We start from the raw sequence: 288,358 nt of genomic DNA, 5'->3' as shown, positions 1-288,358 counted from the left end.
GTTGAAAAACAAATTATATGGGATGGTGTATTGCTGCAGAATTCTGGGGTAGACATGCTGGTGTGTGACATCGACAGTGTCACCAGCAAAGCACCCCTACACCATCACACCTCCTCTTCCATGCTTCACGGTGAGAACCACACATGTGGAGATCATCCGTTCACATACTCTGCGTCTCACAAAGACATGGCGGTTGGAACCAAAAATGTCAAATTTGGACTCATCAGACCAAAGGGCAGATTTCCACCGGTCTAATGTCGATTGCTCATGTTTCTTGGCCCAAGCCAGCCTCTTCTGGTACTATAGATATATATACACACACACACACACACACACACACACACACACACACACACACACACACACACACACACACAGTACCAGTTTTTCTTTATTTTTAGTAAACATACATATATGATAGGATGTGTAGACATTATGGACAATATGTGGATAGAATATTTAGTATATCTGTAGAATACGTAGGACAGAAAATTATATATATATACAGAAATAATTGAATAGGATGGCCTTGACCAGAATAAAGTATATAGATATGAAATGAGTAAAACAGTATGAAAACATTATTAAACTAAAGTGACCATGTCTATGTACATAAGGCAGCAGTCATGTGCATTCTAGAGTAACCGGGTGGTAGTCAATTAGTCACAGTGATACACCTGTACTGACCTCGCCTTCAGGTTGATAGCGGGGTGAACAGGCAGTGGAACGGGTGGTTGTTGTCCTTGATTATATTTTTGGCCTTCCTGTGACCTTTCTGTGACACAGGGTCCTGTAGATGTCCTGGAGGGCAGACAGTGTGCCCCTGTGATGCAATGGGCAGACCACACAACCCTCTGTGAAGTATAGGTGTTGTTTCCTACCTTCAGGACCTGGGGGCACCCCGCCAGGAAGTCCAGGACCTAGTTGACCAGGGCGAGGTTCAGACCCTGGGCCCCTAAGTTTAATGATGAGCTTGGAGGGGACTATGGTTTTGAAGGCTGAGATGTAGTCAATGAACATCATACTTACTTGTCCAGATGGGATAGGTGTGATGGCGAGGATAGTGCAGTGCGATGGCGATTGCATCGTCCATGGATCTATTGGGGTGGTATGCAAATTGCAGTGGGTCTAGGGTGTCAGGTATTTGGCAAATCTGACCATAATTCTATCCTCCTGATTCCTGCTTACAAGCAAAAACTAAAGCACTGGAAGTGCCAGTGACTCGCTCAATACGGAAGTAGTCAGATGACACAGATGCTACACTACAGGACTGTTTTGCTAGCACAGACTGGAAAATGTTCCGGGATTCATCCAATGGCATTGAGGAGTACAGCACCTCAGTCATGGCTTCATCAATAAGTGCATCGATGACGTCGTCCCCACAGTGACCGTACGTACATATCCCGACCAGAAGCCATGGATTACAGGCAACAACCGCATCGAGCTAAAGGCTAGAGCTGCCGCTTTCAAGGAGCGGGAGACTAATCCGGACGCTTATAAGAGATCTCGCTATGCCCTCAGATGAACCATCAAACAAGCAAAGCATCAATACAGGACTAAGATTGAATCCTACTACACCGGCTCTGACGCTCGTCAGATGTGGCAGGGCTTGAAAACTATTACGGATTACGAAGGGAAACCCAGACGCGAGCTGCCCAGTAACGTGAGCCTACCAGACGAGCTAAATGCCTTTTATGCTCGCTTCGAGACAAGCAACACTGAAGCATGCACGAGAGCACCAGCTGTTCTGGATGACTGCGTTATCACACTCTCAGTAACCGATGTGAACAAAACTTTTAAACAGGTCATCATTCACAAGGCCGCTGGGCCAGATGAATTACCATGACATATACTCTAAGCATCCGCGGACCAACTGTCAAGTGTCTTCACTGACATTGTCAACCTCTCCCTGACCGAGTCTGTAACACCTTCATGTTTCAAGCAGACCACCATAGTCCCTGTGCCCAAGGAAAAGAAGGTAACCTGCCTAAATGATTACTGCCCCGTGGCACTCACGTTGGTAGCCATGAAGTGCTTTGAAAGGCTGGTCATGGGTCACATCAACAGCATCCTCCCGTACACCCTAGTCCCACTCCAATTCGCATACCGCCCCAACAGATCCACAAAAGACACAATCTCAATCGCACTCCACACTGCCTTTTCCCACCTGGACAAAAGGAACACCTATGTGAGAATGCTGTTTGTTGACTACAGCTCAGCGTTCAACACCATAGTGCCCAGGAAGCTCATCACTAAGCTAAGGACTCTGGAACTAAACACCTCCCTCTGCAACTGGATCCTAGACTTTCTGAAGGGCCGCCCCCAGGTGGTAAGAGTAGGCAACTACATGTCTACCATGCTGATCCTTAACACTTGGGCCCCTCAAGGGTGTGTACTTAGTCCCTGTAATCTGGTCATCTCTGTATACCTGTCACAAGACCACCTGGTTGATGCTTATTTATAAAACCCTATTAGGCTTCACTCCCCCCTATCTGAGATATCTACTGCAGCCCTCATCCTCCATATACAACACTCGTTTTGCAAGTCACATTCTGAAAGCAAAGCACACACATCCCTGGGTCGCTTGTCTTTTCAGTTCGCTGCAGCGATCTACTGGAATGAACTGAAGCAAGCACACAAACTGGACAGTTTTATCTCAATCTCTTCATTCAAAGACTCAATCACGGACACTCCTCCTGACAGTTGTGGCTGCTTTGCGTGATGCATTGTTGTCTCTACCTTCTTGCCCTTTGTGCTGTTGTCTGTGACCAATAATGTTTGTACAATGTTTTGTGCTGCTACCATGTTGCTACCATGCTGTGTTTTCATGTGTTGCCCTGCTATGTTGTTGTCTTAGGTCTCTCTCTCTCTCTCTCTCTCTCTCTCTCTCTCTCTCTCTCTCTCTATATATATATATATATATATATATATATATATATATATATATATATATATATATATATATATAATATAAAATATATATTTATATTATATATATATATATAAAAATATATATTTATATTATATATGTAATATATATATATACATACATACAGTATATTAACATACATACAGTATATTGTTTATATATATATATATGTATAAATATATGTATATATATATATATATATATATATATATATATATACATACATACATACATACATACATACATACATACATACATACATACATACATACATACATACATACATACATACATACAGTATATATATAGTATATATATATATATATATGCCTTTTTGTTGGCCATCATTGTAAATAAGAATTTGTTCTAGGTTGGGTGGGTAATCATAAAACATGCACCGCCACCTTTTTTAATCCCGGAGAGTTCTTTATTCCCAGCTAGCTGTATGGACGGGGGCAGAATATCCGGAGAGAGCCATGATTCCATGGAACAGAGTATGTTACAGTCCCTGATGTCTCTCTGGAAGGAGATCCTCGCCCTGAGCTTGTCTACTTTTTTGTCCAGAGACTGAACATTAGCGAGTAATATACTCAGAAGCTGGTGTGCGCGCCTCCCGATTCGGACTAGAAGTCCATCCGAATATATCTCTTCTCCGCCGGCGACGTCTTGGAGCAGCCTCAGGTATAAGATCAATTTCCTTTGGGGGGTACAAACAAAGGATCCAATTCGGGAAAGTCATATTTGGAATTCTGGGGAGTCACTGCCGCTCTGATATCCTAAAGTTATTTCCGATTGTTTGTAATAGCGAAGATAAACATTCTGGGCTAATAATGTAAGAAATAACACACACACTAAAAAATACTGCAAAGTGTCTTAGGAGCTAGAAGCAGAGCTGCCATGTCTATCAGCGCCTTCTTGTGTGTGTGTGTGTGTGTGTGTGTGTGTGTGTGTGTGTGTGTGTGTGTGTGTGTGTGTGTGTGTGTGTGTGTGTGTGTGTGTGTGTTTTGTGTGCATGTGGTTTGGTTTGGTTTTACTATCCTTGTGGGTACCAGAAGTCCTCACAAGGATAGGAAAATTAGGAAATGGATAATGGAAAACGCTATTTTAGGCCTAGGGGTTAGGTTAAGGATTAGGAGTTAGGTTTCGTTTTAGGGTTAGTTTAAGATTAAGGTTAGGTTAGGGTTTAGGTGTTAGGGAAAATACATTTTGAATGGGAATACATTTCTTGGTCCCCACAAGGATATTAAAACAAATGTGTGTGTGTGTGCCCGTGTATGCATGTGCGTTAGGGTTCCTCCAACACAGTACAATCTATAACAACTGGATCCTCTGCCTTTTAATAATTAAATTGTCTCTTTTCCCTCTCTGAGTAACATTTGCAGTGGGTTAACGGTTATACAACTCGTTATTATTAAAGAGCATCCACTGAAGAGCCCTATAGAAGTTGTTTATGATGCAAATGTAATTGCTTCTCTAAAAGCATACTTTTCAGTTGTAACATAGTTGACTATAGAGGGGCTGAGTTGTCTGTCCAATCACTTTTTCTCTCTCTCTTTCTCTTGAATAATGACGATAATGACAATCCTTTACTCCACTCATTAATGTCTCAATAATTGCATTTTTTAAGATTTAAGAGAGAGAGAGAGAGATGGGTCCCTTCTTCAGAGTCAGGGAGCAGGAATACTCAGCAAGTAGAAGGCAGAATAAGGACGTTGAGAAAAAGACTGGACTGTAACCCAAAGGATCTTTACTGGCCTTTGTTCTCCAACTCCGGCCTTCCAGGAAATTGAATTTGTGCGACACACAGCGACGGTGTATGTGTGTGTGTGTGTGTGTCTTTTTCGATGAATATTCACTATATTCCTCCCATTTGAGTATTTTTACAACAGGTACCCTACATTCTGAGCACGAAATTCTCCTCACTGTATTCACCCACCTCTGTTGTTGCTGTTCTATACACAGTCACCAGGTGGTGCATTTGAGGCACATTGGAATATATCTCTATCCATTGTTGAGGATGATCCAGTGTTTGAACGGGAACACAATGAAGGGAGCATCTGATAAAAACTCTGATTGTAACCCGATATTTTACAGTAACATTAGGCGGTCGTATGCTCATGACAAGTATTATAACTGCATCATGGTCCCTCCGCACCGACACTGTGGTGAAAAAGGTGCAACAACAGCGCCTCTTCAACCTGACGACGCTGAAGAAATTTGGCTTGGCCCCTAAAACCCTCACGAATTTCTACTGATGCATCATCGAGAGCATTCTGTCAGGCTATATCACCGCCTGGTATGGCATCTATATCTACAACCCCTGGGCTCTCCAGAGGGTGGTGCGGTCAGGCCAACGCATCATCGGTGGCACACTGCCCACCCTCCAGGACATCTGCAGCACCGGGTGACAAAGGAAGGCCAAGAAGATCATCAAGAACCATGGTCTGTTCACCCTGCTACCATCTAGCAGGCGGAGACAGCACAGGTGCATCAAAGCCAGGACGGATAGACTGAAAAACTTATCCAGGCCATCAGAATTTTAAACAGTAATCGCTAGCCGGCCAGCGCCCGGTACCCAGACTGCTGCCTTATGTTTTCTAAGTTGTTGTTTTTTATTTAACAGTCTCCTTTACAAATGCGCCCTGTATTTACAACATAAATATACACATTATGCCCCAGATACATACACTGAGTGTAGAAAACCTTAAGGATACCTTCCTAATATTGAGTTGCAACCCCCCATTTTTAACCGATTGATCAATAGTGTTTAAATAAATAGTGAAGAAAACAGGTCCCAAAATCGACCCCTGTGGTACATCTCAAGAAATTCAGACTTAACCCCATCAATGACGATGGCCTGAGTTCTGTCACTAAAATAATCCTAAAACCATTATCAGGCGACAGAGCTCAGGCTTATCGAGGACAATTTGTCCAATAAAATAGCATGATCAACATTAGAAAAAGCTTCCAGGTCCACAAACTAAGCAGCACATCTAATTCTAGTGGTCTAAACCCTAAACCTTGATTGAGTTACATTTAAAATACATTTCTCTGGTAAAAAAAAAAAACTAAGTTATACATTTAACAGGGATTCAAGGAAACCTTGGAATGGACTGATAATTATTAAGATCACTACTATTATTAAGATCACTATTATCGGCTCTTGGCAGCACAAGAGCTGATTTCCATACTTTTGGTATATTTCCTGATAACAACGATAAATAAAAAATGTGGTTTATTGAGCCAACAATGATGGGTGCTGCACACTTAAGCAGACCAGGACTCAATTGGTCGGCCCCTGTGGATTTCTTATTGTTTGTTCCTAGCAAAGCATCCAGGACTTCATTTTCTGTAAATAGCCTAAAAGAAAAGCTTTGACTATCATTTCTCTGATCATTCAGCAAGTTTCCCCTGTCAGCATCCAGCCCAATATCATTGTGAATAGGCTTATTAAAAGTTATTTCAAAGTGATAGCCCTCTGAAATAAAATGGTGATTAAATGCATCAATTATGGATTTTTTTTTTACATAATGAGGCCAGTGTCTGAATTAATTTGTTGTGGCAGAGAGGAGGAAGTAGAACCCTTCAAGGATTTGACAGTTTTCCAGAATTTAGCCGGGTTCTCGCTACAATCCGAAAGTGGTTATATAATCATCAAAATCAGCCTTTCTGATTTGTCTTACACAATGATTCCTCAGTTGCTTAAAAGCTTGCCAGTCTGGGCCTAAGCCTGTGTTCCTGGCCTTGACACAAGCATCATCTCTTTTATGAATGACTTCTGATCCTTCCGGAGTGTACCAGGCATTCGATCTACCTTTAACCATTCCTTTTGAAGGGAGCATTATTATTCACAATCGTATTGAAGACATCTGCAAAAAAAAAGTCTCAAAGCTAAATCATGTTCAGGGACAGCTGAAATATAATCAAGATCACTAAAATAAAGATCATGTAAAAAAAAAAAGAAGCCTGTTCATTGAAGTTTTTCAAAGTTCCTCTTTGTGATGACACAAATCTTTGATTTTTGTATTCTCACATCTCTAATGGTCACTAATGTCTTGGACGAAGACACCAGTGGAAACATATTTCTCCGGTGTAGTCCCTAAAATAAGATAAATCAGAGATTACTTTGTAGGCCGTCTTTGTAAATAGGAATAGGTTCTTAACTGACTTGCCTAGTTAAATAAAGGTTAAAAAAATGTATATAACAATAATCCATTTTAAGCCCTGTAGGCTTAGTCACAAGCTGGGCTAAGTTTAGATCATTATACATGTATTTTCACTTTTAATTAACTAAGCAAGTCAGTTACAAACAATTTCTTATTTTCAAAGACAGCCTAGAAACAATGGGTTTAACTGCCTTGTTCAGGGGCAGGACAACAGATTTTTACCTCATCAGCTCAGGGACTTGATCTTGCAACCTTTTGGTTACTAGTCCAACACTCTAACCACTAGGCCACCTGCCACCCCTGAAACCTACATTTCCCAATCATAATTTAGGTCAACCGGGATAATAACTTCTGAAAGAAAAAAGAAGACAAAAAGCTAGTTATATATACATAACGACTTAAAGATAGGAGCTAAAAGGGAAATGGATTTCAGTAAAGACACAGAGAAACGATTTTTAATAAGAATGGCCACTCCACCACCTCGATCCTGTCTGTCAGCTCTGAACACATTTACAACCCTCAATATTAATATCAGAGTCCAGAATGTCCCCAGAGATCCAGAATGTCCGGATTCGTCTGCATTGCCCAGGTCTTGATGTAATCCGGGTTTAGGAAGTAAGCTCCTAACGTTCAGATGCATCAACCCAAGTCCTTTACGATTTTTAAAGTCACATGGAGTCTCCAACTCAAACTCATGTTCAATAGGCGGTTAGCTGCAGGACCTGTCTGGTGGTTGATATTGATAGAGTTGGTATGGCTATACGATTGCATAGAACTTCCCCATTTGGTCTACCCCTATTAGTAATAGAGGAAGGAGTAGAAATGTGAATTACTTTTCCAAGGTAAGCACCATAGGGCCTGAAGCTGCAATCAATGTCAATATGGGGAACTCTCAGAGAAACCAATAATAGAATGTTATAAATGGACTTACATGGGCTTCTACGTGATTTGAAAACCGAGGGTGTATTGAAGTTTATGGAATTCACATGTAAACTAAAAGCACTGGGTGAGCAGCCCACAGTGGGCTTCTCTATTGACCTAACGATATCAGATCTAAGAGTGGAGCTGATTTCCTTATATGAACTGTAACTCAGTAAAATCTTTGAAATTGTTGCATGTTGCATTTATACTTTGGTTCGGTGTAGCTTGGCGAGGAATCAGCTAAAAGTCAATAAATCCACAGAGTATGATATTTAGTTAGATTGAATTGCACAGTTGGTAGGATCACCACAGTTATACAGTTGGCAGCAAGCCAGAACCCAACCACAGACTAGAAACCAGCCAGCACTAGGACCCATAATAAACAACACCAAGGAACAAAACTCACCAGCATAACAACAGCAAGGAGAGAGCTGTGAGCTGTGACGTCAAAACAGCAATGCAACGGAGGCCGTGTTACCGGTATGATAGCCAGGAGAGTAGCATCTTGGAGGGGATGTAGTTTCTAGTACAGACTGGTGGAAGCCGGGAGGGAGGCAAGCACTACACCGGGCTGCGGGAGAGTCAAAAAGAGTCCATCCAAGTAGACTAAACCAAGTGGAGTTTAAGTTCGGCAGTAGCTCAAAAACATCCAAAACACAATCTCAAGTGGAATGATGAAAGCAGCAGTAGGCCGGTGTCTGCTCAGAAAATGCCCCAGTGCAGAGTAGGGTGCCCAGGTATATCCAAGTAGGCCTAAAAGGTTTCAAGTAGACCTGTTTTATACAGTATATCTCCTTGAAAACTCTGTAGACAATATTGCACTATTGTCCAATGTGTTCACTATTGTCCAATGTGTTCACTATTGTCCAATGTGTTCACTATTGTCCAATGAAACAAAGTTAAATGGAGACAGAAATCCAGTAAAAGCTTTTCAGTTACAAACAGTGATCAGAAAAAAAAGACCTGGTTGCCGGCATCTTGAAAAGCGGGTGTGACTTTAACAGCAACTGCTGCCCCCACGAGTGCAGTGTCCTTGCGGCATGTAGACTACATAGTAATTTAACACTGGTCACTTTAATTATGTTTACAACGATCTTCGTTGTTCGTAAATCGTTTCTGTCGTTAGGAACATTATAAGATTAGCATTCCTGCAACGTTATTCTGTTGAAATATAGTTTGATCTCTGAAAAATTGAGCTAATTGATTACTCACTTTATATGTACATACTTTTATTATAGTTTATTAGTCCACGCAAGATGGAGTTGTGTGTTCTGCTTTTTATCCCCCCCACCCCCAATATACACACACTGATACTGTATTCTCGACATAGCTCATCCTACATAACTACCGCTGTACATACAGTATTCTCCACATAGCTCATCCTACATAACTACCGCTGTACATACAGTATTCTTCACATAGCTCATCCTACATAATTACCGCTGTACATACAGTATTCTCCACATAGCTCATCCTACATAACTACCGCTGTACATACAGTCATCCTCATAACTACCGCTGTACATAGCTCATCCTACCGCTGTACACATAGCTCATCCTACATAACTACCGCTGTACATACAGTATTCTCCACATAGCTCATCCTACATAACTACCGCTGTACATACAGTATTCTTCACATAGCTCATCCTATATAACTACCGCTGTACATACAGTATTCTCCACATAGCTCATCCTACATAACTACCACTGTACATACAGTATTCTTCACATAGCTCATCCTATATAACTACCGCTGTACTCATCCTCATCCTATAACTACCTGTACTGTTCTCCACATAGCAGTATAACTCTGTACATACAGTATTCTTCACATAGCTCATCCTACATAACTACCACTGTACATACAGTATTATTCACATAGCTCATCCTACATAACTACCGCTGTACATACAGTATTCTCCACATAGCTCATCCTATATAACTACTGCTGTACATACCTTTTTCCTACTTATTCTGTATATTGTCCATACTGTCAACACAGCATATATTTATATTCAGGACTCTGACATTGCTCATTCTGATATTGTTTGTTCTGACATTTCTTAATCTCTTGTTTCTTCATCTTTAAAAAAAAATGTTCTTCTTGAGATTGTGTGTGTATTAGGATTGTACTACTAGGGCCAGATTCAATCAGATCCGCTTTAGCCGATATCCGCATTTCTGATGCATTATACCTAAAGCGGACATTGCCAATGACGGCACAGAAAGCCAATGTTTACAAGTTCGAACACTGGAATGTGAGATGTAATCTACACCTCCATTAGGCTGATAGAAATCTTAATTGTTTTGTTTAATGATTTTCAATTTGAGAGTCATTATTTCTATATACAGTGAATTTGGAAAGAGTTCAGACCCATTGACATTTTCCACACTTTGTTATATTACAGCCTTATCCTAAAGCGTATTACATTATATTTTGTTCATTAATCTACACTCAATACCCCATAATGACAAAGCAAAACAGGGTTGTAGAAATGTTTGCAAAAAAAATTGTCAAAAGCTGAAATATCATATTCAAATAAGTATTCAGATCCTTTACTCAGTACTTTGTTGAAGCATCTTTGGCAGCGATTACAGTCTAAAGTCTTCTTGGGTATGACGCTACAAGCTTAGCACACCTGTATTTGGGGAGTTTCTCTCATTCTTTGCAGATCCTCTCAAGCTCTGTCAGGTTGTATGGGGAGCATACAACAGCTATTTTCAGGTCTCTCCAGAGATGTTAGATTTGGTTCAAGTCCAGACTCTGGCTGGGCCACTCAAGTACATTCAGAAACTTGTCCCGAAGCCACTCCTGTGTTGTCTTGGCTCTGTCATTGTCCTGTTAGAAGGTGAACCCTCACCCCAGCCTAAGGTCCTGAGCGCTCTGGAGCAGGTTTTCATCAAGGATCTCTCTGCACTTTGCTCTGTTCATCTTTTCATCAATCCTGACTAATCTCCATGTCCCTGCCGCTGAAAAACATCCCCACAGCATGATGCTGCCACCACCATGCTTCACCGTAGGGATGGTGCCAAAGAGTTCAATATTGGTTTCATCAGACCATGAGAAACAAGATTCTCTGGTCTGATGAAACCAATAATCAATGGAAACAGGATGCACCTGAGCTCAATTTCGAAGTCTCATAGCAAAGGGTCTGAATACTTATGTAAATTAAGGGATTTCTGTTTCAAATTTCTAAAAACCTGTTTTCACTTTGTCATCATGGGGCATTGTGTGTAGATTGATGAGGGAAAAAAATATTGAATAGATTTTAGAATAAGGCTGTAACGTCACAAAATGTGAAAAAAGGAAGGGGTCTGAATACTTTCCGAATGAACTGTAGCCTACCCTTTCTCGTTCTGAACTTCTAAGGCGAGTGGCAACGATCACAAGAGCAAGCTGCTCACCGATTTTGAGAGCTCCAGCACAGTATCACCTCCCGCCAAAACATCAGCTATGTGGGTGTTGGCTATCACTAGTTAACGCTTGGTCTGATTGAATTTAGGCCTTACACATTTACTACACTGCTGGAGCTAAAAACACAAGCATTTTGCTGCACCTGCTTTAACATTGGCTAATCTGTGTTCGCAACAAATAAACATTGATTTGGTTTCATAATGCATTGTACCTGTCAGCATTAAGTAAAGTGTTACTGTACCTTTATTTTTAATACAAGGCATTGCATTGAAACATACGAACTCCATCCCCTGAATTTATATATATATATTTAAAAATGGATAAATACTGCAGCAGGACCATGCATGGGTAAATAATGAAGACTATAGTAAAAGTGTAAAGAGCTGCGCGCCTCTGGAGGCTGAGACCAATCAAGTCTGATGGATCTATAATTAATTGGTACACGGTGAAAACACAGGCACATGAAATCTTCATGGACATTCTATGTTCTTCCCCTCTCTCTCTCTCTCTCTCTCTCTCTCTCTCTCGCGCGCGTGTGCTTTCTCTCCCTCTCTTGCTCTATCTATCTATCTATCTATCTATCTATCTATCTATCTATCTATCTATCTATCTATCTATCTCTCTCTCTCTCTCTCTCTCTCTCGCGCTTTCTCTCTCTCTCTCTCTCTCTCGCGCGCTTTCTCTCCCTCTCTCGATCTATCTATCTTTCTCTCTCTTTCTCTCTCTCACGCTCCAATAACCTCATCATTAAGTTGTAGTTACAGTGTGTGTGTGTGTGTGTGTGTGTGTGTGTGTGTGTGTGTGTGTGTGTGTGTGTGTGTGTGTGTGTGTGTGTGTGTGTGTGTGTGTGTGTGTGTGTGTTTGTGTGTGTATTACTCCATGCATGCAAGCAGTAGTGTGTATGTCTCCTGCCACACATTATCTCTCCTACCACACACACTAATGCCAAGGTTACTGGGAGAGAGACTCTCCAAAGAGTTTACATATGATAGTCATGTTAATTGGATTTAAACCTGGCAGCTTCACTACCTGCATAGTACAGTATAATTTCTCAAGGTCAGTTGGAAGATGGAAAGTCTTGGAGTCATCTGTCTCTCTCTCTCTCCTCTCTCCGGCTCTCTCAATGGCTCTGACTCGCTCCGTCTCTACCTCCCTCTTCTCCTTCCAACCCCACTTCTCTCTCTCCTTCCAACCTACTGCCCCTCTCTTTCCCTCCCTTCATCCGTCCTGCCTGTCTCCTCCTCCATCCAGCCTCCCCAGGTGGCTACAGTATGACTTGGCTCCAGTGCTCCAGCCTTGATCGTGAAGGTCAAAGATACAGTATGCTGCTACTTCCCCTGCCAGCTCCCACAGTGATGCCTCAGCTCTTGCATATGGTTCCTGTCACACACGCACACATTCACACAGACACACGCTCACTCACACACACACACACACACACACACACACACACACACACACACACACACACACACACGTATTGCCAAGTCAACAGCAGTAAGTCTCCCTGGTTGTGATTTACGTCTTTATCGAGCTACAGTAAGAGGGCCATCAAGTGTATGGTCTATAAACACAGTACTTAACACTAATGCGATCAGATGCAGTAACTGCCTAACTAATGGGATCATTTAATTATCAGGGAGCGAGCCTCTTGAGTCATTGATCTGCTGGCCAATGACCATGCAGAAATGTTGAAGGTCAATATGGTAAAATATAATCTAACCTTGAGTATTACAAAACATGACACAGTAGCTACCAAGCTAGACCATAGCCTCCTTAGAACCATATGTTTCTTAGAGCTTGGTGAGAGTTTGGTTGCCCTATGGTCATTTTGCATACAATCTTCCCACAAAGTTCTGGCAATGGTGCAGGATACCCAGATAGCACATAACGTTCTGAGAACCGTATGTTTCTTAAGGTAGGAATTTCAGTACTTCAGGATAACGTTTTCTATGGGTTTTCTCACGGTTCTTTTTAAAGTAGTGTTCTGAAATTGATACGAGAGCGTTAAGAAACAATGTTCTTCTATGGGGATTTCAGTACTTCAGCATAACGTTTTCTGCAGGTTTCCTCGTGGTTCTTTTTAAAGTAGTGTTCTGAAATTGATACGAGAGCGTTAAGAAACAATGTTCTTCTATGGGGATTTCAGTACTTCAGCATAACGTTTTCTGCAGGTTTCCTCGTGGTTCTTTTTAAAGTAGTGTTCTGAAATTGATACGAGAGCGTTAAGAAACAATGTTCTTCTATGGGGATTTCAGTACTTCAGCATAACGTTTTCTGCAGGTTTCCTCGTGGTTCTTTTTAAAGTACTGTTCTGAAATTGATACGAGAACGTTAAGAAACAATGTTCTTCTATGGGGATTTCATGACTTCAGCATAACGTTTTCTGCAGGTTTCCTCGCGGTTCTTTTTAAAGTCCCATTCCCGGAACATTAATAAGACTACCCACAAAAACCACAAGAAAACATTAGTAACGTTCAAAGAATGTTATTCAGATGCATTCCCTTCTCAGTGTCGACAAAACTCTCTCTATCCTCTATCTTCGTTAAGAGTGTTCAGGTGTATTCCAAGATGACGTAGCAGTGGGATGTCTGTTTTGACAGTCTTGTCCCGTCCCTTGCGTATAACGTTTATTTCTTCTTCATATACACAGTTGAAGTCGGAAGGTCACATACACCTTAGCCAAATACGTTTATCACCATTTCTGACATTTAATCCTAGTAAAGAAGACCCTATCTTAGGTCAGTTAGGATCACCCCTTTATTTTAAGAATGTGAAATGTCAGAATAATAGTAGAGAGAAGGATTTATTTCAGCTTTTATTTATTTCATCACATTCCCAGTGGGTCAGAAGTTCACCTACACTCAATAAGTATTTGGTAGCATTGCCTTTAAATTGTTTAACTTGGGTGAAACATTTCAGGTAGCCTTCCACAAGTTTCTCACAATAAGTTGGGTGGATTTTGGCCCATTCGACCAAGCTTTAACTTCCTGACTGATGTCTTGAGATGTTGCTTCAATATATCCACATAATTTTCTTTCCTCATGATGCCATCTATTTCGTGAAGTGCACCAGACCCTCCTGTTGCAAAGCACCCCCACAACATGATGCTGCCATCCCCGTGCTTCACGGTTGGGATGGTGTTCTTCGGCTTGGAAGCCTCCCACTTTTTCCTTCAAACATAACGATGGTGATTATGGCCAAACAGTATTATTTTTGTTTTATCAGACCAGAGGACATTTCTGCAAAAAGTACGATCTTTCTCCCAATGTGCAGTTGCAAACAGTAGTCTGGCTTTTTTATGGAGGTTTTGGAGCAGTGGCTTCTTCCTTGCTGAGCGGCCTTTGAGGTTATGTCGATTATAGGACTCGTTTAACTGGGATATAGATTATTTTGTACCTGTTTCCTCCAGCATCTTCACAAGGTCCTTTGCTGTTGTTCTGGGATTGATTTGCACTTTTCGCACAAAAGTACTTTCATCTCCAAACAGAACACGTCTCCTTCCTGAGCGGTATGATGGCTGCGTGGTCCATGGTATTTATACTTGTGTACTATTGTTTGTACAGATGAATGTGGTACCTTCAGGCGTTTGGAAATTGCTCCCAAGGATGAACCAGACTTGTGGGGGTCTACAATTTTTTTTGATGTCTTGATGTCTTGATTTCTTTTGATTTTCCCATGATGTCAAGCAAAGAGGCGCTGAGTTTGAAGGTAGGCCTTGAAATACATCCACAGATACACCTCCAATTGACTCAAATTATGTTAATTAGCCTATCAGAAGCTTCTAAAGCCATCACATCATTTTCTGCAATTTTCCAAGCTGTTTAAAGGCACAGTCAACTTAGTGTATGTAAACGTCTGACCCACTGGAATTGTGATACAGTGAATTATAAGTGAAATAATCTGTCTGTAAACAATTGTTGGAAAAATGACTTGTCTCATGCACAAAGTAGATGTCCTAACCGACTTGCCAAAACTATAGTTTCTTAACAAGAAATTTGTGGATTGGTTGAAAAACGAGCTTTAATGACTCATACAATGTGATTTTCTGGATTTTTGTTTTAGATTCCGTCTCTCACAGTTGAAGTGTACCTATGATAACAATTACAGACCTCTACATGCTTTGTAAGTAGGAAAATCTGCAAAATCGGCAGTGTATCAAATACTTGTTCTCCCCACTGTATCAATGATGTCGCTCTAGTTCCTGGTGATTCTCTGATCCACCTCTATGCAGACGACACCATTCTGTATACATCTGGCCCTTCTTTGGACGTTGTGCTAACAAATCTCCAAACGAGCTTCAACGCCATACAACACTCCTTCCGTGGCCTCCAACTGCTTTTAAATGCTAGTAAAACTAAGTGCATGCTCTTTAACCGATTGCTGCCCGCACCTGCGTCATCTATACTTCTTTGCGAGGTAAAGCCCCGCCTTATCTCAGCTCACTGGTCACCACAGCAACTCCCACCTGTAGCACGCACTCCAGCAGGTATATTGCACTGGTCATCCCCAAAGCCAACACTTCCTTTGGCCGCCTTTCCTTCCAGTTCTCTGCTGCCAATGACTGGAACTAATTGCAAAAATCTCTGAAGCTGGAGTCTTATATCCCCCTCTCTAACTTCAAGCATCAGCTGTCAGAGCAGCTTACCGATCACTGTAACTGTACACAGCCAATCTGTAAATAGCACACCCGACTACCTCATCCCCATATTATTACTTAACCTCTTGCTCTTTTCCACCCCAGTATCTCTACTTGCACATTCATCATCTGTACATCTTTCACTCCAGTATTAATGCTAAATTGTAATTATGTTCACCTCTAGGGCCTATTTATTGCCTACCTCCCTACTCTTCTACATTTGCACACACTGTACATCATTTTTCTATGTTTCCTTTCTTTTGTGTTATTGACTGTATGTCTACCTGGTTAAATAAAGGTGAAAAAAATATATATATATATATATAAAATTGTCCGTGCCGACTAATTGGCCACACCTGATATTAATGATTACTTGTTTCATTTGAAATGGGGTCTGTTTGAATAGAATAAAATTAACAGCTTTGTATGAGTTGGCATGTTAGCTCCATCCTGGTGGTGCAGGTGCAGTGGACAAATTCCATGGATAGAGAACAGAAGGTCATTGGTTTGAATCTCACAGACACCATGCCACAATACAAATGTGTTTGCATGATTCATTTTCATGTTTCCTGTCTGTGGTTGGAGTTCAGAACAGTAAACTTAAGCTAGCAGTGTTATTCAATTCTTATTGAAACATGTTCTCAGAATGTTATTTAATAACCTATAATTTACCTTCTCAGAACATGAATAAAACCTCCCAGGAAAACTTTAAAGGAACCATAGTAAAATGTTCTCAGAACCTCCTTGCAACCTAAAATGTAGTTCCCAGAACAGGCAAAATTAAAAAAAAAAACATTCAGTTTTACCAATCAGCACATTTTTGGCTTCGTTTCCAGAACCAATGGGAAACCCAAAACGTACATTCCCACGATTTCCAAGGAACCAAATGTGCTAGCTGGGTACTGTGTGGTCCGTTTTGACTGTTACTAGACGGTTTTTTCTTCCTCCAGTTGGTCTTCAATGTGGTCTTAATGTCCTCAAACCTTGAATAGTCTATTAGTTCATTACATTATGATACAGTATCTAGCCTACTGTGTGTGGCCAGTTTGAACAGTTACAACATTCCCCTCTTCCCTCCTACTGCAGGAAATGTTTCTGCAAGGCTCAACAGGCTCCATCTTGTCCATATAATCAAAACAATTTGTTTCCATTTAATGTGTCAGCCCAGAGTCAGAGCTCTTGTCAGCCCAGAGTCAGAGCTCTTGTCAAACAAGTCTGTTCTCTAACTATAAACACTCTGAGAACAGAAATGATGGGTTATTTTGAGTATTTTTTTTATAACTTTCACTGAACTCCAAGCACAAATAAGACAGATGGACATTCATATCCTTATGCATTAATCATGCAAACACATTTTTTATTTATTTTTGTGACACAGCATCTGTGAGATTTGTGCGAACCTATAAACTGCTGTTGTCTATTCATGGAATGAATCCACTGCGCCACCAGAATGGAGTTAGCATGCCATGTGTTTTTTACGCATACAAAGCTGTTCGTTTTAGTCTATTCAAACAGACCCCATTTCAAAGGAAACACTACGATCACTAACATTAAGATCAGGCGTGGCCAATTAGAGGGCTCGGCCACAACACTTGAATACACTTAACAAAGATAGTTAGTTTTGTTGATCCTGAGAACAGAATGTATATATTTTTAAATAACATTCTTAGAACGTTCTCTGAATATGACTAAAGTATTCTTGTGTTTTTTTATGTAACGTTTTCTTAGCATTTGAGAACAGAATGTATGCGTTTCAATAAAATGTTGGAACGTGAGAAAGTCACTAAAGTTGTCTTGTGTTTTTTTATGGAACATTTTCTTAAAGATCTCGGGAAGAATTTGAGAACATGAATTTAAATAGAACCATTACAAAACCTGAATGAAATGTTATGCTGAAGTGCTGAAATGTCCACAGAAGAACGTTGTTTCTTCAGGTTCTTGGAACAATTGGAGAACATTCCCAATGTCAAACCAGTTGGAGAACGTTCCTAGAACATTACCAGAATTGAAATGAAATGTAACCATGTTTGAACTTTTAGGAAACATTCTGTTAACGTAATGAAATACCAAGAAAATTACGTTTTTTTTGTTTGTTGTCAAGTTCCTTAAATGTTCTGAGAATGTTCCAAAGACAAGCAACTATCCTGCACCATTCCCAAAAAGGTTGTTTGCAAAATAACCATTGGACCCCCATGCTTTCACCAAGATCTAAGAAACATATGATTGTCGAACTGTATGTGCTAGCTGATATGTGTATACATAGCCTGTAGGCTACTAGGCTACTGCAGATGTTTTGCACAATAACTAATATCGAGCAAATAGACATCAGAATAGTTTAAACGCCAAATATTATATTACACCATGGAGAAAGTGATCAGTATACGGCGATAAAGCCATGTGTAATATGATGATAATATATTTATCGCGTGCGCGTCATCGGGCGTGGTTGGCTACCAGCGGCGGTAGTCTGGAGGCAGGATCTGATGGATGCAGAGTGACAGATCAGGGTTAGCCGCCAGGGGATTCCATTTTCTTCCACATTCCTTCCCGAGACACCCAGCTCACCTCGGTGCTCCACGGAGCGGACAGGGAGAGCCAGCCAGAGCCGCGCCTCTCTTCTCTCTCAGCTCGCAGCTGTGTAACAAACACACAGCAGGACACAGCAGCAGCGCCTCACAGCCTGTGAGTCTCAGCCAGACCCAACCACAGCCAGTGCAGCCTATTCCGCTCAAAAAGGAAAGTCCGGTGATCTGCTGTTTATGGAGATGAGATGCATGTGACCATGTTGTCGCTGTAAAATGAGTTTGCTAGCGGCATGTGGTTCCATGGGGACCTTGCAGGGATATCTCGTTCGGTAAGGCATGGCACTTTCTACTTGACAAAAATACATCTCACAGGAGGAGGTGGCGGCAGACTTGCACAGAACAACAGCACGGCGGAGACCAAACACAGTGCGCTGAATTTGGATATGAGCTAAAAGTTTGCAAACCCTATAAGATGTTTGGGATCTACATTGAGGGTTTAAGTTTAGTGTAATTTTTTTTGTTATTATGGGTGTAGACTGAATGGGAGTTTATTCTCTGCACTGAGATAAGGATGGCTTTCTGAGGAAGATATATCTGTCTGCGCTATGATCTGGACCATGCGGACTCTGATGCTGAGGACGCTGTGTGTGTTGTTGGGGAATGCACATGTCTTATCGCTCAGAAATAATGGAAACATACGGACTAGAGAAATAGCAGGGGGTTATTATGGGCTTAACGCTACAACAACCCACAGGACCGCTCACACAGCCATCAGAGAGGGTCCCCAAAACACAGCCTATGACAGCACTCGCTCCGGGGGACACGCTACAGGTACGTCCTACTCCAAACAGACTCTTCAAACGTGGATGGAACGTTTTCATTCTACTTCTGTGAGAAGGATGCGCGTAATTCAGGATGAAACAAAGCATAGACATGTGGGATTAAAACGACAGCACTCCAACAGAACACTGACACGGGGGGATTACTCCGTCACCCCGCACAGGGACCTGGTGCGCCGCCACAAGAGGAGAAAGTTGAATAGTGAGATTGGCGCGGCCGCTGCCATGGGGACGGCAGGTGGATACAATACCACTAAGCCCCCAGCAATGGGCCAGCAACGCGGGGGACAACTGGACAGCGACAGACGCAAGAGAGGCACAAAAGACGAGCAGAAGAAGGCGTTTAAGAGGGAGAGGAGGAGAAAAGTGTTGAACAAAAGCTCAATGGCTTTATCTCAGGCGCAGAGCGCAGTGAACGGGCTGGGCCCCCCTCTCTCTCCATGGGAGCCAATACCCAAGCCCCTAGCTCTCACCTCTACCGACCTACCCCTCGACCTCTTCACCAGGAGAAGCGAGATGTTTACTTACCGCGAGGAAAACCCGTGGGATGCCACTCCAATGACCCCTCCCAACACAGCAGATTTTGGACGCGAAATCAAAAACCCATTTTACCCTGTGACAAGTGAAACCTTTGGCGCTTATGCTATCACGGGCGTTTCTGCTATCATTTTCCTCGCTGGGATAGCAGGGAACATAGCCATACTGTGCATCGTGTGTCAGAACTACTATATGAAGAGCATCTCCAACTCTCTCATAGCTAACCTGGCCATCTGGGATTTTGTGGTCGTCTTCTTTTGTCTGCCCCTCGTCATTTTCCATGAATTGACTAAGTCCTGGCTACTGGGAGAATTCACCTGTAAAATCGTGCCATATCTGGAGGTATTCTATTATGTTCTATACTATTAGATTCTATTCTCCTACAGATGTTCACCTTATATTGGTGGAAGATGTGTCTTGGGGCATCTGAACACTTCTCTTGGCATAGGCACAATTTCAAAAAGTATTGCATTGTGTATTACATATTTATAATGCGCTATTGTCATATTCAGAACAACTTGTGATAGAAAAGCCTATCACAGTGAACATGACACTAATCCATTTCACCCTAACACGGGATTAGCCTCCAACGGCACAATAATAAACAAGATGAGTTCCCACCAAGATCAGATGTCACCTCATCTCATTGTGACACCCAGTGTGACACTGCTACGCACACCTGCTGGCTGCTGAAGAGAAGTGGCCTCCCTCCACCCACACACTTAATCCTTCCCTCTATCTCTCCCTTTTTTTTGTCCCACTACTGTGTCTCTCCTATTCTCTATCTCTCTCGCTCTATCACACTCACACAACTCTGTGCCTATCTACTACAGTATGATATCTCTGTCTTTCTCACCTACACATACAAGGGGCCTAAGTAAATCACAAAACACCACACCCAGTTTATAGCCATCTCACTTTACCCTGGGTGGATATCAGTGTGATGCAATGTTCAACCTGTGTGTGTGTGTGTGCAGTCATGCCTTTCCTTCCTAAGGCCGTTGGGTTAAAACCAGTTTCGTATTCCCACAACTCTAGTATCTCATTGTACAGTGTAGCAGTGAAACTGACGGAGGATTTTGGGTTGCTGCTGCAGAGCAACATGAGTTCGAAGTAGAGCACTAGGTGTAGGGTGAGGAGCGCTTGAAGAAGGTGTCAGTAGACTGTCTGGCTTGTGTGTGTGTGTGTGTGTGTGTGTGTGTGTGTGTGTGTGTGTGTGTGTGTGTGTGTGTGTGTGTGGAGGTTGGGGTCCATGCGTATGGGTGAGTACCTGCAGGCACGTTTGTGAATTTTAGGCATGCATGCCCATGAGTCCCTGCATGCATCAGTGCATGCATGTGTGTGTCGCCCGGCCATGCGTGTGTATGTGTGTGTCCTCAGCCCTGTGTGTCCTCAGCCCTGTGCCATGCTGAGCTGATCCACTGTGACTGTATGTGGGTTAAGTGGGGAGTAATGTCGCTCCGCAGGCAGGATGTGGGAGAGAACACTCCACTGGGAGGAGAGGAAGCCTCAGGCTGCGTTGCCCACTGGCTCATGACCCACACGCACACACCCACACGCGGATGTGTGTGCAGACGCAATCAGACAGACTCACAGACGAAGACACATGCACATACATGACCACACAGACACGGACTCATACACGTCCATAAACCCATATTCCAATCCCCAGAGCCCAGACGGTAGATATGAGCCCAGCTGACATGGTGATGATAATGCATTAGATACAGACAGCTAGGAGAGGAGGAGAGCTGCTACAGTATTCCACTGAGACATGGACAGTCCCTCTGACACTGATGGGAGGATCTCTCTGTGGTGTGCACAGCTTATGTGGCCTGGTCACGTGGTGTGTGTGAGTAAGTGTATGTGGTCAAGTCTCCAGTGATGTGCAGAGCTTCGAAGGAGGGAAGCCAAGTGGAAGAGGCCCTTGTGCGTCACGAGTGGTGTTATGTGAATCACGTCCCTGGCTAACATCTGCAGCGTAGGCTATATCAACAGCCACAGCCAGTAGTGAGTAGTGAAGATATTGCTTCTATAAGTTCAGAGGGAACAGTGAGGCTCAGATAGGCATAGATGGGTTCTCGCCAGCAGCTTTGTCCGTTCTCAGACAGAGAGAGACTGGGAGGCTGAGGTGCTGCTGTCTGCGGGGAGATAAACTCATCCCAGTCTGCTGCAGGGAATAGACGTTCTACTGGGAGCCATTGAGGTTGGAGGTGGAGGACTGTATTGTGCTGGGATTGGTGTTAATAGCTAGACATTCATCACCCTGACACCCATGTACGTGGGCGCGCACATGCACAGACTCAATCACACACGCATACACAAGCTTAATCTCTCTCACTTATGGACACACATGCACAGAATCTCAAACACACACTAAATCTCACACACACCTAGACTCTCTCTCTCTCTCTCTCTCTCTCTCTCTCTCTCCCCCCCCCTCTCTCTCTCGATCTCTCTCTCTCACACACACACACACACAAATGCACACTCACCTACACACGCAGAAACTCATACACACACACACAGGGCGTGCTGAGATTCCAGATGGGTGGGATGGCCTGCCCTCCACTGATCGTTACCCACGGCGATCCTCTCTTTGCACGTGCTCACTGTGATTAGGGGAAGGACTCTCACACACACATACACACACACACTCCCACATACACACCACACACTCCCACATACACGTATACACTTCTTCCAACACACATATACACACACACACACACCACTCCGCCCAACAGCACATTGTCTGCCCCTCTATTACTCATTATGCGGTCTGACCGGCTATGTTAATGATTCAGTGTATATAATTAGTATTTGTAAATAATGGATGATGGGTGATAATTATCCCATTCGAGCTATTTGTAGCTACAGGATGAGTAGATGCTTACTTTGCTGAGAGATAGACCACATAGATACATAACAACATCACAGCCCAAAGAGAATCTAACAAAAATTAACTAAATGATTATAGAAGCAGAAATGAAATATTGACTAATTTATAACTGTGTGAACCATGTGTATGCACAGCCAGTGTAGAATAGAATAGAACTGTAATGTCCACTTGTAAATAGACATTTACCATGAGCTTCATCTCAACAGTAACCCAGGGTAACCGTATCACACACAGAGCTAAAACAGTGAACATTGAATCAGTGTTACAGTTCAGAGGCTACGTCATGGAGTCCCAAAGAGTAGTGACTTCATGACGCTCAGGTCCAGATCTAGCCCTGTCTGCCAGCCTGTCTCTGTGATGATCCATTACTTGACTGTACAGAGGAGACTGATGATCCCCGTGGCAGAGTGGCAGCCGGGGGACTAGGCTTCTCCTGTTGGAGTTATGGTCTGGGGAAGGAGCAAGAGAGGGAGGGAGGGAGGGAGGGAGGGAGGGAGGGACAGACGCAGTCAGCCTGTAACAGACCTGAACTGTAATAGCCTTTGTCTTCAGCTTATTCATGTGCTCAGTGTGTGTGTTTCTGTGTCTGCATGTGTATGTGTGCATTCGTGTGTGCATTCGTGAGCATTGCGCCATTTATCAATAGATAAGAGTCATTACTACGACAGCCGCTCATGATCCAACATGGCCGCCCGCCGCGGGTCATCAAGTCACTCAGTTGCCATTGAACTCCAATTAATAACATGGGTTTTGAAGGCAACTGTTCAGAGGAGCTTAATCAGGGAATTTGTGGGCCATTATTAAACCAGCAACAGGGGAAATATCTCTATTACCTGCCGCACAATACAAGTAACTAAGACACAATGGTGCTGTAGAGACTGTCAGCATGACCACAGACAAGGCAGACGTGACAGGGGTCATTTACACAGAGAGGGTATTTGCCAAATTGGCCTGTTAATCATTATGAAGATGTCAGGCCGTTGTATGAATAATTAGGCTAGCGAAAGGAATAATCACGCATACACACACTCACACAAACACACACAGCTTTCAGTTAAGCAACGTTAGCTCCACACTAGCTCCAGCACCATGGCCATTGGCTCATATCTTTGATCTACATATCGGTACAAAGCTGGGCTTGTCTTATTCTGCCCCCCCCGCCCTCTCTCTCCTGCTGTGAGATCTGATCAAAGAAATCACCCCTGTCTATGTGAGAGTGTTTAGTTTGACTTGTCTCCAGCCTAGTGTTCAGGCTCTATTCACCATGTTGGCACCTGTGTGAGTCTACAAAGCAGAGTAGGGCTCGAAGGCAGATACCTGGCACACAGATGCGAAGGTGCACAGTTGGCCAGGATGCAGGAAGCCCTCTAGGTGTAATTAAAGCAACCAATCACACTGTACGACCTGCACAGGCTGAAGGTCACCAGTAGTCACCATGGAAGTGGGATCTTGTTTACAAGGTATACACGTTTTTGGTTAAATCAATGTTTCACCAACTTAACGGGGGGGAATCATGTTATGCTCCTTTGAAGTGTACAGGAGTATGTACCAGGTGCAAGGTATCAAAATGTCTCATAAAAGGATTAGGAATACCCTACACACTATCACACCTCTTTGAAGTCTACCGGAGAATGCTGTACAATAGGATGCAGGTATTTACTTTCCTTTCTCTCTAATGGCTGACCCAGTGTTGTTCTCTTTTGGCTCTACAGCCTCTCTTCATCAGAACAGTAGCAGCTTTGGCGGAGATCCATAGTTCATGTGTGGCTCTCCTCTCTATCTCGATCTCTGCAGGATGTTACTGTTTAGAAGGCTGTGGCCTCTGTGGCCTCCCAGGGACGTCTGGGAAACACTAGTCTAATTAACAGATAGAGAGAAGGAGAGGGGAAGGGAGGGGGGAAGGAGAGAGGACAGAGAGCAAGAGAGAGAGGACAGAGAGAAAGAGAGAGAGTGCATGAGAGAGAGATGAGAGAAGGAGAGTGAGGTAACGAGAAGAGGGAGTGGTTGAGAGAGAGAAACCTCCACAGCTTTACTGTTTATGTAGTAAACTGCAGCAGCAGTAATCACAGGGCAGGACCGTACAGACTACAGCAGCTGGGTCTGGGTCTGGCTACAGTTAGTTTTCCCTGTAGTAACTGCAGTCAAAGTGATTCCAGCTGGAGAGGAACATGTTCTCGGTTCCTTGCTGTGCCTCAGTCTTTCAGACTCAAACCGAAGCAGAACAGAGACTTGATTCTGAATGATGTGTTTTCTAAGCTTTGAGAGGCTTAGAATTTGGCACCTTTTTTCAGTTTGATGCATTCTTTCAATTCAAGGAAAGACCCCTCTGTCAGATTTCTAAGAGGGGTGTTGTCGTCTTTGTGAAAGTAAAATTTAAAAAGGTCTATTTGGTGTATACTGTCAGATGATTCAACATTCTGATAAACCATTTGTCTTTGTGATAAACCATTAACCATTTCTCCCTGTATTTGTCCCCAGGTGGCATCTCTAGGTGTGACCACGTTCACCCTGTGCGCTCTGTGCATTGACCGGTTCCGCGCAGCCACAAATGTCCAGATGTATTACGAGATGATCGAGAACTGCACCTCCACTACAGCCAAGCTCGCCGTCATCTGGATTGGAGCTCTCCTATTGGCTCTCCCAGAGCTCCTGATCCGCCAGCTGGTCACAGAGGACCCCGCTCTCCCAGATGACCCCCCTACGGAGCGCTGCGTGGTGCGCATCTCGACATCGCTCCCAGATACGCTCTACGTCCTGGGCCTAACCTACGAGGGCGCGCGGCTCTGGTGGTGCTTCGGCTGTTACTTCTGCCTCCCTACGCTCTTCACCATCGGCTGTTCCCTCGTCACCGCCCGCAAGATCCGCCGCGCCGAGCAGGCCTCCGTCCGCGGCAACAAGAAGCAGATACGCCTAGAAAGCCAGATGAACTGCACCGTCGTGGCGCTTGCCATCGTCTATGGCGCCTGCGTGGTCCCGGAGAACATCTGTAACATCGTGTCGGCATACATGGCAGCGGGCGTGCCGGAGCGGACCATGGCGGTCTTACACCTCCTGTCACAGCTGTTGTTGTTCTGCCGGGCGGCGGTGACGCCTGTGTTGCTCCTGTTATTATGTCGTCCGCTAGGCAGAGCCTTCCTGGACTGTTGTTGTTGCTGCTGCTGTAACCATGCCCACTCCTCAGGCACGGCTAGTGATGATAATGAGCATGAGTGTACCACAGAGCTGGAGCTGTCGCCCTTCAGCACCATACGCAGAGAGCTCAGCAACTACACTCCCGCAGGGTCCAACTGTTAAAACCACTGTTGACTACTGTTAAAGGTCCAGTGCAGTCAAAAACATGATTTTCCTATGTTTTATATTCAGTGTATATTTCCACACTATGAGGTTGGTATAATACTGTGAATGATGATTAATGCCCCTTTAGTATCAGAGCCTTTTGAAAAGACTGCCTGAAATTCAGCCAGTTTTGGTGGGAAGGAGTTTTTGGCCTGCCTGGTGACATCACCGGGCAATAAATGAGTTAAACCAATAAGAAAGATAGTTACAAACGTCTCTGCCAAAAACAGCTATTTTTCCGTTTTCCCCTCCCCACTCAGACCATTCCCAGACAATTTTGGCAAAATTCTTGCTTAAGACATTGTTATTTGCGAAGAGGCTGTTTTTGTTTCTTTTCTGACCATTTTAATTGAAAACAATCACAGTAAGTTACTTACTTGTTACCCAGAAATGATTTGATATTGAGATAAAAACAGCTGCATTGGAACTTTAATGACGACACAGCTACACAGCTGCAGGACAATACAAACATACCAGCACACAGAACTGTGCAACTTCACACCTGCAGAGTCAAACTGCTAAGGCTGCAAACCTCAACAACTATAGTACTATACAACATTTCACAAGCAGGATCCAACTGCTTAGATTACATACCTGTCACTTAGATTACATACCTGTACAAAACTACAGTAGGCTACTACACAATTAGCTACACAACTGACAAACTGGGTGCTACACAACTATTGTACAGTATACTATTACACAACTACTGTATATAACTACACACTAGCAGGGAAAAAGTGTCAGGACTACACACTATACATCCGCAGGGAGCAAGTAACATCTGAACAGCCATACTGCCGAGACAACTGCACAACAACCCAACTGCACTACAACTCCCAGTACACATACTGTGCTCCAACCCAGTACACAAACCCATTGGTCTGAGCTGGGACCAGACATGAACGGACAAAGCCAGAAACTCGACACCAGACTATACTGGACTGTGTTGAGCTGAAAGGGACTCGGTGGAGTGGACTAGGGGTTGGCTGGGCTGGAGTGGAGTGGACTCTGAATACTTGACTGGAGTGGACTGGGCTGGACCGGACATACTCACGTCACCCCTCACTCAAACACTGCACTCGCGATTCAGTTCACACACACGCCTTACTCGCACACTGGACTGTACATACTGTATACTACACACTCTATCACTCTAGTGAAGGAAAGATATATAGAGAAGGAAAGAAGGAAGGATATGGAGGAGGAATATGAGGATATTACGAGCATATTGTGATTGTTATTCTTTTAATGCACATTAATATTACTGTAATTGTCGTGGTTGATTTCTGCATACAACTCTGCACTGCCAAACACCTTTCCTTGCTTTCATACTCTGTCGTTCCCTCCTGTTAGTGTCAGAGTCAGGGCCCCTCTGTCTCTGTGTCTTTTCTGACAGTAACTTGTCGTAAATGGCCAATTGTACAGTGTTGTGATTCAAACTCTTGATGAAGTCAGTGATTCTTGTAAACCGTTTTATTGAACTTTGTGAGTATCTTGTTCACTCTGTCTGTATTTGATACTAGACGATGTAAGCGCACACGGTCATCAGTCTAGTTTCTGGTTTCTAAAATAGCTTTTCTATAGCCAACAAAAACGGTCCCTTTGATTAAAAAAAAATAACTTGATCTTGACTGTAGAACTGCAGCTCTGTGTAGACATTTGTTGAGTGGTGTATTACTTTCTTTGTGTTCCTGACTTGAAAATATCATTCTTGATTAGAATTCGAATTCACAATGTTTTCCCCATGCACAAGGGTACAAACGCACCGTGGCTACGCGACACCACAGATGCTTCCATATACATCAGCTATAGATTACACAGACAGAGCAGAGCATATACATCAGCTATAGATTACACAGACAGAGCAGAGCATATACATCAGCTATAGATTACACAGACAGAGCAGAGCATATACATCAGCTATAGATTACACAGACAGAGCAGAGCATATACATCAGCTATAGATTACACAGACAGAGCAGAGCATATACATCAGCTATAGATTACACAGACAGAGCAGAGCATATACATCAGCTATAGATTACACAGACAGAGCAGAGCATATACATCAGCTATAGATTACACAGACAGAGCAGAGCATATACATCAGCTATAGATTACACAGACAGAGCAGAGCATATACATCAACAGCATGTATCACCGCATATGATTCCCTTTATAACCGTCTTTACAGTGTTATACAACGGTGACGATAGCAAAGAAGCGTCTGGCGTGTACGCGAGTCTGTGTTAGCGGCGATAAGGGAGATGAATGTTGTGGTTATTATCCCCATAACAGAATTATCTGTCATAAGAAGACTAAGCAGAGCCGGCTCTGTTTCCGCACCTGTGTGACTCTGCTGTGCATACTGCTGCACTCCCACTGCTCTGAGGAGGTGGTATTTTCTTTCTCACACCACCGCACATCCGCTCCTCTATTTGATGTGTCGCAGTGAGAGAGAGAGAGAGAGAGAGAGAGAGAGAGAGAGAGAGAGAGAGAGAGAGAGAGAGAGAGAGAGAGAGAGAGAGAGAGATAGATCAGCTATTTCTGTCTGTGTAAGGGAACAGCTCAGAAAGACAGGCAGGAACGGACCATACTAACATTCTACTGACAAGACACACGTATTCTAATTACTACTGACAATCAATGTCTTCTGACGTTCTATCAAGACATGGTCATTAGGGGTGACATTTGACTCATTTCCAACAGACAGTCAACAGGATTCGTGTCATTTTATGCAGGACTGCGACATCTATGTCATTCACCTCTCAGATTCTGAATCAAAAAGCACAATTTACATCCTGATTAAAATTGCAGATCTGTGCACAATTTTTATTTATCCGTTATTTTACCAGGTAAGTTGACTGAGAACACATTCTCATTTGCAGCAACGACCTGGGGAATAGTTACAGGGGAGAGGAGGGGGATGAATGAGCCAATTGTAAACTGGGGATAATGAGGTGACCGTGATGGTTTGATGGCCAGATTGGGAATTTAGCCTGGACACCAGGGTTAACACCCCTACAATAAGTGCCATGGGATCTTTAATGACCGCAGAGAGTCAGGACACCCGTTTAACATCCCATCCAAAAGACAGCACCCCTACAAGGGCAGTGTCCCCAATCACTGGCCTTGGGATATTTTTTTAGACCAGAAGAAAGAGTGCCTCCTACTGGCCCTCCAACACCACTTCCAGCAGCATCTGGTCTCCCATCCAGGGACTGACCAGGACCAACACTGCTTAGCTTCAGAAGCAAGCCAGCAGTGGTATGCAGGGTGGTAATGCTGCTGGCTAAATTGGGGCTATCGTCTAAATCTTTTCCTTCTCTTCCCATCTGAGATCAAACTGCATCGTGGGCTGCTGTCGCCGTCGCGTCCCAGATAGGATGACAGGCATCTGTGCCATTCATGCTGGTAATTTTCCTAAAAACAATAGGACTCTAGACATCACAGTGGCTCAATCACACTCAATCAGAGCCTCAGTGGCTACAGCCCTGTGTACAGCTCCATCTGCACCTCTGTCTGTCTGTCTGTCTGTCTGTCTGTCTGTCTGTCTGTCTGTCTGTCTGTCTGTCTGTCTGTCTGTCTGTCTGTCTGTCTGTCTGTCTGTCTGTCTGTCTGTCTGTCTGTCTGAGCCTTTGTCTGTCTGTCTCTGATGGAGCAGGATGAAGAATACTCCTTATTCAATTCGCTGTTGTCATTATCATTCAATCTCAGGACCAGTTTCCCACACTCAGATTAAGCCTGAAATTAAATTTAAGATTTCCATTGAGTTTCATGCTTTTCAGGCCAGGAATAGGCTTAATCGGAGTCCGGGAAACTGGTAGGCTACATCTATTGAGCTACCTGGCTGTATTAAATTATCAGCAGCCATGCTTATAAAACAATAATAATTCTAATGAGTATATTTTGGGCTGGGTGACATCATAACAGTTACCCGTTAGCCCTGACACGATTTCACGCCAAATCAGCGTTAGCCATGGCCAGTGCTATGCTAACGCTAGCCCCTCTCTCTTCAAATCTCTGCAGCCCAGTGCTTACAAGACCCTTTCTCGTCACATCACTGCGGCAAAGAGCTAACGCTAACTAGCCCCTTCTCACATCACTGCAGCCCAGCGCTAATGCTACGCTAAAGCTATTCACTAAGCCCCTTTCTCCTCATATCACTGTAGCCCAGCGCTAACGCTAGCTTGCCCTTTCTACTTACATCAGTGCAGCCCAGTACTAACGCTAGCTAGCCCTTGCTCCTTAAATGTATTTTTGCAAACTAAAGCTAGTCACTTGCCCCTTTCTCTTCACATCACTGTCAACCCACTCTCCACTGACTCACTGTGTTTCCTGCTGCTAATCTCACTTTATTCTGCCCGCTGTCAACAGTCATTACTGTCTTCCATGAGTTCTCTGGATGCAGATATATTGGACAAAATCAGAGTTGTACTTGGAGGAGCCTGATTTTCCTTTTGATGGCCGTGTTTCTCACACTTGCAAGGAAATGTATATATTTCTTGAGGCGTAGAGGAATATTCTGTATTTCTGTGTGTATTCGCTCTCCCTCTAACCTCCATCTCTCTCTCCCTCTCTAACCCTCTCTCTCTCTCTCTCTCTCTCTCTCTCTCTCTCTCTCTGTCTCTCTCTCTCTCTCTCTCTCTCTCTCTGCAGCATGCTAACCTCAGGCATTTTAATGGGTGAGTTTTGATCTGTCCAGTCAAACACATTCAAATGTGTCCAGCCAGTAGCACAGTGGGAACGGTGCCTAATTCAACCCCGGCAAATGAACCAGCAGTTAATTGTACAGAACAGCATACACATGCACTAGAGAAGAGATGGAAAAGTGGTAAACAAGTTGAGTTTTTAGACAAGAGTGCTAGGTTAATAACTGGGAACCAAGAGAGAGAGAGAGAGAGAGAGAGAGAGAGAGATATGCTACGGCATGCTGCTCTGTGCATACTCTATTGATCCACAATTGGGGTTTTTCTAACCCTGTATGTATACAATCAATCTGAAATACGTATCATGGGCTATGTAGACAGGAACCTGAACCGTACAGTCGTATGTGTGCATTTAGGTGGAAGAGATGAGGGTGCTACCACACTAGAGATCAGAGATAGAGAAAAGGAAAATGAGGCCTAGATTCAATCAGATCAAGCGTTTAACAACACCCACTTAGCTGATGTTTTGGTGTTGGAGGCGTAACTGCGTTGGAGCTGTCACATCGGTGAGCAGCTGCTCTTGGTCATTGTCATGAAGCTACATCCATCCTACTCGCCTTAGAAGTTCAAAACAAGAAATCGAGGGCTATTATAGACACTCAAATTGAAAATCATTCAACTAAATCATGAGGATTTCTATCAGCCTAATCATGGTCTAGAATTCATTTCACATTCCAGTGTTGGAACTTGTAAACAAGGCTGTATGGGATGTTCCCTAATGCGACTCTATGCAGCCATTGGCAATGTCTACTTCAGGTATAGCCCATTAGGCTAGTGGCCAATGCTCGAAAAGGTCTTTAGTTTTTGAGATAGCCCTACCAGAGGTAGAACAAAATACAACCATGTTTTCACATCTCTTATGTCTCCCATCTATGAAATGGATGGTTGTGTAAATATTTTACTGCAAAAGTGGTTAAATTGAAAGATATTGTGACAGACCCCCTAAACTCAAAAAATGCAGAATAATGCATGGCTGAAGGGGGGTGGGGCACATAAGCTCATGTAACCCAATATTGCAAGCTCTGATAATGCAGAAAATTGGAATACAAGTAGTCAGTTGTCTGCATCTTGGAAATATAGACCTGTAATCACAGAGATACAATAGGAGGGAATGTGAACTATGAATATTTATGATGAATGTAAGCGTTACTTTTTGGTAACTGATTAATACACAAGTCAAATTTGCTCCTATTCAGTGGTGTATCATCCTGCCTGACAAAAATTCATACAGTTATATATGTTTTTTGATGTTGTGGCTACTGTAATATAATCGGCTCTAATTAAAACAAGTGGGCTCAGACACTGAAAATTGAAAAATAGTTTCCTTTGTGGATTTTATTTGTTCAGCCCCTACTCTTGCAATTACATAAGCCCCCCCACCTCTTCCAAATCCAATATGGCTTCAAAATACAATTTGGCTGCCACAATACCATAGGTTTTCCAATGGTGGTTTAATCACCAATGGTGGTTTAATCATCTGTATGTATATTGGATAAATTGGTCCCTTCATACAAACAGCGTGTTGAAGAAGGAGGCTGAAGAAAGACCCTCACAAACTTCTACAGATACACCATTGAGAGGATCCTGTCAGGCTGTATCACCGCCTGGTACGGTAATTGCATCATCCACAACCGCAGGGCTCTCCAGGGGGTGGTGCGGTCAACCCAACACATCACTGGGGGCACACTGCCTGCCCTCCGAGACATCTACAGCACCCGGTGTCACAGGAAGGCCAAGAAGATCATCAAGGACCTCAGTCATCCGAGCCACAGGATGTTCACCCCGCTACCATCTAGAAGGCAGAGGCAGTAAAGGTGCATCAAAGCTGGGACAGAGAGACTGAGAAACAAATCAAATCAAAGTTATTTGTCACATGCGCCGAATACAAAAGGTGTAGGCCTTAACGTCAATTGCTTACTTACAAGCCCATAACCAACAATGCAGCTCATGAAATCGAGTAAAAAAGAAACTAGAGTAAAAAATGAAATCTAAAGTAACACAATAAAATAACAATAATGGGGCTACATACAGGTAGCCGGTACTGAGTCATTGTGTGGGGGTACAGGTTAGTCAAGGTCATTTGTAAATGTAGGTAGGGGTAAAGTGACTATGCATAGATACATGTACATAAACAGCGAGTAGCAGCAGTGTAAAAACAAGTCAATGTAAATAGTCCGGTTTAGCCATTTGATTCATTATTCAGCAGTCCTAAAGCTTGGGGGTAGAAGCTGTTAAGGAGCGTTTTGGACCTAGACTTGGTGCTCTGGTACCGCTTGCCGTGCGGTAGCAGAGAGAACAGTCTATGACTTGGGTGACTGGAGTCTTTGACAATTGTTTGGGCTTTCCTCTGACACCGCCTAGTATATAGGTCCTGAATGGCTGGAAGCTTGGCCCCAGTGATGTGCTGGGCTGTACGCAATACCATCTGTAGCTCCATACGGTCGGATGCCAAGCAGTTGCCATACCAGGCGGTGATACAACCGGTCAGGATGCTCTCGATGGTGCAGCTGTTGAACTTTTTGAGGACGTGGGACCCATACAAATCTTTTCAGTCTCCTGAGGGGGAAAAGGTGTAGTCGTGCCCTCACCACAACTTTCTTGGTGTGTTTGGACCACGATAGTTTGTTGGTTATGTGGACACCAAGGAACTTGAAACTCTCAACCCGCTCCACTACAGCCCCATCGATGTGAATGGGGGCGTGTTTGGGCCTCCTTTTCCTATAGTCCACGATCATCTCCTTTGTCTTGCTCACATTGAGGGAGAGGTTGTTGTCCTGGCACCACACTGCCAGGTCTCTGACCTCCTCCCTATAGGCTGTTTCATCGTTGTCGACCACTGTTGTGTCGTCGGCAAACTTAATGATGGTGTTGGAGTTGTGCTTGGCCACGCAGGTGAACAGGGAGTATAGGAGGGGACTAAGCACGCACCCCTGAGGGGCCCCTGTGTTGAGGATCAGATTGGCAGATGTGTTGTTGCTTACCCTTAGGAAGTCCAGGATCCGGTTGCAGAGGGAGGGGTTTAGTCCCAGGGTCCTTAGCTTCGTGATGAGCTTTGTGGGCACTATGGTGTTGAACATTTAGCTGTAGTCAATGAACAGCATTCTCACAGAGTTGTTGCTTTTGTCCAGGTGGGAAAGGGCAGTGTGGAGTGCGATTGAAATGGCATCATCTGTGGATCTGTTGGAGCGGTATGCGAATTGGAATGGGTCTATGGTTTCCGAGATGATGGTGTTGATGTGACCCATGACCAGCCTTTCAAAGCACTTCATAGCTACCGACGTGAGTGCCACGTGAGTGTCATTTAGGCAGGGAACAGGGACAATGGTGGTCTGCTTGAAACATGTAGGTATTACAGACTTGGTCAGGGAGATGTTGAAAATGTCAGTGAAGACACATGCCAGTTGGCCCACACATGCTCTGAGTACACGTCCTGGTAATCCATCTGGCCCAGCGGCCTTGTGAATGTTGACCTGTTTAAAGGTCTTACTCACATCGGCTACGGAGAGCGTGATCATACAGTCGTCCAGAACAGCAGGTGCTCTCATGCATGCTTCAGTGTTGCTTGCTTCGAAGAAAGTATAAAAGGCATTTAGCCCATTTGGTAGGCTTGTGTCACTGAGCAGCTCGCGGCTGGGTTTCCCTTCGTAATCTGTAATAATTTGCAAGCCCTGCCACATTCGACGAGCGTCACTGGAACGTCAGTGTAGGATTCAATCTTAGACCTGTATTGATGCTTTACCTGTTTGATGGTTCGTCTGAGGGCATACCGGTATATTATTTCTTATAAGTGTCCGGATTAGTGCCCCGCTCCTTGAAACCTGCAACTCTAGCCTTTCGCTCGGTGCTGATGTTGCCAGTAATCCATGGCTTCTTGTTGGGATATGTACTCACGGTCACTGTGGGGACGACGTCGTCGATGCACTTATTGATGAAGGCAGTGACTGAGGTGGTATACTTCTCAATGCCATTGGATGAAACACACCCTGCTCTGGAGCAGGTTTTCATCAAGGATCTCTCTGTACTTTGCTCCGTTCATCTTTCCCTCGATCCTGACTAGTCTCCCAGTCCCTGCCGCTGAAAAACATCCCCACAGAATGAGGGATGGGCCAGGTTTCCTCCAGACCGGACACTTGGCATTCAGGCCAAAAAGTTCAATCTTGGTTTCATCAGACCAGAGAATCTTGTTTCTCATGGTCTGAGAGTCTTTATGTGCCTTTTGTCAATCTCCAAGCTGGCTGGCATTTGCCTCTTACTGAGGAATGGCTTCGACACGCCACTCTACCATAAAGGCCTGATTGGTGGAGTGCTGCAGAGATGGTTGTCCTTCTAGAAGGTTTTCCCATCTCCACAGAGGAACTCTGGAGCTTTCTCAGAATGACCATTGGGTTCTTGGTCACCTCCCTGTCCAAGGCCCTTCTCCCCCGGGCGGCCAGCTCTTGGTGGTTCCAAACTTCTTCCATTTAAGAATGACGGAGGCCACTGTGTTCTTGGGGACCTTCAATGCTGCAGACATTCTTGGGAACCCTTCCCCCGATCTGTGCCTCAATACAATCCTTTCTCAACTCTCTACGGACAATTCCTTCTTCTTCATGGCTTGTTTTTTGCGCTGACGTGCACTGTCAACTGTGGGACCTTATATAGGCAGGTGTGTGACTTTCCAAATCATGTCGAATTAATTGAATTTACCACAGGTGGACTCCCATCAAGTTGTAGAAACATCTCAAGGATGATCAATGGAAACAGGATGCACCTGAACTCAATTTTGAGTCTGATAGAAAAGGGTCTGAATACTTATGTAAACTAGGTATTTCTGTTTTTTTATTTTCAGTAAATGTGCAAACATTTAAAAATATATATGTTCACTATGTCATTATGGGTTATTGTGTGTAGATTGTTAAGGTTTTATTTTTATTAAATTCATTTTAGAAGAAGGTTCTAAAGTAACATAATGTGGAAAAAGTCAAGGGGTCTGAATACTTTCCGAAAGGCACTGTATACAGTATATATTTAATACATTGTATGTCTATATATTTATGTTCCGGTCTCTGGCATTGCTCGTTCTGATTATTTCTTCATTAATTTCTTATCTGGATTATGTTCTTGTCTTTTCTGCACTATTGGAGCTAGAAACACAGGCATTTCGTTGCACCGGGCGACCAATAAAATGTGATTTTTTTTCAAATTTTATTTGATTTATATGCATGCTTTAAATGAGAGACATCTTTTAGATTTGTGTACTGTTCTTATGATCTGTACTCAAGACTATTTTTGTGCAATTGAACTATATTGGGAATACAATATGCCTGTTCGTAATTACACTCAAACACCTTTTGGTGGATATAGAAACAGCAACCAGACTGCTTGTCATGGCAACACATAGTGTTCCAAGTCACAAGCCTCTTTGAGGATCAATGAGGCAACTGGGAGGCTCCAACGAAAGGAAAGAGTATCCAACCGTGACACCCTCTCCCTAGCTCTATAACTTGCCCCCACTGTGGTATAACTTGTACCTCCAGAATTAGGCTCTTAAGTCACCTCCTTATCATTAAGAAGTGAGCTTTGAGTCATAGCTAGTCCCAATATGGCTGCCTGGATCCAACATGACCTTCCGCTGGCTCACTGCATTCGTGATGCGGTGCACTCTTCGGCTGTTCAGGTTGAGCTGGCACATTGCTTTTTACAGAAAATCAAGTGCACCGTCATGGTTGTCTGCCCTGGAGTTGCTGTATCTGTTGACTTGGTGACATTATGGTGTATGGGGAGAATGCAACCACGCATGACGACAAGAATATAAGGCTGGTGTTCACTACAATGAACCAACACAACCTGACACCCATTGACAAGAAATGCCATCAACTTAGTGGGCCTTCACATGTCAGAGGAATTGCAGCTCTCCAATATCAATGCCATCCTGAATCTCCCAGAATGGTCCTTGATAGCCCCCCTCCACCTTCAGTCCACCCCTCTGGCAGTAACTACAGACAGACACCAAGGAACTGGAATACAGACTGTCAGTAGGCCATTCAACAGCCAAAATACCACGTGGAAAGTGCTGGCGTGCATTTCCATCATATGTACCTATTTTGCTACCAACCATTTCTGGGAAGCCCATGTGATACCTGAATTGGACTCGCATGTAAAGAATGAGCTCTCATGTTGGGGTGACTCATACATTGGTCTGGGAAACTGTACAGTAATCCCAATATCCTTTTAAAGGACATATGCCATCCATGGCGTACCAGAGGCCCCTTAGGATGGTCAAACTTAAACAAAGATGCATGTCATTATGTGTGTTGGCTGGGGATTGACTGTGAGATAATGGCCTTTGTGCACCATGCATGACTAGCCTCCAACTCCTCTGCAACCCTTTTACTGTCCTAGGTCATAGTCGATGAGATATACTTTAAGTAACCTCTTGTTGACCTGAGGTCACCCTCACCGGTTCTGTCACTCTCCTCACCTCCTCATCTCCTGCTGGGCCTGCCCCAGACCGTAATCACAGCCAACCACCCACAGTTAATATCACCTTTAAATGATCATTCTACCCAACTATCAAAAGGAATATGAAGGACTTGACCTACAGGATTTGTTCCACATTCAACATTTTTTTTAAATCCTCCCGCGGTTCAATTAGGCGTTGGAAAGATCTAAGGGCAGATCTGTTTGTGACAGCCCTTTCACAGACTCTCTTTCACAACCAGACAACTAACCATTCCACTGCTGAAGTATCCCCAGCATCGTTCAGGCTGAGATTAGTCAATGGGTCTAGTTGGCATGCAAAGCAGCATCTCCTGAGTGTCTGCACCCAACTGTTGTAGAATTGGATCCTGCTCACCACACAGCCCCAATACCCCACCAGTCACACTAGAAAGATAGCACCCTTGTCACTGTCTCTTGCCCAGAATGACCAGTTAGCTGTGCGAGCTGGTCAGGCACCAGAACTACAACCACCACTGGCTACATTGTCTCCTCACCCTTTTAGGACACACTTATTTCCTGCCATCTCAAAGGCGTTGAATCAGCCTTGCACTTGGGGAAAAGAGGGGAAAGGTCAGAGCTGTGCATATAGGCTACTGGAGTAGCTGACCGTTGCATACCATGTTTCTTTCCTGTAACCTGGTTACGCTACTATGTGCTTGTGTTGTGAAAGGCTTGTTATTATATTATTTCTTTGTGGAATTGTGTCACGGGATTCTTCCGTCGAAGGAGAGGCGGACCAATACGCAGCGTGGTTGAAGTTCATGGTTTTTAAATAAGAAAAACTATACATGAACAAACTACAAAACAAAAAATGTGAATAATCCATATTGGATTTTGGACACCATATTGGATTTGAGGCTATATCCATGGTGGCCCCAAAGATAATATGTGATGGCCCCTGACGTAATTACAAGAGTAGGTAGGGGCTAAATATACAACATCTTTTAAGGAACCCTGGACCCAAATAAATCTAATTCCAATGTCTGTGCCGACTTGATTTCCTTAGAGCATATTCCACTAACCACAATATAAAATAACATGTGTAACTGAATGTATTTTAGTCAAGCAGGACCATACAGCACTGAATGTGAGCAAATTTGACTTGCAAAGTTGTCTATAAATCAGCTACCAAAAAGTAAAGCTTACATTCATCATAAATATTCATTGTTGACATTTCCGCCTATTGAGTCTCTGTGTTTACAGTTATATATTTAGAATATTCATTAAGATATCTTAATGCTGTTAGTTGGTGTATGTAGGGCAAACAACTGACAACTTGTATTCTAAATTCTAGCAATATCAGAGCTTGCAATATTGGGTTACATGAGCTTATGTGCCCCATGCCCCCCTCCAACGAGGCATTATTCTGCACTTTGAGTTTAGAGGTTGTGTCACGATATCTATAAATTGAACAACTTTTGCAGTACAAGATTTTTACACAACCATCCATTTTATATATAGGAGACAGTAGGAATGTGAAAAAAACATGGTCGTGTTTTGTTCTACCTCGGGTAGGGAGGGGTATCTAAAAAAATATGGGCCTTCTCACAAGCCTATATTGCCAGGAGCCGCTTGTGAATTGTACCGATCTAATGCAGTTCCACCGACCAAAACAAACGCTGGGCGGATGTCGGCTAAAGCAGATCTGATCGAATAGAGCCCTAAATCTGTGAGAGCTTTTCTATAAGCGTAGATATGAGCATCCCAGATATCTGATACTGCCGACTGACCAAACAATCGGCTGCCTTGGGGAAGAAATACAGCACCTGATGTCACTTTAAGGCCAAAAAGATCATCAAGGACATCAACCACCCGAGCCACGGCCTGTTCACCCCGTTATCATCCAGAAGGCGAGGTCAGTACAGGTGCATCAAAGCTGTGACCGAGAGACTGATAAACAGCTTCTATCTGAAGGCCATCAGACTGTTAAATAGCCATCACTAGCCGGCTTCCACCCGGTTTTGTAATCCTGCACCAGAGGCTGCTGCCCTATTTACATATCCTTGGAATCATTGGCCACTTTAATAATGGAACACTAGTCACTTTAATAATGTTTAAATAATGTTTACATACTGCTTTACTCATCTCATGTATATACTGTATTCTATTCTACTGTATTTTAGTCAAAACCACTCCGACATTGCTCAATCTAATATTTATATATTTCTTAATTCCATTCTTTTACTTTTAGATTAGTGTGTATTGTTGTGAACTGCAAGACACTACTGCACTTTTGGAGCTAGGAACACAAGCATTTTGCTACACCCGCAATAACATCTGCTAAATATTTGATTTGATTTGATTTGATTTGGTAAGTGTTTTTTCTTTCTTTTTGTGATCGTCTCTCCGGCTTTTGGTGGCCAGCCATTCATTTCCAGGTCAGTGCCAGCGCTGAATGGTTGGGTGCATTTAAGATGTGCTCACTGAAGAATCTCTTTCTGTGTCTCTGAGAGGTGAAGAGGCTGCAGTAGACCTTGTAAGAGCCTTCACTTCACTGTCCTGAAAGGGTGCCATGCTTCAGCTGCTATTCTCTCTCTCTCTCTCTCTCTCTCTCTCTCTATATATATATATATATATATATACATTTCTCTCTCTCCATATCTCTCTTTCTATCTCCCATGACCCTTTGCAGTTTTGTTAATGCACTGCTGATGTTGGATGAATTCTCTTCAAAGATCCGTTATATTATTCAGGGCTGAAACTTGGGTCATGGGCATCTGCAGATCACTGTCTTATTGTTTGGCTTGGCTAGCGTTGTTAGCATCGCTCCCATTGACCTTTGCTAGCATTCTGGCTGGCATCAGCACATTGTAGCGCTAGCATCGCTAACACTTTTTTCTCTCATTGCTAGGCAGATATATTAAAGACTGTTTAGAGAACAAATCCCAATAAATACTGATGGGTGAGTGTAAGGGAATGAAGACACACACACACGCACACGCACACACACACACACACACACACACACACACACACACACACACACACACACACACACACACACACACAAGCACACACAAACAAACACACACCACCAGGCCTCTCTCTCTCAAGCTATTATTTCCCAAGCATAAAGTGCATTATGAATGTATGTATTCAAATGGTTTACCTCATTTGGGGGGGAAGAGAAGCTGGTTTGGGCAGGTTTGAGTCTTCAGCTAGAGCTGTAAAAGCAGTCCTGGCTTGTCGCAATGTTTCCCAACAGTTACAATTACAGTCATTTCCAAACTGTGTAGCATTACTCACGTTCTGTCTCTAACATGTTTTCCATTGCCCAACTCTCTAAGTAAGAACCAGAGACATCATGCTGCCAGAAAGTATGTCAACCCAATTGTATTAACACTTAAAGTATTTTCCTCATGATTGCATTGTGAACAGCACAATATGTATTTGTCATACGTCTTACAATACAGCATGTGTCCTTCAAGTGATTCTCTTCTTCTACCCACAGTGTTTCTACTCATTGACTAATTGAGGCTCCCACTGATTGTCAGATGTGTTGAAGAGAGCAGCCCAGCTCTGCTCCTCCCTACGCTGCCTGGCAGTCCAACTCCTGCAGTGGCAGAGGGGGATTAGGTGTGTGATGTCGTTTCGGTGGGACACACACATTGGCACGCACGCATGCACGCACACACACACACACACACACACACACGCACACACACACAGAGACACACACACACACACTCACACACACACACACAGAAACACACACACACTCACACATACACACACAGAGACACACACACACACACTCTACTCTCACACACACACACACACACACACACACACACACACACACACACACACACACACACACACACACACACACACACACACACACACACAGACACACACACACACTCACACACACACACAGAGAGACACACACACACACACACACACACACACACACACACACACACACACACACAGAGACACACACCCACCCACTGAGCTGCCCCTCCTCGTCTCTCAACTCAGAAGAGGGTTCTGAGAGCTAAGGTGACTTGTAGGGGAGGAGTGTGTGCGTGTGTGTGTGTGTGTGTGTGATTAAAAGGGGAAAAGACACCTGCTGCTGCCTCTTTAAGGGGGGTGGGGGTGGAGTTGAGAGGGAGCAAGGAGAGATGATTGGTGGCTCAACTCAAGGGTTGCCAGATTGGTGGTCAGTTGGACCATAACAGTTGCCAGGATTCTGTATACTCTCTCAACCCAGTGGTATTCAATCCACTGAGAATGTAATCTGTAATCTGGGCCTTTTCCTCAAATCCTACTTTTAATTACTTTAATTCAGATTTTTTATTAATTGATTAGTCTGGCACTGACCTGGTTGAGACATCTGGTGACTCTAAGAGTTTAATTGAAACCAGAGTTTGTTAGTATGCAGGAGTCGTACTGCAGCAAACATGATTTCATCAAGAGGTGACAATTTCCTATTTCAAGTGATTTTTTTCTACCTCTTAATCAAAACAAAAAAAACATGACCTCTGCCTTCTGCCCAATTGCCTATAATTTCATCAAACAATCTGCTGAAATCTTTCATGACAATTAAGCACTGGTGACTGTGGAAAAATGGAGCACTGTCACCAAAGCAACTCGACTCAACACTGTTGCCTTGGTGATTTCCATGGTGATTGCTGAAGTCACAAAGCCTGCATTTGGAGGAGGCAGTTAGGATCCCCGGTCCCCTTTCTCTGTGGGCTGAGGTGTATTATTAGCTGCCTGGCACACTGCCTGTCCTTCTTCCTCCTGTTGTGTCCAACCCAGCCACATAACACACTGTATCTACCGGAGAGGATTTTAGCTTTACAGAGCTGTAACTGAGGATCACTGGCTGATAAGGTAACATTGATTTGATTTCACACGGGCTGGATGACAGAATGCATTGTCCTGTGTGTGTGTGTGTGTGTGTGTGTGTGTGTGTGTGTGTGTGTGTGTGTGTGTGTGTGTGTGTGTGTGTGTGTGTGTGCGTGTGTGCGTGTGTGCATGTGTGCGTGGGTGTGTGGGTGCGTGCGTGCATGGGTGCGTGCGTGCTTGGGTGCGTGGGTGCGTGGGTGCGTGCGTGCATGGGTGCGTGCGTGGGTGCGTGCATGGGTGCGTGCGTGGGTGCGTGCGTGGGTGGGTGCGTGCGTGGGTGCGTGAGTGGGTGCGTGCGTGGGTGCGTGCGTGCGTTCGTGCGTGGGTGCGTGCGTGGGTGTGTGAGTGGGTGCGTGCGTGCGTGGGTGCGTGTGTGCGTTCGTGCGTGGGTGGGTGCGTGTGTGGTGCGTGCGTGGGTGCGTGCGTGGGAGGGTGGTGCGTGCGTGCGTGCGTGGGTGCGTGCGTGCGTGGGTGCGTGCGTGCGTGGGTGCGTGCGTGCGTGGGTGCGTGAGTGGGTGCGTGCGTGGGTGCGTGCGTGCGTGCGTGCGTGGGTGCGTGCGTGCGGTGCGTGCGTGGGTGCGTGTGAGTGCGCGCGTGCGTGGGTGCGTGCGTGCGTGCGTGCGTGCGTCGTGCGTGCGTGCGTGGTGTGGGTGAGTGGGTGCGTGCGTGCGTGCGTGGTGCGTGCGTGCGTTCGTGCGTGGGTGGGTGCGTGTGCGTGCGTGTGTGGTGCGTGCGTGCGTGCGTGCGTGCGTGGGTGCGTGCGTTCGTGCGTGGGTGGGTGCGTGTGTGGTGCGTGGGTGCGTGGTGCGTGGGTGCGTGCGTGGGTGCGTGCGTGGGAGGGTGGTGCGCGCGTGCGTGGGTGCGAGCGTGCGTGGGTGCGTGCGTGCGTGGGTGCGTGAGTGGGTGCGTGCGTGGGTGCGTGCGTTCGTTCGTGGGTGCGTGCGTCGTGTGTGGTGCGTGCGTGCGTGGGTGCGTGCGTGGGTGCGTGCGTGAGTGCGTGCGTGCGTGGGTGCGTGCGTGGGTGCGTGAGTGGGTGCGTGCGTGCGTGGGTGCGTGCGTGCGTGCGTGCGTTCGTGCGTGGGTGGGTGCGTGAGTGGGTGCGTGCGTGGGTGGGTGCGTATTCCTCTCTTCCAGTGGTTGTTTTATGATTGTTCCGCTCCACTTCGACAGGGACCTCCTCTGGAGCTGAATGCGGATGGCATGGAGCTCTGCTCTAACAGAACACAAGTGTCACGCTGCTGTAGAGATCAAAAGAGCTGGGAGCTTGGACTGTCACCTGCCATTCATTTCCCCTGGGCAGTAAGGCTGGGTGGATGGATGACTCAGAGCCAGCAGGGATGGTATCAGTAGCATTGACAGAAAAGACCCTGACACTACAGGATGGGATATTCTAGTCACTGCTGTCTGTTTGTGTAGACAGCTCTCAAATGGCACTTTTGTATTCCTTATACAGTGCATTACTTTGGATCAGACCAGTGTAATAACATAATCAAATAGAACAAAGTTAATTATAGGATCTCTGTAGGTACAACCAAGTAGTGCGCTAGTGAATAAGGTATCAGCAGCCTCTGTGTTGCACTTGCAGTGATGCAGAGTGAATAGGTTGTGGGGATGCATCAGACTAACAGTAAGGAGACCTTGGCAGCACATCATTTCACTTCGTCACCAATGTGCCACTGGCTCTTGTCTGTTCAGACCTCTCTCTCATTCCCTCCATCTCAATCCCTCTCTCCTTTCTTATTTCTCTCTCTCCCGTTATCCCTCTGCTCTTCCTCTTACCCCTCTCTCTCTGTCTTTCCCAGAGTGACCTGGCACAAGACATGCATTCTGGAGTGCTGTCAGGTGTAAAGACAATTGGCTCCCAGCCCAGATGCAGTACAAACAACAAAGAAACAAACAAAAACCTCACCCAGCCACAGAAAATACATTATGTACTCTACTATATGCCAAGTCATGTGTCATATACATTGCCTTTTTACACGTTGTTACGTTACAGCCCTATTCTAAAATGTGTTACATTGTTTTTCGCCATCATCAATCTACACACAATACCCCATAATAACAAAGCAAAAACAGTTTTTTAGAAATGTTTGCTAATTTATAAGAAATAAAAAACTGAAATATCACATTTACATAAGTATTCAGACCATTTATTAAGTACTTTGTTGAAGCACCATTGGTAGCAGTTACAGCCTCGAGTCTTCATGGGTATGATGCTACAACCTCGGCACAACTGTATTTGGGGAGTTTCTCCCATTCTTCTCTGCAGATCCTCTCAAGCTCTATCAGGTTGGATGGGGAATGTTGCTGCACAGCTATTTTCAGGTCTCTCCAGAGATGTTCGATCGGGTTCAAGTGCGTGCTCTGGCTGGGCCACTCAAGGACATTCAGACACTTGTGCCGAAGCCACTCTTGCATTGTCTTGGCTGTGTGCTTAGGGTCGTTGTTCTGTTGGAAGGTGAACCTTCACCAAAGACTGAGGTCCTGAGCGGTCTGGAGCAAGTTTTCATCAAGGATCTCTCTGTACTTTGCTCTGTTCATCTTTGCCTCGATCCTGGCTAGTCTCCCAGTCCCTGCCGCTGAAAAACATCCCCACAGCATGATGTTGCCACCACCATGCTTCATCGTAGGGACGGTGCCAGGTTTCCTCCAAACGTGACACTTGGCATTCAGGCAAAAGAGTTCAATCTTGGATACATCATCACCAGAGAATCTTGTTTTTCATGGTCTGAGAGTCTTTTGGTGCCTTTTGGCAAACTCCAAGTGGGCTGGCATGTGCCTCTTACTGAGGAGTGGCTTCCGTCACGCCACTCTTCCATATAGGCCTGATTGATGGAGTGCTGCAGAGATGGTTGTCCTTGTGGAAGGATCTCCCATCTCCACAGAGGAACTCTAGAGCTCTGTCAGAGTGACCATCGGGTTCTGGGTCACCCCCCTGACCAAGGCCCTTCTCCCCCAGTTGCTCAGTTTGGCTTGGTGGCCAGCTCTAGGAAGAGTCTTGGTAGTTCCAAACTTCTCCCATTTAATGATGGTGACCAATGTGTTCTTGGGGACCTTCAATGCTGCAGAAATGCGCCTTGACACAATCCTGTCTCAGAGCTCTATGGACTATTCCTTTGACCTCATGGCTTGGTTTTTGCTCTGATATGCACTGTCAACTGTGGGACCTTATATAGACAGGTGTGTGACTTTCCAAATCATGTCCAATCAATTGAATTTACCACAGATGGACTCCAATAAAGTTGTAGAAATGTCTTGGGGATGATCAATGGAAACAGAATGACCCTGAGCTTAATTTCGAGTCTCACAGCAAAGGATCTGAACATTTATGAAAATAAGGTATTTCTGTTTTAGTTTTTTATACACTTGCAAAAAAAATTACATCTGCTTTTGCTTTGTCATTATTGGGTATTGTGTGTAGATTGGTGTTGATTATTCTTTATTTAATCCAATTCAGAATAAGGCTGTAATGTAACAAAATGTGGAAAAAGTCAAGGGGTCTGAATACTTTCTGAAGGCACCGTACACCACAATACTGCTAATATTCCACTTTAATTTGGATGAGTGATCTTTAATCAACTAAAACCCTTTTAGTAGCCTTTTTCGGGGTCATTCCCCTGTACCTGGGCCAACCCTTTAAAGTGTCTCTTAATATCAGTAGTGCATTTTGTAAATGGGGGATGTTGACCTTGTCGCCCTGGTAAAAGTAGCTGATGAAAGCTCCATCTCTCCTCCACCTCTCCTCTGGCCTCTGTCGCATTCTGTCTATCCTCACTCGGCTCCTCCACTGACAGTGTGTGTTTCTGAGTCAGACAGCAACGACTGCGGCTCTTGGAGCTATCTCACCCAATGGAAATGTCAGCGAATGTCTCAGATTCTCATCCCAAAATGTCAGCACCTTGGACCAAGCAGATGGCCTGCAGAGCTGAGAAGCTGTAGCTGTCTGACATTTCACAGGCCAGGGTGGTGCTCCTGGTAGTGCCTCACAGACTGAAACTGTGAAGCACTACCAGAAATTGTCCAATAAGAAATGCTTGTATTTGATATGTTTGCTATGTGTGCCTTAATGAATACAGCAGGCAATAATAACACATTAACAACACGAGTAATAGAGTAGCCCGCCATTAGAGGCTGAGGTTTTCCTCATCTGATATTGAAGGTCGTAGTGTGCCAGCCTGCTACTGGGCGAAGTAGGTAGAGCTGCAGAGAGTTGCAGCCTCTGTGTGTAACCATCTATTCTATAAACCCCCACTTGTCTATTTATGAAAACTGAACTCTCGCTTCTGAAGGCTTTCTCCTTGAGACCCCGCATCACACACACAAACACATGGACGCATCACACACACACACACACACACACACAGAGAGAGACAGAGAGAGAGAGAGAGAGAGAGAGAGAGAGAGAATGCATGAAGCTGGATCTTCAAAAGGTGTCTGAGGATGTGTCCAAATGACACCATATTCTTTTTATAGTGCACTACTTTTTGGCCAGGGTTCATAGGGCTCTAGTCAAATGTTGTGCACTATATAGGGAATATGGTGCCATTTGGGAAGCACACTGAGAGTCTCCTGGCACAAATGCTTTAACTACTCCACTGCCATCTCTTTAGTGAGCTTTGAGATGAATACATCTCTTCCGATTCTGACAGCAGCTTCGTTCCACTTAAATAACTTGGGTTGGTTTTATTTTTAGCAATACTGCAGACTAAGGTAACCAGGGCTGGAAGGGGAGCTAGCCGGTCGTCCGTTCTATCACCTGTGTAAATCTCATGCTTCATGAACTAATGTCTGTCTCTGTTCACTGCTTAGGTGAAAGCTCATCTGGGTGTCTCGGGTGGATTCTGCTGTAGCACTAAACAAGACCACCTTCTCCTCTCTCCCTCCACTTTTAATTATCTGCCTCCCTAAGCTCTCTCTCACACACAGAAACACACACACAGGTACACACACACACACTCTCTCTCTCTCTCTCTCTCCCTCTCTTTATAGGGATTATTCTAATATTTCACTGGCTATGTGTTGCATCAGCAGGAATTACATTTTGGGGCTGTGTGACATGTTTCCTCCTTGACAAGCTGTTAGGCGGAAAGCCTCCCTCTGAGTCTAGCTGCTAGTAGAACAGACACACAGACACACACCAGCTAATGAAATGCTGCTTATCCATATTTAATGAGGATTTATCACAGACCGTTTGACCTAGTATTGCTGTAGAGGAGTTGTGAGGAACCAGGCTATTCAGAATGGATCATGGTCTCAAAACACCCATTTAAGTTGAGTCCTTCATGGATCATTCATGCACGGGAGCGTGCACGGACGCACGGACGCACGCAGACACAAACTCCCACACCCTCACACACCTGCTTTCCTACAAACCTGCACACTCAAATACGGTCTCTCCCACACTCTTTCTTTCTCTCTCTCTCTCTCCATCTCTCTCTCTCTCTCTCTCTCTCTCTCTCTCTCTCTCTCTCTCTCACTGTGCCACACACCCCTACACACAATGTCTCGATCTACCCTTTCTATTACCCTTTCCATGAGGCATCATCATCACCATAGAAACTCCTCTGTGGCGTTACTGGCGAGCCTCTATCTCTCAGGTGTAGGGCAGATACCCATGGCAGATACCCATGGGGTTGGAGTTCTGTATCCCATTTTCACTTCTGAATTATCATCTCACACAGATAGACACACAGACAGTCAGGCAGGCACACAGACAGGCATACACACTCACGACTCCCCCTACCCCGCCCTGATGCACACACACACATAAATCCCCCAGGATATTCTGTAGATGGTCGGTAGATTAGAACTACCTGCGTGCAGAGTGCAAGGTCAGCTGTGTTAATTCTGCCTCATGAGCAAAAAACAACATGTTTATTTGCCCAGCCTTCTGGGCTAGCGAGCCTGACTGGGCTCAGTCCCACCCTATAGGCAGTAGGGAGATGTGAGTCACTGTTGTCAGGTAAGAAATGGAGGGATGGGAGATGAAGAGGAAGGAAAGGGGGAAGAGAAAGTGTAGTGAACCACGAGATGAGTTCATCAGAACAGCTAATATGGCATATAGTCTAATACTGTAGCCTACTATATTTAGAGCATCAGAGCAGACAGTGCCATAGACACTGCATGGTTCCCAATGACATGACGTGGGGATGAGAAACAGACCATACAGTATGTGACACTGGGATCAGCTGTACTCCTTAGCACATTGGCACAACCCCCCCTTGGGTTGTGCCGTGGCGGAGATCTTTGTGGGCTATACTCGGCCTTGTCTCAGGATGGTAAGTTGGTGGTTGAAGATATCCCTCTAGTGGTGTGGGGGCTGTGCTTTGGCAAAGTGGGTGGGGTTATATCCTGCTTGTTCGGCCCTGTCCGGGGGATATCGTTGTACGGGGCCACAGTGTCTCCTGAACCCTCCTGTCTCAGCCTCCAGTATTTATGCTGCAGTAGTTTATGTGTTGGGGGACTGGAGTCAGTCTGTTATATCTGGAGTATTTATCCTGTCTTATCCGGTGTCCTGTCTGAATTTAAGTATGCTCTTTCTAATTCTTTCTCTCTTTTTCTCTCTTTCTCTTTCTTTCTCTCTTTCTTTCTTTGTCTCTCTCGGAGGACCTGAGCCCTAGGATCATGCCTCAGGACTACCTGGCCTGACGACTCCTTGCTGTCCCCAGTCCACCTGGCCGTGCTGCTGCTCCAGTTTCAATTGTTCTGCCTGCGGCTATGGAACCCTGTCCTGTTCACCGGACGTGTTACCTGTCCCAGACCTGCTGCAACTCTCTAGAGACAGCAGGAGCGGTAGAGATATTCTGAATGATCGGCTATGAAAAGCCAACTGACATTTACTCAAGAGCTGCTGACCTGTTGCACCCTCGACAACCACTGTGATTATTATTATTTGACCCTGCTGGTCATCTATGAACATTTTAACATCTTGGCCATGTTCTGTTATAATCTCCACCCGGCACAGCCAGAAGAGGACTGGCCACCCCTCATAGCCTGGTTCCTCTCTATGTTTCTTCATAGGTTCTGGCCTTTCTAGGGAGTTTTTCCTAGCCGCCGTGCTTCTACACCTACATTGCTTGCTGTTTAGGGTTTTAGGCTGGGTTTCTGTACAGCACTTTGTGACATTAGCTGGTGTAAGAAGGGCTTTATAAATAAATACATTTGATTGATTGTCCCTCCATGTCTAAGAACCACAGATGTATGAATAAATAAAAAAATCTAGTGGCCCTTGACGTACGTGGTTCTTATGAGAGGAGTGCACTGTATCAGAATCACATGATGTGTTGTTGGTCAGGAGATTGATGTGGCCATAGATAACAGCTGAGAGCAGAGCAGACAAACCCACTCCAACCCAGTGAATAGCAGGGGAAATAGTTCCCTATGGATGACGGAGACAGCACTGGAGCACAATGCGAACCGTATAGGACCTCACACAGACTGCATTGTGTATGTGGAAGAATTTGTACTGAAGGAACAAACTAAGAACTGGGGGAGTGCTTACAGTGGCTTGCGAAAGTATTCACCCCCCTTGCCATTTTTTCTATTTTGCTGTCTTACAACCTGGAATTAAAATTTTGAAGATTCAAAATATTTTTTATTGTGAAACAGACATGAAATAAGACATAACAACTGAAAACTTGAGAGTGCATAACTATTCACCCCCCAAAATCAATACTTTGCAGAGGCACCTTTTGCAGCAATTACAACTGCAAGACTCATGGGGTATGTCTCTATAAGCTTGGCACATCTGGGATTTTTGCCCATTCTTTAAAGCAAACCTGCTCCAGCTAATTCAAGTTGGATGGGTTCCGCTGGTGTACAGCAATTTTTAAGTCATACTACAGATTCTCAATTGGATTGAGGTCTGGACTTTGACTAGGCCATTCCAATAAATTGAAGTGTTTCCCCTTAAACAACTCGAGTGTTGCTTTAGCAGTATGCTTAGGGTCATTGTCCTGCTGGAAGGTGAACCTCTCAAATCTCTGGAAGACTGAAACAGGTTTCCCTTAAGAATTTCCCTGTATTTAGTGCCATCCTTCAACTCTGACCAGTTTCCCAGTCCCTGCCGATGAAAAACACCCCCACAGCATGATGCTGCCATGCTTCACTGTGGGGATAGTGTTCTCGGGGTGATGAGAGGTGTTGGGTTTGCGCCAGACATAGCATTTTCCTTGATGGCCAAAAAGCTCAATTTTAGTGTTATCTGACCAGAGTACCTTCTTCCATATGTTTGGGGAGTCTCCCACCGGCCTTTTGGTGAATGCTTATTTTATTCTTAAAGCAATGGCTTTTTTCTGGCCACTCTTCCGTAAAGCCCCGCTCTGTGGAGTGTACGGCTTAAAGTGGTCCTATGGACAGATACTCCAATCTCCGCTGTGGAGCTTTGCAGCTACTTCAGGGTTATCTTTGGTCTCTTCGTTGCCTCTCTGATTAATGCCCTCCTTGTCTGGTCTGTGAGTTTTGGTGGACGGCCCTCTCTTGGCAGGTTTGTTGTGGTGCCATATTCTTTCCATTTTTTCAATAATGGATTTAATGGTGCTCCGTGGGATGTTCAAAGTTTCAGATATTTATTTAAAAGCCAACCCTGATCTGTACTTCTCCACAACTTTGTCACTGACCTGTTTGGAGAGCTCCTTGGTCTTCATGGTGCTTGGTGGTGCCCCTTGCTTAGTGGTGTTGCAGACTCTGGGGCCTTTCAGAACAGGTGTATACAGTGGGGAGAACAAGTATTTGATACACTTCCGATTTTGCAGGTTTTCCCAGTTACAAAGCATGTCGAGGTCTGTCATTTTTATCATAGGTAAAAATCCAGAAAATCACATTGTATGATCTTTAAGTAATGAATATGCATTTTATTGCATGACGTAAGTATTTGATCACCTACCAACCAGTAAGAATTCCGGCTCTCACATACCTGTTAGTTTTTCTTTAAGAAGCCCTCCTGATCTCCACTCATTACCTGTATTAACTGCACCTGTTTGAACTCGTTACCTGTATAAAAGACACCTGTCCACACACTCAATCAAACAGACTCCAACCTCTCCACAATGGCCAAGACCAGAGAGCTGTGGAAGGACATCAGGGATAAAATTATAGACCTGCACAAGGCTGGGATGGGCTACAGGACAATAGGCAAGCAGCTTGGTGAGAAGGCAACAACTGTTGGCGCAATTATTAGAAAATGGAAGAAGTTCAAGATGACGGTCAATCACCCTCGGTCTGGGGCTCCATGCAAGATCTCACCTCGTGGGGCGTCAATGATCATGAGGACGGTGAGGGATCAGCCCAGAACGACACTGCAGGACCTGGTCAATGACCTGAAGAGAGCTGGGTCCACAGTCTCAAAGAAAACCATTAGTAACACACTACGCCGTCATGGATTAAAATACTGCAGCGCACGCAAGGTCCCCCTGCTCAAGCCAGCGCATGTCCAGGCCCGTCTGAAGTTTGCCAGTGACCATCTGGATGATCCAGAGGAGGAATGGGAGACGGTCATGTGGTCGGATGAGACAAAAATAGAGCTTTTTGGTCTAAACTCCACTCGCCGTGTTTGGAGGAAGAAGAAGGACGAGTACAACCCCAAGAACACCATCCCAACCGTGAAGCATGGAGGTGGAAACATCATTCTTCGAGGATGCTTTTCTGCAAAGGGGACAGGACGACTGCACCGTATTGAGGGGAGGTTGGATGGGGCCATGTATCGCGAGAACTTGACCAACAACCTCCTTGCCTCAGTAAGAGCATTGAAGATGGGTCGTGGTTGGGTCTTCCAGCACGACAATGACCTGAAACATACAGCTAGGGCAACTAAGGAGTGGCTCCGTAAGAAGCATCTCAAGGTCCCGGAGTGGCCTAGCCAGTCTCCAGACCTGAACCCAATAGAAAATCTTTGGAGGGAGCTGAAAGTCCGTATTGCCCAGCGACAGCCCCGAATCCTGAAGGATCTGGAGAAGGTCTGTATGGAGGAGTGGGCCGAAATCCCTGCTGCAGTGTGTGCAAACCTGGTCAAGAACTACAGGAAACGTATGATCTCTGTAATTGCAAACAAAGTTTTTTTTACCAAATATTAAGTTCTTCTTTTCTGATGTATCAAATACTTATGTCATGCAATAAAATGCAAATTAATTACTTAAAAATCATACAATGTGATTTTCTGGATTTTTGTTTTAGATTCCTGTCTCTCACAGTTGAAGTGTACCTATGATATAAATTACAGAATTCTACATGCTTTGTAAGTAGGAAAACCTGCAAAATCGGCAGTGTATCAAATACTTGTTCTCCCACCTGTATATACTGAGCTCATGTGACAGATCATGTGACACTTAGATTGCACACAGTTGGACTTTATTTAACTAATTATGTGACTTCTGAAGGTAATTGGTTGCACCAGATCTTATTTAGGGGCTTCATAGCAAAGTGGGTGAATACATATCCATGAACCACTTTTCCATTTTAAATTTTTTTGAATTTTTTGAAACACTTCAAAATTCACTTCAGCAATTTGGACTATTTTTTTATGTCCATTACATGAAATCCAAATAAAAATGAATTTAAATTACAGGTTGTAATGCAACAAAATAGGAAAAACGCCAAGTGGGGTGAATACGTTTGCAAGGCGCTGTATGTCACAGACAGAGCCCCGAGTGGCAAGAGAGAAAGCTGAAGGGACAGCTTTAGATCGTACTCTCAGACATCTCAGACCATAATACGATAATATCTGATTCACATGTGGATCATAGGCACAACTGATCCGCTTCGTATGATTCTGATACTGTCATAACCATCCAATTTAGTGACAGGTCAAGCATTTTCAAGCCGTACATACTGTATGCTTTTAGTAGCAAATTAGCAGCGTTTTCAAGCAGTGTTTAAAAGACAACATAGTGCTCTCTGCAGTAGTCACAGTTTGTCCCCCTACACTACAATACAGTATCTAACCTTGGATGATCTGAAAGACAAGGGCGGTGACATGCGTCATTCTGAGTCACATGCCCTGAAGGAACAATGGCTTCTGTGTGACAGTGTGGCTGCAGTGTGTTTCCTGAGTGGGGCGACAAGAGTGGGAGACAGAGGTCCAAATGAACCAGCCGGCCGAACCTGTATCCTAGCAAGCAAATACACAGAGGCGGGCATAGTGACACACACACATACAGTGACGGGCACACACACACGTTGAAATACACACACCTACACAAATACACACACATACACACAAAAAGGAAGGAAGTTGGTACTACTGGCACAAGCTTTCTCAGTCACTGCAGACCGGACGTTCTCTTAAAACCCTTTCAGCTCTCTCTCTCTCCATTCAACCCACACACCCTGACAGGCATTGTCTACTTGACATGGTAATGAATGAAGGGTCGACCAGGGGTTAAATCAGGAAGGAACGGAGAGGGTAGCTGGGAAGGGAAACTGATTTCACCCACCTGAAGACGGGAGGCAGCACACTCTAGTCTACAGTAGGAATTTGTGATCTTTTAAAGACACAACTTAATTGAGAGGACTCATTAGGTCATTAAAACAATTCCAATTGAACCCCTGGAAAACAGAAATGACTACTACATATTCTCATTTACAGTACATAATAATGAGAGTACTGTGGGGATCTCGAGAGGCCAGAGCTATGTTCAGTTGATCTGACATGAGCAAGGCTATATATTTTCTAATAGACCACAGAAGTGCCTCCCTCCTTTCTCCATCCTTTAACAGTGATTACCGCTAGCTCACTGATGATGCTCATTTAGTTGCATTATGCTCAATGGAATCATGCAACTCTGCTGACATACAGTATGTTCCCCAATATGTTCCCTCTCACTGCTGAAGGTTATAGATGTGATGCAGCATTGTACAGTAGTTACAGATGTTGGCTCTTAATTTGACCAGTATTGTCCCAGAAAAAATAATCCTACAGGATTGTAATGTTTATGTTGCTTCATCGGGGGTTAGGCTAGTATCTGGCAAAAAGTAGGCTACATGAAAAGTACAATACTGTTAATATAACCGTGTGCTGGCTTGGGTTTTCAGTGTTATGTAAATTTATGTAAATCATGAAGCTCATCTGCATTTTCTGTGGTGCAGGAAAATTCTCAGCAACAAAAAGAGTGATCAAATTACGATCCTGTATCTGTATCAGGACAGATTCTACACAGTCATTATGAACCTCATAACTCAGTGGTTTTTGACCTGAGGCCTATCAACAAGGGCACTTGGAGGGATTCATAAGAACATATAGGCCTAATGATCAGTTACACATGTTTTTAAACATGGTTTGGCTAAAGATAATGAATGGATATTTGGTGGCATTTACTATCCATTGGTTTATTCTGTTTGGAATATTTTAAATATGCACATCTGCTACAGTCAGTGACGGTAGTTATCCATGTTGATGCGTAAATGTTTGTTGACAGTATTAAGGTTAGGGGTAAGTTAAGACATTAACTCCTAAATCTTACGGTTAGGCATAAACTCCGAATGGTTAAGGTTTGGGATAAGCTGGGATAGGCTTAAAACGCTGGATATCGAACATGCAACCAGAGGCAGATGCTTACGCCCATCCACCATCCCCGTCCACAACGCATAGCAAAACCTATTTGAAGGAAACAGCGCTCACTGGCCAGTTTCTACTTCATCTCCCGAACTTCTCAGATATGGATGGATGTTGAATACTGACTTGTATTAAGGGTGACGACAGTGTTTAAACACGTGTTTATTAATGATTCTGGGAGTGTCAGGTTTAAGTATGTATGCCTCCTAATCATTGTTCAGGCAAGATACTTGTGAAACAGCATGTGTCAGAGACTATAGCTATGCTCAGCTGAGTGAGTGCCAGGCCTGTTTTAGGCTATCCTAGGTGAAAGAGGGAATGACGGCCATTAGCTCTTCTATTTACCTTTATTTATTTAACTAGGCAAGTCAGTTAAGAACAAATTCTTATTTTCAATGACGGCCTAGGAACAGTGGGTTAACTGCCTGTTCAGGGGCAGAATGACAGATTTGTACCTTGTCAGCACAGGGATTTGAACTTGCAACCTTTCGCTTACTAGTCCAACACTAGGCTACCCTGCCGCCCCAAAGGCTATTTATTACAGATGACTATCTGATTATTATACCTTAGTTTAGAGGATGATTCGTCTGATTGTTCCAGTGAAGTTCGAGTTGGAATATTCTGGCATGGCATTTTACAGCTGAGTGATCAGGGATGTTCGAAAAAGGTCAGATCCCTGTGGGGCAGTCCTGTGTGTCTGTCTCCCTAGGACTGAGTGGGATGAAGCTGCTCCTAGATGTAGATCTCAGGTCAGTTCTGTCTTTTATTTATTTTGGTTGATGTTGGTGGTGAGGAAGGCTATGCTGATCCTAGATCTGTGTTTACAAGATGCTCGGAGAGAGGAGGAGCTTGCAGACCAAGAACATTGACCTCACAAGCAAGAACACTGCAAAATCATGTAATTACTTTCATGGAGTAACATATCCTTCATTGTGTTGTTGTTTCTATGAAATTAGTTGTTGCTAAAATACATGTTGCTGATAACATGCACGTCTACATTGATGGTTTGCTGCTTCCTTGAAATCTGTTGAGGTTAGGGATGTTAACCGCGTGCAACGGGTGGTCGTTTCGGAATGATCTCCACCTCGGTAATTACATGGTAATGTCTTCAATCTCGCTGCACTTATGGAGAGCTGCTACATTCATATTTCTGTCATCGCCATAGTAACCGAAAGGTCTTTGCTGAGTATCTTTCAGAACAAAATGGGAAAAGTCTTATCTTCCGTCATCAGATATGCTTAAAGAGCACTAACTGAGGGATGGTGTGTGTGTGTGTGTGTGTGTGTGTGTGTGTGTGTGTGTGTGTGTGTGTGTGTGTGTGTGTGTGTGTGTGTGTGTGTGTGTGTGTGTGTGTGTGTGTGTGTGTGTGTGTGTCGGTGTGTGTGGGCTGATGTGCTGGTAGGTAGGAGACAAAGAATCCTCGCCTGGGGAGTTGGCTGTTGCTAGGTGGAGGCTGAAGCAGTACAGAGAGATACGGTGTCTCTTATAACATTGTATAACACTGTAGCTTGCCAACGCCCACTCAGACACCCCCAGTCAGTCTGGAGAAGTAAACCAACCCACACAGACTGGAGAAACCCACATAGACTGGAGAGATAATGATGAGAAATAAAGAGCATCTGGACAACAAAGGGCCAGCTAAAGGAGGCCAATGCCCTGAGCCTCCTACTGTGTGAGTCATCAGAGCCCTGCTCTCTCTGTTCCTGGGGGGGCTACACACTCACTCACACACACAGAGGGAGTTCACCATGGCAACAGGGCGATCAGGGCAGCGGGAAGTCGTCTCAGTCTGACACAGGTGTGAGAACAGATAACGTACACTTGACCAGATATTTAGAAGAGATGGTTACTGGGGTGTTTTCCTCTCCGACTCTTGTACTGTAAATTGCATCCACCTAAAGATGTAATGATAGCCTAAACCCCTGAATAAGTGTGTGCACAGTATGTGTTAGTTTGAATACATACACAAACGAAGTACACACACACACACTGTCACGTTCTGACCTTAGTTCCTTTTTATGTCTTTGTGTTAGGTTGGTCAGGGCGTGAGTTGGGGTGGGTAATCTGTCTTTTTTTCTATGTTATATTTCTGTGTTTGGCCTAGTATGGTTCTCAATCAGAGGCAGGTGTCGTTCGTTGTCTCTGATTGAGAATCATACTTAGGTAGCCTGTTTTCCCCATTTTTGGTTGTGGGTGTTTCATTTCTGTTTAGTGTCTGTTCACCTGGCAGAACTGTTTAGTTTTCTCTTCTTTATTATTTTGTGTAGTGTTCAGTTTGTTCAATTAAAACATGACGAACGCTTACCACGCTGCATCTTGGTCCTCACCTTCTTCCACCAACAGCTGTTACACACACAGTACAAGACCGTCAACATATTTGCATTTCTCGTTCCAAAAACGACTCAATGTCCTGATTGCACAGCCTCAGTCACCCCAGCCGAGGCAGACTAGCTTGTTTCCTGACAGAGAAATAATGATAGAATGCAGCTATTACTATAACAGAATGAGTCTGAGAGAGAGGGAGGGAGAGAGAGAGATGGATATGTACAGTTGAAGTCAGAAGTTCACATACAATTAGGTTAGGGTCATTAAAACTTGTTTTTCAACTTCACCACAACTTTCTGCAAAAAGTATGATCTTTGTCCCCATGTGCAGTTGCAAACCTTTTATGGAGGTTTTGGAGCAGTGGCTTCTTATTGCTGAGCTTCCTTTCAGGGTATGTCGATGTAGGACTCGTTTTACTGTGGATATAGATACTTTTGTACCTGTTTCCTCCAGCATCTTTACAGGCTCCTCTGCTGTTTTTCTGGGATTGATTTGCAAGTACGTTCATCTCTAGGAGACAGAACGCGTCTCCTTCCTGAGCAATACGACGGCTGTGTGGTCCCATGGTGTTTATACTTACGTACTATTTTGTGTACAGATGAACGTGGTACCTTCAGGCATTTGGAAATTGCTCCCAATGATGAACCAGACCTGTGGAGGTCTACAATTTATTTTCTGAGGTCTTGGCTGATTTATTTTGATTTTCCCATGATGTCAAGCAAAGAGGCACTGAGTTTGAAGGTAGGCCTTGAAACAAATCCACAGGTACACCTCCAATTGACTCAAATGATGTCAATTAGCCTATCAGAAGCTTCTAAAGCCATGACATAATTTTCTGGAATTTTCCAAGTTGTTTAAAGGCACAGTCAACTTAGTGTATGTAAACTTCTGACCCACTGGAATTGTGATACAGTGAAGTATAAGTGAAATATGTCTGTAAACAATTGTTGGAAAAATTACTTGTGTCATGGGCAAAGTAGATGTCCTAACCGAATTGCCAAAACTGTAGTTTGTTAACAAGAAATGTGTGGAGTGGTTGTAAAACGAGTTTTAATGACTCTAACCTAAGTGTATGTAAACTTCCGACTTCAACTGTATATATATATATATATATATATATAGAGAGAGAAATATTATATTATATTATTTTGTGTATTATCTACTTCACTTGCTGTGGCAATGTTAACATAGGTTTCCCATGCCAATAAAGCCCCTTGAATTTAATTTGAATTGAGAGACAGACAGACAGACAGACAGACAGACAGACAGACAGACAGACAGACAGACAGACAGACAGACAGACAGACAGACAGACAGACAGACAGACAGACAGACAGACAGACAGACAGACAGACAGACAGACAGACAGACAGACAGAGACAGACAGACAGAGGAAGAGAGAGAGATGGGGAGACTGAGAGATAAAGATGTGGGTCAGTGTCTAATAGGCCAGAAACACATTGAGTCCAGGCCAGTCAATAACTACATTCCTCTGGCCAAAGCCCACTGAACGTTATCGCGTTGCACCTGATCTGTCACGAAATCTGCCGAAGTCGATGCCTCTCCTTGTTCGGGTGGTGCTCGGTGGTCGACGTCACCGGTCTTCTAGCCATCATTGATCCATTTTTCATTTTCCATTGGTTTTGTCTTGTCTCCCTACACACCTGGCTCCAATCCCATTCATTACCTGTTGTGTATTTAACCCTCTGTTTCCCCTCATGTCCTTGTCAGAGATTGTTTGTTTTTCATGTTCGTGAATGTTGTAATGGTGTGCGACGGGTCCTTGTACCCACTTTGCTTTTATTATGTACTATGGTTCTGGAGCTGTGTTTTAAGTTATTAAACTACTCCATTGATACCAAGTATCGATTATCCTGCGCCTGACTTCCCTGCCACCTATACACATGACGTGACATGATCTGCATAGCTGATTAATCAATTACTATTACAGTCCATTGCGGTACTGTGTGTCTTTGTGATATGCCAGGGGATTACATGTTTGTTTTGATTCATCATGTTGTGTGTAATGTGTTGATGCTGTTGTTTTGCTTCATTTTGTTTTGAATTGTGTGTTCACGTTCACAGTGCTCCCTTGAGAAGGAGACCCTGGTCTCAATGGTGACCCCCTGTCTAAATAAAAGTATTTAACTATATTATACACGTGAGTAAATCTGGATTCAGGGTGCAGCATCAGTACAAACGATCGTGGATAAGAAAAAGGCAGTGACAACTCTGAAGTGGAGAAATTGTGTTCTGTCGGAAGGCAGGAGAGGAGATGAGGGAGGGAGGAGTATAGTGTTGAACTATAATAACCAATGTGACACTGTGCCCTATGGATATTGGATGATAGGAGGATTTGAAGATGTCACTGGGCTTGGTTTGATGACATGGTATAGTAGAGGTTAGAGATACTGTAGTGTGATGGGGGGGGGGGTGACTGTCACTAAGCTCTGACAGAATAAATGTCCACTGGCGGCTGCTCCTCAAGGTCACCGCACATCAGTGTCCTTCCATCCTTCCTGCCTTCCATCCTTTCTTCCCTGCTTTCTTGCTTCCTTCCTTCCCTCCTTCATCCTTCCCTTCCTTGCAGTACTCAACTCTACAATGTGCAGTAGGCTCCAATTGACCTGCCTCTAGCAGGCATCCTGTTCCAAAATACTTGCGGGTGTTGGTACTGTAGATTCAACTTTAGAATTTAATTTCTCACTTCTGGGGCTGCTCAATAATGTATCGTTATTGCAGTGGCAGAACACGAGGTCTGGTGAGATGATTTCTACCTTCTTATTTACTAATATATGAGAGAGAGAGGGAGAGAGAAAGGAGAGGATGTTATCATGGTTAAAGATGGATGGAGACGAAGGTGGGTACACTTGCCTACTGCAGTCCCTACGGAGGAGGAAGCTGCCAACAGCTCTGTTGAGGTCAGGCTCATAGCAAATTAGGATGTTGAGGAAGAGGACCATGAAGGCATTATTATTATGTACTATTATGCCTATATATATCAGGTCTATGTTTTTTAAATACTATCGCTCTCCCTCTTTCTCTCTTAATGTAGGACAGTGTGGTGGACTGTCGGCTCTCAGACCTTCGTGAGGAGGACACTGTAAAAGGACAAGCAGGGACAGGAGAGACTGAAGGACGTGCTGAGGAACAATCACACCGTCAGAGGACACAATTTCACATCCCAGGTGAGCAGAATACGATACACCCGGGTTACAGGACACACACTAACACACACACACAAGACATTGACTGGCAGAGAATCAACATTTGGCTAGCCTGGTACCAGATCTGTTCATCCTATTGTATGATTGAAGTGCTTTGAGAGACTAGTCAAGGACCATGTCACCTCCACCCTAACTGACACCCTAGACCCACTCCAATTTGCTTACCGCCACAATAGGTCCACAGACGACGCAATCGCAATCACACTGCACACTGCCCTAACCCATCTGGACAAGAGGAATACCTATGTTCATCAACTACAGCTCAGCATTTAACACCATAGTAACCTCCAAACTCGTCATTAAGCTCGAGACCCTGGGTCTCGACCCCGCCCTGTGCAACCGGGTCCTAGACTTCCTGACGGGCCACCCCCAGGTGGTGAGGGTAGGAAACAACATCTCCACCCCACTGATCCTCAACACTGGGGCAGCCCTCTCCTGTACTCCCTGTTCACCCATGACTGCGTGGCCATGCACGCCTCCAACTCAATCATCAAGGTTTCAGACGACACTACAGTGGTAGGCTTGATTACCAACAATGACGAGACGACTTACAGGGAGGAGGTGAGGGCCCTCAGAGTGTGGTGTCAGGAAAATAACCTCACACTCAATGTCAACAAAACAAAGGAGATGATAGTGGACTTCAGGAAACAGAAGAGGGAGCAGCCCCTATCCACATCGATGGGACAGTAGTGGAGAAGGTGGAAAGTTTTAAGTTCCTCGGCGTACACATCACGGACAAACTGTAATGGTCCACCCACACAGACAGCATGGTGAAGAAGGTGCAGCAGCGCCTCTACAACCTCAGGAGGATGAAGAAATTTGGCTTGTCACCAAAAGCACTCACAAACTTTTACAGATGCACAATCGAGAGCATCCTGTCGGGCTGTATCACCGCCTGGTGCGGCAACTGCTCCGCCTACAACCATATGGATCTCCAGAGGGTAGTGAGGCCTGCACAACGCATCACCGGCGGCGAACTACCTGCCCTCCAGGACACCTACACCCCCCGATGTCACAGGAAGGCCAAAAAGATTATCAAGGACATCAACCACCAGAGCCACTGCCTGTTCACCCCGCTATCATTCAGAAGGCGAGGTCAGTACAGGTGCATCAAAGCTTGGACTGAGAGACTGCTAAACAGCCATCACTAACATTGAGTGGCTGCTGCCAACATACTGACTCAAATCTCTAGCCACTTTAATAATGAAAAATTGGATGTAATAAATGTATCACGAGCCACTTTATTAAACAATGCCACTTTATATAATATTTACATAACCTACATTACTCATCTCATATGTATATACACTGTACTCTATACCATCTACTGCATCTTGCCTATGCCGTTCGGCCATCGCTCATCCATATATTTTTATGTGCATATTCTTATTCATTCATTTTCATTTGTGTGTATAAGGTATTTGTTGTGAAATTGTTAGATTACTTGTTAGATATTACTGCATGGTCGGAACTAGAAGCACAAGCATTTCGCTACACTCGCATTAACATCTGTTAAACCTTGTGTATGTGACAAATACAATTTGATTTGATTTGCGGGTAAGCGGTTATGCATCGTAGGGGGTCGAAATTGTTTTAGGTTGAGGCACTCCAGGTAGTGTGAATCATTACGCACATAGGGACCAGTAAAGGTAGGTATCAAACATGTCTACACTGACACCCTGTCTAGGGAATAGGGTACCAATAGGGTACCATTTGGAATGCAGCCCTATTATTGAAAGAAGATAAACTATTGTTCCTCCTGTGCAGGGTGTTGGCCTACACTGAGAAGACAGGTGAGGAGAAGGGTCGTGTGAGAGGTCTGGTTGTCAAACAGACTAAGATCCTGGGGAAGGCATCCTACAAGCAGATGGGTCAGTATGTCCAAACACAATATTAAAAGTATACTCCATATGGATGTTGAATAGAATACCCTTATGAAACCAGATTGACCACTGTGCTAACACTGGTTCCACTTCACTTCACCGTAAACGGGTCAGAGTCAGGCAGGTACAGAACGGCAGGCAGGCTCAGGTTCAGGGCAGGCAAAATGGTCAGAATCGGGGAAACTAGGAAACAATTCTTGAGCAAGCAGGGAGATGGGAAAACACGCTGGTAAGACCTGACAAGACAAGAACTGGCAACAGACAAACAGAGAACACAGGTATAAATACACTGGGGATAATGAGTAAGATCGGCGACACCTGGAGGGGGGTTGAGACAAGCACAAAGGGTGTGACTCAGCCTACCAACACCTGACCCAAACCGCCTCCACACTCGTCTTCTTTCTCCCATCTTCACCTCCTTCTGGTCCCCCAGCTTACTCCCCCACCACTGGCCCTGCCTCCTACTCCTCTCGGCCAATCAGCCACCGGCTGCACACCCACATCCAGGTCCACCGCAGCTACTCCGAGTTAGCCGACTCTGCCCACCAGAGGCTCCCACCTCAGGTCCTCCAGGACCCTATCCTGCATGTTCCTCACCCTTGTATGTTTTCATTTCCTTTTACCATACATTCAGCATGCCAGCCTGCCTGCATTTTTGATTGATGACTCCCATGTCCTTGGAGATGTAACGAACTTGTAAAGACTGTAAAATAATGATGGGCTTTGAAAATTGTTCCTGTTATGACTCTGCACGTGATAAGCTATAGACCTAGTGTAATTGATGTACAGATACAATTTGAGTTATAAAAGCCAATTATTGTTATTATATGCCTTATTCTTATCATGTTATGTAATTCCGGATACATTTTGATGACATTATCCCTCAGATTAATATTGTATATAATGTTATGGCTCTACGATGGTGATAACTTGCACTTTTTTACAGGTTTGAATGACACAATGTATTCCACTAACCTCATTCTTTCAATAAAGTTATTGTTTTATTAATATTATATTATTTGTTTTTCACAAAAATGCTGGTTTAAAACCATCCTAATTTGGGCAAATATTGGATAGAACACACGTTGGGTTATTTTTACTCAGCCAGTTGGGTCCCAAACAACCCATTGTTTCCTTTAAGGTGGGTTGTTGATGCTGGATTTTAAACCTGTTTCAAATAGCTGAAAATACAATATTTTGGGTTATGGAAAACATATTCCACATTGGTTTAGATGCTACAATGATTCTCTACACCATACATTGCTTTTTGTGTCACATAAAGTGAAATCAGGTGAACTATTACAATTTTAGCAACCAGGAAATGGTGGAGCTATTTCTGCAAATTGTATATTGCACCGTAGTGGACAGAACACGTTTGTTTATTTTTACCCAGCCAGTTGAGTTGCGTGATTACCCATCAGTTTGGATATTTCTTACTCTGATGCTGGGTTGAGCTAGCATCTGGGTCTTTTTTAAAGTAATTCTTAGGTTACACTCAGGAGGCGTGGCTTATTACAGGCGTGGCTTTTTGCTAAATGTTATTGGCCATCCGTAAGAGTAAATGTCATTCCTGTATATCATTTTAAGTTTACATACTGATAATTCAAATTTCAATAATAATTGCTTTACCACATTCTTTGATAGTAAGATGATTTATGACTTAATATACCACCTTACTGTATCTAAACAATGGGATTTACATAGGCATTCAGGAAACTCAGACACTTCTGTAAGCGTCATTGAAGCTAAACATTTTGTTCATGTTCCAGCTTAATTTGCAATAACTATGCAAAAGAACAGATGACCAAGAATGACATTTACTCTCATGGGTGGCTAAAAATAATTATCTCAAAGCCACGCCCCTACTAAACTACGCCTCCAGTCTTCTGATCTGATCCATTGCGTCATAGCTCAATAACAAAGCATCAATAACCCAGCACCTAGCATCAATAACACAGCAGTTTTTAAAGAAAACAACCCAACTAAGTGACCCAACGCCAGCAACCCAGCAGTGGGGTCAACCAAACAACCCAGCAGTGGGGTCAACCAAACAACCCAGCATTTTTCAGAGAGTGTGTGTACTAAGACTGAATTGTTCACAAATTAGCTCTGGCAGAGTGGGTAAACATTAAACCGGCTGAGAGATATCCTCACACACACACACACACACAGTCACACATACACACACGGTTATGTATGATTCCCTGTTTGTAGTGTGTTTGGGGTGACTGCAGCTCTGGTTTAGTCCTCCTCTGGGTCTCAGAGACAGATGGAGGGAGAAGTGTGTCACTGGGTCAAACCTCGGCAGCCATTTTAGAGAGACACCACTGTCACCTTCTCTAACCCAGACTGCACAGGGAAATGGATGACTTGGATGACTTAATTTATTCAGATGTGTTTGTGTTCCTTCCCAAAGTGCTGCTACTCGGGAGGTTTTAGCCATAAAATATGAATATTGTTTCTTCTTTTCGGCCTGTTTCTGTCATGGTGGCTATGTTTTGTTAGTTCTGCTCTGTTTAATTTCGTTGTAGTGTAGATGTACTGTCTTTAACATGGAGGAATATTCTCCAAACTCTATTCACCTGTGGAGACCAAGCACCCTGTGGAAATCAAAGCCGGGATTATGCAAATCAAAATAGAACCCTGTGTGGACGCCTCGACCCAGTGACCCCATCACACACCCACACATGCATACACACAATCCAGTACACGCACCCATGCACACACATATTCACAAACACCCACCCACACACACACAAACACACAGGGTGAAATTAACCAGCACCCCCTGCTCACTATATCGACCTCAATGCTGTCATGGTATCCCGTGCCTGCTCTGTGGGCGTGTGTGTGTGTTGCATATCTGTGTGTCCCTCCCAGTCTGCTCTGTGTGCTCGGGTGTGAGCTGCATGGCAATCCAGTCATTAGAACGGCACCGCTGATTATCATAGACACACACACACACACTCCCAGACAGACTGCAGGCTGGGACTGGGGCTGCAGGGCTGGGGCAAGGTCAGTAGATTCCACAGCTGTGCTAAAAAATACATTTTACTCTCTTTGTTAGAATCATTCTGAATAATTGAGTGGTTGTGGTTGAAAAAGGGGTGTGAGGGTTTTGTGTCTTTGTGTCTTAAAGGCTGGGGCTGTGTTTGAACCAGGCCTGATCGATGGTTATAGATGAGACAGAGGAGGAAGAGTAGTCCAGAGGCTGCAGCGCCGGATTACAGAAACATCTCTCACACTCTCTCCTCAGAACACTGAACACTGCAGACTCACAGTGCTGCTGACACACACACACACACACACACACACACACACACACACACACACACACACACACACACACACACACACACACACACACACACACACGAATGAATGAATGAAGGCACACACACAACACATGCATGCCTGCATGCTCACACATGTGCTGACACACATCCATCTCATTTATTGTTTATTAATTGATTTCATCCAATTTTGATTGCTTTTATGTTGATCATTGTTGTGGTCATTTACTGCATTCAGAGAGAGGAGAGCAAGCAGGGCAGTGTCAGAGGAGAGACATCCTGTTTTATCTTCTGTTTTGTCATATCATCCCTGTATACCAGCTGATGTCCTTCACTTTTCTACTCTTTGACAGACAGACATCTGATGCTTGTCTGATGTTGGATGGGATCTAAGTGTGTGTGTGTGTGTGTGTGTGTGTGTGTGTGTGTGTGTGTGTGTGTGTGTGTGTGTGTGTGTGTGTGTGTGTGTGTGTGTGTGTGTGTGTGTGTGTGTGTGTGTGTGTGTGTGTGTGTGCATGTGCGCGTGTGTGTGTGCATTCGTGCGGGCGTGATGCGTCCATGTGTTTGTGTGTGTGATGCGGGGTCTCAAGGAGAAAGCCTTCAGAAGCGAGAGTTCAGTTTTTATAAACAGACAAGTGGGGGTTTATAGAATAGATGGTTACACACAGAGGCTGCAACTCTCTGCAGCTCTACCTACTTCACCCAGTAGCAGGCTGGCACACTACGACCTTCAATATCAGATGAGGAAAACCTCAGCCTCTAATGGCGGGCTACTCTATTACTCGTGTTGTTAATGTGTTATTATTGCCTGCTGTATTCATTAAGGCAAACATGTCAAATACAAGCATTTCTTATTGGACAATTTCTGGTAGTGCCTCACAGTTTCAGTCTGTTTGACGCCTAATGAATACAACCCCGGTTACTGTATCATCTCTTCCACCTGACCGGGGAACAGTGACGTGAAGGAGCACCACTGGGCTATCAGCCCCACTGTTGCATATTCACAGATGTAATGAAACTCTCCCTGCTCTTCTCTCTCTCTCTCTCTCTCTCTCTCTCTCTCTCTCTCTCTCTCTCTCTCTCTCTGCTCCAGTCTCTAGTGTCTCTAGTGTGCTGAGATGTCAATATTATGATGTGTTCTCCATAGTAATGAGCTCCATCCAACTACTCCTGTGTGCTTGAGAGCTCTTGATGCAATCCCACAGTATATTCATTCAATAACATACCCCTTGGTCCTATATTTTCAGACAGTAAGCTGTGATTCAAAGTGGACCGTATGTAGTTCACTTTCAAAGGTGCAATTAATGAACCCTTGATGCCATATAATCGTATCATTACTCAAAGTAAATAACATGTTGACTGAATATGGAAATTGGCTGTAGCTCCATCTGGTGAAGTATGAGTTCTACATACTGCCTGGCAAATAAACGAATAATCTCGCCAGCTGCTCAGCTTGTCTGTCTTTCCTTTACTCTCTCTAAGTGTATGTACAGCCGATGGATCGTTCGATGACTAATGGGGGGATCACATCCCAGTCCCAGTGGGGGTGTGACTCAATACCAGTCACTAATAGTCCTCCTACCCACCCACAAACGTCAGTTAGCCTGTTAGTCAACCCCAAAAATTGTATTTTGTTATTCATTTCATTAGTCCATAGTTCACATAGTCCCAAAATGTTTTGCTTGTCGGCAATCAAGTTTTCAAGGTATACAACTCCACCACGAGATGCATGTTGCATCATATGATGCTAAATGCATCGTACGGGGATGATTTCTGTATTTTGAAAGTTACATATGTTGATGACTTGATTGCTGACAAGCAAAACACTTTGGGGCTATGTGAACGATGGACTAATAAAACAAATACCAAAATAGTGGGTGGAGTTATCCTTTAACACAGTGACTGACCTCCCTGTTATCCTCTATAGCTTCTGACAGGAAGACTATACCTGATGATAGAGAATAATAGAGATATCCTCTGGCTTGGTGAGGGCTGGTTGGAATGCAAAGGCAATACATATGAAATATACACTGATTAAACAAAACATTAGGAACACCTTCCTAATATTGAGTTGCACCCCCTTTTGCCTTCTGAACAGCCTCAGTTCGTAGGGACATGGGACATGGATTCTATAAGAAAAGCATTCCACAGGGATGCTGGCCCATGTTGACTCCAATGCCTCCTACAGTTGTGTCAAGTCAGCTGGATGGTGGACAATTATTGATACACACGGGAAACTGTTGAGCGTGAAAAACCCAGCAGCGTTCCAGTTCTTGACACACTCAAACCAGTGTGCCTGGCACCTACTGTCATACCCTGTTCAAGGGCACTTAAATCCTGTCTTGCCCATTCACCCTCTGAATGGCACACATATACAATCCATGTCTCAATTGTCTCAAGGATTAAAAATCATTCTTTAACCCGTCTCCTCCCCTCCATCTAAACTGACTGAAGTGGATTTAACAAGTGACGCCAATAAGGGATCATAGCTTTCACCTGGTCAATCTATGTAATGGAAAGAGCCAGTGCTCCTAATGTTTTGTACACTCAGTGTACTGTACATGCTTTCAACATGAACAGAGACATGTAAACATGAACAGAGACATTTAAACATGAACAGAGACATTTAAACATGAACAGAGACATTTAAACATGAACAGAGACATGTAAACATGAACAGAGACATGTAAACATGAACAGAGACATTTAAACATGAACAGAGACATTTAAACATGAACAGAGACATGTAAACATGAACAGAGACATTTAAACATGAACAGAGACATTTAAACATGAACAGAGACATTTAAACATGAACAGAGACATTTAAACATGAACAGAGACATTTAAACATGAACAGAGACATTTAAACATGAACAGAGACATTTAAACATGAACAGAGACATTTAAACATGAACAGAGACATTTAAACATGAACAGAGACATTTAAACATGAAACATTTAAACATGAACAGAGACATTTAAACATGAACAGAGACATTTAAACATGAACAGAGACATTTAAACATGAACAGAGACATTTAAACATGAACAGAGACATTTAAACATGAACAGAGACATTTAAACATGAACAGAGACATTTAAACATGACATTTAAACATGAACAGAGACATTTAAACATGAACAGAGACATGTAAACATGAACAGAGACATTTAAACATGAACAGAGACATTTAAACATGAACAGAGACATTTAAACATGAACAGAGACATGTAAACATGAACAGAGACATGTAAACATGAACAGAGACATGTAAACATGAACAGAGACATTTAAACATGAACAGAGACATTTAAACATGAACAGAGACATGTAAACATGAACAGAGACATGTAAACATGAACAGAGACATTTAAACATGAACAGAGACATGTAAACATGAACAGAGACATTTAAACATGAACAGAGACATTTAAACATGAACAGAGACATTTAAACATGAACAGAGACATGTAAACATGAACAGAGACATTTAAACATGAACAGAGACATTTAAACATGAACAGAGACATTTAAACATGAACAGAGACATTTAAACATGAACAGAGACATTTAAACATGAACAGAGACATGTAAACATGAACAGAGACATTTAAACATGAACAGAGACATTTGAACAGAGACATTTAAACATGAACAGAGACATTTAAACATGAACAGAGACATTAAACATGAACAGAGACATTTAAACATGAACAGAGACATTTAAACATGAACAGAGACATTTAAACATGAACAGAGACATGTAAACATGAACAGAGACATTTAAACATGAACAGAGACATTTAAACATGAACAGAGACATTTAAACATGAACAGAGACATGTAAACATGAACAGAGACATGTAAACATGAACAGAGACATTTAAACATGAACAGAGACATTTAAACATGAACAGAGACATGTAAACATGAACAGAGACATTTAAACATGAACAGAGACATTTAAACATGAACAGAGACATTTAAACATGAACAGAGACATGTAAACATGAACAGAGACATTTAAACATGAACAGAGACATTTAAACATGAACAGAGACATTTAAACATGAACAGAGACATTTAAACATGAACAGAGACATGTAAACATGAACAGAGACATTTAAACATGAACAGAGACATGTAAACATGAACAGAGACATTTAAACATGAACAGAGACATTTAAACATGAACAGAGACATTTAAACATGAACAGAGACATGTAAACATGAACAGAGACATGTAAACATGAACAGAGACATTTAAACATGAACAGAGACATTTAAACATGAACAGAGACATGCACAGTGGCCCTGCTAGGGAAATGTATTGTAGCTCCACTAACAACATATACTGTACCGTAGCTCCATAAGAGCGTTGTATACATTAGCTAGTGTATTCTACTTTTCACAGAGTGGAAGTTCATCTTCAGATTGGAAACTAACAACCGGCTGAATTTGAGTGTAGCCTTTCCGGAACCTCTTAGCTACACACGCCACACAGAAGATGAAATACACACACACACGCACGCATACACACACTCACACGAGCAGTCACTCTGCTTTTGTAGTCTGAACACCCAGGGAGCTCATTAGAAGGAGTGTGTATTCTCTTTTCTTATCTGTTGACAGCAGAGACACATCTCTATCTACATCTCTATTATAAGAAAGAGCATCTTCGCTAGACATCTCTATTCTCTATCGTCAGACCGCTGCATCTCTACACTGACTGAATACTGGGTGGTCGTTTGTTTCACATCACAGTAACTCAACACAAAGACAATAAGTAAAGCAACAGCAAAGTAGCACAAGTGTTAGTTTGCTAGCAGCCAGAGAGTGAGCCGTAAAGCCTCAGCGCCAAGAGGAGAGCAGCGCTCACTAATAAGGGTTAAAGATTAAAGGTCATTTTGAGGGTAAACATCACCACCAGCATCATCTGCTCTCCCTGTTCCTAGCGTCACACATATTAGCATGGAGCCACTTCCTTCACTACAACCCCCATCAGCTGCCAGAGAGGACATGATCTCCTTTGTGGTGTGTGTGTGTGTGTGTGTGTGTGTGTGTGTGTGTGTGTGTGTGTGTGTGTGTGTGTGTGTGTGTGTGTGTGTGTGTGTGTGTGTGTGTGTGTGTGTGTGTGTGTGTGTGTGTGAGTGTGTGTGCATGCGTGCGTGCGTACATGCGTGCTAGTGCTTGGTTGATGATCCAGAACCATATCACTACAGGACTAATAGTACGCCCCTGCCCACAGCCAGAGCCAATCAGAGGATGACACACACTCGTAAAGAAACTGTATCCCATAGCAACGCATCTGACCCGCATCACCTGTCAATGATGCCCAGAATGCACTATGAATAAACAAAAATAGAGGATGTTCCATTAATCTACCTCGCTTCGCTTTCTTCCTTACTGACACGCCTTCAACGATCTGAGAAGACTGGATAAGTGTCAACAAGATGGTGGAGACACCCTCTGACCTATCAAGAGGCTAGGCTAGTAGCATACCTCCTACTCTTCAGGGGGAGTGACACAGTGCAGTGCACAGGAATAGAGGGGATGTTAGGGTGGTAGGGAATCAGAATGCAGAGACAGACTCAGCCCACAATAAGTCTGTCTCAGTGTCTTTGACCTCTGGGGTGACCTCTGGGGTAAGCATCTAACAGTCCTGTCCTCCAGTCATGCTCTGCCTGACTAGACAAAGGGAAAAAGCGAGAGACTGCGGACAGAGAAATGAGAGAGGGCAGAGGGCTAGCTAACTGGAGGGAGATAGGGGGAGATGGAGAGGGCACAAGGCTAATTAGTGGTAGACAGATAGAGAGCAGAGGCATAGTGCTAATTGCCTGACAAGGACCATTTTGGCATGATCAAGTATTCAGTGGGAAAGAGAGAGGGTGAGGAGGGGGAAGGAGGAGAAGGGAGGAAGGTAAAGTGAGAAGGGGGTGAAGCAGTGTGTTGTTTTTCTGAGAGGAGGGGGAGGATGGAGAAGTTGAAGGATGAGGCAGTGTAAGAGTTGTGTTTCAGTGAGGAGGGGGTAAAGTGAGGAGTGGGTGAAGAGGGGTGAGGCAGTGTAAGAGTTGTGTTTCAGTTAGGAGGGGGTGAGGTGAGGAGGGGTGAGGCAGTGTAAGAGTTGTGTTTCAGTGAGGAGGGGGTGAAGAGGGGTGAGGCAGTGTAAGAGTTGTGTTTCAGTGAGGAGGGGTTAAAGTGAGGAGTGGGTGAGGAAGGGTGAGGCAGTGTAAGAGATGTGTTTCAGTTAGGAGGGGGTAAAGTGAGGAGTGGGTGAAGAGGGGTGAGGCAGTGTAAGAGTTGTGTAATAATTTAGAATTCCTTATATTAAGCAAACCAGATAGCACCATTTTATTTTTTTTTTTTTAAATCTACAGTATGGGTTAGCCAGGGGCACACTCCAACATTCAGACATGATTTACAAACGAAGCATGTGTGTTTAGTGAGTCCGCCAGATCAGAGGCAGTAGGGATGACCAGGGATGTTCTGTTGATAAGTGCGTAGATTGGACCCTTTTCCTGTCCTGCTCGGCATTCAAAATGTAACTAGTACTTTCATGTGTCAATATAAATGTAAAAAGTACTATATTTTCTTAAAGAAGTTATTGAAGCAAAAGTAAAAGTAGTCAAAAAATATAAATAGTAAAGTATGGATACCCCCAAATATTACTTAAGTAGTACGTTAAAGTATTTTCACTGGTTAGGAGGGGTGAGGCAGGGTTACTGCAGAGTGTTGTGTTACTGTGACCTGGCCCTCTAAGCCCCCAGAAGGTGAGCAGAATTCCTAACGAGGGCCTTATTGGTGGTGCAGTGTTCTAAGGCACTGCATCGCAGTGCTAGCTGTGCCACCAGAGACTCTGGGTTCGAGCCCAGGCGCTGTTGCAGCCGGCCGCAACCGGGAGGTCCATGGGGCGACGCACAATTGGCCTAGCGTCGTCCGGGTTAGGGAGGGTTTGGCCGGTAGGGATATCCTTGTCTCATCGTGCACTAGCGACTCCTGTGGTGGGCCGGGCGCAGTGCATGCTGACCAGGTCGCTAGGTGCACGGTGTTTCCTCAGACACATTGGTGCGACTGGATTCCGGGTTGGATGCACGCTGTGTTAAGAAGCAGTGAGGCTTGGTTGGGTTGTGTTTCGGAGGACGCATGGCTCTCGACCTTCGTCTCTCCCGAGCCCGTACGGGAGTTGTAGCAATGAGACGAGACAGTAACTACTAACAATTGGATACCACGAAATTGGGGAGGAAAACGGGGTAAATAAATAAAGCTCTGAACTGTTAACAAGACTTGAGATCCACACCCTGGGATTCTGTTGCTTCCTATCAGGAGTTATATTCTCTAATAGGAAGCGCCCACCCCCCTTGCTCTCACTACACATACACACACCTCCCTCAACCTTTCCCCTCTGTGCCTGAGGGACAAATCTAGGGCGCTCGGCTAGACCAACGAATAACAGCTCAAATTGGAGGAAATGGGATCTAAAATTACATTTCAGAGAGTCTCATTGACAGTGCATGCCTGAGACCTGATTAGATTCATATTAAGACTCAATAGCCCGTAGGGACATCAGAAATATTAGTCAAGCATCAAGTAGCAATATTACATCTGCCCTTTTATCAGGTTATAGAGACAGAGAGGCTGAGAAAATGTAATGGTAATGTGGTTACAATATTGAGCACCTAATATATATATATACATCCTAATATATCTGCAGTCAAAAATATTCACTGTCATGAAAAAATGGAAGAAGGCAGGTGGAATTTGCCTTTTTTCCCCAGCACACATTGACTCATTTTTTATGACAGAGCTGTAGAGAAGACAGGGCCCTGCCCAGGCCACAATATGTTACACTGATGCCACCTACTGGTCACAGTAGATAAGGCAGATTCCCCATTGATACAATGATAGTGTGTGTATGTGTATGTGTGTGTGTGTGTGTGTGTGTGTGTGTGTGTGTGTGTGTGTGTGTGTGTGTGTGTGTGTGTGTGTGTGTGTGTGTGTGTGTGTGTGTGTGTGTGTGTGTGTGTGTGTGTGTGTGTGTGTGTGTAATCTCTGTAGCCCACAGTATCACATATACCAATTTGTTTCCTCTGAGTGTCCACACTGTTTAATCCCAGCTACCTCTTTCATAAACCAACCATCTTGTGTCTGTCTGTTTCCTATCAGACAGTGCCAACTAAACCCACAGGGGTCAACTAGCCCCCTCGTCTACACTCCAGCCACTGAACCACTCACTCTCAACTACATGATGACACTCCAGCAAGTCAACCCAACCAGAACATCCTCACCTTATTAGGGGGCAGAAGGTATTCAACACTAACTCATCAGCACCATAGGGTGGTCAAACAGACACATTGCAGTTAACTGGACTTATTTGCCCACTTTCGACAAGCCAGACTTCAGCCCGATTCCGATTCCAGCCCCTTCTCCCTGAAGTGTGCACTCATTCACCCCAGTGATGGGCAGTACTTTTGTTACGCGTATTTGAAATATGCATTTTAATTACTTCTGAGTATTTAGTCATTTGTATTACACTGGGCTGAACTACACTCCAATGTATTTTGTAACAAGACATCTTCCAGAGCTGTAATTTCTATTTTCAAACTACAAAATACTTTTCGATACCATTTTATAATTGTGGTTCACATTTTGTGCCCCCCTTTCACCCTGCATTGGTATCAGAAGTCTGATGGCACTATGGTGGGATAAGAGTGTCTGCTAAATGAACTAAATATATACTGAACATAAATATATATTACTGAGTTACAGTTCATAATAAGGAAATCTGTCACTTGAAATACATTTATTAGGCCCTAATTTATGGATTTCACATGACTGGGAATACAGATATGCATCTGTTGGTCACAGATACATTTTTTTTTAAAGGCAGAGGCGAGGGTCAGAAAACCAGTCAGTATCTGGTGTGACCACCATTTGCCTCATGCAGTGCGACACATCTCTTTCGCATAGAGTTGATCAGGCTGTTGATTGTGGCCTGTGGAATGTTGTCCCACTCCTCTTCAATGGCTGTGTGAAGTTTCTGGATATTGGCGGGAACTGGAACATGCTGTCATTCAAGTCGATCAAGAGCATCCCAAACATGCTCAATGGGTGACATGTCTGGTGAGTATGCAGGCCATGGAAGAACTGAGGCCTTTTCAACTTCCAGGAATTGTGTACAGATCCTTGCGATGTGGGGCTGTGTATTATCATGCTGAAACATGAGGTGATGGCGGGGGATGAATGGCACGACAATGGGCCTCAGGATCTCATCACCGTATCTCTGTACATTCAAATTACCATCGGTAAATGCAATTGTGTTCATTGTCCGTAGCTTATGCCTGCCCATACTATAACCCCAACGCCATCATGGGGCACTCTGTTCACAACGTTGACATCAGCAAACCGCTCGCGCACACGACACCATACACATGGCCTGCGGTTGCCAGGCCATTAGGACGTAAAGCCAAATTCTATAGAACGACGTTTGAGGTGGCTTATGGGAAATTAATATGAATTACACTCTCCTTCAAAACTTGAGACATCTGTAGCATTATGTTGTGTGACAAAACTGCACATTTTAGAGTGGCCTTTTATTTTCCCCAGCACGAAGTGCAACTGTGTATCGATCATGCCGTTTAATCAGCTTCTCAATATGCCACACTTGTCAGGTGGATGGATTATCTTGGCAAAGGAGAAATGCAAAAAGAGGGATGTAAACAATTGAGTGCACAAAATTTGAGAGAAATAAGCTTTTTGTGCGTATGGAACATTTCTGGGATCTTTTTTTGGGGGAGGGATTTTCGCATTTATATTTTTGTTCAGTGTAAATGTATTGTATATGTAAAACTTTACATTTGCAAAGCATTTGGAGTATTATTCTAATGAGTTCCGGGCCAAAACAAGGCCAATAATAATACACAGTGTGCTTTGCAGGTCATTTTAGTTCATTTTCACATATACATTTTGGCAATTTAGCAGACGCTCTTATACAGAGTGACTTACAGTCAGTGCATTCAACTAAGGGAAATAAACAAGTCATAGCATGTAAAACATTTCTGTAGTCATTACTGAGAAGGTTGTTGCTGTTTCAGACCGGCTACTTACAAATATATTTCTGTATTTTAAAATACAAAATACATGTATATAACTAAATACATTTAAAAATACAAGTATTTTGTGGTTCCATTTGATACGTTGATCTTTATGGTATTTTGTCATTGTATTTTGACATTTTTGCCCATTTCCGATTCACCCCAGGCATAAGCCTAAATACCCAATTGCTCTCCCGGAGGAGGGTTGGCCAATGTGCAGTCGCAAAGTCTGCCATATGTCTTACAACAATCTGATACTTTTAAATCCCTGTGGGGGAGTGAGTGAGTACAGGTTTCCGGGCGAAAGGGGAGAATGTGAATTGGGCTACAAGTCTGGACTGTTGAGATGTAAACTAGGTAGACAGACTGTGCAGTTGAAGGACATGTTTGTCAGCCTAATCTATACAAAAGGATACGTTTGACAAATAACATTGCAGCTGCAGATGAGAGTCTGCATTTTATACTGTCAAAGCATCCTTAACATCTGATCCAAGACACCTGTGTGTCCTTTGTGCCAGTGGGTGTTTATATCACAGTAATATCACATTATAAGCAGTACCCAGTATGCTCTCCCAGAGAGAGACATTGGAACACACTGAGTGAGTTAACATAACTCATGGAGCAGAGGATTGTGGGAAACATAGTTACCTAGGAAACTGAGAGATCCTACACATGCCACTGTCCCAAAATACTGTCTGGGACCAAACTGCAGTAGCCTAGGTTATTCTATCTTCCTAGGTCAGGAATTGTATAGTGGTACATTAGGCTACAGACAAATTTACAGTAGGGTATATTAATTAGGGCATTATGCAGGGCCTACAGACATACAGGCCTAGGGCTTGACCACATTGCTCAATTATGTTTATCAAAAGTATTCAAATGATCAATTCATAATAAGGCCTATGGGCTAGCAGGTCATTATAAATCGATGACAGATGTTTGTTCGACATTTCAGGTGGCCACATGACCGTTAAACCAGTGGGATGTTACGTCACTACTCACTACTGTATAGTTTAGTAGCGTCATATGTGGACCTTACGTTTTTCTGTGCTATCACGCCCCCTCCGACGCGCTCAATTATTCTCTTCTGGCTGGCCACAGAGAGGAAGAGGCGTAGCGAGAGTGTTTACTCCGCCCAAAATCAGTCCATGAAAGTAAGTGAGAAATGTTTGTATGGCTGTCAATGAGTGTGAAATTTGGTCAACAGAAAATTGAATTGGTAATTTGCTACATGAGGCTTATTTGGTCTAATATACGTTTTTGTAATGGTTAGGTTGTTGTTACAAATGCATTGATATAAGTGGACACACGTGGCATTTCGGCAACTTTGAAAATAAAAAACACTTTATCACAGAGTTTCAAAACCCAGAAGCGGAATGCATGCGAAACAGATCAAGAAGACCAGGCTGGGGTTTGAGAAGTCAATGACAGAAGTGAAAATGTTTCTTTAGTTGTTCATTTTCTAAAGAAATCTAAAGGCGCAACCTAGAATCAAGCCAATGTCTTAAGTAACTGAACATGTTATTACTCCAACCTTGTGAAAGTGGCAAACTGAAACATTTTAATTTTCATCAAAAACTCTATATCGAAGTAGTGCCTTTGATTTGCACATGTCCAGTTCAGCGCGAAACGATCAATTGACCAGATGACATATTTCTGAGTTTAGCTAGCCAAACGTCACCACGACATTACCTGCAAGCATGATCTGACATTTCTATTGGAGAAGCAGTTTCTTCCGATCTTCATACTTGCAGGCGTACTGTCTTTGACTTTTGTCTAAACCCCCTCTCGTTGGCTAGAATGGTCCCACCTGATCTTGCCTCCTCCCACCTGCCTTCCATCTTTGAGGACATGTATTTCCATTGTTAAAGCGGTCACTCGACTATCTTATCAATATAATAGAACATCTTTGCTGTGGATCAGGCGCTGTCAGGTGCAAAGCTGCTAATGACACTGCCGCAGCTCCGTTAAAAGTACAGAATGTGCCACGAACGAAGAACAAGAGCTGCTTTCTGATTCTCTCCGAGGAGAGAGAGATCAACCATGGCCAGCTGGCGGAGAGAGAGCCCGCGGATCCGGGTAGGACAGGGAGGTAGCAGCCTGAGAGCAGCGAGGAAGCCCCGGCAGAAAGATCCATCCAGCGAGGTAGGGGACGTGGGCGAATCAATGACAGAGCTGCCACAATTGTTACGGCTTTATTTCTATGGAATGCACGGTGTCACTTTGGATATTCTCCTGTCGTCCGCACAGGGGCTTTTGGCTGACAGCGACCCCAAACTGTTCGGCTTTTCCTCCCCGTACCTCTGCATCATGCACTCGCTGACCCATTTCTTGCTGGAAAAAATATATTCGCAAAAGAAGTGCTTTCAAGGACGCCCAGTAGTTTTTCACCTTGTTTTCTATCCCTCTGTGTACATCGGGTTGCAGATCCTGATTGGGAATATTAACACGCTGACCGAGCACGTTAGAATAGTCTCTGCCACTCATCTCGTAGTTCACTACCTACTGGCCCTGTACTTCACCCAAGTTTTCCACAAGGGGCTTGCGCGGCTGCGCTACCATTGCCCCGGGAAACGGACCATGTCTACCCCGGCAGAGCGCACCCTGGAGTCGCTGCCTAATAACGGTCTGCCCGATGTTGTACGATTCCTCTTCTTTGGAATGCACGGCTTTCTGGACGAGATCATTTTTACCTCGATATTCAACCTTGTGGAGAATTTGGACCGGACCATGAGCGGCCACACGTCCCTGTGGTCCTTCCTGATGTACGGGAGCTGCAGCTTCGTGGTAGAGAAACTCTACCTTCATTTACGCTTCAGACGAGGTTGGAGCACCTGGAGGCGGCTCCCCATCTATATCTGCTTCATCTACACCTGGGAGTTCTGTTGGGGGCTGGCGCTGCGGCAGTACGGCGCATGCTCATGGGATTATTCCCACTATCCATTCAACTTCATGGGCCTGATCACGCTCCTCTACCTGCCCGGATGGGTCTGCATCAGTCTCTACCAGGATATTCTGTCCAACGTTCTGCTGCGCGTGGTGGTGTGTGCCAAAGACGAGGAGTGAGGGCACTCAGGGCAGGGCGCTGACATCAACGTATGTCCTGTGTCCAGGAAAGACAAGTGTATTATAGGCCTAGGCCACAATTGATTTAGGGACTATTGATACTAATACAAATAAAGAAGATGACATTTAAGATGATCAATTGTGTACCCGCACTTTGTAAAAAAATCATGTGTATTTCCCCAGTGGAAATGTGGTATTGATGTAGCTGTTTAGACAGCCTCTTTTTATCAGTGATTCTAACGAATAGCCTATCAATTTGTTACAGGTAGCCTAAACACACAGGCATGCCTTGCCTGGCATGTGACGACACATGGACATGCCTTCTGCTGTGATGACAACTGCTATTTCTTACTTTGATGCAGATGAAACAATAATATTTTACATTTTACACTTCATTTGCTTGTTCATGATTTTAGAGCTGTGAATTATTGAAACTATATTGACAAAGTCAGCCATATTGCATGGCAGGCACCATTTGACTTGTTTGGTCTCTTCAATCCCAGAGCATGCTTTGAGCTCATTTCTGCATGGCTGCATATGCACATTCATGATCACTTAATTGCTTAAATCTTATTTTCTTCCAAAAATGCATGACATTTGGAAATAAAATGTGTTCTAAAAAAGTTCAAAATGTATGTAGCAGGAGATAGAACGAACGGGTCGTGGACCGAATTAATTTCACTGTGAATAGTTTTCTGAACCAAACCTTAACCTTACTGTGTTGGAGTGCCTTTCTGAGCAAACCTACAGACAGCTGGACTAAAGACAAACTGAACTACACTGTGGGCCAGTTTCCCCCTAGTCATGGCTGACCTAAAAAAGGAAGCTCAATGGGGAATTGAAAGTGCTTTTTAGTCTACCACTATAGGCTTAATCTGGGTCATGTAAACAGACAATGTGTGCCAGTCAGACAGACCCTGAAGATCAGATTTAACCTTCTCCCTTCTTTACATAGGGACATCTCCCAAACTGAACTACACTGTGGGCCAAGGTTCCCCCTAATCCTGGCTGAACTAAAAAAAACAAAGCTCAATGGGGAATCTCCAGACCCAGGCTTGTTTACCTCACGTTTATAAAGCAGCGGCGCACGCGTCAGCGTTTTATGGTTTACACTCGACAGGTTGATCTGGAGTGGGCAATATCAGGAGTCAGCAGACCTGGGTTCAAATACTACTTGAAATCTTTCAAGCACTTTCACTGTTTGTTTTCACCTGCCTGGAGTGCCAGATGGATGGGTTTTGGGGTTTGAATGTTTGTGACTATTGAATTGGTTCCACACCAGGAAAGCTCAAGCAAGCCTAGCAAAAGTATTTGAAATTATTTCAAAATAGTATTTGAATCCAGGTCTGGGAGTCAGGTGTGGAGCATGTATAGTATAATTACTTGGGATCAACCTCCATGTGTTCTTTGGCATTGATCTTTCTGCCTGTTTTATTTCCTTGTTTGCACTTGTACCACACGGTAAAGTCTCCATGTTCTCTCTGAGGGACCAAACACATACAGTATGTGTGAATACCTGGCATTGTGACTTCACTAGCAACCTGTTCCAACATTATACTCTTTCCGTTTTATACTCTCTCCGTTTGGAAACGTATAGTTTTAGCTCTACTGATTTGATGATTCTCTAGCATGTTTTTAATGCATTTTACTGCCTGCTGTCGTCAGTCCTGGGGATCCCGTGAAACTAAGGTTGGAGGTAACTGAAAGCTGGTACTGATGAGTAATACTAGTGCAGGGAAAAATATCTTATAACATGATGTTATTGAAATATTTCAACTTTTACACATGTTGATTTTTGTCAGATGATTATGAATATGTCATGCCGTGAGAGTTTCCCTTGCCTCCGCAAACAAACAATTACCTTCCACTCTTCTGGAGACTGACACTGGACTGATTGAAATAACAAGATTATTTTCCTTGTGGTTTGTCATTTCAAAATGGTGGGCTTTTGTTGTGGACGATGCAAAAGAAGGATACACATGGGCCAACAGTTACTGCCTCAGTGATGATGAATTGGACCAGAAGTTTCTTTCCTGGTTACAGTGCCTTGCAAAAGTATTCACCCCCCTTGGCATTTTTCCTATTTTGTTGCATTACAACCTGTTATTTAAATTAATTTTTATTTGGATTTCATGTAATGGACATACACAAAATAGTCAAAATTGGTGAAGTGAAATGAAAAAAATTACTTGTTAAAAAAACAAAGGTGGTGTGTGCATATGTATTCACCCCCTTCGCTATGAAGCCCCTAAATAAGATCTGGTGCAACCAATTACCTTCAGAAGTCACATAATTAGTTAAATAAAGTCCACCTGTGTGCAATCTGTCACATGATCTGTTACATCATCTCAGTATATATACACCTGTTCTGAAAGGCCCCAGAGTCTGCAACACCACCAAGCAAGCGGCACCATGAAGACCAAGGAGCTGTCCAAACAGGTCAGGGAAAAAGTTTTGGATAATTACAGATCAGTGTTGGGTTTTAAATAAATATCTGAAACTTTGAACATCCCAGGGAGCACTATTAAATATATTATTAATCAAATGGAAAGAATATGGCACCACAACAAACCTGCCAAGAGACTGCTGCCCACCAAAGCTCACAGATCAGACAAGAAGGGCATTAGTCAGAGAGGCAACAAAGAGATCAAAGAGAACCCTGAAGGAGCAGCAAAGCTCCACAGTGGAGATTGAAGTATCTGTCCATCGGATCACTTTAAGCCGTACATTTCACAGAGCTGGGCTTTACGGAAGAGTGGCCAGAAAAAAAGCCATTGCTTGAAGAAAAAAATAAGCAAACACGTTTGGTGTTTGCCAAAAGGCATGTGGGAGACTCCCCAAACATATGGAAGAAGGTACTCTTGTCAGATAAGACTAAAATTGAGCTTTTTGGCCATCAAGGAAAACGCTATGTCTGGTGCAAGCCCAACACCTCTCATCACCCAGAGAACACTATCCCCACAGTGAAGCATGATGGTGGCAGCATTATGCTGTGGGGGTGTTTTTCATCGGCAGGGACTGGGAAACTGGTCAGAATTGAAGGAATGATGGATGGCGCTAAATACAGGGAAATTCTTGAGGGGAACCTGTTTCAGTCTTCCAGAGATTTGAGACTGGGACAGAGGTTCACCTTCCAGCAGGACAATGACCCTAAGCATAATGCTAAAGCAATACTCAAGTGGTTTAAGGGGAAACGACCCTAAGCATAACGCTAAAGCAACACTCAAGTTGTTTAAGGGGAAACATTTAAATGTATTGGAATGGCCTAGTCAAAGCCCAGACCTCAATCCAATTGAGAAATTTGTGGTATGACTTAAAGATTGCTGTACACCAGCGGAACCCATCCAACTTGAAGGAGCTGGAGCAGTTTTGCCTTGAAGAATGGGCAAAAATCCCAGTGGCTATATGTGCCAAGCTTATAGAGACATACCCCAAGAGACTTGAAGCTGTAATTGCTGCAAATGGTGCCTCTACCAAATATTGACTCTGGGGGGGGTGAATAGTTATGCACGCTCAAGTTTTCAGTTTTTTTGTCTTATTTCTTGTCTGTTTCACAATAAAAAAATATTTTGCATCTTCAAAGTAGTAGGCATGTTGTATAAATCAAATGATTTTACAACCCCTCCAAAAATCGATTCCAGGTTGTAAGGCAACAGAAAAGGAAAAATGCCTAGGGGGTGAATACTTTCACAAGCCACTGTATGTGGTTGGGGAGAACCTTCTGTCCCTGGTAAAGTTGTGATCTTAATCATAATTTTTCTTTTAAAAATTGATGTTTGGAAATCATTGACCAACTGTATTTAATAATACAGAACAATCATGTACTATATAGCTCACAATGAGTAAGTAAAATCATGTTTATTTTAGGTTATAAATGAGGAAAGACGCAAATATTCTTGCTACAGTATGTCCATGGTGGAATTGAATCAATCACTGTATGGATATAGTGTAGCCTGCATACTGTACATTACTTAGAACTACATTAAATCTCCATGTTGAACCACTAAGGTTGTCCCATGTTGTCTTGATTGACATTGTGCTCTCACTAAATTGCTTGTATTTACAGGTTGTCTGTGCTTCTCTCAGATCAGCTTCCTAGGAAAGTTGAACAATGTCGTAAACCAACTGAAAATGTTTGACCTTTTACAGGAAACCGCACCTCAAATATATAGTCAACACTGCTCTGCGACTGGATCAAGAGATACTAAATGACTCATATCTGTGCCTGGTGTCAGATTGATTTGGCATGAGAGGCAGAGATGATGAGTCTGGTTTTTCCACCTCTGCACTATTTGTTTGTGTGTGTGTGTGTGTGTGTGGTTAGGCTAGGTTACCCGTGGAAAGTTGTCAAGGAGACCATTCAGCGAGGTTGGAGGGGGTTAGAGGGGTAAGAAGAGCTGGATTGTTACTGTAGGGACCTGTTATTTATGTTCCCATATATCTGATACCCAGGGACACAGCACCACCAGCCAATCTGATTGGCCATAAACATCTAGGGACAACAATGGCTTATCTAATTGGCCAGATGACTCCCATCATTCACTTCTCCTTCTGGACTCATTATCTCCCCACTGACTTCCTCTATTTGTTACAACAATAGAACACTGATACTAACACAGGATTTAGTGTTGATGTTAACTGCTTCACTCCTGGCTCTCTGAGGTATCACTTCTCTATTTCCAGTTATAACACCTGCACATGCTCAAACTCTTAATAGGGTTGTGGGCCTAACTTCAGAAGTCTGGCTAAAATTCAAGTTAATTCTCTACAGAGTAAAGCAGGCTAACGCTTAAATGCCAAATGTCTACAGTAATCTACTTGAATGCTTAATAAGGCTTTGGGCTCTACGGAGAATAAACTATTAGCACCTCTGGTCAATGTCCATTAATAAAATATTTATAATAACAGGTCTAATAGGTGCCTGTCTTCACAACATCAACACTGTGGGGATCAGTAGTGCAATAGACAACCATATACACTCCAATGATATACAAATAACTACAGGAAAACTGTTGTCACAGGTAAACCATCTCTACTTGCAATCAACTCTTCTTTGTTCCTGTCACAGCATGTCAATGTCTTTAGGCTATTTCCTGCTGAATGGAATCAGTAGACGTATGGAGCTTCATCATTACTGCAGTGTGAACCTTATTAAGGCACAGAGAAAACAGTGACCTGAAACATCCAGGCTGTACAGTACTGCATGGCATACACTGTAGTTTGTCCTTATGTGCCATCAACATATCACCCGAAACCATCATCTGCATGAGCCGTTCAAGTACTTACCTCTGATTATTATGACAGTATTATTATGAAGGTCAAACCAGAGACTTGTGCCACCTTGTGTATGTCACACAGGACAGTCCAGTTGATCCATCCATCAGTGTTTGTGGGGTTTTCTTTCAAGTTCTCTTTTAATGGTCGATTGTTCCATATCAGCGATCACTTTATTCAGTGTCTTAGTTTTGTCAGACAGACCCTGATGCTTCAGTCTAAACGCCAGTGCTTTAGACAGGTGTATGGGCAGCTTGGGGGAACATGTCCATCCTGCATAGCATTGACAGGTGAACCTCCTGGAGAAGAGAGTCAGGTCAGCCAGACTGGGAGTCCCAGGGACCATGTATGTGCCCCTGGCCCGCAGGATACGGAAGTTCCCTGAGGACAGGTGGAGGTAGTGGTCCGACTCGTAGTGCTTCCGGACGCAGCGCCCGTTCCCCTGGCACAGGAAGTTGCCGGGCGGCGGCCATCTCGTTGTTGACGTAGGGGTTGAGCGTGGTGGTGAGGTACAAGGAAAGAGCTTCACAAGACGCCCATGGAGAGGGAGAGAGAGAGAGAGAGAGAAAGTAGGAGGAAATGATAACACATCATGTTTATGTGTAGGGCTGAGATACGCCTGGTGAGCCTCACAGGATGCCTGTGGGAAGGGAGGGTGGAGGGAGGGAACAATACATCAAAGAAAGTTTGAGTGGATTCATATGTGCTGGAGTAGTATTCTATTTATGGTAATATTCTATTTATGGTAATATTCTATTCATGGTGAGAATAGTTTTTTTTCTGCTTTTGAATAGTTTTGTTTCTTAAAACAATATTATGTGTCTCAAATGGCACCCTAAAAATGTCAGTGGTATTTTGCGTTCAGTGTGATTGGGGAGTATCATCTTGAGTGTGTATGTGTGTCAGAAGCCTTGTTTATACCTGGCTCTAGCATGCGGCCTTTGTTCTGATCTTATCTACATTCTGATTTTGCCCACATTTTCAGAACTATGTGAGGCTTTGGTATTAACATGTATTAACATGTGACTCATATCCGTCCATTGTGTCCGCACTTGTGAACAGATTTCCTGGTCCCTCCTGGTTTCCTGGTCCCTCCCTGTATGCATATTTATTTATTTTATTTTATTGATGCCATAAGTTAATGGTGCCACCTGTCAATGATTTTAGAAGGCAGGGTAAGGATGATTTAAACAGCTTCACTGTCAAGATCCATGTGCACTTGTAAGGAGGAGGTGAGGGCATTCGGAGTGTGGTGTCAGGAAAACAACCTCTCACACAACGTCAACAAAACACAGGAGATGATTGTGGACTTCAGGAAACAGCAGAGGGAGCACCCCCATATCTACATCGAAGGGACAGCAGTGGAGAAGCTGGACAGTTTTGAGTTCCTCGGCATACACATCACAGACAAACTGAAATGGTCCACCCACACAGACAGTGTGGTAAAGAAGGTGCAACAGCGCCTCTTCAACCTCAGGAGGCTGAAGAAATTTGGCTTGTCACCTAAAACCCTCACAAACCTTTAGAGATGCACAATTGAGAGCATCTTGTCAGGCTGTATCACTGCCTGGTACGGCAACTGACCCGCCCACAACCGCAAGGCTCTCCAGAGGGTGGTGCGGTCTGCACAACGCATCACTGGGGGCAAACTACCTGCCCTCCAGGACACATACAGCACCCGATGTCACTGGAAGGCCAATAAGACCATCAAGGACAACAACCACACGAGCCACTGCGTGTTCACCCCGCTACAATCAAGAAGGCGAGGTCAGTACAGGTGCATCAAAGCTGGGATCGAGAGACTGAAAAACAGCTTCTATCGCAAGGCCATCAGACTGTTAAACAGCCATCACTAACACAGAGGCTGCTGCCTACATACAGACTCAAAATCATTGGCCACTTTAATAAATGGATCACTATTCACATTAATAATGCCACTTTAAAATGTTTTACATATCTTGCATTACTCCTCATATGTATATACTGTAGTCTATACCATCTATTGCATTTTGTCTATGCCGCTCGGTCATCGCTCATCCATATATTTATATGTACATATTCTTATTCCATCCCTTTACTTAGATTTGCGTGTATTAGGTAGTTGTTGTGGAATTGTTAGATATTACTGCACTGTTGGAACTAGAAACCCAAGCATTTTGCTACACTCGCATTAACATCTGCTAACCATGTGTATGTGACCAATACAATTTCATTTGATTTGATGTGGTGAGGAAGATCTGATCACAATGCATCTTTTGATTGTCTACATATAGTACACCTGTCTGAAAATGTGGGCACCATCAGGATGTGGACAAGATCAGGACAAAGGATCCATGTTAGAACCAGGTATAAACAGGGCTAGAGTATCACCTAACCTTGTCATCGTAGTTGGCACTGGCCCCCCACAGAATGGCTCCTGAGGCCTCCACAGCAGCACTCTCCCCGATGGTCCCAGATCGCCCTGGAGACCATCACACAGTTAACGCAGAGAAGGGTTATTATTATAGTGGTAGGGAGTGTGACAAAGGTAACTGCACCTCAAGACAACATTTCTCTAATCTCGGATCCCCACCATCACCCTGCTTCGTGTGTCTAGCGGGTAGGGGCTAGCTAGAGACTCATTTAGGATTGGTCAAAGGCCTTTGTAAGAAGCATATTTCTCACCTGGCTGAGGAAGCGTCTGTTCTGGTCGATGAAGACAGGTCGTGTTTCCACGTAGACAGACGGGTGCGGTGAGGGGCTTGGCGGGCAGGGCAGACACCCTCAGCGCCTCCTGGACTCAGTTCCTTACCATCAGGGTTGTGCTATGCCTGTCCCCTAGAGACGCCTAAAAGAAGCACAACAACCCCATGGGAGTTAGTCTCTCTCACCTTACCTACAAACTAGGAAGCACTAGACTTTTAGTATAGCCTGCCAGGCTACACAGGAGATGGCAAAACCAAAACACATCTGGCTACCAGACTAGGGGTAGATGTTAGATTATGAATTAGTCATATCCTGCCCCACCCCACCCCCCCAAAAAAACATCCTTTACCTGCAGGTATATAGATGGGTATAGTGCAGAACTAGCCTCCCACAGCCAGAGCAGCTCATCGTTCTGCCCCATCACCTCCTTGGTACATCTCCCTGTGTATCCTGGCTCCATCCATCCATGGTTATAACAGTTGGGGAACAGGTAGAATCCCCACTGGTAGTTGGGCCTGAGCCGACTACCCAAGGACAGAGTCTCTGCCATGTAGCTGCGGGTTTCTGCCTGGAACTGCTTCTTGGCTGTAGCCGTGGCCCGCCATGCTGTGAGGGAGCGGTCCCTCTGGCGGGCATGGGTCACTGAAAGGGTTCTGTAGATCCACTTGGAGCCCCAGTTCCTGGCCCACAGGTGGCGCCAGTCCTCCCAGTCGATCACAGCCAGGACACCGGCTGTCATGGAGGGAGGTGGAGCAGTAAAGTTGTCCCCAAGTCTCCCTTAATGGTTAAGGTTAATGTTTGAACATGGTGGACTAAACATTGATCTGCAGTAGAGTAGCAGTTGTAGTTGCCCCATAGTGTTGACCTGATGGTTAATCATTAAGGTTAGGATTTTGGTGCTGATTTTAGATCAGTACTTGGAGGGGATGTAGTAGTCAATGTCAGCGTGGGCTTTGGCCAAGCTGGCCCCAAGGTTTCCTCTCTGGGGGATGCCTCCGTAGAACTGCTGCCTGGATAGCGGGTTCACTTGGGGGTAGAGGCCCAGTCGGTCAGTATAGAACAGAGACAGGAACTGACCTGGCACTTAAAAGCAGGGAGGAAGGAAACACAGTAACGTTCTCGCAATAAATCCCTGTTAGAACATTGAAGTATATGATTGTTTTAGGGTCATTCATTTTCTAACTTTTTACTATTTATCCAAGAGGAATATATGTATTGTTTCTAACCTTGGCAGGTGTGGCCACACCTCTGTAGGGGGATGTGTACCGGGAGATATTGTACCTGTTACACACTAGGTCTGGGATGTTCTGGGTCACTATGAAGGGCTCACAGTCAAACAGAGGGGGAGCAGTGTGGTGGAGAGGATGGGGAGAGGTTTGTAGTGGACGAGGAGTGGAGGTTTTGGGTAAGGGACGCGTGGTAGAGGGAAGAGGAGCGATTGTTGTTTTGGGAAGATAAGGGACAGTAGTTCTGGAGAGAGGAGGGGTGGAGAACTGAGAGAAAGGAGGGGTGGTCATTTTGGGACGTGGATGGGAAGTTTTGGGGAAGGGACTGGTGGAATGGGGAGAGGAGAAGGAAGAGAAGATGAGGTTTTGGGTAAGGGAGGGTTGGTAGTTTTGGGGAGATAAGGGAGGGAGGTTTTGGGGAGTCGAGGGTTGGAGTGTTTTGGAAGGGGACTGGTTGTGTCGTGGAGAAGGGAAGGGGATGTTTTGGGGAGACGAGCACGGTAGGTTTTGGGTAGGGGAGGCGAGGTATTGGGGACAGGAGGAGGGAAGGTTTTGGGGAATGGAGGGGCAGTTGTGGAGAGGGGAAGGGTGGAGGTGATGTAAGAGAGAGGAGCAGGTGAGGAATGAGAGACAGGAGGGACAATGGTTTTGGGGAGACGCTGACGGGATATTTGGGTGAAGGGACTGGTCATATAGAGGAGGAGGAAGGGAAGTTTTGGGGAGATGAGGGCGGGAGGGGTTTTGTGGGAGGCGTATGGGCATGGGGAAGTTGAAGGCGCAAAGTTTTGTATAAGGTACAGTAGCATGGGAGGTTTTGGGAAGAGGAGGAACAGTGGTTTTGGAGAGGAGTGGGATGTTGATGTAGGGGAGAGGAGTGGAGAGGACTGAGAGAGAGGAAGGGTTAAGGTGGTAAAGGAAATTTGATTTTGGGGCTGGGAGAATGTGGATGTTTTGGGGAAGAGGGTGGGAGAGGAATTGTGGGTGAGAGGAGAGGTATTGATAAGTGTAAGAGAAGGGCTAGAGGTTGTTGGAGGTAGGAGTGTAGTGGAGCTGATGACACCCAGGAGAGAGAGGGTGAGGGCGGACAGCAGCAGTACAATGCCCCTGCTCTTCTGGATGTACCAACCCATCCTTTCTCCTGGGGAGGAAAAACATTCAGCAAAGAGACAGACAACAAACTGTCAGTATGAAGTGTACTGCATATAGAACATACAGTTGAAGTCGGAAGTTTACATACAACTTAGCCAAAAACATTGACACTCAGTTTTTCACAATTCCTGACATTCAATCCTAGTAAAAATTCCCCGTCTTAGGTCAGTTAGGATCACCACTTTATTTTAAGAATGTGAAATGTCAGAATAATAGTAGAGAGAATGATTTTATTTCAGCTTTTATTTATTTCATCACATTTCCAGTGGGTCAGAAGTTTACATACACTCAATAGGTATTTGGTAGCATTGCCTTTAAATTGTTTAACTTGGGTCAAACATTTGAGGTAGCCTTCCACAAGTTTCCCACAATAAGTTGGGTGAATTTTGGCACATTCCTCCTGACAGAGCTGGTGTAACTGAGACAGGTTTGTAGGCCTCCTTGCTCACACACGCCTTTTCAGGTCAGACCACAAATTTTCTATAGGATTCAGGTCAGGGCTTTGTGATGGCCACTCCAATACCTTGACTTTGTTGTCCTTAAGCCATTTTGCCACAACTTTGGAAGTATTCTTGGGGTCATTGTCCATTTGGAAGACCCATTTGCGACCAAGCTTTAACTTCCTGACTGATGTCTTGAGATCTTGCTTCAATATATCCACGTAATACTCTTTCCTCATGATGCCATCTATTTTGTGAAGTGCACCAGTCCCTCCTGCAGCAAAACACCCCCACAGCATGATGCTGCCACCCCCGTGCTTCATGGTTGGGATGGTGTTCTGTAGCTTGCAATCCTCCCCCTTTTTCCTCCAAACATAACGATGGTCATTATGGCCAAACAGTTCTATTTTTGTTTCATCAGACCAGAGGACATTTCTCCAGAAAGTACGATCTTTGTCCCCATGTGCAGTTACAAACCGTAGTCTGGCGGTTTTGGAGTGGTGGCTTCTTCCTTGCTGAGCAGCCTTTCAGGTTATGTTGATATAGGTGTCACACCCTGACCATAGTTTGCTTTGTATGGTTCTATGTTTTGTTTGGTCAGGGTGTGATCTGAGTGGGCATTCTATGTTGTGCGTCTAGTTTGTCTGTTTCTGTGTTTGGCCTGATATGGTTCTCAATCAGAGGCAGGTGTTAGTCATTGTCTCTGATTGGGAACCATATTTAGGTAGCCTGTTTGGTGTTGGGGTTTGTGGGTGATTGTTCCTGTCTCAGTGTTTGTTTGCACCAGATAAGGCTGTTTAGGTTTTCACGTTACGTTTATTGTTTTGTATTGTTCGTGTTTATCTTTTATTAAACATGAATCGAAATAACCACGCTGCATTTTGGTCCGCCTCTCCTTTGACACAAGAAAACCTTTACAATAGGTCTCGTTTTACTGTGGATATAAATATTTTTGCACCCGTTTCCTCCAGCATCTTCACAAGGTCCTTTGCTGTTGTTCTGGGATTTATTTGCACTTTTCGCACCAAAGTACTTTCATCTCTAGGAGACAGAATGCGTCTCCTTCCTGAGCGGTATGACGGCTGCGTGGTCCCATGATGTCAAGCAAAGAGGCACTGAGTTAGAGGCACTGAGGTAGGCCTTGAAATACATCCACAGGTATACCTCCAATTGACTCAAATTGTCAATTAGCCTATCAGAAGCTTCTAAAGCCATGACATAATTTCTGGAATTTTTCAAGCTATTTAAAGGCACAGTCAATTTAGTGTATGTAAACGTTTGACCCCCTTGAATTGTGATACAGTGAATTATAAGTTAAATAATCTGTCTGTTACCAATTTTTGGAAAAATGACTTGTGTCATGCACAAAGTAGATGTCCGAACCGACTTGCCAAAACTATAGTTTCTTAACAAGACATTTGTGATGTGGTTGAAAAAATGGAGTTTTCATGACTCCAACGTAAGTGTATGTAAACTTCTGACTTCAACTGTATATACTGTACAGATTTACAGATGGCTGTTTGTCTTAGTCATTTAGAATTTACAGTCATTTAGAACTTGTAGTCATTTAGAATTTACAGTCATTTAGAACTTGTAGTCATTTAGAATTTACAGTCATTTAGAACTTGTAGCCATTTAGAACTTGTAGCCATTTAGAACTTGTAGCCATTTAGAACTTGTCATTTAGAACTTGTAGTCATTTAAAACTTGTAGCCATTTAAAACTTGTAGCCATTTAAAACTTGTAGCCATTTAAAACTTGTAGCCATTTAGAACTTGTAGCCATTTAGAACTTGTAGCCATTTAGAACTTGTAGCCATTTAGAACTTGTAGCCATTTAGAACTTGTAGCCATTTAGAACTTGTAGCCATTTAGAACTTGTAGCCATTTAGAACTTGTAGCCATTTAAAACTTGTAGCCATTTAAAACTTGTAGCCATTTAGAACTTGTAGCCATTTAGAACTTGTAGCCATTCAAAACTTTCATCCTACAGACATTAATTTGTTTCACGGACAGATTTGTATCATCTCAACAATCTTCTCAATCCCTTTCCCCATGTGCTTAAATGAACCTCCTTATCTAAAGGGGAAGTGAGGGGGGGAGAGAGAGCCTTGTCAGAATGCTAGATATAGCCACTGAGTGCCAGCCTCAAAGATGGCCAGAAAGATGGCTGGCGCTGTATTGAAGAACTGCCATGGAACTACCATTTGGATAATCACTATCCCCTATCCCTAGCCAGCCAAGAATAACCCACAGATAGACATAACGACAAGGTAAAAGACAAACGACACGGTACCTGGACATCCCTTCACATCAGGTGTTCACCACAGCTCCTTGATCTGACGACACTCTGGATCCAACAAAAACACGTTTGATTTTGGAGAAATGGCTTTTGCACTTAATCGGACCAGACAAAGAAGGTACTGTGAAAACAACCTTCTGTTCTCCTAAACAGAGGAGACTAGACCTATTTCCTACACAGACCAACCGGAGAGAGGAGAAAGCTGGGCCGAGCTGTGCAAAAGGATGCACCCACCACTGCATGTTTGTCTATCGAGAATAACTTGTTATGGTCTGCACCAGCCAAGTTGGTCTTGGAGCAAGAGAGGATGAGACACCTGGGTGTGAGGTTGTGGAGTGGGTACTGTTTTAACCTCTGTAATGTAGCAAGCAGACTGGGACCGGGGGCAGGCTCTTGGCCCGGAGTAAGTACGGATCAGTGAAAGGATGGGCTGGGGCAGCATATGGGGCTAGGTTAGGCTGGGGTATGGGGGTTCGGCAGGGGATGGGGATTGTGATCGATGAAGAGATTGGTAAGGGGATTCTGATTTGATTGCCTTTACACTGCGCTGAATCAAAGCCACCGTAACATGGAGGTGTCATATGTCACAGTCAACCGCACAGGGGTTCCGGTTATGAAACCGGGCTGGTTATCCAAGCAGTGTAGCTGTGTAGGACTCTAAATCAATGAGACTTCCTGAACCTGACAGTCTGAGGAAGAGCTTATAACAATTGTAATATTCTATTATCTGGTTCAGAGCACATTGTTTTGGTCATCTCCAGTATGCAGCTCGATGGGAACATTGGTTGTCTGTGCAGCGCTCCGCTCTGGCTAGACTAGTTGTCTATGCGGACCATCTCTCACCTCCGTGACAGGAGAGAGGACTATTACGTAATAGATCCTACACTGAATGTTGCTTAGATACTCACTAGCAGCAACACTACTGTAGTCCGGGGTGTCAAACGTGTTTGTGGGAACAGACATGTTTTTCCTCCTAGGCCTCCAACACAACAATGGGATTCAGACACTGATGAATGCATACTTCTTTCAGACATGGAAAGGGCAAGCTGGGAGAGGGTGGGAGGTATTGTAAGGTGTCTCTGCAGTTTACGGTACATTATTGTGAGGTTAAATATAAGGCAGACATACAGGCTGGAGAGTTCACATAGAGCTGAGAAACCATAATAAACCATAAATCATCAGACAAAATAGCCAGGGCTTGAATGCAGAGTCTTAAATGTAGTGTAAGTATTTAATTTAGTTAGTACAATATGAAATTATAGTAAAACAACAACACACTCATTTTGAAATGAAGAAGGGCTGTATTTTATGAATCGTGATATACTAAATTCCTATGAATCCATTGAGGACATAGCACTGGCAGCACACCTCATGTTCTCTCTTTTCACAAGATGAACTCTGTGACGTGACCTCTGACCTGGTAATACTGTCTTAATATGGGATTACAGTCATGGTGCTGGGGTGTGGACGGTGGTGATGGTAATGGGGGAGGACACAGGCCAGGGCCACAGGCACAGGGTGTTGATGGGGGAGGGGAGGTGGCGGTGGGGAGGTCAGAAATACAATTACATTGTATGATGTTAAAGAGCACATGTGCCAAACCCATTCCACGGAGGGCCGAGTGTCTGCGGGTTTTCACTCCTCCCTTGTGCTTGATTGATGAATTAAGGTCAGTAATTAGTAAAGAACTCCCCTCACCTGGTTGTCTGGGTCTTAATTGACAGGAAAAATCAAAAACCCACAGACACTAGGACTTCCATGGAATGATTGTTACACATGTAATATATTGTTGACATTGTCTTTTGAGAAGACAGTCTGAGAGAATTTGCACAAGTGACATTCCAGTACATGTTCAAATCCAACCACAAGATGGTGCTCCTGATATTACATATAAATAGTTTTTTTTTAACCTTTATTTAACTAGGCAAGTCAGTTAAGAACAAATTCTTATTTACAATGACAGCATAGAAACAGTGGGTTAACTGCCTTGCTCAGGGGCAGAACAACAGATTTTTGCCTTGTTAGTTAATTAAGGGATTCGATCTAGCAACCTTTCGGTTACTGGCCCAACGCTCTAACCACTAGGCTACCTGCCGCCTAGTGGCTAAATTGTCCAATATCTTTGTCCCAATACAATTTTCATCCTAATCTTTCCGCCGTAATGGAGACAGGTGAAATGTTTAGTCTTGATTCAAACAAATCCAAAGTCCAGAGTTTTGATTCAAGTTGAAAAATAAGAACACACACTTGAAGATTAGTGGCAATCACACATAAAAATATACAATATAAACCAAGGATGAGAACCTGTCAGCTCACCCCTTTGGTAGGCCCTCAGATCCATTTCCAAAACGTACTGTTTGGAGTTAGAATAGTAGAATACACAAGGTGCCATTTTGAAATGTGTTTGTGCATCAGCAGTTTTTCTCTTGTTATGTCAGTTACTGACAGTAACTCAATTAGTCCATGTCAGCTAACATTTTATAGATTGGTAGTCTAGCCAGCTATATAAACTTGTAGTAATCATGGTCTAATTAAAGACTGGGGGACTCCATTGATTTTGTTAGTCACTCTCACTCAGATATCATATTAAAAACGGCAAACATTTCTCTCCACCCAATGGCAGAATGTGTAGAATTGCAGGAAAATTGATATAAAATTGTCAAATGGAACCAAATCATTCTTATGCCCCCAATAATGCTTGTGCTGGCTCTGACTGCATGTAGAACCGTGAGCCACTGCAGCCCCTCAGGGTGAGTTCAGATTTTTTTTTTTGTGGACCCCACCTCCATCAGAGTTGCCCAAGCTCTGACAAGCTCTGACAAGGGTGGAATCTTTTTCTTATTTTATTCTTTCCAGTGCAATGATATTTTCACAGGTTAATATTTCAGCCTTCTCCTGTAGATGTCCCTTTTATACCTATTAGTACTACTTTTTGGGGGGGGAGTTTTATGACCCCTTTTTTCCAATTGGTAGTTAGCCTTCTCCTATCGCTGCAACTCCCGTACGGACTCAGGAGGGGCAAAGCCGCACCAATGTATCCGGAGGAAAAAAACATACAACTGGCAAGCGTGTCAGCGTGCGTGTGCCCGGCCCGCCACAGGAGTCGCTAGAGAGAGATGGGACAAGGACATCCCGGGCCTGCCAAACCCTCCCTTAACCCAGACGACGCTGGGCCAATTGTGCGTCGCCTCATGGAATCGAACCCGGATCTGTAGTGACGCCTCAAGCTCTGCAGTGTCTTAGACCACTATGCCACTCTTGAGTCCTTTTAGTGTTACCTTGTGCTGTTGAATGAGTGAATGAGTGGAAAAGGGAAAAAATAAGAGATATATTGCATGATCTTTACTTCTGTCTAGTATATACTGCCCTCTTGTGGTACAGTTATATTTCCTATCTCTGATCGCTCTATCTCCCCCTCCCTCTGATTTCCCCCCCCTCCCCGCCTCTTTATTCATTAAGTTACATAATCTATTATTTATGTTCTGTGGGCATTTGAGGAACTGACCGGGTTACTGCATTTACTTCCCCCTCACTTCCCATCTCTCCTTTTGTAAGGAGAGCACCGGTACGGCAAGGGGAGTGTGTTGTTCAAGTTTTTTCAATAGTCCTTATATATGGGATACACATGGTATACACCGCCCAACAAAATGCTTACTTGCAGGTTCCTTATCGACAATGCAACGACAATAACAAATAATAAAAGAAAGGAATACGAACTAAGTAAATGATGCCGTAGAATATAATAAACATTTTATCATACATTTAATACAGGAAGGCACAATTTATAGTCCAATATGCGTTTTGGGGATGAGGACATTGGGGGGCAAGTGTTTAAATTATACAGTATTTAGCAATAATAATAAAAGAGTCCCCCTGGACTGTAATAGCTTGCTGGACATTTTTCTTTAGCATTTCTTGTACTAATAGACTATTTATAGAGGGATGCAAGCTCTTGTTTGCTGAATGTTAAATACAGCAGCTAACAATAGAACTCACAGGGAGTTTAAAAGAAGAGCGAATGCAGGATGGTGGTAGGTTATAACAGTTATTTACTCAGACCCATAACCATTCAATCGTCGTGAAGAGAAGTGAAGGTCTTCTGCATCTTTTCTAGTCCTATATTATTCAGACATGTCATTACAATGATGATGATTAGGACAAAACGTATTTCATTTCACTGTTGGAAGAGATGAAGCAACAATTGAGAGAGAGAAAGGGGAACATTAGGGTAAATATTCTGAAAGTGTGCCAGCCTACTAATTATAAAAATGTAAAATAGGCCCTATTGTATTTCAAAATTAAATTCCTAGCCAATAATGTTTTATTTGTAGGCAGCATGTCCTGCACCAGCAACACATGTTCTCCCTCAGCTTCATGGTTTGAACGAGGTGCGTAATTCCAGTCCATATAATACAATATAGTAGAGTAATACAGTCCACAAAATGTGCCTATTTTTGTTTCCTTTCTTTACCAGAGAGGATCGCTACATCCATGGGCTTCTTTGTTTGTCTGTCGTAGGGATCATAAAATGTCTCATGTCTAATTATGAATTAATTATGAAAAAACAAGCTTTCTTTACTGCTAATAAAGATGTTCCTTAATGTAGGGATCATAAAATGTCTCATGTCTAATTATGAATTAATTATGAATAAACAAGCTTTCTTTACTGCTAATAAAGATGTTCCTTAATGTAGGGATCATAAAATGTCTCATGTCTAATTATGAATTAATTATGAAAAAACAAGCTTTCTTTACTGCTAATAAAGATGTTCCTTAATGTAGGGATCATAAAATGTCTTTAATGTAAGGATCATAAAATGTCTTTAATGTAGGGATCATAAAATGTCTTTAATGTAAGGATCATAAAATGTCTTTAATGTAGGGATCATAAAATGTCTTTAATGTAGGGATCATAAAATGTCTTTAGGGATCATCAGGCTCAGGTAGCATCAGGCTTGAATCTTCATGCCGATCAAAGCTCTAATAAAATTCAAACATATTTATATGCTTTAGAATGACACCTTAGATTTTGGCGGGAAACACCAGGTTACCTGGGGAAAAAAAAAAAAATCTCAGAATGGAACATTTATAAAATACCGGGAAAATATTCAACCCTAATGTGTGTGTGTGTGTGTCTGTGTGTGTGTTTGTGTGTGTATGAGTGAATGCATGTGTGGGGTCCATGATGATGCGGTGGGCCTTCCTCAGGCACTGTTTCGAGTAGATGTCCTGGATGGGTGGGAGCACGGTCCCAGTGATGTGCTGGGCCATCTTCACCACACGCTGGAGGGTCTTGCGGTCATTGATGGATTAATTCCCATAACTGGCTGTGATGCAACCGGTCAGGACCCTCTCGATGGTGCAGTGGTAGTATTTGGAGAGGACCAGGGGTGGGATGCCGAATTTCGTCAGCCACCTTGGGAAGTAGAGACACTGTTGCACCGTCTTGACAAGAGTGGTGGTGTTGCCGATTCATGTCAAGTCCTTGGTGGTGTGGACGGCAAGGAACATAAAGCTGCTGACTCTTTCTCCTGCAGTCCCGTTGATGTGGATCAGGGCATGTTCCCTCTGCTTCCTGAAGTCTACAATTAACTCCTTTGTTTTGCTGATGTTGAGGGAGAGGTTCTTATCCTGGAACCACAATGCCAGTTCACTTACCTCCTGCTTATAGGCTAGCTCATCATTGTTGGTTATCAGACCTACAACCGTGGTGTCGTCAGCAAACTTGATGATGGAGTTGGTGACGTGCAAAGCCACGCAGTCGTGGTCAAACAGGGAGTACAGCAGAGGGTTGAGGACACACCCCGGTTATCCGGGGGGCTCTGAGGTACCTGAGCGTATGAGAAAAAAGTAACAAACCCAGCATAGCAGCGCAGCAGACAGCGTAAACAGCCACGTAGCCTGCTATCTATGGTGGTGAAATGGACAGCACTCTCCAAGGTGCTGATTAATTCAAAGCATTTTAGACGTCACCGCAGAACATGTAGTATTCCCACACACTCAAACAATTTCTTATAGCCTAAATTTCAAGCCATCAATGTACAGCAACCTTTTTAGATTGCACTGCAGAACACCCACCATATAGATATGCACACATACAATTCATATCATTCTCAAGACATCAATGTAGCAGTTGAACAAATATCACAATATCAGAACATAACTTCAAATACAATAAATCAATGTTAGCTACAGCAGAACACACATGAGATTATATAGGCATCCTGCCTATGTGATAATATGAAGCGCATATTCAGATTAACTTCACAGAACAAATTTGTAAAGGAAAAAGATGTCCCTACCTTCATTTTCAAAAACTCCCACAATGACTCACTTCATGTGAAGTCCATTTAACTCCTGAGAGTCAATTTCTTGCTCAAAGTCTTGAGCGGGCCTGTGGCTGTGACGTTTAGCCTCCTTGTGTAAGCAGTAGCGGTGAGTGGGTAAAATCACTGGGGAAGCTAAAATGCTTGCTCGCTAGCCTAACTTCTAGCTAGTTAATATTAGCCTTCTACATCTAGCTACATGTTGAACTTAAATCCTTTCAGACCAGGGGCACAACAATGTATGAATTAATGGTTGGATCAGAATCGCCATTGTTATCATTGGTCAGTAAGGAGTATTAAGTCAAAATGCAAGTCTAAATCCCTAACTCCATCCATGGCTAATTTAGGAAAGGGTCAATTTTAACAACTGGCTAGCCTGCCACCGGAGGACAACAACACAACGAGTTGTAACAATTCAAGTTTTTGGTGTCAATGAGGTATGCTCTCAATGGGATTTGATAGGAGTGACACCAAATCCAAGCTGGCTTCCCTTGAAACATTTTTTGAGATTCCCACTGGATCATTCACAGTTGAGCTCGCTCAGTTTAGCTCAACGCTAATTGGCACATTTTTTATTTATTTATTTTTGTCAAGGGAGGCCAAATGCTCGCTGGCTTCCCTTGCATTCAATGCTACGGGTGGCAACATTGTCATACTCCTTTTGGACCAGACAGCATCAGATAGATGGCCTACACATAGAGAGACTGAGGGGCGCTGTTTCGCTTGCTTGGATGCTTTCTCCTGTGAGATATATTCAGCCTCTTGCGAATTGAAGGAAAATCATGATAATAATATTTTATTGGTATATATTTTTGGGAAGCCTGGCTTCCCTTGGCATCCATGAATACGCACAACTGCTTGTAAGGATGTTCGGAACAAGGGCTGTAGTGAGTGTTAACTATGACCTTGGTGTCCTTTAGCCTTGTCTACAATGCTTTCTGACACTAAATATGCCTTGGTTCGGGCATGCTCTCTTTGGGGTTTTTTTTACGTTGGAGGCAGAGGACATTACTCTTTTGCTAGTTTAATCCCTCCAGTCTAGAGCAAAGCTCCCCACCTTTTTGCATGTTGCACAGCCCAGCTTTAAATTTTGCATGACAAACCAGGTGTTATATGTTTTCCTGTTCTTAAACTGAGTCTCCATCCAAATTGCACCTGCTTCGAGCACTTCGTCGTGGATGCACTGCCCCCGTCCCCGTCCCCCCGTCCCCCGGCTCCCCGTCCCCCTCTCACGCCGAGTCTGACTCGCTAGTAGGCCTACTAGCTAGTGGAGGTGCCAATGAACTGGCGATATTAGCATTACTGCTAGCTAAGGCATCACCATCAGGAGCAATTTGCCCCTCACTCCTCTCCTCCGGCACTGTCTGTCCTTTGGATCTTTTTGGGTTCGATTCACCATCTTTCTCTGAATTTTTGGAAAAAAACTCATCAACCTTTATTGCTTTTTCTGACATACTGAACAAAAATATAGAGGTAAAATACAACAATTTCAAAGATTTTACTGAGTTACTGTTTATATAAGGAAATCAGTCAATTGAAATGAATTCATTAGGCCCTAATCTATGGATTTCACACATGCATCTGTTAGTCACAGATACCTTAAAATAAAAGGTAGGAGCGTGGATGAGAAAACCAGTCAGTATCTGGTGTGACCACCATTTGCCTCATGCAGCGAGACACATCTCATTCGCATAGAGTTGATCAGGCTGTTGATTGTGGCCTGTGGAATGTTGTCCCACTCCTTTTCAATGGCTGTGCGAAGCCCACAGGACGCTATACATGCTGTAAATTGTCAATTGTAAAGTATTTTGTCTGTAATGTATTTTTCGTTACGTGTCGGACCCCAGTAAGACTAGCTGTTGCCATTGGCGTCGGCTAATGGGGATCCTAATTAATGAAATCAAAAATCTGCCTAGTACTTTTGAAACCGGTATTCACCCATGAAGAGCACACTTCTCCAGCGTGCCAGTGGCAATTGAAGGTGAGTATTTTCCCACTGAGTTGCAACACCGAACTACATACAGTCAGGGCTTAGACCCTGGTGAGGACGACGAGCACGCAGATGAGCTTCCCTGAGACGGTTTCTGACAGTTTGTGCCAACATTCTTTGGTTGTACAAAACCACGGCTTCATCAGCTGTCCGGGTCGCTGGTCTCAGACCATCCCGCAGGTGAAGAAGTTGGATGTGGAGGACCTGGGCTGGCCGTGGTTACACGTGGTCTGCGGTTGTGAGGCAGGTTGGATGTACTGCCAAATTCTCGAAGCCAACGTTGGAGGCGGTTTATGGTAGAGAAATAGCATTCTCTGGCACAAGCTCCGGTGGACATTCCTGCAGTCAGCATGCCAATTGCACGCTCCCTCAAAATTTGAGACATCTGTGGCATTGTGTTGTATGACAACAATGCACATTTTAGAGTGGCCTTTTAGTGTCCCTGGCACAAGGTGCACCTGTGTAATGATCATGCGGTTTAATCAGCTTCTTGAAATGCCACACCTGTCAGGTGGATGGATTATCTTGGCAAAGGAGAAATGCTAACTAAAAGGGATGTAAACTCATTTGTGCACAATTTGTGAGGGAAATAAGCTTTTTTGTGCATATGGAGCATTTTTTGGATCTTTTATTTCAGCTCATGAAACATGGGACCAACCCTTTACATGTTGCATTTATATTTTTGTTCAGGATACATTTTTTATTTGGCTGTCCCTGGTTTCAAATTCAGTTGTGAGCTTGGTGTCACGCTTGGAGGGAACAATAGTGTTGAATGTTGAACTGTAGTCAATGAATAGCATTCTCACATACAGCGGGGAGAACTATTTGATACACTGCCGATTTTGCAGGTTTTCCTACTTACAAAGCTTGTAGAGGTCTGTAATTTTTATCACAGGTATTTTAAAGTAATTAATTAGCATTTTATTGCATGACTTAAGTATTTGATCACCTACCAACCAGTAAGAATTCCGGCTCTCACAGACCTGTTAGTTTTTCTTTAAGAAGCCCTCCTGTTCTCCACTCATTACCTGTATTAACTGCACCTGTTTGAACTCGTTACCTGTATAAAAGACACCTGTCCACACACTCAATCAAACAGACTCCAACCTCTCCACAATGGCCAAGACCAGAGAGCTGTGGAAGGACATCAGGGATAAAATTGTAGACCTGCACAAGGCTGGGATGGGCTACAGGACAATAGGCAAGCAGCTTGGTGAGAAGGCAACAACTGTTGGGGCAATTATTGGAAAATGGACGAAGTTCAAGATGACGGTGAATCACCCTCGGTCTGGGGCTCCATGCAAGATCTCACCTCGTGGGGCATCAATGATCACGAGGAAGGTGAGGGATTAGCCCAGAACTACACGGCAGGACCTGGTCAATGACCTGAAGAGAGCGGGGACCACAGTCTCAAAGAAAACCATTAGTAACACACTACGCCATCATGGATTAAAATCCTGCAGCGCGCACAAGGTCCCCCTGCTCAAGCCAGCGCATGTCCAGGCCCGTCTGAAGTTTGCCAATGACCATCTGGATGATCCAGAGGAGGAATGGGAGAAGGTCATGTGGTCTGATGAGACAAAAAATAGAGCTTTTTGGTCTAAACTCCACTCGCCGTGTTTGGAGGAAAAAGAAGGATGAGTACAACCCCAAGAACACCCTCCCAACCATGAAGCATGGAGGTGGAAACATCATTCTTTGGGGATGCTTTTCTGCAAAGGGGACAGGACGACTGCACCGTATTGAGGGGAGGATGGATGGCGCCATGTATCGCGAGATCTTGGCCAACAACCTCCTCTCAGTAAGAGCATTGAAGATGGGTCGTGGCTGGTTCTTCCAGCATGACAACGACTCAAAACACACAGCCAGGGCAACTAAGGAGTGGCTCCGTAAGAAGCATCTCAAGGTCCTGGAGTGGCATAGCCTGTCTCCAGACCTGAACCCAATAGAAAATCTTTGGAGGGAGCTGAAAGTCCGTATTGCCCAGCAACAGACCCGACACCTGAAGGATCTGAAGAAGGTCTGTATAGAGGAGTGGGCCAAAATCCCTGCTGCAGTGTGTGCAAACCAGGTCAAGAACTACAGGAAACGTATGATCTCTGCAATTGCAAACAAAGGTTTCTGTACCAAATATTAAATTCTGCTTTTCTGATGTATCAAATACTTATGTCATGCAATAAAATGCAAATTAATTACTTAAAAATCATACAATGTGATTTTCTGGATTGTTGTTTTAGATTATGTCTCTCACAGTTGAAGTGTACCTATGATAAAAATTACAGACCTCTACATGCTTTGCATGTGTTTGTCTTGTCCAGATGTGTGAGTGTTGTGTGAATAGCGATGGAAATGCAATTTTCCGTGGATCTGTTGGAGCGGTAGGCAAATTGGAGTGGGTCCAGTGTGCCTGGCATGCTGGCCTTGATGTGGCCCATGACCAGACTCTCGAAGTGCTTCCTGATGACCGACGTCGGAGCAATAGTCATTTGGGCATGTCACCTTGTTTTTCTTCGGCACTGGGACGATGTGTGTGTTTGTGTGTTTGTGTGAAACCAGGGTTTGTATCGTAGCTGGGTCTGCTGGGGCTGCTTTCTCTTTGTGGAAGTTTTCTGTAACTCTTCTTGGGACATTAAGCTGTTACAGAACACTCTGTTAGGAGAACAAGGGGTTGTACTTCAATCAAGTGGAAGGATTGATGAGCTGCCCCAGGTGGAGGGTCAAGTATCATGAACAGGTATGGAGTTTCAGGCATGGATGGGGCTCCATACTGGAAGTTTGAACATTCACATGACTCTGTTACTGGCACAGCCTGATCAGTTGTCGTTATAAATTTCACAAGATGCCTCAAGTTAATCGGGAATGAACCTTGGGAAAAAAATGACAGTACAGGGACAAATTGGAGTCGGAATGAAACGGCTCAGACATGAGACGTATGTGGAAGGGACTCCAGACAATCCCGGATAATAAAGGGAAAGCCAGCTACATTGCGGACACCATTTCCTCGTTCCAGGACAAGCTAAACACCTTCTTCGCCTGCTTCGAGGAAAACAACATCGAGCCACCAACGCGGGCCCCTTCCGCTCACGAGGACTGTGTGCTCTCGTTCTCCGTGTCCGATCTAAGTAAGTCATTGATGCGTGTTAACCCTCACGAGGCTGATGGCCCAGACAGCATCCCAAGCCGCGTCCTCAGAGCATGTGCAAACCAGCTGGCTGGAGTGTTTACGGAAATATTAAATCTGTCAGTCTGTCTCCCAGTCTGTTGTCCCCACTTGCTTCAAGATGTCCACAATTGCTCCAGCACCCAAGAAAGCGAAGGTAACTGAACGAACTAAATCGCCCCATAGCACTCACATATGTCATCAAGAAGTGCTTAGAGAGGGTAGTTAAGGACCACATCACCTCCACCTCACCCGACAACCTGGACCCACTACAATTCGCAGACCACCCCAACAGATCCACAGATAATGCAATCACCATTGAATGCACACTGCCATATCCCACCTGGACAAGAGGAATACCTATGTAAGAATACTGTTCGTCGACTACAGCTCAGCCTTCAACAACATAGTGCCCTCCAAGCTCATCACTAAGCTCAGGGCCCTGGGTCTGAACCCCTCCCTATGCAACGGGGTCCTGGACTTCCTGACAGGCCGACCTCAATTAGTGAAGGTAGGCAACAACACCCCAGCCACGCTGATCAAAACCTCAGCGACACTGATCCCCACAGAAGGGCGTGCTCAGCCCCCTCCTGTATTCCCTGTTCACCCATGACTGCATGGCCAAGCACATCTCCAACTCAATCATCAGGTTTGCTGATGACACAACAGCAGTAAGCCTGATTACCAACAATGACAAGCCCTGGCAGAGTGGTATTAGGAAATGAACCTCTCCTTTAACATCAGCAAAACAATGGAGCTGATCGTGGACTGTAGGAGACAGCAGAGAACACACCCCCAATCCGTATCGATGGAGCTGCAGTGGAGAGGGTCAACGGCTGTTCTCCTGTGATCACATCACTGACAACCTGAAATTGGGGCACACTGCCTGCCCTCCAAGACATCTAACAGCACCTGGTGTCACAGGAAGGCTAAGAATATAATCAAGAACCCCAACCACCCGAGCTACGGCCTGTTCACGCCGCCACCATCGATATAGAACAGAGGTTTCAAAGTCATTCCATGGAGGGCATAGTGTCTGCGGGTTGTTGGTTTTTACTTTCAGTTAAGAACTAGACAACCAGGTGAGGGGAGTTCTTTACTAACTGGTGACCTTAATTCATCAATCAAGTACAAGGGAGGAACGAAAACCCGCAGACACTCGACCATCCATGGAATGAGTTTGACACATACAGTATTATGATCTAGAAGGAGCAGACATTACAGCTGGATCAAAGCTGAGACTGAGAGACTGATAAACAGCTTCTATCTCCAGGCCATCAGACTGTTAAACAGTCACCACTAGCCGGTCTCCACCCGGTACTCTACCTTAAAGCGAGACTGCTTTTCCCTATCTACATAGTCATTGAACACCGGTCACTTTAATAATGTTTACATACCGTTTTACCCATTTTATATGTATATACCTCATTCTAGTCATGGCTCATCCTATATAACTACTGCAGTAAAGAACTTTTCTATTCATATACTGTCTATACTGTCTGTACACACCATTATACAGTGCATTTGGAAAGTATTCAGACCCCTTTACTTTTTCCACATTTTGCTACATTACAGCCTTATTCTAAAATGGATTAAATAAACAATTTTCCTCATCAATCTATACACAACACCCCATAATGACAAAGCGAAAACAGCATTTTAGAAATGTTTGCAAATATATATTAAAAAACGGATACCTCATTTAGATAAGTATTCAGACCCACCATTCAGACCCCATAGTCCACCTATGACTCGAAATTCAGCTCAGGTGCATCCTGTTTCCATTGATCATCTTGAGATGTTTCTACAGCTTGATTGGAGTCCACCTGTGGTAAATTCAATTGATTGGACATGATTTGGAAAGACACACACCTGTCTATATGTAACAGTATAGCTTCCGTCCCTCTCCTCGCCCCTACCTGGGCTCGAACCAGGGACACTCTGCACACATCGACAACAGCTACCATCGAAACATTGTTACCCATCACTCCACAAAAGCCGCGGCCCTTGCAGAGCACACATGACTGCTATGGGAACAACTACTTCAAGGTCTCAGAGCAAGTGACGTCACCGATTGAAACGCTATTAGTGAGCACACCACTAGTTAGCTAGCCATTTCACATCGGTTACATATATTAGGTCCCACAGTTGTCAGAGCGGTCGAAGGAATTGTCCTTAGAGCTTCGGGGCACAGATCTGGGGAAGGGTACCAAAAAATGTCTGCAGCATTGAAGGTCCCCAAGAACACAGTTGCCTCCATCATTCTTAAATGGAAGAAGTTTAGAACCACCAAGATACTTCAAAGTAGCCACCATTTGCCATGATGACAGCTTTGCACTCTCTTGGCATTCTCTCAACCAACTTCTTGAGGTTGTCACCTGGAATGTATTTTAATTAACAGGTGTGCCTTCTTAAAAGTTAATTTATCGAATTGCTGTCCTTCTTAATGCGTTTGAGCCAATCATTAAGCTCTATGATGATACTAGCTTTCATGAGGACCGCCACAGGAAAGTAAGATCCAGAGTTACCTCTGCTGTAGAGGATAAGTTCATTAGCGTTAACTGCACATCAGATTGCAGCCCAAGTAAATGCTTCACAGAGCTCAAGTAACAAACACATCTCAACATCAACTGTTCAAAGGAGACTGCGTGAATCAAGCCTTCATGGTCGAATTGGTGCAAAGAAACCACTACTAAAGGGTACGAATAAGAAGAAGAGACTTGCTTGGCCCAAGAAACACGAGCAATGGACATTAGAATCTGTCCTTTGGTCTGACGAGTTCAAATTTGAGATTTCTGATTCTAACCGCTGTGTTTTTATGAGACGCAGAGTAGGTGAACGGATGATCTCTGCATGTGTGGTTCCCACCATGAAGCATGGAGGAGGAGGTGTGATGTTATGGGGGTGCTTTGCTGGGGAAACTGTCTGTGATTTATTTAGAAGTCAAGGCACACTTAACCAGCATGGCTACCACATTATTCTGCAGTGATACACCATCCCATCTACTTTGAGCTTAGTGGGACTCTCATTTGTTTTTCAATAGGACAATGACCCAACACACGTCCAGGCTGTGTAAGGGCTATTTGAACAAGAAGGAGAGTGATGGTGTGCTTCCTCAGATGATCTGGCCTCCACATTCACCCAACCTCAACCCAATTGAGATGGTTTGGGATGAGTTGGACCGCAGACTGAAGGAAAAGCAGCCAACAAGTTCTCAGCATATGTGGGAACTCTTTCAAGACTGTTTGAAAATCATTCCTCGTGATGCTGGTTGAGAGAATGCCAGGAATGTGCAAAGCTGTCATCTAGGCAAATGGTGGATACTTTGAAGAAAATTGTAACGGTTGTCGTAGGTGGAAGAAGGAGAGGACCAAGGTGTAGCATGGTAAGTGTTCATGTTGTAAATTTAATCAAAACTGAACACTAAACAAAATAACAATGAGGACTAACGAGAACGAAACAGTTCTGTCAGGTGATAAACAGAAAACAACTAACCACAACTCAAGGGCGAAACCAGGCTGCCTAAGTACCAGGCTGCCTAAGTATGAGACAACGATTGACAGCTGTCTCTGATTGGGAACCATACCAAGCCAAACACATAGAAATACAAACATAGAACAAAACATAGAATACCCACCCACATCACACCCTGACCAAACTAAAAATAGAAACATACAAAGCAATCTACGGTCAGGGCGTGACAAAAATATACATTTTGAGTTGTTTAACACTTTTTTGGTTACTACATGATTCCATATGTGTTATGTCATAGTTTTGATGACTTCACTATTATTTTACAATGTAGAAAATAGTCAAAGTAAAGAAAACCCCTTGAATTAGTAGGGGTGTCCAAACTTTTGACTAGTACTGTATGTAAATGTGATATTTCAGTTTGTTTAATACATTAGCAAAATGTTCTAAAAACCTGTTTTTGCTTTGTCATTATGGGATATTGTGTGCAGATTGATGAGGGGAAAAAATGATTCAATCAATTTTAGAATAAGGCTGTAACATCACAAAGTGGAAAATGTCAAGTGGTCTGAATACTTTCCAAATCCACTGTATACTCTGATTATACAAAACATTAATAACACCTGCTCTTTCCTTGACATAGATTGGCCAGGTGAAAGTTATGATCCATTATTGATTTCACTTGTTAAATCCACTTCAGTGTAAATGAAGGGAAGAAGACAGGCTAGAAGGATTTGTAAGCAATCAATTGAGACATTGATTGTGTATGTGTGCCATTCAGAGGGTGAATGGGCAAGCAAAACATGTTAAGTGCCTTTGAACTGGGTATGGTAGTAGGTGCCATGCGCACCGGTTTGTGTCAAGATCTGCAACGCTGCTGGGTTTTTCACACTCAACAGTTTCCCATGTGTATCAAGAATGGTCCACCATCTAAAGGACATGCAGCCAACTTGACTGTAACGGCTCTCGTTGGTAGAAGGAGACCAAGGCGCAGCGTGGTAGGCGTACATCGTATCCTTATTGATGACACCAAACAAAATACACCAGTCAAAAAACGAAAGCGCACAGTTCTGTCAGGCTACAGAAACTCAACAGAAAACAAGATCCCACAACCTAATGGTGGGAAAAAGGGTTGCCTAAGTATGAGCCCCAATCAGAGACAACGATAGACAGTTGCCTCTGATTGGGAACCACCCTCGGCCAAAAACAAAGAAACAGAAAACATAGAATTTTCCACCCGAGTCACACCCTGACCTAACCAAACATAGAGGATAATAAGGATCTCTAAGGTCAAGGCGTGACATTGACAAAACTACGGGAAGCATTGGAGTCAACATTGGCCAGCATCCCTGTGGAATTCTTTCGACACCTTGTGGAGTCCATGCCCCGATGATTGATGCTGTTCTGAGGGCAAAAGGGGTGGGTGCAGCTCAATATTAGAAAGGTGTTCCCCTAATGTTTGGTATAGTCAGTATTCAGACCACTTGACTTTTTCCACATTTTGTTACATTATAACCTTAATTGTAAAGTAGTAGTTTTAGTAGTAGTTTTTTTTCTCGTAATCGATCTAGACACAATACCTCATAATGACAAAGCAAAAACAGGTTTAGATTTAAAAAAAATAATTTACAGAAGTATTCAGACCCTTTACTCAGTACTTTGACACACCTTCGGCAGCGATTACAGCATCAATTATTCTTGGGTATGACGCTACGAGCCTGGCACACCTGTATTTGGGAAGTTTCTCCCATTCTTCTCTGCAGATCCTCTCAATCTCTGTCAGGTTGGATGGGGAGCGTTGCTGCACAGCTATTATCAGGTCTCTCCAGAGATGCTTGATCGTGTTTAAGTCCAGACTCTGACTGGGTCACTCGAGAACATTCAGAGACTTGTACAAAAGCCACCCCTGCATTGCCTTGGCTGTGTGCTTAGGGTCATTGTCCTGTTGGAAGGTGAACCTTCATTCCAGTCTGAGGTCCTGAGTGCTCTGGAGCATGTTTTTCATCAAGGATCTTTCTGTACTTTGCTAAGTTCATCTTTGCCCCGATCCTGACTAGTCTCCCAGTCCCTGCCACTGAAAAGTATTGACACAGCATTATGCTGCCACCACCATGCTTCACCGTAGGGAAGGTGCCAGGTTTCCTCCAGATGTGACGCTTGGCATTCAGGCCAAATAGTTCAATCTTGGTTTCATCAGACCAGAGAATCTTGTTTCTCATGGTCTGAGAGTTATTCAGGTGCCTTTTGGCAAACTCCAAGCGAGCTGTCATGTGCCTTTTACTGAGGAGTGTCTTCCTCTGGCCATTACCATAAAGGCCTGATTGGTGGAGTGCTGCAGAGATGGTTGTCCTTCTGGAAAGTTCTCCCATCTCCACAGAGGAACTTTAGAGCTCTGTCAGAGTGATCATCGGGTTCTTGGTCACCTCCCTGACCAAGGCCCTTCTCCACTGATTGCTCAGTTTTGGTAGGTGGCCAGCTCTAGGAAGATTCTTGGTGGTTCCAAACATCTTCCATTTAATAATGATGGAGGCCACTGTGTTCTTGGGGACCTTCAATGCTGCAGAATGTTTTTGGTACCCTTCCACAGATCTGTGCCTCGACACAGTCCTGTCTCGGAGCTCTACACACAATTCCTTCATCCTCATGGCTTGGTTTTTGCTCTGACATGCACTGTCAACTGTGGGACCTTATATAGAACCGTGTGTGCCTTTCCAAATCATGTCCAATCAATTTAATTTACCAGGTGGACTTGTAGAAACATTTCAAGGATGATCAATGGAAACAGGATGCACCTGAGCTCAATTTCGAGTCTCACCGATAAATCCATGATTATTGAAAACTTCAACAAGCATTTCTCAACGGCTGGCCATGCCTTCCGCCTGGCTACTCCAACCTCGGCCAACAGCTCCGCCCCCTCCGCAGCTACTCGCCCAAGCCTCTCCAGGTTCTCCTTTACCCAAATCCAAATAGCAGATGTTCTGAAAGAGCTGCAAAACCTGGACCCGTACAAATCAGCTGGGCTTGACAATCTGGACCCTCTATTTCTGAAACTATCCGCCGCCATTGTCGCAACCCCTATCACCAGCCTGTTCAACCTCTCTTTCATATCGTCTGAGATCCCCAAGGATTGGAAAGCTGCCGCAGTCATCCCCCTCTTCAAAGGGGGAGACACCCTGGACCCAAACTGTTACAGACCTATATCCATCCTGCCCTGCCTATCTAAGGTCTTCGAAAGCCAAGTCAACAAACAGGTCACTGACCATCTCGAATCCCACCGTACCTTCTCCGCTGTGCAATCTGGTTTCCGAGCCGGTCACGGGTGCACCTCAGCCACGCTCAAGGTACTAAACGATATCATAACCGCCATCGATAAAAGACAGTACTGTGCAGCCGTCTTCATCGACCTTGCCAAGGCTTTCGACTCTGTCAATCACCATATTCTTATCGGCAGACTCAGTAGCCTCGGTTTTTCTGATGACTGCCTTGCCTGGTTCACCAACTACTTTGCAGACAGAGTTCAGTGTGTCAAATCGAGGGCATGCTGTCCGGTCCTCTGGCAGTCTCTATGGGGGTGCCACAGGGTTCAATTCTCGGGCCGACTCTTTTTTCTGTATATATCAATGATGTTGCTCTTGCTGTGGGCGATTCCCTGATCCACCTCTACGTAGACGACACCATTCTGTATACTTCCGGCCCGTCCTTGGACACTGTGCTACCAACTGCTCTTAAACGCTAGTAAAACCAAATGCATGCTTTTCAACCGTTCTGCCTGCACCCGCACGCCCGACCAGCATCACCACCCTGGATGGTTCCGACCTTGAATATGTGGACATCTATAAGTCCCTAGGTGTCTGGCTAGACTGTAAACTCTCCTTCCAGACTCATATCAAACGAGTCGGCTTTCTATTCCGCAACAAAGCCTCGTTCACTCATGCCGCCAAACTTACCCTAGTAAAACGGACTATCCTACCGATCCTCGACTTCGGCGATGTTATCTACAAAATAGCTTCCAACACTCTACTCAGCAAACTGGATGCAGTTTATCACAGTGCCATCCGTTTTGTCACTAAAGCACCTTATACCACCCACCACTGCGACCTGTATGCTCTAGTCGGCTGGCCCTCGCTACATATTCGTCGCCAGACCCACTGGCTCCAGGTCATCTACAAGTCCATGCTAGGTAAAGCTCCGCCTTATCTCAGTTCACTAGTCACGATGGCAACACCCACCCGTAGCACGCGCTCCAGCAGGTGTATCTCACTGATCATCCCTAAAGCCAACACCTCATTTGGTCGCCTTTTGTTCCAGTTCTCTGCTGCCTGTGACTGGAACGAATTGCAAAAATCGCTGAAGTTGGAGACTTTTATCTCCCTCACCAACTTCAAACATCTGCTATCTGAGCAGCTAACCGATCGCTGCAGCTGTACATAGTCTATCGGTTAATAGCCCACCCATTTTTACCTACCTCATCCCCATACTGTTTTTATTTATTTACTTTTCTGCTCTTTTGCACACCTATATCTCTACCTGTCATGACCATCTGATCATTTATCACTCCAGTGTTAATCTGTAAAATTGTAATTATTTGCCTACCTCCTCATGCCTTTTGCACACAATGTATATAGACTTTTTTCCTCCTACTGTGTTATTGACCTGTTAATTGTTTACTCCATGTGTAACTCTGTGTTGTCTGTTCACACTGCTATGCTTTATCTTGGCCAGGTCGCAGTTGCAAATGAGAACTTGTTCTCAACTAGCCTACCTGGTTAAATAAAGGTGAAATAAATGTTAAAAAATAGCAAAGGGTCTGAATACTTATGTAAATTAGTTATTTGTGTTTTGTATTTTTTTAAATAAATTAGCAAAAATGTATTAACACCTGTTTTCGCTTCGGCATTATGGGGTATTGTGTGTAGATTGCTGAGTAAAATTGTTTATTTAATCAATTTTAGAATAAGGTTGTAATGTAATATAACGTGGAGTGAAGAGGTCGGAAAGTGGCATATAGCCTATATATTTATATTCTGGAATCTGACATGGATTATGTGCAAATTGTTGTCTATGTATTACTGCACTGTTAACCTAGAAACACAGGCATTTCACTGTACCTGTGATAACATCATCTGCAAATTTGTGTTAATAAACTTTGATTTGTCCAGTCATATACAGTCATTGGGCCTAGGCCTACTCCACCATAGCCTAATTTCATACTTATCCTCATGGTAATGCTGTGTTCACTTTCTAGTCTGAACTAGGAAACTCTGACATTTCCGACTTAATAACTGGTTGAACGCAGCATGTGTACAACCTGTTAGCAAGTTGGAAATGTCCGGGTTTCCTAGTTCAGACTAGTAGGAGAATGCGGCATAAATACCATAGCATCAATTTGAAAATCCGCGCTTTCTGTCTCTGCTCCGTTTTGCACGTGTCCACTTCGCTGAATTCCAGTAAAGCGAGATAGTATAAACCAGATATTTCACCAGATGTATAAATGTGAAGCCTCTGGTTGGCATTTCCACTCACTACCAAATATGGTGATGAGAGGAAGCCCAGTGACCGGAATTGGGAGAAGGAGTGAGACGAATTTTGGTAAAATTCTGCAAATTTTGTCATCAATTTAACATTTGACCTCCCATACAGTTTTCTGTTTTCAGAACCAGAATCTGTAACAAACAGAGTGGACTGCGTTTTGCAGACCCTTTGCCAAGGTTTTAAAAAATGGTTGTTTCGAAGGAATGCAAGGGTCGAATAGCGTTATTGAACATGCGCACTTCACATAGTAGGCGTTCCCTAAAGGAAATATGTAAATAAATGCTAGAACGCGCCAATAGGATTTCAGTAGTTCGTGCCTGCCTTGCCCCACCTCTTTGCTCGTTTTGGCCAATATGATTATTTTGTTCCCATTTCATACGACAAGCTCTGGTCTAATTTGGGTTAGTTATAAGAATCTTTGGTATAAACATTGGCTGGATTGTACCATTCTCTCAAAAAATATTTTAATTGTGCTTCTTTTGACATATTTTAATGTATTTTAATTTTATTATAAAGATAATACATTTTATGTCATAAATGTTGTGTAACATAACCATTTAATGCTCTCAAAATGATCTAGTCGTGCATTTCAAAAGTGCGCACTCCCCCTGTTACGTTTTTGGTTTATTCCCATTGACTGCCATGTTGGATTGAGTCACAAATCTGCCGCTACTTGCGCTGGAGTTCTGATTAAAGTTTAGTATCTACCATATGCAAGACGTTGCAGGAATGTTCTCATAATTTGGATTGAAGGAGGACCTTACGTTGTTTTTGGGACTAACGAAGATAATATCACACTAAAGCTGTTTCTATCGGGAAGTGAACAAACGTGCATCGATGTGAGGGTCCGGTTGCAGGCCACGGGAGATCAATGACTGTTTGTTTGGGTTTCTTACAACGTCGAATCGGAATCATAACACACCTTTTGGTTGATTGTCAATAATGAGTGGCCATCTGCCGCAACGGCGGCCCGCTAACAGTGCATCCAAACTGCTAACCCCACAAGAGAACGACTGTCTCTTCAATTACCTCGGCAGAAAATGCACCGTAAGTTTATCAGTTGTTATACTTTCTTTACTAATTGCTCGTGAATGATGTTTACCCGTTTCAGGATTAATTGAAGCCTCTGTAATTGATGCCTCAATATGTTTGATATAACAATCGAAGGAAAACAACTCTCGCCACTGGCACTGGCTAGATTGGTGGAACAGGGGTAGGGAAAAATAAGTCTTGATATCCTGGGACATAGTGACATTTGGGCGGTAGAAAGTTTCAGTCAAGCCCCGAGGCCTCGGGTGTTCCCTGACACCTGCATAGCACCCAGAAGAGCCAAACCACTGTTAACAAGAATGTGCTGCTCGGTTTTGTTGGCCCTAGACCTGGGCCAGTGTTAGGATCTGCTAAACTCATCAACCTGACTACCAATATTTTTTCGTACTGAAGTTGCATAATGTCTTGGCTGATTTCGGAAGCAGCCTGTGTGTTCAGAACAGCCTGTGTGTTCTGAACAATCTTTCTGGCATGCATTGTTCTGTTGTCCACACAATACTTTGTCATAGGCAATCACACAATTCAGTTCAGTTGATTGCTCTCCTCGGTTTTTGAGATGCGGCAATCAGTGAAGAATGTGTCCAATGTAGCGTTACAGTGTATCACTGTAGCAAATTAGCTCTGATGGGCAGGGACTCTATTTAATGTGACCGCTTGAGAAATTATATTATATAACGCGTTTTGTTATCATTTGACCCGGCCAGGAAATTATATTTCAATAGAAACAATGTGTCCTCTTGAAACGTGATGTGCATTGATTGCGCCCTTTAACCTCGGGTATTTAAGTTGGTGTAATGTACAATAGCATTGTAAAGGCCTAGACTTATGTCAACAAAATAGGTATACAGTATCTATTTACTGTTTTTACACCCCAGTGTGTCATCTTGATCTACCTTGGATGGTAGGCTAATGTCATCCGATGTCAGTTCAGAGAGAGAATGCACCCCCCCCTTTATTTTACAATACATGCAAGTATGAGCTACCTTTAAACACCAGGTTGGTTGATACAATTGGATGCCATTTAAGGCTGTTCATCAGTTCATCAGGAATGTGGTTTAATCAGATTTCCTCATGGTTATGGGTCAATGCTGTGTTGTGTAATGTTTGAAACTAAGTTGGTAGGTTTCTACCCAGTGTGAAGTCCAATACTGCTCGCACACTTTCCCTACAGTGGTTGAGCCTACAGTTTCTCCAGAGTAGGTGCGTTGATAGTTTTGTCTCGGTAGTAACTTTCCCATGCCACGTTACCACACCCTTTGCTTACTTCCCCATATCATCTGGCTTTGAGTCATGTCACCTTTTGTCATGTTCACAAAGTAGGCTAAGATGGTGTTGAGGAAGTCGTCTTTGCTTGCTTCCTCTTTCTCACGTGGTGGGCCAGAAGAGTCTCGCCTCCTACCTGTCTGTCACAGTCATACCTGTCCCAGGTGTGTCTCTGCACCTGTTGTTCACCTGCATACACAGCCAATGACATCATTCCACAGACATCCAGGCCATGTCACTCACCATGTGAGACAGCCCAGGCAGTTGCGTGAGTGACATTCCTGCCTCGCTCTCCTCATGAAAACGCTCTTGTTAAAATCTGTGAGAAGTGAGCGATTGCTTGTTATGTAATGGTCTCATGTAGCTAGAGAAGGAAAATGTAGGAAGCTGCTGTCTTTTCCTCCACAGAGAACTGAACACTGAACAGCCCCTGCTTCTGTGTTTAACCTTTGGCTTATTCCAGTTATGCTAGCTGAGCCAGAAGCTAATGTCTAATACCTGTTGCCTGTTGAGACATGGATGTTATGTGCTAGTTGGAACCAGAGCTGTGTCAGTGGATTTCAGCTCAGGGCCTCTCTCTGTGTCTCTCAGCTCAGGGCCTCTCTCTGTGTCTCTATCTCGGTCTCTATCACTCTGTCACTCCACTCTCTTTCAGTGATTCATACATACAAACAGTAAGCAGCACACTCTGAAACGCAGGCCCTGCCAGATGATGAATCACATATGTGAGAGGTCCAGCCTGTGTTGATGTGGCTTCACTGACATTCAACTCATTGGTATTCCTACTGCTTCACTTTTTACTATCAGCACCGGGCTAGAGGTGGAAGCTATCCAATTCGCATTCTGTGTGAGTGAGACAGAGACACAGAGACTGCCTGATCAGCAGTCCTCTCCAGCAGGAAGTGCAGTGGTCAACCTCCTTCAGTGTTTTGTGCTGGAGTGGCGAAAATGTGCCTTTTGATCTTTACCTCATACTCTCCTTCCCAACCTCTTCCCTGTTCCCACTTTCCCCACTTCGGCCTCCCCTTACCACCCCTACTCTGGGCCTCTGCCTCCCCTTACCAGCCCTACTCTGGGCCTCTGCCTCCCAACACCAGTCTCTACTCCTTCCCAACTACACTGACTTTCCCCCCTCTCTTTCTGTCCTTCCCAACCCTAGCCATTCCTACCCAATCCCACTTTTTAGGCTCATGGGAAATACTGTCAGGACATGGATGAATGATGCACACTTACCGTACATTCAACATCCTGTTTGTTCGTTTTCCCTGTGAGCCCTCTACAGTCCTACTGGCTGTAGTGTGTAGTAGCACCAGCAGCCTGGTGAGTGGTGCCATGGCGAGCTTTGATGATGTCACTGGGACTGGGTGCTTCCTGTGGCCGGTGGGGCTCGTTGAGGCTGCCACTTGTGATCAGAGCTCGAGAGTCCGATAGATGAAATCACTCAGCTCTCTGTGACCTCACTGTCTTTGTCCCGTTGTGGGCACAGCCAGCTAGATGAGCACGGACATGTATTGCTTTCTTTGAAATGTAGTCTAGGCTAGAAAGCTTCATGTTCCCCAGACACTGCACAGCTCTTACCCATCTGTGTGTAGTTAGCTACTAGGTGTTCTCGTGAACTTGCTTTACCACTTTCTGCTCAGGCCTGCCTTTCATCTGCAGGGTAATTGGCCTGAACCCCTCTGCGAGGAGGCTAGTGAACTTGGGGAAGAACCTGGGTCCCGTTTTCCAATAACATTTTAAGGCTAAGTTCGTCTTTAGAACCTTCATAGGAGCATCGGTAAATCTCTGTGCTGTTTCCCAAAACCGTTGTTACTAAAGTTTCACTTGAAAGCGCTTGTTATTTACCAACTGCCTAAGACTACTTGTAAAAACAGCTAAGTGTTTTGTGAGCTGCTTTTTTTTTTTTTACCCTTCTGCTTCACTTTATTCACCGAAGATCAAGATGTTTCTGTCTGACTGTGATCAACAACTTTCGAACAAAGTTGTCTACACACAGACCGACAAAGTTGCCAAAATATTTGCAATTGTTACAAACAAGTGAAGCGTAAAAAGCTTAAAATGTAACCCGAGATGACTGCAATTAAAATATACTTTTGGTAATGTATGTGGACACTTGCTCATCAAACATCTCATTCCAAAATCATGAGCATTTATATGGTGGTGGTCATCCTGCTCTTTGCTGCTATAACAGCCTCCACTCTTCTAGGAAGGCTTTCCGCTAGATGTTGGAACAGTGCTGCTGGAACTTGCTTCCATTCAGCTACAAGTGCATTAGTGAGGTCGGGCACTGATGTTGGGCGATTTGGGCCTGGCTCGCAGTCTGCATTCTAATTCATCCCAAAGGTGTTCGATGGAGTTGAGGTCAGGGCTCTGTGCAGGCCAGTCAAATTCTTCCACACCAATCTCAACAAACCGTTTTTGTGTGGACCTCACTTTGTGCATGAGGGCATTGTCATCCTGAAACGGTAATGAGCCTTCTCCAAACTGTTGCCACAAAGCACAGAATCATCTGGAATGTAATTCTAGGCCTAGTCCGAACTTTTTTTTATACCTTTATTTAACTAGACAAGTCGGTTAAGAACAAATTCTTATTTTCAATGACAGCCTAGGAACAGGGGCAGAACGACAGATTTGTACCTTGTCAGCTGGGGGATTTGAACTTGCAACTTTTTGGTTACTAGGCCAACGCTCTAACCACTAGGCTACCCTGCAGCCCCAGACCATTATTCCTACTCCACTTAACTTTACAGTTGGCATTGGGCAGGTAGTGTTCTCCTGGCATCCACCAAACCCAGATTAGTTTCCACTGCTCCAGAATCCAATGGCGGCGAGCTTTCCATCACTCCAGCCAACGCTTGACATTGCGCATGGTGATCTTAAGCTTTTGTTCGGCTGCTCGGCCATGGAAACCCATTTCAACTCCAGACGAAAAGTTAAAGTTGCTTCCAGAGGTAGTTTGGATCTCTGTAGTGAGTGTTGCAACCAATGACAGCCGATTTTTGCGTGCTTTATCACTCGATGGTCCCGTTCTATAAACTTGTGTGGCCTACCACTTTGCCGTTGTTGCTCCGAAACGTTTCCACTTCACAATTACAGCATGTACAGTTGACTGGCGTAGCTCTAGCAGGGCAGAAATTTGATCAACTGACTTGTAGGAAAGGTGGTATCCTATGATGGTGCCACGTTGAATGTCACTGAGTTCTTCAGTAAGGCCATTCTACTGCCATTGTTTGTCTATGGAGATTGCATGACTGTGTGCTTGATTTTTATACACCTATCAGCAATTGGTGTGCCTAAAATTGCCAAATCCACTAATTTGAAGGGATGTCCACATACTCTGGATATATAGTGTAAATAGGCAATGTGTACATATATATTTGCAGTCAAATTGTATTTGTCAATGCTTTGTAAACAACAGGTGTAAACTAATAGTGAAATGCTTATTTACGGGTCCTTTTCCAACAATGCAGAGTTAAAGATCAAATAAAAATGGTGACATGAGGAATAAATACACAGTGAGTAAAAATAACATGGCAATGAGACAGGGACTACCAGTACCGAGTTGAATTCAGGGGTACGAGGTAACTGAGGTTGCCATGTACATTCTGTGCCTTCAGAAAGTATTCCCACCCTTTGACTTTTTCCACATTTTGTTACAGCCTGAATTTAAAATGGATTAAATCTATTTGTTGTTGTTTTTTTACACTGGCCTACACACAATACCCCATATTGTCAAAGTGGAATTATGTTTTAAAATGTCAGTAAGTATTCAACCCCTTTGTTATGGCAAGCCAAAATAAGTACAGGAGTAAACATTTGCCTAACAAGTGTCGTAATAAGTTGAATGGACTCACTCTGTGTGAAGTAAGTGTTTAACGTGCTTTTTGAATGACTACCTCATCTCTATACCCCAAACATACACTTCTCTGTAAGGTCCCTTAGTCAAGCAGGGAATTGCATACACAGATTTAACCACAGAGACTAGGGAGGATTTCCAGTGCCTTGCAAAGAAGGTAGATAGATAAAAAGCAGACCTTGAATATCCCCTCGAGCATGGTGAAGTTATTAATTACACTGTGGATGGTGTATCAATACAACCAGTCACTACAAAGATACCGGCGTCCTTCCTAACTCAGTTGCCTGAGAGGAAAGAAACCGCTCAGGGATTTCACCATGAGGCCAATGGTGACTTTAAAACTGTTAGAGTTTAATGGCTGTGATGGGAGAACTGAGAATGGATGAACAACATTGTAGTTACTCCACAATACCAACCTAATTGACAGAGTGAAAAGAAGGAAGCGTGTACAGAATAAACATTTTCTAAAACATGCGTCCTGTTTGAAACAAGGCACTAAAGTAACACTGCAAAAAATACGGCAAAGCAATTAACTTTGTTCAGAATGCAAAGTGTTATGTTTTGGGCAAATCCAATACATTACTGAGTACCACTTTCAAGCATTGTGATGGCTGCATCATGTTATGGGTATGCTTGTAATCGTTAAGGACTAGGGAGTTTTTTTATGTTCAAAGGAAACTGAATAGAGCTAAGCACAGGTAAAATCCTAGAGGAAAACCTGTTCCAGTCTGCTTTCCACCAGACGCTGGGAGATTAATTCACTTTTCAGCAGAACAATAACTAAAACACAAGGCCAAATCTACACTAGTTGCTTACCAAGAAGACGATGAATGTTCCTGAGGGGCCGAGTTAGTTTATGACTTAAATCTACTTGAAAATCTATGGCAAGACCTGAAAATGGTTGTCTAATTTGACAGAGCTTGAAGAATTAAAAAAATAATAATAATGGGCAAATGGTGCACAATCCAGGTGTGGAAAGCTCTTAGAGACTTACCCAGCGAGACTCACAGCTGTGAACGCTGTCAAAGGGGCTTCTACAAAGTATCCACGCAGGTGTGTGAATACTTGATATTTCTGTATGAAATGTTTAATACATTTGCAAATATGTCCCCCAAAAATTATTCATTTTGTCATTATGGGGTATTGTGTGTAGATGGGTGAGAAAAATAATCTCTTTAGTCATACTTTGAATTCAGTCTGACACACTTGTCGATCTCCAAGGCATTTCTAGTCAATCGCCAAATATTTTTGTGGGGGAAAAAAATAAACCCCTCTGTTCCTTTTTTCAAATGTTTTATTAGTCCCGGGCTGTTGGTGGTAGGTGCAGCCAATTCAGCTGTCCTGCGTGCCAGGTAGGCAAACTGTTGCCATTTCATGTGTCTGAAGGTACAAACTCTGCCTTCCCGGTGGGCCTGGAGAGGAAATCAAGTGCTCTATACCATTGCTGGCCAATCCGATTGCTCAGATGAACGAGTCTGCAGTAATGTAGCAGGCATAATAGAAAGCTACAGCAAAATTGATACTGTGAGATTTCAAAACGTTTAAAACCGTGACTAGAGAGAGACTGTCAACGAATACAGCAAAGAGCTGCTGTTTTTATGAGTGAGTTCATGTTTAAGTTCTTACTCAGAACTGTCAACACTTTGTAGTCAACACTTTTATAACCCACAATGCGCGTTCTTCCTATTTCCACTCAGCGCTACAACAAGCAGTGCAGCAGCAATGAATGAGTAGGAAAGTGTGTATATATAGGCTTGCGTTGTTATTAGCGGCTCGGGTCTTTTTTTAATATCAAGGAATATTTCACTTTTCTCTGTTAAAAGGAGTAACAACATGAGTTTGTGCATGAGGCAGAACTAATGCGGTGCGACTTGAGTTTCGTCATCGGCTGGAAGACGGTGTCCCTTTTTGGTTTGTGTCAGTGGAGGAAAGGGAGAGCGGAGGGATGTTGAGAGACGGACCCTCAGTCTGCTGCTCTCTCTCTCCGATGAGACTGACCACCAGGTGCAGGCACCACCAGCCCAGTAAAGTTTAAAAGCAAATTATTCAAATGTGCCTCACAAGTAATACAACAATGGATCTATTACCAGTGTGATCATATAGCCTACCTCAAATTTTGAAATGTATATATTTTTTAAATGTCCCGAACAACAATGCACTGGCAGGTAAATTCAAGCAAAGCCAATATGCAGTGATAATGTATTGGGCCTATAGCCTACTGCACAAACCTCATTGCTACAGAACTGTTTTTAATTGGTTAATGTTGCATAGGCTTACATTTTTAAGTCATGTTAGTAAAAAAAATCCGAGCGGTAGATCTCGGCATGCATGTTGACTCAAAGTGATCTTGACTCAGAGAAGGTTGGTGACCACTGGGCATTGTAATTTGTCTAACGATGTACTTAGCGAACATTCTTGCCATGTGGTGTTTTTGGCTTTCGGCTGTTGTAGGTTTACGATGCGTCGTTCCATCGGTATCGGGAAACCGGGCCCTGATCTTGAGTCTGTGTAGTGGAGCCTGACATCCAGCCCTGCTGAGTCAGAGGGTTCTGCTGCATGCCTGTCTGACCCAGCAGGATCACACATAATGGGCATGGAAGGAAGGCCTGGCCACATCCGTCTAAGACCATGAGATACTTGGCAATAACTCTCCAGTTAGCTCTGTTTGAGCTGGCCCTTTATCTTTATGACAAGTTATCTTCAAAGAGCTGCGGATATTGTTTGCATTGCTGCAGCAGCTTCACTTGGTAACCACTCTGTTCCCTGAGACGGCCGCCTCCTCCTAGTACAGGGCTGCCCAACCCTCTTCCTGGAGATCTACTGTCCTGTGGGTTTTCAGTCCAACCCTAATTTAACACACCTGATTCTACTCAGATATGCTAAATTAGGGTTGGACAGTAGATCTCTAGGAAGAGGGCTGCCCTGGTCTAGAGCTTCTAGGTCTAGATGCATTACTGACATGTCTGCTGTTGGAGTCAGTCCTATAGAGAAGGGTGTAGAGGCTGTTACGGTGAGACACACCCTGCTGCCAACAATAAAGACACGTTATGACAGGCCATCCTTCCTGACCTCTTCACATTTCTATAAGTAAATGACAAGAGTATATTCACCACTTTTTTGGCAGCCTGACAGGCTACTTTACCGTCCTGCGTGAGGAGACTGCTGAGATGTCAGTAAGCAATACAGAGGACAGTACTGGCACACAAGAGGACAGGGTGACTTTAGTCCTGCTGAGAAATGAACTGCGCTGCGGTAGTCTAAACTCTGCCAGTGCTGTCACACCTCTGTAGTAGTGTTTCTGCGCATACATTATTTTCTAACCTTTTTATTTAAAGTTTGACTTGGCGAGATGAGATTGCCCTGAGCAGATATTGAGATGAGCGCGATGCAAAATGTTGCGTGGTCAGAGTATCTGCGCACGTGCACGGGTGCGCTTCACACTGTTACTGCATGATCTCTACAGGACCAAAACAGCAGAGAAGTTTAGCCTCACACTTCAACCCTCTTAGTTGTTGAGGAAGTTGCCCTGTTATTGTGTATACTTGCATCCTTGAGTCTACCTTTTTAAAGCAGGAAGTTGATTCCATTGAGGTCAAATACATATTTTTAAAGGGAGACCTGGCCAACACTGCTTCACTGTAAAATATAGACTGAGAGTCTGAGTCTCAGTTAAATCCCTATTACATCCATTTGACATTTTAGTCATTTAGGTGACTCTTATCCAGAGCGACTTACTGTTCATGGGGGTTGGGCCAGTAACTGAAAGATTGCTGGATCGATTCCCCGAGCTGACAAGGTAAAAATATGTTCTTCCCCTGAGCAAGGCATTTAACCCACTGTTCCCCGGGCTCCGAAGACGTGGATGTCGATTATGGCAGCCCCCCCCCCCGCACCTCTCTGATTCATAAGGGTTGGGTTAAACCTTCTGAAGACACATTTCAGTTGAATGCATTCGGTTGTATTAACACCTTGTGCCTTTCTCTCCCCTGCAGTCGCTGTGTTCAGCGGTGGTGCAGGTATACTCAGCAGACAGGAACTCAGCCTGGACCAAGAAGTGCTGTGGTGTGGCCTGTCTGGTCAAAGACAACCCAGCACGATCCTACTTTATCAGGGTGTTCGACATGAAGGTGGGTTTAGTTCACACTGTAAAACAACACATTTCACTACACCTATCTGATGTGTGTGACAAAACATAGATTAAAACCAATGTATATAATAATAATTACATCCACACACTCTGTCTCTCTCGCCACAGGAGGGTAGAAGCATGTTAGAGCAGGAGCTCTACAACAACTTCTCGATCACTTTTCCCAAATCTTACTTCTTCACATTCGCAGGAGACGTGAGTTATCCCTTTGTCTATGTACTTGATGTGCTTTGCTCCAGCCAAGTCCTTTCACATGTCATGGTCATTTTTTTTTATGGCAAAAACCTGTGTGTGCTGTCTTTTGAAGCCTGCAGTGTTGTTCGTTCTTATGACATTCCACTTCCTGTGTGTGTGTGTAGTCGTGCCAGATGGGACTGAACTTCGCCAACGAGGAGGAGGCCAAGCTTTTCCGGGGAGCCGTCGAGGACCTGCTTGGGAGACGACAGAGAAAATCTGGTGACTACTACCTACCGATGCCATCTTTGATTCTACTGACCTCGGATCTCTGATATTAAAACCATCTCCTCTCCTCTCTGACCTAAGCTTGGTCTGCTAATGTTTGGACAGATCCTCTCAATTTTGAGATCTGGATCTCTCCTTCTTTCTATGCCATCTCCTTCCTGATTGTTCAATTGGCAGCTCTCGCTCTCTCTGGCCCACAGTTAAGGGCTTTAGCTCCAGTAGAAGGGGAGCAGTTCTAGAATCAGCTTCACCCTCTACTAAATCCTAACATAAACATGTGCCTGATCAGCTAAGATCATTGTCCAGGGGCAACAGTGCTCTTCCGTGCCTCTTTTTGAAGTGCTCATGGAGACCAGCTTGCTATAATGTCAAGTTCAGGACTTGAGTTTGTCCTCTGTCCCAAACCAGCAAGAGTCGATGCAGTTTCTGTATGGATGATCCTCTTTTTAGATGTAAGCTCTGTCTTGTCAGTCAGTCTGTGATCGTTCTGGTAAATCACTAACTCGCACACGTACGCTTGACAATCAATCCCCACACACACACGCACATCCATGCTGCTTATAAACTAACCCCCCACCCCCTGCTTACAGAAGAGTTCCTCTTTGATCCTCTCTACTCACCTGTAACTCCATACCAATCCCTTACCTTTCACTAACACACAGCACTATACAGGAGTTTAATTCTATACATTTTGTTTTACAGAAAAAAAGACGTCAAAATGGTAGGTCAAAATGGTAGGTCAAAATGGTAGGTAGAAATGGTAGGTCCTTCATGAGTCTTTTTTTTGGGGGGAAAATCATTTTGATGTTAACCAGAAATCGACGTAGACACTAAGTTTTTAATCAAATAACCCTGAAATGATTTGACTTAAAATATACATGCACGTAAACAAACACACTCGTCCCCACGTGGCTTTGATTGAATGGTTCCCGTGTAAAGCCATTGGATAATCCACTGAAAGCAGGTTGTCTCAGAGAGAACACCTCTCCCAAGCCCCTAACTAACAGATGACCTACCCTACCCCCCAGTCTTAATCTTAACCATAAGGGGTATGGAAGTACTGTAAATCTGACTGTGGCATCAGTGGTGAGAAGCAATTTCTATGTACATAAAGCCTCTTTCCCGGACATGCTTAGGTATCCTGCATACACACTCCAGAAAGCCAGTTCTACAGGGACGTTGAGCAGATCCCTCCCTCAATCTTAGAATACCATTCCTGTGACACCACTCACACTCCATCACACACTCCAAACCAGGCCATATGAATACTCAGCCAACCTCCACATTCTATAGATAAGAGGCTACAGTTGGAAGTCGGAAGTTTACATACACTTAGGTTGGTCATTAAAACTCGTTTGTCAACCACTCCACAAGTATCTTGTTAACAAACTATAGTTTTGGCATGTCGGTAAGGACATCTACTTTGTGCATGACGTAAGTAATTTTTTTAACAATTGTTTACAGATTATTTCACTTATAATTCACTGTATCACAATTCCAGCGGGTCAGAAGTTTAAATACACTAAGTTGACTGTGCCTTTTAAACAACTTGAAAATTCAAAAAAATGTAATGGCTTTAGAAGCTTCTGATTGGCTAATTGACATCATTTGAGTCAATTGGAGGTGTACCGGTGGATGTGTTTCAAGGCCTACCTTCCAACTCTGTGCCTCTTTGCTTGACATCATGGGAAAATCAAAAGAAATAGACCTCCACAAGTCTGGTTCATCCTTGGGAGCATAACTCCAAATGCCTGAAGGTACCACATTCATCTGTACAAACAATAGTACGCAAGTATAAACACCATGGTACCACGCAGCCATCATATCGCTCAGGAAGGAGACACCTTCTGTCTCCTAGAGATGAACATACTTTTTGTGAAATGTGCAAATCAATCCCAGAACAACAGCGAAGGACCTTGTGAAGATGCTGGAGGAAACCGGTACAAAAGTATTTATATCCACAATAAAACGAGTCCTATATCGACATAACCTGAAAGGCCGCTCAGCAAGGAAGAAGCCACTGTTCCAAAACCGCCATAAACCCAGACTACGGTTTGCAACTGCACATGGGGACAAATATCAGACTTTTTGGAGAAATATCCTCTGGTCTGATGAAATAGAACTGTTTGGCCAAAATGACCATCGTTATGTTTGGAGGAAAACGTGGGAGGCTTGCAAGCCAAAGAACACCATCCCAACCCTGAAGCACGGGGGTGGCAGCATCATGTTGTGGGGGTGCTTTCCTGCAGGAGGGACTGCTGCACTTCACAAAATAGATGGCATCATGAGGAAAGAGAATTACGTGGATATATTGAAGCAAGATCTCAAGACATCAGTCAGGAAGTTAAAGCTTGGTCGCAAATGGGTCTTCCAAATGGATAATGACCCCAAGCATACTTCTAAAGTTGTGGCAAAAAGGCTTAAGGACAACAAAGTCAAGATAGTGGAGTGGCCATCACAAAGCCCTGACCTCAATCCTATAGAAAATTTGTGGGCAGAACTGGAAAAGGCGTGTGCGAACAAGGAGGCCTACAAACCTTACTCAATTACACCAGCTCTGTCTGGAGGAATGGGCCAAAATTCACCCAACTTATTGTGAGAAGCTTGTGGAAGGCTATTCAAAGCATTTGACCCAAGTTAAACAATTTAAAGGCAATGCTACCAAATACTAATCGAGTGTATGTCAACTTCTGACCCACTGGGAATGTGATGAAAGAAATAAAAGCTGAAATAAATCATTCTCTCTTCTATTATTCTGACATTTCACATTCTTAAAATAAAGTGGTGATTCTAACTGACCTAAAACAGGGACTTTTTACTAGGATTAAATGTCAGGAATTGTGAAACTGAGTTTAAATGTATTTGGCTAAGGTGTATGTAAACTTTTGACTTCAACTGTATATATAACCTTGTAGAGTATAACAGGTGCGTCATTCTCCTCATCAGTACCCAGACACGCTGGGGGTGATACAGTTCATTGGCATTTTTCTTGAATTTATGTAATTTAGTACCAGAGCTTTCCTTATTCTACAGATACTATAACAGTCAAAAGCTCTTTCAGAGATGATCTCAGGAACTGGTCATGTTGATTTGCTGTGGTGGGACATTAGTGTGTCACTTTTCATAGCAATCCTTGGAATCGCTTATCAACGGTGCATTCTATTGGACTTCAAAGCTAGTTTGCTCTGTGCCTGGCTCCCCATAGTGTTGTACTGGTCTTACTGGGGGGGCTGACCGTGCCACCCCAATCAACTCCTGGTCTGCTTAATCAGGCTAACAGGATTTAATTCAGCTGCTAATGTTAGTTACTTCACAACTCTCACACTACCCCAGTCCACTCACAGCACTGGCCACGGAACGGAAGGAGTTGTTGTGGGGGGGGGGGGCTGAATTTGTGACATTTTTGCCATTTGTGACCTGTAAACAGATTTCTGAGAGTGATGTTTTTACATGATATGGCCCAGACCTGCCCTATGAAGTTTGATCAGACTGGCATGGCTTGGGCTGTGCCCATACAGACAACATTCTGGCCGAGCAGGCATGGTGTCTTCTGCCTGTGGCCATACAGCGGTTTGTCTGTGGTGTCTCAGTGTCTGCAATAATGACAGGTGAGAATGACCCTGCAGATAGGAATTAACTGCGTTCACCCAGAATGTTAGTTTCTGTTGCCTTATCGCTCTCTTTTTCTCACTATCTCTCCTTCTTTCTCCATACTGTCTCTGAGTGCCGTCTCCCAGCCAGCCCAGCCTCTCTCTCTCTCTCTCTCTCTCTCTCTCTCTCTCTCTCTCTCTGATGTAGATTCATCATGTTTAAGAGAATCTCAGGGATTATGGTGGATTAGCAGTGGGCATTAATGGTTATGTAAAATCCAGCAGCACTGTGATTTGCTGGGATTAGAGGTGGGCTGGAGTTGGGGGTGTGGTTTGGCACGCTGGTGGGGAGGAAGGCAGAAGGGAGGGGATGAGAGAGTATGGGAAAGAGTCTGGCTCGTAGAGCTGGGACCTGGCAGTGCTCCCTGTTGCGAGGGTGTGGAGAGGGCACTCTGTTTGGAGGCGGGGCCAGCTGTGGCATTTGCCCAACTCCTATCCACCTCACTCAGCCGGAGGGTCTTAGTCTGCCTTGGTCTTAGTCTGCCTGGCTCTGCCTGTTCTCTCTGGTTGCTCCTCCACCCGGTTCTCTGGATCGGTTTTTGGAAACGCCTGGAGTTGGTTCTATAGCTCGGGATGTCTCTCTGATTCTGTAGATCTTTGGATCAGTGGCTCTCTGAGCTATAGCCCAGGACTAAGCACCACGTAGTCTTGCCCCCCCCCATGCTTCTGCCATTGCTCTGAGATGATGTTCTGTACCACCTTCTTGTCCTCTCCCTCTGAGGACCTATCTGAGGGTGGAGGAGGAGGGGCGATGCTTCCGGGAGGGTGTCTCTCCACCCTCCACTGCCTGATCCTTCCCCAGGAGGAACTATATGCGCCCCCCTCGGACCTCGCTACCCGCCTCTCGCTACGCCATGGGGACCACGCTTGTGGCGTGGTGGGTAAGATGCTGCTGGATGTCAACATGGCGGCGGCCGGAGATTGTAAGGGGGACAGAGGGTGGAGGAAGGGGGACGGAATTCCCTGTGACTGTAGTCCCTCAGTCTCACCCTCGGTCAGAAAGAGCCCCCATGGGGACTCCAGCCACAGAGGTAGGTGGCTAGGGAGTCAGGACACTCATGTCCATATAATTCAGTTTGGATTGACCACTATGTGGGTGTCACAGGACGTGTGAGCCGCAGGCAGTGGCAAATAGTATTCAGTGTGAGGATTCCACACGAATCTCATCCAGGCAGTGTTGTAGTGATGGCTTTGTTTTTCTTGTTTGCTGTGCTTTGGTCTATCCCTGTGGTCCCACCAGCAGACAGCTCTCTGACTGAGTGCTCTAAGCCTACTGGGAGGCTTTAGAGAGATGGTTTTACACGAGGAGTGCTTACTGAGATTGTAATTTGATCACAGTAGCAGGTAGTGTGTTGTGACGTTGGCTAAACTCTCCAGGTGTATAAAGGCAACCCACTGTCTCACCCTGTGTGCCCTCTCATTCAACTAATCGTTGGAGGACGCGTCAATGATGGAAGTAGGCCTCATTAATGAAATGTACATCAAAAGTATTTTGTAATCGGTATGTTAAACTACCTAGTTCTGACACTCGGGTCTCTTTTCCCCAGACCTAGACTCTCCCGGACTGTAGCATTGTGGGTACTGTAGTTCTGACTCTTCTGTTCCTCCTTAGGCCCTGCCCTGCCCATGGCCACGGTGGACATCAAGAATCCAGAGATCAGCAGTATGCCACGGTTCCACGGCCACAACTCTCAGCTCAACATGGTGAGCAGCAGCGTCAACAACAACAACAAGAAGGAGAAGAAGGTGAAGGGAAAGAAGGGCAAGAAGCTGACCAAGGCAGACATCGGAACGCCCAGCAACTTCCAGTAAGTATTCTTTCCAATTTATTCCTTTTCCGTTCTTCTGTATTCTGTTTAGTTGTGTGTTTTTAATAACGCTCTTATATGTGACATCTGAGAAGTGTCTTTCACAAGCCCTCAGTGTGGGTTGAATCCATCATGAGATTAAATATTTGGCACTTCTAGTTACTCACTGTGATGTCAAGTTAGGATGTGGCCCATTTGGGTCAACTGGGGGGTATTGCACAGCTAATGTATAGAGGAGTACCTCTAGCCATACTGCAATGTGTTAATGTGCAAGCTAAGAGTTGATGGGACTTTTTAATCCTGGACATATTTCTAATCACATGTAATGTGTATCTGGCATGATTGATGGATGTGAGGATAATCTGTCCTGTGTTTTTAGGAATTGGACACTGGTAGTCAATACTATGGTACTGGGTTACTGAAGTAGTGTAAACCAGGGGTATTTAACCAGGGGTCCGCACCCAGGTATGGCAGGGGATCCGCAAAAACAAATGCATTTATACAGTAGCAGTCAAATGTTTGGACACCTACTCATTATAACCTGCCCAGGGACTGCGGTTGAAAATTAGCCGGCTGGCTAAAACCGGCACTTTTAATGAAACGTTGATTAATGTGCACTGTCCTTGTAAAAATAAAATAAATAAACTCATCTCAAGGGTTTTTCTTTTTACTGTTTTCTACATTATAGAATAATAGTGAAGACATCAAAACTATGAAATAACATGCATGGAGTCATCTAGTAACCAAAAAAGTGTTAAACAAATCTAAATATATATGAGATTCTTCAAAGTAGCCACCCTTTCCCTTGATGACAGCTTTGCACACTCTTGGCAATCTCCCAACCAGCTTCATGAGGAATGCTTTTCCAACAGTCTTGAAGGAGTTCCCACATATGCTGAGCACTTGTTGGCTGCTTTTCCTTCTCTCTGTGGTCTAACCCATTACCAAACCATCTCAATTGGGTTGAGTTTGGGTGTCCGTTGCTCGTGTTTCTTGGCCCACGCAAGTCTCTTATTGGTGTCCTTTAGTAGTTGTTTCTTTGCAGCAATTCAACCATGAAGGCCTGATTCGCGCAGTCTCCTCTGAACAGTTGATGTTGAGATGTCCGTTACTTGACCTCTGAAGCATTTATTTGGGCTGCAATCTGAGATCTAATGAACTTATCCTCTGCAGCAGAGGTAACTCTGGGTTGTCCTTTTCTTTGGCGGTCCTCATGAGACAGTTCAGTCATAGTGCCTAATGTTTTTTGTGACTGCACTTGAAGAAACTCTAAGTTCTTGAAATATTCCGTATTGACTGACCTTCATGTCTTCTAGGAATGGACTGTTTCTCTTTGCTTATTTCACCTCTTCTTGCCGTATTATGGACTTAGTCTTTTACCAAATAGGGCCATCTTCTGTATACCACCCCTACCTTGTCACAACACAACTGATTGGCTCAAACACATTAAGAAGGAAAGACATTCCAAAAAGTAACTTTTTTTGAAGGCACACCTGTTAATTGAAATGCATTCCAAGTGATTATCCTTATGAAGCTGGTTGAGAGAATGCCAAGAGTGTGAAAAGTTGTCATCAAGGCAAACTTTGAAGAATCTCAAATATAAAATATTTAGATTTATTTTTTATTTTTTTACACTTGTTTTCTACATGATTCCATATGTTGTTTCATAGTTTTGATGTCTTCACTGTTATTCTACAATGTAGAAAATAGCAAAAATGAAAGAAAAACCCTTGAGCGAGTAGGTTTTTTTTAATGAATATCGCTAGCAACAACAGAATAAACACATTTTGAATTAGAAGTATCTTGTTTCTATTGATGTCTCAACTCCTAATATTGAGTAAATTACACTCTGGTGTATCTGTCATAGGCTTTGAAAAGCACCTGCGAATAGGCTACCAGTGTGGCATGTGCCGTGTCTTGACTTGGACGTACATTTCTGCCAACACATGGCTCACCTTTGTTTAACCAGGTAAACGGCTGCTCTTAGCAAAAGTTTGCTTGGAGTTACCTTTTCTAGTTAGGCGACTTTAGAGTTTACACTTCCTCTGTGTCCTCTCATCCCCTGAGTGTAGGGTTAGGGCTACCTACTATATACTGATTGGATCATTCCCTCAGGCTCTGTACTCTCTCTCTCTCTGATCATGTGTTTCCTTCTAGGCACGTTGGCCATGTCGGCTGGGACCCCAACACAGGCTTCGATGTGAGTATGACTGACTGACTGGGTTCTGACTGAGGAAGAGATATTGTTGTCTATACTGTAGCCTCTGGCTAGTAGACTCATCCCCTACTTCTAATGGTATGGGAAGATCCTATCTGACCTGTGATCTGCCTCTTCTCACGCGGCGGTCTACCTAGCCTCTGTCATATAACGTATGGGATGTTTTAATGTCACATGAACAGTGAAATGCCTTTCTTTCTAACTCAAACCAATTGGCCTGGACAGTGGGTTGGTTTCTCTCCGAGGATGTGTATTACTGGGAGAAAGAGGGGAGGGAAGGAAAGAGAGTGGGGGGGGGGGGTTGTTGCGTTTTCATCCCCCTTACTTGTTTATTTCTGAGGTAGTGTTCGTCAGACATGATTCTCCTCAGAACTAAATATGAAATATTATGACGCATCTCTCATCTCTGCCCACTGCAGAAGTTACTGCCAGCCCAGGGTTACACAAGGAGATTTCACATTATCAACCTGTTTCTGCATAATCCATCCATTCATTTCCAAAAAAAGGATAAGTAATTATTGCGTGGTGTTCTACATGCACATCGAACAGAGCAGACGGGAACCGGAGGATTTGTTGAAATTTCTAAAAATAAGATTTCAATGATTTTGCGTTTCTGAGCTTTAATACTTTCAAGGACTTAAGTGGAGAGCGAGAGATGAGAGAGGATGTTTTAACATGTTTCGACAGAAACAGGAAAGAACCCTGCAAGATTTTATTTATTTACAGCTGTAATTCATTACATAAAGAACACAACCTGAATTACATAGAGGTAAACAAACTAACTAAGCTGTTTGTGTCTCTGCCCAGAGAGCTAGAGTAGTGGTTTAAAGTAGATATGATATAAACCTGTGTAATCTAGTTCTGTGGGAATATAATCTCACAGCCTTCAATCCACTCTACCGGTTGGCCAACAGGCAGTGCCAACCTGGCACAGGTCCCCTCAGCCACCAGGTGGTGATGCAGGGGCTGTTTTACAACAGGGGTGCCAACATCAGAACAGTTTATCTCAACATGAGACCGCCAGCTCTGACATAATGCGGTTCTAACTGAGTGATGTTTTATCCCACTGAGGTTTTACCTAGGGATGCACAGATGCCATTTTTGACCGATATCCAGTACTTCCCTTGCCAAGAAACCCGACCCCGATAACGGATAGTTAAAGTTTTATCATCCTTTTAAGCATTCCAGTACACTTAAATAGTTGAAACGCACAACACTGACCAAAATGTTATTTTGTTGGCATTTACGTATGTTCCCATTACCAGTGAAACATAATCAACACCTATTTCTTTCACTTACTTGCTGTGCTGTTTTGTTGTTCAGTCGTACAATGAAATCCTGGTTGAGAATGAAACATGTCGAGCAGTGAAGTTTCAGCTCTGTCTGTCCTTTCCTCAGTACGAAATCCTCGTCGACCCACTGTGCTGTCAGACTCCACATGCTCATGGGGCTGACGTCGCTGGTCCAAATGTCAGTTGTGAAGTTAATAGCCGTGACGTCCATAGCAAGTAGCTCGTGGATGTGCGTTTTCAACGTTTCTGTGTAACTCCGGTAGGGCTACATCTGAAAAAGAGCGCCTACTTGGTAGTGTGTACCGGGGCTCGAGGTGCTCGACCAGTCGGCGAAAGCCAACATCGTCCACAACAGAGAACGGTTGATTGCCAAGGGCAATGAATTCTATCGTTATTGAATTTCGCCTTTTGCGTCTCTCGCTGAGATTTTCTTGAACTTGTTTAGTTGTGCACTTAGTAGTCACTGAACGTCTGGTGGTGATGGACTTTCAAATGCGTAATTAGGTTTGTGGTATTGAAAGATTTCACTTTTCCCCTCTGGAAATATAATAAATAATAGCAGCACAAATGTTGCGTATGGCCTTTTTGTTATCTTCCTTTGAAACTTAAATAGATCCACACAGCAGACATTGTGGACCAGGTTAGTAATGCTGCGTTGCACGTGTAGCGCTGTATTTTTGGTGTCGTTACGTCATCTACCTACGTTATACAGGTATGCACGTCGGCGTTAAACTATACATCATGCCGATGTTGGCATTTTTAGCGAATATCTGCCAATTCCGATATGCTTAACAATTTTTTTAATTAAATTTTTTTTTAAATTATTGTATTTTTTTTCTGTTTCTCGTGCATCCCTAGTTCTAACTCATTGAGGTTCAAACTGAGTGAAGTTCTAACTGATAGGAGTTCTAACTCGGCATGGCTCTATTTCCTTTAATCCAGTGTTCTCTTCTCTCCTCCAGGTGAACAACCTAGACCCGGAGCTAAAGAACCTGTTTGACATGTGTGGCATCTCTGAGGCCCAGCTGAAGGACAAGGAGACTTCCAAGGTCATCTATGACTTCATCGAGAAGAAGGGAGGAGTGGAGGCAATCAAGATAGAGCTCCGCAGACAAGGTGTGTGTGGGTGGGAACTAAGGGCTTTGGGTTGTTTGTTTGTCAGAAGAGTATTGATAGTAGGTCACGGTGACTTACAAAAACAAGTTATCTTGTAGCCTATGTAGTGTCCATATAGATTGTTTAGTGCTCTAGAGTCTAATGTTCAGTGTGTGTTCCTCAGGTCCTCCACCTCCAAGGTGGTGTGGTAGGTTGGTTTATCTCTGCATGGTGCTGCTGTGGCATTAGTCTGACTGGGAGCTGTCTGATAGACTAACTCTGACCTCTGTAGGACAAAATAGTCTAACACAGAGTTTCCCAAACTCATTCCTTGGTGCACCTATTTTTTTGTTTGTTGCCCTAGCACTACACAGCTGATTCAAATCACCAACTCATCAAGCTGTGTAGTGCTAGGGCAAGAACCGAAAAGGTGCACACAGGGGGGCCCCAGGACCGAGTTTGGGAATCCCTGGTCTATCACAGGGGTGCACAACTCCTCAGGCCCTCGAGTTCCTCAGGACTGAGGCCCTTGAAGACCAGGGTCTGTATCCACGAAGCATCTGAGTGAGAATGCTGATCGAGGCTCTGTTTTGTCTTAAAGATCATAATGAATCAATTATATGGAAACATCCTAGATCAGCACTTTTACTCGCAGATGCTTTATGGATATGAGCCCAGAGCTGTGTGCCCCTGGGCATGATCTAACATGTATGGACCTTGACAGGCCAGACCAGGAGTCCGATTGCAGTGTGCTGAAGAGACGTTTTCCTTTTCTTGACTGTAGAATCACATGTTAGTCAATGCTATACTCTTTTATCCCACCACAAAGCTTTTGTCTGAGTTTCTGGGTTAGTTGAGAAGAATTACTTGAAGCATAGCTGTCCCTAGTGGCTACAGTCATTACTGCATGGTGTCATAGCAGCAATTGAGCTGTATTTATTTGCTGCCTTTCCTCTGAGGTTCTTCTAGAATCTAAAGCATGTTGTGAAGTGTGTACAATAGTAGATGCCATGCTAAAATTATTTCTCTTTCTGGTCCAGCCCCTCCACCCCCTCCTTCCAGAGGCGGACCCCCACCCCCTCCCCCACACCAGACCTCCAGCCCCCCACCCCCGCCCCCACCGGTCAGGGGCAGGGGCGCACCTCCCCTCCACCCCCTCCAGAGCGCCCACCTCAGCACCACCACCTCCTCCCCCTCCAGAACAGGCATGGGAGCTCCTCCCCCACCCCCAACTAGAGGCCTTCTGCCCCCTCCTCCCCTGGCTCCCCATGCCCCACCTCCTCCCCCACCTCCCTCCTTCACCTCAGCAGGTATTGGTTCCGGAGCACCACCTCCTCCTCCCCCGCCGCCTCCCGGCCCTCCTCCCCCACCCATGCTTCCGGAAGCTGATGGAGGGGGTGTAGGTGCTGGTAAGCCCTCAGCCCTGTTGAGCCAGATCAGGGAGGGGGCTCCGCTGAAGAAGGTGGAGCCCGTTTCCACCAGCACCAGCCGAGACGGTCTCCTCGAACAGATACGACAGGGAAAACAGCTAAAGGCTGTGAGTGGACATTATCTCCTTATACATTACTCCCTAACCCATTGTTCCCCAACTGCCGGCCCGCGGGCCAAATCTGTCCCGTCAGCAAAATGATTTGTCACCCCAAAGCCCCCCAATTTAATCAGCAATATTTGTTTCATTTAAAAATAAAAATGTCGGACCCGAGATGCAAAAACTCCCAAATGCAATGTCCCAAGAAGGCAGTTAACTAAATAATGCGAAAGTTACATTTTAACTTCATTCATGGGGAGAGAGAATGCAGGAGACATTCAAATAATAATAAAGCGTGCAGTGGACTATTTTGTGGTGCTGAAATGTTCAACTGCAATCAATAGGAGATGAACAGCGCCTGGTGCTGGAAATATAGCTAACTTGTTATGCAATTGTTGCACAGCAACAGATGGCGAAAAACTACACCAGTCGAGTAATTCATTTCAACAATGATCTTCATTTTAATTTGACTTTACAAACAACAAGTGGGTTTAATTGGAGTCTATTTCTTAAGAGCCGAGGCCTATATAAAATTACTTAATTGTTCCGCATTGACCTGATTGACAACTTCCTTCACAACAGCTCTGCTCCGCGAAGCACAAGCAGTGTGAATGCACTGGCTTCTACAGAGGCCGTATCGCAGTAACTGCTGTACGGCCAATGCAGACGTTGGCTTGACCATGCAGCGCCTCTAGAGATACTAGACGCACAGTCCCCTATACCGGAGAGTGTTCACTGGTGTGTATTCCTGTGTGTGTTCCAGGTGACTGACGAACCAGGGTCAGGAGGACCCGCCACCCCTTCAGCCGGCATCGTAGGCGCTCTGATGGAGGTGATGCAGAAGAGGAGCAAAGCCATCCACTCCTCAGGTACACACACACACACACACACGAGATAAGAGGTTGCTGTTATATTCATACCAATGTGTTTTGTATGTGTTTGTGTCTTTCTCTCCCTAGATGATGATGACGATGATGACGAGGAAGAAGACTTTGAGGATGATGATGAGTGGGATGACTAGTGACCCTCCCACTCACGGATGATTATGACAACACTACATTGTTCCTAAATTGTCTTTCTAAATCTTATTCAAATTATAATGTAAATGTTTTATCAATTTGCTGTATATTTTTGTTGCCTTTTTTTTTTTTGAGATTATTCTGTGCAATACCTCATTTAATCTGTAAAGGTTTGTCATGTTATCTTTCTGTAAAGTTTTCTTCTCTCTCTCTCCTGGATTTAACCTTTTTACGTCAAGTTTCTCTTGATCTAAGTGGTCAGTCAGTGACTGGAGAGAACAAATGAACAAACTGTCAGAGCCCTTAATAATTTAGTTGTTAAAAATCGAGAACACTATTTTCATACCCTTCTCTTACTTTATTTTTACTTATTCAAAAATCCTAGTTTAGCACTCTTATTTTCTTATAAAATCAGCTATGTTGGAATATTTAGCCCCATTTGCTGTCAATTGTAAATCTACTCAGTTTGTATTTTTGCACGAATTGAAAGAGGCTCAGTACGTGAATACAGAGCAGTAATCATGGCTGTATCTGCAACGTTATGCTTGAAAGGCTATCACTTAAATTATCCAACACTGTCAGCCCCTACACTACAGTAGTACACACACACAGCTGTCTTCTCTGTTTTTTGGTTCTTCATCATAGTTACAATACATTATTGATTACAAACGGTTATCACAAACAATGTTTTTTTTGTGTTTTTTTTATAGTAGCAATCAGTCTCCTACAGTTTATTTGTTTGAATCAGGTCAGTGCAGATGCTAAGCTTGAGGATGAATTAGTTTGTCAACGTAATGACATCTGATTTTGCAGCTGAGTGTCCCATGATGATCTGTTTATCTAACAAACTGTCCCTCAGAACCAGTGAACTACACTAACACATCTACTATTGACACTAACTTGACTCTACACAGGGGGATACTGCTTTCTCCTTGGAAGGGAACCAATGCTGTTCTTTACAGTATCGCTCTGTCTGTTTTCACGATGAGTGAAACTGCATTCAGGAACCAAGATATATGGACATCAAACCTTCAGAAATTAGGTTGGAAGAATAATGGACTATTAAATTGTACACTCAAATAAATGTTAATAATTTACAGAGATGCTCTCCTGTTTTCTGTGGGATGGATGTGATTATGTTTAAATATGAACAGACGTTGTACAGTAGGATATGCATCTTTTTACAATAAGTGCTTGTTTGGGCCTAAGGTTGTTTGAGGGAGAGCAACTTCTGAGTGTTTACCTATTTTGATGTGTGAGCATGTTCAAGGCCTGAACATGGACGTGTGTGTGCGTGCGCACTGAGCCCACTGGCATCCCTTCCATCAGTAGTAAGTGATGACCAGAGCTCTCATCACCAGCAGCTTAGTATGACTGATTCGATGAGCTGGCCATCTTCACATGGGGTCTTTGAACAGTACATATCGAGATGAATGAATATGGAAGACCTGAATCTATATGCTACTGATATAGAGTCTGATCTACACTTAATATTTCTGACTGTCCGGTGATGTTCCACGGCATGTCTGAATACCCGAATATCCCCCTGGTATGTCTGCTCACACAGACTGAAATAAGATTGCCTGCGTTAATATTTAGATTTAATTTTAGTTGGTTGTTATTACTACCTGTTCCAGGTGAGTGTAGCTATGCAATCTGTTCCAGTGTAGCTATGCCAAAGATGGAGGGGGTGCAGCAGGGTAGAATATGTTCTGTGTCCACGCTCCTTTGTGCACTTGGTAAGCCTGTCCCCTATGAAGGGTTTACAAAAGTGATTATAGCAGGCATGTCACATTTCCAGCTGGCTCCTCTGTCGCGACGTTACCTGAACGCCCATCTGCTGCCCGCTAATCGTTAGCTGTCTTATCAGCTACTATCTGATTAGATCTATCGGACATTTTCTTTTTTCTTGGGCCTTTATAACTATATATTTTTTTGCGAATTGGATTGATCCCCTCTACCACACGGAACCCCACTAATCCTACTGACGGAAATGCACGAGGTGGCTAAAAACAGACCTCCATCCTATGCTAGCTTGCTACCGATGGCCCGACTAGCTGTCTGAATCGCCGTGACCCCAACCAACCTCACTACTCACTGGACCCTTTTGATCACTCGACTAAGCATGCCTCTCTGTCAATATGCCTTGTCCATTGCTGTTCTGGTTAGTGTTTATTGGCTTATTTCACTGTAGAGCCTCTAGTCTTGCTCACTATACCTTATCCAACCTATTAGTTCCACCACCCACACATGCGATGACATCTCCTGGTTTCAATTATGTTTCTAGAGACTATCTCTCTTTTCATCACTCAATACCTAGGTTTACCTCCACTGTATTCACATCCTACCATACCTTTGTCTGTACATTATACCTTGAAGCTATTTCATCGCCCCAGAAACCTCCTTATACTATCTGTTCCAGACGTTCTAGACGACCAATTCTCATTGCTTTTAGCCGTACCCTTATCCTACTCCTCCTCTTTTCCTCTGGTGATGTAGAGGTGAATCCAGGCCCTGCACTGCCTAGCTCCACTCCTATTCCCCAGGTGCTCTCGATGACTTCTGTAACCGTATTAGCCTTGGTTTCATGCATGTTAACATTAGATGCCTCCTCCCCAAGTTTGTTTTATTCACTGCTTTAGCACACTCTGCCCATCTGGATGTTCTAGCTGTGTCTGAATCCTGGCTTAGGAAGACCAACAAAAATTCTCAAATTTTCATCCCTAACTACAACATTTTCAGACAAGATAGAACTGCCAAAGGGGGCGGTGTTAGCCTGCAGAGTTCTTTCCTACTATGCAGGTATGTACCCAAACAATTTGAACTTCTACTTTTAAAAATCCACCTCTCTAAAAACAAGTCTCTCACCGTTGTCGCCTGCTCTAGACCACCCTCTGCCCCCAGCTGTGCTCTGGACACCATATGTGAACTGATTGCCCCCCATCTATCTTCAGAGCTCGTGCTGCTAGGCGACCTAAACTGGAACATGCTTAACACCCCAGCCATCCTACAATCGAAGCTTGATGCCCTCAATCTCACTCAAATTATCAATGAGCCTACCATGTACCTCCCCAAAGCCATAAACACAGACACCCTCATAGATATCATCCTAACCAACTTGCCCTCTAAATACACCTCTGCTGTCTTCAACCAAGATCACTGCCTCATTGCCTGCATCCGTAATGGGTCAGCGGTCAAACGACCTCCACTCATCACTGTCAAACGCTCCCTGAAACACTTCAGCGAGCAGGCCTTTCTAATCGACCTGGCTGGGGTATCCTGGAAGGATATTGATCTCATCCCATCAGTAGAGGATGCCTGTTTTTTTTTTAAATGCCTTCCTAACCATCTTAAATAAGCATGCCCCATTCAAGAAATTTAGAACCAGGAACAGAACCATAGCCCTTGGTTCTCACCAGACCTGACTTCCCTTAACCAACACAAAGACATCCTATGGCGTTCTGCATTAGCATCGAACAGCCCCAGTGATATGCAGCTTTTCAGGGAAGCTAGAAACCAATATACGCAGGCAGTCAGAAAAGCCAAGGCTAGCTTTTTCAAGCAGAAATTTGCATCCTGCAACAATAACTCAAAGTTATGGGACACTGTAATGTCCATGGAGAATAAGAACACCTACTCCCAGCTGCCCACTGCACTGAGGATAGGAAACACTGTCACCACTGATAAATCCACTATAATTGAGAATTTCAATAAGCATTTTTTACAGCTGGCCATGCTTTCCACCTGGCTACCCCTACCCCGGTCAACAGCACTGCACCCCCCACAGCAACTCGCCCAAGCCTTCCCCATTTCTCCTTCTCCCAAATCCAGTCAGCTGATGTTCTGAAAGAGCTGCAAAATCTGGACCCCTACAAATCAGCCGGGCTAGACAATCTGGACCCTTTCTCCAATTATCTGCCGAAATTGTTGCCACCCCTATTACTAGCCTGTTCAACCTCTATTTGTGTCATCTGAGATTCCCAAAGATTGGAAAGCAGCTGCGGTCATCCCCCTCTTCAAAGGGGGGGACACTCTTGACCCAAACTGCTACAGACCTATATCTATCCTACCCTGCCTTTTAAGGTCTTCGAAAGCCAAGTCAACAAACAGATTACCGACCATTTCGAATCTCACCATACCCTCTCTGCTATGCAATCTGGTTTCAGAACTGGTCATGGGTGCACCTCAGCCACAATCAAGGCCCTAAACGATATCTTAACCGCCATCGATAAGAAAGATTACTGTGCAGCCGTATTAATTGATCTGGCCAAGGCTTTCGACTCTGTCAATCACCACATCCTCATCGGCAGACTTGACAGCCTTGGTTTCTCAAATGATTGCCTCGCCTGGTTCACCAACTACTTCTCTGATATAGTTCAGTGTGTCAAATCGGAGGGTCTGTTGTCCGGACCTCTGGCAGTCTATGGGGGTGCCTCAGGGTTCAATTCTTGGACCGACTCTTCTCTGCATACATCAATGATGTCGCTCTTGCTGCTGGTGAGTCTCTGATCCACCTCTACGCAGACGACACCATTCTGTATACTTCTGGCCCTTCTTTGGATACTGTGTTAACAACCCTCCAGGCAAGCTTCAATGCCATACAACTCTCCTTCCGTGGCCTCCAATTGCTCTTAAATACAAGTCAAACTAAATGCATGCTCTTCAACCGATCGCTGCCTGCACCTGCCCGCCTGTCCAACATCACTACTCTGGACAACTACAAATACCTAGGTGTCTGGTTAGACTGTAAACTCTCCTTCCAGACCCACATCAAACGTCTCCAATCCAAAGTTAAATCTATAATTGGCTTCCTATTTCGCAACAAAGCATCCTTCACTCATGCTGCCAAACATACCCTTGTAAAACTGACCATCCTACCAATCCTCGACTTCGGCGATGTCATTTACAAAATAGCCTCCAATACCCTACTCAACAAATAGGATGCAGCCTTTCACAGTGCCATCCGTTTTGTCACCAAAGCCCCATATACTACACACCATTGCGACCTGTACGCTCTCGTTGGCTGGCCCTCGCTTCATACTCGTCGCCAAACCCACTGGCTCCAGGTCATCTACAAGTCTCTGCTAGTTAAAGTCCCCCCTTATCTCAGCTCGCTGGTCACCATAGCAGCACCCACCTGTAGCACGCGCTCCAGCAGGTATACAGTGGGGCAAAAAAGTATTTAGTCAGCCACCAATTGTGCAAGTTCTCCCACTTAAAAAGATGAGGCCTTGTATTAAAAGTCCTACAATGTGATTTTCTGGATTTTTTTTTTCTCATTTTGTCTGTCATAGTTGAAGTGTACCTATGATGAAAATTACAGGCCTCTCTCATCTTTTTAAGTGGGAGAACTTGCACAATTGGTGGCTGACTAAATACTTTTTTGCCCCACTGTACCTCTTTCCCTACTGTATTTATTTTATTTATTTATTTTGCTCCTTTTGCACCCCATTATTTTTATTTCTACTTTGCACATTCTTCCACTGCAAATCTACCATTCCAGTGTTTTACTTGCTATATTGTATTTACTTTTCCACCATGGACTTTTTTTTGCCTTTACCTCCCTTATCTCACCTCATTTGCTCACATCGTATATAGACTTGTTTCTACTGTATTATTGACTGCATGTTTGTTTTACTCCATGTGTAACTCTGTGTCGTTGTATGTGTCGAACTGCTTTGCTTTATCTTGGCCAGGTCGCAATTGTAAATGAGAACTTGTTCTCAACTTGCCTACCTGGTGAAATAAAATAATAATAATAATACAAATTCCACAGTTCCAGGCCCCCAGCACTGTATGGGAATTACACCTGAGCAGTGAGCTGGGAACCCTTGGTGACAATACACTGGGAACAGAGCATGGACATATAGCAAGAAGGGGATTTACTGTAGCACAGGTGGCATGGGAACAACACGGCTTAATGGGAACATGTGGACATATGCCAAAAGTCCACCACAGCCACTGAGTACATTAATGTTTGCTGGAGGCCTGTAGAAGCGTGATGGGAGGGTTGGACCAAGTAGTGGGAAAAGACAGTATTAACAGCTGTTAACTTGGTTTCAGTGTGGCCTATGGCACCATTTGTCTCTCAGTTCCCAGTACTCATCATGTTGGCTAAACCCACACGTGAAACTGCGAGGTCGGACCGCGTCCACATGACATAACTCATGGATTATTTGTAGTGTGTATGTAGAAGAGATTAAGCTGGAATGATTGGATAGAAGGACGGAAAGATAGTGAATGCTTTTGTTTTAAATTAATGAGAATACAGTTTGCCAGGCAGTGGGATTAGAAAAATAACTCCAATGACCTTTCGGTAGACACTTTATTAAGTTATTTTACACCCTGTCATTGGCTGTGTTTACACAATCTGTACACATCTTTTTTTCTGACTGTCCACACAGTTTTATGTTACCCATGTCAGATTTGCACCTTCACACTGATGTGCAAAGCCTGTGAAGTAGCATACAGATGCAGTGCTCATTTCCTGGCACTAGCTAGGTTTCCGTCCAATTGGCGATAGATTTTCATGCGAATATTCTGAAAAATCCGCGTAAACACAAATTTCGAATTTTCCATCAAATATACTTGTTGTGGATAAAAATCATTGCGTGATGACATTGTGCTCACAAAATGTACTCTAGCCAACAGCTCGCAGATACAGTACGTGTAGACTAGTCTACATTATGGATTATAGGTAAAAACGAGAATATTTGTCAAACGGAAGTCTTTCATAAATCATCATGTCACCAGAATAAGACCCTGGATTTTTATTGGAAAGGAGCATCAAGATCACCGTGTGTGCACTTTCTCCACCCTGTGAATTGTATCATAAATTATTTCATCTGTAGCCTATAACCTGCATGGTTTTGCAAATCGTAGTGGGAGGACCACACACCATATCATCACGTGACTCCAAGTTTCTCAATATATGATGGTTATTATATCACTATTCTTGCGCGTATAGGCTTTTCCACCGCCATTTATTTCACAAATTTTCCCGACACAAATATCTGCATTTTATAAAATTGTACCAAAACGTCACACCTATTGTGATTGTTTTTTTTTATATATGGTATGACTTTACTCTCACAACTGTGGATGGAAACAAGTGTTCCTGGGTAGTTTTGTGGTAACGGCTGGTCGTGTAAAAAACTTCAGAGGCAAAAAAATCTGAGTCCAAACCATTGAGATCCTATTAAATTATTCTAATTCCATGGTCGACTGAGGTCGCATATGGAGCACTACAATTTTATCAGGATTGAGATCCACATATGGATGTGGTCATATCTGAACTCAAAATATCAGATTCCATGTGTTTTTTTTCTTCCAGTTTGCACATTAGGGAAAGATCAGATATACAGTACCTGATGATAATACCTGATAATACCGAAAACCGCCGAAGCTCGTTGGCTAGTGCCAGTGTTGTCTAAGCGGTGAATATTGTTTCAATCCAAGTCAGTTTTTGCGGAGATTGATGTCTTTTCTAATCCCATGTGGGAAGCTAGGATGGTTAGTCAAGGACAGTTGTTGCTGCTGCCAAAATAATTTCAGTCTTGTGTTTGCTTTTAACAGATGTGGGGTGGATTTAGGACCATACCAGAGAACTCTTCCAAGACACACAAATGCACAGGGGAAGTATTAAGTGTTCCTCTGCTACATACACAGAGTATTAAAAAAAACATTAAGAACATCTGCTCTTTCAGTGACATAGACTGACCAGCTGAATCCAGGTGAAAGCTTTGATCCCTTATTGATGTCACCTGTTAAATCCACTTCAGTCAGTGTAGATGAAGGGGAGGAGACAGGATAAAGATTGATTTTTAAGTCTGGAGACAATTGAGATGGGTTGTGTATGGTCTACCACCCAAAGGACATCCAGCCAACTTGACACAACAGTGGGAAGCATTTGGGTCAACAAGGGCCAGCATCCCTGTGGAACGCTTTCAACCTTGTAGAGTCCATCCCAACGAATTGAGGCTGTTCTGAGGGCAAAGGGAGGCCCTCAGAACCTTTTATACAAAAGCCTTAGGACCGTAACTTTTGAACATTACATTTTGAAGATAATACAATACATTTTGGACAGTAACATGGTTTAAGCAGTAATAAAACACCATCAAACTTAATTGTGTTATCGCTTTTATCTTCATGTTTTATTCATACAGTATATTCCTCACACACCAAATACAATATTTACAATTATACAAAGGTTACCTCAGTAAACAATTTAGACAACAATTTTTACATTAATCATCCCAAAAATGTAGACAACCAAATGCCTTTCTGCAAAGCATACACCGTAACTACATTTAAAATAACATGAATTTCAGATTTTTTTTTAACTCCAAAAGTAAAGGTGCTATTACAGGGTTAATTTCCAGTATCCTCTCTGAGGAAATTCCAGTTCAATCTGAATGTATTGTTTATGTGTCCTCAGTAGTCTCAGGGTGTTCCCTGTGTCTTCAGATCAGCTAGTCTCTTCATCGGGGACAAAGACAAACTTCCTCTGTGGAACTTCCACCTGCAATTTAAAAAAAACAACACCGATTTCTGTTAAATAAAACAGGACTTTTCTTATGCTAGGTTCCTCGAAAACAAAAGATTCCATTTTGTGATTCTGCGATTGCCACATTGTTTGGAAAATCAACAATACCCTACATATTATGCAAGGGCTTGCAAATTTGATCAATCACCGCACTATTATCGCATATATCAGTCAAATCACCTAATATTACTGCATGAAACTGTCCGATCACCACACTACAAAAAAAGGTCTCACAAAAAATTCAACCAATCACCACACTTTTACAGCATAAAGTTAAGCCACATGTCAACAAATGTTTTCCCCGTCAGTGCATTTTCGTGATAAATTGGGCAAAACTCATCACAAAATGTCAGAAATGCAGCAGCAGTATCGAACATTTTTGCCCACAAATATCACAAAAATGACTCTGCACTTTCCTTATTTACTCTTTGTTGTCAGAGTTCGTTCTGGCACGGTGAGGCCTCTCCCGTGTCCGTTATCGTAGCAGCCGTCCAACAGTCCTATTTATAACTCTAGTTAAGTGGCAGGCATTCACAGACTCTAGACCCTAGCCTTCTGAGGGCAACCAGGATTTGCCACAGTAACAACATAACAAGCAGCTACCACACATTAATGGGCCCACAGAAACATTAGAGACTAGACTACTCTCCCGCTCCTTTCTCCTTCTTTCTTTATCTCTCTCTCTCTCTCTCTCTCTCTCTCTCTCTCTCTCAGCCTGTGTTAGGGACTTCAACCATGGCTTGTGTTGTGTTTGGCTTTGTTCAGACATAACACAGCGCTTGACGATGGAAAGGTGTCATATGATCAGCGTCCATCGTAAAATAACATGTCAACCACAGGAGATGACTCAGATAGCGATGTTCCTCTCACCTGTCTAAATCAGACTGACCTCGGCGGTATGTGTTCCCTTTGACGGTAAGAACGCACCCCGAGGTTCTCAAAGCACAACCTTTTTTATCTTTGACTGTTTAGACCAGATTCTTTCTCTCAGTCATTTTTTATGAGTTGTCTTTGACTTTTTCCAAGATGACATAGTGTCTCAGTCTGCTGGCTATGTCACAGAAAGGAACACTTTTCCAGATGGATACATGTTAATTAGTTTCCAGAGCTATTAGGCTGGTGGTGAAGAATTGGAGCATACAGTGTTGGTCCAGGAATACCCAGCCCCGGATACGGCTGGAATAGACTCCACGTTGGTAAGGGCCAATTCTTTTTCCTAGCCATGTGACCTGACCAGAAAAGAACTCTGGGCCCAATTGATGATGTATGAGACTATGAACACTCATAGGTGGTGTCTCACCACCTGACCATCTTTAACCCTTAAACTCTTGTTAACTCTCATTGGCTGTGCACGCACATGCACACAATCTCACCTTTCTGAGGGAGCGGACATTAGCGTTGCGGATGGAGTCCATGAGCTGGTCGTGTGAGGAGCGCAGTGGAGTGGGTGGCCTGCTGTGCTCCTGGTCTCTGTTCTCTGCCACTGGCCGCAGAGCGTTCTTCAGCTCCTTCAAGATACTGTTGGTCTCTTTCAGTCCTTTCTTCCCCTTCTTCCCCTTCCCTTTCCCTTGCTTCTTAACGACCTCCTCGTGGAGCCTGATCACCTCCGCTATCTTCCTAGTCGGCTTCTTCTTCTCTGCCGGGGGCTGGCAGGGCAGTGGGGGGGGTGGGGGAGGAGGTGGAGGAGGCGGCGGTGGAGCAGGAGGGGTCTGTTTCTTGGGGAGTTTGGGGGATTGCCAAGGAGACACCCGCGGGGAACCATAGGGCGAAGAACCCGGAGTGGCCTTCAACAGAGCAGTGGTACGGGGGTTAACGGGCCCCTCTGGCCCCACCTGCTGGTTCTGTCTCTGCTCCAGAAGGCGTTTCTGTCTCTGACGGTCCATGTTACGGGTCAGGATGCCTGTCATGCTCATCCGGGGGCCTGGCAGGTGGAACTGGTAACCCAGCTTGATCAGGGTGTGGTTCTCCCTCAGAACCTTCACCATCTCCATCTCCACCTGAGAGACAGACAGACAGACAGACAGAGAGGGGGGGGTTGGGATCGTGAGGTTGTGCTTTTACCATTGCCTGAAAATGTGTGTCGAGCAGCAGCATCAAGACTGAATACCAAGTCCAAACTGACTGACCTGTCCTCCACACATGTGTCTCTGGTTATGGAAGCGTAGCTCAGTCAAGGTGCTATTGCTAGGCAGAGCCTGGACCATGGCCAGAACCCCTTTCCCTGTCACATAGTTGGACTCGATGTTCAGGCTGATGATGGAGGTGTTTTCGCACAGCGTCTTGGCAATGGCCAGCGCCACGGGGTCGTCGGCATGCGTGTTGGCCAGGCTAAAGACACGCACGTGTGTGTTGGAGCGCAGTGCCTCAGCGAACTGTATTAGAGTGTCCTGTGAGATGTCCTCAATGTTGTTGAGGTTGATCTCTTTGAGCTCAGGGTCGTTATTAAGGACTCTTTCCAGGGCCTCATCGACAACTATTGGGTTACCGTCGGCGTTGGGGTCAAGTGGAGGTGGGGGTGAGGTTAGTCTCATAGGCTCCACCCTTGGGGGTCTCAGGAGGCTAGGGGAGGAGATTGCGACTGACAGCGGTGATGGAGGACCAGAATCCTTTGGAGTCGCTGCTTTAGGCCTCTTCTCTTCTGGCTCCTCTTCATCCTCCTCTTCATCCTCCTCATCCTCTGTTTCAGCTTCCTCTTCCTCACTCTCCTCCTCCTCTTCTTCTTCCTCCTCTTCCTCTTCATAATCTTTGTTTTCTTTCTTGTTCTCGTCATCCTTCTCCTCTGCTTCGCTGTTGGTTTCTGTCACGCATTCTTCCTCACTCTTTTCGGCATCATCATCGTCATCCTGTTTAGACATAAGGTGTAAATCTCTCATTAATCTGACTCCGACACCATGGCCATGTTCTCTTTTAACTGTATTATGTCTAAAGTTAGACCTAAACGGGATGTAAGATTTGCATTGTTTTTGTGTGAAGGTCCTAACTGGTTCTCCATTATACCAGAAAGTGATCATTATTGAATAATTAAGCTTCTTAATTGGTCAAACATAATTTAAGGTTATCCATAAAGATCTGAGAGTAGCAAGCTAGCTGAGTTCAGACTCTCTCCTGATCACTGACCTGTTTGGGGCTGCTGACTTCCCCTCTCTCATCCTCCAGTATCCTCTTGGTCTCCTTTTCCCAGTACTTCAACAGAGAGTCTCTACTGAAGGTGCCAGTGGGGGTCTTCTCCGTCTGGTCTCTCTGTCTCAGGCCGATGGGCACGTTGGCATCAGGGTCTATGTCTGCCAGCTCCATCTCCAGCTCTGCTAGCTCCTCTGGGCTGAGAGAAGCCAGTAGTTCATCCTCATCCACATCCTCATACTTACTCAACTCCCGACGGTACCCAAAACTGTTCATTGCTGAAGAGGTTGGCCTCTGGGCTGGGCTCCAGGTAGATGGGGCTATGCGTGCCGTGCGAGTCCGATCAGGGTGGGATCTTTCTGGGATAGGTTTCCGGTCAGAATGGAGTCTTTCTGGAGGTGTGGATCCTGTCAAGTTCAGTCTCGGCCTGATCTGTTTGTCCTCTACTGCTTCAGTGAGAACAGTACCAGTGGTGTGTGCAAGGGGCCAAGCTGGGGTGTCTGTGTCGGTGGTGTGTGTGTTGAGTGTGTGTGTGAGTGTGTGTCCTGTTCTCCTCTCTTCTAATCTCTCCAGCTGCTGCAGAGGCCTTAAGAGGGGGATCAGTGGAGTGCAACAAAGCGTTGGACCATGATGCACAGTCCTTTTTTTGGGAGGCACTGCTCAGAGAGATAGACTAGAGCCACAAAAAGCATGTGAGCTCAGAGAGCAGAGTGGCCCTGGTCAGGCCTGTCAGCGGATCCCAGCAGCGGCCACATTGTTCGTGGCCAAAAAAAAGCCCAACCGGACCCAAGAGAGACAGAGAGCGAGTCATAGAGGAACATAACAAGAAGCAGAAACACAGCGGCCAACATACAGAGACACATAGCAACATTAAACACGTAGTTACACACAGAGGGACATCACATCACACACAGATAAACCCACAGACATAGAAAGACATTCAGACTCAGAGACACACACACCATGACATAAATGTTGTCTCAAATAGTACACTTTTCCCTAGGTGGCTTTGTTCAAATGTGGTGCACTGCATAAGGAATAGGGTGTCATTTCAGATATGCCTCTAGTAAAGACCAGAGTGGTTGTTTATCTGATAGGCGACAGCGTGAAGTAGGCCGTATTGAAATGGTCACTTTTCAAGTGTCTATCACCACTCAACATTGCTGTGTGACACCACTGGCCATCCCGTGGGATGAACTACTAAAGATAACATGGTTTCTATGGTAACATGTTTCTATGCAGCAGACTAATATAGCAATAATGTGGAAGTAGAGCTGTATCTTTTAGTGGGCTTTCATTTAGTACAATGGTTCCTGAAATACTGGGAATAACAATAGACGATTGCGACCGTGGGCTTATTTAAAAGAGGGTTATGTTATCATTTTAGGCTTGTCAGGGTAGAGTGGAGGAGCTTTTCTGAGAGCTGGCAGACTAGGCAGTGGGGATGTTCTCTATCTCTCTCTGCTATACACTGCTGGCTTTGGGCTTTTAATCAAACCTCTTTATACATCACCACTCTGTCTGACTGAATGAAAATTTGTACTTAGTTGGGGAACAAAAATGGTCTGTTTATCTACGGAGCTTTGTAGAAGCTCTTCCGTTCTGTCAGTCTAAATCTTCTAATGAGCCTGAGTGATAACAGTCTGGCTAACACCTAACTCTCAAAGTCCTCCTGACTTCAAAGTCAGGAATGGCTGTTTGAAGTTGTGGGCACAATGCGTCGATAATGAAGGGGGCTGTGCTTTTACTGGTTGGCTCATCTCAGTGTCATTCTCACTCAAACAACCATAGGCACAGCCACACACAGGCCCAGAGCGCCGTCCCCTTCCCATTACAACAGTTGGGTTTTCCAATCCAAACAAAGAGGTCTCAATCCCAGAGGGAAAAAAACAACATTTGAGCGAACCAATCCTTTGCAGACTAGCGTGTCACAGCTCTCCCTGCTCTGGGTCACGTGGGTTGCGTCAGCCAGGCTAGGGTGATAACTCTCTTTGGGTAAAGGGCTTGTTGTTGTAGGTGGCTAATTCCAGATATCCAAAATGGGTTTGACGTGTGTAGATGCATGATGTGTGCATACTGTTTCAGGCAATGGGCAATTATGTGGAGCCTACGATACCTTTCTGTGGATCTATTTCTATGTACAGCAGAATTGTGTGGTCAATGCATTTTTCCCTTGGGATAATAAAGTGTATTGAATTGTGTAATGACACACAGAGAGGGGCTACTGTGAGTGAGGAGGATGGGCTTTTGGTCAAAGTGGTGTCAGGGAAATTCATATTATTCTGTATGTAAATCTGTGACACTGTTTAGTATGATGTATTACGTAACATTAGGTTACAGACCATTATGAATGGAGTAGTGGTCATACAAATCTTACAAATGAGAGGACGTATAGTGTCATCTCACTGGGCACACAATGTCATTTCTGCGTGTACAATTGGGTAATATTTGATTGAGACGTTGATCAATGAGATTACAATTTACATTCGCCCAATCAAAAAGACAGCCAATGTCTCCAGAGTGGTGCAGTGGTCTAAGGCAGTGCTAGCTATGCCACTAGAGATCCTGGTTCGAGTCCAGGCTCTGTCGCAGCCGATCGCGACCTGGAAACTCATTGGGCGACGCACAATTGACCCGTCCGGGTTAGGGGAGGGTTTGGCCAGCAGGGATGTTCATGTCCCATTGCGCTCTAGCGACTCCTGTGGTCAGCCGGGTGCAATGCACGCTTACAAGGTCACCAGGTGTACGGTGTTTCCTCCTGTTTCTTTTGGGGAGGCGGGCAATGTGTCAAGAAGCAGTTATAGCCCCAGACCCATTGATCGCTCTGTTTGGTACAGTTGATGGGAATAACCAGGAGGGGAAGGCTGCCTCTAGTTGTACTCTATTAGCCAAAAGGCTCATGTTGCAATTTTGGAAATTGGAGACTGTACCTACCTTTGAAATGTGGTTACGGGATTTAGGGAATGTAATACATATGGAAAAGGTTCGATACAATACCTCCTATAGAAGTCCAATAGAAATATGGCAGCTGATACTGGATAAATGGTCTAGTCCTGCTGGGTTGATGATCTGCTGCTACTCTGTGCTGTACTCCACTCAATATTTATTTTGGGCTGAACTACACTGCTTGTAATGACTATATGCTGTCTTCTTATACTGTACATGTACCATTTTATTTTGTGTATGTGTGAGTTAAGTTTTGTTTTGTCCTCTAAATTGGCCATCCCATTCAACAGTACAATGGATGTCAATGTTTGTATTGCTGTCTTTTTTTAAATGTATTTTTTATTGGAAAATAATAAACATATTATAAAATACATTTTTTTAAAGAATCAGTGCGGATCGGCTGGGTTGTGTTTCGGAGGACGCACGTCACTCGACCTTAGCCTCTCTTGAGTCCGTACGGGAGTACAACAGCAATGGGACAAGACTGTAACTACCAATTGGATACCACAAAATTGGAGAGACAAAAAAAAAAGACAGCCAAAAGACAGTTTCCAATGTGTTACCACTACGCTCTCAACTGTATAAAAACACAACCAAATTCCAATGGAAAAACAATTACCGACTTTTGGTTTGGTTGTCATCCAAATGTCTATTGCTTTAAACTATTTATAAGAACAGCATAGCTCAAATGGGAATATAATGTCAGATATTTTGTTGATTTATACAACATATTAATGTATTATCACTGTGCAACATCTAATAGCAGAACCAAATGAACTGGATTGCAGTTGAAATTACATTAAAAGTACATGGTGCAACTGATAAATGCCGCTCGAGATTCTGCACCAATTATTACAGCAGTTTTGAAGATCTTCACAGTCCTGCGACAACCTATTCATGCTACTGTATCTTGAACATGCACGCTCTTTATGATTACATAAGCAGACATTTATAGTAACAGTAACCTCAAAATGTGGCCATGGATGTGTTACTCATTTTAAGGTTGAATGTTAGATTAGTTTGTAAGATAGTCTTAACTTTGGCTATTTACTGTATTAAAAGTAATATTGAATTGTTGTTTGGTTGGCAACGCAACCAAATATCAACATTTGAAAGAGATGTTTCTGCTTGGATAGTTCCATCTGTACAACTGAAATACTGTATCAATATGGCGCCGGAGAAGAAGGCAGACGTTTTACGTGCCCCCAACCGATTGTGTTTTTTGTTTGTTTATTTGCATTGTTCGTAACTTATTTTTTTACTTATTTTGTTCAATATGTTGCCGCTACCATCTCTTATGACCGAAAATAACTTCTGGACATCGGGACTGCGATTACTCACCACGGACTGGCAGAATCCTTTTTTTCCTTCAAGGAGTCTAATGAGCCCAACGTGAAGGATATACTGCTTTCATGGGAACAGGCCCAGATCCCCGTGATTTGCATGAAGAGGAAGCAGAGAAAAAGGTGACCGAGGGTGGGCTGCCTTCTGAGAATTCGTAGGCGATTGAATAAACCTCCACTTCCTTCCATTCTGCTAGCAAATGTGCTATCTTTGGAGAATAAAATAGATGACCTACGTGGAAGATTCAACTTCCGATGAGACATTCAAAACTGTTATATCTTGTGCTTCACGGAGTCGTGGCTGAACGACGACACTATCAACGTACAGCTGGCCGGTCATACACTGCACCGCAGGCTAGAACAGCAGCGTTTGGTAAGACAAGGGGCAGCGGACTATCTATTTTTTGTAAATAACAGCTGGTGCACGACATCTAAGGAAGTCTCAAGCTATTTCTCGCCTGAGGTAGAGTATCTCATGATAAACTGCAGACCACACTATCTACCTAGAGAGTGTTAATCTGTATTTTTCATAGCTGTTCACATACCACCACAGTCAGAAGCTGGGACTAAGACAGCATTGAATGAGCTGTCATAAGCAATAAGCAAACAAGAAAACTGTCACCCAGAGGTGACCTTTAAACAGTGCAAAATTCATAAGGCCTCAGTGCCAGACGGATTACCAGGACGTGCACTGTGAGCATGCGCTGACCAACTGGCAAGTGTCTTCACTGACATTTTCAACCTCTCCCTGTCCGAGTGTAATACAAACATGTTTTAAGCAGACCACCATAGTGCCTGTGCCCAAGAACACTAAGGTATCCTGCCTAAATGACTACCGAACCGTAGCACTCACGTCTGTAGCCATGAAGTGCTTTGAAAGGCTGGTCATGGCTCACATCAACACCATTATCCCAGAAATCCTAGACCCACCCCAATTTGCATACCGCCCCAACAGATCCACAGATGATGCAATCTCTATTGCACTATACACTGCCCTTTCCCACCTGGACAAAAGGAACACCTATGTGAGAATGCTATTAATTGACTACAGCTCAGCTTTCAACACCATGGGGCCCTCAAAACTCATCAATAAGCTAAGGACCCTGGGACTAAACACCTCCCTCTGCAACTGGATCCTGGACTTCCTGACAGGCCGCCCCCAGGTGGTAAGGGTAGGTAACCACACATCTGCCATGCTGATCATCATACAAGGTCATTGCACCTGTTGTATTCGGCGCATGTGACTAATAACACCTGATTTGACTCTGGCTTTAATTCCAGTTTGTCTACAAATTAATAAGATACATTTTGGCTTCACGTCTCCATCTCAACCAAAAATCACATTTAAAGAATAGGACTAAATCAAATCATATCATGCTTTAAATGCACTTTAAATATGGATTTAGTGCTCTTGTTTTTACTTAGATTTTTGGTTGAGATGGAGACGTGAGTCCAACATATCAATTATTCATTTGTAGACAAACTGGAATTAAAGCCTGACTAATTTAGTGGCACAGATGAAACTATCCAATCAAAAAATACATCTCCTTCGAATGTTGATATTTGGTTGCGTTGACAACCTAACACAATTCAATATCACTACATTTCAAATCAACCAGAGTTTGAAATGCTAGGCCTATTGAATTGTCTATTTTTTGTTGAAGTCTGGGTTGAATTGAAACAATAGCTGTTGATGACTGCAAATGCTATATAGGCCTAAATAGCTACTAGCTACCGTTTTCTATTAGAATGTTATTTTTAAGTAACACTGCATAATCCATAACCCCTATGAAACATTGACTGACATTGTGACAAAGCTCTTGAAAGAAAAGGAGGGGGAAAAAACAGAATGGACTGTCTAGTTATCCTACTGTTTTGACCGAACAAATGTCAATGAAAAGCATCACTAATGATCTATGAGTGATAAAGTATGGTTACATTTCATTTGCTCTGTTAAACCTACCCTTTGGAATGACTTCGATAGCTGCAGTGAATCTACAGTATTTCGTTTTTATGTGGAGCTCTTTCAACAATCACTCTCACGATAGCGCATTGGTAATAGTCAGTGACAATTAGCTAAGCAGGGATTGGCTTGGTTAAAACCCTGGATGGGAGACCAAAAGGTGGCTGTAGATAGATCAATTCTCCAGTAGGAGGTGCTACCCAGCTTGTTTTTTTTCTTTCTGATAGTGGATATTACATTGAAGATCTGACGTTGTTATAAAGGTACAAATCAAATTCAACATATTTTATAAAAGGCTATGTTGAAATTTGGCTACCATGATGGCATAATCCTGTGGTTGAAATTTCAACTCTCAAAACAACAATTGACGTTGATTACTCTTTTCAAATCCAATGTATTGTCCAAGACATTCCACGTCACAATACGTCTACTATTACATTGAAACAATATTGAGTAAACCAGTTTGGGAAGTGGGATATGTCTTACCCAGTCGTACAATAATATATGAATTGGATGATAATCATTAAAGTATTATACTTCTTTCTCTGAGACCAGGTTGCTTGTTGCATCTTGTCAACAGAGGAGAATTATGGGGAGGATTTAAATTGGTGGTTAAGTGAATTAATGACAAAGGTTAGGCAAATGTAAGTAGAAGGTTAGATGAATTGGGTTAAGTTTAGGATAAGAATTAGCTAAAATCCTACAGTTGTCTCCCCATTAGCTCGAACGCTCAACCTTTGGAATGCTAGATGGTTGCAGATTACTCTCACCCATCCCCCTTGAACAAATTCCCTACTTTTGTTTCTGTCTCAAGTAGCGAGACCCTTAGTAAGTATCATACGTCTTGGAGGTGCTAAAAAATGTGTAAGTATGTTTCATATGGTTCTGAGGCCAGGCTGTTTAGGTAGATGACCAAAGACTTGTAGTACTCATAGTACTCGTAGTATTCTCTTTAGTGTGACCAGAGAGAATGTCTATGGCAGGGTTCTCCAACCCTGTTCCTGTTCACTTCAACCCTAATCTAGATGGCTTATTCATCACAAAACCATTTGATGTTGCCAATTATTTTAATGAGTACTTTATTGGCAAAGTGAGAAAACTTTGGCAGGAAATGCCAACAACGAACAGTGAAACATCATATTCATGCATCAAAAAAACGAAAGAAAATTGTCAATTAGAATTTTGTAAAGTCAGTGTGGGAGAGGTGGAAAATGTTTTGTTTTCGATCAATAATGACAAACCTCCTGGCATTGACAACATAGATGGAAAGCTCCTGAGGATGGTAGCTGACTCTATCGCCACTCCTATCTGTCATATCTTTAATCTGAGTCTAGAGGAAGGTGTTTGTCCTCAGGACTGGAGGGAAGCCAAGTTCATTCTGCTACCCAAGAGTGGTAAAGCAGCCTTTACTGGTTCTAACAGCAGACCTATCAGCTTGATGCCAGCTCTTAGCAAACAGTGTGAAAAAATGGTGTTTGACCAAATACAAGGCTATTTCTTAGTAAACAAATTTGACAACAGACTTTCAGCATATAGAGAAGAGCACTCAACATGTACTGCACTAACACAAATGACTGATGAATGATTGAAAGATATTAAGAAGAAGATTGTGGGAGCTGTTAGATTTCAGTGCAGCCTTTGATATTATTTACCATGAACTGTTGTTGACAAAACTGATGTTTTATGGCTTTTCAACCCCTGACATATGTTTTATTCCGAGCAATCTATCGAATAGAACTCAGAGGGTTTTCTTTAATGGAAATCTCTCTAATGTCAAATATGTAGGGTGTGGTGTACTGCAGGGCAGCTCTTTAGGCCCTCTACTGTTTTCTATTTTTACCCATGACCTGCCACTGACATTAAACAAAGCCTGTGTGTCTATATATGCTGATGATTCAGCCATATACAGTGGGGCAAAAAAGTATTTAGTCAGCCACCAATTGTGCAAGTTCTCCCACTTAAAAAGATGAGAGAGGCCTGTAATTTTAATCAAAAGTACACTTCAACTATGACGGACAAAATTTAGAAAAGAAAATCCAGAAAATCACATTGTAGGATATTTAATGAATTTATTTGCAAATTATGGTGGAAAATAAGTATTTGGTCACCTACAAACAATCAAGATTTCTGTCTCTCACAGACCTGTAACTTCTTCTTTAAGAGGCTCCTCTGTCCTCCACTCGTTACCTGTATTAATGGCACCTGTTTGAACTTGTTATCAGTATAAAAGACACCTGTCCACAACCTCAAACAGTCACACTCCAAACTCCAGTATGGCCAAGACCAAAAAGCTGTCAAAGGACACCAGAAACAAAATTGTAGACCTGCACCATGCTGCGAAGACTGAATCTGCAATAGGTAAGCAGCTTGGTTTGAAGAAATCAACTGTGGGAGCAATTATTAGGAAATGGAAGACATACAAGACCACTGATAATCTCCCTCAATCTGGGGCTCCACGCAAGATCTCACCCCGTGGGGTCGAAATGATCACAAGAACGGTGAGCAAAAATCCCAGAACCACACGGGGGGACCTAGTGAATGACCTGCAGAGAGCTGGGACCAAAGTAACAAAGCCTACCATCAGTAACACACTACGCCTCCAGGGACTCAAATCCTGCAGTGCCAGACGTGTCCCCCTGCTTAAGCCAGTACATGTCCAGGCCCATCTGAAGTTTGCTCGAGAGCATTTGCATTATGCAGAAGAAGATTGGGAGAATGTCATATGTTCAGATGAAACCAAAATATAACTTTTTGGTAAAAACTCAACTCGTCGTGTTTGGAGGACAAAGAATGCTGAGTTGCATCCAAAGAACACCATACCTACTGTGAAGCATGGGGGTGGAAACATCATGCTTTGGGGCTGTTTTTCTGCAAAGGGACAAGGACGACTGATCCGTGTAAAGGAAAGAATGAATGGGGCCATGTATCGTGAGATCTTGAGTGAAAACCTCCTTCCATCAGCAAGGGCATTGCTGATGAAACGTGGCAGGGTCTTTCAGCATGACAATGATCCCAAACATACCGCCCGGGCAACGAAGGAGTGGCTTCGTAAGAAGCATTTCAAGGTCCTGGAGTGGCCTAGCCAGTCTCCAGATCTCAACCCCATAGAAAATCTTTGGAGGGAGTTGAAAGTCTGTGTTGCCCAGCAACAGCCCCAAAACATCACTGCTCTAGAGGAGATCTGCATGGAGGAATGGGCCAAAATACCAGCAACAGTGTGTGAAAACCTTATGAAGACTTACAGAAAACGTTTGACCTCTGTCATTGCCAACAAAGGGTATATAACAAAGTATTGAGACCAAATACTTATTTTCCACCATCATTTGCAAATAAATAAATTAAAAATCCTACAATGTGATTTTCTGGATTTTCTTTTCTCATTTTGTCTGTCATAGTTGAAGTGTACCTATGATGAAAATTACAGGCCTCTCTCATCTTTTTAAGTGGGAGAACTTGCACAATTGGTGGCTGACTAAATACTTTTTTGCCCCACTGTACGTGTCAGCAACCACAGCTAATAAAGTCACTTAAACCCTTAACAAGGAGTTGCAGTCAGTTTTGGAATGGGTGGCCAGTAATAAACTGATCCTGGACATCTTTAAAACTAAGAGCATTGTATTTGGTACAAATCCTTCCCTAAGCTCTAGACCTCAGCTGGATCTGGTAATGAATTCTGTGGCTGTTGAAAAAGTTGAGGAGACTAAATTACTTGGCATTACCTTAGATTGTAAACTGTCATGGTCAAAACATATAGATTCAATGGTTGTAAAGATGGGGAGAGGTCTAGCCGTAATAAAGAGATGCTCTGCATTTTTGACACCACACTCCACAAAGCAAGTCCTGCAGACTCTAGTTTTGTCTTATCTTGATTATTGTCCAGTCATGTGGTCAAATGCTTCAAAAGACCTAATTAAGCTGTAGTTGGCCCAGAACAGAGCGGCACATCTTGCTCTTCATTGTAATCAGAGGGCTAATATAAATAGTATGTATGCCAGTCTCTCTTGGCTAAGAGATGAGGAGAGACTGACTGCATCACTTAATTTTTTATAAGAAACATTACAGTGTTGAAAATTCAAAATTGTTTGTGTAGTCAACTTACACACAGGGGTCTTTTCACAGTCCCCAAATCCATAACAAATTCAAGAAAGCGTACAATATTATATAGAACCGTTATTGCACGGAACTCCTTTCTATCTCATATTGCTCAAATGAACAGCAAACTTAGTTTCAAAAAACAGATAAAGCAACACCTCACGGCACAACGCCTCTCCCTTATTTGACATAGATATTTGTGTGTATGTATTGATGTCTAGGCTTCAGTATGTGTGCCTTTTTTTTAAATGTATGTAGTCCTGTCCTTGAGCTGTTTATTAATGTTCTGTATTATGTCAAGTTTTCATGTTTTGTGTGGACCCCAGGAGGAGTCGCTGCTAATGGGGATCCTAACAAAATACCAAATAACAAATCTAGCTCACATGATTCTAATAATTAGCTGGTTGATAAGCTGAATCAGGTTAGATAAAACTGGGATTAGAGCAAAAGCCTACAAGAGGTCAGCTCTCCAGAAACAGGGTTGGAGATCCCTGGTCTATGGTATGACTAGTGGGTAGGAACACAGTTTCCACTCCACTGTGTCTCTGAGCGGCAGGCTGGTGTTGACAGGGCAGGAATGCTGCTGTTCAGATAACAACAATAGTCTGGCAACGCTAGAACTCTCTCAACGTAATTCTACATTGGACCATGCTACTCTTGTCTACCCTCCGCTAGCTGTGCCTTCACAACAACAGAACCCACGTTTGGTTCAGTGAGTTACCTGGGGTGTTCTTCACTTGAAACATTTCACTGGGGCGACAGATAGCCTAGTGGTTAGAGCGTTGGACTAGTTACCGCAAGGTTGCAAGATCAAATCCCTGAGCTGACAAGGTGAAAAATATGTCAATCTGCACCTGAACAAGGCAGTTTAACCCACTGTTCCTAGGCCATCATTTAAAATAAGATTTTTTTTCTTAACTGACTTGCCTAGTTAAATAAATAAACTATATGATTTCTGAATACAGCAACTGTAAAGGCCTAAGGCTTGGTTGGAGTCGAGGATACCAGGCACTGCATAGGACTATAGTCATGTGTGGATGCTGATTGTAACATTACCACCAAATGGTATTTTAGGGTTACTTGACTTTGCTTTGGGAAAACGGCCAAAATCCTAACATGTATTTGGGGAATGTTACGAGATCTGGCTCATACCCTCTCTGTGTGCCAGGGAGAGTTGAGCTGAGGGTTGCACTACACAGCAGGATAATTGAGTTAGCCAGCTAACTCCTAAATATTCTGAAATAACTTCTTATTTGTTTCAGAAAGATACGCTTGGAATGGTCTAATTGATTCAACTTCCAAAAACACATACAGTATCTAAGTTAAGCTTTCATAATAAACCTGAAAATGTATAGTTATTTCTGGTTGTTTATCAAAGTTAGCTGGCTAACTCATTGATTCTGCTTTGTAGTACACCCAACAGGCCTCCATAGCCTTGTTTATACCTGGTGCAAACATGCATCCTGTCCTGATCTTGTCAATATTCACATTTTCAGACATTCTTTCAAAATAATATGTATTTACTTATTTTAAGACTCATACTGAGTCACTTGTCAAGGATTTTAGAGTGCTGGATAATGATGATTTAAATTGTTTCACTGTCCAGATCTGTCTACACTTGCACGCCTGACTACCTCCGGAGGTTGTCAGGGAAATCTGATCACAATGCATCTTTTAATCGTCTACACAGGTCTAAAAATGTGGGCACAATCAGAATGTGGACAAGATCAGGACAAAGAATCCATGTTAGCACCAGGTATAAACAGGGCTAGTGACAACACAGTCTCAGATCCAGAGCTCCACAACTAACTCCCAGAACCTCGAGGGTATAATATGGATGTCTAGATCTCTCTAGATTTAAGCCCTGGTCTAATGAGTCAGGTAGGTGTCAGGGTCATTGTAAAAGTCAACAGTCCATTGCAGCAGAGTCATTCAGACCAGTGTCCAGTGAGTGTTTAGCTCTATGTATAAACTGAATGAGCTCTGAGAGTTATTTTTAGTCCTGACCTGCTTTTCCCATGGGGAGATCTTGAGGAGTAGATCACACTACATGCACTGTACCATGATGCACAGCTGTGCTGTCTAATGTGTGCAGTCTAGTAGAAGTAGATGTACTATGGTAAGGACTATTCAGACTATTCAGAGAGCATATATCAGTGTGACAATAAATGTAGTTATTACAAACATTACACAATAAGTACACTTGCCATACTTCATATAAGCATAATTATATGAGCTAAAGCATTATGTGATAGATCAGTTATGTACAGAACAGGATATTTTTTTTCTTCTAAATATGTTTTCATTGATATAGTCCTCTTATGAGTGTGTGGCTGCCAACCCACCATACTCGTCGTTCTCCCTGTAGGTGAGGTAGTGTTTGAGTGACGGGGGGAACGGTACGGCAACCATGACCTGAGGGTCATTCAGTCTTCTAGGGGTCATCTGTCTCCTAATGACCAAACGACACTGGTGCTGCAGGGACCGCGGGTTGTCTGGGGATACACACACATGGACGGGTACACACACACACACACACACACACACACACACACACACACACACACACACACACACACACACACACACACACACACACACACACACACACACACACACACACACACACACACACAAAAAAAAAAGTCTTTATTCTGTTCATGATGGCGAGTTGATCTGTAAGATATTTCAGTATTTGCATTCCCACAGTTTTCCCACAGTTTTTTGTCCACAATTATTGTATTTATGACTAAAAGAGGACGTGGATTACGCTTATTAGCAATGATGCTGCCTTACCCAGAATGTCACAGATGTCTGGCCACTCTTTCTGTTTTTCCAGGACCCGTAGGAGGTTGGGGCAGATACGTGGGTGTCTGATGTAGTCCAGAAGCATCCGTACCACACTCCCCGCCAGGTTGACCACCGACGACAGGGAGATGATTTCACAGAACTGGAGCAGAGAGCGAACAGGACAGCGAGACTGACATCAGAAGGACATGCAGTGGAACTGGACTTGCTCTTATATTCTAAGTTAGACCAACACATTCTACATCAGTGGCGGCCAACCCAGGTCATAGAGGACCACATTGTGTGCAGGCTTTTGTTCCAGCCCAGAACAAAAAAACAGAACCTGCCTCTCTCCAGAACCAGGACTTGTCTACTTCCTGTATTCTAAATCAAAGTTTGGGGGTCTACTCCTGTTGTACTGGAATAGACCAGGAATAGACCTACAGGACTTACCGGAGCTCTGCAGTCCTGGTTATAAAATAAAGTTCTTCTATGGTTATTTCGGTAGTCGACCCAGGAGTCGCAGTCCATATCCTGCCCGTTGCCATGGTTACACATGAAGCACTTGTCTACGTCGTAGCCGTTGTTGAGCAGCAGGCGCAGAATCATGTGATCTCTGAGACAGTACTGCAACGCGGTGGGAAACAGTGTGTCACTGATCATTCTGAAGTAGCAGTTGACCTCGGCACCCCTGGACAATAGCAGACGCACCAGCTCATACCTGGGGTCGGATGGGATAGGGTTAGAAAGGTGATGTCATAGAAGATAGACCAGGAAGTAGGCAATACATGGGAGCTAGGTTGAAGATAAAAGGTTAAGACAACATCATAATTACAAGCGGAAGCGGATTTTTTTTCTCTCATGGGACTTAGCATGGGAGCCAACAAACTGTTCCAATAGATAGAAGTTGGTGACGTCATTGCTGTGTTCCATTCAGTTACATTTAAACAGTGCATTCGGAAAGTATTCACACTCCTTGACTTTTCCCACATTTTGTTATGGATTAAAATTGTTTAAAAAAAAAATCCTCATCAATCTACATACAATACCCCATAAAGACAAAGCAAAAACAGATTTTTTAAATGTTTGCAAATTTATATAAAAATCAAAAAACAGAAATACCTTATTTACATAAGTATTCAGACCATTTGCTATGAGTCTCAAAATTGAGCTCAGGTGCATCCTGTTTCCATTGATCATCATCTAGAACTTGATTGTAGTCCACCTGTGGTAAATGCAATTGATTGGACATGATCTGGAAAGGCAAACACCTTTCTATATAAGGTCCCACAGTTGAGTAGGTCAAAAGAATTGTCCTTAGAGTTCCGAGACAGGATTATGTCGACGCACAGGTCCCCAAGAACACAGCGGCCTCCATCATTATTAAATGGAAGAAATTTGGATCCACCAAAAATCTTCCTAGAGCTGGCCACCCACCCAAACTGAGCAATCGGGGGAGAAGGGCTGTGGTCAGGGAGGTGACCATGAACCCAATGGTCACTCTGACGGAGCTCCAGAGTTCCTCTGTGGAGATGGGAGAACCTTCCAGAAAGACAACCATCTCTGCAACACTACACCAATCAGGCCTTTATGGCCAGATAGAAGCCACTCCTTAGTAAAAGTCTCATGCCAGCCTGCTTGGAATTTGCCAAAAGGCACCTAAAGGACTCTCAGACCATGAGAAACAAGATTCTCTGGTCTGATGAATCCAAGATTGAACTCTTTTGCCTGAATGCCAAGCGTCACATCTGGGTGAAATCTGGTACCATCCCTACGGTGAAGCATGGTACTGTTAGCTTCATGCTGTGGGGAGGTTTTTCAGCGGCAGGGACTAGGAGACTGGTCAAGATCGAGGGAAAGATGAACGGAGCAAAGTACAGAGAGATTCTTGATGAAAACCTGCTCCAGAACGCTCAGGACCTCAGACTGTGGAGAAGGTTCGCCTTCCAACAGGACAACGGCCCTAAGCACACAGCCAAGACAATACAGGACTGGCTTAAGGACAAGTCTCTGAATGTCCTTGAGTGGTCCAGCCAGAGCCCGGACTTGAACCCAATCTAACATCTCTGGAGAGACCTGAAAATAGTTGTGCAGCGACGCTCCCCATTCAACCTGACAGAGCTTGAGAGGATCTGCAGAGAAGAATGGGAGAAAATCCCCAAATACAGGTGTGCCAAGTTTGTAGCATCATACCCAAGAAGACCCGAGGCTGTAATTTGCTGCCAAAGGTGCTTCAACAAACTACTGAGTAAAGGGTCTGAATATTTATGTAAATGTCATATTTCAGTTTTTTATTTTTAATACATTTGCAGAAAAAAATCTAAAACCAAGTTTTTTATTTGTCATTATCTGGTATAGTGTGTAGATTGAGGGGGGAAAACAATTTAATCAATTTTAGAATAAGGTTGTAACATACAAAATGTGGAAAAGGTCAAGGGGTCTGAATACTTTTCCTTTCGGAAAAGCTGACCACGACTCCATTTTGTTGATCCCTGCCTACAGACAGAAACTAAAACAAGAAGCTCCCGCGCTGAGGTCTGTTCAACGCTGGTCCGACCAATCTGATTCCACACTCCAAGACTGCTTCCATCACGTGGACTGGGATATGTTTCGTATTGCGTCAGACAACAACATTGACGAATACGTTGATTCGGTGAGCGAGTTCATTAGAACGTGCGTTGAAGATGTCGTTCCCATAGCAACGATTAAAACATTCCCAAACCAGAAACCGTGGATTGATGGCAGCATTCGCTTGAACGAATACAAACAGTGTAACTATTCCCTCCGCAAGGCAATCAAACAAGCTAAGCGTCAGTATAGAGACAAAGTAGAATCTCAATTCAACGGCTCAGACACAAGAGGTATGTGGCAGGGTCTACAGTCAATCACGGATTACAAAAAGAAAACCAGCCCCATCATGGACCAGGATGTCCTGCTCCCAGGCAGACTAAATAACTTTTTTGCCCGCTTTGAGGACAGTGCCACTGACACGGCCCGCAACTAAAACATGCGGACTCTCCTTCACTGCAGCCGACGTGAGGAAAACATTTAAACGTGTTAACCCTCGCAAGGCTGCAGGCCCAGACGGCATCCCCAGCCTCGCCCTCAGAGCATGCGCAGACCAGCTGGCTGGTGTGTTTACGGACATATTCAATCAATCCCTATCCCAGTCTGTTGTTCCCACATGCTTCAAGAGGGCCACCATTGTTCCTGTTCCCAAGAAAGCTAAGGTAACTGAGCTAAATGACTACCGCCCCGTAGCACTCACTTCCGTCATCATGAAGTGCTTTGAGAGACTAGTCAAGGACCATATCACCTCCACCCTACCTGACACACCTAGAACCACTCCAATTTGCTTACCGCCCAAATAGGTCCACAGACGATGCAATCTCAACCACACTGCACACTGCCCTAACCCATCTGGACAAGAGGAATACCTATGTGAGAATGCTGTTCATCGACTACAGCTCGGCATTTAACACCATAGTGCCTTCCAAGCTCATCATCAAGCTCGAGACCCTGGGTCTCGACCCCGCCCTGTGCAACTGGGTACTGGACTTCCTGACGGGCCGCCCCCAGGTGGTGAGGGTAGGCAACAACATTTCCACCCCGCTGATCCTCAACACTGGGGCCCCACAAGGGTGCGTTCTGAGCCCTCTTCTGTACTCGCCTCCAACTCAATCATCAAGTTTGCGGACGACACAACAGTGGTAGGCTTGATTACCAACAACGACGAGACGGCCTACAGGGAGGAGGTGAGGGCCCTCGGAGTGTGGTGTCAGGAAAATAACCTCACACTCAACGTCAACAAAACTAAGGAGATGATTGTGGACTTCAGGAAACAGCAGAGGGAACACCCCCTATCCACATTGATGGAACAGTAGTGGAGAGGGTAGTAAGTTTTAAGTTCCTCGGCGTACACATCACAGACAAATTGAATTGGTCCACCCACACAGACAGCATCGTGAAGAAGGCGCAGCAGCGCCTCTTCAACCTCAGGAGGCTGAAGAAATTTGGCTTGTCACCAAAAGCACTCACAAACTTCTACAGATGCACAATCGAGAGCATCCTGTCGGGCTGTATCACCGCCTGGTACGGCAACTGCTCCGCCCACAACCGTAAGGCTCTCCAGAGGGTAGTGAGGTCTGCACAACGCATCACCGGGGGCAAACTACCTGCCCTCCAGGACACCTACACCACCCGATGTCACAGGAAGGCCATAAAGATCATCAAGGACAACAACCACCCGAGCCACTGCCTGTTCACCCCGCTATCATCCAGAAGGCGAGGTCAGTACAGGTGCATCAAAGCTGGGACCGAGAGACTGAAAAACAGCTTCTATCTCAAGGCCATCAGACTGTTAAACAGCCACCATTAACATTGAGTGGCTGCTGCCAACACACTGACTCAACTCCAGCCACTTTAATAATGGGAATTGATGGGAAATGATTTAAAATATATCACTAGCCACTTTAAACAATGCTACCTAATATAATGTTTACATACCCTACATTATTCATCTCATATGTATATGTATATACTGTACTCTATATCATCTACTGCATCTTTATGTAATACATGTATCACTAGCCACTTTAACTATGCCACTTTGTTTACATACTCATCTCATATGTATATACTGCACTCAATACCATCTACTGTATCTTGCCTATGCTGCTCTGTACCATCACTCATTCATATATCTTTATGTACATATTCTTTATCCCCTTACACTTGTGTCTATAAGGTAGTAGTTTTGGAATTGTTAGCTAGATTACTTGTTGGTTATTACTGCATTGTCGGAACTAGAAGCACAAGCATTTCGCTACACTTGCATTAACATCTGCTAACCATGTGTATGTGATAAATAAAATTGGATTTGATTTGATTTGATACTTTCCAAATATACTGTAGCTGCAGTGCCTTGCAAAAGTATTCATCCCCCTTGGCGTTTTTCCTATTTTGATGCATTACAGACTATAATTTAAATAGATTTTTATTTTGATTTAATGGACATACACAAAATAGTTTAAATTGGTGAAGTGAAATGGGAAAAATAACTTGTTTCAAAAAATTCTGAAAAAATAAAAATGGAAAATTGGTGCATGTATATGTATTCACCCCCTTGGCTATGAAGCTCCTAAACTTTGAACATCCACTATTACATCTATTATAAAAAAATTGAAAGAATACGGCCCCACAACAAACCTGCCAAGAGAGGGCCGCCCAACAAAAATCAAGGACCAGGCAAGGAGGGCATTAATGAGAGAGGCAACAAAGAGACCAAAGATAACCCTAAAGGAGCTGCGAGGCTCCACAGTAGAGATTGGAGTATCTGTCCTTAAGACCATTTTAAGCCGTACACTCCACAGAGCTGGGCTTTACAGTAGAGTGGCCAGAAAAAAAACATTGCATAAAGAAAAAAATAAGCAAACACATTTGGTGTTCGCCAAAAGGCATATGTGGGAGACTACCCAAACATATGGAAGAAGGTACTCTGGACCGATCAGACAAAAATTTTACTTTTTGGCCATCAAGGAAAATACACCTCTCATCTCACCGAGAACACCATCCCCACAGTGAAGCATGGTGGTGGCAGCATCATGCTGTGGGAATGTTTTTCATCGTTCAGAAACTGGTTAGATTTGAAGGAATGATGGATGGCACTAAATACAGGGAAATTCTTGAGGGGAAACCTGTTTCAGTCTTCCAGAGATTTGAGACTGGGACGGAGGTTCACCTTCCAGCAGGACAATGTCCCTAAGCATACTGCTAAAGCAACACTTGAATGGTTTAAGGGGAAAACATTTAAATGTCTTGGAATTGCCTAGTCAAAGCCCAGGCCTCAATCCAATTGAGAATCTGTGGTATGATTGCTGTTCCCCCACAGATCCCATCCAACTCGAAGGAGCTGAAGCAGTTCTGCCTTGAAAAATGGGCAAAGATCCCAGTGGCTAGATGTGCCAAGCTTATAGAGACATACCCCAAGATACTTACAGCTGTAATTGCTGCAACAGGTGGCTCTACAAAGTATTGACTTTGGGGGGGTTGAATAGTTATGCACTCTCAAGATTTCATTTTTTTGTCTTATTTCTTGTTTGTTTAATAATAAAAAATATTTTGCATCTTCAAAGTGGTAGGCATGTTGTGTAAATCAAATGATATGAACCCCCAAAAAATCTATTTTAATTCCAGGTTGTAAGTCAACCTTCACTTGCCAAGGGGAGTGAATACTTCCGCAAGCCACTGTATTGCAGAGGTTGTTTGGTAAACATATTAAGTAAGGAATAACTCTCAAGCAAGGAATAACTTTTCCTAAGGGAGACATAAAGACTTGCGTTATCCCAAAGTTAACAGCTGCTGTAGGCTTAGTTCTAACACAGTCTTGAGGTCTTAACACGGTCTTGAGTTACCCATACAGACACGGTCTCATACCTCCCAGCGCGTACAGCCACCAGGAAGCAGCGTAGCGGGTCCAGGTCAGTTTTGGCGCCGGCAGCCAGCAGCATCTCTGTGCAGGTGAGATCACTGTTGGATACGGCGAAGTACAGCGGACTCCGCCTCATGTCCCCGTAGTTCTCTGGTAACACAGTATTAACAACACGCTCAACTTATCCATTTCATTTCATTCTTATCCACAACATTTTACAGTTAAAACATGTAAAATCAGAAGCCTGTATGCAGGGTTGGCCTCAGGCATAAGCGACATAAGCGGTTTCTTAGGGCCCCCTGCCACTAGGAACTCAGTCGGGGATGAGCATTAGAATAGTAGAATACACAATGTGCCATTTTGAAATGTGTTTGTGCATCGGCAGTTTTTCTCTTGTTATGTCAGTCACTGTCAGTCATTCAATTAGCCCATGTCAGCTAACATGTTTTAGATTGGTAAGTTAGTCTAGACAGCATGAAGGGAACGTGCCCAGGGGCCTTGACCTCCAGGGGGGCCCCCATTGGCCCACACAGGAATCAACCTCACAACTCTGGAGTTACAAGCACCTTCCTCTTGGACAGGTCTCCCTTATAAAAGAGATTGTGTGTCCATGTGTGTGCCCAATTGTACAACCTGGTTTGTGTGTGTCCATGGATTGTACCTGAGATGTGTGTGTCCAGCTGAGCGTTGACATCGAAGCCTTTCTCTATGAGCAGCTCTAGACAGTCAACATGGCCTCCATCTGCTGCCGAGTGGACTGGGCTCTGGCCAGACAGACGGATGGCTCTCTTAGTTGTGATGGGGATGAAGGTCCTCAGAGCACTGGGACAAACCAAAACATCATAGATCAGATTGTTGATTATAACAGCACTGTTGATTATGTTGTTGAAATAAGGTCTGGACTATGAATTGAACAACTGCTTCTAGACCCAGGGATGGACCATTCCTCAGGGACAACGCTTTCTAAGAACTGGATAATCAGATAACTCTCTAGCCAAATACATATCTTGATCAATTGATTTCCACTAAGACCGGCATGCTTTCCAGTAGTTGTTCTCGACATCCTTGTTCTAGACTGTTAGTAATATACGCCATATTAGCAGACACTTTCATACAAAGCAATTTACAGTCGTATGTGAATACATTTACATACGGGATAGTTTACATCCTGGGAATCGAAACCCACATGCTCTACCAGCTGAGCTACAGAGGACCGCGTAGTGAGAGTTGGCCACTCACAGGATGTGTCCCTCATAGGCAGCTCTGTGTATGGGCAGCTGGCAGGCCAGACTGGCTATGTTAGGGTTGGCTCCAGCTTGCAGGAGGAGGTATATGCAGTCCAGGTTCCCTGAGCCGGCTGCATCGTACAGAACACTGTCTCCGTTATACGCCTGGGCGTTCACGTCGCCACCTGGTGGGAAAGGAGGACGATTAACCCTACTCTAGTCCTGTGTAGACTTCTGTTCAAGCTAACCATTTATGAATGGAACGGATATTTACATTCAACTATTTTTCAGTTCCTTGTAATTGTATTTTTGGTTATTCTTCGAGAATGTTAATATGCCTTTCGGTATGACAATGAATGTAAAATATTTACATTATTCATCAAGGAAAATCTAAGGCCTCTGATTGGCTCGTACCGTTCTTTATGAGTATATCCAGGACCTCCACGTGGGCGTACTCTGCTGCGATGCCCAGCGGGGTGACATTGTGCCCATCTACAGCTGTCACCTTGGCCCCATGTCTCAGCAGAAGCACCAGGATGGCACTGCAGCCCACCTGGCAAGATAACCCACACTTTTTAAATATTGTTAATATTGTTTTTTTAATGGCATTCCAGCACCTGGATGATAGGGGAGGTGGCTGAAGAAGAAATATAAACAAGACTACAGGCGTAACTTGATCTCACCTTGGCTGCTTCGTGAATGGCCATCCATTTCTTCAGACACACCTGTTCCACGAAGGCCCCACAAATGATCAGAGTGGACACCATGTCATATGATCCCTCTCTCACCGCTAACACACATCAACACAGGACAACACATAACAAAACAGCACATGCATGCTTGATTGACAACACAGAACAGTGTGTGTGTGTGTGTGTGTGTGTGTGTGTGTGTGTGTGTGTGTGTGTGTGTGTGTGTGTGTGTGTGTGTGTGTGTGTGTGTGTGTGTGTGTGTGTGTGTGTGTGTGTGTGTGTGTGTGTGTGTCAGTTGTGTCTTGGCATCAGTCATACAAAGAATAGTGCCCATGTCAACATGGCCCATGGCAATACATACTATTACATAGATTTTTTTATTTATTCGTTATTTTAGATTAGCCAATATTGATTATTGAAAAAATTCATTTCAGTGTGCCTTTAGTCTATTTTCACACACTCTTTGAATATACACTGAACAACACAGAACAGTGTTTGAATACAGTGTGTGTGTGTGTGTGTGTGTGTGTGTGTGTGTGTGTGTGTGTGTGTGTGTGTGTGTGTGTGTGTGTGTGTGTTTTCCAACATCTAGTGGAATGCCTGTGGAGGCTTTTATAGTAGCAAAGGGGGACCAACTCCATATTAATGCCCATGATTTTTTAATTAGATGTTCGTGTGTCCATAAACCTTTGGTCATGTGTGTATAACAGTGCATTGTTGCTGTTTGGGGTTTTAGGCTGGGTTTCTGTACAGCACTTTGAGATATCAGCTGATGTACGAAGGGCTGGATTTGGACAACTCGATGTTTGAGGCTGTTGGTTTTGTGTGGAGACAAGACAAGGTCCATGCTGCAGGCTGTTGGTTTTGTGTGGAGACGCTCCATGCTGCAGTAGAGTCCTGACGTTCTCCAGCAGACCCTCCTGAGCAGCCAGAATCAACGCTGTGTCACCGTCTGCAGTCACATCATCCACAGTCACATCACAGGAAGCTGCAGGGTCACACACACACAAAAGTAATGGGAATTAAACACATGTCTTAGGTGCTTCATTAGTATATCCCAGTAGCAGAGTGTTATAGAAGCAGTACTGTAAGTGGCTACTGATATTTAAGGTACTAGTTGTGAGGTACTGCTGGTGGTATGTGGTCCTCTCACCCAGCAGGACCTGATCCAAGACCTCTCCCTGGGACTGCACAGCGGCTCTGTGTAGGGGAAGCCACCCTCTGCTGTCCCTCTCTGTGAAAGCCTGCAACCCAGACAGCTCCTGCAGGGTACACACATCACCTAGGGAGAGACACCCCACAGAACCCTACATTAGGGTTATGGCTAGCGTTATGGCTAGGGTTAGGTTTGAACCCTGATGTGGACATAAAGCTAGGGTTAGGGTTAATGGCTTAAGAGCAAGGGTTGGACTAGGGCAGTTTGAAAGGCACGGTCGGTGAGGGGTAGTCCTACCTTGCTCGATGGCAGTCACTATCCTCAGATAGTCACCACTGACTATGCTGTTGAGATATGGGTAAACTAAGTCAGGGAGAGGTGACAAACTTTTTGCGGGATGTGCGAATAATACATTCATGTAAATCCTCTCCATTTTCTGAATACCTGTCTATTGATACATCTCGAATACTCTCTCGAATGGCATACTCAATAAGCTCCTCCTCACATCTATCGACGTCTTCCATTCCTACAGAGAAATAAAATAGAAACACCATGGACCTCAATACTCATGTCACTGCAGTCCGCATAGATCAAAAGACACATTCCTAAACTACAGGCATACAGGAATGACATTGCAATGACAAATTGAGAGGTTTTAAAGGACCTTCGTCACTATCAAATATCCCAATGAATGGGTAACTCCAGTCTTATCTGTAAAATCTTCAGTGAAAGTCCCGGTCTCCGGAGGTTTGTTGGCAGCCAACTAAATTTTACATTGGTGTTTGCAGGAGTAATGGGATATTTTTAGACCTGTTTGTAATATCAGCCCCACACGCTCTGAGAATGCCTGTCACGCTGTCACATGCAGTGCTTCACTATCACACTAAACACAGTTTATCATAATATGATTGAATTTACTATAGGACCCATACAGTATAGACAGGCTGTCTGGCTTAATGCATTATTTTTTGATATTGCTAGTATGTGTAGTGTACCCACTTCACTTGTAATACTTATTTTTCCAATCTAATCATTGAACATGTATTGTAGGAGCCGTTAGTTAATAACATGCATTTAGGCTACTGAATAAGAGGACTCATGTCCACTTACTATCAAACATGTTGAGCTTTTATTTTGAAAAAAAACGAGGACTTGTTGACGTCATTTTTATTCGACAGAAGTGACCCAGAATCCATTGCGCCCAAAATCATGGCTGGTGTTCTGAAAAAGGTACGAGTGGAGGTCATGTTATGATTATGATTTTGTGAAAATGTAATGTGCTTCGGCTAATTCAGTTAGTGCCCTTTCACTTTACAATTGATATGAGCTTTGTCGCTTTCTATTGAAAAGCAACTTACATGGCTGACACGATGCGAACTCAAAGCTACATGGCGATGTATACACACGTTCTGTAATGTTCCGTCTTCCTTCTGAATACCGTATGACTATTTTACTCAGGAGGTTACTAGCTAACTTGCTAGCTCATTGTGTGTAATATTTTCCCCAGACCACAGGCTTGGTGGGACTGGCCGTGTCTCACAACCCTCATGAGGTGAGTCCCCAGTAATGACCATAATATACAGCTTTAGTAGTTGTGTAGCTGCTGTAATGACCATAAACGGCAGTAGTAGACCACAACTACTTTTGTCTTTAAATGTAACGTTTGTTTGTGTGTGTGTGTGTGTGTGTGTGTGTGTGTGTGTGTGTGTGTGTGTGTGTGTGTGTGTGTGTGTGTGTGTGTGTGTGTGTGTGTGTGTGTGTGTGTGTGTGTGTGTGTGTCAGCGCCTGAGGATCCTGTACAGTAAGATCCTGGCGTCTCTCCAGATCATCCCTCAGGACGCAGCCTACAGAAAGTACACAGAACAGCTTGTCCATGACCGCTTTGACCTTATCAAAGCTGTAAGTTACACTCCAACCATGGTCATGTTCACAGCTAGACCAGGGTCAGGTTAAGTTTAACACAGTAGAAAACCCTTCCTACCAGCCCTCATTGCGACTGATTTCATGTATTAGCTTAAACTTGTATGAACCTCTGTGAGGTTATCCCCTTATTGACTTTTATATTTGATATCATGTTACGAGATATTGTTTGGGATGGCATCTGTGTGTTTAAATCCATATAGATCATTTTATTTTCTGTCTTCATTTCAATGGAAAGGAGCCTGATGTGGAGAAACTAGAGAAGAAAATCAACTGTGGTCAGATTGAGGAGGTCATTCACCAGGTACAGAGAGGAGCCTCACACTCTTTTCATTGCTTTGTATCTTCCTCCTAGAGTTGCTTTTTCTAGCCCTGTTTATACCTGGTTTCAACATGCATCCGTTGTCCTGATCGTGTCCAAATTCGGGTTGGGCCCACATTTGTTGACAGGTGTAGACAATCAAAAGACACATTGTGAACTGATTGTGATAATTTCTTACTGACCACCTCTGGAGGTAGTCGATGACGGATATCCTTGAAGTGGATACCTAAAAATGGTCATTAAAGATCGCATGGCACCTACTCGTAAGAGTAGGGGTGTTAACCCCCGGTGTCCTGGCTAAATTCCCAATCTGTCCCTCGGGTACCTAATCATCCCCAGTTTACAATTGTCACATTCATCCCTCCTCCTCTCCCCTGTAACTATTCCCCAGGTCGTTGCTGTAAATGAGAATGTGTTCTCAGTCAACTTACCTGGTAAAATAAAATAAAAAGTGTAAACAAATCCGGACAACGAAAGCGTATAAATTTGGCTAACGGTTGTCCCGGCCTCTCAAAAAAAAAAGCAAACCGACCAGTTGAATTAAGATCATGGTCTTTAGAAACCAAGTGCCAACTGGCACTGTGCGTCCAGCGCTGATTAAAATTGGAATATAGAAAAATATGTTTGACATATTGTCCCGAATGAAAGAAGGGTTCTCCCGTTCTCACATCCAATGCCAGCGCAAAATCAGATGTTTGAAAACATCATAGGCTACAGAAAGGCCAAGGACTGTAATACCAAAATTTAAACAGAAGTAAAAATGTATTGGCAGGGTGGTGAATAGTCTTTCAGTTGCTATAGCAGATATGAAAATAATAGTCATATTATAATGCAATCCTGTTCAGATATCAAAAGTGCAGAAGATGTCCAAACTGATGTGTAAAGGCGCATAGCTTTTTGTAGCCTAAGTATGAGCGAGGCTACTGTCCAATAGGCTAATGTGGGCTTAAATTACGATGGACTCTTCAGGCTACTGTCCAATAGGCTAATGTAGGCTTAAATTACGATGGACTCTTCAGGCTACTGTCCAATAGGCTAATGTAGGCTTAAATCCTGTTCAGATATCAATAAAGTGCAGAAGATGTCCAAACTGATGTGTAAAGGCGCATAGCTTTTTGTAGCCTAAGTATGAGCGAGGCTACTGTCCAATAGGCTAATGTAGGCTTAAATTACAATGGACTCTTCAGGCTACTTTTAGATTGACACTTTGTTACATTATAAAGCCTTTGCTTTACATGCTTGCTCCTTTCACTTTTTATAGATTGCTGCTTTTATCCATGCATTTTCATAATTTGACCACGCGTCTTGCTATCAAATCAATGTTACATGGGCCGAATACAACAATACAACAGAATACAACAATACCTTACAGTTAAATGCTTACTTACAAGCCCCTAACCAACAATGCAGTTAAAAAAAAATATGGATAAGAAATGTGTAAAATAACAATAGCGAGACTATATACAGGGGGTACCGGTTAGTTGAAGTAATATGTACTACTATGTAGGTAGAGTTATTAAAGTGATGATAGTAGATAACATTAGCAGCAGTGTAAAAGGGGGGTACAGGCAATGCAAATAGGAGTCTTATGGCTTGGGGGTAGACGCTGTTTAGAAGCCTCTTAGACCTAGACTTGGCGCTCTGGTACCGCTTGCTGTGCAGTAGCAGAGAGAACAGTCTATGACTAGGGTGGCTGGAGTCTTGGACAATATTTAGGGCCTTCCTCTGACCCCGCCTGGTATAGAGGTCCTGGATGGCAGAGATCTTGGCCCCAGTGACGTAATGGGCTGTTCGCACTACCCTCTGTAGTCCCTTGCGGTCAGGATGCTCTCGATGGTGCAGCTGTAGAAACTTTGAGGATCTGAGGACCCATGCCAAATCTTTTCAGTCTCTGGAGGAGGAATAGGTTTTGTCGTGCCCTCTTCACGACTGTCTTGGTTTGCTTGCACCATGTTAGTTTGTTGGTGATGTGGACACCAAGGAACTTACACCTGCTTCACTGCAGCCCCATCGATGAGAATGGGGGCGTGCTCGGTCCTCTTTTTCATGTAGTCTACAATCATCTCCTTTGTCTTGATCACGTTGAGGGAGCGGTTGTTGTCCTGGCACCACATGGCCAGGTCTCTGACCACCTCCCTATAGGCTGTCTCGTCGTTGTTGGTGATCAGGCCTACCACTGTTGTGTCATCGGCAAACTTAATGATGGTGTTGGGAGTCATGCCTGGCCGTGCAGTCATGAGTGAACAGGGAGTACAGGAGGGGACTGAACATGCACCCGAGGGGCCCATGTTGAGGATTAGTGTGGCGGATGTATTGCTACCTACCCTTACCACCTGGGGCCGGCCCGTCAGGAAGTCCAGGATCCAGTTGCAGAGGGAGGTGTTTAGTCCCAGGGTCCTTAGCTGATTGATGAGTTTTGAGGGCACTATGGTGTTGAACGCTGAGCTGTAGTCAATGAATAGCATTCTCACATAGGTGTTCCTTATGTCCAGGTGGGAAAGGGCAGTGTGGAGTGCAATAGAGATTGCATCATCTGTGGATCTGTTGTTGCGGTATGCAAATTGGAGTGGGTCTAGGATTTCTGGGATAATGGAGTTGATGTGAGCCATGACTAGCCTTTCAAAGCACTTCATGGCTACAGACGTGAGTGCTACGGTTCGGTAGTCATTTAGGCAGGTTACCTTAGTGTTCTTGGGCACAGGCACTATGGTGGTCTGCTTAAAACAAACTCGGACAGGGAGGTTGAAAATGTCGGTGAAGACACTTGCCAGTTGGTCAGCGCATGCTCACAGTACACGTCCTGGTAATCCGTCTGGCCTTGTGAATGTTGACCTGTTTAAAGGTCTTACATCGGCTGCGGAGAGTGTGATCACACATTCTACCCGGAACATGTTGAGGTACCGTTAGTGAATTATCAATGATTGAGGAAACTAAACCATGGTAATTCTCCCAGCATGTCACTTTTTTTGTATTCCTTTGGTACCGTTTAGGCCTATACTAAAGTTGACTTACAATAATGTAAAGATAATGGATGTAAACAATGATGCGTAAAGAACAAACCTATCCAGACCTGTTTGGATAATGCGTTGCGCCATTCAGAGATGGACTTTGTAGCCGACTCTAACTTAACCGGTTTGTTTTTACTGTGTGCATTAGGGCTTAGTCATATTTGTATTTATACTGTGCAATAATTGTATTTTGTATACACATCCAGATTGTTTGTGGTGTGACGTTTTCAGGGATGGGAGAGATTCTCTGAATATTTATTTGTATGGCTGCTGGACAAGTCGAGGTTATCGGCACAATAGTACGTTATGCCCAGTCTTAAATCGTTGGATAACAAAAGTAGGCTCTAATGATGAGTTTAAAACTATTGATTATAAAAGCGTGCTTTTTTTCTGTCTTTTATACAGCTTGTGTCATAACGGTAGGTCGGATTAATATGCATATACAGGGAAGGACCAGGGAATCTGGTCACAATAAGGACAAAGTGGGCAGATAAGAATCACATTTTATTACCGTGTGTAGACGCATGTCGATCTGATCACGACAGCCATGTTAATTCAAGGTGTAACCACGGCTACTGAGACTGTTTTGTTTCTTAAACTATTTTGAAGCATTCAAAAAACCTCCCGCATACTGTATCTCTTCCCCATTTATCCTACATCCCTTGCCTTATCTGACCCACTAGTTTCCTCTTCCCTCCAGGCGGAGTGTGAGTTGGCACTATCCAGGAAGATGGCAGAGTGGAAACCATGGGAACCACTGATTGAAGAGCCTCCTGTCAACCAATGGAAGTGGCCTGTTTAAAGACCACTTCCTGTATTTATCATATGTCTGTTTGTGTCAATGTGTAAGTTCTTCATGCTCCATTCACAATGAAGCATGTACAAATAAAGCAGTGGAAATATTTTCCCTATCCTTGTAAAAACTCATCTTTGACATTTTGCCTTGTGGGTACTATGTGATACATTTAAAAAATGAAAATTCAGACAGTTTACACAACTCAGCCAAACCAAGGAGAATGAATGGAAGTTAAAAATATACTATTTCTTGAAAAACATGCCAATCCAAATTGTGATTGTGCTCACTTGTTGCAAAACGATTAGCTACCCGATAAAACCGCATTTAATATACCTCCTTTGAGAAAGGGTGTCGTTCTATCCTAATGTACCCCACACATTTAAAGCTGTTCAGTCAAAGTTAACTTAGAAATATAATTGGGTAAGATTGGACAACAGAAGTCACAACTGGGATTCAAACTGACAACCATGTGGGTCGCAACCTGCGTGTAATGCCCCTGTGGACAAGATCAGGACACATGCTGCATATTACGAGGTATAAACAGGGCTCAAGATTACAAGCCTTCCCCAGGGAGCCCTCTTATCAGGCACAACAACTTGTTTTACTTCTTGTTTTATTATAACCACAACCATAGAGCTTCAGACCAACAGTACATCATTAAAGACAGAACATATGAACAGTTGTATAGGTCAGACAGGGCTCTAATCAATCCATATCGCTGAAGTGTTATATTTAGCGAGCTATTAATCTAAAGGTAGTTTACGGCAAACCCGGCAGGAACATTGCATTTAAATTACGTGGAATTTCCACCATATAGATTGAAGAGCCCTTAGGTTAACTATTATTAAAGTCCGACCATCAATCATTCCTTATAATGATAATTATTGTTCACAATAAAGCATTTAATAGAACAAAATGTGGTTAACCAGTAAAGCCCCTACCAATAACTAGCAAGCATTTATTTCCCCGTTCAATAGTATGAAGCACAGGTAACTTCCCCCTTGTGCTGCCCTCTGTGGCATAGTTATAGAATTAGCAGAACAGAAATGTGCATACAACATGGTGTGTGGCGTTCCATTCGGAATGTTTGAATGGCTCCTTATCACATCCACAGAAATGGAGCAACCCTTAAGTCATATCAATAATGGAAACTCCTGTAGGGTGGACCATTAAAAAGGCTTAAGGATGTTCATAGCCATGTCTGTTCTACAAATTCTAATTCTATAGCCATAACATTCATAATATCTGGATGTGTTCTCCATGCCCATGTGAAACGCACAGTTGCATCATGGGAGCGGTAGTTCCCTCAGGTCCTGGAGTCCTGGGCTCCGCTGGTGGCCCTCTGCAGCAGCTGAACCATGATGGGGTAGACGGGGGCGAACTCCTTCCCCTGACGAGCCCTCACACTCTGCATGTAGGCTTCCAGAGCACCCCTAGTACACACAGAAGGAGATGGTGTTGCTAAAGACACACTAACCCAATAGAACTGATGGGAATTTCATCACTTTACCACAAGAGGGTGCTCACTCACTCGTCAGTGATACCAAACAACCCACCAGCGGTCTCAAAGGCTGTAAGACTTTTGTCGTTCTCCTGCAGTTACCTAATGAGTGTGAGGCGGTCTCTCTCTGAAGGGTGGTCATCCAGCCACTGGGAGTAGCGAGCGATGGACCACTCTGCTCTCTGGAAGAGGGAGAATTTGTACAAAGTTAAGACAAAGATGACAGTTGGAATCAGTATAGATAAGTGTGTATATAGCAGTTTGTAGGTACACTATAAGACCAAAAATATGTGGACACCTGCCAGTCGAACATCTCATTCCAAAATCATGGGCATTAATATGGAGCTGGTCCCCCCTTTGCTGCTATAACAGCCTCCACTCTTCGGAGAAGGCTTTCCACTAGAGAGTTGGTCCCCCCTTTGCTGCTATAACAGCCTCCACTCTTCTGAGAAGGCTTTCCACTAGATGTTGGGACATTGCTGCGAGGACTTGCTTCCATTCAGCCACAAGAGCATTAGTGAGGTCGAGCCCTGATGTTGGGTGATTAGGCCTGGTTCGTGTTCCAATTCATCCTAAACGTGTTCGATGGGGTTGAGGTCACGGCTCTGTGCAGGCCAGTCAAGTTCTTCCACACCGATCTCGACAAACCATTTCTGTATGGACCTCGCTTTGTGCACGGAAGCATTGTCATGCTGAAACAGAAAATGTCCTTCTCCAAACTGTTGCTACAAAATTGGAAGCAGAATCGTCTAGAATGTCATTGTATGCTGTAGCGTTAATATTTCCCTTCACTGGAACTAAGGGGCCTAGCCCGAACCATGAAAAACAGCCTTGGACCATTATTCCTCCTCCACCAAACTTTCTCCTGGCATTCGCCAAACCCAGATTCGTCCGTCGGACTGCAAGATGGTGAAGAGTGATTCTTAGGCTTGTGTGCGCCTGCTCGGCCATGGAAACCCATTTTATAAAGCTTCCGACGAACAGGTCTTGTGGTCCAGTTCTGTGAGCTTGTGGGGCCTTACCACTTAGCGGCTGAGCCGTTGTTGCTCCTAGACATTTCCACTTCACAATAACAGCACTCACAGTTGACCGGGGACAGCTCTAGCAGGGCAGAAATTTGTATATATGTACCTGGTGAGGTGATTTGAGCTCAGACGGTGCTCTGGTGAACAGGAAGTGTAGCAGGGTGCTGTATGGAATCAGATCCCCCACGGCTGGACTGCTGGCTATCAGCTCACTGTTCTGGAACAGCAGGGGCCTACAAAACACACACACACACACACACACACCTCAGCTACATTGAGGTGTCTAGCCTAAATAACGTGTTCATTGTGTTACACCATTAGCCTTTACCCATCATCTTTAAACCATTACCCTAGCGTCTAAGTAGAGGCAGACGGCAGGGAGACCGAGAGAATTACAGCTCTCTAACCCTCCAATAATGACTAACATCTTCATTAAGAGCCACTCTCACTCTGGAAACTACCGCTGCTATTGAGGCGTTCCCCATCTCATCAAAGGTTTACCAGGAATAGGTTGTGCATAATAACTGATGTAATAACTATGCATAACTAATGCGTCATACATGTGTAACAAGCAGTGATGTAATAACATACCTGAAAGATCTCAGCAGGCGGTAGGGTTTCCCCAGCTCAGACACTCTCCTACAGAGAGGGGCGACGGCCAGCTCCATCTAAAAACACAGAGAAGAAAAAGCAAAGTGAGAACACGAATATAGAGTTACTTGGTGAACTTCAAGATGCACAGAAAAACCCGAGAGACAGACAAACAGCGAAGGAGAGCTGACAGGCAGGTACGGAGAGAGATACCGATCATACCCTCACATACAACCCTCACATACAGCCCTTCTCCTCACCTGAGCGAAGTCAGCCGCCAATCTCATCTTGCCTCCCTCCCCTAGGGGGCGCAGCAGGCTGGCGTGGCGGATGAACAGTGTGATGCAGCGCTGGGCGATGCTCTCTGTGTTGTCGTATATGAAGTCGACACACTGGAAGTGGCGGAAGTAGTCCGCCATCACGCGGCCCACGAAGCCCTGTAGCTCCCGCATGTACAGAGAGCAGGGCACGTCCGGCTTCCCCGGGGTGGACATAGACCTGCACACAGAGACAGAAATATCTGTCTGTGATTGCTTAGATAAGACCGCACCACAACAAACAGGGCAAATCCTTCAACGCTTATGCACACGCACACACACACAGGTTAGTATAGGTCACTGACTAAAGGTCTGACTCATAACCTTGAACCTCAGGCCATTAAGTGACTACGCACTATACCTGTGTGTGTGTGTGTGTGTGTGGGTATGCGTGTGCTGCGAGTCGGCTAAGTCCCAGCAGGGCCTTGTCTGTGTAAGTTCAGAGAGCGGAAAGCAGTCTAGTCTGTATTCAGAGTGCTGAATGTCAATCTGAGCTCTCGGTCTCTGTATGTATGGCCGTGACAGAATAACCAGCGGGTGCCAGGGGCCGATAACATTTAGCCAGCGGCAGGAGGCTATAGTACTGACGCAGGGACCCTTTGTGTGGCTCTGTCTAACGGGACCCTGCTAGCTGTGTGTGTGTGTGTGTGAGTCTGTGTCGTGACTGCAAAGCCCCAAGACTAACTGAGTCTACAGGTCCATTGGGAGCCTCTCAATTGTACAGAGACGAGTCTGGGTAATATGAATGGACCACGGCATGAATGGAGGGAAAATATCTGAATGCAACTGTAGAGGGTCTAGAGACGAAGGGTCCCTAAACTTTTCACTCAGGCCCCCTTCCAGCACTGGGAACCCCCCACGCTGCGCGCACCACAAACTGTTCACATCCCTCTTGTTGGCCAAGAGAACACTTTGCAGGTTTAAAGCTTATTTCCTGCAATTCTACACATTTTGCCGTATCTAATGTGTACTCGTGTGATATTTGAGTGACTCGAACACTACTACAAAATCTATGGGCTAGAAAACCTAGCAAGAAAACGTTAGCTGACATGGGCTAGTTGACCTGTGCACTTCTGACCAAGTTGTAAATCGCTCTCTAAGGTATGACTGACATGACGTATACTGATGATGCACTACCCAATGGAGAAATGTCACCTTGTGCACCTAAGAGGGTGCGCCCCACAGTTTGGGAACCACTGGTCTAGACCATAAAGACCCTGTTAAATGAATTCCTAATTCTATGGTCTAGACTGGTTCTACCTGTGTGTGCACACATTGACAAGTGAGCTGCTGGTCTCACAGCTAGGTTCCACAGGGCATCCATGGATGCTTGCTGATTCAGACTTGACCTTCTTACAAAATGAAACCTCCCAGCCTTTTTTATCACGTCAATATCACCGCTGTGACTCGAATCCTGCAACAGCTACTCTGCCACTGTGTCCCTATGGCTATCTGGGAAACGGTCAGTGGGGTCAATGGCTCAGGGAGACTTGGATGGTAGCGTGACTAAGAGTTCACTCAGAGGACGTGTGAGGAACAGGGTGTGTGTGTTAGAACTAGTTTTACGATGGTCACTGCAAGGAGCTCCCTCTGCACAACACAAGAGCAAGTGTGTGTGTGTGTGTGTGTGTGTGTGCGCAAGTGTATTTGTTGGGGAGAAAGGGGGCAGGGGTGAGTTCAGCCACTTAGCCACATTGTGTTTATCTGACCATGAAAAGGTCATTTGGACAGGGGGCTGAAGAAACAACGCACACACACACAGGATTCTATACAAGAGCAGAGCGGTGTGTGTAGAACAGTAGATAGCCTGAGGATGTGTGTATGAGTGTGTAAATGTCAAGCTCAGGGGAAAGAGAGAAACATTTTGTAAATGTAAATTAGCAACAGATGCTGTTTGGTGCCTGGTGAAACAGAGAGACAATCAGATAATAGTATCACAGACAACGTATTGTCACATATAAAGCTCTGTAGCACTATGTCACCAAGCCCACCTGTAAACATGACCCTTTAAACAACTTAAACTCCAACCGTACTCCTAGAATGTTACAACTAGCTTGAGGAGTGTGGTGTCTTAAAGTGTGTGTGTGTGTGTGTGTGTGTATACTAACCCAGAGAAGTCTTCCTGATGCATAGTGATGATGATGGCTTCTATGGAGTCACTGACCGACAGCAGCAGAGGCTGTACTGCACTGGCCATCAGAGCCTGTACTCCCTACACGCACGCACACGCAAGAGAGTGCATCATTTAACAAGGCATAAGACGGGTTGTGTGTCACAACTCTGAAACAGCTCAGTCAGACAATGACATCTCAAATATCAGTGGACACACAATGATGAACTGAACAAACAGGACCATAACTTCTTGCATCTGCAGGCCAGGTACATAGCTGAAGGGCACAGTGCCCACAGGGACACACCTGATTCACTTAAGTCTGCCATTGCCTAGCAACCCAAACAGACTGGTGGTCTTGGCTGCATGAATGCGATTTGCTGATAAGCGGACGTTTGCAGTGAGCTTTAGGATAGGAGCTCTGTGCACGTGACATGTCAGACGAGAGAGGAAGAGCGTGGGTGTATGTGTGTGTGTGATGTTCGTATTTGTGTGTGTGTGTGTGTGTGTGAGACTGTGTGTGTGTTTGGGCATGTGTGTGTGTGTGTGTGTCGGTCGCGGGGTTCGGAGTGGGGCCGCCAGTTTATCGTTCGCTCCATCTTTAGATCAATCTAAACTCAATAGACCTGACCCAGTGTGTGTGTGCGCGTTTGTGTTTGTGCCCGTCAGCTAAGCCCCTGCCAATGATAGATAACCAGATCTCTGTTCAGATCTCCTCTCTAAACTCCTTCACAACAAAGTTAACAATGTCCCCTCCGCTGTGTGTGGCGTGGGGGATTGGCGGAACGCAGAGAGAAACAAGCCTCCGACCATTTTCCCGGTTACAACAAAATACCTTTGTGAGAGAAAGCGAGTGATTGCCAAAGAAGTCTACACACTCCACTCAGTGTTTACCGTTTTATCATCCAGAATGAGATGCATCAGAAATAGCAATGTTTTGTTTGGTTTCCATAACTCAGTTCCAAGTTCCAAAAGTGCCCATTCAAACCCCATAATGAAAAGTCAACAGCATAATCCACCACCATCTGCACATCAGATAGAATGGAGAGAAAAAGAAGAGGGGAAGACTAGAGAGGAGAGGAGGAGGAAATCAGCAGAGAAGAACGATAGAGGAGGAGAGAGGAGAAAACTGTAGAGAGAAGTATGGGAGGAGACGAGTGTCTGTCTTACCTCGAGTGAAGCAGTGAGAGCATGTTCAGCAGCCGGAGGACATGACCCCAATCCTGATATCACCTGAGAACACACACACACACACACACAAAAAAAGGTCAAAGGTTAGGTTACAGTGAAACCTGACAAACACTATTCATCTTTTTTTCCCACATACCCCTCCCATATTCTTATTACATATCCCTCCCATAACAGTTATTACAGCATTTATCCTCCCTCCTTGCTCTCCAATCCTCCACGTCCCTCCTTCCATCCCATCCTTCTCCCACCCTCCCTCCCTCCTAAAATAACCAGCCGTTCTTGCTGAAACGGCCTCACTGCTTTCAAATGGTTACATTTTGACAACCTCCCAGGCCACTAAATATTTGATGGCAGAGTAATCTCCTTTTATGCCACTATTAATCACACAGGCCCCAGCACCAGGACACATCATACATCTTTAATGGGCCATATGAAGGAATAAGTTTCCCCCCCATCTCTCCCTCTAACTCTCTCTCTGGTTCCCACTTCCGTGCTCTCTCTTTCTCTGCCTCTCTCGACATCTGACTCCCTTCCTTGTCATCCCTCTCTCTCTCTTTACTCTTCTCTCTCTCTCTCTCCTTCTCTCTCTCCCCTTCTCTCCCTCCCCTGCAGCTAGTTTACTTTGGGTGATGAGATACATTAACTCTAGAAATAATTGGTTGTCAGCATTTTCCCATCAAACCCTTGTGACATCAGATGACCAGCACACACACACACACGCACGCACACACACACACACACTCTTCTGCGTGAACTCGTAGTCACGCTACCATCCCAGTCTCCCTATAATATGTAATATAACATGTAAAACATAGCGTAGCCGTGTAAAACATAACGTAGCCGTGTAAAACATAGCGTAGCCGTGTAAAACATAACGTAGCCGTGTAAAACATAGCGTAGCCGTGTAAAACATAGCGTAGCCGTGTGAAACATAGCGTAGCCGTGTGAAACATAACGTAGCCGTGTAAAACATAACGTAGCCGTGTAAAACATAACGTAGCCGTGTAAAACATAACGTAGCCGTGTAAAACATAACGTAGCCGTGTAAAACATAACGTAGACGTGTAAAACATAACGTAGCCGTGTAAAACATAACGTAGCCGTGTAAAACATAACGTAGCCGTGTAAAACATAATGTAGACGTGTAAAACATAACGTAGCCGTGTAAAACATAACATAGCCGTGTAAAACATAACGTAGACGTGTAAAACATAATGTAGACGTGTAAAACATAACGTAGCCGTGTAAAACACAATGTAGCCATGTAAAACATAACATAGCCGTGTAAAACATAACGTAGCCGTGTAAAACATAATGTAGACGTGTAAAACATAATGTAGCCATGTAAAAAGAACACAAGTGTAATGTGGTGTGTGTGTATGACCGTGTGTGTGTTACTTTAGCAACAGCCTGGTGTAGTCTGTAGAGGGAGTTGACCACCGCCATGTTCCTCCTCTGACCTTCTGTTAGAGGCCCTATCACCTGACTGGCATCCCCCTGGGTAGATAGCTGGAGAGAAAGAGAGAGTGAGAGAAGAAGGGAAGGATGGAGGGAGAGAAATAGAGGAAGAGAGAGAGAGAGAGAAATAGGTGGAGAGAAGAGAGAGAGAAAAAGTCAGGACACCTGTAGTACTCAGTAGACACACAGCAGCAGTGAGAGCAAGGGCACACAGCCAGGATCCAGCTCCCACTGCTATAGCAGAGCAAGGAGGGGCCCGGGAACAACACATACAAATGGGACAGGAGCCAGGATCCAGCTGTAGTAGCAGTTTGGGCTGCTGTCTCCTGGCCATGTTCCACAGACGGATAGGGACACCTCACCACCTCTCACCTCAGAGGTGATAACAAGCAGGTCACACACACACCTGGGGAAATTAGAGGCTCCCTATCTGAGATGGCCATCTCAGGAAGACGAATAGAGAGGAATTGGGGCCATCTCAGGAAGACGAAGAGAGAGGAATTGGGGCCATCTCAGGAAGACAGAGAGAGAGGAATTGGGGCCATCTCAGGAAGACAGAGAGAGAGGAATTGGGGCCATCTCAGGAAGACAGAGCGAGAGAGAAAAAGCGAGAGACAACATGTGCAAAGTGGTGCCATAGCAACGGTCTAAAAATGGCAAAGCAACAGTTAACTATAGCTTTAGAGTGTAGTTGTGTGGATGGCAAACACGCACACACAGAGGCGCACACACATTGACATTCATGACACATGCACGTGCCCACACACACGCACAGAGAGGTGTCAGGATACCAGCACCGAAGTAGCTTCCTGTTCACACCTGAGTATGTCTGTGTTTGTGTGAGTGAGTGTGTGAGAGTGACTGTAGATCAGGCCTGTGTGTGTCGCATCTCAGTGTGTGTGCGCGTGTGTGTCCGAGTGTATATTTAGAGCTTGGGGTGTCTGTGGAGGAGGCTCCAACCTACTAATAAAACTTAGTTAGTCACTGTTAACTTAGAAGCATGTTTTTGTACCCTTCCCATTGATGAGTATTTTTATTTATTGAATCAATTTAGAATAAGGCTGTAACGTAACAAAATGTGGAAAAGGGGAAGGGGTCTGAATACTTTCCGAATGCACTGTAATTAGAGGGTTGTAGGCATAAAACAAATAATAATAATATTGAAGTAAAAAAAAAAAAAAAAAAAAAAAAGTAACCAATTCAGACCTTTACAATTAAGTTAGCAGACTTCATGAGTGGGTAATGAAGACAAATAAAACAAAGATGATATGATTGCTGTAGGACCAATAGCACTTAATCCATTATCTTAATTCTTTATTAGCAATACACTTTAAAAGACCTTAAACCAAAATGTGCCATCCTTTAAGTGCTCTATACTCTTTACCAAAAAACAAGAAGAGGGCATGTGCAAAAAGCCTATACTCTTATATAATAATTCATCACTGCCTGTAGGGAAAGTCCTCCCTGGGAGATACATTCAGTAGCCTAAGCCGAGGGAGACAGGAATCAACAGGAAGAAAAACAAGCAAAAGCTAAAAAAGTTATTGTGTAGTAGCCCAAACTGGGATAGCTAACCCATATGTGTAGTTGTCCAAATAGATTCAATCTTTTTTTACCTCCCCTTTTCTCCATCATTTCGTCATATCCAATTACGATCTTGTCTCATCGCTGAAACTCCCCAATGGGCTCGGCACAGGCGAAGGTCGAGTCGTGTGTCCTCCGAAACATGACCCACCAAACCGCGCTCCTTCACACCTGCCCGCTTAAACCGGAAGCCAGCCAGACCAATTTGTCGGAGGAAACAGTGTTTAACTGACGACTGAAGTCATCCTGCAGGTGCCTGGCCCGCCACAAGGAGTCGCTAGAGCGTGATGAGCCAAGTAAAGTCAAGCCAAGTCTTTTGGGGTATGCCTGTGTGTACGCCAGTAGTTGAAACTGACAGCTCTGGGGCATTCAACATGTCAACCTCTCACAAATACAAGTAGTGATGAAGTCAATTGACATGCATATTATTAATGTTATCTCTCTGTGTACATCCAAGGGCCAGCCGTGTTGCCCTGTTCTGAGACAAAACTAGGGCCTGTAGGACCTGCCTTGTTGATAGTGCTATTAAGAAGTTAGAGCTGTGCTTTATTATGGACAGACTTCTCCCCATTTTAGCTACTATTGTATAAATATGTTTTGACCATGGCAGTTTACAATCCAGGGTTACTCCAAGCAGCTCAATTTACACATGATTTATTACAAGATGTAAGTGAGGTTTAGGGTTTAGTGAATGACTTGTCCCAAATACAATGTTTTTAGTAAAAAAATAAACTTATTCCTTGCCACCCACTCTGAAACTAACTGCGGATCTTAGTTAAGTGTTGCAGTCATTTCAGTCGCTGTAGTACAGTTGCTGACTTGTATAGTGTTGAGTCATCCGCATACATAGACACATCTTAGTTTGGATCTGGATACTGCTTCAAGCTAATTTCTGCAGCATTAGTAAAGATGTGAACAATAAATGTTGCTGATTTCATTCCTGTGCAGTTTGTAACTACCCTGGTAGGTTGACTGATAGCCTGATCCAGGTTGCTGGCACTGGTTACAGTTTGAAGCTTTTTCTTAAAATGGTCAGTTTGATGATAGCCAGTCAATATTTAAAATCACCCAGAAAATATACCTCTGTTGATATCACATATATTATTAAGCATTTCACACGTTATCCAGATACTGACTGTTAGCACTTGGTGGTCTATAGCAGCTTCCCTCAAGAATGGGCTTTAGGTGAGGCAGATGAACCTGTAGCCATATTACTTCAACAGTATTTAACATAAGATCCTCTATAAGCTTTACAGGAATGTGGTTCTGAATATAAACAGGAACACCTCCACCATTGGCATTTCTGTCTTTTCTGTAAATGTTATAACCTTGTATTGCTACCTCTGTATCATCGAATTTATTAACTGAGTGAGTTTCAGAGTCAAAACATGAATGTCATCTGTTACCAGCAAATTATTGATTTCAGCAATCTTGCTCTTTAAAAGTGCTTTCCTCGCCATCTTATATAAGCATGCCCCCATTCAAAAAATGTAGAACTAACAACAGATATAGCCCTTGGTTCACCCCAGATTTGACTGCCCTTGACCAACACAAAAACATCCTGTGGGGTTCTGCATTAGCATCGAATAGCCCCCTGCAACTTTTCAGGGAAGCCAGGAACCAATATACTCAGTCATTAATTTGCATCCTGTAGCACTGATTCCAAAAAGGTTTTGGGACACTGTAAAGTCCATGGAGACTAAGAGCACCTCCTCCCAGCTGCCCACTGCACTGAATCTAGGAAACACTGTCACCACCGATAAATGGGTGTGAGCCAGAGTGGACAGATGTGTCTCTACACATCTTTTATTTGTTCATGTTCAGGTCAACTCTACATTTTGAAGACTACATTAGTAGGCAGGAGGAACCACTCACAGACACTGTGTCTGTGTCCCTAATGACACCATATTCCCCATATATAGTACACTACTTTTGACCAGAGCCCTATGGGTCACTAACCCAGCCACTAGCCTCTTCAGTAACCCCCCTCATCTGACTAGCCAAGCAGCCCACTGATGATGACCATTGATTCATAGCAGGGAAATTCTGAATGAACACTGACGACTATGGGCTGAGAGAGACATGCTCGGTCTGACCGGTCTGTACTATTCTACCCCCCTCTATTCTCTTCTCCTCCTCCCCTCTCATCAAATCAAGTCAAATCAAACTTTATTTGTGACATGCGCCGAATACAACAGTTGTAGACTTTACCGGGAAATGCTTATTTACAAGCCCTTAACCAACAGTGCAGTACAAGAAGAGTTTAGGAAATATTTACCAAATAAACTAAAGAATTATAAAAAATTTGGAATTAAAAAAATTATAAAAATCTCCCCTCATATCCTCTCCTTGCGCCACTGAAACTCACTGCCATACAGGGCTGCCACTTAGCCACAGAACAGGGTTTGACTGATGAACAATTGGATGTTGTGGTGACCTACCAGCTGCTCAGACTTGACACAGAAGAGCTGGACGGTCTTGGCAGCGTTCTTGGCCACTGCCAGAGTCAGACTGGTGTCTACCGATGCCACGTTCAGCTCACTGAGGACACACACATAATAATATAACATGTAGGACAATGGAAAGAACAGGATCAGGGCAGGATCAGCAAAAAAAGTGAGATGACCAACAGATGTAAGAAATAATATTTCTGCTTTTTTTCTGAGAATTTTGTCTGAGTAGGGAACAGTGTTTGTGTAGGTGTGTACCTGGTGATGGTCTTGATGATGCTGTCCAGTTCGTCGTGGGAGGGGGGGTTGCGTCCCCCCATGGGGAACACCAGGTTGATGGGGTCAAACAGACGAGACAGAGACTTGGAGAGGTACGCTGCCTCGTAGGGCTGCAGAGAGTCCTTCAAAGCCTTCTCTGGACTACACACAGACACATGTTATTTATCTCATGAATGTGTTTACAAACTATATACAGCGATTGTTCATTATTTTCCTGGTTTTAAACAAAGTTCTACATTTGGGAACATGCCTAGAGGCCAGATTATCGGTCTATTTACACATCTCTCACACACTGATCTAGACCCACAGCGAGCGCACAGTGGACTGGTCTGTGGCACTGGAGCGAGATGAAGACATCAGTAGTGACAGGCTCTGGCAGGCCTACCCTCTCTTCCAACTCTCTCTCTCCCTTGCGCGCTCTCTCGTTTCTCTCACACTGATGAAATGGGGAAGAGGTAGAGAAACCCAAGCTAACAGCAGCCTGTAGGGCCGTCAAGCTTGCGCACACACACACACACACACACACACACACACACACACAGCTGTATGCACTTCTCCAGCAGCGCTCCAATCTTTGGTTCATCTGGCCAGTCATTTTATGCACCACAATTCATCAGACAGGGCGCTTATTGATTAATGGTGCTCTCTCGTTAACTGAAATGTAGCTCAATGAGAACAATGACGACAAGTGCCTTTCGCACACGAGCAAATGTGCATTCAATGTTTGTTCTCCATCTCATCACCACTCCTCTGCATGATTTTGCTCCCTCATATACCTCCCTGTGTCAACCAGCCGATTCATCCATCTCTTCCCACCCCGGCACTTCTCCGTCTGGGCTTTTTCACACCACCTCCTTTCATTCTATTCCCTCACTTTATCCGTTCTGCAGCTCTCTATCAGCTTGTTAGTGTACCCTCTTTCCATGCACCTCTCTCCCTCCGTCCGTCCGTCCATCCATCCCCTCTCCCTCCCTTCATCCCCCTCTCTGCCCAACCACAGCCACAACAGACACCTTGAGTAACAGAGGCAATTTGGCCCACAGCAGCGCCCGTAATTACAAGTTTAAACACTGAGACAACACACAGGCTGACAGCTCTACATCAGAGAGCAAACAGAGAGACGAAGCGAGAAAGAGTGTATGGGGTAGAGCGAGACAGGCAGAGCAAGGAAATGAAAGAGAAGTAGAGAGCGGGACGGAGAGAGGGACCCAAGAGAGAAGAGAGTAATAGAGAGAGGGAGATTTAATGGAGTCAGGGAGATAACCTGGGCCTGCTCCCAGTGGCTCTCATGTACCCATGGTTAATCAACACTGACTCAACTTGACTGAGTGCCAGGGGGATAACCAGCAGGGCCAGGCGCTGTAGCCTGGCACAGGATCTCCTACTGGGAAACAGGGAGCAGCAAGGGCCCCTGGCTGGGCCTGGAGCTCCACACCATTAGGTTAATGTGTGACTCATATCAGGCTCCAGCAGTTACAGACATACGCTATAGTGTACAGGAGCCATTTCCACCTGTCTGGTCACCTAGCCATCACAACACAATTTAAACACTCAAGTTGTTGCATCTGTCACAAATATAGTTGCTTATTCCAGACATCTACCGGCAGGATAGGGATATGTCAGGCCTGAAGTTCACCCAGTAGAGAGGGCCTACGTCCCAAATAGCACCCTATTCTATGGCTGTCCCTGACAAAAAATATATATATCTTGGTCGACGAGAGTAGTCTGTTCTTTAGAACCAACGATTGTTCGAAATTTGAAAATGTGTATTTTACCATATATAAAAATCAAATCAAATGTTATTTGTCACATGCGCCGAATACAACAGGTGAAGGTAGACCTTACCATGAAATGCTTACTAACAAAGCCCTTAACCAACCATGCAGTGAAAAAAATATTTACTAAATAAACTAGAGTAAAAAATATATAAAAAGTAACACAATAGGGCCTCCCAAGTGGTGTAGTGGTCTAAGGCACTACATTGCAGTTGCTAGCTGTGCCACTAGAGATCTTGGTTTGAGTCCAGGCTCTGTCGCAGCACAATTAGCTCTGTCGCGGCACAATTAGCCCAGCGTAGTCTGGGTTAGGGGAGGGTTTGACAGGCAGGGATGTCCTTGTTCCATCGTGCTCTAGCGACTTCTGTGAGACAGGCCAGACGCATGCATGCTGACACGGTCGCCAGGTGTTCCTTTGTTTCCTCCGACACATTGGTGCGGCTTCCGGGTTAAGCGGGCATTGTGTCAAGAAGCAGTGCAGAAATTGGGGAGAAAGTAAATACAAATATTTTACCCCTTTTTCTCCCAAATTTCGTAGTATCCAATTGGTAGTAGTTACAATCTTGTCTCATCGCTGCAACTCCCGTACGGACTCGAGAGAGGCAAAGGATGAGAGCCATGCGTCCTCCGAAATCTATATATAAAAAGTGACACAATAAAATATTGAGGCTATATACAGGGGGCACCAGTACCGACTCAATGTGCAGGGGTGCAGGTTAGTCAAGGTAATTTGTACATGTAGGTAGGGGTAATGTTACTATGCATGGACAATAAACAACGAGTAGCAGCAATGTAAGAACAAAGGAGGCAAATAGTCCGGGTGGCCATTTGATTAATTGTACAGCAGTCTTATGGCTTAGGGGTAGAAGCTTTTTGTACTTAGACTTGTGCTCCGGTACCACTTGTCATGCGGTAGCAGAGAGAACAGTCTATGACTTGGGTGACTGGAGTCTTTGACAATTTCTTTGGCCTTCCTCTGACACCACCAAGTATATAGGTCCTGGATGGCAGGAAGCTTGGCCCCAGGTATGCACTACCCTCTGTAACGCCTTATGGTCGGATGCCGAGCAGTTGGTGATGCAACTAGACGGTGATGCAACCGGTCAGGATGCTCTCGATGGTGCAGCTGTAGAACTTTTTGAAGATCACGGGACCCATGCAAAATCTTTTCAGTCTCCTGCGGGGGAAAATACATTGTCATGCCCTCTTCACAACTTTCTTAGTGTGTTTGGACCATGATAGTTTGTTGGTGGACACCAAGGAACTTGAAACTCTCGACCCGCTTCACACAGCCCATCGATGTAAATGGGGGTGTGTTCGGCCCTCCTTTTCCTGTAGTCCACGATAATCTCCTTTGTCTTGCTCACGTTGACAGAGAGCTTGTTGTCCTGGCACCACACTGCCAGGTCTCTGACCTCCTCTCTATAGGCGGTCTCAGTTGTCGGTGATCAGGCCTACCGCCGTTGTGTCGTCAGCAAACGTAATGATGGCGCTGGAGTCATACTTGGCCACACAGTCGTGAGTCAAAAGGGAGTACAGGAGGGGACTAAGCACGCATCCCTGAGGGGCCCCTGTGTTAAGGATCAGCGTGGCAGTTGTGTTGTTGCCTACCCGTCAGGAAGTCAAGGATCTAGTTGCAGAGGGAGGTGTTTGGTCCAAGGGTTCTTAGCTTAGCGATGAGCTTTGTGGGCACTATGGTGTTGAACACTGAGCTGTAGTCAATTAACAGCATTTTCACATACAGTACCGGTCAAAAGTTTGAACACTTACTCATTCAAGGGTTTTTGTTTATTTTTTACTATTTTCTACATTGTAGAATAATAGTGAAGACATCAAAACCAAGAAATATATTTTAGATTCTTCAAAGTAGCCATCCTTTGCCTTGATGACAGCTTTGGACACTCATGGCATTCTCTCAATCAGCTTCACCTGGAATGCTTTTCCAACAGTCTTGAAGTTCCCACATATGCTGAGCACGGCTTTTTCTTCAGTCTGCGGTCCAACTCATCCCAAACCATCTCAATTAGGTTGAGGTCGGGTGATTGTGGAGGCCAGGTCATCCGATGCAACACTCCATCACTCTCCTTCTTGGTCAAATAGCCCTTACACAGCCTGGAGGTGTGTTGGGTCATTGTCCTGTTGGCAGAAAAAAATTATAGTCCCCACTTATCGCTGCAGAATGCATTGGTTAAGTGTGCCTTGAATTATAAATAAATCACAGACAGGGTCACCAGCAAACCACCCCCACACCTTGGCCCAAGCAAGTCCTTTCCTTTTATTGGTGTCCTTTAGTAGTGGTTTCTTTGCAGCAATACGACCATGAAGGCCTGATTCACACAGTCTCCTCGGAGCAGTTGATGTTGAGATGTGTCTGTTACTTGAACTCTGTGAAACATTAATTTGGGCTGCAATCTGAGGCTGGTAACTCTAGTGAATTTATCCTCTGCAGCAGAGGTAACTCTGGGTCTTCCTTTCCTGGGGCGGTCCTCATGAGAGCCAGTTTCATCATAGCGCTTAATGGTTTTTACAACTGCACTTGAAGAAACATTCAAAGTTCTTGAAATCTTCCAGATTGACTGACCTTCATGTCTTAAAGTAATGATGGACTGTTGTTTCTCTTTGCTTATTTGAGCTGTTCTTTCCATAATATGGACTTGGTATTTTACCAAATAGGGCTATCTTCTGTATAGCACACCTACCTTGTCACAACACAACTGATTGGCTCAATGCATTAAGGAAAGAAATCCCACAAACAAACTTTTAACAAGGCACACCTGTTAATTGAAATCCATTCCAGGTGACTACCTCATGAAGCTGGTTGACAGAATACCAAGAGTGTGCAAAGCTGTCATCAAGGCAAAGGAGAAGAATCTAAAAATCTAAAATATATTTTGATTTGTTTAACACGTTTTTGGTTACTATATGACTCCTTATGTGTTATTTCATAGTTTTGATGTCTTCACTATTATTGTATAATGTAGAAAATAGTAAATATAAAGAAAAACACTTGAATGAGTAGGTGTGTCCAAACACTTGACCGGTACTGTAGGTGTAATATAGACACCCTGTTTGAATAAAACCAACTGTACTGTATGTAGGATACTTTGCCTGATGCTTTAGGCACTGAAATTAAAAATCAACACACAGAAATGACTAAAGAGGGAACAAGAGACCAATATAGCCTAACCAGAAGAAAAAAACCTGTTCCCAACCCGACCCTCTTCCTCCCTCCGTCCTTCTCAGATTCTGCCATTATGCTCCTGAAGTTGCTGATAATAGGCTACACCAGCGGTCGGAAAGTTATCATACCATTTCTACTGATCTGCGTGCCAGTTCTGATTTCCAAATGCACATTTTTGTGGAACAGTTACATTTTATTCATAATAAAGTCTTCACATCTCAAAATCAATGTCATGTGGTTAATCAAAATTATATCTAAATGAAAATTATACAAATTCAACTTCTATTGCCATAGCCTACATAAAGCAAACAAATAAAAACACTGTAGGCCGTAGGTAGAAAATATCCTGATAAAAATAAATATCCTATAAACCACATTTGCTTTTGCATGGCCTGTCTGCAAGGAACTTGAAACATGGTATCAACTTAACTTAGGTCCAGCCTGAAGCTCACACTAGCAATCTTGTAACATTGTATAAAATACAGTTGAAGTCGGAAGTTTACATACACCTTTGCCAAACACATTTAAACTATGTTTTTCACAATTCCTGACATTTAATTCTAGTAAAAACTCCCTGTCTTAGGTCAGTTAGGATCACCACTTTCTTTTGAGAATGTGAAATGTCAGAATAATAGTAGAGAGAATGATTTATTTCAGCTTTTATTTATTTCATCACATTCCCAGTGGGTCCGAAGTTTACATACACTCAATTAGTATTTGGTAGCATTGCCTTTAAATTGTTGAATTTGGGTCAAATGTTCCGGGTAGCCTTCCACAAGCTTCCCACAATAAGTTGGGTGAATTTTGGCCCATTCCTCCTGACAGAGCTGGTGTAACTGAGTCAGGTTTGTAGGCCTCCTTGCTCGCACACACTTTTTCAGTTCTGCCCACAAATTGTCTATGGGATTGAGGTCAGGGCTTTGTGATGGCCACTCCAATACCTCGACTTTGTTGTCCTTAAGCCATTTTGCCACAACTTTGGAAGTATGCTTGGGGTCATTGTCCATTTGGAAGACCCATTTGCAACCAAGCTTTAACTTCCTGACTGATGTCTTGAGATGTTGCTACTACATATCCACATAATTCCTCATGATGCCATCGATTTTGTGAAGTGCACCTGTTCCTCCTGCAGAAAAATACTTTTGTACCTGTTTCCTCCAGCATCTTCACAAGGACCTTTGCTGTTGTTCTGGGATTGAGTTGCACTTTTCGCAACAAAGTACTTTCATCTCTAGGAGACAGAACGTGTCTCCTTCCTGAGCGGTATGATGGCTGCGTGGTCCCATGGTGTTTATACTTGCGTAATATTGTTTGTACAGATAAACGTGGTACCTTCAGGCATTTGGAAATTGCTCCTAAGGATGAACCAGACTTGTGGAGGTCTACAATAATTTTTTTCTGAGGTCTTGGCTGATTTCTTTTGATTTTCCCATGATGTCAAGCAAAGAGGCACTGAGTTTTTAGGTAGGCCTTGAAATACATCCACAGGTACACCTCCAATTGACTAAAATGGCGTCAACTATTCTATCAGAAGCTTCTAAAGCTATGACATAATTTCCTGGAATTTCCCGAGCTGTTTAAAGGCACAGTCAACTTAGTGTATGTAAACGTCTGACCCCCTGGAATTGTGATACAGTGAATTATAAGTGAAATAATCTGTCTGTAAACAATTGTTGGAAAAATGACTTGTGTCATGCACAAAGCAGATGTCATAACCGACTTGCCAGAACTATAGTTTGTTAACAAGAAATTTGTGGAGTGGTTGAAAAACTAGTTGTAATGATTCCAACCTAAGTGTATGTAAACGTCCGACTTCAACTGTATGTGAGTTCTGGACAGACAGACAGAGCTGTAGGATATTTGCGCAAGGGATAAGAAGTAATCAGGTAGGTATTTTTTTTACACATTTCCACCGGATCAGAGCATGAGATTTTTACCCCTTTCATGCTGAGTGGTTATCGAAAGAGAGAGAGAGATGGAAAGATTTTTCAAATAGGCTACGTTGAGGAACTATTGTCATTCACAACGGATGTAAAAACATACTTTGTTTACTTGCTTTTTGAGACAAAGAAAAATGACTTTCAGATGTACTATTTCCAATTGTCTTAACTCATCATCACTGTGGAGATGACGAGTTAAGACAATTGGAAATAGTACATTTGCTCGCAGGCCAGGTAGCCTAGTTCTATGTGTAATCAGGTGCATGTCCTAACTCAAGATTGACAGGAGCACTCCAAACAAAAGACAATGAATAAATTGACAACTCGTAAATGGAAAGAAATAAACCCACATTTTCCCTCACAAGTGTAGCCTAGATTGTGCACTCCTAAAAAGACAACGATAAGACTAATATTAATAATATATTGAATCTATTAACAGAAATGACCGTAACAAAACAAACATTGTAGATTATAAATGATAGGAATTAACTGTAAATGTACTACTGGTGTGCCATCCCCGCGGCCTCTGCAATGGATTAGTCCAATCAGACAGGCGTGAATCATACCAGTGTCTCATGTGCCATAACAGTTTTTGTATATATTTGTCAATGCTCAACAACAAAAAATGTAATATATCGGGCGACCAACAGCCTATCGACCAAACAATCGACTAAATGGGGTCAGCCCTACCCTATTCCCTATTTAGTGCACTACTTTTGACCAGGGCAATGGGAGGGTGAGTCTGGTCCAGCAGGACTCTATAAAACTCTGATGTTGACGTTTCTTTATCAATCGTTTTCTTCAACTGTCCTTCGATCGTTCTCTGTTCTCTCCACTACAAAGCCCTGTCTCTCCTCAGAGAGGTGCCATATAGCTTGCTCCCGTCAGATAGCTACTGCCCTCCGTGACTTCATTCAACTACTTCTTATACACTCACACTGGAGGCCTTTGGAAAAGCTTTATCTCTCCCCCTTCTTTCACTCTTTCTGGCACTCTGCCCACACACATACACACTTTATCTCTAACTCGCCCCCTCCTCCCCCATCACTGAGCACTCTAAAATATAGTAGGTTTAATGGACGTTTACGTTCTGCTCCATCCATGCATACCAATCAGTGTGCTGGCTGTGACCGGTTCTGTGGTTTGTTTTAATTGCTAGTGGTCTCCCATATTTAAACTCTCCTACAGCTTTAGTACTCTGTATAAAGAGATAGAGACTTTACATTCTGAGATTCACCACGTATCAAGGAATGTGTGTGTGAGAGAGAATCTTCATACTGAAATCTTTTCTGTCAATCACAGCAAGCTGGGTCAAATCCCACACTGGTTAGTCAAGGTAAGGCTGTGTGTGTGTGTGTGTGTGTGTGTGTGTGAGAGAGAGAGAGACTCATCCCGAACCGGTCGATCATTGAGTAGGATGTGAAGAGGCAGACTGCATACTGTAGCAAAGCCGAGAGAGTGTGTGTGTGTGTATTCGTTCACTTCAGACTCACTCGTAGTCGTGTTTGGTTTGTGTGAAAAGGTCCTGGTTGTCCATCTCTGTGGTGGGCAGGTCCATGGCGGTGTCCAGCCCTGCGCTGCTCGATATCACCCCCTGGATGCTGGAGCTGTACTGCTGCAGCCGACGCCACAGGTCGTTATAGAGACGGAGAAGCTTAGGGTACTCTCCCTCTAATGCCTGCTTGAGGAAGGATGAGGCTGGAGAGGGAGAGAGAGAACGAGAACGGTGTAGGGGTGAGGAGGAGGTCACAAAAAGAGAAGGATGGGAAGGAGGACGAGCAGAAGAGTGGAGCCGTAAAATGTCACCTTCTGTGTTTTAATGACTGCAAAGGTAAACATCTGCTTTGATGCACACTAACAGTCTTTCTGCTCCCGTGAACTAGAAACATCACATTATCCCTGATTACCAGACTAGAACATGGATGAAGGGATGAGACTGAAACAGAAAGACTATCCTGATCAAAATAAAGCAAAATAAAATAAATGGTGACATTTTCCCGCTCATTATTATGTTAATTACCTGACTTTGCGAGTGATTTGTTGCTCGTTAAGGGATGATATGCAGATTGTTTTAATGTAGATTGATTTGGTGAATGCATAATATAGTGTTTTATAATGATTCATACAGGTTTGAACTGAAGTACTTTCAGGCTCTTGTATATTTACATATGCTAATTGAACCAAAAGGTTATTTCACCATAAGAGAAAGAATAAGAGGAACAAAATTGAAGAATATTTGGAGGAGTGCAGGGCACTGGTACAGAGACAGATGGATAGAGAGAGAGAAAGAGAGAGCCAGCGAGACAAAGACAGAGAGAGAGCGAGGAAGGAGAGATATACTGGGCCTGTGCGGATTAACTCCGTATTGACCAGTGAGAGTGAATGAGGAGCATCATTAACAGGTGATAACACTGTACTGTGTTAGAGCAGGGATCAATAGACACGGATTCGTCCAAGGCAGGCTGCTGTGGGCTTCACGACATGGCAAAGACACACGTAATGATTAGGGTGATGGTGACTGGATCATAGCTTGACTTCGCTCTTTCTTTACCCTGCCAAGAGAACACTTTGTATAGGTTGTGTTGTGGACATTTTCCCTTCGTATCCTTTTCACGTCATCCGCTATCAGTCAATGTTCTCGAGTCTCTCTCACCACCAGGGCATTAGATACAGATCTCGGCAGCAGAAACGGCAACGGCGTCTATAAGAGTTTTTAGAAACAGCTCCATACGCAGTCAACAGATCCTGTAGGTAGGCAGCCCACAGATCGTTGTGTGGAAATAGAGTTAACAGCACCACAGGAACCAAACGCGCCGCTCTTTTACTCTCATCTAAATCTACTGACATTTATCCCTTCTGGTGAAATGGCACACTTACTGTATGATAAGGAGGGGGCGGAAACTTTTCTCTGCGGTGTGTGTGGATGGATGCTGTTGGGTTGTCTCTCCACCTTTTATAGGGCCTGTCCCATGGCGGGGTATAAATTAAAGAAGGGGTGTGCGAGTGTGTCTGTATGTGTTTATAGATCCTGTCCTGTCTGAAAAGGGGTTATATATCACCAGAGAGGTGTAATCATACCCCGCAGTGGTTGGGATGGGACATGGAGGGGCGTTTAGGGTTTTTAGGCGAAGGGAAGAGTGATGGCCCACTGTTTGTGCTGTACCGCTGACACACACACACACACACACACACACACACACACACACACACACACACACACACACACACACACACACACACACACACACACACACACACACACACACACGCAGGTACAGCATTATTTGCAGGTGGCATAACGCTATGGCTAAAAGAGAGAAAACGAAGAGAAACGTAAGAGGGAGAGAGAGAGAGAGAGAGAGAGAGAGAGAGAGAGCGAGACCCAGAGAGAGAGTAAGCACACACACACACTGCTACTAGGGTGCATCAGCGTTACTCTGTGAAACAGACATTGCTCTGTAGCCTCACCAGCCGTAGCTCTCTGGAACTCCACCGAGAGAGTGTGTGTGACATCACTCCAAAACGTGTAGAGGATATCAGGCTGGCCGTCCTGCCGAGAGAAGAGAGAAACAACTGAACAGAGAGTCACACAAGGAGACACACACACACAGGGCTGCGATGACTGCAGTCTGCGCCCAACAGGCAGAAGGGCAGGGTGACTGTCATTATCATCATTATCTACCAGTGTGATCCTCAGCCACACCAGATGCTGCTATCGCCGCACACATTTATCACACTGCAAATCAGCTAGAAACACACACACACACACACCGTGCTGTGCCATAACCATCACAGTGGACAACAATGACAGCTCATCACCATAATGACAAGTCATAGCAGGGCGTCTTACGATGGGCTGAGGAGGTTTGTCCACTAATGAGGGTCCACTCCTCTGAAGCATGCAGAGCTAGTACACACATCTGACTCAAATAGGAGTCTTGTAACACAGGGAATACACACTGACTAGATAGGGTGGTGAGTGCCATTTTTAAACACACACACAAACGTAAATGCAAACACTGACACATACACACACACACGCATGAACACTCAAAAACACACACACACACACACACACACACACACACACACACAGTTTACTAAACACACACATACACACGACGGAAGTGAAAGTAGAGAGGGAGGGGAAAGTCTAATCAAAACAAAGACATATGAAGGGGGAGTGTGTCACCACATCCCTCCATCAACGTGGCCCTCCTCGCCTCCTAATATAATCACTGCTAATCAGTGGAGAAGGACACACAGGCATGCACACACACACACACACACACATAGATGCTAGTAGCAGATTAGTGTGTCTTCGAAGGGTGAATTTCAATTATTGAATGGCCGTGTCTCTCAGAAACTAAAGTAAACTAGGCCTACTTTGCTCCATGTTCTGCACCAGGGGTGGGGAAACTTTTTGGCTCGAGGGCCACATCGGGATTTTGAAATTCAACGGAGGGACGCATTTTTTGGGGGAAATTTTTTTGTTTGTTAAAATCAATTTGCGGGGGCATCCTGAGTGGCGTAGCGGTCTAAGGTACTGCGTCGCAGTGATTGACGCATCACTACAGACCCGGGTTTGTTCCCAGGCTGTGTCACAGTTGGCCGTGACTGGGAGACCCATGAGGCGGCGCACAATTGGCCCAGCATCGTCTGGGTTAGGAGAGGGTTTGGGCAGGCCGAGATTTCCCTGTTCCATTGCGCTCTAGCGACTGCTGTGGCGGGCCGGGCGCATGCACGCTGACACGGTCGCCAGGTGTACGGTGTTTCCTCCGACACATTGGTGCGACTGCGTTCCGGGTTAAGTGGACATTGTGTCAAGAAGCAGTGTGGGGGCCTGGCTGGGTCGTGTTTCGGAGGATGCACGGCTCTCGACCTTCGCCTCTCCTGAGTCCGTACGGGAGTTGAAGTGATGGAACAAGACTGTAACTACCAATTGGGTATCACAAAATTGGGGAGAAAAAAAAAAAGTGTAAAAATGTTTGAGTTTAAAAATAAATTATTATTCATATTTAAAAAAAAAAATGTAATGTCTCGCGGGCCAGATTGAAGTGCCCGGAGGGCCATACTTTGCCCCCCTCTTGTTTTACATTGTCCTGTGGCCCAACACAAAGAGAATGGAGACACACAGTCCATCAATGTCACCCTGCTAATTTTAAACCAACACAAAACAGACCAGACCATGTGTATGCCCTACTTCTAAACATACGTACACAGGCATGCGCACACACATTAGATCTTAATTGGTGCAAGCTGCTAATAGGTCGACTGCTGTCCTGAATATAAAAGGACAATTATAGGACTGTGGAGCGTGACAACGGCGGGAACGAGAGGGTGGGGGAATAGAAGCAGAGCGAGTGAGGAAGGAAGGGAGAGAAAGAGAGGAGCGGGAGCAAATTAAGAGGTCTATGCTCCTGTAAGAAAGAAAATCGGCACAGCTGAATCTCTTTCAGCTTGTATTAGATAACTCAAGTCCCTCCAAGCTGTTCTGCTTAACAGCCTAGCATTCTGCTGATGCAAGCAAGAGTCAATAAAGCCTGGGTAGGTCTGGTTCAGGACAGGCCCAAGTAACGGACCGATCAGGATGGAGAGGGGAATGGGAGAGGGACAGAGGGACAGAGGAGGGGAAAGAGGTAGGCAGGGGAAGGCAAAAGAGAAGAGAATGATACTGACAAGAGTTTAAATGTTTTTTATTTTACCTTTATTTAACTAGGCAAGTCAGTTAAGAACATATTCTTATTTTCAAATGACAGCCTAGGAACAGTGAGTTAACTGCCTTGTTCAGTGGCAGAATTACATATTTTTAACTTGTCAGCTCGGGGATTCGATCTTGCAACCTTTCAGTTACAAGTCCAACGCTCTAACCACTAGGCGACCTGCCGCCCCGGTAGTAGAGGAATAGATGTTGTGGAAGGGTGTGCTGATGACAGTTCAGGGGCAAGAACACACGGACCTTTTATGAGGACATGGCGTCTCACCTTAATGATCTCACTGATGAAGCAGACGTGAGTGACAGGGTCTCTCTTCTTCGTCAGGACCTTCTGGAGGTGTTGCACCTAAACACAGAGAGGTTACATGTTAACTCCGTACTCCCTGACTAGGTACATTATTCTACTTCAGCAGGTAAAAATGTGCACATTTACTTTTAAAATATCTGCAAAGGTAAAGGCATACCTGTCCGCAAGCGGCACAGATCTGGTCCATGAGTTTCTCTAGGTTTGTCCAGAGAGCAGCTCGGAACGCTGCCGTGTTACCTGGGGTTGGCATCACCGCTCTGCCTGGCGCACCTGACACACACACACACACACACACACACACACACACACACACACACACACACACACACACACGGGTGAAAAAGTTACACAGGACAAGAGTACCAAAACTGAAACACTATTTTCCTCACCCCCTAACTCTCACCCCCGCCTACCTCTGTTGCCAGTGGGCTGGGTGAGTCCCTTGATGTCCAGGGCGGTGGTGACGTTGTCCTGTATGGTGGTCCGGTAGCCCTCCACCACCCCACTGATGGTCTCCCTCAGACTGCCCAGGTTATAGAACACCTGGAGGGCCGTGCCGACCTGGGTCGGGTTCTACATGGGGACACAGAGGAGAGGAGACAGTTGGTGTGTGCGTGTGTGTCAGGTTCAGTTATTCAACTCCAACCCTATCTAGTCTGAGACAGTCAGTCTTGGAGCACAGTGGAGTCCAATCAACCAACTAAATACACGTCAGACATACTTCTACTGACTGGATAGACACACAGAATGGAGTGCACCTCACACTCTGGAATAGCAGAGAAACACACGTACCGACACACACACAAGTTCAGACGATTGACGTCACTATACGGAAGGGAGGGGGTGGTCTAAAAAAATGGGTCATATTCAACAATTCTCCTCAGTTAACGGGAAAAGATCAGGATACGCAAGTACTCGGACATTTCTCTGTGTAAGTGTGTGTGCGTGCATGGTTGTGTGTGAGTAATTACTAGTAGGGTCTGATAGCAGCTCTTATTAAGGAACAAGCACTCAGGACTAATAGGAGCTTTGTTCACCATCATCCAGAAACCACTCACACCCACCCCATCTCTCCCTCCCCTCTCTCCTCGCTGTTGCACACATGAAACAGAGATTGAGGTCAGACCCCAGTCTTCTAGCTCCCTCCCTCTCCATCTCATTTCTCTGGCCTAACGAGTTCTTGGAAACACAGTTTCAACTCTCTCCATTCCTAACTCAGGGCCATTTAGGAAACTGCCCCTAAAGTCAGCTCCAGCTGGGTCATAATCAGGAAGCCAGCGCCAGAGCTCACGGCCCAGTGAGGTGTCAGCTGGTGGATGTGATAATGTCAAGACCCTGTCATGGAGCCTCGACCCCAGCCGTCTGGAAGGCGTGACACTATATGTCTCATGTCTGCAGTCCTTGGATTGGTCAATAGGGTGACACAGGTGTTGAGTAAACCATGCTGTTATCATGTCCAAAGCCATGACGCAGTATTTCTAATGCCAAAGAGTTTGCTGTGGATAAAAAGGATGCGTCCGTGCATGACACACACAGAAATACACTAACTGATGAGGGGCGATATTTGATCAGTTCTTTGCGAGTGTGAGCTCTGCAGCGTCCGTCCGGGTCAGGTGGGTAGGTGTGTGTGTGTGTGTGTGTGTGTGTAGAAATACAGGGCTCTGTGCAGGCCAGTCAAGTTATTCCACACCGATCTCAACAAACCATTTCCATATGGACCTCGCTTTGTGCATGGGGGCATTGTCATGCTGAAACAGGAAAGGGCCTTCTCAAAACTATTGGAAGTTGGAAGCGCAGAAACGTCTACAATGTCATTGTGTGCTGTTGCGTTAAGATTTCCCTTCACTGGAACTAACGGGACTAGCCCAAACCATGAAAAACAGCCCCAGAGCATTATTCCTCCTCCACCAACCTTCACAGTTTGCACTATGCAGAGGCAGGTAGCCTTCTCCTGGCATCCACCAAAGCCAGATTCGTCCATCGGACTGCCAAAAGGTGAAGCTTGATTCATCACTCCAGAGAACGAGTTTTCACTGCTACAGAGTCCAACGGCGGCGAGCTTTACACCACTCCAGCCAACACTTGGCGTTGCGCATGGTAATCTTAGGCTTGTGTGCTCGGCCATGGAAACGCTTGGCTGCTTGGCCATGGAAACCCATTTAACGAAGCTCCCGACAAACAGTTATTGTGCTGAAGTTGCTTCCAGAGGCAGTTTGGAACCCAGCAGTGAGTGTTGCAACCAAGGACAGACCATTTTTAGCACGTCAGCACTCGGCAGTGCCGTTCTGTGAGCTTGTGTAGCCTGCCACTGAGCAGCTGAGCCGTTGTTGCTCCTAGATGTTTCCACTTCACATTAACAGCAGCTCTGTCCGCAAACGGGTGTGGCTGAAATAGCCAAATTCACAAATTAGAAGGCATGCCGACATACTTTTGGCCATGATGGATACACATATATATATATATATATATCAGTGCTGTGAAAAAGTATTTGCCCCTTTCCTGATTTCTTATTTTTTTGCACATTTGTCACACCTAAATGTTTCAAATCATCAAACAAATTTAAATATTACACAAAGATAACCAAAGTAAACACAAAATGCAGTTTTTAAGTGATGATTATAAGGTAAAAAAGCTATCCGAACCTTCATGGCCCTATGTGAAAAGGTAATAGCCCTCTAAACCTAATAACTGGTTGTGCCAGCCTCAGCAGTAACAACTGCAATCAAGTGTTTGCGATAACTGGCAATGAGTCTTTCACATCGCTGTGGAGGAATTCTGGCCCACTCTTCTTTGCAGAATTGTTTTAATTCAGCCACATTGGAGGGTTTTTGAGCATGAACCGCCTTTTTAAGGTCACGCCACAGCATCTCAATCGGATTCAAGTCCAGACTTTGACTAGGCCACTCCAAAACCTTCATTTTTTTTAAGCCATTCAGAGGTGGACTTGCTGGTGTGTTTTGGATCATTGTCCTGCTGCAGAACCCAAGGGCACTTTAGCTTGAGGTCATGAACTGGTGGCCGGAAATTCTCCTTCAGGATTTTTTTGGTAGAGAGCAGAATGGTTCATGGTTCCATCAATCACAGCAAGTGGTCCAGGTCCTGAAGCAGCAAAGCAGCCCGAGACCATCACACTACCACCACCATATTTGACTGTTTGTATGATGTTCTTTTTCTGAAATGCTGTGTTACTTTTACGCCAGATGTAACGGGACGCACAACTTTTGTCTCGTCAGTCCACAGAATATTTACCCAAAAGTCTTGGGGATCATCAAGATGTTTTGCAAAAGTGAGACAAGCCTTTAAGTTCTTTTGGGTCAGCAGTGGTTTTCGCATTGGAACTCAGTTTTGTACAACGCGACTCAGACCAGAACATACCGGACCTATTTTTCTCTCCATATCCCCGGATTTCAACAAAAAGCTCTGGACATTTACGCCTGGATCTCGTAGCTAGCTAGCTGTGTGACTATTACCTCCACTGTATTCACATCCTACCATACCTTTGTCTGTACATTATACCTTGAAGCTATTTTATCGCCCCCAGAAACCTCCTTTTACTCTGTTCCGAACGTTCTCGATGACCAATTCTCAAAGCTTTTAGCCATACCCTTATCCTACTCCTGCTCTTTTCCTCTGGTGATGTAGAGGTGAATCCAGGCCCTGCAGTGCCTAGCTCCACTCTTATTCCCCAGGCGCTCTCTTTTGATGACTTCTGTAACCGTATTAGCCTTGGTTTCATGCATGTTAACATTAGAAGCCTCCTCCCTAAGTTTGTTTTATTCACTGCTTTAGCACACTCTGCCAAACCGGATGTTCTAGCCGTGTCTGAATCCAAGCTTAGGAAGACCACCAAAAATTCTAAAATCTTCATCCCTAACTACAAGATTTTCAGACAAAATAGAACGGCCAAAGGGGGCGGTGTTGCAATCTACTGCAGAGATAGCCTGCAGAGTTCTGTCCTACTATCCAGGTCTGTACCCAAACAATTTGAACTTCTACTTTTAAAAATCCACCTCTCTAAAAACAAGTCTCTCACCGTTGCCACCTGCTATAGACCACCCTCTGCCCCCAGCTGTGCTCTGGACACCATATGTGAACTGATTGCCCCCCATCTATCTTCAGAGCTTGTGCTGCTAGGCGACCTAAACTGGAACATGCTTAACACCCCAGCCATCCTACAATCTAAGATTGATGTCCCCAATCTCACTCAAATGATCAATTAACCTACCAGGTACCACCCCAAAGCCGTAAACACGGGCACCCTCATAGATATCATCCTAATCAACTTGCCCTCTAAATACACCTCTGCTGTTTTCAAACAAGATCTCAGCGATCACTGCCTCATTGCCTGCTTCCGTAATGGGTCAGCGGTCAAACGACCTCCACTCATCACTATCAAACGCTCCCTGAAACACTTCAATCACCTTTCTAATCGACCTGGCTGGGGTATCCTGGAAGGATATTGACCTCATCCCGTCAGTAGAGGATGCCTGGTTATTTAAAAAAAAAAATGCCTTCCTCACCATCTTAAATAAGCATGCCCCATTCATGAAATTTAGAACCAGGAACAGATATAGCCCTTGGTTCCCTCCAGACCAGACTGCCCTTAACCAACACAAAAACATCCTATGGCGTTCTGCATTAGCATCGAACAGCCCCCGTGATATGCAACTTTTCAGGGAAGCTAGAAACTAATATATACAGGCAGTTAGAAAAGCCAAGGCTAGCTTTTTCAAGCAGAAATTTGCTTCCTGTAACACAAACTCAAAAACGTTCTGGGACACTGTAAAGTCCATGGAGAATAAGAACACCTCCTCCCAGCTGCCCACTGCACTGAGGATAGGAAACACTGTCACCACTGATAAATCCACTATAATTGAGAATTTCAAGAAGCTTTTTTCTACGGCTGGCCATGCTTTCCAACTGGCTACTCCTACCCCAGTCAACAGCACTGCACCCCCCACAGCAACTCGCCCAAGCCTGCCCCATTTCTCCTTCTCCAAAATCCAGTCAGCTGATGTTCTGAAAGAGCTGCAAAATCTGGACCCCTACAAATCAGCCGGGCTAGACAATCTGGACCCTTTCTTTCTAAAATTATCTGCCAAAATTGTTGCAACCCATATTACTAGCCTGTTCAAACTCTCTTTAGTGTCGTCTGAGATTCCCAAAGATTGGAAAGCAGCTGCGGTAATCCCCCTCTTCAAAGGGGGGGACACTCTTGACCCAAACTGCTACAGACCTATATCTATCCTACCCTGCCTTTCTAAGGTCTTCGAAAGCCAAGTCAACAAACAGATTACCAACCTTTTCGAATCCCACCATACTTTCTCCGCTATACAATCTGGTTTCAGAGCTGGTCATGGGTGCACCTCAGCCACGCTCAAGGTCCTAAACGATATCTTAACCGCCATTGATAAGAAACAATACTGTGCAGCCGTATTCATTGATCTGGCCAAAGCTTTCGACTCTGTCAATCACCACATCCTCATCGGCAGACTCGATAGCTTTGGTTTCTCAAATGATTGCCTCGCCTGGTTCACCAACTACTTCTCTGATAGAGTTCAATGTGTCAAATCGGAGGGCCTGTTGTCCGGGCCTCTGGCAGTCTCTATGGGGGTGTCTCAGGGTTCAATTCTTGGACCGACTTTCTTCTCTGTAAACATCAATGATGTCGCTCTTGCTGCTGGTGAGTCTCTGATCCACCTCTACACAGATGACACCATTCTGTATACTTCTGGCCCTTCTTTGGACACTTTGTTAACAACCCTCCAGATGAGCTTCAATGCCATACAACTCTCCTTCCGTTGCCTCCAATTGTTCTTAAATACAAGTAAAACTAAATGCATGCTCTTCAACCGATCGCTGCCTGTACCTGCCCGCCCAGCCAACATCACTAATCTGGACGGTTCTGACTTAGAATATAAGGACAACTACAAATACCCAGGTGTCACTCACATCAAACATCTCCAAACCAAAGTTAAATCTAGAATTGGTTTCCTATTTCGCAACAAAGCATCCTTCACTCATGCTGCCCTTGTAAAACTGACCATCCTACCGATCCTCGACTTCGGCGATGTCATTTACAAAATAGCCTCCAATACCCAACTCAATAAATTGGATACAGTCTTCACAGTGCCACCCGTTTAGTCACCAAAGCCCCATATACTACCCACGACTGCGACCTGTACGCTCTCGTTGGCTGGCCCTCGCTTCATACTCGTCGCCAAACCCACTGGCTCCAGGTCATCTACAAGACCCTGCTAGGTAAAGTCCCCCCTTATCTCAGCTCGCTGGTCACCATAGCAGCACCCACCTGTAGCACGGGCTCCCGCAGGTATATCTCTCTGGTCACCCCCCAAAACCAATTCTTCCTTTGGCCGCCTCTCCTTCCAGTTCTCTGCTGCCAATGACTGGAACGAACTACAAAAATCTCTGAAACTGGAAACACTTATCTCCCTCACTAGCTTTAAGCACCAGCTGTCAGAGCAGCTCACAGATTACTGCACCTGTACATAGCCCATCTATAATTTAGCCCAAACAACTTTCTCCCCCCCCTACTGTATTTATTTATTTATTTTGCTCCTTTGCACCCCATTATTCATCTCTCTACTTTGCACATTCTTCCACTTCAAATCTACAATTCCAGTGTTTTACTTGCTATATTGTATTTACTGCGACACCATGGCCCTTTTTTGCCTTTACCTCCCATCTCACCTCATTTGCTCACATTGTATATAGACTTATTTTTCTGCTGTATTATTGACTGTATGTTTATTTTACTCCATGTTTAACTCTGTGTTGTTGTGTGTGTCGAACTGCTTTGCTTTATCTTGGCCAGGTTGCAATTGTAAATGAGAACTTGTTCTCAACTTGCCTACCTGGTTAAATAAAGGTGAAATTAAAAACAACATTTAAAAAAATACAGAAGAAAGCCATATTTGGTAAAATACCAAACCCATGTTATGGCAAGAACAGCTCCAATAAGCAATAAGCAAAGAGAAATGACAGTCCATCATTCCTTTAATAAGACATGAAGGTCAGTCAATCCAGAAAATGTCAAGAACTTTTAAAGTTTCTTCAAGTGATGTCGCAAAAACCATCAAGCGCTATGATGAAACTGGCTCTCATGAGGACCGCCACAGGAAAGGAAGACCCAGAGTTACCTCTGCTGTAGAGGATAAGCTCATTAGAGTTAACTGCACCTCAGGTTGCAGCATAAATAAATGCTTCACAGAGTTCAAGTAACAGACACATCTTAAAGTCAACTGTTTAGAGGATATTGTGTGAATCAGGCATTCGTGGGCGAATTGCTGCAAAGAAACCACTATTAAAGGACACCAATAAGAAAAAGAGACATGTTTGGGACAAGAAGCACGAGCAATGGACATTAGACAGGTGGAAATCTGTCCTTTGTTCTGATGAGTCCAATTTGAGATTTTTGGTTCCAAGGGCCATGTCTTTGTGACACGGATGATCTCTGCATGTGTGGTTCCCACCGTGAAGCAAGGAAGAGGATGTGTAATGGTGCTTTGCTGGTGACACTGTTGGTGATTTATTTAGAATTCAAGGCACACTTAACCAGCACGGCCACCACAGAATTCTGCAGCGATACACCATCCCACCTGGTTTGCGCTTTGTGGGGCTATCATTTCTTTTTTAAATGGACAATGACCCAAAACACACCTCCAGGCTGTGTAAGGGCTATTTGACCAAGAAGGAGAGTGATGGTACTGCATCAGATGACCTGGCCTCCACAATCACCCAACCTCAACCCAATTGAGATGGTTTGGGATAAATTGGACAGCAGATTGAAGGACAAATATGCCAACAAATGCTCAGCATATGTGGGAACTCCTTCAAGGCTGTTGGAAAAGCATTCCTCGTGATGCTGGTTGAGAGAATGCCAAAATATATTTAGATTTGTATAACACTTTTTGGATTACTATATGATTCCATATGTTATTTCACAGTTTTGATGTCTTCACTGAAATCTATTCTATGTAGAAAATAGTAAATAATGTAGAAAAACCATTGAATAAGTAGGTATATATATATATATATATATATTGAGATGGGTTTGGGATAAATTGGACAGCAGATTGAAGGACAAATATATATATATAAAATGAGTGGAGAACAGGAGGGCTTCTTAAAGAAAAACTAACAGGTCTGTGAGAGCCGGAATTCTTACTGGTTGGTAGGTGATCAAATACTTATGTAATGCAATAAAATGCTAATTAATTACTTAAAAATCATACAATGTGATTTTCTGGATTTTTGTTTTAGATTCCGTCTCTCACAGTTGAAGTGTACCTATGATAAACATTACAGACCTCTACATGCTTTGTAAGTAGGAAAACCTGCAAAATCGGCAGTGTATCAAATACTTGTTCTCCCCACTGTATATATAAATAAATACATAGTATATGCCCTGTTGGGGCTCTGTGGCAGCTCAGTGCCAGTGTGAGATGTTTTCACGTTGCCTCGCCCCAGGGTAATACACAAACACTTTTTGTTCCCAGTGTAGCAGGTGCCGAGGGGGATCTTTCTCTTTCGGCATAACAAAAATCAGGCTAATTGGTTTGGCTTGATTGGGCGCACACACACACACACACACACACACACACACACACACACACACACACACCAGGAGTAGTGAGACCTTCGCTGTCGACCGGGAGGTGAGAGGAGCAGGCTAAAAATACCCCCACTCAGTCTTAATGAGCATGTGGCAGCATACACAGGCTGCTTCCCAAATGGCACCTTATTTTCTACATAGTGCACTACGGGCCCTGGTCAAAAGTAGTGATCTACGTAGGGAGTAGTGTGCCGTTTTTGGTATTTACATTAACCCCCCCCTTCCATTTGGTTTGTACACTGCTGCTACTCACTGTGTATTATCTATGCATAGTCACTTCACCCCTACCTACATGTACAAATGACCTCTACTAACTTGTACACCCGTACATAGACTCGGTACTGGTACCCCCTGTATATACCCTCGTTATTGTTATTTTAAATATAAATATTAATAAATATTTAAATATTTTCTTAACTCTTTTGAACTGCACTGTTGGTTAAGGGCTTGCAAGTAAGCATTTCATGTTAAGGTCTACACTTGTATTCATCGCATGTGACAAATAAAGTTTGATTTGATTTGAGACACAGCCACACAGTACAGGGGAAGAACCCACCCTTCACAGACCATTACTGTATTGTTGTCGTCAGGAAGGCAGCTGCATCCTTATAGACACCATGTCAGATGTCATTAAACCAGGCAGGGACTGTAATATTCACAGTGCTGAGTAAACACAAACACCTTGCTAGGTTCTTGGCTTCCTTCACTGCTAGGCCTATTCCTTGACATGAAAGTGATGCACTGACCGTGAGGCTGCTGTCATGGCTTCGACATTTCTCATTTCAAGAGACGCCCCGGTAAAATAAAAAATCATTCTGAACATATGAACGTAGCCAAGGTCACAGTGTTACATATTCAGCCGGCAGAGCCTGCCTCTTTACAGATGGCCTGGGTCCGCAGTATTAAAATATATCTCTCTATGGCTGGGCCTGCTGCTAGTACAAGGTTGGTGTGTACTGGATCCCACACACTCAGGGAAGACATCCAAAAAGGTACCTCATCACACAGAAAACAACAATTTCTCATTATAAGTGAGGAGGATAGCAGGCCATATGTGCAGGCATATTCACATTCACAGGAGTGAGAAAGGCTTATTTTGGTGGTTACAAGATTAGATGCGTTTCTCTAGAGGAAGGTGGGCAACCATGGAGAAGAGGCTTTGCATGCTGTGTCTCGATTTTGTTTCGGAGAGAGGCATGTTTTAATGTTTTGTGGTTTTGTTCTTTCTAAAACATTACAGGCAGGTTTAATGTTTGTTTTTTGGTGTGCACGCGCGCCTATGTGTTGTGGAGGAGGGTCTCTAAAAATCATTGACATTTCTCTAATAAAGACACATTTAATGTTTGGTGGGTTGTGTGTATTTGATGGTGGGCTGGGGGGTGTCTCTTCCTGATAGGAAGGTTTACTATTTGACTGGTATTTGAGTGAAAGCAGCTTACAGGAGCTGTAATGTGAGCTACAGGGGGCCTAGCCATCAACAGTATGAAGCATTGTAACCAGACACATACATTCACACACACAGCTTTTCTTTGAATAAGGAATTCATTATACAGAATGCATACCAAGGACGACGACTGACTCAACCTCAGAAACATTCCTCTTTCATTTACCTCTGCTGGAATGAATAATTGAATGCAAGTCATCTCTTGTGATCTCTTTTATTTTCCCCAGAGGATTTGAGGTCAGTGGTGTTAAGGCACTTCTGGGAGTAGTTGCAGCCAGCTTCCAGGTAGCTCCCCCTGTCAGAGAGACTGAGGCAGCGACGCGAATGACAACCCTCTGCTTTGCACTTCCTTCCTAGAGACACCTGTTGGCCTGAATCATTACCCACTGTCCATACACCCTGTTAGCTTTTACCACTGAGTGGACATTCACTTTCACTCATTCACACACACTCACTCACACTCAAGAGGGTATGACAAGAAATTGGTCAAACAAACCAATCGCTGATAAGAGGATGGGTGAGATGGTTTCCACACATGCTGGTGGGTTATGTACCATCTGACGTTTGCTTTCCTGTAAGTGTGTGTGTGTGTGTGTGTGTGTGTGTCTCTCTCTCTCTCTCGGTTTTATGACAAATATGTGTTTTGAGGTAACAATATCAAACAACACCTATGACAAATAGGTATGCCATGACTGGGCATATGTCTGTCTGGGGTAGATGTCCACCCATGGAGTAGGCGTCTGTCCTGAATGGGGTTCATGACTGGGCATATGTCTGTTTTAGGGTCATCTATAAAAATGCCGGGCAGGCCCAGTTGCCCATTATTTTGCCTACCATGACTATGTCCCCATAGAATGACAATGCCTTCATTCACAGGGCACGAGTGGTCACTGAATGGTTTGATGAGCATTAAAACGATGTAAACCATATGCCGTGGCCGTCTCAGTCACCAGATCTCAACCCAATTGAACACTTACGGGAGGTTCTGGAGCGGCGACTGAGACACCACCATCAACAAAACACCAAGTGATGGAATTTCTTGTGGAAGAACGGTGTAGAATCCCGTCAATAGAGTTCCAGTCATTTGTAGAATATATGCCACAGTGCATTGAAGCTGTTTGGCTGTGGTGGCCCAAAGCCCTTTTAAGAAACTTTATATTGGTGTTTCCTATATTTTGGCAATTACCTGTATGTTGGTGGGTTAGGCACACTGACATTTGCTTTCCTGTAAGTATGTGTGTGTGTGTGTGTGTGTGTGTGTGTGCGTGTGTGTGTGCGTGTGTGTGTGTGTGTGTGTGTATACACAGTATATCACAAAAGTGAGTACACCCCTCACATTTTTGTAAATATTTGAGTATATCTTTTCATGTGACAACACTGAAGAAATGACACTTTGCTACAATGTAAAGTAGTGAGTGTACAGCTTGTATAACAGTGTAAATTTGCTGTCCCCTCAAAATAACTCAACACACAGCCATTAATGTCTAAACCGCTGGCAACAAAAGTGAGTACACCCCTAAGTGAAAATGTCCCCTCAATGAACTGTAGCTCCCCAGTGCCGGCAGCACTCATGCAGCCCCAGACTATGACACTCCCACCACCATGCTTGACTGTAGGCAAGACACACTTGTCTTTGTACTCCTCACCTGGTTGACGCCACACACGCTTGACACCATCTGAACCAAATCATTTCACTTCATTGGTTCCTTCCTACAGACACCTGTTGGCCTGAACCATTACCCACTGTCCATAACTTTTACCAGGGAGTGGACATTTACACACACACATGCACACACTCGGTGTGTATTTGTCAAACAAACCAATCGCTGATAAGAGGATGGGTGAGAATGTTCAGACACATGTAGGTGGGTTATGTACACTCTGACATTTGCTTTCCTGTAAGTTTGTGTGTCTGTTTGATGACAAAGGTCCAATCTGCTTTGATGTAACAATATCAAACAACACAATAACGAGCTTATGATTTTCCTTGACTTAATCTACAGCTGTCGGAGTTCCTCACAAAGTTGTATCCCTAAATTGCTGAGATTGACGTCAGTTAAAACAGAGGTTAAATGCGCTAAATAATTCAGGAGGAAAGGAGATTTTTTTTAAAAAGGTATGAAAGTACAGCTTTTAAAAGAGATATAGAGAAAATAGAGAGTCTGTTAAGCAGAAGAGACAGAAATAAGTGAGAAATAATATCTGCCGCGTAACCAAGGCAACCCCATAACAAACATCAGGAAGGCCTACTCAAGTCTTTTAGGGCTGGTTGTGTACAACTAAGACAGACACGAAATGCACACACGACCAGGAGAAAGAATGCGCTTTTTAGGAGAGGAGGATGGGTGGAAGACAGAGGGTGGGAAAATGACAGAGGAGTGAAAAGGTCACAAACAAGCGCATGTAGAGAGGCATCACAAGTGAGTCAATGAGAGAGGAAATGTTGGAGAAGTGTAAGAAACAAAAATCACTTGACAAACAATCCATGTGGTATCAATCTGGACATCACAGTACAGGATCAAACTCTACTCAGAAGACTTAGATAATTGGCTCATTTCTTCAAGGCTGGGGGGGGAGACGTGATATCGTCAAATATGAATATAAAATGAGGACTTCATCAATGTGCATGCACGCGCACGTGCACACGCACACACACACACACACACACACACACACACACACATGCCTGCTGGAGTAATTAATAGCAAATAAATAGACTAATGAATATGAGGAGACGATAGCTCACTACTGTCATATTCATGGTATCTTGAGCTGCTTCTGTTGTTGTTCGATGACAAACCTCTTGCCGTCTGCTAATGACTTGAGCATGAGGTGACTTATGTTTCCCCCAACATCACTGGCAATTAGTTTCCCTTGATTTGACATTCAAACTAAAAAAAGGTCAACGTTTGAATAGATGCTAAAACGCTATTCAATATTCAAGACGTGTACAATAGCAAATTATGCCCATTAATTATCATACATTTACCACCAAACAGACACAAATCAGTGTCTTTCTGCTAGATGAACCGGAACCAAAATAACAGGAAGTGGTCATGTGCTGCTCAGTTGGAAGAGTATGGTGCTTGCAACACCAAGATCGTAAGTCGATTCCCACTGGGGCCACCCATATGAAAATGAACGCACGTATGACTAAGTTGCTTTGGATAAAAGCACCTGCTAAATAGCATATATTATATTCTGTGTCATAGGAGGAAGAAGTGTCCGACTCAGTACATCTGACCACAAAACAAGTGTAAAGTGGTAGAAAAATCCCACATTTTCTTGTGGACCAGTATATATCTCCATAGAGAAATCACCAGGTAGGCACAATGGTTTGTTCTGCTCTCTTTCCACCCAGAGCTCTAACTATAAACACATGTTAACTAGTGGGCCTGGTAATGTAAAACAGCGAGGGAAAGGGTTTTTTCCAGCACAGAACACTCGTCTCCCCGCTGGTACACAGAAGAAACACATGCTGAAAAATTGGTCCTCACAGAACACTGAGCTACACTGAGGAAACAATATCACTTTGTTTAAGCCAACTCCTCTCTCCTCATTTACTGACAGGCCACACCAGGAGCTTTGAACAGCTCTGCTCTGTCTCTGTATGTAATGAGGAACAATCCCAAAGTCTCAACAATTAAATGAAGGGATGTTGGTAGGAGGACAGACTCCTCAACTTTCTGAACACTTGCAAAGAGACTACAGTATGTAGTAATACCCTGGCAACATGTTCCATTAAAAAAAAACAGATCCTCCCCGATCAGCCCTGCTGGGGCAATCGTTATTAACACATACACCGCCAGTCTCTCCTTTGTGGTACCTCAAAGGTCAGCTCACAACAATAATGAAACCGTCACTAGCATGCCATAAATAACCTGTCAAATTAAGTGTGATAAAGATTATTCCCATCCATACGCGATTATCGTCACTCACGTTTTCATTGTTGTCGTTTCGATCAGTGGCTGTTTCTGAACGACAAGGCTATACTTTCGACCTGAACTTTCTCTCGCGTGTTCTTTGTGCCTTCAAACAATACAAAGTAGGCCTAATACAGACATTATCTCTTGTCCTGTCTCTACTTAACCAATCAGCTGGGTGTAGCACCCAATCAGATTGAGCAACTTGTCACCTAAACACCATCAGATAGAATTCATAGCAAGCAGTGTACGGGAATGACATTCCGATAAACTGGAATGACATTCAGATGAACTGGAATGACATTCACTCTCATGGGATGCAAGGCAAAAACTTTTTTTTAAAGAACTCGCTGAAAGCCACACTTCCATTGTTACCACATAGAGGCATATGTCACTGTGCTTCTATGGATATATATATATATATATATATATATGGATATATATATATATGTATAAAAACTGCACTTTGGAGATGTTTTATCGCAGTTACAGAGAGTTAAAACAGGGATAGACACCAGTGTCACCCCCCCACACACACACACACACACACACACTTCATAGCAGACAAGACAGCTCATAATCCAGTGCCGTTATCACAGTCAACACACCTATATTTGCGGTTTAATTAGATTTTAAAATTAAAACATCTCTCTCAGTATCATGGCAAAATATGTTGAATAGCATCAGATTAGCAACAAAACGGGTAATTTTGCTCTTTGGCCCATGGCAAAACGTGTAGAATTGTAGGTAATTAGCTTTAACAACACCAACATTCTCTCTCAGCCTCATGGCAAAATGTGTAGAAAAGCATGAGATTAGCTTTAAAACTGCAAATGTTTATCTTTGCCCCATGGCAAAACGTGTAGAGTTGCAAGAAGTTAAACAGCAACATTAGCCTTCACTGACATTTTCTAGGAAATCATTAGCCGACACGGCAGTAGCGTAGCCAGAAATTCATTGGTGGGTGGGTCTGCCAAAATTTGTGTAATTTTGGAAAACTGCTAACTAAGGGAGATAAAGCACATAATATATGCATGGTGACAAGACTTTCAGACAATTACATTTGTAACCATTTTAGAATAGCAATAAGGCGCCTCGGGGGTTTGTGGTATATGGCCAATATACCACGGCTAAGGCCTGTATCCAGGCACTCTGCGTTGCGTCGTGGTTAATAACAGCCCTTAGCAGTGGTATATTGGCCATATACCACACCCCCCTCGTGCCTTATTGCTTAAATATATCCTGGTTGTGATTGCAGGACGGGGTGTTAGGTAAGTGTTCTGTTGATCTAGCTGTAGGACAATCAGAGCGGTGTATGTGACCAATAAAATGTGATTTGATTTTTGCTATTAGAGAGGAGAACGTTGTACCATCACAGAACAGTTCTCCTGTTCATCCATCCAGATATATGAGAGAGAGAGAGAGAGAGAGAGAGAGAGAGAGAGAGAGAGAGAGAGAGAGAGAGAGAGACATAGGTGCAAAAGGAGAGAATTATGCAGAGTGAGTGAGGGAAGGAACAAGAGAGATTGTGTGAAAATAAGAGAGAGAGAGAAAGATACAGACAGCGTACACTGTAGAAAACCACCTTTTCACACATTCTGTCTGTTCCTCTCAACTTTTCTATCCCTCCCTGCCTTGCTCCCTCATTCTCTCTCTCTGCATGTCCTCATGTCTCCTGTGGTTCTCATGACACACGCAGACACAGGTGGTCAGACAGACTCGCACAGACTGACACACAGGCACACACTCACTCCCAGGCTGAGGGGCCATCTGCTCCTGAGTCACCTCTGATCACGTCTATCCCACTCTCCATCCTTTAATTTCTCCATCGATTCCCTTCATCTTCCCTCCATCCTCCTCTCGTGTCTCCAGATCCTCTCATCTGCTCTCTCTCTCAGAGTTCAGATCATTCAGAGACAGGTCTAGGAATGATGCTAGTAATGGCTGGCTGACATTTCATGACTGTGATTCTAGATGACTAATAGGCTCTGGGTTTGGATATAAGCTCATTAACTTCTTCGGTATCGGTGCCCCGTCCGCGGGATGGTTGAGCTAACGTAGGCTAATGCAATTAGTATGAGGCTGTAAGTAACAAGAAAACTTCCCAGGACATAGACATGTCTGATATTGGCAGAAACCTTAAATTCTTGTTAATCTAACTGCACTGTCCAATTTACAGTAGATATTACAGCGAAATAAAACCATGCTATGGTTTCAGGAGAGTGCACAATTTTGAACATGATAGGTTATTTATAAACAAATTAGGCACATGTGGGCAGTCTTGATAAAAAGTTTTGAACAGAAATCCAATGGTTCATTGGATCAGGCTAAAACTTTGCACATACACTGCTGACATCTAGTGGTCACAATCTAAATTGCATCTGGGCTGGATTAATACATTATGGCCTTTCTCTTGCATTTCAAAGATGATGGTACAAAAAAATATATTTGTATTATCTTTTACCAGACTACACTTGTGTTAGATTCTCCTACATGCCTTTCACATTTCCACAAACTTCAAAGTGTTTCCTTTCAAATGGTACCAAGAATATGCATATCATTGCTTCATGTCCTGAGCTACAGGCAGTTAGATTTGGGTATGTAATTTTCGGTTGAAAATTGAAAAAAAGGGGCGGATCCTTTGGTTTTAAGTGACAATTTCTTGATTGTGTTGATGAACTCTGATGAAGACACAACTGTATCTACAGGGACTACGGAAGAGGGCTGCAAGCACATTTCTTCCTGATGTGCTGACAGTGTACTTGTTTATGCCTTTTAATACAGAGACAAGGTGCCTTTTAATACAGAGACAAGGTGCCTTTTAATACAGAGACAAGGTGCCGTCAGCGTGAAACTAGCTTTCATCTTCTCCAATCTCTGTTTCGGGTGATAATATAACAACAATAAATAAGTCTAGTGTGCAGAGACACAGGCAATTAAACAGACTCATAATAATAAATGTGGAGGGATGACTGAAAATAAACGGTTCTTCCAACCTATTTCCCTCCATGTTTACCCACGGCAACAGAGGCACAATAGCACTTTCTTAGCGTTTTCTGAGTAAGAGCTAAGTGAGAAAAACAAGTTGACACTGATTTCCTTCTGTTTAGCTGGAGGGATACACAGTCAAAGCCCATTTGTAGCAGCAGACAACACTTAAGTAACATCAGAATCGATTTAGATTAGGGCTATTCAACTGGGCCTCCAGGACCACAGCTCTGCTGTTTTTCAACTGGCCCCTGTAATCAGGGACTGATTCAGACCTGGGAAACCAGGTGAGTTGGCCTCTCTGGGCAATCAATGATAACACATCTATGGGGATTTAACAATAATACATCTATATAATAGCATGTAGAATGATTAGGCTAGACAATACACTACTAAATGCGTACGTAGGTAATCGTGTGCGGGAGATATCTTTCATAAGGAATTGAACTCTGGGTCCTGTATTTCCCCGTTCCGCAAATGAGACTCAGCGTGGTGGTGTTCATGCCAGGAGTCATGCACACAGCCACACACACATACCACTAATCAAGGGGAATTACAACCTACACAGATGCATGTTAACATGGAAAACATGCATGACCTGGAAAGTGCACATCAGTAGCCTAGGCCAGATGAGCTCTAATGAAGGAGAGGTGGTTACTCATCTATACAGATTAGCCTTTATAGAGACCTGAGAAAATGTGTATAGCCTCAACCTACACACCCACACATCTATCTTTATCATCACAGTGAGCTGAACAGAACAGAACGTGGCCCATTACAGACTACGGAGAACAGACACAGGCCCAGATTATCCTGTTCTGTTCTCACCAGAGTTCTTTTTATGGTTAAAATCATTCCATTATGGTCCCAGGGTGAGACTGAGCAGGCTGCCTGTATGCATCCCTCCTCATCTCTTCTCTCCTGACCTCCTCTCATCCCACTCTCCCCTCCCCCCCAGAGTCTCTGAAACAGGACACTGTCCACCTGAGAATACAGCTTTCTGGGTCACGGTGACAACGGCCAGGGTTTACACACTCTCCTGTGTGTGTGTGCGCGCGCGTTGGTGTGTGTGTGTGCGCGCGCGTGCGTTGGTGTGTGTGTGCGCGCGCGTTGGTGTGTGTGTGTGTGTGTGTGCGCGCGCGTTGGTGTGTGTGTGTGCGTGCGCGCGTTGGTGTGTGTGTGTGTGTGTGCGCGCGCGTTGGTGTGTGTGTGTGTGTGTGTGTGCGCGCGCGTGTGAGAGAGAGGGGAAGAGAGAGTGAGCGAGAGAATGATGTAGTGAGACATACTAATGCTCAGAGAAACAGAGCAGTTTGTAATGAAGAAGAAACACTTCAGATTAAAGATGAGGAGATTAAACATTTACAACTATCTCTCTCTCCCTCTCTCTCCCCCTCCTTCCCGCCCACACTTTTGCCATCTCTGTACCTGTCTCTCCTCCTCTCCCTTTCGGCCTCTTTCTCTCTGCCCGTCTCCCTCTCTTGTCTGAGTTGCAGTTTTGAGAAGTCTGTCTGTCAGCCAGTCTGTCTGTCAGCCTGCCTGTCTGTCTGCTGTGCTGCATAAGTGAATATCTCACGGAGGGAGAACGGGAGGCATGCTGCTTGTCTGATAGCAATTAGACCTTGACACGTTCACCTTGAATCCCCCTCTCAACAAAAAACCTCCGCCCTCCCGTGAGCTACTCTTTCCCTCTCTTCTGGTGCATAACAAGTAGAGAACGTCACTACATTCCCAACATCAAACCACAATAATGCTTGATGAATTTAACAAATCACCATGTGCAGGGAATGTAACAGTGGGGGGAAAAAAACTAAAAACTGGAAGACGAGTTTGACTGTTTCAAGGGCACCCACACACTGCACGGCGCACACGCACGTTCCTAACTTCCTACTCCTTCAGAATAATACCTCTGTAGATGTATATCAGACACCTACACACAGGTACAGGTACTCAAGCAGTAGACAGTTGGAGGTGGCCGTTCTCCATTCCTGTCAGCATCGGTCTACTGTCACCGCTATATAGTGCACTACTTTTGACCATATATAGGGAATAGAGTGACATTTGGGACGCAGTCTTTCATCTGAGCTGTCTGATAAGAACCAGGGACTACACACTATAGCGTGCCACAGTGATGCTCTGACCAAGCCCTGAGTATACAGAGAACACATCTGTGTGCATCACTCTCCAATTGCTAAGCCAGGCCTGAAATCGCAGTCAATAATAAATACTAGATGATTTATTGAGCAATAAAAACAAAAAGACAGCTAGTCCTTGAGGGTTTGACTATTCTCCAGAAGAGTTTTCATCTCTAGTGCAGTCAAGAGGGACGGAGGGATGAATGGATGGGTGGAGGAACAGTGTCAACATTTATCAGGCAAAAAGCGGTGTCCCCTTCGGGAGGTATAGTGGAATAAAAATGAAAAGAACAAGAGAATCGTGTTTATATGGGAAGGACGAAACAAAAGAGGGCAATAATTGAGGACTATAAAATAAATGTCTCATGAAATGTTCACACACACACACACACACACACAGGTGAGAGGGTCCACGAGGAATCGTGATAGGACTAGAACAGTAGCCACCTCAATTTCCATGGATTTCAGTGCATCCGGTAACAGCAGTCAGTTTGGCCTTGCAACACGATCACATTCCAGGTCACTGGTTTAGCGGACACCCCCGCAGCCCTCGACCTCTGGGGGCCGTAGCGCCTGTCATTGATGTCAATAAAACTTTTTTTTAAAAAACATAATAAATCATTGAGTGTAACCCTCCAAAAAGTAATTAATTCATAAACCTTTTTAAATTTCCATATGTACTAGGAAGCTAAGTGTTTGTTTCTTGGGCTTCAGGAATTTGACTGAAAAAGTGCCACAGGTCTTAATTTTTTTTTACTAATTTGAAAGTATAAGGGGGACAACGAACAAATGCCACGGTCAAGGCTACGATGGTGCCAGTGCAATGACTGGAGCTTACGGAGGTGCTCAAAAGCGCATGTAGTTCTTTATGAGTTTTAGTTTAGAAAACGATCTCTTTGCAGATGTGACAGTTACAGGGATGGTAAAAACAGCTTAATTTCCATAGCAACATCAGGGAAACTGGGCAGAAGGGAGGAGGGCTTCAAATTCAGCAGTTCTGTAACATATTTAATTTTAGCCTCTCAATTCTCCTTAATTGCCGGCCCCAACACATTACGGAAAGAGATGAACTGTATAGGGAGCTCTGGGGACAGGTCTTCTGGATACTGGACAGTCAATAAATTGGCAGATGCAAACAGATGATGGTATTTAGCAGACAAAAGTTCTTGAGGGCTTGAACAGAAAAAAAAGAAGAAAAAAAAGTGGTTAGCGATTTTCGTTCATACTGGTGAAACCGGTGTTTGAGTTGTGTGGTTGCAATATCAACAGCCCCCAATCTCTGGAATATCTTGGCATGCCTCAAAATGTGTTTAAATTGTGTGAAGCGCAATGGACATGTAAAACACAATGTCTCAGGAAAGACTGTCTGAGTTGGCAACTCAGTAATAGTATGGACCTACAGGCCGCGGTGAAAACATTTGCACACAAAATAGGAGGACTTCAGGAGACCAGGGGAGTCTCTCAAGTTGGATTTCATTTGATTTAGGCCCAAATGAATTTACCTTGAATATTACAGCACATTTGTGTAGGGTATTAGCCAGACAAAACCCGCTGAGCAAAACCCGCTCAACAATACCGTCTGAATTTATCCTCAAGCTAACTACTTTGTCACTTTCATAAAAGGTTTAGAAATAGCACCTAAATGTATGTATGTATGTATGTATGTATGTATGTATGTATGTATGTATGTATGTATGTATGTATGTATGTATGTATGTATGTATGTATGTATGTATGTATGTATAGTGGGGCAAAAAAAAACAGTATACAGCTATAGATAGTACACTTCATAATGAAACAATCTCTAGTGAGTTAGCGTTGAGGGTGGATTGACTATTATTGGCATGAATGCAGAGAAACTGCGTTACCGCCAGTGTTTCAGGTATGATAGAAATACAGGGCTGAGGCCAATCGAGGTCGGACCAGGCGAGGACAGTGTTATTTTAGCTGCCGAGCGGTGCTGTGAGGGTCAGTATCAGAGATGTATTACATTCAGAGCCTTGACCGACTGCAGGGCGTGTTTCCCCGATAGCCGTACAGGGGGGGGTGGACCCTGGCCTCCAACTCAAGGCTTCCTGTCTAATATAATGTGAGTTTCTTATTAATAGTACTGTAGCCAACCTGCTCGCTGGGGTATAGGGCTGACAAATTATACACTTAACCTTGGAGAACTCCTAACATTTCCAGTAAACATTTTCAATAGAAGGTTCATATTGATTAGACTCTATTTAAAAAAGCATTCTCTCCAGTATCCGTTCAGTGAATCTAAAAGTAGATTTTAAATCTGAAACTGTACACTGACCAACGGAATGAGAGAAGTACAGATACATAGAGAGGTAGAGAGAGAGAAGGGGTAGAGAGAGGTAGAGAGAGAGTGGGAAGAGGGGTAGAGAGAGGGAAGAGAGATTGCGAGAGAGGAGAAGAGAGAGAGAGGGGAGAAGAGAGAGCGAGAGGGAAGAGAGATTGAGAGAGAGGAGAAGAGAGAGAGAGAGAGAGAGAGAGAGAGAGAGAGGTAGAGACAGATCAGTGATGACCATCTGGTCCTCACAGTGAGGTGTGCTGAAGGCAAAGCCATCTCAGTGGGCGTCGGAACTCAGCGTCAGCTGGGCCCCACCGGGTCATATATTACCTGACTGAAACCCATCTCTGGCCTGCTTGTTTGAGCCTACAGTGAATTCTCGTTTTGGCCAAATTGCAAAAAAAATATGTGAGTCACCTTTCAGGAAATGTGTACGAGTGATGACTAGGAACAAACTTTTCCACATTTTCTTTGTAGACTGTGTGTGTCCTACCTGTATCTCCATGCCCTGCTCCAGCAGTCTCTTCGCCTGGTTCTCCACCTCCAGTCTGGCTCTGCTGATCAGCAGCAGGTCATTCTCTATCACGTCTATACCAGACAGATCCACCCCCTGGGACAGATAGTCTGGAGAGAGGGAGAAGAGGGTGTTAGAGTGTGTGTGTGTGTGTGTGTGTGTGTGTGTGTGTGTGTGTGTGTGTGTGTGTGTGTGTTGCATATGTACACCTTCAGATATTTTCCTGAGATCTAGAAAAACACCCTCCAACATTTGACAATATAACATTTGGCATTCAGTGTGATTTATTTTCATTTCAATAGAAAACCCGCCTCCCACAATACAGACTCTGAACAATACAGCCTACTAAACACAGCCTCCTACAATACAGCCTCCTACAATACAGCCTCCTACAATACAGCCTCCTACAATACAGCCTCCTACAATACAGCCTCCTACAATACAGCCTCCTACAATACAGCCTCCTACAATACAGCCTCCTACAATACAGCCTCCTACAATACAGCCTCCTACAATACAGCCTCCTACAATACAGCCTCCTACAATACAGCCTCCTACAATACAGCCTCCTACAGTATTGGAGAGTGAAGGTCAAAGGGAAAACGTGACAAGCACACAGCTGTAGACATAGAAAACAGGTGGAACTGCAGTCAATAGGAAAGGTAGCAGTATATGTTGACTTTTAAACTGCGTGTGTGTGTGTGTGTGTGTGTCAGCCAGATGTTCTATGCAGATGGGTTGATCCAATTAACCCCTTACTAACATTCATTAAGACCTTCCCATGACTCACTCTCTCACACACACACACACACACACACACACACATCTTCAGTCCCCTCTACAACCTATTGTGTTAAAAACAATACATAGTTGAATCTTTAAAAACCCTGTCACAAAAAGAAATGTGAACCAGCGACACAGGTATGGAAAGCGAAGCTACCATTTCAGCGCAATCCAAAGGAGAGAGCAGGCAGGCAGATAAATAATCTGAAATAGCTTTAATGTCTTTGTCTAGACTCCCTGCTCTGCGCAGAGCGCTGTGCTCCCCAGTGAGAGAAGTCAGTCAGCAGACTGGCCAGGGAGAAGAGATTGGACAGCAGAATATCTAATCCAAAGACAATCCACACAGACAACTAAAATTCACATCCCTAGTATGCTGTTCCCTGTGTGTGTGTGTGTGAGTGTGTCAGGCATGGAGTGTGTGTGGGGCAGCCCCCGGGGACGGCCCTGGGCATTAGTATATTTTTTGGGGGGATGGTCAAGGTTTCAATTTACTGTTGAGCATTAGAATACACAAGGTGCAATTTCGAAATGTGGTTGTGCATCAGCGATTTCTCTCTTGTTATGTCAGCCACTCAATTAGCTGGGTAGACAAACTTCCCAAAGGACTCATTTATTTTGGTACTGTCCATATGCAGTTTGTTTTTGGTCACAGGTCCAGGAATGACTGAAGAATTGCAACATTTACCTAAAGTTACCTCTGCAGATAGCACTACTGGGTGATTTGAAAAGTCTTAGTCAATTGATCAATAATATAATAAAACTTTTAGCAACAATAAAACATTTCACAATCTGTAGAAACTATGAGAATAGAAAGTTTCAGAACATTTGTCAAACATCACAGCACAGTTGAAAAATATATGGCAAATAGAAATCCAATATGGATGGTGTTGAGAGATAGATGGGAGGGATTGAACGGAGCTGAAGGGTGGGACCAATAACAACAAGATAACAAGATAAATATACTGAGTCTGTAAAATGTATATAGGTTCAGAACTTTTGTGAAACATCACAAAAAAATATATATGGAAAATGAAATAAAACGGACTAGACGGACTAGACTAGAGAAATAGAGGGGAGAGGTTGAGGGTAGAAGGAGGACAGGACCAAAAACAAACTAAATATAACTATTGTAAAATATACTGTGTTTGTAAAATGTATATAGTATGTATAATCAGGAAGTAGAAGCCTAAGTGTTGTTGTCCATTAGTTTACTCCAATTAGGGGAAGTAGGGTTAGTAGAAAATAATAAAGGAAAATATATTTTTTTAAAGATGTATGTATGTATGTATGTATGTATGTATGTATGTATGTATGTATGTATAGTGGGGCAAAAAAGTATTTAGTCAGCCACCAATTGTGCAAGTTCTCCCACTTAAAAAGATGAGGCCTGTAATTTACATCATAGGTACACTTCCACTATGATAGACAAAATGAGAAAAAAAATCCAGAAAATCACATTGTAGGATTTTTAAAGAATTTATTTGTAAATTATGGTGGAAAATAAGTATTTGGTCACCTACAAACAAGCAAGATTTATGGCTCTCACAGACCTGTAACTTCTTCTTTAAGAGGCTCCTCTGTCCTCCACTCGTTACCTCTATTAATGGCACCTGTTTGAACTTGTTATCAGTATAAAAGACACCTGTCCACAACCTTCAAACAGTCACACTCCAAACTCCACTATGGCCAAGACCAAAGAGCTGTCAAAGGACACCAGAAACAAAATTGTAGACCTGCACCAGGCTGGGAAGACTGAATCTGCAATAGGTAAGCAGCTTGGTTTGAAGAAATCAACTGTGGGAGCAATTATTAAGAAATGGAAGACATACAAGACCACTGATAATCTCTCTCGATCTGGGGCTCCACGCAAGTTCTCACCCCGTGGGGTCAAAATGATCACAAGAACGGTGAGCAAAAATCCCAGAACCACACGGGGGGACCTAGTGAATGACCTGCAGAGAGCTGGGACCAAAGTAACAAAGCCTACCAACAGTAAAACACTACGCCGCCAGGGACTCAAATCCTGCAGTGCTTAAGCCAGTACATGTCCAGGCCCGTCTGAAGTTTGCTAGAGAGCATTTGGATGATCCAGAAGAAGATTGGGAGAATGTCATATGGTCAGATGAAACCAAAATAAAACTTTTTGGTAAAAACTCAACTCGTTGTGTTTGAAGGACAAAGAATGCTGAATTGCATCCACATTTTTCCTATGTTCTACATTGTAGAATAATAGTGAAGACATCAAAACTATGAAATAACACATGGAATCATGTAGTAACCAAAAAAGTGTTGAACAAATACAAATATATTTTATATTTGAGGTTCTTCAAAGTAGCCACCCTTTGCCTTGACAGTTTTGCACACACTTGGCATTCTCTCAACAGCTCAAATAAGCAAAGAGAAACGACAGTCCATCATTACTATAAGACATGAAGGTCAGTCAATGCGGAAAATGTAAAGAACTTTGAAAGTTTCTTCAAGTGCTATGATGAAACTGGCTCTCATGAGGACCGCCACAGGAAAGGAAGGGTGGGGGGGAACCTCACTGGCAAAACATTTTTGTACGCCAACCCCCCCACCCCACAACCAAATATCGCCTAGGGCCCCCAAAGTGCTAGGGTTGGCCCAGGCAGCCACTCAGATAACAATACCCTTCCGAGGGGCTAAGGGTATGGTTAAGAATGATCATTTGTTGTTGAGAAATGCTGGTTAGAAAACGCTGTACTTCAAGCCTTTCTAGCTTGGACACTGGCCAGGTAGTGACGGCTAGCAAGGTCCTCTTTGGCACTGCTGGCACCATGATGTGCATGTTGGTGGCTTCTTGTGGTGCCTCTACACTGGGCCCTCGGTCTGTGTTGTGCCATTGCACTGGGAATCGGTTACTGGTTCAACATCAATCAGCCTGCCTCATCGTCGGCCATATTTATCTGCACTGAGAAGACCCGTCTAAACCACAGCCTGGGAAACGGAAGGCATTACACTGAAAACAACTCCAACTGTGACCTTGGAAACACAATTCAGTCATTACAAGGTACAAGGGAAGAAAGGGACCTCTGATAAGAAACATTAGCCATGACTCAATATGGCCGACTGGAAGCTCTCTAGGACGGGAGAGGACGCTGAAATTACTTCACAAAACATGCAATTCACTTCACAGCTGATAAGGAGGAGGAGGCAACAAATAGAGAGAGAGATTGTTATTGTCCAGAGAGCCAAGCCTCCATCTTAAAATTAGAAAGGAGAGATGAGAACGAGAGAAAGCGAGAGAGAGAGAGGCGGGGGGGGGGAGGGCAATTTCTTGGGATAGCCTTCCAAATAAGCTTTCTAAATTCCCTTCTGCCATATGTGCCTCAGCTCTCTGGCTCCATCAATATGTGAACCTCTTAAAAGGTCTTCACAGGAAAAGAATACAGCAAGAGCAATGGTGAATCCGCGTTTCACTTTCAAAGGGGAAAGGAGAAAGCCTGCAAGTAACATCCATCGCAACGACGGCGAATTCTGCAGAGATTGCGTGAAATTATTTTTGAACGGCCCACATTTCCAGAGTAAATGCAACCATCTAGGACACCATAGTGTGACAGTGAATGTATAAGCTACTACTAAAGTACTACAGGTGTGAAAGCCATTTAGAGAGTCAATGTTACGATAAAGCATCCAGTAAAATGTTAGTGTGGATGGCTGGTAAAGACAATCACAGCACACAGTTTTTAGTGTGTACATAAAGCTGAAGAGAATCGCTCGAACCCTGGCGCAGTCAGAGTCATTATTGTGACAATGACATACCTCACTCAGACAGGAGCACTATTGAATTAAAAAAAACAAAAAAACATTTTCCCTTATGTAACCCAGAGACGGGGTTAAAACTAGTGCACTGTTCAGGGACCAGAGACGTATTATCATTGTTGTCTCAGCCTGCGATTGGACAGACTGTAACAACTGTACCATTGGTTCCATACACCGAGCTTCCCATCTATTGTCTGTCTGTCAGATGGACGAGAGGATAGAGAATGTGTTTGTAAGTCATTGGGCCGGGAGCCGCCACAAATCCACACACACAAGGGGAAACGAGGATTAGCGGAGAGAGACTAGACAGGGACTGGGTACAGTAGGAGTCAGCCTCTCTCCTAATGTTGATTTTTTTAAACCCAGGTTTCTGAGAACCAGTTTCAGAGTGGAGGGCTAAAATAGCTCTGTAGTCATTATATCTGGACACCAGGGACACAGGGGCGACATAGGACCCCGTTTCCACACTTGTTTGTGTGTAACTGCTAACATAAACCTGTGAATTTGCTGCCAAAGCCGAGATGTGAAATAAACAAAGAGGAATCAGATAAGCTCGAGAGATGTTAAAATGTTTATTTGCCAAGCAGAGCACGTGTTTGTTTGTGTGTGTGTGTGTGTGCGCGTGTAACCGCCGCGCTGCTTGAAGGTCACCCCTAGTGTTTATTGGCACTCAGTCCTTTCCCAGGCCTTCCCAACGCCTCGCAGACAGCAACACATAAGCACATGCTCCCTTCATAGCAACAAGGAGTGAGTGTGTGTGTGTGTGTGTGTGTGTGTGTGTGTGTGTGTGAGAGAGTGAGAGAGGGGTGGCTTGCACACCCTCCCAGTGGGACAGTGAACAACAGGAAGAGATGAGCTCCAGCTCCATGGTCCACAGAGGGGCCTAGTGCACAAAATACAACCCCAGGAGAGAACACTGTGTGGGGGAGACAGGGCTGACCTTCCTCCCTAGAGACTAGATGGTGTTTACACCAATGATGGCTCTGGAATTATCATCAAATCTCATCAGCCAGTTTATCACACTGTCCCCATGTTTTATTAAGAGGGAAATAAACAGCTATGTTTCATAGGTCTTTCAGTGAAGAAATGTCAACTGTGTTCACCTTGGCCAAATATATGCACGTACGGAGACATAGCCAGCCTGGGTTGCACTCAGCCTGCTACAGGGTGACCCCTGAACTCAGATGACCACTGACCGCACGCAGAATACACTAAAATCATCTCTCTCAGTATAGGGCTATGAGTGAGGGGGAGAAGAGAGGGATGAAATGGAGGAGACAAAAGACACTCAAGAGGTCAAAGGGACATGAGGTACTGTGATTAACACATAGTGACATAATCTAAGAACACTCTGCTATCCTGTCTGTCATTACTAAACAGGCAGACTGGGTGAGGTCATCAAAGAGGGTCAGTAAATGATGTCATCACAGAGAGCCCAGAAGGTCATCTGTGTTGTTATCCGTGATGTGACCTCAGTGAGGTTTAACGATTCAGAATGGAGTAACGCTGGTGTGTGTGTGTGTGTGTGTGTGTGTGTGTGTGTCTGTCAAAAAGGAAGGCGTAGCAGGTGGCGTGGTGGCAATGGGGTGGTTTTTAAGCCAATTTCCTGCAATTCCACAAATTTGAGTTGAGAGACATTTCTGCAGTTTCAGAGCAAATTTCCTGCAATTCTACACATTTTGTCATGACCCTGAGATAAATATATTCTGCCATGGAGCTGAGAGAAAATGTTACCATTTTAAAACAAATTTCCTACAATACTATGTATTTTGGCTAATGTGTTATTTTTCTCAAACATAATAACAAAATCAATACTGCTGAATTAATTGGTTTTGGAATTTTAAATTATCCCAGACTGCCTAGCCTAGCTTGTATTTTGGTGATTGTTAGTTCTCAAAGATTATATAATTTTAAAAAGATATAGGTCAATTATCTTTTCTACATACATTTTATCTGCTTTTAGTTGTTGAAGTTTACACTGAAAGCATTTTGATTATGATAATTGTTTTACCGTTTGTTCCCGCCCAAGTATTTTCTATGCAGAAAAATCCCTGACTGTCTGAAATCTTGTGTCAGTTACAGGAGTTTGATCAGGTTCCAGCCACTGTCTGCTCAGTCACCTCATCCCTCCCTCGCTCTCTCTTTCTCCTCCAGTTGCAGACTACACAATCAGCCCTGACAGGCTGTTTCTGCCCCATTAGCTCTTGCCATGGGGCACTGATCTACAGCCACAACACAGATAGTCAATATGGCTGGAGCTGGGCAGACACCCACAGCGAGTGCACAGTGGACTCGTCAGCAGTGACAGGCTCTGGCACGGCGACTCTTTCATCCCACTCGCTCTCTCTTCCCTCTCGCTCTTCCCACTCGCTCTCTCTTCCCACTCGCTCTCTCTTCCCTCTCCCTTTCCGACGCACGCACGCTCTTCGCACGCTCTTCGCACACACACACACAAACACACACACACAAAGTTGAAATGGGGAAAAGGTAGAGAAACCCAAGCAAACAGCAACCTGTAGGGGCATCAGGGGACAGGGTTGGATATGGGATTGCAATATTAATACCAGCATCAAACATTTATGGGCATTCTCTCCTCCAAGCAGAGAAGTAGAAAATGATTTGTGTGTGTGCGCGTTTGTGTGTGTGTTAGGGCTGCACAATTAATCGAATTCACATAAAGATCGCAAGAGATCGTCCACTTTTATAGTTTACTCCGTTTGTCAGTTTGCATGCTGCTCTGTTAGGACAAATGCAGTCAACAGATTGTACCAAACAGGAACGATGCTGCTTTTCCCTTTGTTTCTTAATATACACTTAGAAATGTCTTCTTTTTTTTTTCTTCAGAAAATATAATTTTTTTGTCCATTAAAATAAAATAAAATAGATCAGAAATACAGTGTAGACACTGTTAATGTCACTCCTGTGTTCCAATGATCACTGAGCCTTTTAAAACGATAAACGTGGATTAGATAACACAACATGCCATTGGAACACAGGAGTGATGTCTGCGTATAATGGGCCTCTGTACGCCTATGTAGATATTCCATTAAAAAATCAGCCATTTCCAGCAACAATAGTCATTTACAACATTAACATTGTCTATACTGTATTTCTGATCAATTTGATGTTACTTTAATGAACCAAAAAAAGTGTTCTTTAAAAAAAATGCAAACATTGCAAACACAACATTTGGCAAAAAAACTATTTGCAATTAGATTTTTTGCGCATATCGTGCAGCTCTAGCATGCGTGTTTGCATTGTACAGTTTACCAGTTCTACAGGAATGACTATGACTCCCTCTAAAGCAAAGCATAGCAACAAAATATGCCTATTGAGAACTGCCATAGCTCTGTATTTACAGTGCATTCGGAAAGCATTCAACCCCTGAACTTTTTCCACATTTTCTTATTCTAAAATTGATTGACAATTTAATATAAACACATTGAGAAAGCAAATAATGTTTTTTAGAAATGTTTGCTAATTAATATATATATATTTTTAAAACGCAAATATCACAAGTATTCAGACCCTTTACTCTACTTTGTTGAAGCACCATTGGCAGCGATTACAGCCTCGAGTCTTCTTGGGTATGATGCTACAAGCTTGGCACACCTGTATTTGGGGCGTTTCTCCCATTCTTCTCTGCAGATCCTCTCAAGCTCTATCAGGTTGGATGGGGAGCGTCGCTGCACAGCTATTTTCAGGTCTCTGATGTTAGATCAGGTTCAAGTCCGGGCTCTAGCTGGACCACTCAAGGACATTCAGAGACTTGTCCCGAAGCCACTCTTGTGTTGTCCTGGCTGTGTGCTTAGGGTCGTTTTCTTGTTGAAAGGTGAACCGGAGGTCCTGAGCGCTCTGGAGCAGGTTTTCATCAAGGATCTCTCTGTACTTTGCTCTGTTCATCTTTCCCTCGATCCTGACTAGTCTCCTAGTCCCTGCCGCTGAAAAACATCCCCACAGCATGCTGCTGCTGTCACCACGCTTCACCGTAGGGATGACGGCAGGTTTCTTCCAGATGTGACATCGGCTGTTACTGTGCCCGTATTACCGCCAGACCACCAGTCACGAGTCATGATGGCAGTCAAATTCCACGTGACCGTTTAGTCACAGTAATTAGGCTTCTATCAAGCTCTGATGCTGCTGATGGTCATTAGTAACCTACAAAACTTGCTAATTGCCTGGTACTCAACACTATATTGTCCCTCTAATCACTCTGACATTAATGCGCAAATGTAATCAGAAATCTAATCAAACACTTCATGAGAGCCCATGAGCTCATGTTGCTAGTGGTTGTATTAATTTGGGATCTATCCCATCCCAGAACTGTCCCAGACTATGTTTGGATTATTTCCTTCTCGCACAGAATATGTTACCAGACTCTCTATGTTACAAAAGGCTTTACAAGAGTCAACTCCATAAAGTAGAGAGAGAAAAGGGGAAAGGTATTTATGGGGGTCATAAATCTCCCCCAACAGGCCAACATCATGACAGTGGTGCTTTGGGGCATGCAGCCGGGAGAGTAGAATAGTAATGATAATATTCAGCCCAAGGGCACAACGTTCACTGGCCGCAAGAGGCATGGTTTTTCAGGGGAGCATTATGGCCACACAAAGGGATGCCGCGGGAAAATTGCAAGCATTATCAAGTGCTTGTCAAATTGCGAATGAGAAACTAATGCAGTGTGTACAGCCTGCGCCTGCGATTTTTTCAAATCTTCATTAGAATCACATCAAGCAGCCTTACAATGTATTAAAAATCCAAACATATATCCCAACGTTTTTTTAGAACAACTAAAGTTACTTTATTAACTCTAAATTAAGAATATAGGAATAGCTATTTTTTTGTTAACTGCTCAACACAGAATGTGCGCACTCAAATCTTTTGGAGAAAATATCCTTCCTATTTTATTCAGCTATGTTCAATTATATTCTTCATACTATAAAATAATGCCATGAAATAGTTAAGCAAATCTTGTCTGCAAAATGAACTAGTGTAGCCCACAGCCAGATGGCATAGCCAGATCGGGGCTTAACATAAGGACAACTCAGAGTATGCTATTCTGTTCCTCTGAAATAGACCACATTTTCTTCATATAATGTTTCTTTAGACCTGTCTAAAATAAATCATGGATTTATTGTGATGGTGTAAACTATACTAAATTGATTTAGACTTTTTAAAATGTAGATGTTCCAAAGGTCTGCATCAGTGGCTTGTAGGCTGTGCAAGACAGGAGATGCTACATGTGTTTGTTAATTAACAGTCAATTACCATGACAGTTATTTGCTTGACAATCACCGGCTGACTAAATTTCATGACCACCACAGCCCTAGATGTGATGCTTGGCATTCAGGCCAAAGAGTTTAATCTTGGTTTCATCAGACCAGAGAATCTTGTTTCTCATGGTCTGGGAGTCCTTTTGGAAGCCTTTTGGCAAACTCTGTCATATGCCTTGTGGCATCCCTCTGGCCACTCTACCATAAAGGCCTGATTGGTGGAGTGCTGCAGAGATGGTTGTCCTTCTAGAGGGTTCCCCCATCTCCACAGAAGAACTCTGGAGCTCTGTCAGAGTCACCATCAGGTTCTTGGTCACCTCCCTGACCAAGGCACTTCTGCCCAGATTGCTCAGTTTATTATTTAATACTTTATGGAATAAGGCTGTAACGTGGCAAAATTAAGAAAAAGTCAAGGGGTCTGAATACTTTGTGAATGCACTGTATATTCCCTACAGGCTGCATCTAATCTAACCTGGTCATGTTGCCAGATATTCTTCATAAATGAGCAAACTCCTTTGTCATTCAAAGTGTCATTAAAATCAACAAAAGAGTAAGGTAAAACAAGCAAATCTGTCAACCAGGCTAGTGTGACTAATGGATTGAGGGCAATTATGTCTGTCCTATCAGACAGGTGTATAATACCTGACGATTGGCCAAAATCCCCACGGGTTCACCTACCATTACCATTGGCACAGTTGCCGAGCCAGGTCTTCAAGAGAGTGCAAACACACAGACTGGAATGGTGACAAAGAGAGGGAGAAAGACACAAAAAGGGAGAGTGTTTGTGAGTGAGAGAGAGGGCGACAGAGAGAATTTTGAATTTTAAAATCGACCTTTGGCACAATTCTGAGATGTCTTCCATCAATGCAGTGACACTGGCACCAGCGGGAAAACACCCTCCGAAGAAAACCATATGTGCTCTGATGCCTCGGAGTTGAGAGACAGCTCCTCTTTCATTTTGCCATTTCCTGGCAAAATATAACATCATTATCCTCTGCCTGACATTGACATCCCAATTTCAGTACTGAAATCTAACCAATCTGTGGAATGTGAATCCTAATGACTGTGTTTCAGAACTTATGTGGAGGAAATCGCCATTACTGAACACAGGCTTGAAAGCTGCATCTTGATGGTGTCATGTCGATCTGTAGAGCTAGTGCCACTTAGGCTACAGACACACTAGAGCAGTGGGCTACAGGCCTACCAAAACCGGCCCGCCAGTAATTTTTGGGGGGGAGAAAAAATATATATACACACTGCAAAATCACCAGGAATTCAGAAAAAAAAAAAAAATGACTGAAAGAATAAACGTTTTGTTTTCAAAATGATAGTTTCCGGATTTGACCATATTAATGAGCCAAGGCTAGTATTTCTGTGTGTTATTATAATTAAGTCTATGATTTGATAGAGCAGTCTGACTGAGCGGTGGTAGGCAGCAGCAGGCTCGTAAGCATTCATTCAAACAGCACTTTACTGCGTTTGCCAGCAGCTCTTCGCAATGCTTCAAGCATTGCGCTGTTTATGACTTCAAACCTATCAACACTCCTCTCGAGATTAGGCTTGCAATACTAAAGTATCTATTAGAACATCCAATAGTCAAAGGCATATGAAATACAAATGGTATAGAGAGAAATAGTCCTATAATAACTAAATCCTAAAACTTCTTACCTGGAAATATTGAAGACTCATGTTAAAAGGAACCACCAGCTTTCAAATGTTATCATGTTCTGAGCAAGGAACTGAAACGTTAGCTTTCTTACATGGCACATATTGCACTTTTACTTTCTTTTCCAACACTTTGTTTTTGCATTATTTAAACCAAATTGAACATGTTTCATTATTTATTTGAGACGAATTTGATTTCATTGATGTATTATATTAAGTTAAAATAAAAGTTTTCATTGTTCATTCAGTATTGTTGTAATTGGCATTATTACAAATATATATATATAAAATCAGCCGATTAATTGGTATTGGCTTTTTTTGGTCCTCCAATAATTGGTATCGGTGTCGGAAAATCTTAAATCGGTCGACCTCTAAAAGAGAGGGGTTGATAGAGAGAATGTTGAGAGAGAAAGGTGGATACAGAGAGAAATAGAACGTGTTAGAGCCATGCAGCCAGAGAAGAGGGAGGGAGGGTGGGCGAGGTGAGTAGGAAGGGCTATTAGTGCTCAGAGACGGAGCGAGTGAGAGTGGGAGAGGGAAAGAGGCGAGAGAGCGCAGCACAGCCAGAGAGCAGAACAGTGGTCTCTCTACTCCAGCCTGGATCCTTACACACTTCTCATTGAGACCAGTCCCAGGAAACAGACCCTGAGGACTTAACTACACCATCTTGCCCGTCACACACAGCCAGAGACCGACTCAGCAGCTTCTGGTCCTTTCCTCTCTCTATCTCTTCCTCCGTCACTCTACCTGGGAGAGAGTGTTCCACCTGGCTATCTATGCTGACAGTGCTGTGAGGTAGAGCACGGACACACGACTACCTCAGAGAACAAGGTAAACATCTATCACTGATTCCTCCATTCTCTGTTACAATTGCGCGCTTGATATCGAATGTCAGTCTGTACACTGACGCAAATAAATGCATTTCAGATGCGTTCAAAAACGAACTCAAAATGACAACAGTAATGACTTAATTTCTTGACAAAACCACTCTCATTTTCTACCTCTGCTGAACCGTGAGGAACGGCTGTCAAAACGCCACCATACTGTACAGTATGTGCACACTAATCGGCAGAGTTCAAAAGAACAAATGGAGCAAAAAGCCTGCAGACTTCTCACTTGCATTGTACCAACAGACAAAGAACCACCAGCCGTGTGCGCTCACTGCACGTACAGAACCCATAGCGCTCTAGCACAGTCTCTGCCTGTCTGCTCCGCCAGCCTACAGTCGCACAGTAGAGAGATAACTTGACCAACAGAGCACAGTCTCACCCAAAGGGATTATATTTCCGCTCCCTCTCCTGCCTGCCCACTTACTCAACGCTCTGCTGCTAATGTTAAGCATCACTTATGAGCGCGGCGTCTCTGAAGCCTTGCTCTTAGCGCGGTGCAAACACACCGCTCTCCTAACAGCCTGAGCCTTCCACTCATCTCCCACACGTAGAGAGACACACACGTAGACACACACACCAAATACACCTTCTCAGAGTGCTCTGTGAGCTGTCATGCCTGCAAGTGAAGAACTGAAAGCCAGGGGCTTATCCTCTGTGTGCAGTGCCACGGTGTGAAATTACAGAAACCAAACCACATGCTCGGTGTCATACGGATCCCACACGGTCGTGTTCCGTGTCATACGGATCCCACACGGTCGTGTTCCGTGTCATACGGATCCCACACTGTCGTGTTCCGTGTCATACGGATCCCACACGGTCGTGTACCGTGTCCCCCACACGGTCGTGTTCCGTGTCATACGGATCCCACACGGTCGTGTTCCATACGTGTCATACGGATCCCACACGGTCGTGTTCCGTGTCATACGGATCCCACACGGTCGGTTCCGTGTCATCCCCACACGGTCGTGTTCCGTGTCATCGGATCGGTCGTGTTCCGTGTCATACGGATCCCACACGGTCGTGTTCCGTGTCATACGGATCCCACACGGTCGTGTTCCGTGTCATACGGATCCCACACGGTCGTGTTCCGTGTCATACGGATCCCACACGGTCGTGTTCCGTGTCATACGGATCCCACACGGTCGTGTTCCGTGTCATACGGATCCCACACGGTCGTGTTCCGTGTCATATCCCACGGTCGTGTTCCCATACGGATCCCACACGGTCGTGTTCCGTGTCATACGGATCCCACACGGTCGTGTTCCGTGTCATACGGATCCCACACGGTCGTGTTCCGTGTCATACGGATCCCACACTGTCGTGTTCCGTGTCATACGGATCCCACACGGTCGTGTTCCGTGTCATACGGATCCCACACGGTCGTGTTCCGTGTCATCCCCACACGGTGTGTTCCGTGTCATACGGATCCCACACGGTCGTGTTCCGTGTCATACGGATCCCACACGGTCGTGTTCCGTGTCATACGGATCCCACACTGTCATGTTCCGTGTCATACGGATCCCACACGGTCGTGTTCCGTGTCATAACGATCATACACTGTCATGTTCCATGTCATACGGATCCCACACTGTCATGTTCCGTGTCATAACGATCATACACTGTCATGTTCCATGTCATACGGATCATGCAGTGTTATATGCTCTGTGTCATATGGATCATACACTGTCATGTTCTATGTCATATGAGTTTCTCTTCTCCCAGTAGCACTACCACTCTCTGGCCCTCTCGAGCTTCTGTTCACACACAGCCAAACAGCCACAGCAAGAGATGAAGACAGAGAGAGAGCGAGAGAGAGAGAGCGAGAGCAAGAGAGAGAGCAAGAGGGAGCAAGTGAGTGAGCTGACAGAGGAGGGAGGGAGCAAGTGAGTGAGATGACAGAGGAGGGAGGGAGCCTGCACAAAGGACCAGTTCAAAGACTGAGGGCTCATTTGTCAAACAAACGCATGACAGAGACTTCAGTATCAAGAACAGCAGATGGCCTTGAATAGCCAACGGTATAATAAGTAAGACATCCACTATGAATCAAACAAGAGATAGAACACCTCTCTCTTTATGTCTCTTCATCCCTCTCCATCCCCTTTTCTTGGGGGGAGGATAATTAATTCAATAAAAACCCGATTAGAGGTTATTAACAAAACACACTATAACAGACAGGCAGATCTATCACTGGGTTAACTTAACGTACAGTTACTGATACAGCTCAACAGACTGTCTGGATAATGATAATTTGGGTCTGATATGTCATGACACACTTTCTTCTCATTCATTATCCTCCTATCATTTACGTCTCTTCCTCTCTCCATCTTTTCTTTTTGTTCTCCAGGACGACGATTGAGGGAGGAAAAATAAACAGAAGGATGATGACGTCGTCCCCTGATTTGTCCCCCTCTCTGACTCTATGTTAGAAAGAGAGAGAGAGAGAACGCACCAAATGCCACATAGGTGGCGGCCCAGTGTTCTAATATATTCTCCTCTCTCTCCAAAGTAGCTAATGACCTTCCTCCCAGCCTGGTCTGAATTTGTACAAGGTGCCACAGCACTGAGGTGATCCTGCCTCACTCCAGTGGAATTACAAGGTGTGAGGAGAAGGAAAAGGCCATTGACCTTTGCCCCGCTCTCTGGAAGGTGATGGAGGGGTGTTTCTGAAGGGTGTCGGGGGGGGGATACGAACAGAAGGAAAAGGGGAGGACAGTTGAGTATCAGCCAGGCACTGCTCTGGCTCTGTTAAGATCCAAGGAGGACTACAGATCAAATAACAAAGAACAACGAGCAGCTGCCTAAAAGAAACCATTCATTTAGTAAAACACGTGGATGGATGCTACAATGCACATCCTCTCCCTACCCACTGCGGACGACCGGTGAATGTGTTTCTGCGTTTAATGAATCCTCAGTGCTTCTCCCTAACCGGAATACAGTGTTTTTATTGGATGTACGAGAGCACAGACTAGTCCTCTGTGATCCATCACTGTTGTTTGCAGCCTCTGGGGTAAAACAAAACCGAGAAATGTTTTGAAGATGGACTGCTTTTTCTCTCATGGTGAAGCTGAATTTGAAATAGAAAAGGAAGGATTCAAGAAGCACAGTTTCAGCTTGCTCCAACTGCACTCATCGGCACCATAATCTCCCCGTTATTTTGACAAAGGGCTGCACCATTAGGATTAAACGTGTGCCAAGTGAAGATTCCTGCTGCTACTACATAAGTATTATGATTACTACTACTACAGAACTATGGTTGGAGCTTATGATTTCCTATTGAGGTCTCAGCAAGTCGGCTCTGGCTGGTTCATGGACTCTTGAAGGGGAGACGGCACACGAGGGAGGGGTGAGTACAGTGCGTCTGCAATATGATTGCTTACGGAGCCACAAAAGGACCGTCTTTTTGGACAGTCCTTCTCTGGACAGATCACACAGGAAACGGTTATATCTAGACATAAAAGCAAAGCAAGGACATGAATTACTGAAATACCTAAGGACATGGACACATTTGATCAAAGTAGCCACAAAACACAACTATAAACCTAATGTAACAAAACACTGACATGACTATTAGTTCCAGTCAGCAAAGAATTTAACACTTGATAAAGGTGTCAGCAATGAAGGAATAAAGGCAGAGAACTCATTTTTCACTCTCTTTCCACAAAGAGAAAAACTTATCATGCACAGCAGAAAAACATTTTTTTTAAAGCACAACGGAAAGCTGCGGAAGTTGGCTCTTTGACTTATAATTGACACCGTTTGAAAGATTCCATCAAGATGACATCACAAAACGAGTTTGTGATTGAAACTTCCACACTCGAAAAGGTTCACACATCGGCCACATTTCACAGGTAAAAATACACTCAGACGAAGTCCCAGACACAAAAACAGACAGACAGATTGACATTTAAAAAGAATAGAAATAGCCTATTCTTCACTGTTGTATGCTCCCATATAACCTAGTTTCAACTTCCTGAAGATACAGGAGATGACAATGAGACACATAAGACATAGATGAAAGGAAGTCAAGAGTCATGTATGCTATACACTTTTGTGGTGAAACACAACACCTTTATCCCCCCATATATATGTTCATGCAATCAGTCCCGGTTCTGATCTCTCTCCTTTCCCTCCTCTCTCTGTGTCACCACGTCTCTCTAGGATAATGCATACCCCTCCTGTGCTGAACTCAGAAGCCGCCATGAGCAACGTTACTGTCCTCGACACCTCGGAACCCTCTGACCTTGATATGACCCAGTCTGCCGCCCCCTACCCCGTCAGCTTCCAGGTACACGCTCACATCACGTCTACTTTCTTTAAAACTTAGTTCCACGTCAGTTACCGTGATTAAAGCAGTTATCACAGAAAATCGATTTTCACGATAAAAAGCAGATTTCACGATAAAAAGCAGATTTCACGATTAAAGCCTACAGTTGAAGTCGGAAGTTTACATACACCTTAGCCAAATACATTTAATCTCAGTTTCACAATTCCTGACATTTAATCCTAGTAAAAATTCAATTTTAGGTCAGTTAGGATCACCAGTATATTTTAAGAATGTGAAATGTCCGAATAATAGTAGAGAGAATGATTTATTTCAGCTTGTATTTCTTTCATCACATTCCCAGTGGGTCAGAAGTTTACATACATTCAATTAGTATTTGGTAGCATTGCCTTTATATTGTTTAACTTGGGTCAAACGTTTCAGGTAGCCTTCCACAAGCTTCCCACAATAAGTTGGGTGAATTTTGACCCATTCCTCCTGACAGAGCTGGTGTAACCGAGTCAGGTTTGTAGGCCTCCTTGCTTGCACACTTTTTCAGTTCTGCCCACAAATTATCTATGGGATTGAGGTCAGGGCTTTGTGATGGCCTCTCCAATGCCTTGGCTTTGTTGTCCTTAAGCCATTGTGCCACAACTTTGGAAGTATGCTTGGGGTCAATGTCCATTTGGAAGACCCATTTGAGACCAAGCTTTAACTTCCTGACTGATGTCTTGAGATGTTGCTTCAATATATCCACATTATTCTCTTTCCTCATGATGCCATCTATTTTGTGAAGTGTTCCAGTCCCTCTTGCAGCAAAGCACCCTCACAACATGATGCTGCCAGCCCCGTGCTTCATGGTTGGGATGGTGTTCTTCAGCTTGCAAGCTTCCCCCTTCTTCCTCCAAACATAACAATGGTCATTATGGCCAAACAGTTCTATTTTTGTTTCATCAGAGGACATTTCTCCAAAAAGTACCATCTTTGTCACCATGTGCAGTTGCAAACCGTAGTCTGGCTTTTTTTAATGGGGGTTTTGGAGCAGTGGCTTCTTCCTTGCTGAGTGGCCTTTCAGGATATGTCGATATAGGACTTGTTTTACTGTGGATATAGATACTTTTGTACCGGTTTCCCCCAGCATCTTCACAAGGTCCTTTGCTGTTGTTCTGTGATTAAGTTGCACTTTTCGCAACAAAGTACGTTAATCTCTAAGAGACAGTCTCCTTCTTGAGCGGCTGCTTGGTCCCATGGTGTTTATACTTGCGTAATATTGTTTGTACAGATAAACGTGATACCTTCAGGCATTTGGAAATTGCTCCCAAGGATGAACCAGACTAGTGGAGGTCTACAATTGTTTTTCTGAGGTCTTGGCTGATTTCTTTTGATTTTCCCATGATGTCAAGCAAAGAGGCACTGAGTTTGAAGGTAAGCCTTGAAATACATCCACAGGTACACCTCCAATTTACTCAAATGATGTCAATAAGCCTATCAGAAGCTTCCATTACATAATCTTCTGGAATTTTCCAAGCTGTTTAAAGGCACAGTCAACTTAGCGTATGTAAACCCCTGACACACTGAAATTATAAGTGAAATAATCGGTCTGTAAACAATTGTTGGAAAAATGACTTTTGTCATTCAAAATAGATGTCCTAACAGACTTGCCAAAACTATAGTTTGTTAACAAGAAATTTGTGGAGTGGTTGAAAAACGAGTTTCAATGACTCCAACTTAAGTGTATGTAAACTTCCGACTTAAACTGTATATCGCAATGAAAGCAGTTATCACAATGAAATTGGTTATCATGATACAAGCAGATATTACAATACTATTATTGTGATAGCATTTAGTTTTACGATAATGATACTATTATCCTCCAGGTGTCGCTGACAGGGTTCCTGCTGCTGGAGATCGTGCTGGGCCTAAGCAGTAACCTGACAGTGCTGGTCCTCTACTGCATGAAGCAGAACCTCATCACCTCCGTGTCCAACATCGTCACCATGAATCTCCACGTCCTAGACGTACTAGTGAGTGTCAGTATTTGATGTTTCCATTAGGCACGGGCCTCGGATCAGTGAAAATACAAACTTTAACCATTGGGACGGAGAACATAAAACTGACCTTAGATCAATGTGTGGGGAAAATTCCAGTGAGTGTCTAAGATGAGATGATTGCAGTGAAATTGGTCTGTGATAAATTTCAAGATTCTTCAGGAATCTGTAGAAGGAGACAAATTTAACTAATAATAATAATCTTTATCCAAATTTATCTCTCTGGTTCCAGGTGTGTGTGTCTTGCATCCCTCTGACTGCCGTGGTAATACTCCTCCCCCTAGAGGCTGATACAGCGCTGGTCTGCTGCTTCCACGAGGCCTGTGTCTCCTTCGCTAGCGTAGCCACTGCCTCGAACGTGCTAGCCATCACTGTCGACCGCTACGACATCTCAGTGCGTCCAGCCAACCGCATGCTAACCATGGGCCGCGCCGTGGCTCTGCTGGGCTTCATTTGGGCTATGTCCTTCTTCAGTTTCCTGGTCCCCTTCATGGAGGTGGGCTTCTTCAGCGATTTTGGCTCCGAGTTCGTCAACCAGACTGCAGTTGCCTCTGTGGTCCATACTAATGAGTACTACACAGAGCTGGGGCTGTACTACCACCTCTTGGCTCAGATCCCCATCTTCTTCTTCACAGCCGTAGTCATGCTGGTGACCTACTACAAGATACTCCAGGCACTGAACATCCGCATCGGGACGCGCTTCCAACACAACCAGCCCAAGAAGAAGCAGCGCAAGAAGAAGACTATCTCCTTGACCACCGCAACGCAGGTGGAATCTACAGATGCGTCCCAGGGCAGCGGGGCAGTCAGAGGGGGCGGAAACCCACCTGCTGTCCTGTCCATGCGGACCTCAGTCTCCGTCCTCATGGCTCTGCGCAGGGCCGTTAAACGCCACCGGGAACGGCGGGAGAGGCAGAAACGAGTCTTCAGGATGTCCCTCCTCATCATCTCCACCTTCCTGCTCTGCTGGACGCCCATCACAGTCCTCAACACGGTCATCCTCAGCGCAGGGCCCTCAGACTTCACGGTCAAGTTGCGGTTGTGTTTCCTGGTCATGGCCTACGGGACGACCATCTTCCACCCGCTGCTCTACGCCTTCACCAGGCAAAAGTTCCAGAAGGTGTTGAAGAGCAAGATGAAGAGGGTGGTGTCCGTGGTGGAGGCTGAGCCCATGCCCAACAACGTGGTCATTCACAACTCCTGGATCGACCCCAAGAGGAACAACAAGAAAGTCACCTTCGAGGAGACTGAGGTCAGGCAGAAGTGTCTATCTTCCCAGGACCTGGAATCAAACAACATCGTCTGTCTTCCATGATAAGGCTATAGTGCATCGTGAAGATTGGCGCGGCTTGGGGGCAGTTAAGTCGAAAGACATACCTCTCAACAGAGGTGGCAGAGTGGGATAACTGGGAATAAGCTATGTCCATCTTCAGAGAAAGTGGAATAAAGAGAATTTCTGAGAAGCCATTGAATATCTGCATGGCTAGAGGGAGTTGGTAGACGTGAGTCTGAGCCAAGGTCAAGACAGAAAAGCTTCGGTTCAGAAGATGCAGAATAAGACAATGTGGATTATGAGGACGTGAAATAAGAATAATATGGAATAAGCAACGGACACATACAGGGCGACGAAACATTATCAGGAACCGACTCATTTTAAAAAGAGAAACCACTTATCCAAAGCAGTAATGTAAATGAAAGTGTTTCACCTGTATAGTTCCCCTAAAGGGGATAATTTATTACTATTTATTGGAAGAGGTTGATGCGGTGTCAAGGACAATTTAAACAAAGTACTGTACCTACTGCATGGTGTTGTTATAGCCCGTAACATAATTATTGTGTATAGTCATGTGTATAGAATAAATATATGTTTACAACACAAAAGGAAAGATTCACCCATTTTGAATGTTATATCGTATTGTGCATCTCTGAGCTATGAACAATGATGCAAAATGCGTCGTACTGTATTTCTGCCTGCTTGAATGGCCTTTTAGCTCAGATACACATGAAAACAAATGACCCCTGGAATCGATAGGACATAGCTCAGAGATGGACAAATATGATATAACATTTAAAATAGGTGACTTTTTCTTTTAAGCACCAAGTATTTGTCCTTTTATAATAAATAACGTGAAAAAGGTTTAGAGGCCATTCTGTTGGGTATTCTGGTTAAAGGGCCTTCTGTCACATATTCCCCACTTCACTAAGCTTTTGTAAACTTGGCCACTAAGGCACAGATGACATCAAGTCAGTGTAGGGCCACAAATATTTACAGGTGAAATTCCACTTCCCCCTTTCCTGTCCTCTGAGAGTCTCTTTCCATGTGCCTGTTATATGTGTGATTTAGTGTAAGATGGATCGAAACAGAGGCAAGCAGCACTTTACAACCTAAGCGAGAGGCTGCAATCTGAATCACAATCACAGCATTACTAAGACATGACCTTATGATTTCAACACATAATCAGCGCCTGTAGCCTAACCATCCTGAGATGACTCCAGCTGCTCTACCGGCCATAACACAGCTGTTATGCTACTTCTCTTATTATCTAGCCACAGGCCGGGGTGAAGAGAACAGCATGGCTGCCAAAACTGAAGCCTGCTTCCTTTCATAATCACACTGAGGCCAACTGGCAAATCAATCTGTATTTTCTGGTTGGAGTTGGAGGACACAGAGTGAGCGAGTGACTGAGGACTCAGACCTACTGCAGTCCATAGCGCTTAGCAAGGCTGGGGCAAGTGGGGGGAGAATTCTGAAGTGGTCTAGTCACGGGCTATGTGGTGTTGATACGACACTCGCCACAACACTTGCCCTTGCCTCTCTCCTCTCTCTCCCACGCTTGATGCCTTGTGATTACCAAGGCTAGGACTGCTAGCTAGATCATAAAGGCTGACTGTGGCAGGCGATGCATCACAATCACTCTCCCTCCCCGCCGCCATCATGACACGGGAAGGTCAAGGTGGTTTACCCTATTCGGTGTCAGAGATGCGGTCACGCACGCACACACACACACAATACCAATGCACTGTACCTAGCAATCTGTTCAGCTGAGAGAGGGCATCTAGATGCTAGGAAGGGGAGGGGATGTGAGCGAGGGGAGAAATGTCTGGACACTTAAAGAATGACTCATATTCTGTAATGCATTCAAGGTTAAAAACATTTTGTCTAAACTGCCATTCAAGATGTCCTTGCAATGTTTGTATTGAGCAAGTGTGTGTAAAATGTACATCCCTCTCATATCTCTCGGCCGATGAGATAATAGGGTACATTTCCTTTGAGGAATTCTTTTTTTGACCTACAGTGTGTGGGGTGTGGTCATATGCCATATCAGTCAAGGCACCATGTGAGGTCAGGAAGAGAATGGCGTAAAAAAAACAACAACAACAACAACAAAAACTCTGTGGAACAGTTTGGCTGGGCGTCAACCGCCCCACTCTGTAGAGGTCAGAGTGGCTCTATGCTTTGGGTATGGTATGCAGCCAAGCTTTCTGTTTTAGAACCCTCATCGAATGGCCCTCTGAGTCTCCTAAAAATCACTCTGTCTCCATGAGCATTTTAAGAGCTGGGGCACTTTGCTGGCTGTTTGCCAGCGAGCAGCACTAAAGACAGGTTGGCGAAGTTGATTGAAGATCCATCTAACTGTTCATTACAGGTTGGCTCGCTCCGCAGGCGCCATTACCAAATGAACGCGAGAACCACTTGTCTACATGAAGTAAATGAGTAATGCATAGACAAACCAACACTGTACCACAATCTTCACAACTTGACTGATTGTCTATGCCTACATAGAGGATGTGCACACTGCACAGGTTCACGAAAGTTAGATTCCAGGCTACATTTCATTGGTCGAAAACATCAAGCCTATTCTTTATATAGGCCTCGGCTATCTGTCTCTACATGAGTAGAGTGCCGAGGAGGATACATTGAACAGCTATCCTCTCTGAAGTAGCAGAGTAATCTCGCCTGTCTAAGCGATCAGTCTCACAGAACTCTGAGTCATCAGACCGGAGTGGAGCAGAATTCTATTCTAGAATGAAATGAAGAAAGGTGAGCCTAGACAGAGGATGTCAAAACCACCAAACATTCTTCAGGAAATATAGACCTATCAGCATTGCCAGCTGGGGAGCCAAATGGAATTCACTGATAAGATTGGAACAGTTGGTTCAACCTCTCATGAATACTTCCTAGGGTGTTGGGTGACATCATCTTAATCCTGTATGTCATCCCGGGCGCTACCTGGAAAACTACTCAGAGTAGGCCTATCTGACTGAAATATCCGCCTCTGGTCCTCTGGACCACACCATTTCCCACCCTCTTAGCTCACTTACTGCACACCAGGCACCCCTCTCTCTCTTCCATCTCTCACTCTCTCTCCCTTACCTTTCCATCTATACAGTATCTCTCTCCTCTGTTCCCTCTAACAACACTCAGCCCAGGGTCGCACGTGGCCGATAAGAGGAGTGCTTTTGATCCCGGAGGCCCTGCGTTTTCTAGTGTTCTGGAGTGTTCTGTGTGACAGGGTTGTTATGTAAAAGGCTGTTGTGCATTTGTTATGTATGACCAAAAAAGGTCTAGCTCATATGAGGAGAGGTGTTTTGTGGTGCTGTGCCTCTCAATGGCTTAGCCAACTGCCAACTATACTTTGTCAATAAATTGAACACAATGAATTGCATTGCCATCCTTGTCCCCCTTTCTTCAATCTTCCCTCTCTTCTCTGTTATCCCTCCTTCCTTTCCTCCACTCCCATGTGAGTAGCCTCTGTCTGACTGACAGTCAGGACCATTGTGTCATTATAGCTGGTCTCTGGGGCTGGCTGCTGTGACTGACGGTTACCACAGTGACTGACACTTCATCCGCTCTGACTGACAGCCAGGGCTGTGGTCCCACAGCAGCGGAAACCAATAAAGCCGAGATATTAGAGGAAGACGACATAGACATGACTGGATTAAAATTTGCCAAAGATATGGAGTCAAATGAGACAATGCAATACCACCAAATTATTGCTCGATGACGTCATATGCAGTCACACTGAAAATACAATGAACAAACATATAAAACAAAACATGTAAAGTGTTGGTCCCATGTTTCATGAGCTGAAATAAAAGATCCCTGAAATGTTCCATACGTACAAAAAGCTTTTCTCTCAAATTTTGTGCACACATTTGTTTACATCCCTGTTGGTGAGCATGTCTCCTTTGCCAAGATAATTAATCCACCTGACAGGTGTGGCATATCAAGGAGCTGACTATACAGCATGATCACTACACATGTGCACCTTGTGCTGGGGACAATAAAAGGCCACTCTAAAATGGTCAGTTTTGTCACACAACACAATGCCATAGATGTCTTAAGTTTTGAGGGAGCGTGCAATAGGCATGCTGACAGTAGGAATGTCCACCAGAGCTGTTGCCAGATACTTTTATGTTAATTTCTCTATCATAAGCAACCTCAAACTTCGTTTTTAGAATTTGGCAGTACGTCCAACCGGCCTCACAACCGCAGACCACATGTATAACGTTGTGTGGGCCAGCAGTTTGCTGTCAACGTTGTGAACAGAGTGCCCTATGGTGACGGTGGGGTTATGGTATGGGCAGGCATAAGCTACGGACAACAAACACAACTGCATTTTACTGATGGCAATTTGAATGCACAGAGATACCTTGACAGAAACCTTGAGGTCCATTCATCTGCCACCATCACTTAATGCTTCAGCATGATAATGCACGGCCAAATGTCGCAAGGATCTGTACACAATTCCTGGAAGCTGAAAATGTCCCAGTTCTTCCATGGCATGCATACTCACCAGACATGTCACCCATTGAGCATGCTCTGGATCGACATGTACGACAGTGTCCAGTTCCTGCCAATATCCAGCAACTTCGCACAGCCATTGAAGAGGATTAGGACAACATTCCACAGGCCACAATCAACAGCCTGATCAACTCGAAGCGAAGGAGGTGTCATACTGCATGAGGCAAATGGTGGTCACACCAGATACTGACTGGTTGTCTGATCCACACCCCTACTTAAAAAAAAAAAAAAAGGTATCTGTGACTAATAGATGAATATCTGTATTCCCAGTCGTGAAATCCATAGAATTGGAGCTAATTCATTTATTTCAATTTATTGATTTCCTTCCTTATAGGATCTGTAACTCAGTCAAATCTTTGAAATTGTTGCATGTTGCATTTACATTTTTGTTCAGTATAGTTTGTTTTCTATTATAAGTAGCAGATATCGAACATTGTAGTAAATTTGATCCAAGCCAAAGCCAATCCTACAACAGACGGCTACGCTACGCAGTCCAACATCAGTGCAAATAAAGGGAATAGGGATGTGGCTTTTGATTCCCTCCTCAACAACAGCAGGCTGCTCTCTCTGTGTCCCCTCCATCCCACCACCGTATCCACTTCAATCACTTTATTACATTCGGCAGGTGGCTCTCCCCCCAGTCACCCCCCTTCTGCAGCCATCTATCCCTTGTTTACTCACTCTTGTTCTTTCTCCACCATCCATCCCCCATCTGATCCCCTCTCCCTCTCCTCCTATTCAGTCTCTCCCTCTCCTCCCCTACCTGTTCAGTGTTCTCATCCCTGCCCAATGCTACAGGCTGACAGAAGAAAGCACTCCAAATCACATTAGGCTGGCTGTGCTGTGTGATTGTATTAGGCCTGCAGCAGTATCAAGCCTGTAATTCAGGCCTATTATAATGTCCTGGCAGTTGAAGAAAGGGGGCTGAGAGTGGATTGAAGACCGAACGGCCGGTGCGGAAAATTACTGGCTGGAGATTGATTTCTGGCTCTGTTGAAAAGCTTGCTAAAAACAGGGAAAACAACCAGGGAGGTGTCTTGAGAGTCAAGAAAGAGGGAGGAGGAGGTTGAGAGGAGGAGAGACAGCATGATGCCAACGAGAGAACAGTGACTCAATCAGCTTTTGTGTTCCATTCAGGCGGCAGTTCGAGCCGAGGTGGCCATTTGTTGTGTTTTGCCAGTCTCATTGTACCTACAGTAGATAATTGTCTAGTTCAACAGGTAGGCCTAAAGTTAGCCTACCGCCACCTCTCACCCTTAAAAACAATTGTATAGTTGTAACCAGATTGGACAGGATTGGTCCTGAAACTCTCCACAATAACAATTACTGGTATTGGCGGAGTTGGGAAATTCCCACCAACATGATCATGTGAAACCCCACATGAAGTGAACTCAACAATGAACACACTCAAATCAGCTCTGCGGGACCAGAAGTCACAACTGAGTCAACAATCAAACTAATCTTATTTAGTGTGATAGAGAGAACTGTGTATTGTACTGTGAGAGAGAGACGTTTGACAACATGACTCCAATGTGTGTGTGTGTGTGTAAAAGCCATATATCTTACTCTGAGCCCCTGGAGTCAGTGGTTCTTTGCTGTGTGTGTGTGTGTGTGTGCGTGTGAGGGCTGGCACAATTACCGTATAAGTGAGGGTTATAGATGAAGACCATCATGAAAATTAAAAACCTGTCATAACCGTAAAAATAAAGACAAATAATCTGGAAGGAACAGCTGACTGAAGACAGGACAGCCGTGCATTCGTAACATGACAAAACTTTGTTGCTCCTTGCTGAAAAAAACTATGTGTTGTAGCAAACAAGGCAACACCCCTGACAATGCAGCAGTATCACCTCGAACCTTGGCAATTTGACTGGTATACTCATGGCTACACTCGCAATGGCTGCCTGTTATTGTGATGCAATCATTTCCACGGTAATGTAGAATGCTTAATGAAAATTATGTTAACTGATGTGGTTCATTCAATGGAATGTATATTTTGTGTCAAAAAATAAAATTAAAATAAAAATAAAAATCACAGCACATATTGATGGTTAGACTCCTTGCTTTTGCTTTCTGCTTCGCTCCTAAGGGTACACTCACAATGTTGTTGCTGTCATTTAGTAGACACTCTTATCCAGAGTGAGACTTACAGTTGTGAGCACATAAGTTCATACCTTATTCACTCATATTGGTTCCCCGTCGTAATCAAACTCACAACCCTGGCGTTTCATTCTCTATCAACTGAGTCACATGGGATCCTGTGGGCCGCCAATCCACCTATTATGCCATCATTGATTTGAATGGGGACTCCTGTTCTATTCATTCTATTTCTATGGCAGCACATGAAGTCATGGGTGGAGGAGAGGAGAAAATGGGCATAAAATGTACTTTTTATTTATTTTTGCTATTCAATCTATATATAGACTATACAATGGCCTGGTGTTCCTACTATACACAATCCCTTATCCATACATTGAATGGTAAATTGCATCCCTGAATGACTTTATAGCTCACTAGCTAAATGTAGAATATTGAGCACAACAACATCAACCCTAAGCTCTCGAAAACCCTTCTTCTCCGTATGTAAGGTTTCCAGCCATTACATTTGTCCACATTTGGCTCCATGTAAACTACAATTCTGACCATGTGTTTTAACGTTTAGAAACTTGAATAATGATCGCTTTCACAACGTTTTCCTGAAACGCATGCTAATACGCCCCTTATCTTTCATGTCAGCGAAAAATAACCTTTCAAATAATAAAAGATACACTTCCTGTTGCAGTTTTGCACAGATCCATACACTGACGAACTACAATTCCTCCCCAGTTAGCTTACACAAATTAAGAGCATGCTAGACAGCTAATTAGCACAGGTGGCGGCCTGTCTTCTGTGAACGAGCGCTGTAACATGGAGATATGGCCATGCGGAAACACTAACCCTAAACCCAATAAAAAGGTGGCCCAGTACATCACTGGGGCCAAGCTCCCTGCCATCCAGGACCTCTATACAAGGCAGTGTCAGAGGAAGGCCCTAAAAATTGTCAAAGACTCCAGCCACCCTAGTCATAGACTGTTCTCTCTGCTATCGCAAGGCAAGCGGTACCAGAGCGCCAAGTCTAGGTCCAAGAGGCTTCTAAACAGCTTCTACCCCAAGCCATAAGACTTCTGAACACCTAATCAAATGGCTACCCAGACTATTTGCATTGCCCCCCTCCTTTACACCGCTGCTACTCTCTGTTGTTATCATCTATACATAGTCACTTTAATAACTCTACCCACATGTACATATTACCTCAACTAACCAGTGTACCGGTACCCCCCTGTATATAGTGTCGCTATTGTTATTTTACTGCTGCTCTTTAATTACTTGTTACTTTAATTTCTTATCCATGTTTTTTAAATAAATTTTTTAACTGCATTGTTGGTTAGGGGCTCGTAAGTAAGCATTTCACTGTAACGTCTACACCTGTTGTATTCGGCGTATGTGACTAATACAATTTGATTAGATTATTAGTAGTTAAAAAGTGCTGTTTCTTTAGATAATCAAGGAAATTTGATTTGAACTCTGTCTGCCAATCATTGGTTTGATTGAAGCCAAATCCAACCTGAGTGACCTTACATACAGTGACCTTCAAGTGACTACAGCATTTACCAACCTAGCGTGTTAGCAGAGGCTATAGTGAGACGTAAGCAGTGTCCGAGTCAAATCAGACAGTTCTCAAAAAACAAGGACGACCCAGGCACTATTCATAGAATTAAAATGCCTTTATTACAAAACAACATGTTCAATAGAACAAAATCTTTCCAAAAATATCAAGATCAAAGGCATTTTAATTATATGAAGAGCACTCATTTTTTGATTGCCCAAAAAGCACTTTCCACCTACAGAACAAACATCTACTAACTAGTGTGTCCTTGCAGTGCTTCCTATCCTCCCTTTTCTTCTATAAGTCACTCACACAGCTCTTTGAGGCTCTGAGTGATCTCAACACCACCTACACCTTCTACAGTAGGCCTAAATGAGGGGAGTTTCACCTTAGTGTCAGTAGAATTATAGTGAATGAGCAGGGTCACTCACCCAGTTTGTTGAGGCTGATCTGGGCAGCCTTGGGGATCTCATCACCATCTACACCAGGGGTAGGCAACCCTGTTCCTGGAGTGCCGCATGTACTGGAGGATTTTGTTCCAACTACACCTGATCAACTGAGCGAACTGATCAGTTCAATGATTGCCTAAATTCAACACACCTGGCCTTCCAGGTCAGCTAAATCAAAAACATGAAGTGCCTGCGGTGCTCCAGGACCAGCGTTGCCTATCCCTGATCTACACTCTGTTTACAGTAGGCCCAAGTGAGGTGAGTTAACCATGTCAGTGCTACAGTACCCAGTTCGTTGAGGCTTTGTGCAGCCTTGTCAGTAGTACAGTGTAGTGTATCAAAGGTGAACAGGCAGTGGTCACTCACCCAGTTCGTTGAGGCTCTGAGCAGCCTTGGTGATCTCCCTGCTTCCCCCCTGGAGCTGGCCCTGCAGACGCTTGGACAGGTACAGGATCCTGATGATCCTTCGCAGCAGATCACACGCCACCTGGGAAAAATAGAAAAATATATAACCAAACAAAATAGAACCCCCTCTGAACCAGTCTTTCTGAATCTCTATGAAAAGATGTGAGCGAACGTCAAAACTAATATGGAACGACCCTCTTTTTTCGTCATAATTGATTGAAGATCACTTATTGTAAATTATCTTGAATCAATCACTGTCGACATTTCCAAGTATTTATTTTCCTATTGTAGCCTATATTGTAACAATAACGCCGACCATGGGCATATCAATAGTGGTAATAATAACAGTGTGTCTAGCAGCATTGTGGAGCTGTGTCTGGGGCTGAAGGACAGAGGTCAGCAGTGTGTTTGGGCTTAGTAGTGTGTTGGATGCAGCTAGAGAGCTGGGGGTCTGTCCCTTCAGCCTCTGTGTGTCTGTGTCTGTGTGTCCGTCCCAAGTGTCTGTGTGTCAGACTGATTGCTTTATCTGTGGGTGGCCGAGAAGCTTCCATTTTGTGAGCGAACACTAGACTAAAAGATAAACAAAGCACTCTCCTATTGCCCCTGGATTTATAGTCTGATCATTACCGGTCTCCTTCAGACCCACCTCACCCCAGTCCCACAGAGGTGGACAGAATATACGCACACACACCCTAACACCAAGGACATGACAGTCCCTGGGAGTGAAAAGTGAAAAAAGAGGAGGCACAGATATTGGTCCCACAGCACCACTGTCTTGTCTGTCTGTATAAAATAATAGAAAACATTGCAACTATTCTATTCAGAAATCACAGCACCCTCTCCTTTCACAAACCAGGCCCGTGTTAAGATCCTACCAGCCTGGCATGCCTGCCTGCTACTAGTATCTTCTCTGCAGGATGAATGTCTGAGGTGTAGATAACAACAATAACACTCCACACACACACACGACAAAGCTGAGACAGACAGAGCATCAGAAGACAGACAGAGCAAACACAGAGACAGAGCCATGTTAGAGGAAAGAGCCAGTTAGAATCACAGTAACCTTTCTGACTGAAGCCATATTCCATCAATATTTAATAAGCCTTCCCCTCGAGTCCACAGACAACGGAGCTGCAGTGTGCGTAAGTTGACAGAGCCTGTAAACGCAGAGAGTCTCTATTTCGCTCTCTATCAGGCCGCGGTTACCCAGCCTCGGACAGGACTGGGTCAGGTTGATCACAAGAACAGGTCTTATTTTAAATCACCTGATTGCTTTTTACTGATTTCTTCTAAACGGGTGGCCACTGATAGCGAGGTGGATTAAAAACCACAACAGTGATGTCACGGGTTAAGATTGCAGATGCTATCTGAGAACAGGATCAAAGTAATGCTGTTTGAAAGGTTGAGATAACGTTGTAAACCTTTAACATGGCCTTTATGTATTAAATAGTGGAGGATTTACCAAGAAAAACAGATGGATTTGACATAACAGCTAGGATTCCTGGTTTGAAGATCACTCAGCCTCCATAAGCACAGTTCTATAAATCATCTATATAAATATACCTTTCTCCAAAGTGGTGGCGAGTGATTCCAAAATGACAGGCATGTGCAACAAGAGTAAAAGTGGTCATATACAGTGCCTTGCAAAAGTATTCACCCCCTTCGCTACGAAGCCCCTAAAGATCTGAAATAAAATCCAACAATATATATATGTATATATACAGTGGGGCAAAAAAGTATTTAGTCAGCCACCAATTGTGCAAGTTCTCCCACTTAAAAAGATGAGAGGCTTGTAAATTTATCACAGGTACACATCAACTATGACAGACAAAATGAGAAGAAAAAAATCAAGAAAATCACATTGTAGGATTTTTAATGAATTTATTTGCAAATTATGGTGGAAAATAAGTATTTGGTCACCGACAAACAAGCAAGATTTCTGGCTCTCACAGACCTGTAACTTATTCTTTAAGGATATCCTTTGTCCTCCACTCATTACCTGTATTAATGACACCTGTTTGAACTTGTTATCAGTATAAAAGACACCTGTCCACAACCTCAAACAGTCACACTCCAAACTCCACTATGGCCAAGACCAAAGAGCTGTCAAAGGACACCAGAAACAAAATTGTAGACCTGCACCAGGCTGGGAAGACAATCTGCAATAGGTAAGCAGCTTGGTTTGAAGAAATCAACTGTGGGAGCAATTATTAGGAAATGAAAGACATACAAGACCACTGATACTCTCCCTCGATCTGGGGCTCCACGCAAGTTCTCACCCCGTGGGGTCAAAATGATCACAAGAATGGTGAGCAAAAATCCCAGGACCACACGGGGGGACCTAGTGAATGACCTGCAGAGAGCTGGGACCAAAGTAACAAAGCCTACCATCAGTAACACACTACGCCGCCAGGGACTCAAATCCTGCAGTGCCAGACGTGTCCCCCTGCTTAAGCCAGTACATGTCTAGGCTCGTCTGAAGTTTGCTAGAGAGCATTTGGATGATCCAGAAGAAGATTGGGAGAATGTCATATGGTCAGATGAAACCAAAATATAACTTTTTAGTAAAAACTCAACTCGTCGTGTTTGGAGGACAAAGAATGCTGAGTTGCATCCAAAGAACACCATACCTACTGTGAAGCATGGGGGTGGAAACATCATGCTTTGGGGTTGTTCTTCTGCAAAGGGACCAGGACGACTGATCCGTGTAAAGGAAAGAATAAATGGGGCCATGAATCGTGAAATTTTGAGTGAAAACCTCCTTCCATCAGCAAGGGCATTGAAGATGAAACGTGGCTGGGTCTTTCAGCATGACAATGATCCCAAACACACCGTCCGGGCAACGAAGGAGTGGCTTCGTAAGAAGCATTTCAAGGTCCTGGAGTGGCCTAGCCAGTCTCCAGATCTCAACCCCATAGAAAATCTTTGGAGGGAGTTGAAAGTCCGTGTTGCACAGCAACAGCCCCAAAACATCACTGCTCTAGAGGAGACCTGCATGGAGGAATGGGCCAAAATAACAGCAACAGTGTGTGAAAACCTTGTGAAGACTTACAGAAAACATTTGACCTCGGTCATTGCCAACAAAGGGTATATAACAAAGTATTGAGATAAACTTTTGTTATTGACCAAATACTTATTTTCCACCATAATTTGCAAATAAATTCATTAAAAATCCTACAATGTGATTTTCTTGATTTTTTTTCTTCTCATTTTGTCTGTCATAGTTGATGTGTACCTGTGATAAATTTACAAGCCTCTCATCTTTTTAAGTGGGAGAACTTGCACAATTGGTGGCTGACTAAATACGTTTTTGCCCCACTGTATGTATGTATGTATATATATATGCCTGGTCTGTGAGTTTTGGTGGGCGGCCCTCTCTTGGCAGGTTTGTTGTGGTGCCATATTCTTTAATTTTTTTTAGAATGGATTTAATGCTGCTCTGTGGGATGTTCAAAGTTATTTTTTTTTATATATTTTTTTTTATGGGAATGTGTATGTATATATATATATATATGCAACAAAGAGACCAAAGATAACCCTGGAGGAGCTGCAATGCTCCACAGTGGAGGTTGGAGTATCTGTCCATAGAACCACTAAGCCGTACACTCCACAGAACTGGGCTTTACAGAAGAGTGGCCAGAAAAAAAGCCATTGCTTAAAGAAAAAAATAAGCAAACATGTTTGGTGTTCGCCAAAAGGCATGTGGGAGACTCCCCAAACATATGGAAGAAGGCATCTGACCAGATGAGACTAAAATTTAGCTGTTTTGGCTATCAAGGAAAACGCTACGTCTGGCACAAACCCAACCACTCTCACATGACCCCGAGAACACCATTCCCACAGTGAATGAAGCATGGTGGTGGCAGCATCATGCTATGGGGGTGTTTTTCATCTGCAAGGACTGGGAAACTGGTCAGAATTAAAGGAATGATGGATGGCGCTAAATACAGGGAAATTCTTGAGGGAAACCTGTTTCAGTCTTCCAGAGATTTGAGACTGGGATGGAGGTTCACCTTCCAGCAGGACAATGACCCAAGCATACTGCTAAAGCAACACTTGAGTGGTTTAAGGGGAAACATGTAAATGTCTTAGAATGGCCTAGTCAAAGCACAGACCTCAATCCAACTGAGAATCTGTGGTGTGACTTAAAGATTGCTGTAAACCAGTGGAACCCATCCAACTTGAAGGAGCTGGAGCAGGTTTGCCTTGAAGAATGGGCAAACATCCCAGTGGCTAAATGTGCCAAGCTTATAGAGACATATCCCAAGAGACTTGCAGCTGTAATTGCTGCAAAGTTGGCTCTACAAAGTATTGACTTGGGGGGGTGAATAGTAATGCACGTTTTAGTTCTGTTTTTTTGTCTTAGTTCTTGATTGTTTCACAATAAAAAATATGTTGCATCTTCAAAGTGGTAAGCATGTTGTGTAAATCAAATGATACAAACCCCACAAAAATCCATTTTAATTCCAGGTTGTAAGGCAACAAAATAGGAAAAATGCCAAAGGGGGTGAATACTTTCGCAAGCCACTGTAATATTTGTGGTATTTAACGGTCAAATAAATGTCAATGGGTAGATCGATGCTTGCATAAAACATATCATTGTTGTATCATTGTTGTAAACCATTGAGTACAGGGCACTCATATCATTACAGCATGATAGACACTGACACCAGCTATAGCTACATTGTATTGACAGGTTAGAAGAGGACATCCCCAGAGCCATATAGATCTCTATACGGCTCTGGGTTATTGTCATCTTTACAATTTAAAACAGGAGGATCCTGGAAACTGTCCAAGATGCATTAGGCGACCTTGACAATATGTACAGCACCTAACTTGACGTACCGGTCTTGAAAATGGGGAGTGAGACAATAAAAACCCAAGCAAATACTGTCTATACATTTCACTACCTCAGAAACATGGAAATCAAGTCCAGTGCAGAAGTAGAGATAATGCCAGAGTGCTGATAACAATAGAGAGGAAATCTTCCCCCCTGCTATTGAGCCTCAGTCCACAGCCATACAACAATACAAAACCCATCAACACAACAGATTTATTTATGTATTATATGCCTCTCAAGTATTTATGCCTCTCAAACACAAGGAGATGGATGGATACCTGCAATCTGGCGAGCTGGGCAGTCCTGGCTACAATCTTATTGTAGGGGTCAACGATCTTTGTCCTTATCCTACGAGAGAAAACAAATAGCAGGTTGAGTGCTGTTATTAGAGGTCTGATTTTTGAGGGTCTCTGAACACAAGGGTCATATTTTGCCTTGATCATTCCCTGTGATGATGTGTTATGGTATGTTATAGGCTTGGAGTAGGTAGATAATGCACCTAACCACTAGGTAAGATGTTGCTTCATCACCATAATGGTTGAGATTGGGGTTATGTTAATCTGGTCCAAGATCAGTTGTTAACCTACCTGTCCACAGCACCCTGCAGAGCAGCAATCCTGGTCTGCATCATCTGCAGGACCCCTGAGAAACAACACACAAACATCTCACTCAATTTATTGACATAAAAATGATATGATTGGCTTTTATGTAATGATGGAAGAGTATAAGATGCTTTGTGAACTTTCTAAATGTATGCACTCAGCTGACTGTATCCTTGGTATTAAACACTTGAAACTTCTCTTGAGCTTTTGGTCTCAATTCCTTATTGCAAAGAGGTTGCAAAAGCATTTTTCTTTTTAACAATAATACAACATTATTCTCCTTTCAAATAGAACACAATCACTTCAAAACTGAGACACTCGCTGACATTTTTTACAATCGTGTGACAGCAGCGCCCCTTATGGAATGTCAACAGCACTACAATGACAGCATATATTCCAGCATAGGGGTTCTCAAACCTTTTGGGGCTGGGGACCCCTTTTGTGATAGCAAATTGATCAGGAACCCCCTCATCATCAGAACACAAAAAAAAATGGTCTACACTGAGTTTAACTGTGACGTCTGCAGTGCATAGCCAGACTAATCTAGTCTTGTGCCAGGGGAAAGAGCATTTAAAAGGGCCGCCATGGGGCAGAGATTTTTTGTTGAAGCTTTCAAGCTAAATACTGCAATTCTACACATTATGCCACAAACTTTAAATTACATTTACGTAAAAAATCTATATACAGTACCAGTCAAAAGTTTGGGTTCTCTTTACTTTAACTATTTTCTACATTGTAGAACAACAGTGAAGACATCACAACTATGAAATAACACATATGGAATCATGTATTAACCAAATAAGTGTTAAGCAAAGCAAAATATATTTTATATTTCATATTCTTCAAATTAGCGACCCATTGCATTGATGACAGCTTTGCACACTCTTGGCATTCTCTCAACCAGCTTCATGAGGTAGTCACCTGGAATGGTTTTCAATTAACAGGTGTGCCTTATTAAAAGTTTGTTTGTGAAATTTCTTTCCTTCTTAATGCATTTGAGCCAATCAGTTGTTTTGTGACAAGGATAGACCACAATCAGAAGATAGCCCTATTTGGTAAAAGGCCAAGTCCATATTATGGCAACAACAGCTCAAATAAGCAAAGAGAAACGACAGTTCATCATTACTTTAAGACATGGAGGTCAGTCAATACGGAAAATGTCAGGAACTTTGAACGTTTCTTCAAGTGCAGTTGCAAAAACCATCAAGCGCTATGATGAAACTGGCTCTCATGAGGACCGCCCCAGGAAAGGAAGACCCAGAGTTACATCTGCTGCAGAGGATACATTCATTAGAGTTACCAGCCTCAGAAATTGCAGCCCAAATAAATGCTTCACAGAGTTCAAGTAACAGACACATCTCAACATCAACTGTTCAGAGTAGACTGTGTGAATCAGGCCTTCATGGTTGAATTTCTGCAAAGAAACCACTACTAAAGGACACCATTAAGAAGAAGAGACTTGCTTGGGCCAAGAAGCACGAGCAATGGACATTAGACTGATGGAAATCTGTCCACTGGTCTGATAAGTCAAAATTTGAGATTTTTGGTTCCAACCGCTGTGGCTTTGTGAAACACAGAGTAGGTGAAAGGATGATCTCCGCATGTGTGGTTCCCACCGTGAAGCATGCTGGAGGTGTTTTGCTGGTGACACGGTCTGTGATTTATTTAGAGTTCAAGGTATTACTTAACAAGCATGGCTACCACAGCATTCCGAAGCGATACGCCATCCCATCTGGTTTGCTCTTAGTGGGACTATCATTTGTTTTTCAACAGGACAATAATCCAACACACCTCCAGACGGTGTAAGGGCTATTTGAACAAGGAGAGTGATGGAGTGCTGCATCAGATGACCTGGCCTTCACAATCACCCAACCTCAACCTAATTGAGATGGTTTGGGATGAGTTGGACCGCAGAGTGAAGGAAAAGCAGCCAACAAGTGCTCAGCATATGTGGGAACTCCTTCAAGACTGTTGGGAAAGCATTCCAGGTGAAGCTGGTTGAGAGAATGGTTCAGAGAATGCCAAAGCTGCCATCAAGGCAGCATACCACCCTGCATCCCACTGCTGGCTTACTTCTGAAGATAAGCAGGGTTGGTCCTGGGCAGTCCCTGGATGGGAGACCAGATGTTGTTGGAAGTGGTGTTGGAGGGCCAGTAGGAGGCACCCTTTCCTCTGGGCTAAAAAAATATGTCAATGCCCCAGGTCAGTGATTGGGGACATAACCCTGTGTAGGGTGCTGTCTTTCGGATGGGATGTTAAACGAGTGTCCTGACTCTCAGTGGTCACTAAAGATTCCCAATCTGTACGGTTACCTAATCATCCCCAGTTTACAATTGGCGCATTCCTCTCCCCAGGTTGTTGCTGTAAATGAGAATGTGTTCTCAGTCAACTTACCTGGTAAAATAAGGGTTAATAAATAAAAGGCAAAGGGTGGCTTCTTTGATGAATATAAAATATATTTTGATTTGTTTATCACTTTTTTGTTACTACACGATTCCATGTGTTATTTCATTGTTTTGATGTTTTCACTATTATTCTACAATGTAGTAAAAAAAAAAGTTTTAATAAAACACTTGAATGAGTAGGTTTGTCCAAACTTTTGACTGGTACTGTATATACTTGGTGGAGTACTGTGGATATCAATATCCCTGTGAGCCTCCCAGGCCCATGTTGTCCAGAGTTACATTTTAGATGAATAATATTATATTTTATCCACAGTACTTGTATTGTATTACACAGGGATCCGTGGCTTTTGGACATGGATCCCTTGGCCAAAAGCCCCTAGGGGCCCGCAGACCCCAGTTGAAAACCCCTGTTCCAAAAAGTCAGAAGTGCCATGATGATGACAAAAACAAATATGTGCTAAAGGTGTGTTACCTTCCAAAGACTCAATCCCAGTAGCTTGAGCAAGTAACTCCTCATGCCTGGCAACAACCTGACAAGAGAAATATTTACCACAGTCAGGAAGTCTTCAACACATGTCTTTCCTACAGAAAATGTATACATACCAGCCATCAGTATAGAACAAACTGACTGGCTGATTAAACTAATAATCTATATAGATATGTCACTATGGGTCTCACATGTGTGAGATACAGTTGTGTGTGACAGATGATAGGTGTCACGTATACCTGGCTGTGGAGCTCCTTGTCCAGCTGACTGATGCCCTGAGCCAGCTTGGCCAGCTGTTCTGCAATGACAGCATGGTGGATGGCCTGGGCTGTGTACGTCTTCACGTCAAAGTCCTCTATGAGAAAATCAGCATAGCATTCTGGAGAAGAGGTGGATAAAAGGGAACAATTTATTAGCCATCCACTTCCTGGATTATTTATTACCCATGGTAAAGCAACAATATGGCCACACACATTAAACTCCAAACGTATTTCCAAAGACACTTTTGTTTTTTATCACAAGTAAAGAATATTGAAAAACGTAAACGATTATGACGCCTTGATGTCAGTCAATGATGGACTGCCCCGTCAACTCGGTAGCTCTCATTCCTAAACGACTACGGAGCTGATACACCTAGCTGAATAAAACAAAACATACACCTACGTAAAGTAGAACTGATTGACAGAAAAGTATTGAAAATAAATGTTAAAATACAGAATTTTACCATCACTTAGCAGCAAATTCGTTGAAGCTCCTCCACTACCCTCCATGTTTTCCACGTCATCACACAATGACGTATAATTTCAGCGACAGGAAATGAACCAAACCAAACATTTTATTCTTCAAAAGAAAAATCAAACGATCTGTATTTGGTACCAAAGTTCATTGTGATAACGTTATTTATTTATACTTATTAGGTTCAAAGTTCAAAAATGAAAAGTTGTTCGGTGGACACGCCCACTAACGATACTGCGTGTTATTGTTTGCATTCGGGTGTTTGTGAACTTTATCTTGCTATCTTAATTACATAAAATATGAACGTTATCGAGTCACATCAACGTTAGAATAGGCCATAAACTGTATGCACCAAACTATTTCGACTGTGGAAAGAAAAGCATTGCCATGGCTAACAAGCTAGCCAACTGGTTAGCTAACTTCAGTGATTAAAAACATATGGTCTATGAAAAGGGCGACCACCAACATGATGGACATGTTTTGAGTAAGGGAAGTTCTGAAAATCTGTGCTCCTATGGTCCGGTATTCAAAGTAAGAGGATCTGATCTTTGGACATTTTCAATGACTTGTTCAGCGGTGGGGATTTGTGCGGATAGCTGAAGTAGGTTGAGCAATAGCTATATCTCATCGTTTATTTTCCAGGTTGGCATTCTGGTCACTGGTGAGGAAATTTGACTGTGACATTTGCTTCACTCCAATGATAGTTGCTCCTGACTGTATGTGTTCTGTCAAAGCCAGAGACAGTGAATTTACAAACAATGAAGGTAATATGAGATCACTTTTTTTTTTAAAGGAAATATTAGATGCCTCTCAAAATATAGGGACTTGGTGTCTGCAGTCATTGGATGTGTGAAGACTGTCAATTTGGTGTCAATTAAATCCAACTTTATTGCTCAATGTATCTCTCAGCTGACCATCCTCCGATCGTGCAGTTTGCTGCCAGTGGTGCCCAGACCCTGGCCGATGCAGCCTGTGTGGTCTCGCCCTTCTCTGATGGAGTGGACCTCAACTATGGCTGTCCCCAGCAGTGGGCCATGTCGGAAGGCTACGGTGCATGCCTTCTCAACAAACCTGAGCCTGTCAAAGACATGGTTTGACATGTCAGGAACCAAGTAGACAATCCTAACTACACAGCCTCCATCAAAATAAGGTAAGAGTGATCATATCACCAAATATAATTGTTTCACTTTTGCTTCCAAGACAAAAGAGCCTGTAACAGCTGTATTTTGCAAGCAACCTAAGTGTCATCAGAAGTTCCTTTTCCAGTCGTTGTTTCCGCTCTCTTTTCCCAGAATTCACAAGGACCTGTGATGTACGGTGGACCTGTGTCAGAAGACAGAGGCGGCAGGGGTGTCCTGGATAACGGTCCATGGTCGGACCGCCACCAGCGGTCCACTTTGACGCTATCAAGACCATCAAGGGCAGCCTGTCAGTCCCTGTCATCGCCAACAGAGACATAAAGACCATCCGAGATGTGGAGACCACACATCAGCTCACTTGAGTTGATGGTCAGTTCAATTAGTGCAAATTTCAATTGATCCCTATTCCCAATGTTGTGCACTACTTTTGACCAGACTCCAAAGGCAGTCACACAGGGCTCTGGTCAAAAGTAGTGCACTGTGTATGGGAATAGGGTGTCATATGAGAGTTATTTCCTTGGGAAAGATGCTCTTGAAATGGCTTCATATTAAATCCATTTATATAGGCCAAAGTGATCCACAATGACAGGCTGTGCAGTTCTATGAAAATAAACCACAACATGGGGGGGTTCTGGGAGGCACTATCATGGTTTATTTTTATAGAACTGCATAGCCCCTGTTTACTCCTTATCATAAACACTATCTTCTTTTCATCTGCATTTATTCTGTAACCTCTCATTCCCTCCAGGGAAATCATTCTCTGTTTATTGTGTCATCTTAACAGATATTAATGGTAAATACTTAAAGGGTAGCTAGAGGTTCCATGCAAATAAATAATTAGAGAAAATATAGAATATCTCTATACAGGATCTGTATAGTTATATGGCTCACTCAAGGCACTTCCCCTCCCACCCCACATGTCCTGTCTTGTAGGTGTGATGGCAGGCCGGGGGCTGTTGTCCAACCCGGCCATGTTCACTGGCTACAATGAGACCCCTCTTGAGTGTGTGTGGGACTGGGTGGACCTCGCCACAAACCAGGGGACCCCCTTCACCTGCTTCCACCAGCACCTCATCTACATGCTGGAGAGGGTCAGCTCCCAGCCCGAGAGGAAGGTGATCAACTCCCTGCAAAGCAGCGCCGCAGTCATAGACTACCTCCACAACACATATGGCTCCCCAGACAGAAGGCCTATCATAAACACAGGCTAGGTATATTTTAATGTGTATGTTATTGATTTTATTTTCTATGAAATAAAATATTTTATTTACTATATTACCTTCTTTAAAAAAAAATGTATTCTGATAGTCCAGGTGTGCAGTGTGCATGCACATAATGTGTCACATCAGATTCACTTCAACATGTCCAGTCAGACACGACTAGAAGGTACAAACAAAACCAAACACATTACACCTAATTTCATCATATTTGAACTGTCCATGATGTGTACAGTATGGGATTTACAACATATGGCAGAACCTTATTGGTTCTCCTCAGTAGAGAATAAGCCAGTAAGCGAACAGATAAAACCTTCTGTATAACGTCATTCAAATGGGACCCAAGAAAAGTGACAGCAAAAAAAGAAGCGTAAAACAACTGTCTCCAAATTTAAGTTTGCCTTTCATCCTCCAGTTTCTTTGTTCGGGTGCGGTAAAGTAAGTTACATACTTTGCATACTTATTAAGAGGCTAAACTTGGCTCCTCGTATGTGTAGTTACTATGTATTTCACAAAAGTGCTAACGTTAGCTAGTAACGTTACCAGTTAACGTTAGCTAAATAGCTATCGTGTCCTGCCTTAAAATATTGCCAGCTACCTGGCTGATGTCACCGCATGAGGCAAAGTCTTTAGCAATACCGTTAAACTTAGCTAGCTACTATTTCTATGATATAAGGACATGTTACACACTGAATGAAACAGCATACACTTAGTACTGCTGGGTGTTATTAACCAAGCATGTGAACATAGTAACGTTACGTATCTTGCTAGGATAAGAGGCTTATCACTGAAACAGGAACTACATTGTTGTTCTGAACACATTTGCATTGGTGGTTTCACAGTTAGCTGAAATATGTCCAGAGGAAACTAGCTAGCTACGTAGCAAGTTGAATCTTTCTCTTGTTGACATCAACAATTACACCAGTCCTTTTCCATTCTGGCAAAACGACCTAACGTTACTGCCAGACTGTGAAAATAACCTTCTTTGCTTAAAATGTTTCATATTTTACAGACTGTATTGTTAGAGATGACGTTGCAATGGACTGCAGTTGCCCTCTTCCTCTATGTGGAAATAGGTGTACTCCTCATCCTCTGTCTACCCTTCGTCTCAGCCACCAGGTAGGAATGAGCCCTAACCAATCCTGATACTGCAACAACCCAGTAAGAGAAATTATGTTGACATTTTGTCTAAAATACGTATTTTCCAGACATTGAAGTCGGGTTGATTTTCAGTTCTGAATGAAAGTTGAAAATACGTAATTTGCACATGTTAAAAATACATGTTTTTTGGTCACGTTCGGATTACCAGGACGCATACTCGGAGCATGCGCCGACCAGCTGGCAAGTGTCAAACTGACATATTCAACCATACCCACATGTTTCAAGCAGACCACCATAGTCCCTGTGCCCATGAACACCAAGGTAACCTGCCTAAATGACTTCCGCCACAGTAGCACTCACATCTGTAGCCAATGTTAGGTTCTAGTTATTAGAGTAAGAGCCAGACGGACATTGTGAAAGCTTAAACCAAGTTTATTCTTGCCAAAGGATCGAACAGCTGAATTGACAAAAACATGTTTACAATAGTGGTGGTATTTGTACCACAGTTTGGGTGGAGTCTCCTCCTTCTCGCAAAACATACTTTCCTGCCTAGCAATAAAGATACAAAGTAATATGGGCAATAAATGGTTCCTCTTCCCTTAACATGACCTGACCCCCTTCACCACTAATCCATGGCTCGCTCCTCTTATTAATGTTGCCACATGTGATTGTTTTCCCTGCACTCATCACAGTCCAAGCTTAATTGCACACACCATACACCTTCCTCCTACAGATAACCATTAACTTCTGGTGTAGACCCTCTAAACCTAAGCACTCGATATTTCAATAGGATACCTGATAATTAACCCTATCCCAAGTTAAGGAGTTAGAAGCCAGAATCCATCACCATGAAAATCTTTAAAAAGCTGGTCAAGGCTCACATCAACACCATCATCCCAGAAACCTTGGACCCACTCTAATTTGCATGCTGCCCCAACAGATCCACAGGTGATGCAATCTCTATTGAACTCCACACTGCCCTTTCCCACCTGGAACAACTAGGTGAGAATGCTGTTCAAATCCAATTGTATTAGTCACATGCACCGAATACAACAGGTGTAAACCTTACAGTGAAATGCTTTTTTACGTGCCCCTGACCAACAGTTCAGTTTAAAAAAAAATATGGATAAGAATAAGAGAAGTTTTTAAAAATTCAATTAAAAAAAAGTAATTAAAGAGCAGCAGTAAAAAATAACAATATATACAGGGGGGTGCCGGTACAGAGTCAATGTGCAGGGACACCTTTTAGTTGAGGTAGTTTGTAAATGTAGGTAGAGTTAATTAAAGTGACTATGCATAGATGACAACAGAGAGTGGCAGTGGTGTGGAGGGGGGGGCAATGCAAGTAGTCTGGCTAGCCATTTGACTAGATGTTCAGGAGTCTTATGGCTTGGGGGTAGAAGCTGTTTAGAAGCCTCTTGGACCTAGACTTAGCGCTCCGGTACTGCTTGCCGTGTGGTAGCAGAGAGGACAGTCTATGACTAGGGTGGCTGGAGTCTTTGATCATTTTTAGGGCCTTCCTCTGACACCGCCTGGTATAAAGGTCCTGGATGGCAGGGAGCTTGGCCTCAGTGATGTACTGGGCCGATCGCACTAACCCCTGTAGTGTCTTGCGGTTGGATCCCGAGCAATTGCCATACCAGGCAGTGATATAACAAGTCAGGATACTCTCGATGGCGCAGCTGTAGAACCTTTTGAGGATCTGTGGACCCATGCCAAATCTTTTCAGTCTCCTGAGGGGGAATAGGTTTTGTCTTGCCTGCTTCACGACTCTCATGGTGTGCATGGACCATGTTAGTTTGTTGGCGATGTGGACACCAAGGAACTTCAACCTGCTTCACTGCAGCCCCGGCGATGAGAATGGGGGCGTGCTCACTCATCTTGATCACGTTGAGGGAGAGGTTGTTGTCCTGGCACCATACGGCCAGGTCTCTGACCACCTCCCTATAGGTTACTTTAGTGTTCTTGGGCACAGGCACTATGGTGGTCTGCTTAAAATATATTGGTATTACAGACTCGGACAGGAAGCTGTTGTAAATATCAGTGAAGACACTTGCTAGTTGGTCAGCGCATTCTCGCCGTACACGTCCTGGTAATCCATCTGGCCCTGCGGCCTTGTGAATGTATTTTATTTGTTTACCCCTTTTTTTCTCCCCAATTTCGTGGTATCCAATTGGTAGTAGTTAGTCTTGTCTCATCGCTGCAACTCCCATACGGACTTGGGAGAGGCGATGGTTAAACACAACCCAACCTAGCTGCCAGTACACCGTACACCTTCTTGACACAACGCACATCCAACCCGGTAGCGGCAACATTATGTACAAAATGAGTAAAAAAGTTACAAACAACGCAGATAAACAAAAAAACACAATCGGTTGGGGGCACGTAAAACGTCTGCCTTCTGCTCTGGCGCCATTTTGAGTACAGCTTAGCTTTCAACACCTTAGTGCCCCTCAAGCTCATCACAAAGCTAAGGACCCTGGGACTGAACACCTCCCTCTGCAACTGCATCCTGGACTTCTTGACGGGCTGCCCCTCAACACAGGGGCCCCTCAGGAGTGTGTGCTTATTCCCCTCCTGTACTCCCTGTTAACCTACAACTGCGTGGCCATGACTCCGACACCGAGTTTGCAGACGGCACGACGGTGGTAGGCCTGATCAACAACGACAATGAGACCACCTATAGGGAGGGGGTCAGAGACCTGGCAGTGTGATGCCAGGACAACAACCTCTTCCTCAAGGTGAGCAAGACAAAGGAGATGATCGTGGACTACAGAACGCCCGCATTCAAATTGACAACGCTGTAGTGGAACGGGTCGAGAACTTCAAGTTCCTTGGTGTCTACAACACTTAAGAACCTATCATGGTCCGAACACACCAACACAGTCGTGAAGAAGGTACAACAACACCTCTCCCCCCTCAGGAGGCTGAAAAGATTTGGCATGGGTCTCTCAGATCCTCACAAAGTTCTACAGCTGCACCATTGCGAGCATCCTGACTTGTTGCATCACCGCTTGGTATGGCAACAGCTCTGCATCCGACCGCAAGGTGCTACAAAAGCACACAGCTCTACACTGGGGCCAAGCTTCCTGCCATCCAGGACCTATATACCAGGTGGTGTCGGAGGAAGGCCCTAAATTGTTAGACTCCAGCCACCCAAGTCAGACTGTTCTCTATGCTACCGCACGGCAAGTGGTATGTCAAGTCCGGGACCAAAAGGCTCCTTAACAGCTTCTACCCCGAAGCCACAAGACTGCTGAACAGTTAATCAAATGCCAACCGGACTATTTGCACTGACCCCCTTATTTTATTCTTATTTGTGCTTTTTGCTATGACTCTCTTGCACAGGCTCAATGTACACTCACTGGACTCTAACCACACACTCACACATGCTACACTGACACTCTAACAGGGACACACAGACAAAACACACACATGCATATTACATCACACACACATTCACATTCCTTCACACTCTTCACATACGCTGCTGCTACTCTCTGTTTATTATCTATGCATAGTCACTTTACCCCTACCTACATGTACATATTACTTCGACTAATCCGTACCCCTGCACATTGACTCAGTACCGGTACCCCTTGTATATAGCCTCGTTATTGTGATTTTGTTACTTTTTTTCATTTAGTTTATTTAGCAAATGCCTTACATTTTAAAACTCTGCATTGTTGGTTAAGGGCTCGTATGTAAGCATTTCACGGTAAGGTCTACCTACACCTGTTCATCCCAAATGTGTTTGATGGGGTTGAGGTCAGGGCTCTGTGCAGGCCAGTCAAGTTCTTCCACACCAATCGTGACAAACAATTTATGTTTGTACCTCGCTTTGTGCATTGGGGCATTGTCATGCTGAAACAGGAAAGGGCCTTCCCCAAACTGTTGCCACAAAGTTGGAAGCACAGATTGTCATTGTATGCTGTAGCGTTAAGATTTAACTTGACTGGAACTAAGGGGCCTAGCCAGAACCATGAAAAACAGCCCCAGACCATTATTCCTCCTCCACCAATCTTTACAGTTGGCAATATGCATTGGTCCAGGTAGTGTTCTTCTGGCATCCGCCAAACTCAGATTCGTCTGTCGGACTGCCAAATGGTGAAGCGTGATTCATCACTCCAGAGCACACGCTTCCACTGCTCCAGAGTCTAATGGCGGTGAGCTTTACACCACTGCAGCCGACACTTGGCATTGTGCATGGTGATCTTGGGCTTGTGAGTGGCTGCTCGGCAATGGAAACCCATTTCATTGATGCTCATGACGAACAGTTCTTGTGCTGAAGTTGCTTCCAGAGGCAGTTTGTAACTCGGTAGTGAGTGTTGCAATCGAGGACAGACAATTTCTGTACACTACGCGCTTCAGCAGTCCCGTTCTGTGAGCTTGCGTGGCCTACTACTTCGCGGCTGAGTCGTTGTTTCTCCTAGACATTTCCTCTTCACAATAACAGCACTTACAGTTTCCGGGGCAGCTCTAGCATGGAGGAAATTTGACAAAGGTGGCATCCTTTGATGGTGCCACCTTGAAAGTCACTGAGCTGTTCTTTCAAGCTATTCGACTGCCAATGTTTGTCTACGGCGATTGCATGGCTGTGTGCTCGATTTTATGCACTTGTCACCAATGGGTGTTGCTGAAATGGCTGAATCCACTCATTGTGCTTCTACACCTGCATTGCTTGCTGTTTGGGGTTTTAGGCTGGGTTTCTGTACAGCACTTTGAGATATCAGCTGATGTACGAAGGGCTATATAAATAAATTTGATTTGAACTGGTGTCCACATAATTTAGAATGTACACTATATATACAAAAACTAAGTAGCATTATATTACAATGTTTATTATCGCTCCCATCTGTCACATGCACTGTTAGCTTCTTCATAAGCTTTAAAACTGGTAGTGGTGATTTTTCAATTTAGTCCAACTCACAGAATAAACTAACAGACCACTTCAACTACAATAACATTCTCAGTAACGGTTACTGAAATATTTGTTTCTTGCTGTGAATGTGATATGTTGTTTATCTACCTTAGTTGAATGCACTGACTGTAAGTTGCTCTGGATAAGAGCGTCTGCTGAATGACCTAAATGTAGTACCCAAAAAGTGTTAAACAAATCATAATGTATTTCATATGAGGTTCTTCAAAGTAGCCACACTTTGCCTTTGACAGCTTTGCACACTCTTGGCATTCTCGCAATCAGCTTCATGAGGTAGTCACCTGGAATGCATTTCAATTAACAGATGTGCCGTTTTAAAAGTACATTTGTGGAATTTCTTTCCTTAATGCGTTTGAGGCAATCAGTTGTGTTTTGAAAAGGTATGGGTGGTATACAGAAGATTTGATGAAAGACCAAGTCCATATTATGGCAAGAACAGCTCAAATAAGCAAATAGAAACAACAGTCCATCATTACTTTAAGACATGAAGGTCAGTCAATGCGGAAAATTTCAAGAACTTTTAACGTTTCTTCAAGTGCAGTTGCAAAAAATCAAATCAAATGTTATTTGTCACATACACATGGATAGCAGATGTTAATTCAAGTGTAGCGAAATGCTTGTGCTTCTAGTTCCGACAGTGCAGTAATATCTAACAATTCCCCAACAACTACACAATGCACACAAATCTAAAGGGGTGAATGAGAATATGTGCATGTAAGTATATGGATGGCCGAGCGGCATAGGCAAGGTGCCATAGAGGGTATAAAATACTGTATATACATGTGATATGAGTAAGATATGTAAACATAATTAAAGTGGCATTATTTAGAGTGCATTGTATAAAGTGACTAGTGATCCATTTACTAAAGTGGCCAGTGACTGGGTCTCAATGTAGGCAGCAGCCTCTCAGTTATTTTTTATTTTATTAGGCAAGTCAGTTAAGAACAAATTCTTATTTTCAATGACGGCCCTGAACTGCCCTTCAGGGGCAGAACGACAGATTTGTACCTTGTCAGCTCGGGGATTTGAACTTGCAACCTTCCGGTTACTAGTCCAACGCTCTAACCACTAGGCTACCATGCCGCCCCTGCTGTTTAGCAGTCTGATGACCTTGAGATAAGCTGTTTTTCAGTCTCTCTGTCCCAGCTTTGATGCAGACACATCTCAACATCGACTGTTCAGAGGAGACTGAATCAGGCCTTCATGGTCGAAATGCTGCAAATAAACCACTACTAAAGGACACCAATAAGTGGAAGAAACTTGCTTGAGCCAAGAAACACAAGCAATGGACATTAGGTGAAACCAAAATGTTTGAGTCAGTCAAATCGCATGAATCCATATTAGATACGGCAAAATGTATAGAATTGCAAGAAAAGTGTCTTTAAACCTGCAGAATTGTTCTCTGCACCCCATGACAAAATGTGTAGAACTGCAGGAAATACGTTTTTAAACCTGCAACATTTTTCTTAAAATCAATACACAAGTATATTTTTTCAAACCTGCATATTTAGTTAAAAGAAATTCATGTTAGCAGGCAATATTAACAAGACTTAGGGACTTAGGGCCACCGAGAAAATATGGAACGGTTCCGTATTTCACTGAAAGATAACGTTTTGTTTTCTAAATGATAGTTTTTTTTCCAGATTTAACCATACTAATGACCTAAGGCTCGTATTTGTTGTGTTTATTTTATTATAATTAAGTCCATGATATTTGATAGAGCAGTCTGACTGAGCGGGGGTAGGCAGCAGCAGGCTCGTAAGCATTCATTCAAACAGCACTTTCCTCCGTTTGCCAGCAGCTCTTCACAATGCTTGAAGCACAGCGCTGTTTATGACTTCAAGCCTATCAACCCCTGAGATTAGGCTGGCAATACTAAAGTGACTATAAGAACATCCAATAGTCAAAGGTAAATTAAATACAAACGGTATAGAGAGAAATAGTTCTATAATAACTACAACCTAAAACTTCTTAACTGGGAATATTGAAGACTCATGATAAAAGGAACCACCAGCTTTCATATGTGCTCATGTTCTGTAAGGAACTTAAAACGTTAGCTTTTTTTACATGGCACATATTCACTTTTACTTCTCCAACACTGTTTTTGCATTATTTAAACCAATTGAACATGTTTCATTATTTATTTGAGACTAAATTGATTTTATGTATGTATTATATTAAGTTAAAATAAGTGTTCATTCAGTATTGTTGTAATTGTCATTATTACAAATAGATATATAAAAATTGTCCGGCGTAATCGGTATCGGCTTTTTTGGCAACCAATAATCGGTATCGGCGTTGAAAAATCATAAATCGGTCGACCTCTAGACCAGGCCAAATCTGAACTAAACAAAGATGTCTATGATTGGTTCATATTCTGACAGAAAATTGACGTCCTGTACGTTGAAATCAAGGCTACTGCACCAAATAAAGACTGCCGATCCAGACAGGACCAAAAAAAGTCGTCCAAAAGACGTTGTGGTCCATGCTTAGTAGGACTCCATAACATGGAGAGTATAGCCATGGACAAAGTAGTAAAAGGGGCTTGGCTCCCTACAAGCTACAACAGGAATCATGTTACAATTAGTTGACTGGTTGATTGATTGGTCAACCAAGTTTTAGTTTTTTTAGCAGTTGCAAACAAACTAGACACCCTAATGTACTTGTTCTCTTGCTCAGTTGTGCACCGGGGCCTCCCACTCTTTCTATTCTGGTTAGGGCCGAGTTTGCGTTGTTCTTTGAAGGGAGTAGTACACAGCATTGTACGAGATCTTCAGTTTCATGGCAATTTCCCACATGGAAAATACCTTTTTATTTCTCAGAACAAGAATAGACTGACGAGTTTCAGGAGGAAGGTCTTTGTTTCTGGCCATTTTGAGCCAGTAATCTAACTCACAAATGCTGATGCTCCAGATACTCAACTAGTCTAAAGAAGGCCAGTTTTATTGCTTCTTTAATTAGAACACAGTTTTTAGCGGTGCTAACATAATTGCAAAAGGGTTTTCTAATGATCAATTATACTTTTAAAATGATAAACTTGGATTAGCTAACACAACGTGCCATTGGAACACAGTGATGGTTGCTGATAATGGGCCTCTATAGAAATTCCATGAAAAACCTGCCACAATAGTCATTTACAACATTAACAATGTCTACACTGTATTTCTGATCAATTTGATGATATTTTAATGGATAAAAAATGTCCTTTAAAAAAAACAAGGACATTTTGAAGTGACTCCAAACTTTTGAACGGTAGTGTAGAACATTTACCGTTAATTTCTAATCTATAATGTTTGTTTGGTTATGGTAATTTCTGTCAATTCATTCAATCGTATTTTTCTAGTTTTACCGTTCTCACTGTCAAAGTGGACACGTTTGCAGAGCGCACAACCTATGCCACTATTGTGATAACTCATAATAAACTCATCTGTTTTTGTCAATTTAAGACGTTGTCTTTTGTTTGGGGTGTTACTGTCAATGTTGAGTAAGGACGGTCGAGTCATGCAGGCAGTCAAATTCCACTTGACCATTTAGTCACGGTAATTAGGCTACTCCAAGCTCTGATGCTGCTGATGGTCATTTGTAGTCTAACAAACTTGCGAACTGTTTCAAAACAGGTGCATTATAAATGATCACTTGTGAATGATGCCCAACAGGTTAAGGCAAGAACAAAATACCTTTTTTTATTTATTTTTTTATCATAGTTGCAAACCTCATGTAGCCTTGGCCATAGCACTATATGTTTTGATAAGGTTTGTATCACAACTAAAGGGGCCAAATAATTTTAAATCAAGCACATTAATCTGCTTCACAAGGGGTGTAGAGCCTAACTGCCATACATAAGCAGCGCTTGAGTTTCAAGTTTGGGGAAGATAATTTCCACCATAAAAATTTTAAAAAACTACCCAAACCCATACAACGCTAGACAAATTGTGCGCCTCCCTATGGGACTCCCGGTCACGGCCGGTTGTTATAAAGCCCGGGATTGAACCTGGGTCTGTAGTGATGCTCCTAACACTGCAATGCAGTGCCTTAGACCGCTGCACCACTCGGGAGCCAATGCCACAGAGTTCTTAGCCAATCTTGTCTGCTAAATGAACTACTGTAGCCCACAGACAAATGGCATAGCCAGATCAGGACCTAACATAAGGACAAGTATGCTATTCTTTTCTTCTGGAAGACTGCATTTTCTTCATATCATCTTTCTTTATATCTGTCTAAAATAAATAATGGATTTATTGGAGGCTATATTACATGGATTTATTATCATTTTAAAAAATGTAGATGTTCCAAAATTCTGCATCAGTGGCTTGTAGGCTGTGTGTGGAAGCCAGGAGATGCTAAATGTGTTTGTTAATTAACGGCCAATTACCGTGAGACCGACAGTTATTTGCTTGGCAATCACCGGTTATTTGCTTGACAATTCCATGACCGCCACAGCCTTAGTAAGGAGGACGTGCACCTGATTACACATAGAAGTAAGGTTACCTGGCCTGCTCGCAAATGTATGCCCATTTGGGGATCTGATAGTATTTGTGAATGGCTTAACACACCACCACTAATGAACTGTGGAGCTTCTCAAAGTAATGTTTTCTTCACCTCAAACACAGTCTGTTTTACATCCATTGAGATTGAGAATGATAATGGTTCCACAGTGTATTTGAAAAATCTTTCCAGCTCTCCCTTTTGATAACCACGCAGCGTGAAGGGAAAATGTCATGCTTTGATCGAGAGGAAACGTCATAAAATAGGCCTACCTGGTGAGCTCTTATCCCTAGCGCAAATAGTCTACAGATGTCTGTCACGAGCTCACTGGCGTGGCGAACTCTAAGAATATTTTAGTTTGCTAGTGTGAGAACTTCTGGTTGAACCCAAGTTGATAGTTGATACAATGTTTCAAGTTCGTTGCAGACAGGCCATGCGTAGCCAATGTGATTTATAGGATATTTATTTTTGTCAGGATATTTTCTACCTACAGGCGGCCATGTTTTATTTGTTGGCTTTATGTAGGCTAATTTTACAAAGTTGGCAATGGCAATAAAGTTACTTTTTAGGTTTCTATCATTTTCGTTTAGATTTTGATCAAATTTTGATTCACCACATGTCAATGATTGAGATACGAAGACATTATTATAAATTAAATAAAACCGTTCAACTAAAATCTCCCTCCAGCAGGAGGAGGATGGTCGGGTCACGTTAATAAGTTTTAGTTATCTTGATCTCTGGCTCCCTCTTGAGTCATTTGTGTCTTATTTAATTAAATAGTTTGCTTGAAGTGTCAGACAAGCATCTAGTTTATTTTATTAAAACACATAGGGTGTGTCTATGAATGGAAAATACAGGTTTTAACATTTCTACCAATTGATTGGTAGAAAGAACAGAGGACTTTCGGTCAACAAGTTGTTTTTATTTTTGTCGGGGACAGCCCTAAACTGCATCCAGGGATTTTTTATTAGACATTGATTTGCTTTTGCAGTGTTCTGAGTCTCAGCATTATGTTTTTGTGCTCTTTTGCAGATGGCAGAGTATCTTCCAGCTGAGAATATGGAACAAAATGGCCAGGTTTTGGAATAAATTCTTCCTCGCCATGATCATAATCCTTATAGTCCTCTTCCTCGGTAAACTGATGCCAGAAAGTGTCATGGTTTAATTTACTTGCAGATCATTGTCATTATTGTGAGTGACTATCTCATACAATGCTTTTGCAATCTCCATGTCGTACCACACCCTCCTGTCCTCCCATAGATGCTGTGCGTGAGGTGAGGAAGTATTCGGGGGCGGGAAACAGCAAGGATGCTAATCTGCATCCCAACATGTTTGACAACCTCCACATGAAGCTGTTCAGAGCCCAGAGGAACCTCTACATCTCTGGCTTTTCCCTCTTTCTCTGGCTGTAAGTCCTGGATCTGTCTGTCCATTACTCACCTATTGACATACTGAATCCTCACTGTGTCTTCTTCACATTGGGATGGATACTGGTGAAAACCAGCCAGTGCATGGATTGTCATAATCTTAGAGATTTCTTTATTCATTACAATGACCATAACACCCTGGTGGCACATCGTAGCAAAATGTTTAAGCAACGGAAATCCCCCCCAAAATTCAGATGGACAAGTTCAGGTGGCAGCTCTGTTGAATTTTTTAAAAAATGAATCAGTATTGAACACAATTTATGTGTGTTGTTTCCCTACAGAGTGCTGAGGCGGGTGATCACTCTGATCAACCAGCTGGCGATGGCGTCTAGCACCACGGCCTCTCTGCAGACCAAGGCAGAGAGTGATAACCAAACTGCCAAGAAATACATGGAGGACAACGAGCTACTGAAACAGGTGAAGTCATACCCAGTATCACTGCCCTTTCTGCACCTGACCCCATATTTAAAAGTGTCTCAAAAAGAAGAGGAGCGCTGATCTAGGATAAGGCTCCCCTTGTCCACGGAAACGTATTCATTTAGATGTAAGGCGAAATGGATGTTATATCAGAACTCCTACTCAGAGATATGGGTCTTCATCCACACTAAAAGTAACTAAAATAATTTTGGTATTACATAAGGTTGAGAGGTGTGATTAATGGTTAATGTGTTTTTTTCAGACTCTGATGGATGGGAAGGGGAACAAGGCCACAGCAGAGGGAAACGAGCTGCTGAAAAAAGAGATGGAGAAACTGAGAGGAGAACTGAAGGGCTCAGGGGAAGGTGAGGAAGATACACAGACAATACTTTTGTGACCGACTGAATAATAGAATCAAAAATCCAATAATACTGAAATCAATTGAAAATGTACAACTACAATACAATAACCAACCAAATGAAATCAGACCATAATGACAGTAAAACAAACATCGGCTTCAATTACTGTTCAAGAATGTGCACTTTGACCCATAGCATGTCACCTTTTAGAGAGATTGGATGATATGCATGGGAATTGGATGATAATGGGAATGCTTTGGGGTTAATGTTTTACCTAGCCTTGATAAAGTCCCAATCCGAGATGGAAGCTATGAAGAAACAATCCGATGGACTGACCAAAGAATACGACCGACTGCTGAAAGAACACCAGGTAACCCCAGACCAGCTCATATACAGTATCTACAATTAGCCTACAGTGCCTTCAGAAAGTATTCACACCCCTAGACTTTTTCCAAATGTTGTTGTGTTACATTTCGCCAATGGCCTACACACAATACCCCATAATGTCAAAGTGGAAACATGTTTTTTGAAATTTGTACAAATTAATAAAAAGCTGAAATGTCTTGAGTCAATAAGTATTCAACCCCTAATAAGTTCAGGGATGAACATTTGCTTAACAAATCGCATAATAAGTTGCATGGACTCACACACAATTATTTGTAAGGTCCCTTAGTTGAGCAGGGAATTTCTAACACAGATTCAACCACAAAAACCAGGACGGTTTTCCAATGACTTGCAAAGAAGGGCACCTATTGGTAGATAGGTAAAATTACAATAAAAAAAAGCAGACATTGAATATCCCTTTGAGCATGGTGAAGTTATTAATTACACTTTGGATGGTTTATCAATACACCGTCACTACAAAGGTTCAGGCGTCCTTCCTAGCTCCGTTGCCAGAGAGTGAGGAAACTGCTGTGGGACCGCCATGAGGCCAATAGTGACTTTAAAGCAGTTTGAGTTTAATGGCTGTGACAGGATAACTGAGGATGGATCATGAACATTCTAGTTACTCCATAATATTAACCTAATTGACATAGTGAAAAGATGGAAGCATGAACATAAATATTATTTTTTTATATCCCAAAACATGCATCCTGTTTGCAATAAGGCACTAAAGTAATACTGCAAAAAATGTGGCAAAGAAAATATATTTTTGTCCTGGATGCAAAGTGTTATGTTTGGGGAAAATCTAATGCAACACATGACTGAGTACCACTCTCCATATTTTTGGGCATTGTGGTGGCTGCATCATGTTAAGGGTATGCTAGTAATTTTTAAAGACTGGAGTTTTTCATCATAAATGGGATGGAGCTAAGCACTGGCAAAATATTACAGGAAAACCTAGTTCAGTCTCCTTTCCACCAGATACTGGGAGAATTCACCTTTCAGCAGGACAATAACCTAAAACAAAAGGCCACATCTTCACTGGAATTGTTTACCAAGACGATAGTGAATGTTCCTAAGTGGCCGAGTTACAGTTTTGACTTAAATCTACTTGAAAATCTATGGCAAGACCTGAAAATTGTCTAGCAATGATCAACAAAATTTGACAGAGCTTTAAGAGTTTTGAAAAGCATAATGGGCAAATACTTCTCAATCCAGGTGTGGAAAGCTCTTAGATTCACCCATAGACTCACAGCTGTAATCTCTACCAAAGGCTCTTACAAAGTATTGACTCAGGGGTGTGAGTACTCATGAAAATGAGATTTCTGTATTTAATTTTCAACAAATTGTGCAAAAAAATTCTACCACGTTTTCACTTTGTCGGAATCGTGTATAGATAAGTGACATTTTGAATTCAGGCTGTGACACAACATGTAGAATAAATCAAGAGGGATGAATAATTTCTGAAGACACTGTACATGTTTGATTTGATATTACTGCTCACCCTGCCTTGTTCAAAGCTGTCAGCACTTAGATAATGTATATTACTCCCCTGCTCAAATGTAGACGGAATATTTCAGCTCTGACTTTAGTACTACTACTGTACATTTACCACTTCACATATACACTGTATATATTGTTTTTTCCAGAATCTTCAAGAGTGTGGAGACAAAAAGGATGATTGATCGGGGTTATGACTACAGCTGTCAGAACGTTTACAGATTGTACCAAGAAACCAGAAAAAAAACACTGTCACGCACGCTATCATTTTCCTTTGACATACTGAAGCACTCTGCATGATGTCACCAAAATACTCCTCCAAAGCACCACTGAGCTGGCAAACATTAGATAAAAAGCACCTGAGCACGTTTGTAATAGAATAGCTACTACACCAGCATAGAAATAGTATTTGCTGACTTTTGGAGAATTTCAGTTGTGAATGAATGCCTGCCTGCATGGCTGTACAAGCTTCAGATTACAGTGGTCTTCTACTGTGAATGTATTTTTGATGTAATGGGCTTGCTATGCTGTTTTTTCCCTGTATATGGCAAGAGGACCATCGTTGCATTCATATCCATTTTGTTTCACCTTAGCAGTTAGGCGTATTACAGATTGAGTTGTATGTGTTTTGTAAAACAAAATTAGCATTGAATTAGTGGTAGAGAGGCTATATTGAGTTATTTTTGTTATTGAATATTTGATATCAATGGTGATGTTCTGTTTTTCATTCCTCTTAGATGTGAAGGGTTTGTGAATATTACACAGGGTCATGATTTTCTGTTTTGTAATAAGCATACTGAAATGGAAAATTCTGAGCAAATTCATCTTTCCTCTTTTCACTCAGACTCTCTGTATTGACTGTCCCAGCCCAGGGGTTGGGTTGGGTAGACCGGGTCAGCACTTGGAGTGGGTAATTGACCAACAAACTTCCTCCAGCCCCCATCCCCTAAGTACTTATCTCCTATAGGGCCCCAGTACTGTATATCCCCCTGTACTGTACTGACTAAGTGCCTTTCAGACCACTGTAGAGATTTTCTCATTGCGAGTACAAAAATCTGCTTTGAGTAAGAAAGTGTTGCAATATTCCAGTATTGCTCACTATTAGTTGTTTTTGTTGCAAAATACATTTTTTTAGTTTGGAAAAATTGTCTCCACATACCAACATGTTATCCCATATTAAAAATGTTTTACTGTTGTGTTACATTTACAAGTTATTCTCTGTTTTAATCGAAGAAATGCAACTATTTTTTAAGCGAGTGAGAAATGCCATCCATTTCATTAGCTTCACAAAACAAAGTGATTCATATACGTTTTTTCCTGGGTATCGCTGGCAAAATCAACAAACTCAGCCAGCAAAAAAAGAAACGTCCTCTTTGTCAACTGTGTATATTTTCAGCAAACTTAACATGTGTAAGTATTTGTATGAACAAAAAGATTCAACAACTGAGACATAAACTGAACAAGTTCCACAGACATGTGACTAACGGACATGGAATAATGTGTCCCTGAACAAAGGAGGGGTCAAAATCAAAAGTTTGTCCGTATCGGGTGTGGCCACCAGCTGCATTAAGTACTGCAGTGCATCTCCTCAAGGACTGCACCAGATTTGCCAGTTCTTGCTGTGAGATGTTACCCTACTCTTCCACCAAGACGTCTGCAAGTTCCCGGACATTTCTTGGGGGGAATGGGCCTAGCCCACCCTCTGATCCAACAGGTCCCAGACGTGCTCAATGGGATTGAGATCCGGGCTCTTCGCTGGCCATGGCAGAACACTGACATTCCTGTCTTGCAGGAAATCACAGACAGAATGAGCAGTATGGCTGGTGGCATTGTCATGCTGGAGGGTCATGTCAGGATGAGCCTGCAGAAAGGGAACCACATGAGGGAGGAGGATGTCTTCCCTGTAACGCACAGGGTTGAGATTGCCTGCAATGACAACAAGCTCAGTCTGATGATGCTGTGACACATCGCCCCAGACCATGACAGACCCTCCAAATCAATGCCACTCCAGAGTACAGTCCTCGGTGGTACACTCATTCTTCGACGATAAACGCAAAACCGACGATCTCCGCTGGTGAGACAAAACCACAACTCGCCAGTGAAGAGCACTTTTTAACCAGTCCTGTCTGGTCCAGCGACGGTGGGTTTGTGGCCATAGGTGACGTTGTTGCCGGTGAGGTTCTGCCTTACAACTGGCCTACAAGCCCTCAGTCCATCCTCTCAGCCTATTGCGGACAGTCTGAGTACTGATGGAGGGATTGTGCGTTCCTAGTGTAACTCGGGCAGTTGTTGCCATCCTGTACCTGTCCTTCGGATGTACCGATCCTTTGCAGGTGTTACACGTGGTCTGCCGCTGCGAGGACGATCAGCTGTCCATCCTGTCTTCCCTGTAGCGCTGTCTTAGGCGTCTCACAGTACGGCCATTGCAATTTATTGTCCTGGCCACATCTGCAGACCTCATGCCTCCTTGCAGCATGCCTAAAGCACGTTCACGCAGATAAGCAGGGGCCCTGGGCATCTTTCTTTTGGTGTCAGTAGAAAGGCCTCTTTAGTGTCCTGAGTTTTCATAACTGTGAACTTAATTGCCTTCCATCTGTAAGCTGTTAGTGTCTTAATGACCGATCCACAGGTGCATATCCATGAATTGTTTATGGTTCATTGAAAACGCATGAGAAACAGTGTTTAAACCCTTTACAATGAAGATCGGTGAAGTTATTTAGATTTTTACGAATTATCTTTGAAAGACTGTCCTGAAAAAGAGATGTTTCTTTTTTTGCTGAGTTTATAAATTTGGCCCACCAACCCCAGTGATTGAAATTGGCTTTATTACCAGTATGCAATACTGCCACCTATTGGATTTGATCAGAACTGAAATAAGAAAGCTCCTGCTACACACCAAAGGCAGAGAACAGCTATGATAAGCTGGCACAGTGGCATCTCCTGTGGTACAACAGTCACACAGACATGAACAGTAGCCCCGTTTATACCTGCTGCCAACATGTCCTTTGCCCTGATCTTATTCTGATTGTGCCCTTAGTTTTAGACAGGTTTAAACGATTAAAAGGCGCATTATGATCAGATTTTACACAGCGAATTCTCCAGTGTTAAATCAACACAGTGTTAACTGTAACAATGGACAAATCAAATTGTATTTGTCACATGCACCGAATACAACAGGTGTAGACCTTACCGTGAAATGCTTACTTACAAATCCTTAACCAACAATGCAGTTCAAGAAATAGTTAAGAAAATATTGACTAAATAAATTAAAGTCAAAAATAAAATCAAAGTTAACACAATAACGAGGCTATATACTGGGGGTACCAGTACTGAGTCAAAGTACAGGGGTGCAGGTTAGTCAAGGTCATTTGTACATGTAGGTAGGGATAAAGTGACAATGCATAGATAATAACAGCAAGTAGCAGCAGTGTAAAAACAAAGGAGGGGGGTTGGCCATTTGTAGTCCATGTGGCCATTTCATTCATTGTTCAGCACTCTTATGACTTGGAGTAGAAGCTGTTAAGGAGCCTTTTGGACCTAGACTTGGTGCTCTGATACCGCTTACAGTGCGGTCGCAGAGAGAACAGTCTATGACTTGGGTGACTGGAGTCTTTGACAATTTTTCGGGCATTCCTGACACCGTCTAGTATATAGGTCCTGGATGGCAGGAAGCTTGGCCCCAGTAATGTACTGAGCCTTACACACTACTAGAGGTCGACCGATTATGATTTTTCAACACCGATACAGATTATTGGAGGACCAAAAAAAGCTGATACCGATTAATCAGCCAATTTTTCTCTTCTTTTTTCCCTTTTTTGTTTGCAATAATGACAATTACAACAGTACTGAATGAACACTTATTTTAACTTAATATAATACATCAATAAAATCAATTTAGCCTCAAATAAATAATGAAACGTTCAATTTGGTTTAAATAATGCAAAAACAAAGTGTTGGAGAAGAAAGTAAAAGTGCAATGTGTGCCATGTAAAAAAGCTAAAGTTTAAGTTCCTTGCTCAGAACATGAGAAAGCTGGTGGTTGCTTTTAACCTGAGTCTTCAATATTCCGAGGTAAGAAGTTTTAGGCTGTAGTCATTATAGGAATTATAGGACTATTTCTCTCTATACCATTTGTATTTCATTAACCTTTGACTATTGGATGTTCTTATAGGCACTTTAGTATTGCCAGTGTAAGTATAGCTTCCGTCCCTCTCCTCGCTCCTACCTGGGCTCGAACCAGGAACACAATGACAACAGCCACCCTCGAAGCAGCGTTACCCATGCAGAGCAAGGGGAACAACTACTCCAAGTCTCAAACAACTACTCCAAGTCTCAGAGCGAGTGATGTTTGAAACGCTATTAGCGAGCACCCCGCTAACTAGCTAGCCATTTCACATCGGTTACACGAGCCTAATCTCAGGAGTTGATAGGCTTGAAGTCATAAACAGCTGCTGGCAAAGGCACGAAAGTGCTGTTTGAATGAATGCTTACGAGCCTGCTGCTGCCTACCATCGCTCAGTTAGACTGCTCTATCAAATCATAGACTTAGTTATAACATGATAACACACAGAAATACGAGCCTTAGGTCATTAACAATATGGTCAGATCTGGAAACTATCATCTCGAAAACAAGACGTTTATTCTTTCAGTGAAATACAGAACCGTTCCGTATTCTATCTAACAGGTGGCATCCATAAGTCTAAATATTCCTGTTACATTGCACAACCTTCAATGTTATGTCATAATTACGTAAAATTCTGGCAAATTAGGCGGCCCAAACTGTTGCATATACACTGACTCTGCGTGCTATGAACGCAAGAGAAGTGACACAATTTCACCTGGTTAATATTGCCTGCTAACCTGGATTTCTTTTAGCGATTAATCGGTCAACCTCCGCCTTACGGTTGGATGCCGAGCGATTTCCATACCAGGCGGTGATGCAACCGGTCAGAATGCTCTCACTGGTGCAGCTGTTGAACTTTTTGAGGATCTGGGGGACCCATGCCAAAACTTTTCAGTCTCCTCTTCACAATTGTCTTGGTGTGTTTGGACCATGATAGTTTGTTGGTGATGTGGAAACCAAGGAACTTGAATCTCTCGACCCGCTCTGCTGCAGCCCCATCGATGTTAATGGGGGCCTGTTTGGCCCTCCTTTTCCTGTAGTCCACAATCAGCTCCTTTGTCTTGCTAACATTGAGGGAGAGGTTGTTGTCCTGGCACCACACTGCTAGGTCTCTGACCTCCTCCCTATAGGCTATCTCATCGTTGTCGCTGATTAGGCCTACCACTGTCAAACTTAATGAGGGTGTTGGAGTCGTGCTTGGCCACACAGTCGTGGATGAACAGAAAATAGGGGGGGGGCGGCGGCCCGTTAGGAAGTCCAGGCTCCAGTTGCAGAGGGAGGTGTTTAGACCCAGGGTCCTCAGCTTAGTGATGAGCTTTGTGGGCACTATGGTGTTGAACGCTGAGCTGTAGTCAATGAACAGCATTCTCACATAGGTGTTCCTGTTGTCCAGGTGGGAAAGGGCAGTGTGGAGTGCAATAGAGATTGCATCATCTGTGGATCTGTTGGGGCGGTATGCAAATTGGAATAGGTCTAGGGTTTCTGGGATGATGGTGTTGATATGAGCCATGACCAGCCTTTCAAAGCACTTCATGGCTACCGACGTGAGTGCTACGGAGTGGTAGTCATTTAGGAAGGTTACCTTCGCTTTCTTGGGCACAGGGACTATGGTGATCTGATTGGTTGAAAATGTCAGTGAAGACACTTGCCAGATGATCAGCGCATGCTCTAAGTACACGTCCTGGTAATCCGTCTGGCCCCACGGCCTTGTGAATGTTGACCTGTTTAGTCTTGCTTACATCGGCTACGGAGAGCGTGACCACACAGTCGTCCGGAACAGCTGGTGCTCTAATGCATGCTTCATTGTTGTTTGCCTCAAAGCGAGCATGAAATGCATTTAGCTTGTCTGGTAGGCTCTTGTCACTGGGCAGCTCGCGGCTCGGTTTCCCTTTGTAGTCTAATGGTTTGCAAGCCCTGCCGCATCCGACGAACTATACAGGACCACACTTTTAAGTGTTAAATTAACACACTGCTTAGTGTAAAGCCTTATTTTCATATTTCCCAGAGTGCCTTGCCTTTTGAGTGAATTGTAGCGTTACCACCCATGACTGTATTTGTTAGTGACAGAGATGTGGTTGTTGTATTCGTCCATATTCAGTCCTGTAGTCTTCACCAAGTGAGATCCTAAGTGTATAAAAGTTAGGACAGTACAACACAATTCTTAAGGCTTTATTTTGGGGGCCTAGTTTTAACCCTAATACAATGGCTGGGACTCATGGTTTAAAGGCAAAATCAGGCCCGCAGGTCACATTATGCTGGCTTGCAAAATGATGTGTAATTCCAATTGGAATCTAGCCAGGTGATAACGGTCCATGGTCGGACTGCAGAGGAGTGCCACCAGCCGGTCATTGCCAACTGAGACATTAAGAGCATCCGAGATGTGGAAACCACTCACCAGCTCACTGGAGTTCATTTTCAGTTACATTTGTGCAAATCACAATTGATTCATTTTCCCAATATTGTGTACGGCTTGTGACCACAGACTCCAAAGGCAGTCACACAGGAATCTGGTCAAAAATAGTGCACTCTGTATGGGAATAGGGTGTCATATGAGACAGATACTTAGTAACTAGAGATGTGTAGTTATTTCCTTGGGAAAGATACTCTTGAAATGGCTTCATATTTAATTCCTTTACATGGGCCAAAGTGATCAACAATGACCAGCTGTGCAGTTCTATGAAAATAAACTACAACATGGGGGGGGGTTTCCTGGGAGCCACTGTCATTATTCATTTTCACAGAACTTCATAGCCGTCTTTATTATAAACACTTCAGCATTTCATCTGCATTTAGTCTGTAACCTCTCATTCCCTCCAGGGAACTCATTCTGTTTGTGTAATCTTAACAGATATGTATTGTAAATACTTAAAAGGGTAGCTAGAGGTTCCATGTGCATGAATAATTTGAGAAAATATAGAATATACAGGATCTTTATTGTTAAATGGCTCACTTAAGGCACTTCCCCTCCCACCCCACATGTCCTGTCTTGTAGGTGTGATGGCAGGCCGGGGGCTGTTGTCCAACCCGGCCATGTTCACTGGCTACAATGAGACCCCTCTTGAGTGTGTGTGGGACTGGGTGGACCTCGCCACAAACCAGGGGACCCCCTTCACCTGCTTCCACCAGCACCTCATCTACATGCTGGAGAGGGTCAGCTCCCAGCCCGAGAGGAAGGTGATCAACTCCCTGCAAAGCAGCGCCGCAGTCATAGACTACCTCCACAACACATATGGCTCCCCAGACAGAAGGCCTATCATAAACACAGGCTAGGTATATTTTATTGTGCATGTTATTAATTTTATTTTCTATGGAATAAAAGTGTTTGTTTATTATTTCTCATTCTGATAGTTGTGGTGTGCATATGTCTCCCTCTACCAGTGGTATGAGGTACTTAAGTAGTACTTTAAAGTATTATTTAGGGGTATCTGTACTTCACTATTTATATTTGACTCATTTTACTTCACTACATTCCTAAAGAAAATGGCTCACTAAACACACATGCTTTGATTGGAAATTATGATTTTTTTTGTCTGTAAATTTTATCTGTAAATGTAATAAAATAAAAATGGTGCCATTTGGTTTTCTTAATGTAAAGGTTTTGAAATGATTTATGCTTTAGTATTTTTAAAACCAAATACTTTTACTCAAGTAGTATTTTACTGGGTGGCTTTCATTTTTACTTGTATGTCATTTTCTATTGTATCTTTACTTTTACTCATGTCACGAACCGGCTCAAAGTTAGTAACAAAAAGGGAGACATGGAGATAAGGAACAACTAAATATATTTATTAACTAAAGTAAACTAAATATAATTAACAATAATGTGTGTAGTCAGTGGCAAGGTGCTCCATCATGCTGGAAAGGGCATTGTTCATCACGAAACTGTTCCTGGATGGTTGGGAGAAGTTGCTCTTGGAGGATGTGTTGGTACCATTCTTTATTCATGGCTGTGATCTTAGGCAAAATTGTGAGTGAGCCCACTCCCTTGGCTGAGAAGCAACTTCACGCATGAATGGTCTCAGGATGCTTTACTGTTGCCATGACATAGGACTGATGGTAGCACTCACATTTTGCCGGATGCCCCAAACAATCGGAAAGGGGATTCATCAGAGAAAATGACTACCCCAGTGCTCAGCAGTCCAATCCCTGTACCCTTTGCAGAATATAAGTCTGTCCCTGATGTTTTTCCTGGAGAGAAGTGGCTTCATTGCTGCCCTTCTTGACACCTCCAAAAGTATTCGCCTCACTGTGCGTACACCTACCTGCTGCCATTCCTGAGCAAGCTCTGTACTGGTGGTGCCCTGATCCCGCAGTTGAATCAACTTTAGGAGATGGTCCTGGCGCTTGCTGGACTTTCTTGGGGGCCCTGAAGCCTTCTTCACAACAATTGAACCACTCTCCTTGAAGTTCTTCATGGTCCGATAAATGGTTGATTTAGGTGCAATCTTACTGGCATCCTTGCCTGTGAAGCCCTTTTTGCGCAAAGCAATGATGACGGCACGTGTTTCCTTGCAGGTAACCATGGATGACAGCGGAAGAACAATGATTCCGAACACCACCCTCCTTTTGAAGCTTCCAGTCTGTTATTCGAACTCAATCAGCATGACAGAGTGATCTCCAGCCTTGTCCTCGTCAACACTCACACCTGTGTTAACGAGAGAGTCACTGACATGATGTCAGCTGGTCCTTTTGTGGCAGGGCTGAAATGCAGTGGAAATGTTTTTTGGGGATTCAGTTCATTTGCATGGCAAAGAGGGACTTTGTAATTAATGACAATTCATCTAATCACTATTGATAACATTCTGGAGTATATGCAAATTGCCATCATACAAACTGAGGCAGCAGACTTTGCGAAAATTAATATTTGTGTCATTCTCAAAACTTTTGGCCACGACTGTACTCTCCAACACAGCACACAACCAACTATCCACCGCAGTGGCAAGTTTACCAAACAAATAAAGGCAACCAGTACTGGGCAGAGGAACCTCTTCATCTCTGGCTTTTCCCTTTTCCTCTGGCTCTAAGTCTGTGAGCTCTGGTCTGTCCTCCCATTGACATACTGAGTCTGGTGAAAACCAGCCAGTGCATGGATCGTCATAATCATAGAGATTCCTTTATTCATTGCAATGACCATAATACTGGTCGTGTTCAGTAGGGGACACCGTAGCAAAATGTTTAGAAAAACGGAAAACAAAAAAATGTTTTACCTAGCCTTGATAAAGTCCCAATCCGAGATGGAAGCTATGAAGAAACAATCCGATGGACTGACCATAGAATACGACCGACTGCTGAAAGAACACCAGGTAACCCCAGACCAGCTCATATACAGTATCTACAATTAGCCTACATATCACTGCTCACCCTGCCTTGTTCAAAGCTGTCAGCACTTAGATGCTGTATATTACTACCCTGCTCAAATGTAGACGGAATATTTCAGTTCTGACTTTAGTACTACTACTGTACATTTACCACTTCACATATACACTGTATATATTCTTTTTTCCAGAATCTTCAAGCGATTGGAGACAAAAAGGATGATCGATCGGGGTTATGACTACAGCGGTCAGAACGTTTACAGATTCTACCGAGAAACCAGAAGAAAAAAACACTGTCACGCACGCTATCATTTTCCTTTGACATACTGAAGCACTCTGCATGATGTCACCAAAATACTCCTCCAAAGCACCACTGAGCTGGCAAACATTAGAGAAAAAGCACCTGAGCACGTTTGTAATAGAATAGCTAGTACACCAGCATAGAAAGCGTTTTTCTATTATTTTCAGAGTTTTGGAGAATGGATGGCAGTCCAAGCTTCAGATTACAGTGGTCTTCTACTTTTAATGT

General features: G+C 43.8%; 8 protein-coding genes and 3 pseudogenes across 8 annotated transcripts; 7 read left to right on the top strand and 4 right to left on the bottom strand.

The window, feature by feature from the left end:
- The first annotated feature begins 18,525 nt into the window (after positions 1 to 18,525).
- On the top strand, positions 18,526 to 27,840 carry LOC112214339 (prosaposin receptor GPR37). Its single transcript, XM_024372988.2, has 2 exons — positions 18,526 to 20,316; positions 25,355 to 27,840. Exons 1-2 carry the CDS (start codon positions 19,204 to 19,206, stop codon positions 26,168 to 26,170), a joined length of 1,929 nt encoding a protein of 642 aa, XP_024228756.1. The 5' UTR covers positions 18,526 to 19,203; the 3' UTR covers positions 26,171 to 27,840.
- A 49,368-nt stretch (positions 27,841 to 77,208) lies between these two features.
- Positions 77,209 to 80,842, top strand: LOC112214338 (transmembrane protein 229A). Its single transcript, XM_024372986.2, has 2 exons — positions 77,209 to 77,776; positions 77,882 to 80,842. The coding sequence occupies exons 1-2, from the start codon at positions 77,675 to 77,677 to the stop codon at positions 78,695 to 78,697; spliced, it is 918 nt and encodes a 305-aa protein (XP_024228754.1). The 5' UTR covers positions 77,209 to 77,674; the 3' UTR covers positions 78,698 to 80,842.
- Positions 80,843 to 83,768: 2,926 nt separating this feature from the next.
- LOC112215037 lies at positions 83,769 to 87,546 on the bottom strand (annotated as a pseudogene).
- Positions 87,547 to 112,869: 25,323 nt separating this feature from the next.
- LOC112214337 lies at positions 112,870 to 136,740 on the top strand (annotated as a pseudogene).
- A 7,025-nt stretch (positions 136,741 to 143,765) lies between these two features.
- Positions 143,766 to 148,061, bottom strand: lmod2b (leiomodin 2 (cardiac) b). Its single transcript, XM_024372985.2, has 4 exons — positions 147,302 to 148,061; positions 146,311 to 147,027; positions 145,558 to 146,181; positions 143,766 to 144,160 (listed from the first exon to the last, which is right to left on the bottom strand). Exons 1-4 carry the CDS (start codon positions 147,578 to 147,580, stop codon positions 144,107 to 144,109), a joined length of 1,674 nt encoding a protein of 557 aa, XP_024228753.1. The 5' UTR covers positions 147,581 to 148,061; the 3' UTR covers positions 143,766 to 144,106.
- Positions 148,062 to 158,527: 10,466 nt separating this feature from the next.
- Positions 158,528 to 170,588, bottom strand: LOC112214931 (ankyrin repeat and SOCS box protein 15). Its single transcript, XM_042298069.1, has 12 exons — positions 170,352 to 170,588; positions 170,237 to 170,278; positions 169,937 to 170,065; positions 169,619 to 169,771; positions 168,775 to 168,887; positions 168,506 to 168,644; positions 168,105 to 168,276; positions 167,527 to 167,687; positions 166,871 to 167,015; positions 160,889 to 161,156; positions 160,445 to 160,598; positions 158,528 to 160,143 (listed from the first exon to the last, which is right to left on the bottom strand). Exons 1-12 carry the CDS (start codon positions 170,491 to 170,493, stop codon positions 159,968 to 159,970), a joined length of 1,794 nt encoding a protein of 597 aa, XP_042154003.1. The 5' UTR covers positions 170,494 to 170,588; the 3' UTR covers positions 158,528 to 159,967.
- Positions 170,589 to 171,085: 497 nt separating this feature from the next.
- On the top strand, positions 171,086 to 176,100 carry LOC112214333 (NADH dehydrogenase [ubiquinone] 1 alpha subcomplex subunit 5). The gene is made up of 5 exons (XM_024372984.2): positions 171,086 to 171,169; positions 171,447 to 171,491; positions 171,722 to 171,838; positions 172,098 to 172,163; positions 175,890 to 176,100. The coding sequence occupies exons 1-5, from the start codon at positions 171,149 to 171,151 to the stop codon at positions 175,989 to 175,991; spliced, it is 351 nt and encodes a 116-aa protein (XP_024228752.1). The 5' UTR covers positions 171,086 to 171,148; the 3' UTR covers positions 175,992 to 176,100.
- A 481-nt stretch (positions 176,101 to 176,581) lies between these two features.
- On the bottom strand, positions 176,582 to 261,515 carry cog5 (component of oligomeric golgi complex 5). The gene is made up of 22 exons (XM_042298068.1): positions 261,413 to 261,515; positions 260,928 to 261,067; positions 260,674 to 260,731; positions 257,782 to 257,836; positions 257,473 to 257,542; positions 252,316 to 252,436; positions 223,325 to 223,455; positions 201,824 to 201,983; positions 201,568 to 201,680; positions 201,372 to 201,449; positions 198,856 to 198,937; positions 196,881 to 197,085; positions 188,471 to 188,632; positions 188,204 to 188,303; positions 184,119 to 184,229; positions 182,700 to 182,762; positions 181,528 to 181,631; positions 179,363 to 179,600; positions 179,103 to 179,179; positions 178,618 to 178,744; positions 177,589 to 177,668; positions 176,582 to 177,418 (listed from the first exon to the last, which is right to left on the bottom strand). The coding sequence occupies exons 1-22, from the start codon at positions 261,456 to 261,458 to the stop codon at positions 177,292 to 177,294; spliced, it is 2,448 nt and encodes an 815-aa protein (XP_042154002.1). The 5' UTR covers positions 261,459 to 261,515; the 3' UTR covers positions 176,582 to 177,291.
- Positions 238,421 to 246,715, top strand: LOC112214329 (G-protein coupled receptor 22). Its single transcript, XM_024372981.2, has 4 exons — positions 238,421 to 239,082; positions 239,898 to 240,024; positions 241,878 to 242,024; positions 242,281 to 246,715. The coding sequence occupies exons 2-4, from the start codon at positions 239,902 to 239,904 to the stop codon at positions 243,361 to 243,363; spliced, it is 1,353 nt and encodes a 450-aa protein (XP_024228749.1). The 5' UTR covers positions 238,421 to 239,082; positions 239,898 to 239,901; the 3' UTR covers positions 243,364 to 246,715.
- A 135-nt stretch (positions 261,516 to 261,650) lies between the features above and the next one.
- On the top strand, positions 261,651 to 263,837 carry LOC112214330 (annotated as a pseudogene).
- A 230-nt stretch (positions 263,838 to 264,067) lies between these two features.
- On the top strand, positions 264,068 to 279,594 carry bcap29 (B cell receptor associated protein 29). Its single transcript, XM_024372982.2, has 8 exons — positions 264,068 to 264,217; positions 264,792 to 264,898; positions 275,337 to 275,437; positions 275,565 to 275,712; positions 276,013 to 276,148; positions 276,411 to 276,513; positions 276,786 to 276,877; positions 278,541 to 279,594. The coding sequence occupies exons 2-8, from the start codon at positions 264,807 to 264,809 to the stop codon at positions 278,574 to 278,576; spliced, it is 708 nt and encodes a 235-aa protein (XP_024228750.1). The 5' UTR covers positions 264,068 to 264,217; positions 264,792 to 264,806; the 3' UTR covers positions 278,577 to 279,594.
- Positions 279,595 to 288,358: the final 8,764 nt, after the last annotated feature.

The sequence above is a fragment of the Oncorhynchus tshawytscha genome, linkage group LG15 (genome assembly GCF_018296145.1).
Source record: "Oncorhynchus tshawytscha isolate Ot180627B linkage group LG15, Otsh_v2.0, whole genome shotgun sequence".
Classification (NCBI taxonomy): Eukaryota; Metazoa; Chordata; class Actinopteri; order Salmoniformes; family Salmonidae; genus Oncorhynchus; species Oncorhynchus tshawytscha.
The sequence above is the reverse complement of the archived record's forward strand: the minus strand, read 5'-3'. Positions and strand labels throughout refer to the sequence as shown.

Excerpts from the sequence above, each read along its gene's own strand:
- LOC112214339 (XM_024372988.2), top strand. The coding sequence starts at position 19,204 with ATGATCTGGACCATGCGGACTCTGATGCTGAGGACGCTGTGTGTGTTG. Across the intron at positions 20,317-25,354 it reads AAATCGTGCCATATCTGGAG|GTGGCATCTCTAGGTGTGAC; the intron begins GTATTCTATTAT and ends ATTTGTCCCCAG.
- LOC112214338 (XM_024372986.2), top strand. The coding sequence starts at position 77,675 with ATGGCCAGCTGGCGGAGAGAGAGCCCGCGGATCCGGGTAGGACAGGGA. Across the intron at positions 77,777-77,881 it reads AGAAAGATCCATCCAGCGAG|GGGCTTTTGGCTGACAGCGA; the intron begins GTAGGGGACGTG and ends TCGTCCGCACAG.
- lmod2b (XM_024372985.2), bottom strand. The coding sequence starts at position 147,580 with ATGAACAGTTTTGGGTACCGTCGGGAGTTGAGTAAGTATGAGGATGTG. Across the intron at positions 146,182-146,310 it reads GACACATGTGTGGAGGACAG|GTGGAGATGGAGATGGTGAA; the intron begins GTCAGTCAGTTT and ends TCTGTCTCTCAG. Across the intron at positions 144,161-145,557 it reads ATGTCCGCTCCCTCAGAAAG|GTGGAAGTTCCACAGAGGAA; the intron begins GTGAGATTGTGT and ends TTTAAATTGCAG.
- LOC112214931 (XM_042298069.1), bottom strand. The coding sequence starts at position 170,493 with ATGGTGTTTCTATTTTATTTCTCTGTAGGAATGGAAGACGTCGATAGA. Across the intron at positions 161,157-166,870 it reads GTGGCTGTACGCGCTGGGAG|GTATGAGCTGGTGCGTCTGC; the intron begins GTATGAGACCGT and ends ATCCGACCCCAG. Across the intron at positions 160,144-160,444 it reads AGACATCTGTGACATTCTGG|ACAACCCGCGGTCCCTGCAG; the intron begins GTAAGGCAGCAT and ends GTGTATCCCCAG.
- LOC112214333 (XM_024372984.2), top strand. The coding sequence starts at position 171,149 with ATGGCTGGTGTTCTGAAAAAG. Across the intron at positions 171,492-171,721 it reads TGTCTCACAACCCTCATGAG|CGCCTGAGGATCCTGTACAG; the intron begins GTGAGTCCCCAG and ends TGTGTGTGTCAG. Across the intron at positions 171,839-172,097 it reads GCTTTGACCTTATCAAAGCT|GAGCCTGATGTGGAGAAACT; the intron begins GTAAGTTACACT and ends TTCAATGGAAAG.
- LOC112214329 (XM_024372981.2), top strand. The coding sequence starts at position 239,902 with ATGCATACCCCTCCTGTGCTGAACTCAGAAGCCGCCATGAGCAACGTT. Across the intron at positions 240,025-241,877 it reads CCTACCCCGTCAGCTTCCAG|GTGTCGCTGACAGGGTTCCT; the intron begins GTACACGCTCAC and ends ATTATCCTCCAG. Across the intron at positions 242,025-242,280 it reads TCCACGTCCTAGACGTACTA|GTGTGTGTGTCTTGCATCCC; the intron begins GTGAGTGTCAGT and ends CTCTGGTTCCAG.
- cog5 (XM_042298068.1), bottom strand. The coding sequence starts at position 261,458 with ATGGAGGGTAGTGGAGGAGCTTCAACGAATTTGCTGCTAAGTGATG. Across the intron at positions 257,837-260,673 it reads TGGGATTGAGTCTTTGGAAG|GGGTCCTGCAGATGATGCAG; the intron begins GTAACACACCTT and ends GTTGTTTCTCAG. Across the intron at positions 178,745-179,102 it reads CGCCTGCTGAGATCTTTCAG|GCCCCTGCTGTTCCAGAACA; the intron begins GTATGTTATTAC and ends TGTGTTTTGTAG.
- bcap29 (XM_024372982.2), top strand. The coding sequence starts at position 264,807 with ATGACGTTGCAATGGACTGCAGTTGCCCTCTTCCTCTATGTGGAAATA. Across the intron at positions 275,713-276,012 it reads TTTTCCCTCTTTCTCTGGCT|AGTGCTGAGGCGGGTGATCA; the intron begins GTAAGTCCTGGA and ends GTTTCCCTACAG. Across the intron at positions 276,878-278,540 it reads GACTGCTGAAAGAACACCAG|AATCTTCAAGAGTGTGGAGA; the intron begins GTAACCCCAGAC and ends TGTTTTTTCCAG.